This window comes from Oryzias latipes, chromosome 17 (assembly GCF_002234675.1).
Source record: "Oryzias latipes chromosome 17, ASM223467v1".
In the NCBI taxonomy this organism is placed as follows: domain Eukaryota; kingdom Metazoa; phylum Chordata; class Actinopteri; order Beloniformes; family Adrianichthyidae; genus Oryzias; species Oryzias latipes.
In genome coordinates, this window is record NC_019875.2 from 9,155,525 (window position 1) to 9,417,086 (window position 261,562).

Here is a 261,562-nt window from a genome sequence, read left to right on the forward strand (position 1 = left end):
CTATTGGTTTACAGTTACAGTGCCATTCATCCATCAACACACACATCCACACACTCATGGCAGCTCTGCTGTTGAACACTGGCACCATCCCATAATACCCAGAAGCCATGTGTGGTTTGGTGTCATTGCCCAAGGACACTTCAACACATCATGGGAAACGAACATGCCTTCTTCTGATCAGAGATCGACCGCTTAACCTTTATGTCAACAGTCAAAGTGGAATGAAAAATATTAAGTACAAACGTATCAGAAAAGTAGCTAATGATAGAATGTCAAGCTAAGACACAACTTCAGGAAAGAAAGTCAGACTTGATGGACGGTGGCCGATGCTGTAGCTCAGAGAACAGAGAGATGAATGAGGAGCCTCAGTCCCAACCAGCCCTACAGGTGGATAATGGCTGTCTGAGGGCAACAAAACGCTTAACCCTGTTCGGGACCGCAAGAAAAAAAAAGTCATACAGCGCTTTGTGAGCGCTTTCTATGGGGATGCTGCAGGCAAAAGGTCATAGTGAACATGCAAGTGAGGCACAGGCATGTTATTTGTGATTTTTATTATTTTAACCCCTGCCCAATTCCTCCACACTGAACAAGGAGCCCGTTAGAGTGTAAAAAGAGTCAGTAAGGAGCCAGTACTCGCACCTTACTAACAGCTGGACGGCGGTGTTAGGGCACCACATGGCAGCATCTCCCGTACATCGTAGTTGTGTGTACCTTGAGGTGCCATTGAAGACGCAGCCCCCTAGACCCTTCACGGACCCAGACAACCCAAAAATCCGCAGCAAACCTGTCGACCCCCCGTAGCGGGACAATAGCCCAAAGGTGGTTTCTTCCTCATGTTCCTCACGTCAGAAGCTTTAATGTAGAAGATCAGAGGACGGTTGAACCTGTGACACAGAGACACATGGATCCCGTCATTTTCATGCCAATGTGAACTGGTCAGAGTAGGAAGGACTGCAGTTAATGCTGTTTTTCTGCTCCAGTAGTCGGCACTCTGTGAATTCTCTGCCGAGGAAGACCATTTCCACAAGCAGGCAGGAGGGAGGAAGAGTTTCTACAAGATTTAATTTGTCTTCCACTTAGAGAACGATTGACTGGTTTGACATCGGCCCCTAAGACCCGACAGTGATTAGGGGCCACTGAAAATTCCCTCAGCTGTGTGTGAAGCCTGAAGTGGATCAAAAACAAAGAGGCAATATTTGTCTGAGCCCACGATCAGCTCCACACAACATCTCTGCAAACCTCACTTGTTTCGTGTCACCAATAGTCAGATATTAGCAGCTGTGGTTAAACAGGTTTTTGCTCAAAATCCAAATTTGAACGGTGTTTGACACATGAATTGACCTTGTTGACAAACTGAAAACAATCTGGACAGCTCCAACCTTTAAATATGAGGACAAGCGTGACGCCATCCACCTTTATATGTTCCTCCCTCGCTGGAGCGCCCAGAAAAGCAGCTTTATGTCTGCAACAAAAGGGAGGACATGTGAGGTGAGCTCGGCTCCTCTGTTATGCACTGGAATTCCAAACTGCATCGCTTTAAAAAGAGTCAGTGGCAGTAATGAGCTGAGGCTGTCAATCAAGCCACCTTACAGGGGTTTCATAAAGAGGAAAACCTGCATCTGTCTGCTCCAGAACTCCTTCTCCTTGACTGGGACAAATAAAAACAAAAACTTTAAATCAAATAAAAATAAAAGTTTTTTTGATCTTTTTATTGGATAAATAAATATAGAATCACAAAAGGCTTCAGTTAAAAAAAAAAAAAAACATGATTAGATGGATGTTTTCTAACAATGCTAAAATAGTTGTTGTTTTAAAGTGACAATAAACATTATAATTTTTGTTTGAATCTTTATTCACTGTAATAAAATGTTTTTGTGATATTTTTGGTTCAGTGTTGCTGTAGTAGAGCAAAAATGACAGTGAAGTCCCAAAAGTGACGCCGTGCAGATAGATAAAAATGACACCAAACAAGACAAAGTAAATAGTTTTGAACACAAAAACTGCCTTGGATCTGCCCTCTGAAGGCTTGAATCCAGTGATGTTGTCATGGTTCTTGTCATGTTCTGCTTTCAGGTTTCGTTTCCACAGCTGAGGGAGGTTCTGCAACAGAGAGGTGAACTGTTTAGACTTTACATGCCTTCGTCCAATAGCAGCTGAGATAGGCTCCAGCAACCTCATGTCCCAAAAGGAATTAAGTGGGTTTAGAAGATGGATGGATTAGTGTCTGGTTTTTGCATGTTTCGTCTCTATCTCTTGTTTATATAAAATTGTATTTATTGAACTTTACATTCAGCCAGACTTCAGCCAGAGTTCAGGGTTAAAATCAGGGTAATTTAAACGTGCCTTCTGGAATACCCCCCCCTGCTGGTCTGTCTTTCCTGACATGACCCTCTGCATTTAACCAGACTTGGGACTGGCACATGAGACCACTGCTGTGACCCCCATGTGGTTGCATTCATGTCTTATTTTATCCCTCTGTCATCTATTATCTTTATAAACCTTCACTAAAGATTTATTTTTTTAATAAGCACCTGGTGAAAACCCACAAATGCTCAGACCAAACATACTCTACAATTTTATTTTTTTATATTTCATCTTATGTATTTCATTTTAGCATCTTATGATGATTTTTTTGAGATTCCCAAATACTGTTTCCTCACAGCAGAGCCAAGCCTTCAGTTTTTTTGGGAGGTTACATTTATTATGTGTGGGGTCATGGGTCGTATGCTTTAACATAGGGCAGTGAGGAAGGGTGAAGGGTGGGTTGGGTTTTTATTATAATACTGTGTGTTACTCATTTTTTTAGTTCTAAATGTTAAAGCGCTTAGAGTTGCACAGTGAATGAGAAGCGTTTTTTTCTTAAAAATATAGTTTGATTATATTTGATGTGGACATGGACAAGCGGTAAAAACGAAAACTTCACTTTTTTTCCTTAGCCCTTGTGCTATGTTAGATGAAGGTGGAAAGACTTCATGAGACCACTAGACCACTAGACCACTGTCTAGGCTAAGGTTAACAGCAGTTTTTAAGCTAAATGTTTTCCCACTATTATACCCCTGGTATTTATTTGAGCCTTAACAAGTATTTTTTTGTTACTAGTTTTACAGTTTACAGTGTCTTTTTTTTTTTTCCTACAATCTAACTCCTGTTATCTACAACCCCCCCCCTGTTTTTTTTTTTGCTGCAGTTTTTTTTTTTGCTGCAGTTTTTAAGCTAATGTTTTTCCGACTAATTTTTTTTTTAACAAACTAACTAACAACTTAAAACTAGGCCTTCCTCCGACGGAAGAAGTTCAAGAACCTTCTAAACTGGCCCGGCTTCTAGGGTTTCTGCAGCTGCTTTTTTGAAGCCGGAAGCAGTGATGTCATTGACCGTGTCACAATCTGAGTCAGTGAAAATCATCACAAATTCCGGCTTCGCCCTCTTTTTGATCAGGTCTTTGTACACAAGCAGGTGCAGCTTTTTAAGAAATTTGACCTGATTCATCTGAACCTTTTCACCCCCTTGAATTCATTCCAAACTCTTTCCACCAGGTTCGTTACATGGAGAAAGAATTTATCCGAATGACTGGCAAAGCCTGACTCTGAGACGACATGTGAGAGCAGCTTTGAAAGTGAGTCTCCCAAAGCTGCTTTCAGAGATTCTTGGAGGTCGTCCAGAACCTCTGCATCCTCAGGTTGGGCCTCTGCATCTTCCAGTTGCTCCTCTTCCATTTCCACTTCCTTCTCAACTTCTTCTGGAGCCTCTGTTATGGTGGGAGGTGTCTTTGCTTTTTTTGGTGCAAACTTTAATACTTTTGGGCAGAAATCTTATATTGGGAATGCAGGATGCTGTGCCCGAACCGTCTGACAGTTCAGATGCATCCTCCGTTTGGATCTCTGCAGGTTATCTCTCTCTGTTTGTCACCTTTCTTTAGCGTTTCAGCACAGACCTTCAGATGTGTCGCACTCATCTTGACCTCTAAATTACCGGATTTGAAGTGTTGAAGGAATGTTTTTGCTCTCTCATCACTTGGTCCCAGAGTCAAAGCTCTGCCTTGAGCCATGGTTGCTATGAGCAATTTCATTTCTTAACTTCTTAATTTCTTCACATTGGTGAAGAGGGACTTCAGCACATTGTTCTCAACATAAAGCTTTGTTCTTATGCTTCTTTCTTTGATGTGCTTCACACAAGCTTGGCGTGCCGCTTCCACTACTTTTACAGATCGCGTCCTCGTTCTACTTGCAGTTGCTTTTACATTTGACGGCGGTATTTTGGACTTTTTCTTTCTTTGCTTCTGGGTCTTGGTCCGCAGCAAAGGACTTTAGTTTATCGGTCAATGCTGTCAGCTGTCTGGTCCACGCCTCCAGTTTTGCAGCAGCAGGTCTTGTATTTGCAGCTCCAAGAAGAGCTGATGCGTCCTCAAGGAGTACTGCTGCGGTTCTCAATTAATTTTGTGTCTCTGCAGCTACAATTTGGACTTTTTTGGTGCTGTTTCTCAGGCTCTGGATGTACACTCTGATGTTGTCCGTGTCGTCTGTAACCTTTGAGACACTAATTTGATACTTTTACTGGTTGCCTTTAGCTGATCTTTTGGGGCCAAATTGAGTTGTGAGTCTGTGGCGCTTGTCTTTTCGTCCCGTGTCCTCAGTCCTTTAAAGCCAGATTTAATTTTTGCAGCACATAATTTTCTAAAAGACTCCAGTTGTCACTTCCTGGTGTATGCAATCATGCATCATACAGTTTTTTAAATAAGGGGTGGAATCGCTGTTTGTTACGGGGTTAAGGTGTTACTCAAGAACAAAACAAAAACGATTTAAATAACAAGTTAATATTAATATCAAAACATAAAAATCATTGCTATCAAAAGAGTAACAAAAAAACTTTAGATTCATGTAAAAATTATTGACTTTTTATAATAAAATTGGTTGGTATTTGAGATGTAAACTTTCATTTAGGTCATGAAGGACATGACAAAATCAATGGTGTATGTTGGAAAACAAACATTATTTCTAATGAAAACACATCATGTCATTATTTTTTTACAGAGGTATTAAAATTTGCATTTCATTGTAAATATTAAGCTGTTTGAATATAAAGCTTGATGGCCAATTATATTAAATACAGCTTGAAGTAAGAGAGGGACACAAATTGTCCCATTTTGGTGAAATGACTCATAAAATGGTTAAAATCCTAATTCTGCAAACACATCTTCCTCACAATTCACAACATTCTGTACGTTTTCTTTCGTACGTCCCACTGCTATTCCCCAGCTTTCCCCCAGTTTGTCATTTATTTCATGTCTATTCTGTATCAATAATTCATTCTGCAGACATTAATATATATGTTGTGTCAGTAGTGATCAATAATTCATTCCTCATTTGGTTTGTTGTAAATGTTTTCTCCAAACCTAAACTTTGGACTTTCTGAAGAAGTGAAAGAGAAACCAGCTGCTAAACGACTGAGATCAGACCTCCTGTTCTGCATGGGAAAGCAGTGTTCCTGCTACATTAGGAATTCAAAATAAAGGATTTAACGGGATGGTGTCACAGAATGAGGCTTTTTTCTTTTTAAAAAAAACTGGAGCTTCTGCTGTGTCTGAGTCGAGGGAATAGAAATTCTCTGTTTTTAAGTGGGGCATTGTTCAGAGGCACTGAACAATGTGTGTGTGTGTGTGTGTGAGGGACGCTGCTTCTTGAAAGCGGGCTGCAGAGCCAAACACCAGAATCACCGCGAGCCCGTCTAACAGCTTGCCCTTCCCCAGAGCCCCGTCTGCCACGTCAGTCCATCATTACCGCAGATGTAATCACAGGCTTTCATCACAGCTTTTATTCTGAAAAACATCATCAGAAAATGACAGATTAGTGGATGATCTGCGTTCTTTTGTTCTTTTCTTTAATCAAAACTCATTCTTTTGCCGCAAAAAGGACAAAACCTAAAAAAAAAGTGTTGGTTTCTTTCAGATCACAAAAGCTCCTGTAAAAGCCATCACTCCATCAGGTCTTTCTATCACTGCTTGTTAATAACCTTATTATAAAAATAAAATGAAAGAAAAGTGGACATTTATTCCTAACAATTTAGTTTATGTTTGTCAACAAAATCCCACGAGTTAACATATTCATGCAGAAGCTAAATACTTTTGTGTTTGTGAACTATTGGTCAGTTAAGAATCTGATGGATTTTCCCAGAATGCTTTAGTTCACTTCATGCACACCTTGTGTTCTCTTGAGCAGATCAAGTTCATCCTTCTCCAACCTCCCTCTTAGGAGATGACAGGAATGTCAATCTACATCTCATAAAGTGACGGCATCCAAATTAAAAACTGTTTGATGACAGAAATACTAAGTGATCTGCTGATCTATGGGCATGCTGCCAGCAACAGGAAACTCTTATGTACCTGTAAGGGTAAGGACGGGTGAAGTAGGTGAGACGCAGGATTTTCCATCTTTTCAACCCTTCCTGAACCCTGCGCTCTGTGCAGGGAGCCAGCTAGTGCTGTTCAAGTAATGAGTGTGCACAACTTACAGATACTTCCCAATACACACAAGATATTACGATTCAATGTCATTATTAGAGCTCGGCTGAAATGTTTTCTTTTATTTCATTTTCCAAGGCTTGTACCAACACAGATTAAAGAGACCAAGAATGTTGATAATCAATTTTTGGAGCCGACATTCATCTTAACTTGTCCTGTCCAACAGCTGAGCAAACAGATAAAAGCCTCTTGTGTTGGACATATATTACTAACAGGGGTTTATGAATATTTTGACACACTAGGTGTATATTTGAATAAACCCCTTTTATAATTTAGGCTATACTTTATTCATATGAATTATACTTGACACAATTTTCTGTTGGACCGGACGGCAAAGAAAAGGAGGGAAGAAGAGAGGGATGTTGAAGAGGGAGAGATAGGCGGATGATTATAGAATGGGGGGGAGGGGTTAAATCCTAAAGCATCATAAAGCAATAAGTTGCTGGATGTTTATAAACTCTACTGTCAGGTTTATATGTACAATAGAACTCAAAGGGGCGGGGCCTGACCACACACACACTCAAATGTTATAAACATACATGTTGGCTTCAATAATGCTCACATACAAGACATGTCAACATGTAAAAAATACAACAAATGTTCGCACACGTATACTTATGCATTCAGACTAACATGTGTGAAACATTTCATTCAGTCACGTAAACTGTGTCAAAGTGAGCAAACACCTGTGCTTGAGTGAATGTTTCTGTCCTTCTGAAATGGATGATGGAATGTAAAAAGAAGGAGGGAGAGTAAACAGCCATCACCACACCAAGACCCCCGCCACAGCAGCAGGACCCCCCCCCCCAACACCTGCACAGTGGCAGATAGAGAAAAACTGCCCAGCGGGTAATCACATCCGCCGCCCAGGACAGGGCCAGTAGGACCACCACAGGGGACCCCAGAGCCAGAGAGCGGGAAAGCAGATAGTGCCTGCTCCAGTCCAACCAGAAGAATAGCCCCCCCCCCCCCCCCCCCCCCCCCCCCCCCCCCCCACACACACACACACACACACACACACACCTGACAAGCCCGGAGGGCCCAACTGCCCAACGGACGGCCCTGCATGCTTTTACTGATTGGTTAGTTTTTAAAGAAAACTAAAGAACTTGCGATAAAGGAAAAGTATCATGAAAAAAATTGGATTAGCAAGAAGACGTTAAGAAGAAGACATCAGAGCAGGAATGGTTATTCTGACAAATACATTGACTGAGTAATACCTGTTTATTTCTCATTGGAAGTCTATAGGATTTTGGCTTCTTGAAGCCAGCAGGTACTTCCAATTTGGAACAGAAAGGGGGAAGGGTCACTCTTTCCAGTTCTCTACAGTGTGTTCCAAATTATTATACAAATTGTATTTAAATGTCAAATTGATAAAAAGATTTATTTTTCCTATTAAACTCATTAATGAGTTTGTGGCTCAGGGCTTTTTTGGATCACTGACATCAATCTCAGACACCTGTGATAATTAGTTTGCCAGATGAGTTCAATTACAGGAAAAACTACCAAAGGATATTCTACATTATTAAGCAGACCAATGCTTTTGAGCAAAATGGGAAAGAAAAATAATCTTTCTGGTGCTGAAAACTGTGAAATACTTAAACTCCTTGGACATGGTATGAAAACCTTGGATATTTCACCAAAACGTAAACATGATCATCGTACTATTAAGAGATTTGTGGCTAATTCATAGCACAAAAAAAGGGGTGTGGGTGGGTGAAGGGGCAGGCTGATGATCAGTCGATCTCTTAGCATTGTGTCCTCTGAGATGACCACATGAGTGTCAAGGGAACTGCAAGACCAATGACTGTAATATATAACTGGACGAATTGCATGTGACGTCTTCCATAGGATATGCCTTGCTTCAGGTTCCAACCAAGTGAAGTCAATTCATTCACCAATTTTTTCGCGATATATGCATTTCCATGCTGGAACCAGGATCCTCAGTAAACCGGGATTAGTTCGTTTACGTGTTACCAACCACTCTCTCCAATCAAGAGTGAGCATGTTAGAAGGCCACACCCCTTCAGCTGAAAGCAGGGCCTGTTGCACAAAAGTAGGATAAGGGATTAAGCCAGGATATCTTAGTGATCCTGGCTCAATTGATCCCCAATCCGGTTGCACTAAAGCTGGTTTGTGATCATTAATTTCAATCATTCTGGATAAATAATGAGTTTTAGATGATGTTGCTATCATTAGATAATTTACAGTTTCCCATAGACTATAAGGCTATATGTAAAATGATAGAATATTAGGGCCACAGAGGGAAAAAAGAGACAAGTCATAATATTGTAACCAGTTGTTTTAAAGGAGGACAGTTGTTAAAATGACAGATGTGGGGCATTTCGTGAAATTGTACCTCAGTATGGTTTCATAAACGAAGACCTGCTGATGTGCCAGAATATGAAGTATCACATTGTCATAACTATCAAAACTGTAAAAAGAATATTTTGCTTTTCTGCAGAAAGAACCAGTCTCATAAATTTATGACTTTATCCTTTTTCCTCAGTGGGGCCCTAGTACTCTGTCATATAAAATAATACACATTCCATTAAAATATGAAAACACAATGTGTAACATTATGTTCCTTTATTGAATAAGGATAAAACAAAGCAGGTAAACTACACTCAAAAAACGTTCACTTTGAATGAACATAAAAAAATGATGGAAATGATTTCCACATGATTAGATAGCGTTACTTGAACAAAAATGAATCATATTGGTCCTACTTAATGTACTTAGGTTCAAACTAATAAATTTAAGTTGATTTAATCTAAATACTGCAGTTGGACCCAACTTTAAATTAATATTGTTGCTCACTCTCAAAAGATAAAAGTTGATCCAACTTAATTGAATCACTCCAATTGGTCACACCTCATTAAATTAAGTTTATTCAACTTAAATTTTGTATGACTACCTAACACAATTTATGTTGATTTTACTTAATTTTTTGCTTTAATTTTATTTATACATCTGACAATGATAAGGGTTTTCCAAAGTTTCAACCAATGGGTCTTTTAATTTTCACATCAAAGACATGAAATGCGCAGTAATGTCCCACATGACAAGACAGGAGTTCAAATAATGCAAATTCTATTTTAAGTTACATGAACAGTTTACCGCACAAAGGGTTTGGTCATCATCCTCTCCCACACTCTAACTCATGGTGCAGAAAAGAAATAAAACATATCAGTTTAAATCACTAGTTAAAACAGAGTAAAACAGCTAGACAATAAAACCCATGGACAAAAACTCACACTTAGACCCCAATCTGCCCAGATAGACAAAGAAAATGGAATCCCACAATTCCTTGCGATTACTAATGTATCCAATTTAACGGTATCATATTGGATCAACATGATTGAAATTAGTAACTTTTAAATGGATTATTTTTATGTACGATCGACATGATTCATTCACGTAAGATTAACAAACAACATTTTCTGGTTGAAATGACAAGTTACATTTTCATAAAATTAATTGGCTGGTAATTTAATTCAAAAAAATCTTGAGTGTGCTTTATCACTGTGGCGGTGTTGCCTTTCTTCTTAATTATATCTTTTACTTCCTCGTATGCCTCCATGAGGATTTGTGCTTCCGACGGGGAAAGGTACGCGGCTCTAGTTGCCATGGTAAATCAGTTTATCTGTGATCTGTGGAGGGGTCTGTTTGAGTGAGCCGTGAGCGCGCACCTATCCAGGATTGGTTACACCTGGCTTGATGAATCCGTGTCTGCTCATCCTGGCTTGGTCTTTGTGCAACCAATTAAGCCTGGACGCATGTTTTGGATTCATTGAGCTCAGCTCAGTCATTTATCCCGGATGTCTTAATTCTACTTTTGTGCAACAGGCCCCAGGCTTGGGAGAAACTGTCAAACGCTTTGAACATTTGACACGACCCCTTCTTTTATTGAGGCGTCTGATTGGTCAGTGTCAAGACAGAACTCAGGGCTGGACTCAGATGCAGAGTTTAAGAGCTTTTAATCTTTGCTGTGGTTGCTATGGCTAAGACAAAGGATACAACCAAACAAACTGGCACAAGACAAAGGGAGACTCAGACTATTTAAGACATGAGGAAGAGAAACAATCAGGGAAGATTAAACAGTCACACCTGTAGGGAACAGACAAGGGCAGGAAGTAAGAAGGCCTGAAACAAGAGGAGAGTTGGTATTTCAAAATAAAACAGGAAGTGCAACATGAGACGACACAGATGACAGACATTGACCAAAAGTGCACAACTCAGGACATAAGACTGACGAGACATGACAGTCAGTTTATAATTTAAATATCTTGTGCATGAAAAATAATTTGGATTAGCAAGAATATATTAAAAAAAATAGTCTAGCAGGAATGGTTATTCTGACAAATGGAACGACTGAGTAACAGCTGTTTATGTATCAAAAGAATTCCATGGGATTTCTATAGGTCCAAGATGTACATTTTTTGTTACTTCTGTTATATAGAAAAGTCCCATAGACTGTGTTTACTTCTCACTGAAATGCGATGATTCAAACATTGAAATATTTGCTTTCACTTTTATTTACTGTACGATGATATTACAATCCATCCCCATTGATCTCAATCTTTGGTTGAATCCTCACTATTTTTCCCAGCAGGAGGCAGGGAGACGACAGCATCACTTTCCTGGTCATGTATTTTCACAGCTGTAATAGTTGCTAAGCAACAGCAGTGGGGTCTCAGACTCTGAAATGTGTGTGTGTGGGAGGAGCTGAGTGGATTTTGATTAAAAGAGAATTCATTTTTTACTCTTTTCTGCTGAAGTCGTCAAAAACACTCCAAGAATGAGTTGGAGGAAATCTCACAGAGCACTTCCTGTCAAGTCAAAGTTTGCCAGAAATTTCTGTCATATTTTTCCTAACAGAAAGCAGAAACATCGACCAGACAAAGAATGGAAGTGGTCTGGTAAAGCTCTGAACTCCCAAATGTCAGACCAGCATAAACAGATTCATGTGAAACCCTTAAAGGGATCCCTTTCTGTTCAATACTTTTATCTGATAGCTTCTTATCATCCGGTGTATCGACGGCGCTCTGAGTGCCGTTGTGTCCCTGACCTGAGAGGATCAATCCAAAGCTAAGTGGGGGTCGTTTCCTGCTGTGAACCCCCACCCCCCACCTCCACCTTGCTAATATTAGACTGCCTGAGCTCCCACTCACTGGAATAGAAGCAGCTTCACAACACAAACAAACATTCTCACAGTTGGCTCCAAACCCCACCGTTAGATTGAACTTCCTTGATTTCTGTGCTGGAGGGGGATGGAGGCGGGTGTGAGTGTGTGTGCATTTACATTACATGTGTGTAGAAACAGGGCTTTATTGTGGCTTTGTCTGAATTTCCTCACTACTCCAGAACCCTAAAAAACTTCTGTATTTTTCCCCCTGATAGGCATACTTAAAAGTCCTAATCTTTTCAAAAAACAACAGACTGCCTTTTGGTCTATGTTCGCCAATCTAATGAGCATAGATGCACACTGGTTTTTTGCAGAGACTTCTGGGAAATATCTAGGGTACTCAATTTTGGAGTTGTAGATTTACATGCATTTTTTTCAAATGAGTAGTCCTTCAAGCGCAATGCATTGTAGTTAATATTGGCCAATCTGGTGAGAATTGATACGCATTATTTTTGGATTTGGACAGCTGACAAAATGGCATACGACCTAAATAGTGTGTGTGTGTGTGTGGGGGGGGTCTTTAGAGACCTCATTTTTTAACCCTTGTGCTATCTTAGATGACCCCAACCTTACATTGACGTGTTCTTCCTACCATGATAAAGGTGGAAAAAGGTGGAGAGATTTCATGTAATCCATGGACACCAGTGAAGATCACAAATCATTGAAGAAAAAAGGTTCAGAGCACTGTCTAGTGGGTCTAGATGACCCAGCTCCAAATGTTAAAGTGCCTAGGATAGCACAAGGGTTACATGGGTCACTGTGATGGTTCCAATTTGTTCTGGACTCAGATTTGACTGACGTTTAAATTAGAAACCTACTGTGTGTTTGTTTTTCACTAAGAGAAATGGAGCTAAACTTCTATGGTGACATCTATGGTATGCTCACTCACAGTTTTGCTGAGAACAATAACGATTGATCAACTTTCACTACTAAAATCAATGTTTAAAGAACACATTTAGTGTTTTCTGTGGTTATCTTTGAGTCAAATGAACATTCATGTGTGAGAAATCTGTGAAGAAATGATAAAAGGGGTCTGAAATTTGTCCCATGTCTGTGTAGAAAACATTCCTGTTCTATGGTCCTAAATTTATTCGTTTTAAAGTGTTTTAAAGGTAAAAGAACCCACACCAGACCAGGAAGTGATGCTTAACGAGCAAAAAGTAATGACTCCTCTTCTTCACTTGGAGCTCATAAATGATGCAGACCTTCATCCCTCACTTCCGATCTTTATTTCATTTCATCACAGCCTGTTTTTTCTTTTGACCTCCCTGACCCATTTGAGCACTTTCAGGTACAGCCTGGGTCCAGCGAGACGTTGGTGACGAGGCTCCAGGGCTTGTTGCCTAGCAACAGGCAGCAAGCCGGCCTATGTGGCAGCAGCGGTTTTATGTAACCGTGGGTTTGATGGCTGAATGTAGGGCGCTCAGTCTCCAGGGGGGGTAGTGTGTGTTTGTGTCAGCGACCCCCCGATACACACACACACCCACACACACACTGTATTCTTGTGTGGAGAGGATGGAGAGAAAACAAAAAAAGACCTCGGCCATTATCATGGCTGAGTTTGACTCAGCGGCTTCTTCATCCTCAATAAAATAGAATGTAGATCCAACACTTCATTGATGTGATGAAGACCTTTGATCTGTGCTGCTTGGGTTTATTTGGACAAACCTTTTCGTTTCACTACACTTTGACACTGAAAAATACAAAATATCTTCACTGTGTTTTAATCTCTAACTAGATAAGTGGGTTTTTATAAGAAGAGGAAAAAGGTCCCCCAAAAGTAAAGACCGTAATCTCATAAATAAGATGAGCGATTAGAAATAGGATGAAACAGCTGGAAGTATTCTGAGCAGCGTCTGCATCTCTGCTGGAATTGTTTATTAGATTTTGTGTGATCAGCTTCCTTCATTTTTACCACATTTGTTCACATGAATTCCTTTCGCATGTTGGTGCTTCTTCTTTTGTCCCCTCCTCTCACAGATGGAAGTCAAACTACTGAGGTCAGTTTAACAGGAAGAGGCGGTTACCATGGTGACAGTGGGTGTTAATAGTACCGAGCAGCTGATGCAGAGAAGCTGCTTTCATCTGAACTCGATGAACTTCCTTTATTTTTCTGTGTTTCTCTGTGAAGTTGATTTGAAGGCAGCTGGGAAATAATAAACAACAAGGATAAAGGATTTATTAATTTACAACACCAAAAAACGTCAAAAGGTTAAGCTAATAAAAAAAATATTATAGAAATGTTGTATTTACAAAATGATAATTATAGAAAAAAACAGCACATGAAACCCATCAATCAATGTTTCTTTGAGGAAGCTCACAATTGGAGGAGGTTTGGTGCAAAATGTTGAAGCGTTGTAAATGTCATGAATCTGTTTCCAGGCTTTTTCCTTCACAGCTCTATTCCGATATAGTATGACAGCCTGTCATATGATTCTAGCCAGGCACAAACTGGAGTTATTACCGGTAGTTTCTCCATCATGATAAATTTTCAAATGGTTGGCACTTCCGTGAATCGAAAGGAACACCCTCCATATGTCACCACCAAAACGGAGTCCCTGATTGGTCAAAGTTGAACTGATTTAACTTTAAACATGCGTACAATGACAGTGCATTATGTACATAGAGCCTGAAAACAGACTTTAAAGCTTGCATAGCAAGGCGTGAACACGAGAGTTTTGAACGCAGGAGGCCAAAACGTGCAAACATGTATGCATACGTTTACATAGACCAGGGGTCGGGAACCTTTTTGGCCGAGAGAGCCATAAACGCCACATATTTTGAAATGTAATTTCCAAAGAGCCATACAATAATGTAGTGTCCCTTTCCCACACTGAGGCACGGAGACTTAACCTCTTTTAAGGTTCTTTATTCTGGTTACTGTAGACCACAACAAACGCCGAACAATTAATTCAGCAACTCCTGAATCTCTCCCGCCGAGACGAGACGAGAGCGCGTCTCCCAACTTTATATTCCCCTGCTCCCGCTGCAGCCCTCCCCTTTCCCTTATACGGCCCATAGCTGAACCCCATTGGTCCAAACTACCTAACAACAGACTGAGCGACAGAACTGAGGGCCAATCAGATCTCTGCTTGATCGATGCGTTCCATGAACTCCAGAACTTTTAACGCGGCCCAACAGCCACCCAGTTAAACTCAGTCCGCGACAATATGTTAAAAACTAAAATACAAGTGAATGAGTGCATTTGATGTAATTTCAACATTTTTAAAGTACAATAAGTCTGTGGATTCTTTTTAATAACATTGTTATGCTGTTTCTAATAAATGATGAGTATTTCTCGTGGTAGTTTTGCTGATTGTCTAGTCTGGTTTACGTAGTGAGTTTCTGCTTCATGCAGGCGTTGAGACTTTAAACGTGATCTTAGGTTGGTATGAATGTTTTGTAGATGTGAGACAGACTGCTCACATGCAGACCTGGAGCCAAACACACACTCACACACTGCAGTGAGTGACAGGCAGTGGGTTTTACCTATTTACAATCCCTGCGCGATTCACCTGCTGCCTGTCCCCACAACACCTCAGCCCCACCCTCTGCTTTTCTCCCTCACACATCCCGTCCCCGCAACTGCGCGCTCTTTCTCAGAGACGGGAGCGCGCAGTTTTAGGCACGGCAATTCACAGGTTTCCAGTTGGTACAAACTCTGTGAATTAATAGACAATTTTAAACTTATACTAGTGCTGGCGCAGATTTGTCTCTCTAAGCACCGCTACTACAGCGCGCTTCTGGCATCGCATCGCGCACGTGAAGGACTGGTCTAATGAAAAAAAAAATTAGAATTAAAGATTTGTCTGCGAGCCACATGTGACCATCAAAAGAGCCATATATGGCTCGCGAGCCATAGGTTCCCGACCCCTGACATAGACTTTTCACTGGAAGTGGTCGCTTGAATGGGCGTTGCAGAGGGCGGCGTAAACCATTGACTGTAAGTGGGAACGTGTGATCTCACCCGCAGAAATTGCCTTACTTCCAGTTTCAGTTAAAATAAGTCAGTGCAGTAGCCATTTTTCCGTGATATGGGGCGTCGCCATGTTGAGCCAGATGAAAGTGATTGGTCCAAGTCGGTCTGAGTCAACGTTTCTGTGCTAAGAACTGTCGCCAAGCAGGAGTAAGCTTGTTTGGAGTCCACAACCCTTCCACTGAAAGCGGGCTCAGGGGAATCAGAAATCGAATATTGAGGTGGGGGCCAGCGGGCACTACATGCTTTGATTAAGGCTTCTGATTGGTCAGTTTATACCTTGAAAAACTTGAACTATAAAAAAAATCCTGAAAGAACCTGTTAAAATAGGTATCAGAGCAAGAAAGGTGAATCTGATCAATAGAATCACTGACTAATAGTTGTTAAAGTATCAGCAGAATACTATGGGATTTTGGCCTCTTGGGGTGAGCAGGTACTTCCTATTTGGACTGCCAGGGGGGAAGGGCCACTCAGTCCAGTTCTCTCATACATTTAATGCCAGACCAGTTAAAGTTGCTTTCAAGGAGGCTTCATTCTGGAAGTCATTTAGCATCCATGGTGATTTTCCACTTTTGGTGTTCTCATGAATGTTTTCTATAAAAACCATGAGGGGGGCGTGGCTTAAGGCAGAGTTTTATTAACAGTGCAGTCCTTGCCTCATTGACGTTCACTTAAACTCTGAGCTGATAATGCGGGCTCAGCTGCCACGCCACAGGCTCTGTGTGTGTCAGTGTGTGTGTGCACGCACGCATGTGTGTGAGATGAGCTGCAGATTTGATCCTGCAGGATTTAAACAGGATTCTTTTCACTTTTCTTCAAACTTTGAAAGTTTGACGATGTCAAAAATGTGCACGTTTTGTAAAATTTTGACAGATGTCTGGCTGCAGCAGCAACTTCAAGCATCTGAAACCAGAACCTTTGTGCATGAAGGTATAAGGTTTCCTTTAGACAGAATTCACTTCAATATTTCACATACATCCATAGGCATCTCACAGGATAAATTTACATTCTGGAATGTTCCTGATAAACATAGAAAGAAGCTTCAAAGTAAAAAAAAAATCAATTTACAGAACAACCAGTGGATGTTTGCATTAAAAATGTTAGCTGGAGGTACAGATTTTACCCCCTGCTGTTTCTAATTAAGCTACTCTTTGACTGCAGCTATGGATTTCACTCGCCGTTGCTGCTCTTTTCTGGTTTTATTTCTAGTGAAATCTTCCTGATGTTTCTTTGTCATCTCCAGAATATACAGCGACAGAAGGAGGAGGCTTTGCTTGCAAACATCCTCGTGTTTTTGCTTCAGTTCCTCCAGCTGGACTGTGGCCTCCGCTCCAGACACAACAAGAGACGGAACCGGAGGAGTCGGAACGCCGCAGGTCGCCTCAGCAGCCCCCCCATCCCCCACATTTACACCCCCACAGCAAAGTGATGAAGGACATAATTTTATCTCTTCTTTTTATGGAACACATCCAAAACCAAATCAGGTTTCCTTTCTGCGCTCCTTCAAAATGCTGTTTAAACTTGTCCTGATGCTGCATTGCATGTGTTGCCATGGTAACACACAACCGTCGTTTTATTGGCTCAGGTCTGCAGAGAATTTAACATCTATTCACACGGGTGCGTCTACAGTTTATTTCATAACGTAAGAAGTGGTTTTAAGGAGCAAACGGTTACCATGGCAACATTGAATAAGGGGGTGAAAAAAAACTCCAAACACTTATATGTTTCTGTCTGTGTGCAGTGAACTAATGTTATATCTGCATTTCCATTTTTGTTTTGAACCATTCAATACATAAAAGCATTGTGTGGAAAGTTAGACCTACCTGTCCTTCAGGTGTGATCAGGTGGGCAAGCAGATGCAGAGCAGATCAACCAGGTGAGAAGGAACAAAAAACGCACAGAGCAGTAGAGAAACCTTTAGAAACTAAGCACAAAATGGAAAGACAATTTAAAAACAAAACACTATAACAAACAATTGCAACAATAATACTGGTTACATCTTTAAATTTAGCTTGAAAAAAATATTTTCTTTACTTTAAAGGCTCGTTTTTTTAAAAACATTTTTATTATTTATCCATTTTAAGTATTTATGTTTTTTTTCATTATCCTTTTGGGGAGATCTTTGTCATTGTATACAACTATTTTTTGTCTGTTTCAAGTCATAATGTATTATTCACCTTTCCTGTGTTTTTATGTGTTTTTTTTTAAAAAACATTTCTGCTTTTAAAGTGTGTTTGTTAGCAACATACACTACAACATACAACATGCACTACTGACTAAATGAACAGCTTTATATACTCACAGGCGTGAATTTTCCAAACTTTTTTAAGAAAACATTTCTTCCAAAGTAACCATTTGTGATTTAAAGCACCATTTCTCGCTTAAATCTTCCGAAATAAAGCCTAATCCTGTAGCGCGAGCTCCACCTAGTGGCCAAACTGAAATGCCCTCCTGGAGAGGCAGAACATGACAATCTGCACATTTTTTTCTGTTTGAGAAATCATGTAACGTTAACAATCTCCTTGGTTTATCATTTCACTAATAAATTTTACAGTATGTGAACTGAATCTGATTAATGTGAAGACCTTCAAAATATATATAGAATTTCAATGGATTTCTACACAAATATTTCTAAGTGTGTAAACCGTGTAAATTCAAATTTGACTCAAATTGAATGGATCAAAGAAATTGTGAATCAAATGGATCCAGGCTCTGGTGAATCAAAGATCATTGGTGACACCCAGCCCTAGAGTACAACCTGGACATGTCACCAGTCTGTTGCCACAAACACAGGTCAGAGCAACTAATGAACCAATGAGGCATGTTTTTGGGCATGCATGGGAAAAACACACACTGCACACAGGAAGAACCAGGCCGGGAATTGAGCAAGGGCCTTCTCGCTGTGAGACGATGGGGCTAACCACTGCCCCACATGGCGGCCCACATTAAGGTTGTAGTTGTTGAAATCTGGAAACACTTTCTTTCCTTCATAGTTTTGACACGTCAGATCTTTAGCGTTTTTTTTATATTATTATTTTGGATCCAAATGTTTGGCTCCTGCAGATTTGTACTTCTACTTCTGGTTATGCTCAATTTCAGTTTCATCATTTCTATGAGCTTCAGCAAACTTTCATTCATAAAGATCAATCACAACAAATCCGAAGACTTTGGTCTCTTTCCCTTTTTTGTTTAGCTAGAAGAAATTCCTCAGCTTTTGTGATTGTTACTCATACTTTATTTTTATTAACCTTTACAGACTATTCTGCACTTTTCCTGTGAATTTGCGACAAGTGGCTTTCATTCATCTTTTATTTTTCTGCATTAACTGTTTTACGTTTCAGCATACAGAACTAGAATATTTGCAGGATTGAAGTCTTTTAAGCATTCTTTAAACATTTACTGCTCCTCCCTGCTCACACTTTCATGATCACAGGTCATTTGTGTCGTTTCCATCCTTTAGTTCTGTAAGAAACTGAATTTTATTTTGAAAAGCAAATCTGGACACCTGTTGGTTTAGTTTTCTGCTCGTCACTGTTTTCCTTCTTGCTCATATTTATTTCTCTTAGATTTGGTTCAGTTCTGTGTTTGGCATGGAGGGTTCCCAACCTCTGACTCTGCAGCTCCTCCATTTATGCTTCTCATGCTTCTCCTGTTAAAGCTGTTGCTTCAACACAATCCAGCATTAAGACTTGGATCTTTGTGCATTTACGCTCACACACATCCACTCTCTGCAGGCTGTGTGTCACCATAGCAACACTTCTCTTCGTATCCCTGCCGTTCTGGTTGCATCTTCCTCCTCTTTCACATCCAACAGAAAATCCATACGAAGTGAAAAACCAGAGGAACAATCAAGTCCCACAGGACTCACAGTGTTGGAGTTTGTCACCATCCACTTCCTGCCAGTCGTCCAATTTGATTTCTTCATCACATATGTCTCTGTTGGGAACGCCCAGCTGATGGAGAGGGAAAGAGACTGCCACAGCAGTGACCACTGAGCTGCTACACTTTTGTGTTGTTTTACCACGAATACGATCAGTTTTTACTAAAGACAAATACAAATATGAAGCTTTTCATGCAGGTTTAGATCAGGATTTTCCAACATAAAATGTTAGTCTGATGAATGAAAGAATCAGAATAGAAGGATTTAAAAAAAAAAAAAACACAGAATGAACATTTGCTTTAAACTGAATTTCGTTTTTGATAAAAATACTTAAAATAAAAAGTAATAGAAGAGCAACAATGCTTTAAAAATGTCTGCAGTGTCAGGAGCATCATCTGTTTGGGTAAGTGAGTGTCTGCTGCCACCAAGTGGAGATTTTGACAAAATACAGGATACTTGAAGTCAATCTGAGAAGGAGCTAAAAACCCAAACTTTTCAAATAAATTCTTCTCTTTGGAATACTTTAGTGTTTTTCTGCCTTTTTCTGCATTAACCTCTAAAATTCTGATTTTGAATCATGTCCCCAAGTCAGTGGTTGATGAAAAAAATGTGATGTGAAACTGACCATTTTTAAAGTAGTTTCTTTTTTATTTTATGTTAAAATTAAAAGGTGTGCCAAATTTGCAAAGTTTAATTTTTTAAACCGTTTTTTTTGTTTCAACAATATTGTTTAGATATATTATATGAATTGAGACCATGTGGTACAAATAATCAAAAGGTTTTAACCCTTGTTCTATCTTAGGCACTTTAACATTGGGAGTTGGGTCATCTAGACCCACTAGACAGTGCTCTGAACCTTTTTTCTACAATTATTTGTGATCTTCACTGGTGTCCAGGGATTACATGAAATCTTTCTACTAGGGCTGGGCGATATTGGATTTTTCATATCACGATATTGTTTTTTTCATATTGTGCGATAACGATATTAAAACGATATCAAATAACTATATTTTTCAAAGTAATCTTTATTGCACACAGTTTTAAAAGACCACAAATAAATTCAAATGTTTGAACTTTCAAGTTTAACAGAAAAATAGACAAAAAATTGACACACAATTATGTCAATATAAAAAAAAGTGCAATAAACTAAAAAAAACTCCCAAGAAACTCCTCAATTTCTTTAAAATGCTCTTCAAGAAATTAAAGAAAGCTTAAAACAAAAATGTTCTTATTTAAATACTTTGTGCAACTTCGAATAGCTTTCAAAGACAAGTCAAAAAAGAACAACAGATCAACTTAAATGGCCTCCTATTCTGTGAGGCAACAAATAGGCACCATGGTCAGTGTGATTTCTGCTAAATGAACAAAAGCCTACAGATTGCGGGCAAGGAAGACAAGTGTATCAACCATTTCAGGTTTTAAAGCTGCCCTTTGACAGGTTACAATATTACCCCCTGTACTAAATACCCTCTCAGATGGGGTGCTGGTCGCAGGGATACACAAATAGCGCTTTGCCAGGCAGCTAATCCTCGGGAAATTTTCTCGTGGATTTTCCACCACTGTAGTGGGTCCATTTCACTGTCTGGATCTGGTGCCAGCAGGTAGTTTTTGAGCTCCTTTTCAACTTTTTCTTTGTCAGTGAGTCCTTCACTGGGGTGCGATTTCTTGAAAAAGCTGCCCAATGATTTTTTTCTGTTTCTTCTGTGTTGGTAGCATTGTTGCAGCTTTTCCCTCTTCTGCTCCTTCCGTTCTGGCTGAAGTAGACAGCTCCTCGTTTTGAGCCATCATTTCAGACACTGCTCTCAGTTTGACAGCATCCACCTTTTCTGCATCAGTGTATTGCAGCTTGAAGCGTGGATCTACCAGGGTTGCGATATCAAGCAGTTCGTTAGTAACCTGGTCATTGTACTTTTCATCAAGGTATGCCATTACTGCCATCTTTATGTCCTTTGTGAGCTGTGTTTCATCATCAGATGGTTTCAGAATCTGTGTTCTGAAAAGATGAAGCATCGGCTTGAGGTATGACACGGTCACATAACAGTCTCCAGAAAGTGAATCTGTGAATTCCATCAGTGGATTCAGGGCCAGATGCAGAGACTCCAACACATCCATGTCTTGCCAGGAGGGAACCAAGTGCCTGGGGCCTCATTTATAAAACTTTGCGTAGGATTTGCGTCAGAAGTGGCGTACGGATGAAACATAGGACGTGCGTACGCACAGAAATATTCGGATTTATAAAACCGTGCGCACGCACATCTTACGCATCTTTCCTTTTATAAATCACAACCAATTCTAAATGCAGCGCAGCTTTTGCGGCTTCATGACACGCCCATAGTTGCCCATAAATAGTCCGTGAAACGCCCACAAATGAATATTCATTGATTGCGAAACCATGGCAAACACAGAGAGGAAATCAAAAAGACGTAACTTCACTCAACGTGAAGTAGAAGTTATAGTTGACGAGGTGGAAAAGAGGAGAAAAGTGTTGTTTGGAGGGCACAGTGTGGGCATTACTAATGCCAAAAAGGCACGTGAGTGGCAAACTGTGGCAGACGCCGTAAATGCTGTAGCCTCACAACCTCGGACCGTGGCCGAAGTAAAAAAGAAATGGTCGGACATCAAAGTCGCGGCAAAAAAGCGTCTGGCGCTGTATCGCCAGAGTGTGTCTGCCACGGGGGGGGGGGGGGGGGGGGGACACCGGAGCTGACCCCTCTTGAGAGACTGGCGGCAATAATTGGGGAATCCCTTTTAAGGGGAGTGGTGACTGAGGCGGAGGGAGACACCGACGCGCCAGATGCACCGGGTGACACACCCCCAAAAGCCCGCAGAGGTCCAAAGGGACGGCTCGAAGAAGTCGGAACCGGCTCATAAGACACTCGTCCTCGTTTGCCAGCAAGTCTTCTTGCTGTCTAAGGATGCGTTCACTCCGAATTCTTTCATTTGCCACATCTTCTAAGAGCGCAAGATCAGCCATTGTGCGTCATTACGCATTGTGATGGGGCATTTTATTTCTTTCCATTTAATTACATCTGACAAGCTACAGATGTCGGTAATAATCCACGTGGAAATGGGAAAATGTTCCGCGCAAATGTAATTTCTTGTTGCTTTCTGAATGGTTGAGACATACGTTGTTTTATCAAAAATAAAACAAACTAAAGGCATATGCATGAATACCATAATTTCATAGCTTATGAAGAAATGTTTTAATATGAAAACAACTTTCCCCAGTGGACAATTAATACGTCCGTCCGTCCGTCTGTCTGATTTGCACGCATCTGGCGGCGCGTGCACACGCAGCGGCTCCTCTCTCCCCTACCTTCAGTGTTTTTTGGCTTTATCTTTTTGGGTTTCAAGGATTTATTGTTTTTAAAAGAATGTATTTTAAGTCGTAAGTCGTTTATTTAGTATTTTATATGCTGCTTGCACTGTGGGGTGGGAGGAAAGCAATTTCATCTGTGCTGTATGTCTTACGGATGCAGCATATTTGACAATAAAGCTGACTTTGACTATATCTGCTCCACCAGACACACACTGACGAGAATATCAGTTTTGTACAGTATTTCGTTCTGTTCGTGTAGGCTGTCAATTGTAAGACTTGCTTTGTGAAGTCTTAATGTTATTTATGAGAGGCAGTATTTTCACTTTCACGTGTTTCTTCCATCTGCCGACGGTGTCGCCATTTCTCATTTCACCCGTTTTTGTGCGTACGCCTGGGTCAGAGCTTGCGTGAAGGACCGCACATTTTCCCATCAAGTTAACTTTTTATAAATCTCAACTGTTGCGTAGAGAGTGGCGCACGCCTTCTTTTGTGCGTATGCAACGTTTATAAATGAGGCCCCTGGTCTTTTTATCTGCACTGAGGACCTGAGTGATGGCTTTATGTTGCTCCAGAATCCTTTCAATCATTTTTTGGCATGAACCCCATCTGGTGGGTGATTCTGTCACCAACTTGTGCTGGGGTAGGTGAAACTCATCTTGAGCAACAGCCATGTCTCTCTTCTTCTTCCAAGAGAAACTGAAGGCAGCCACCACTTTCTTACACACACCCACCGCTCGCTCCACCCGTTAGTCTTTTCCGACACTCTCTGTGGATTAAAGGTAAATAACAGAAGCAAAATTAAACTCAGAATTAAAATTTCTGTAAAGTGATAAATAAAATTCTGTCTTTTTAATCTATGCATTTCATCATTTCTGTAATGAGTTTGATAAATATGTGTATTTTTTTTTTTTTTGCTTTGACTACAATGCTTGAAATAAATCAATAAATCAAATCAAATTCACAGTTCTTAAATCATTCTTATTTAATTTGGCACAAAACCTAATTTCGTGCCAAAAACGTAACACATTTTAAATTTTGCCAATATTTAGATCTTATTTTTTTTATGTTTACTTAAGAGTTGATAATGAGTGATAAGCAACAACATTATCACCAGTTTAATTTTTTCAACTTGTCTTCATTAATTGTTAACCTTTATTTTGCTGAAATGATTTAATTAAGTGTAGGAAAGGGGATGATGTGCTGCATTAAATTTGGATCCTGGTGAAATCCAAGAACATTTATCAACTTGATTTACACCCGAGAATGACTGAATAAATGAGTACCAACACCAACAAAAAAAATGTTTTTGTCATTAGTTTGTAAATGTAGATTTAAACATCACATTATGTAAAGGGGGTTAAAGAAACCCACACAAATAGGATTGGTATTCTGCTCTGCAACTTACCAACTGCTGAGTGAAGACGATGTCCAAAGCATTGCAGCCGGGTCCAGTTGTTGAGTGATGTGGCCTTCACTATATTTGTCCCACTGTCGGTTGTGATGCAGACTTGTTTGTCTTCACTCAGTCCCCAAGATTCAAGTGCGTCTGACAGGCCCAAAGCAATGGCTTCACCCGTGTGGTCCACAGGAAAGTAGGCAGTTTGAAGACATTTGCTCTTCAAATTCCAGTCTTGGTCAATGTAGTGAGCAGTGAGGCTAAGATAAGGTTCCGACGTGCGACTTGACCACAAGTCAGATGTGGTAGCGAAGTATGACACATTTTGGAGCTCCGTCTCGACAATCTCTCAGCACTCAGAATAAAGCTTTGGCAGGGCGGTCTGAGAGAAGTGTTTACGTCCAGGTAGTTCGTAACGAGGGTCAATTACCTTAATTAGCCGCTTGAATCCGTCATTTTCGACTGTGTTTATTGGTAGCATGTCTTTGGCCAGACAGTAGGCTACAGCATTTGTGATGTCGCAATGTCTCTTCGATTTTTTGTCGTATGGCGTTACATTGGAAAATGCCGAATGTAAAGACTGCTGCTGCAGCGCAGGTCTTACCGTTGTTTTTGTAGTCTGACATTGAGCATGCTCGAGGGGGTGGTGCTGCTTTAAGTGAGAAAAAAGGTTGGTGGTATTTCCACATTTATTAGGAACGTATCTTTGGCACAATTTGCAGTAGACGTTACTTTGATCTGTGTACTCCTGAGGGCTTGTAAGGCATCATTAACAAAGTGGTCATTTATACTAGGACTGATACTATGGGAGCTGGTCTCAGAGTATTTTCTCAGAATATCACTAAGTACTGGCTGAACTGTGTGTTTAAACTCAGACACAGAACGGTCAGTTAAGATTCTTCTAAGCTGTTTCTTATTCACTGGGGCAGAAGGATGTTCCAGTGTAAGCTGGAAGGTAATCAGAAAGTGATCAGAAATGATGGGGTTAAGAGGAAGGACACTCAGCTGGCTGATCTCTATCCCATGGGTTAGAACAAGGTCCAGGGTGTGCTTATGACAGTGAGTGGGTTCATTCACACTTTGGGTCAAACCAACATCATCTAATAAAGCTGCAAAAGCCTTTCCTAGGCAGTCACTGGGGTCATCAACATGAATATTAAAATCCCCTAATATTATAATTTGATCAGAATCTAAGACAATAGTCGATAGGAAGTCGGAAAACTCAGTTAAAAATTCTGAATATGGGCCGGGGGGGCGATAAATAATTATGAGTAAAACAGGTTTTCGAGTTTTCCTGTTTGGGTGACTTAAAGACAATATGATGCTTTCAAATGAATTATAAGCATTTTTAACTTTAGGGCTGAGAAGTAAGCTAGACTGTGATATTACTGCCAAACCACCTCCTTTCCCTGAAATCCTGGATTTCTGATAGTTAGCATAAGTGGGGGGGGTTGCTTCATTCAATCTAACATAGTCATCCTGATGGAGCCAAGTTTCTGTTAAGGCTAAAAGACTAAGATTGTTATCAGTAATTAACTCGTTGACTAAGAGGGACTTGGAGGAAATGGATCGAATGTTTAATAAACCGCATTTAATGACATCATAATTCTGCTTGTGAGAACTGCTGTCTGTCACTGTAAGGTTTCTATGACGCGCTCCTTTCATTTGTCTTTCAGCACATAAGCTAAAGCTAGGACCTGCTTGACTTTCCCTGCATGGGTTTTGCACCGGCACTAACCCTAAGGGAGGCTCAGAGGAGCGTTTTACACTGCTGCTCTGCGCCCGGGTCTCGTCTCTGGATTGTCAGGTTAACAGACTAAGGCTAGCAGAAATGTTTCTAGAAAGAAGAGCGGCACCGTCCCGAGTGGGATGGACGCCGTCTCTCCGCATGAGACCGGGCTTCCCCCAAAACGCGCTCCAGTTATCCACGAAACCAACGCCGTTTTCTGGGCACCATCTAGAAAGCCAGCGGTTAAATGATGAAAAGCGGCTGTACATTTCATCATTGACTAAGTTCGGCAGGGGACCAGAGAAAATTACAGTGTCGGACATCGTCTTAGCCAGTTTACACACCGAAGTTACGTTTAACTTAACCACCTCTTACTGTCTCCGTCGGGCATCATTACCGCCTGCGTGAATCACGACTCGACGGAACCTGGACTTACTCTGAGCTAACATCCTAAGGTTCCCCTCGATGTCACCAACTCTGGCCCCCGGATAACACCTGACAGTAGCCGCTGGGAGCTCCACGTTTCTAACTTCAGAAGAGCCTATAACCAGAGTTGAGTGTTCAGCGGGTGTGTCGCTGAGGGGGGAGAACCTATTACTAACGTGGAGTCTCGGGTGCTCTAAGTTTTTGCGTTTAGCACTATGTTTCCTCCCAACCGGTACAAACCCCTGACTGTCTCCCGGCTGTTGGGAGGGCGCTGGGGTGCTAGCTAAGTTAGCCCTGGTAGCGCGGCCCGCGCTACGAGTAACGACCTGGCTAGCCGGCTTAGCTTCCACTGTGCGGAGCCGCGCTTCTAACTGCTCCAGCCTGGCCTCCAAGTCTAACACAAGACTACACTTAACACACCTACCCCTATCTTCACTAAAGGAGGCAGGATCATCAATAAACATATGGCACATGGGGCAGGAGAGAGGAGGAGAGGCGGAAGGAGTGGTGGCCATGCTAGGTTCTAAGCTAAGGCTAGCGGTGTTTAGGTAAAGAGAAGTGGTTTATTTAGCAAAGTGAGAAAAGTGAACAGCAAGCGGTTTAACAGTGGTGAATTCGCTAATGTGAATGTGAATATTAACCCAGATAACCCTTAGAGTAAGCAATAGTAGTAAGGCTAATGCCAAACAAGAGGACAGCAGTCACACAGCTAGCACTGGGAATAGCTCACCCGGAAATGACGTCACAGGAAGTCCACGGGGCCACAGTTAAGTCATGGTAGGAAGAACACGTCAATGTAAGGGGGGGGGGGGGGGGTGTCATAGGATAGCACAAGGGCTAAAGATACAAATATTAAGGTTTTCATGCAGGTTTAGATTAAGAGTTTCCAACATAAAATGTTTGTGTGATGAATGAAAGAATCAGAAGAGATTGGTTTAAAAAATACATAAACACAGACTGAACATTTGCTTTAAATAGAATTTCCTTTCTATAAAAACAACGTAAAATAAAAAGTAATAGAAGAGCAACAATGCTTTAAAAATGTCTGCAATGTCAGGAGCATCATCTGTTTGGGTAAGTGAGTGTCTGCTGCCACCAAGTGGAGATTTTGACAAAATACAGGATACTTGAAGTCAATCTGAGAAGGAGCTAAAAACACAAACTTTTCAAATAAATTCCTCTCTTTGCAATACTTTAGTGTTTTTCTGCCTTTTTCTGCATTAACCTCTAAAATTCTGATTTTGAATCATATCCCCAAGTCAGTGGTTGACAAAACAATGTCATGTGAAACTGACCATTTTTAAAGTAGTTTCTTTTTTTATTATATTTTAACATTAAACAGTGTGCCAAATTTGCAAAGTTAAATTTTTTAAACATATTTTTTTGTTTGAACAATATTGATTACCGGTACATATTTTATATGAACTGAAACCATGTGATACAAATAATTAAACAATTTTTTGGAATGTTCAGAATATTTCCATGAGTTTTTTAAATTAGAGCACTTTGGCCTAGGTCTTTGTCCTGTTTGGGACCCAAGAATTACCCCTTAGTGGTATAAAAGTAAAGGTTGGAAAAAAGTCTGTTATACTTAGAAAACTTCATAAAGCCACCCTTTAAATTGTATTTTATTTCTTTTAATGTGACACAATCTTGCTATTTAAATCAAATTACCCCAAAATAAGGATTTTCAAAGCTAAATTTTAGGTTAGCCAGGGCTGCTCATTCCTGGTCCTTGGGATCCATCACCCTGACTGTTTTCCAGATCTCCAAGCCCTGCTAGCTGTTGATCAGCTCAACCAGACGTCTCCACATTCTGACTGGATGAACACAACCGGTACCAGCTAATCAGCAGAAAGCAATTCAGGGAGAGTTGGAAAACAGGCAGGCTGGTAGATCTCAAGGACCAGGGATAAGCAGCCCAGAGTTAGATTAATACAAGATTAATGAGAATAATTAACTGCAGGTCATGATTAACTAATCACACCCAAAAATGAATCGCATGACAGCACTCATAAATATGTATCTTTGCAGAAACTCCAGGGTTGAAGCCAGCTCAGTTGGATAATGACTGTTAAAGCAGAAGTAGCTTCTGAACATCAGGCACAGTGCTGCAATGTTGTTGTGTACGATGGAGCGGTCCAAACTCAGCATGAACCTCCTTGGGGAAAAGCAAGACTGTCCTAAAGACAGAACAATGGATAAAGTAAGCATGTCACCCATGTACAGTGCACAAAGACAAAACCTTTAGATTTAACACTTGAAACTTTACTTACCACATACAATAACAGTTGGAGTCAACGGCACCTGCTGCAGCTGGACCTCGTCTGCATCTTCTACAAGAACATGGCATCCTCCTCATTAAAGTAGCAGAGCAGAAGAAAGAGCGTCTCTTTAACATCTCATCTCTTCTGAGCAGCCACTCTGCTCTCCTTGCATCATCTGCAGCCTTTTAGTTTGGAAAAACTTCTTGCTTTCATCATTTCTGCAACCAGGGGGGTATTCCAGAAAGCAGGTTATGCTAGCTCCCACGATAAGTTTGAGGCTAAGGAAGTTGATAACCTCAGCTTTCGGTTCCAGAAATGGAGGTATGTTTCAGGGTAGGTCAAGTTACCATGGCAACTCATGCTCTGAACATAACCTGGTCCGGAGCAGGTTTAGTTGAAGCTTAGTTTGTTTACAGAGAGGGGAAGCAGCATGGCGTGTCCATTTGAAGATGATTTAGTGGATGAAAAAGCTCAGATAATACTTTTTCCACCGTGAGAGGGTGATAAGACCACATATGGATGTTGGAAAAAATAAACTTTTTTACTTTGATCTAACTTAATTATTTGCTTCAGTTAAGATAAATCATTTTTTTGTTAGGTCACCTTAAAAATAACACGTAGTTTTCAGACAATTATTTTCCTTTCGTTCAAATTAATTCAATTAAGTAGGTGTAACTTTGGTGCTGCAGTTAGATCGGCACCGCAAGGGATTCTGGGATATTATTCCCTTTGCCTGTCTGGACGGATTTGGGTTTAAGTGTGGGTTTTTTACAAAATGTGTTTAGTTGTATAGCTGTTTTACCGTGTTTCGCCGAGCTATTTTGTCCTACTATGCTTACGTCTCTGCACCATGAGTGAGAGTGAAGGAAAGAATGATGAGTTTATATAGCACCTCTACCACCCAAACCTGTTATGACAGTGATGGAATATTCTGTAATGAATTTTTGCACTCCGTGCATTTTTTTCCGTTTTTTTTAATGTTATAAAAATGAACACATCTGCCGGCTCAAACTTTCCGTTCTTTTTATTGTTATAAAAATGAGCATATCTGCCGGCTCAAACTTAGACATATGAAAGTTCAAGAAATATAAGTAATTAAGATGGAAAAAAGATTAATGGAGTAATGTGACATTTAGTTAGAAAAATACGTAAATTTGAGTTGTATAAACAATTATTGAGTGTGAATTAATGTAACTAAATTATTTAAATTATTTTTCAGCCGTGTTACTTTTTTGATGGACGTATAATCTTTATCCGCCGTCATTAAAATCTCAGACTCCGCCTCACTTCCGTCTCAAGTGTCGCGCTTTCTTTTTTTTTCTCTCCACGCGTTTCCATGGTGACTCCAGAAATCAGCGATCTATTGAGAATGTCTTTATGTACCGTGCGTTAACCCAGGGTTACCAAGTCGAGCGTAATTACGCCAACTCATATCCGGTCTTTTGGAACCGACATACCCAGAGTAAGCAAGTTCAGGCGGATTTCAGCCAGAGTTCAGGCTTAAAGTCGGGCTAGTTTAAACATGCTTCCTGGAATACCCCCCTGAGGGCAAACTATTTCCTTCCTTAGTCTTGGGCCAGGTCTCTTTCCCCTCTCCAAAGACTGCACAAATTTCTCAGAAAACTTACTCCATGGAATTTCAAAGCTGGCCTTCCAGTCAATGTATGTACAGTCCTCGGGTTCTGGAAGATGTGGATGATGAACTTCTCTGTGACTATAACAAAAGTGATGATGATTGTGCTGGTGAGGTCTCAACAGATGACGATGTGCTGTTCTCTGGCGTTTGGTCTGCAACAAAAAACAAACAAACAGTATAAGTGTATTAAGTGTACACTGTACTGTCAGTGTGTTACCCATTCATATTCATATCCACTTCCGAGTTACAAAAACTCATTTGTAATGTTTGAGACTCACATTTCAATTTCCAGAAAGCAAGACGTTTCCGGGCTTGAACGGGTCTCAAAGCTGGCAGCAAGTCGGCCTCTTCTATGAATCGTAGATCCTCATACAACTCCATTTATTCCAATGGACTGCAAGTGTTCTTCCAGGATGTCTTTTGTGGCTCTGGTAGGACCTCCACAATGGCAGTGTGGAGGAACATGGGTTCTGATTCACTCATTTTCACGTGTAGAATTTAGATCACCTTGAATCAGAGAGGGAAAAAAAAACTTGTAGGCACATTTTATACAGCACAAAGTAAAATCTGGAAAGGTTTTTAAGTATGATTTATGATTCACTAAAATTCTCGTACATATCAGTGTTGACATTTGTTGGCTTAGCTACATCTGTGCTCTCTAAACATCTCCACCACTGACAGAGGGCTGAGAACATGTTTTCCGAATATGCATACTTAAATTTTGAGATTATGCTTTCTAGACATATGAGCAGTTATGATGACTTTACTTTAAACACATGTCCATAGCCAGTTTCAAAAGATGACATGCCAGGCCAAACGTCTGCAAGATAATCTTTTAAACAAGACAAAAGGTTTTAACAGCGTAAAATTGCACATTTTGAAGTTTGCAATAAAGGAAATGGTTTGTGGTGTCGTCACACAGTGTGAATGGGATGAACCCTGCAGGCTCATTCTGTAAACTCTGCACTGCAGATAACTCTTCAATGTCTCTATTTTTTTTATTACAAAAAGAACAAGTTAACCTTTGTAAAATGTAATAATTACTTATACAGCCAAAGCCACCGCGAGTAGCCCAGACGTCTGCAGTACTGGCGGAGCTAGCTTAAAACACCTTTAGCATTCAATTGAGTTCAGCGTTGGAGGAAAGAAATCGCAAACTTACCGTGCAAACTTCAAAGATTTTACTTGAATCTTTTCCAGACAAGCAAAAAAATGTTGGAGATTCATCCCACGGATCGTTAAAACACAGAAAAAATACGACAAAAACGCTCGTCAAAAGTCTCTCGTTCTCTGCACTTCTCCCGCTTGCAGATTCCGGCCCGTTGGTGACGTCAACCACAGAGTTTTCCCTCCCACTGTGATCAACCAATCAGAAATCTGTGTCACGTGAGGCTGTGATACAGTTTAAAATTCAAATCGGGTTAGTCCAGGCTTCTGTTTGTTCAATATGATGCAGACTAAAATCAAGAAAAAAGAAAATATTTTCAGCTTGTAAGGCTTCATGAGGGGGGATTTTTGAAGACAAAGATAAAGTAACTCAAACTGAACCCCATAAATCTGTACCACCCTAAAGTTGATTTATTTATTTGATTATTTTTATTTATGTATTTTATTTGTATGTTTCAAATGTAAAATCAATTTTTTGTTCACTTTAAGGTGATCCAAATTTGATCCCAAATGTCCTTTATTTAGTTCAGACATTCATTCATTCATTCATTCATTCATTCATTCATTCATTCATTCATTCATTCATTCATCTTCTTTACCATTTTTCTCTTTCGGGGTCACGGGGTTGCCGGAGCCTATCCCGGCCACTTGGGCGAAGGCAAGGGATGCCCTGGACTGGTCGCCAGTCTGTCACATGGCAGAATATCCTCAATCACACATCCATTCACTCTCACACTCACACCTATGGACAATTTAGAGTTTGTAATGGTGTCATAATGAGACTCATTTTAGGGCTTGTACTATTCTCATTTTCTTTTTGCTGAGACAATAAAAAAAGAGGCTAAAACAAGATCTAAATTATTGAGCAACGAGAGACAGAACCATTTATGTCTTTCACTGAGACGTAACTGAGATAGGGATTTGAAGTAAGGATATCAAATTGAGACATACTTGAGCGCAACATAATATGGCTCATTTTTCTCTTAATTGAGATCTGGAGAAGAGACAGTTGTGAGAGAATTTTGAGATCTCAAACAGTGCTCACTGTGAGACTTATTTCTCAGGAGAAATGTTTGAGAAGAATGAGAAAAGCAGTTTAGTCTCAAACAGTTCTCATTTATGTCTAGGAGACGTAAATGTGACAGAAACGAGATCTCATCTTCAGTTTTGCTTTGCTATGGGGATGGTGACACATTTCTCTTGTGAGCCACAGAGCGTTCAAATTGGACAAATATAGTAATTTTGGTTCATATTGTGACATTTGTCTTGGAAGATATGTTTGCATCTGATCTCAGCGTGACTCACCTTTTGGCGTCTTCCTGCTGCTTCTGCCTGGATCGGGACACTCCCCCACTGAGACCATCTACATGCCTCAACCCGTTTGGATTCTGATTAATCCATTCCAGTGTACACAGCCCAGGGCAATATCTTCATAGCCGGCCGGTGAGTCAGCGTATAAATTCAGCGAGTTAGCTCTAGCGACTCCGCTGGTGCGGCTTCCTTAGCCATCTCTCCGTGGATCCTCTTGGACCTTATGGCTGCTATGCCTCCTATGCTGGGGGTCTGTGGAGAAGTAGTCCAGATGAAGGGGAGTGAGACAGCAGGATATGCTGTCTCATTGCTATGTTAAATCTAAAGGACCCAAAATCATCACAAAATCTATTCCAGATTTTCAGCTAAACTTCAACAGCACAACACACACGTTCTCTGTCACCAGTCATCTGTAACGTTGGGATTCTCTTTGACATCAATCTATCATTTGAAAAAGATGTGAACTAAATAACCTAATCTGCCTGTTACCACAAGAAAAACATTGCCCGCCTCCGCTCATCCCTCTCCTTTATTACCTCCCGGTTAGATTACTGAGACAGCATAATTTATGGCACATCTTTCAAAATTATAAACAAGCTGCAATTCATTCAGAACTCTGCCGCCCTTCTGCTCACACAACCACTCTCGTGAGCACATCACCCCGTCCTCTAGAACCTTCACTGGCTCCCCAATCGCTCAGCACATCAAATTCAAAGTTCTCTTCATCACCTTCAAAGCCCTTCATAACCGGCCCCGCTCTACCTCACCGATCTGCTCCAGCGTCACACTCCACCCTGCTGTCTGCGCGCGTCTGATGCAAACCTTTTGTCCCTCGATCAAGCATCGAACCTGGGGAGACAGAGCCTCCTCTACTGCTGCTCCGACCCCCTGGAACACTATGCCCCATAATCTCAGAGACTACAGTGACCTCCCAATGTGTAAAAAAATCACCCAAAAACTAATCTTTAAAAATATATATATATTTTTTGTGCGCAGCTCTTGTTTTTATTGACTGCTTTTTACTCATATGTTGTAAAGCTCATTTGTGTGCCATTTAAAGTGCTATGCAAATAAAAGGTATTGTTATTAGCATTATTATTATTAATATCATTATTGTTTCATGTGAAAAACTACATTGTGAAATAAAAGAAATTTATATCGTCCAGGTCTAGATCAGAATCAGTTATATCCCAATAAAAGTCTATAGAATTTTGGATTATGGAGCCAGCAGGAATTTCCTGTTTGGAACGCCAGCGGGGAGGAGTCAAGCTGTCCAGGTCTCACTTAGGGGTGTGTATTGGCAAGAGTCTGGCGATACGATACGTATCCCGACATTTTACCAACATATATTTTCTTTCTTTTTCTTTTAAAACATGACTTCGAAAAAAACTGTACGTGAATTTCAATGTCTTCCACTGTAATAAAATGGTCAAATTCAGTTTATTTAATGATCACAATGTTAAGCACTGCAACTGTATCTCATAAATAAGTTGCGTTTACGAAAGCAAATTCATGGTGCTTTTATTTTGGTAAGTTAAAATATAGAAGGGAACAGTCAACATTGTGTAATTTCTACAACATATTTTTCAGTATAAGAAAAAACAAAGAATGAATGTGCCTTAACCAATAAGTTTGTATTGGGGAAATAAAAGGCTGTTTATTTTCAACATTGCTTAATGTAGCTACTCCAGTACTTTTAACAGTTCAGGAGCCTGAATGGTGCTTCAAAAATAAAGGGTGGGGTGGGGGGGGGGGCAATTATTTCCGGAAATAATAAAGTGTAATGATGAGGAAGCATGACAGAACGAAGGCAAGTTGCTGTAACCCTTGTGCTATCTTAGAAGACCCCACCCTTAAATTGATGTGTTCTCCCTACCATGATAAAGGTGGATAAATGGGGTGTGGGGGGGGCTTTTGGCCCTGTCCTGTGGGGGGGCTAATCGGTACGGGACCTTGGAGGTTTGACGGGTCGGTGTCTCCGCTGAGGCAATCAGCAGTCGCCCCGACTGGTTGGCGGGCTCGGTCCCATCCATTCATGACCAGAGCTCTCCCAGGGGCGATGCCTGGGGGCGGGGGCCTGGACTTGCTCCGGGGGGGGGGGGCACTTTCATGCTCCTCTCTGTCTGTGTTGGGTGGGTTGTGTGGGGCCCGGGGTGTCGGCGCCTTGGGGGATGGGACCCCTTGGCTGAGGAGACCGGGGCCCTATGCTGGGGGGGGGGGATGTTTGACCACCAGGGGACAATCTACCAACCCCCTTCCTAACCCCCTTCCTCAAATAATCTCATATTAGGGGGAGGGGGTAGGAGGGTTTAGCCTGCAATGCACCTTTGGGGGAGGAACTACTTGGCAGTGGTCCCCCTCCCATGGTTGCTGTATGCAATGCCCCCCCCCCCTCTCAGTTTTATTTACACCTTAGACATATAGGGCCTTGGTAAGGGGGATGGTGATGGGACATCACTGTGAGTAATCAAGAGATGTCCTCTCAGTGCCCTACCCGCCAATTTTAACTGCACCCTCTTAGTACACACCCTTCACTCCACGCTACATTCCAACATAAACACACACACACCCTTACAAACACATACACACACGCATTTCGCAAGGAAGGTAGGACCTTGGACCATCTGTCCCCTACCCCATCCCTGGTAGGGGTTACTGGGCCCTTGGCAACGGCGGCCGTGTCCCCTGGGTGCTGGTCTCCTGGGCCCAGCAGTCCTCTCTCCACGGAGCGGGTCTCCCTTGGGGGGTCCTGGCTCATACCTAAGGTAAGGGCGGAGGGATGCCCAGAACTCCTGGGTGGTGATGAGGTGCTCGTCTGGGCCTGTGGGCACTCTTCTCGGGTGGGGCCCGGCGTTGGAACCCCTTGGGGTGTGGCGGGGGGGCTGCTCTCCTGGTTGGGCTGGGGCTGCACTCTCTCTCCCCCCATGCCTTCCTGCTCTCTGGCTCTGGGGGCCCTGCGGCGGTCCTGCTGGCCCTGGCCTGGTTGGCGGATGTGATCACCCGCTGGGCGGTTTTTCTCTAACTGCTGCCGTGTGGCGTTGGGGGCTTCTGGCTGCTGCGGCGGGGGTCTTGGTGTGGGGATGGCTGGGCACTCACCCTCCTTCTTTTCACATTCCACTATCCATATTAGAAGAACATAAACACTCACTTGAGCACAGGTGTTAGCTCACCTTGGCACTAATAGTTTGCGTGATTGAATGAAATATTTCACTCTAGTTGGCTTGAATGCACATGTATGCGTGTGTGAAAATATTTATGCTGTGTACATGTGGACATTTTTGCAGCTAACAGGTGTGTTTATAACATTTGAGTGTGTGTGTGGACAGGCACCGGCCCTTCTAGATTTGTATTACATCTGAACCTCACTGTAATGATAAACATCCAGTAGCTTGTTGCTTTATGCTGCTTCATGGTTTACCATCCCCCCTCCTATGATCACCCTCCTATCCCCCCCTCGCTAACATCTCTCTCTCTTCTTCCCTCTTTCCTTTTCCGTCTGATCCAACACAATAAGATTTTCAAATACGATTAAAATGAATAAAGTTTGGCCTTGATTACAAAAGGGGTTTATTCAGACATACCTCTGGTTTTCAGAAGATTCATAACCCCTGTTTTTAAAGTAAAATATGTCCAATGCAAGAGGCCTTCAGGTCTCATCTGTTTGCCCAGCTGTTGGACAGGACAAGTTAAAAAAAAAGGAGTCTGCAACTTTCAACACGAAAGGAGTCGTTCTGTTTTTGTTTTTTCTGATCAAACCCAGTAGGAGCAGCAAAGAAGAAAAACACAACACTGCATTACATTTATGTTAATGTTACATTCATGATTTGTATCCATTATATATAGTTTTTAATGGATTCTCCTACTTACTGCTGCTGTTAAGCTGAATAGAAACAGGACTTCATTGTTTCATTATCCAATAAAAAAAAGATTCTTACAAAATGTAAAATGTTTCAGAAAATAAATAGAATAATTATGCCTTACCAATAAGGTTAAGGCTTAGGGTTAAAGTAGGATTGAGGAAAGTGTTTGTTTTCAACATTGCTAAATGTATCTTCTCCAGAGATTTTAGAATATTCAGGAGCCATAACTGTGCTTGAACAGGTGCTTCAAATATAAAGGGGAGAACAGACAGACTCATTCTGCTTAGAAAGTTCATCATGAAACAAAAGATCAATTCTGAAAAACAGCAACGTGAAATAAAAACAAATCTACTTTGGAAAACATTGATTTGATTTTTGGTTTCAGAGAAAAGCCATAGAACAATATTAATAATCAACATGATTAAAATGCTGCTTTAAAACAACGGACTGGATTTTAAAGCAAAATAAAATATATTAATATAATGGCTAATTTAAAATCTGTGTGCAGTTTTTTCACAATTTCATTTTTTTAAATATATTCTTGAGAGCTTTATTTGTTGATTGTGTGATTGCACGTCATATTTATTTTTAAATTATGAACAATTTGGGGCTTGTTACGCCCCCTTGTGTGTCTAGGGGTGCTAGGGGGGGCATAACATAAAAAAGTAAAGGTTTTGCTACCAAGTTGACTGCAACACAAAACACCAAACGAATGTCTCCATAAAATAACCAAATTTATTTACATATAAACAAACAATCCAACAATAACTAAAAGTGAAGCTAAAAGGCTTCAGGGTGAACCCAGGCCAAAACAACAAACAAAACCCCAACTAACTGAAACATACCTCCCTAACCTAAACAGGAGAAAACATGTACTAAAGAAAATGGCGGTTCACCCCTACAGCTTCACTTAACATAACTATAAACCAAAAGATTAATCAGAGTGGGCACAGACAAAACTACAAAGAACTACAAAGTGCAACACAAACTAAAACAAGTGGAGAAGACATAAACAAAATGGAGAAGAGGGCCAAGCTGCAGTGGAGACTGTTGCAGCAAGGCTCCCTTCCCCCCGACTGGATGTCCAAATGGTGCTTTTAAAGCTGCCTCCACCAGCTTGTCCAAATTGAGGCCACACCTTCATGCACCACACCTGCAAATAATCAGACATACAAACAAAGATCCACAAAACACAGAAGTCCCGCTCTGATAAAGAAATAATACACAAAACACAGAACAAACAGAACAAACCAAAACCAAATACGGCCACAGCCGTAACAGGGCTCCATAGTATGATAGCGTGAAGGAGAGCACTTTAATGTGGCTAAGATAAAACATTTGAAAGTTCAAAGTCATGAAGGAAAACAAGCTGTGATGAAACCTTCACAGCGGAAAGAACTGCAGCTTCTTCAACAGGGACTTTGAAGCAAAATGACCACGAATGATCTGGATCAAGAAACCTTCTGCTGTTCCATCTGTCTGGATCTGCTGAAGGAGAAAACAGTTGATGTCTAATTTTTCTCTTTCTAAAAGGTTTACCAGCCACCGTCTCTAAAGTTCCTCTTTTACTGATCTGCAGCTCCTCCTCTGTCATGATGGGCGTAACCAACAGGAAGAGAAGAAAGAAGCTGATTGGCTGAACTCACTGTGAAAACACCTTATGGGAGGATCAGAGTCATACTGGTTTCTGAGGAAGTGAAACTCTCACAGTCTTTGTGTCTGAGAGGAGAAATGGCGCAGAAAGGAGTTGATCTGGATCAAGAAACCTTCTGCTGTTCCATCTGTCTGGATCTGCTGAAGGATCCGGTGACTATTCCCTGTGGACACAGCTACTGCATGAAGTGTATTCAAGGATTCTGGAATGAAGAGGAGAAAATCCCCAGCTGTCCTCAGTGCAGGAAGACCTTCATACCGAGGCCTGTTCTGGTGAAAAACTTCATGTTTGCTGCTTTAGTCGATCAGCTGAAGAAGACTGGACTCCAAGCTGCTCCTGCTGATCTCTGCTATGCTGGACCTGTAGATGTGGTCTGTGATGTCTGCACTGGAAGAAAACTGAAAGCCATCAAGTCCTGTTTGATCTGTCTGGCCTCTTACTGTGAGAAACACCTTCAGCCTCATTTGGATGCAGCTGCATTCAAGAAACACAAGTTGGTGGAACCCTCCAAGAACCTGCAGGAGAACATCTGCTCCCGTCATGATGAGGTGATGAAGATGTTCTGTCGCACTGATCAGAAATGTATCTGTTATCTCTGCTCTGTGGAAGAACATAGAGGCCACGACACAGTCTCAGCTGCAGCAGAAAGGACTGAGAGGCAGAGAGAGCTGGAGGAGAGTCAACAACAAATCCAGCAGAGAATCCAGGACAGAGAGAAGGAGGTGAAGCTGCTTCAACCGGAGGTGGAGGCCATCAATCACTCTGCTGATCAAACAGTGAAGGACAGTGAGAAGATCTTCACTGAGATGATCCGTCTCATCCAGAAAAGAAGCTGTGATGTGAAGCAGCAGATCAGATCCCAGCAGCAAACTGAAGTGAGTCGAGTCAAAGATCTTCAGGAGGAGCTGGAGCAGGAGATCACTGAGCTGAAGAGGAGAGACGCTGAGCTGAAGCAGCTCTCACTCACAGAGGATCACAGCCAGTTTCTGCTCAACTACCCCTCACTGCCACCACTCAGTGAGTCCACACACTCATCCAACATCAATGTCCGTCCTCTGAGATACTTTGAGGATGTGACAGCAGCTGTGTCAGAGCTCAGAGACAAACTGCAGGACATTCTGAGAGAGGAATGGACAAACATCTCACTGACAGTCACTCATGTGGATGTTTTAGAGCCAGAACCAGAACCAGAACCAAAGAGCAGAGCTGACTTCTTGAAATATTCATGTCAAATCACACTGGATCCAAACACAGCAAACAGAGAACTGTTGCTGTCAGAGGAGAACAGAAAGGTGACAGTGATGGAAAAATCTCAGTCTTATTCTGATCATCCAGACAGATTTACTAAATTTGGGCAGGTTCTGAGTAGAGAGAGTCTGACTGAACGTTGTTACTGGGAGGTGGAGAGGAGAGGAACATATGTTAGTGTAGCAGTCGCATACAAGAACATCAGCAGATCTAGAGATGAAAGTGGATTTGGTTTTAATGACAAATCTTGGTCATTAGATTGTTCTCCAAACAGTTTCTCATTTTACCACAACGGCATAAAATCCTCCATCTCAGCTCCTGCTTCCTCCAGAGTAGGAGTGTACCTGGATCACAGAGCAGGTGTTCTGTCCTTCTACAGCGTCTCTGAAAGCATGACTCTCCTCCACAGAGTCCAGACCACATTCACTCAGACGCTACATGTTGGACTGTGGTTGAGTTATTTTGGAGACACAGCAGAGTTCTTTAAACTTGAATAGTTCCAGAAGTTCCTGAAAAAGTGAAATGTTTGTTTTTAGTGATTTCTCTGCTTTGGATCATTTTGAACTAAACATTTTAACTGTTAATATTCTGTGGAGTAATGTTTGTAGTCAGAAATAAAGAGAGAAATGAAAAATCTCTAGAATGTGGATTTGAGAAATTTTTGAACAAGAATCTCAAACTTTTTGGAGTCAAATCTGTTTTCTTGTTGTTTCTTTGAACTTTGGGATTTGAGTGTTTGAATTCAAATTTCACACAAATGTTTTGTTCCTGTTTTTGTGTTGTTGTCATGTGAACTGAAGGAAGCTGCAACACAAATGGAATCAGTGACGTCACAATCAAAGACTTTCTCTGTTTGTTCTACACAGAAATGACAAGAGAAGAAACTGAAGGAGAAGATTGTGTTTGTAGAAAGAAGAACATTTACAACTTTGTTTTCTTTCTTTTTGCTACATTTGACAACTTTGGATTGAAAATTTGTGTTTTTATTTCTTTGTTTTTTCAGAGAAAAAATGTTTCTGATCATTTGACAATAAAAAACATCCTGATTTTGTCTTCATTCCAGAGTTTGTGTGAAATCTGATGAAGAAAAGTGGGAATAATATGAGGGAAGAACTGAGGCAGTTTTCCTGGAACTCCAGAAAGTACATGTTTAGATCAGAAACATCTCTGTCAGTCAGTCTGTGTCCTTTGGACCTTCTGCAGCAAAACAGCTTCATTCCAGTCAAATGAGAAGTTTTCCTCCAGATTTGATCCAAACATTTTTCTACTTCAATGATTCAAAAGCTGAAAACACCGAAGGTCTGGTTTTGAGGGGAATCAGCTGCTCAGACAGAACACTGAACTGGACTGAAGCTGAAAGACAATCTTTACATTCTGATCATTTTGATAAATATTCATCTCTGTCTCTTGTCTTTTTGCAAATGACATAAATCTCTCAGTTAACCAACAGGAAGAGAAGAAAGAAGCAATAGAGGATACTACCGCCATATATTTTTTTCTTGATAGAAAAATGAGTCTATCAGTATAGACTTTTGTTTTGAAGGTTCGGAAATTAACCCTTTCCCCTTGCCAGATGAAAGCATTTTATTCAGCAAGTGTTAGGAATAATTAGAAACAGAATAGTTAGAAACTCCCTTTTACATTTTATTACACTAACTTTTAATTTTTATTACACTAATGGTTTAAACTTGATTCACTATGTAGCATCATCTGACACTTGAAGCTCCCCGACCTTCGAACATCTAGCCTGCAACAACCTGGGGGTGGATTTTTCACACCACGGTTCATCTGGTTATCTTCTGAAAATGCAAATGCAGGGCTTATATACCAAGCCCATTTTCCTGTTTTCTTTGTTCGGACTTTGATGCAGCAACCCTGTTCATCTGTCTGTAACCCTTCGTGCGGAGTAAATCTCCACTGAAGCTAGGTTTTGTCTCTGAGTCATTATTCATTCATTTCTGTGTGCAAGAAACTGACGGGGTACGAACCTAATCCTTTTATTAATACAGTCCAATCTAGCAGATCTACCAGTTTCTTCACAGCAAGTAAAAGTTAGTGGGTTAGTTATAGAGGTTTTTATGTTCAAAAGATGTTCAAAAAACAAAATTTTATGCCCTGAAATATTATTTTCTATCTTAACCCTTGTGCTATCACTTTAAAGTTGGGAGTTGGGTCATCTAGACCCATTAGACAGTGCTCTGAACCTTTTTTCTTCAATGATTTGTTATCTTCACTGGTGTCCGTGGATTACATAAAATCTTTCCATCTTTATCCACCTTTGTCATGGTAGAGAGAACACGTCAATATAAGGGTGGGTGTCACGGTACCTCCGGCTGCTACCCCTCCCCTCCCTGCTCCTTCATTGGAACCAGCTGACCTTCATCATCTCATCACCTGGCAGACCTTCTTAAGGAGATCCATCCCAGCATACTACGCCAGTCCGTTATACTCACTCCGGTGCTTACGTCTGGCCTCTAGTCAAGTAACCTTGCTCTAGTATTCCAAGCCTTGTACTTACCCTTTGTCTCATGGCTTCAAGTCATCTCCCCACTGGTCACGCTGGTTCCTCGCCTCGTTCCTGTTTCGCCGTCCTCGGCGTCTCCACTCACGCCAAGCTGTTCTCGCTGTCCTCGGCTCCACCTCTTGCTCCAAGCTGTGCTCGCCGTCCTCGGCGGTCCACCTCGTCACAGGCTGTCCACGCCGTCCTCGGCTCCACCTCTAGCTCCAAGCTGTGCTCGCCGTCCTCGGCGCTTCATCTCGTCACAGGCTGTCTACGCCGTCCTCGGCGCTCCACCTCGTCACCGGCTGCTCACACCGTCCTCGGTGCTCACCCTCGCTCCCAACCGTTTCCTGCATCCACGACTTCCACCCCCTCTCTGATTAAACCTCCTGACTATACCTCGTCTCCTGAGTTTCTTCTGGATTCCAGCATCTGGGTCTCCCTAGTAGTCCGATCATGACAGAACGGACTGGCCAATACCCAGACCCAGCTGACCCGGAAGAACCCCGTCTGGCCTTCACCCACCAAGGTATCGCTCTAGGGCGACAAGCTAAATCCTTAAATCAGATGACGGTCGCCCAGCAGGACCTTTCTCGTCGTTTGGACAGTATCGCTCAGACTCTGATGGGGCTAACTACCCAAAAAACCCCGACCGTCACTGCCAGCAACACGGTGGCCGCCACCGCTAGTCCGGTCCCCGCTACGGATAGCAATGCTAACGAAAACATCCGGCTCCTCCCCGAGCCCTTCCTGGGTGACGTAGGAGCTTGCGGGGGTTTCCTCCTTCAATGTCATTTGATTTTTCAACAGGCTCCCCGTCATTACCAGGCAGACCACAGCAAGATCACTCTTATTGTGAACGCTCTTCGAGGCAAGGCGCTTCAATGGGCGCAGGCTTATCTGACTGCTAATTCCATTTATCAAACCTCTTTCGAACGTTTTCTAGGGGAGTTTCGACTGGTTTTCGACCAACCCCGCAAGAAGAAGGAGGCTACCCATCGACTGTTAAACCTAAAACAACGCCACAGATCCGTGAGTGACCATCTGATTGATTTTCGGATTCCAGCGGTCGAGGCGGGCTGGCCGGATGTAGCCCTTAAAGGGGTGTTCTATCAATCCTCAGTGACTCTATCAAGGATCATTTATGCTCTCAGCCAGAAGCTAACTCATTTGAGGAACTCGTGACAGCAGCCTTACGTTCCGACGTTCGCCTACGGGAACGTAAGGCGGAACGCTCCTGCCAAGACAAGAAGACTAATCCTAATTCTCCCTCTTCCTCTCCAGCCGCTAACCTCGTTCATGTCGTCTCCCACGATTCAGTTGGACGCTCTGCAGAGGAGCCCCTGCAGATTGGCCATTCGAAGCTTACCCCTGAGGAGCGGCAGAGGCGAAGAGAGGAGGGGGCCTGTTTTTACTGTGGCCAAGCCGGTCACCTCGTTCATAAGTGTAAGCTTCGTTTAAACCCCCCGTTAGAAGGCAAGCCACGTGCGGGTCAATTTTCTCTCTCCACCGAGAGACCTTTTCTCTATTTACCTGTCAAGTTAAGTTTTTCTTCTAGCATTTTTGAAGGTAAAGCCCTTATTGACTCTTGAATCTCCCCACAGAACTTTTGGATACCCCTGTCAGGGCGGCCGGTTTGGGTGGTCAGGTCCTCACTCACATAACCCACCGTACTAAGGCTGTTCGTTTCATCACGTCTGGTAATCATCACAAACTCATTCAGTTTTACATTACCAAAACCCCCCAGTCTCCCATCATTCTAGGGTTTCCTTGGCTTCGCGCTCACAACCCCCAGTTCGATTGGGTTAATCTCCACGTTACCAACTGGAGCACTACCTGCATGGCTAATTGTCTTCGTTCCGCCATACCCTCGGTTTCTCCTTGTTGTGATCCAGATCCTGAGGAGATCGATCTTTTTAAAGTACCTCCGTACTATCACGATCTTAGGACTGTTTTCAGTAAGACCAGGGCTGGTTCTCTTCCTCCCCACAGGCCGTACGATTGTTCCATCAAACTAGTTAAAGGTGCTACGCTGCCTAAGAGGAGGCTATTTAATTTGTCAGGCCCTGAAAAATTGTCCATGGAGAAATATATCCAGGAAGCCCTCTCGGCTGGTCATATTCGCCCCTCATCTTCTCCGGTCGGTGCCGGGTTCTTCTTCTTCCAGAAGAAGGACAAAACTTTGCGCCCTTGCATCGATTAACGCAACATCAATCAAATTACCGTTAAGAATAAATATTCCCTCGGTCCAGAGGAGCGCTCGTGGATCTCCCGCTCCCTCATTCTGGACCGTGCCCTCATAGACGATTTCTATCGGGCCCACCCAGATCGTCGTCCCGGACCGCCTGGAGGCGGTCGTTGAGGGGGGGGCGGTACTGTCACGGTACCTCCGGCTGCTACCCCTCCCCTCCCTGCTTCTTCATTGGAACCAGCTGACCTTCATCATCTCATCACCTGGCAGACCTTCTTAAGGAGATTCATCCCAGCATACTACGCCAGTCCGTTATACTCACTCCGGTGCTTACGTCTGGCCTCTAGTCAAGTAACCTTGCTCTAGTATTCCAAGCCTTGTACTTACCCTTTGTCTCATGCCTTCAGGTCATCTCCCCACTGGTCACGCTGGTTCCTCGCCTCGTTCCTGTTTCGCCGTCCTCTGCGTCTCCACTCACTTTCCGTCCGGTCCAACACAAAAGATTTTCAAATGTGATTAAAATGAATAAAGTTTGGCCTCGATTACAAAAGGGGTTTATTCAGACATACCTCTGGTTTATCAGAAGATTCATAACCCCTGTTGTTAAAGTAAAATATGTCCAAAACAAGAGGCCTTCAGGTCTCATCTGTTTGCCCAGCTGTTGGACAGGACAAGTTAAAAAAATAAAAATAAAAAATAGACAAAGTGAGTTACTGCCTTGTAATGTGAGACATGGTTAGGTCAGTCCTGTCTTTGATATGGAAATTACAAGTCCCATTGGTTGAAACTTTAGAAAAATGTGTCAATTTAAATTGTATTTAAAAAATTAAGTTAGATCAGCATTTAAAATTGAGTTGGATAGATATAAAAAAAATTACGTTGATTAAACATACTTCAATTACGTGTTACCAATTGAAGTGACTCAATTAAGTTGGATCAACTTTTTTCTATTTAGAGTGTGGGAGCCCTGAAACTGCAACAGTTACACTGGAGGACTGCGCAGACCTGGACATCAAAGACAAAATCCAACTTGTAAGTTTTGTTTTTCCCCCCCCGAAAAATTTGTTCTCAGGTTCTGAAAAGCATCCTATGTTTTGATGTCCACTTTCCCCGCTACACATATTTTTTAAGGTCCTGCACAAAATGTGACATGAAGTTTCTCTTTTATTTAAATCTTAAAGGGGGCACTGTGCTTTCCGATCCTGAAAGAGCAAGTGCAGGAATTGGCCTATGCGTGGGACCTTCCTTCCCTGACCAAGAGCAATCAAAAATGGCTTTTTGAGAAGCTATTGTTCCATGCTATAAGTGAAAATGATTTATGTTGGCAGAATCATTTAGTTTAGTTATCAGGGATGCGTGGCTATAGTGTTTTTGCTTTTCGTTCTAAAATAAACTATTTGACTTTTTACAAACAGTAACAAAGACATGATAGAAAATGTATTACATCCCTCATGAGAACTTGTTTTTTGGCACCATTAGACTCTAGACAAGGGGTCAGCAGCGTTTTTGACATCAACAATTCTAAATTTTCTCCTTAACAATGGTGTCATCACTATATCATCACTGTAATGTGAAATAACCTTTCCAATACATCTGAAATGTTATTGAATTCACTAACAGCAGGTCAAATATCTTTTTTTAAACATATTTTGCCATAAACTCAATTTCCTGGTTTTCAATAGTGGCAAAGTCTATTAGGTTAATGAGTCTGCACAGCACAGAAGATGATTAGCTGATTTAGATAAGTGGGTCTCTTGCACCAGAGCTATATCTGCTATAAGACCAGTCAGGTGATATAACACTTTTAGCTTCTTTTGCCCAGAGCCAAGTCCACGCACATTTCAGCTAACAATGTTAAGACTGTTCATAGCTGCTCCAACCGGGAGAGTGTAAGGCTAAATAATGCGCGTTCCAGTCCGTGTGCGCATGCACGCTGATCGATGAAGGAACGCTGTGCATTTGTGTGCGAGAGCGTTTCCTGGCTGTGTGGGCTGCATGTTGCGTGCGTCCTATGTGAGCTTATGTGAGGTGTTTGCTGGATGTCCGCGAGTGTGTGCAGGATCGCGTCTGCATGCCCGTGTTCGCACTTGTATGCACGTGTGCGCGTCATGATGAAGATCACATGTCAGGATCAACTTGTCACGTAGCAAAAATCCAGTCATGAATATCTGTTTTTTCTGGATCAGCAACAACAATATTAATAAAGAGAGTTTTCTAAAAGCTGACATTCTCCAAGCAGCAGCATCTGTCTTTCATGCAGCATGTTTGCACGAAGTTTTTATATGGGGGGAGGGGGGCAGAAGACATTAAAGGAGGGGAAATGAGGAAAACAGAGTGGAAGATTTTTACAATTGAAAGGATTAAACATACAGATTTCTATCAGTCTATCAGTTTTGTCTTTATTTAAATTAAAAACATTGTATATTATTTTTGCAATGCTTGTACAAAACCTGTATTGATAATTGAAAATTGTTAATGTGTAAAAATTGTAAAAGTCGCCTTAGGCTCTTCTCTTCTTGATTTGCAGCTTCAGTTTCTCCAAGTTTCTTTCAGATCTTCTCTGTCAGGATGGCCGTAACCAGGAAGAGAAGAAAGAAGCTGATTGGAGGTTTAGAGTAAGGCCGGACGATAAAACGATAACGATATTTATCGCCTTAGAACTTTTTCTCAATAGAAAACTGCTTCTATCGCGATAGACTTGTTTTGAAGGGTCGGAAATTAACCCTCGCCACTTGCCAGTTTAGAGCAGTTTATCCTCTTTGGTTAGTAAAAGTTAGTGGGTTAGTTATTGAAGTTTTTCTGTTCCATCAGATTCTGAATTTTTGTGTCCTTTGAATTTCATTCTGATTTTTTGTCCCCTTCCCTCCCTTTCCAGTCTTATTTTTCTTAACCTTTGCATTTTCTTTCTGAATTTTTTTTTAAAGCCTGGTCAAGCGAAGCTTGCCTGCAGCAAATTGCATCCTGGCAAAGAAAATGAAACCGTTAAAAGTGGTCTTTCATATATGGAAGTTTTTCTGTGCCATCAGATTCTGAATTTTTTTAACCCTTGAATTTTCATTCTGAATTTTTTTTACCTTTGAATTTTCATTCTTTTTTTTTTTCTTTTTCTTTGTTTTTTTAACTTGTCCTGTCCAACAGCTGGGCAGACAGATGAGAGCTGAGGGCCTCTTGTGTTGGACATATTTTACTTTAACAAGAGGGGTTATTAATCTTCAGACAAACCAAAGGTATGTCTGAATAAACGCCTTTTGTAATTGAGGCCAAACTTTATTAATTTCAATCATGTTAGAAAATCTTTGTTGTTGGACCGGACGGAAAAGGAAAGAAGGGAAGAAGAGAGAGGGACGTTAGAGAGAGGGGGGGAAGGAGGGTGATAGTAGGAGGGGAAGGGGGATAAGACCATGAAGCAGCATAAAGCAACAAGTTTACTGGTTGTTAATCATTATGGTAAGGTTTAAATGCAGTACAAAAAGGGCGGAGCCTGTCCACACACACACCCAAGTGTCAAACACACCTGCTAGCTGCAAAAATGTCCATCTGTCGACATGTACACAAAACAGATAGTGCTTACACGCATACCTATGCCTTAAAACCAACTAGTGTGAAACATTTCAGTCATTCAGTCACGCAAACCGCCAGTGCAAAGGTGAGCCAACACCCGTGCTCAGGTGAGTGCTCATGTTCTTCTAGAATGGATGGTGGAATGTGTAAAGAAGGAGGGAGAGCGCCCAGCCATCCCCACCCCAAGACCCCCACCGCAGCAGCAGCGGCAGCCGGAATCCCCCCAACGCCACACTGAAACCGGCAGGGAACAACCGCCGCCCGGGCGATCAAGCCCGCCACCCAGGCCAGGGCCAGCAGGACCGCCGCAAGGCCCCCAGAGCCAGAGAGCAGGGGGGGCACGGAGGGAAAGAGAGGGCCGCCCCAGCCCAACCAGGAGAACAGCCCCCCCGCCGCGCCGGGAGAACCCAACGCAGGGCCCCACCGGAGAAGGACGCCCACAGCCCCAGACGAGCACCCCACCACCACCCAGGAGTTCTGGGCATCCCCCCGCCCCAACCCCAGGTACGAGCCAGGACCCCCCAAGGGAGACCCGCTCCGCGCTCCAGGCAGCCATCCGCCCGGCCCACGGTTGGTCCAGGGAGGAGCAAGGCAGGGGCCCGCCGCCCCCGCCCAGGAGGGGGGAACCCCGGGGAAAAAAGAGGGCCCACAAGGGGTGTTGTAAATATGGCCCGACCAGGCTCGGCCACAGTTGGAAATTTGGCGGGGCCCAGCGCTCAGGAGCAAGGACCAGAACCCACCCCCCAGGGACACCAACACCCCTGGCTCAGATGTAATGTGAACCCCCCCACCGCGCGGAGAGAGCACTGCCGGGCCCAGGAAGCCGGCACCCCGGGGACACGGCCCGGGACACGGCCCGGGATGTATATATTGAGGGGGGAGGGGTGTGTGTACTCAGGGGGGGTGCAGTTAAAATTGGCGGGTAGGGCACTAAGGGGACATCTCCTGATTACTCACAGTGATGTCCCCTCACCCTCCCCACCAAGGGGCCGTAAATGTCTAAGGTGCGGTTAAAATTGGCGGGTAGGGTGCTAGGAGGACATCTGCTGCTTGCTGGCAGTGATGTCCAAGCACCCCCCCTACCAAGGGCCCTACATGTCTAAGGTGCAAATAAAACCGAAAGAGGGGGGGCCCACTCCATACGGCAACCATAGGAGGGGGGGCCACTGCCTAGTAAACCCCCCCCCCCAAGGCTCATCGCAGGCTAAGCCCCCCACCCCCTCACCCTATTATGAGGTTATATGAGGAAGGGGGTAAGTTGGGGACAGCTGGTAGACTGTCCCCCGGTGGTCAAACAGCTGTCCCCCCCCCCCCCCCAGCAAGGGGGCCAGGCCCACCCAGCCCAGGGGCACCACCCCCGGAGGCGCCGACACCCCAGGCCCAGCACCACCCACCCCACACAGAGGGAGAGGAGCCAGAAAGCGCCGGCCCCCCCCCGGAGCAAGCCCAGGCCCCCACCCCCAAACGCCGGCCCTAAAAGAGCTCTGGTCAGGCCTCGACGGCACCGAGGCAGCCAACCGGCCGGGGAAACCGCCGATGGCCTCAGCGGAGACCCCGACCCGTCAACCCCCCCTGCTCCGTACCAATAGTGGCCCCCCCCCTCCCCCAGAATGCCCCCCCACAGGACAGGGCCGACAAGACCCCCCACCCCACCCCCCCCAGACCCCGCAGCCAAAGCGGATGACACCCAGAGCGCCCGGGGGCCCCAAGAGGGTTGTCCCGTCCCGCCCCAGAGCCAGGGAAGGGCTGATCCCAGCCCCAGGCGTAGATGGGAAGCCCATCCAGCGCCGCTGCCCCCCCCCCCCCCCGAGCAGCGCCCCCCGCCAACCCCCCCCATATTTAGAATTTTCATTCTAAATATTTTTTAACCCCAACATTTTGATCTCCCAAAAATTCAATGTAAAAAATTTCGACGGGGAAGACGCTGCTTCTTTTGTGCCACTAGCACAACTAGTCGATCGAAGAACACATCGATATCCAGCCAATCAAGTCATGGGAACGACATGACGTCAGCGATCGGTACGTTTTACAGAAGTCCAAAAGATGGCAGCAAACTCGGCAGGCGGTTCATCGGTGAGTCATTAATCATTTATATCTCTCTATTATCGTCTTATTGACGTCGGCTAATAGAGCACAAAAACGTGCATCTTTTGTTGATATTTTATTTTTTCAATTTTTCCCGCCGCGAACTATTTGTCAACTTTCAGCTTCCGGGTTCACCGTTATTCCTTAGACCGGAGCAGAGAAGCGGTTTCCTACTATAGAGCGAGATGATTTTCTAATGTGCTTTTATTTTTGTTGTGATTTATATTGAGTACATGTTCGCTCATAATTTTCTAAGTCCATACATGTGGCCAGTGCTTTATTCTTTGGCGAATTTACCCGGAATAACTTAGGGTTAGGCTAATACATGTCAAAAACCTTTAGCTTCAGATGAACTTACATTCAACGCCGCAATGTGCATCTTGGCTGCATTTTTTCTGGACGTGACTTCTCACTGTCCCAAAGCCGATCGTCTGATTGGAGACACAGTTCTCCTGCGTCCAGCAGCTCACTCATGCAGAGCCGGCGGACAGAGACTGTGGTCAGAAGTCTCCTTTTTGCAACAGTAAAGAAAACTCAGATATGATAACCGGCATTATGTAAATGGAAAAAATAAAAAAAACAATTTATTTTTGTTTTTATTTTAATTTGAAAAACGAATGATGGATGGATTGTTGTTGCTGTAATGCCTTCGGGTGCAGGGCGGGGGCATACCCCAAATCAATAAGTCACTGGCTTCTGTTTCAGTGGTTGCAAGAAGGCAAAATAAAAATTTTCATGTCTATATATTTAGGAGTTATTGACAATAGAAGCTGGAAATCTGCAAATGTCTGTCAGATTTAAAAAGACTCTAATTCTGTCTTTTTTTTTCTTTATCACTCTTCTAGGAACTTCTACAACATATTTTTTAAAGACTTCGCACCCGTTTGGAACATGTTCTTCAGCGCGTACCCCTAGATCTGGACTTCTTAGACTTCATTTGCACTCAAGAACATGTCTTTCTAACATGTCCTTTTAGGTTAGGACGTATTTTTTAATTCCAATTTGACATTTAACCAATATTTTCTAAGCACCAGTACATATTGTATACTTTTTTTAATTCTTTATATTAGGGTAACGTAGACGTTGCACAACTCATGTTTACGGTCCGTGGCACTGGAAGAAGCAGCTTCATTTCTGGAAAAAGTGTTCACAACCAAAGGTTTGTTTGTTTTAAGAACCTGATATGTGAGGTTTTATTTTTTTTGTACAACAAGTAGTAATAGGACAACTGCACTGTCAAAGCATGTGCTACTTTAAGTTGGATTTTAGCACACATTTCATTATAAGAAATATTTATAAATTTAACACAAACCTTGTATGGGTTTAAGGTCTGGAGCTTTCAATGGTCAATTCATATGTAAAAATGATGGCCCGAACCACTTTTTAATTGTTTAGGTCTGTCGTGATTTTGGACTAGCATGTTATGTTTTTGTTCATATAACTTTTCCTGTGATATTATGGATCACATCAGAATCAGAAATACTTTATTGATCCCACACGTGGGAAATTTGTTTTTCACCATAGCAACTGACAGCAGAGGGAGAAAAAAAAGACTTAGAATAATATAAAAAAAGAACAAGAACAAAGAAAATGTAGCATAAATGCAAAAAAGGTAGTATAATTTAAAAAGCTATTTACAGAACAGTGCATGTTTAAGTGTTCATTTAAAACACAATTTTTGCAATTTCCTACAAAAGATTTATAATGGAATACTCCATTTACTGAATCACTGTTTTTGTAATGACCTAGGATTGAGCGGCTCTGGAGAGATCTGTGGGTTGCTGAGACCAGCACTTACTACAATGTTCTCCACCACCTTGAAGAAGAGGGATTCCTCAGCATTGCGAGTGTTCAACACCTCTTCTGCTGCCACTATGTATTTTTACCATGTATACAGGATGACCTGGACACTTTCTGCAGTGGTTGGGATAATCATCCTTTAAGAACAGAAAGTAACATGACTCCTAACCAGCTGTGGGCACTGGGTCATGCACGTCATCCCATTCCTGAACCAGAGAACATGGAGGTATATACAAATATATAGATAACTTTGTGATGTTGGTTTGTTTGCTCTTTACCATTTATTTATTTCTCTGGCTTGCATACCTCAGGGCATGGAGATTCCACATATTGAGTGGGAGGAGAGTGGACTTCCTCATCAGGACCATTCAGACGTCGTTGTACCAAACATCAACTGCCCACCGATAGATGCACAAATGGCAGCTTTAAGAAGTGCAGTTGACCCAAGAGCTGAATCAGACTCCTTTGGCTCTGATGTTTAGCAGCTGTTGAGTTTTGTGAACATTTTTTTCCACAATAAAGGGGGAAAAAAATCTGTTAAGAGGCCAGTGGGATCAGTTTCATCAGTGGTTTATTTGAGAGCAAAATCTCAATGTGTTTTTTTTTTAACAAAAACAGTAAAACACGTGACATTCAAGGCCACAACAAACTTCCTGGTCTAACAAAACCTTTTTTATGAACATAAAACAAACCCAAGAATTCACAGGAGCCCAAATCCTGTATGACAAGTCTGAATACAGGCAAGGAGATCGCATCTGAAAGATCTGTAGTCTCTGTAATGACCTGGAATTTTTAAGGTCTCGTAGCAGGTGGAGGCTGTGGGATAGCTGCTTCTGACGATCTCCACAGACAGGCTCTTCGGTAAAATCTCCCATCCAGTCCAAAATTTGGCTAAATTCATCAATTCACCTGCCATTCCTGTAAGCATTAATGAAGCAAAATCAGATTATGATTCAATTTATTTGTCAAAAATAATTTAACTTTACAATTCTTAAACTGTGTGTCAGTGTAGCTTTAAGGCTAATTTGGAAAAATATGTATTTAACAGATGTAATTACACTTACTGGACTAATAAGAGTAACATAATCATGTTAATGTTTTCATTCATGAATATTAAGGTTTTCTTTCTGGAATTGATATTTTTTTATAAATTCAATTCAATAGCAGCCAAATAAAACTTTTGTACCACTCCCATATATGAAAGAAACTTACCATTTTTAATGAACTCCTGAAGATACCCCTTAATGCGGCTTTTGGTTTCAGCAGACCAATCATCATCTTCATCTTCCTCCTCCTTTGGCCAACTGATGCGTTGAAGAAATATCTGTAATAGGATAAAACACGTTGGAACAATTTTAACTTCCATATATAGTACCCCCCCCCCCATCCGCAGGGGTTAAGGACCAGAGACACCTGTTAATACGCCAAATTTGAGAATGCCAATACCACATTTATTTTGTATAAAGCATGAAAATTCTCAACAAGGTGCATTTTTTAAGAAAATGGTAGAAGTACAAATCCTAACTGAGGTCACTGGCAAATATGTACCTCAGGACAAATGTCGCCTGTTCCTTCACTTGGAAAAATCAAGGCTGCAGTTTCAGGTCGCTTGGTAAGCACTGTCCACACTGGAGTCTCTTTAAGCCCTCCTCTCAGCTGTTTAATTTGCCTTGTGACACGTCCAATGTCCTACAAACAAACAGAAATGTTTAAAAAATGATACACACATTTAAAACCCAGACTTTCTTTCTGTTCTATCAAATGTCAATATGAAATGTGAACAAGTTTTAAAGTAAATACTGCAGCTGATCATCATTTTTATTTACTGACGGTGAAAATATAAGGAAATGGTAGTCGCTATCTGGCTATATACATGGTCTTTCACTTAAGCAGAAAAGCTAACACAAGGCGGGAAACTTAAAAAACATAAACAATTTTTTTGTCATTTATTATTTTAATTTGAAAAACAGATGAGCGGTTCATGTAACATTGCTTTGTTTGTATTTTAAGTTGAAAAACAAATGAACAAGTGATACACGTATTGTTTCTTTTACATACGCATTACCAGAGTTAGCGGTCTGATTCTGTCTGACTCACGACCAGGTGCAGCAGCAGTCACTAAGCGCGGGATTAATAACTGCACAATTCTTTTTCACCGTGATTCGCGGCAGGGAAAATGGCCAGAACACAAATATTGAAAAAATAAAATATCAACAAAAGATGCACGTTTTTGTGCTCTATTAGCCGACGTCAATAAGACGATAATAGAGAGATATAAATGATTAATGACTCACCGATGAACCGCCTGCCGAGTTTGCTGCCATCTTTTGGACTTCTGTAAAACGTACCGATCGCTGACGTCATGTCGTTCCCATGACTTGATTGGCTGGATATCGATGTGTTCTTCGATCGACTAGTTGTGCTAGTGGCACAAAAGAAGCAGCGTCTTCCCCGTCGAAATTTTTTACATTGAATTTTTGGGAGATCAAAATGTTAGGGTTAAAAAATATTTAGAATGAAAATTCAAGGGTTATAAAAATTCAGAATGAAAATTCAAAGGTAAAAAAAATTCAGAATAAAAATTCAAAGGTAAAAAAAATTCAGAATAAAAATTCAAGGGTTAAAAAAATTCAGAATCTGATGGCACAGAAAAACTTCCATATTCATCTGCTGCCAATGTGAGAAAAGTCCAAATGAAGAAGAGCAGATAGTCTACCTGCAGGCAGGGTTGGGTCGTAGGACTGCTCACTTAGATGAAAGCACGACACATGACGAGGTAATAAGATACAAATAGTCATGTTTGAGTGTTTATTTTGAATTTTTATAGTTAAACAGTGAATGTCTATTTGGTAACTCACGGAGACACCTGAGAAACACTAAAGCAAAGTTATTTCAAGTACTGTATATAAAAGCTGTTTTTTATTTTTTTTTCCTTATTTAAGTTAGTAATTGATATAATATTTGTTTACAGCTACATGAAGCCCTCAAGGTTTTGTTTCCAAAGCTGGCAACAGTTACAGGTGGTTTGTTTGGAGTATAAGTCTCAAGGTGGGAAATATTGATTTCCAGTGCCATTTCATCACTGTGCAAATTGACACACCTTAAAAGGTTTTAAAAATATTAGATACATTTGTAATTTTATAGGTATTACATCTTTATTCCTAAAAACAACATAGTTGGGTATCGTTTTTGTCCTTAAGATTGATTTAGGTTAGTTTGTTCTAGATAGCACTCATACTGCAATTAAATTTGCCTTCATTTTTTTCAGTATGTTTAAAATATTAATGTGACTATTCAAGTTTGCAACATAATGTTTCCTTTAATGTTTTATACAGGTGGATGGACGCTGACAATACTGTTGCCGCTACTCACCGGTAACTTTCTCTTTTTCCAGCCACTTCTGCTACGACAGATTTCGGAATTTGAAAACTGAGAATTCACTGTGTCCATCGACTACTTTTGAACGTTTTTTTTCAAACTGCAAGCCTCAATGACAACTTACAACTTCCACTAAGCCAGTGTTCCAGTCGTCATTCCCTGGGCCTTATCCTGTCAGCCCTGCTCATGTGTAAAATTTAAATCTGGTCACTGTCATTTTGGGAGGCCTTACGTAGGAATTCCAACTGCTGAACATTGGTGGGAACAGGGCATTCAAAGGAAGATTTTGAACGGCGTGGGAGCAGTGGATAACGGATGACGAACACAATTTTACTAAGAGTGGAGGCAGTGTCGGGCGAGTTACGCCACAGTTTGTGAATGGATTGTAGATGCTTAGGCTAACGTGTCTGCTTGCACTGCACTGTTCGACGAGCTTTCGCAAAAGGTAGCATCATTCATGAGGAGCTTGACAAAAATTTAGCCCAGTTGTTCATGTCAGATACAGAAGATGAGGACTTTAGGGATTTTTGGATGCTAATTGATTGAATTGATGACTGAATAAATAAAAAAATAAATCACAACCAACTCAGTTTAGCTCTTGCAGCCTTTTTAAAACACACACTAGCATGCATGTTTTACCGGTAGGTTTTAACGTGCCCGCACCTTAAAACCCGTTCCGCCTTTTGTACGTGTTAAATACAGAAAAAGCACCTTTAACTGACACTGCGCCCTATAATCCAGTGCGCCCTGTGGTAACCTTCAAACTACACATCAAAAAGGTTGTTATCTCAATTAAATTCCATTTATCTAATTTTAGACACATAAGAAACAATTTAACTCTGGAAGCTGCTAACCTGTTCTATAATGCAATGATTATTTCACAAATGAGTGACTGTATGACCAGTTGGACATTAGCATGCAGAACCTCTACAAACTATTTAAAAACTTTGGACAGAAAGCGTAAAAGCCACCATCATTGTGAAATTCTTCAGAAACACAATCTACTGAGCTGCGACAATGTGATTCAACATGCAGATTGCATTCTGGTCTATGAAATCCTTCACGGTCTGGCTCCTCCCCCACAACAGGAATTCATCAAAAAAAGACAAAACAGAACCACCAGAGGAAGTTCAAGAGGTGACTGCAGAATTCCTTCTAGAACAGCAGCTTTGGACAGACAGTTTTCTCCTTTTGGGTCTCTCAAACGTGGAACACAATCCCAGAAATCATTCAACACCTCCTACACTTCCATCTTTCTCAAAACAATTAAGATGGCTGCTGGACAACCAAACTTGCACTCACAACTAACGCTAGGAAAAATGCTATAAACCTGTTTCCTAAACAAAAGTCAATTGTGGCCTACATAAAAGGGGAAAAGGAGAGGGAGTACAGGCGGCTGGTGGACGACTTTGTCGTTTGGTGCATAGAGAACCAGCTGCAGCTGAACATCCAGAAGACTAAGGAGATGTTTCTGGATTTCAGGTGAAAAGCCCAAACACCTCAGCCCGTGCACATAGAGGGAAAAAGCGTGGAGATGGTCGAGACCTACAAGTACCTGGGGGTTATGTTGGACCACAAGCTGGACTGGACTACCAACATGGACCAGCTTTACAAGATGAGCCAGCCCAGGCTGAACTTTCTCTGAAAGCTGTACTCATGTGACATCTGTACAAAACTGCTGTACATGTTTTATCAATCAGTGGTGGAGAGTGTTCACCTCTATGCTGCTGCATGTGAAGAAGGACATCTGGTGGCTCAACAAGATGAGTGAGAGGGCGAGGTCTACAGTGGGACTGAAGCTGGCTCTTGTAGAGGAGGTGGTGGAGCAGAAAACTCTGACCAGGTTCAGGGCCATCATGAGGAATCGCTCACATCCCCTACATGACACTGCGCAAAAGCCCCCAGAATCAGGAGATATATTTGTCTGGATATCCTCAGAAATACCCCATATCTGGTGATATCTACGTGGATACTCTCCGGACATGACTGTTTCTAAGTTCATGTCCGGAGCATATCAACTCCGAGTATGGGATACTTTTATTCTGATAGAATCTGGAGATGAGATTCTCTTCAGATATGAGATGCGTCACTAGTGATATCCAAGGTCAGGATATTTCCAGATTCTATCCATGTCAAATCTGTTGATATCTGATGTCCGTATACCACTCATATCTGAAGTTAAGATTTGGAACATATGGCCATCAGGCATATCTGAAGAACCAACACCAGTGATATCTGAGTTCAGGATATTTCCAGATTCTATCCATGTCATATCTGTTGATATCTGATGTTTGTATACTAGTCATATCTGAAGTTAGGATTTGGAACATATGGCCAGCAGGCATATCTGAAGAACAAACACTAGTGATCTAAGTCAGGATACACTGCACAAAAGCCCCCAGAATCAGGAGATATATTTGTCTGGATATCCTCAGAAATACCCCATATCTGGTGATATCTACGTGGATACTCTCCGGACATGACTGTTTCTAAGTTCATGTCCGGAGCATATCAACTCCGAGTATGGGATACTTTTATTCTGATAGAATCTGGAGATGAGATTCTCTCCAGATATGAGATGCGTCACTAGTGATATCCAAGGTCAGGATATTTCCAGATTCTATCCATGTCAAATCTGTTGATATCTGATGTCCGTATATCAGTCATATCTGAAGTTAAGATTTGGAACATATGGCCATCAGGCATATCTGTAGAACAAACACTAGTGATGTAAGTCAGGATATTTCAAGATACCAGTCATCTCAAAAATATATAAGAAATAAAAGGTGACAGAAAACCGGTATTACTCAAAAATATTTTATTACAAAATAAATAAATAAGTCAAAAACCACAGACAAACATGCATCCTTTTTTTCTCTTCTGCCAGATAGCAGCTCTTGACTGGTGGTGGGTTTCTTTCAGTAAAGCCAGCTGAGTGTCTAATGCGTAATTTTGGCTCAATTCCACTCCTCCAGTTTTCATTCCAGGCTTTTTGGCATTTCAGCATCACCCTGGTTAGCCTAGTGGACCGCCACTTTGGCGAGGCTTGATAATAAGATGGTTTGTCATCGTCACTTTCCTCGTCGCTGACATAGTTTGCGTTGGCTCCTTTTATATATGGCAGATCAATTAGAGGAAACAACATACGCACACATACATACACAGTTCAATTGGACCATGCATGACCTGAGTAAATGAAACAAGGTCACAAATAGGACAACTCACCTGATCATGCTGACTGGTCCTCCTTTTGACCCCCTTCTTGCTTCCATCTCCATTCTCTCTCTTTGCACTTGAGACTGTCAATAGCTCGATAACCAGCTCCTAGTCGATGGAAATATGAAATGTACAGGAAATATGAAATGTACAGAAGATGAGCTCAACATATTGCATTGCAACATGTTTCCAAAGTGGAATATTGAAAATGTGCCATGCAGACTGTCACAGTGGCTTATCTTAATTATCCATTGTCAATGCTATATCGTTATTGTAACTTAGTGTTTGGTCTTAAGACATGGAAACACTAAATGAGCTGTCTATCACACTAATACAATTGCAATGTTATTCAAAAAATCTCTGAAAAGAAAGTAACACTGAATACTTGACATTGAGTCTCTCACATTATCTCTAACTTATGGCGAGTTGTGAAACTCCAATTTTATGTTGGTGCTTACTTCTAACTTGGTGGAAACTCCAATTTGGTTCCACATCTTTCACTGCTGCCTTCATCTCCTCATTGTGCGGTGTTCTGAAGCTAAAAAAAAAAGACAGTATTTTATAACTGACTGGAGTTCTTGTCAAGTTTCCTAAAACAGTAGTGAGAAAGAAACATACTTGTCATCTGCCCAGACCTTCCACCGGAGCTGCTCTCTGAGGTTCTTGTGTATGTGATGGACAATAATCTGAAAGAAAGAAGAAGTCTGTTAGGTTACAGTAACATTGCTGTTCTGGCCAATGTTCTAGAATACAGGCACCTGCCCAACACAAAACCCCCCAGCGGCCGAGTGGCAAACTCAAGAACGCATGTAGCTTATAACCCCAAAGGAAGATCCGTCAATGTTTTCCGACCACGGTCAGAAAGAGAAAAGTCGTCGTAGAAAAGGTTCAACAAAGGCTAAACATGAACAACTTTTTTTAAAGTGCTAAAAAAAGTGAACACGTGTTTGTCTGTTTGGCTGCTTTAGTGAATCGTGCTGCTGCTTTTATTTGTCCGTCTTCGTGTTGCGTGACCGGAACACCAACATGTTAACCGTGTCAGCTATCAGTGAGGATCTTAACGGGGTGACGATGTTTCCTGCCGCGCTGAATTCACGCTCCCATTATTTTACCGCGTTAAAGTTGCTGCTCGACGTTTGTCCGTTAGGTGAGGACATGTTTCTGGGTTACTTGAAGTTTTATACAAAAGCGAAGTTTTTCAGCACAAAATATTTTTACAAACTGTAGATACATACGGAAACTTCGAGGGGGGGGGGGGGGGGGGGGGGGGGTCGTATCCTGTGTCCTTGTAGCTTCTTGGTTTTTTCCACGTCGTCCAGCCTCTGTGATTATGTTTCAATCGCTTCAGATGAAGACTCTTTTCCTGAAAAAAGGGAAGGAAGGATGTGGTTTATTTTTGCTATTTAAAATAGCCCCCGGAATTGGTTAATATAACCCCGTAGCCTCCAAGCCCCGAATATAAACATGCCCATAATTTAGATCAAAAGTTTTACCTTAACTTATAGGCTCGGTCGGGTCACTGCCGCCAACTCCCGGATCCTCTGAGGTCTGGTCACTGTGAGGACGCGGTCGGCCTCGCTTACTAGAAGGTGTGCACGTCTTCATCTTTGGGGGGGTATTCCAGAAAGCAGGTTATGCTAGCTCCCACGATAAGTTTGAGGCTAAGGAAGTTGATAACCTCAGTTTTCGGTTCCAGAAATGGAGGTATGTTTCAGGGTAGGTCAAGTTGCCATGGCAACTCATGCTCTGAACCTAACCTGGTCCGGAGCAGGTTTAGTTGAAGCTTAGTTTGTTTACAGAGAGGTGAAGCAGCATGACGTGTCCATTTGAAGATGATTTAGTGGATGAAGAAGCTCAGATAATACTTTTTCCACCATGAGAGGGTAATAAGACCACATATGGATGTTAGAAAGATAAACTTCTTTACTTTGATCTAACTTAATTTTTTGTTTTATAGTTAAGATAAATCATTTTTTTGTTAGGTCACCATAAAAATAACACGTAGTTTTCAGTCAATTATTCCTTTCGTTCAAATTAAGTAAGTGTAACTTTGATGCTGCTGTTAAATCGGCACCGCAAGGGATTCTGGGATATCATTCCCTTTGCCTGTCTGGACGGATTTGGGTGTAGTGTGGTTTTTTTACAAAATGTGTTTAGTTGTATAGCTGTTTTACTGTGTTTCACCGTGTTTTGCCGAGCTATTTTGTCCTACTATGCTTACGTCTCTGCACCATGAGTGAGAGTAAAGGAGAAGATGATGAGTTTATATAGCACCCCTATCACCTACTACATTATGTCAGTGACGGAAAATTCTTTGATGAATTTCAGCCCCTTATGCATTTTCTTCCGTTCTTTTTATTGTTATAAAAATGAGCATATCTGCCGGCTCAAACTTAGACATATGAAAGTTCAAGAAATATAAGTAATTAAGATGGAAAAAAGATTAATGGAGTAATGTGACATTTAGTTAGATAAATACGTAAATTTGAGTTGTATAAACAATTATTGAGTTTGAATAAATTTAACTAAATTATTTAAATTATTTTTCCGCCGTGTTACTTTTTTGATGGACTTATAATCTTTATCCGCCGTCATTAAAATTTCAGACTCCATCTCACTTCCGTCTCAACTGTCGCGTTTTCTTTTTTTTTCACCACGCGTTTCCATGGTGACTCCAGAAATCGGCGATCTATTGAGAATGTCTTTATGTACCGTGCGTTAACCCAGGGTTACCAAGTCGAGCGTAATTACGCCAACTCATATCCGGTCTTTTGGAACCGACATACCCAGAGTAAGCAAGTTCAGGCGGATTTCAGCCAGAGTTCAGGCTCAAAGTCAGGCTAGTTTAAACATGCTTCCTGGAATACCCCCCGGACCTGGGGCCTGTTTCAGAAAGGAGGTTCAACCAACTCTGAGGTTGAACTTGAACTCTGAGTTGGTCAATCGGGAGATTAACAACTCTGAGTTTTCTGTTTCAGAGAAGCTGATCCGAGTTAGGTCAATCAACTCTTAGTGGACTGATTCGGAGGTGAGCGTGCGCACCGCGACTATGAGAAGCCATTATCAATGGAGCGCAGATATCACGAGTCACCATGGCAACCGTGAAAAAAAGAGGTCTGCATATTTTTCGCCAGCTGAACTTGACGTGCTGCTGCAGAGTTACAGTGAATTTGAGCACATATTCCGGAAGAAAAGCAACACCGCTGCATCTGCAAAACAGAGACAGCGTGGGAAAACATAGCTGCTCAAGTTAATGCCTAAGTTTGCATTTAAATCATTGTTATAAAATATTGACTGTAATAACTTTTTAAACAGCGTAAGGACTGAAATAAAAAATGGCTATATTTAGGTGTACTTTTGAAGTGTCATTCCTGGTGTAAACACATGAAATGCTGCATAGTGTACAGAACCAGTCTGGGGGGGGGAAATGCATTTAACGTTGATAATGTTTAGAGGACTTTTTTGTTAACCTTCCCCTCTTGCAAACTTTGGTCAGTTTAATATTAATACATGCAATTGTGTTTTTAAAAGTGAACTTTTGTCTAATGTTGAACCTTTCGCTGCGCGAAGGCTTCTCCTTTCTTTTCTCTCGTCTTTCCGACCGTGGTCAGAAGCGCAGGGGAGATTTCCTTCAGGGCCGAAGGGAATTCTCCTTCGGGGTTCACTTCCCATTGGAAACCCTCAACCTCCAGAGCGGATTAAGAATGACTCCAAAACAGTTATTCTGGGAATGACACCTTCTCTTTATTTAACTAAGTGCTCCGTCCTCCGAACACACAATATATTCCACGCACACACCTCCGCTCCTTGCTCACCCCCCCCCCCCATCTGCACCTGCAATCGCCCCTCCCCTTGTCTCTCGTGGATCGCACCCCGCTCAGCACACACACGCTGCAACACTACCCTTGTATTGATCAAGTGGTATAGGTTTATACTGGATTAACCCTCGTATTATGTTGAAAAAAAACACCTTGGTTATGTTGCGGGTCATTTTGACCCATACTGTGTAAATCCACTCAAAACAATCAAAAAAACAGGTTAAACTGATATCAACTTTATTTTAGAATATTTCAACATTTAGGAAAGAGACAAACAATACTTTTTTTCATTCCAAAACTATATTTAATATTTTTTTCCTTCTTCACAAACACTTTTTTTTTATTTAACTTGTCACATTTTCCAAAAATGTTCAATATTCAGTATCTTCAATGTTCTCCACATGAAGGACAGAATGAAATGTGTGCTTTCTGCAGATGTAATTCTTGCATTTTGCACAAGAGGTACTTGTTTTACTGTCATCTCGGGAGGGACAGACCTGGCATCTTTTTCGTTTCTTTACATCTGTATCCACTGGATCCATTGCAGACTGGTTGGATGGTCTGAACTTGATATTTTTAACGACAGCTGCAGCTGCTGGTGATCGAGCTGGCCTGGCTCGCCTCTGGATCTTGGGAGTGATGAGTGCTTTGCTGAGTTCCTCCAGGAAAAGCTGACGTCGGTACAGTTTGCCGGCGTTCCATTCCTGGTTGATTTCAGACCACAGGACATAGGCATTGTAGGCAGACACGTCCACAATATTGAAGAAAATTGCCATGGGCCAACGAGCAGTCTTGCGCTGGCAGCTGTATGTTGCTGTGACTTTGTCCAGATTGTCAACTCCTCCTTTGGTGGAGTTGTAGTCCAGGATCATTTGTGGTTTCATGTCATCTCTTGTGCTCAGAGATGCATCTGTGTGCATTGTACTCATTACAAGAACATTCTTGTTTCTCTTCGGGCAGTATGAAACAACTGTTGCTTTTTCAGTGAAAGCAAATATTGAGGAATGCATAGGTCTCCCCTGTATGTTGAGAATTTCACTGGGAAGTTCTGGCTTATTTCTTCTGACTGTTCCCAACATAATCAGCTTCCTCTTCTGAAGTTCTTCCCCAAGGCGGTAGGATGTAAAGAAGTTGTCACATGTGATGTTATGACCTTGCAGCCCTTCACTCATTTCAAGCACCACACGCATCCCCTGGTTCTTCTCAGGTGCTCCTCCAGGTAGTTTTCCAGTGTACACTTGCATTTTCCATGCATAGTTAGATTTTGCATCACAGGCTGCCCATATTTTTATGCCATACTTGGCAGGCTTGTTGGGCATGTACTGTTGGAAAGGACAGCGCCCTCTGAATGGAACAAGGCGCTCATCTACAGTAACATGGGGACCAGGATTGTACAACAAAGGTAGAATTTCGACCCATTTATCCCATAAATCTCTGATTGCAGCTAGTTTGTCACTTTCACGTCGACCAACTCTGGTGTCGCGGTTGTCAAATCGGATCACACGAGATATCATGTGAAATGTCTCCAGAGACATTGTTGCTCGAAAGATTGGTCTTCCATTCTCTTCATTCCATACACTTGAAGTTGCTTCTCCCTTTGAGCTGTACACTCCAGCTAATATCAGAATTCCAATATAAGCATTCAAGTCAGTCTGATCCAGTGACTTCCATTTCTCTTGAAATACACGTCTGCCCTCCAAGTTAGTCATGTCCAGTATAATCCTCTCTATTGGTTGGGATATGAAGAGCTGAAATGCTGATTGAATATCATCAACTCGTGTGACAGCAAATCTTGTTGGACCAGGTGTCATTTTGATGATATTGGAAGATGATAGTCTGCCTCGGCTATGGTGTGGTGATGTTGACCATTTTAAATTACCATCTTTAGATGCCCATGTCCCCTCTCTGGATCAGGGTTGCTCCATACCTTGGTTTTCATCTGATGGAGAGACAACGGCAGACTCGTCCTCTGAATCCTCCTCATCGTCGGAAAATTGAAAATCTGGATCATCAATAACATTGTCCTCTGCATCTGAAAGTTCCTCTATCTCGGAAATTTCTTCCTCTGCATCACTATCAAAAAACAGTGATAAAGCTTCTTCAGCTGTAAATCTTCTGGAACTCATTTTTGCTGTGTTTCTCAAAGAGATGACACGAGAACAATGACAAGGACAAGGGAGAGAAAGCTCCTCCCCCCCACACACCTGTGTCTCTGAGTCTGAACGTCTATTCAGAGACAGTCAAAATATAAATAATTTAGCAATCAAAATAAAGAACATCAAAGAGACATGTTTATTTCTGATCTGGACAGCTACTTGCCCACATCAAAGTGTCTGGGTCAAAATGACCCGCAACATCATCTTTGTAAACAAACTGTGCACAGACGTTCCACGACACATCACAGTATCCAGATTTTACACACAAGTTCATGACCCTAGATGAGGAAAAGTCACCAACTTTCATGAAGAAAAAGAAAAGGATAACCACTTCTTTGGTCAAACCAAAAACTGAAATGGGTCAAATTGACCCTTAACATAATATGAGGGTTAAGAAAGTAAGCAGTGCTAGCAAATTGTGTTTCCAAAAAGTAATTGTTACATTAATCTAATTCAATGTCCCTGATTTCATTTTCATGTAGATGCAATCCTGCAGGAATTAAAAGAACATGGCAGCAGCTAAAAATGAAGTATAAAAACATAATTCAATCAGGTCAATTTAAGCATGTCATGGATGTAGGCTTTGTTGACCATATTTGACATATGAAACATCTACATAGCAATACATATCTAATGTTGTTTTCATTGTATATATGTAATTGACTGCAACGAAAAACGGTAACGCTCAAACAAAAACGTATGGGAAAATGACAAAAATCGAGTCTTCTCAAAATCCTCGTACGAGGTAAATATAATTCTCTACGAATTAATGCAGCCTCCTCGTCTATTGGGTCCTCCTAAAAAGGACAAGCCATTCTTGTCACTTGTTTCTGTGTGACTGGAATGTGGGCAATGAAGGTTAAAGCGAAAAAATACCGCTTCGTCTTTAAAAAGGGGAGGGGACCGGCAGAAACCTTGAGTTTAGAGAATAAAACCTGCTCCCGACCAGGTTAGGTTCACAGCGTAAGTAACCATGGACACTGACTCCGAGTATAAGTTACCTCTCTTTCAGAAACGGGTTTGACTTACTCTGCTTTCTCTGGTTTAACAAACCTCCCATTCTGAAACGGAAAACCCAGGGTTTCCCTGATTTCAGGGTTAACGCACTCAGAGTTTACACTTAACCTCCTTTCTGAAACAGGCCCCTGCAGCTCCGTGCTCCATTGTTTTCAAACAGATTGCGTCATGGCGGCGCGGAGCGCTATAACTCGACAGCTGATTGGTCGCGTTGCAGAACGTGACCAATCCAATTTCACTTTACTGGAGCTCGGGTAACACGTCACGGTTGTTTGTTCTCCTCGTGTTATTTTGCGGCTTCGAAGCAGGATCCCCTTGACTAAAGCAGAAGGGATCTCAAGAGTAGTTTATCCTGCCTTATCTTTATTTGTTCCTGATTCACCTTCCAAAGAAATAAATAACCTCTTAGTTAACTTTGCATGGAAAAATAGACGTCACTATCTCCAGAAAGAACAACTTTATGCCCCCTCATGTAAAGGAGGGTTTGAACTCATAAATTTTTCTGATTTGAATTATACATTTAAAATCAACTGGATTAAAAAATGCCTTCAACACTCAAATTCAATTTGGTATTTCATCCCCTTCAATATTTTTAATAAAGTGGCCTTCAATTTCTATTAAAATGTAACTATAATATCAAAAACATTCCCGTCAATCTCTCAAATTTTTATCAGCAGGCTCTTCTTGCTTGGAAGTTATGTTATAATCACAATTTCTCACCACACAAAAGCATAATTTGGAACAATGAAGACATAACAATACAAAATAAATCTTTGTTTAAACAAAACTGGATTGACAAAAAAATAATTTATGTTTCGGATCTTTTTGACGAGAATGGTAGGATTTTGGATTATGGCAGATTTCTAAATAAAATGTGTTTTCCAGTAACCAGCAAAGAATTTAATGGTGTAATGAAAGCTCTCCCCTTAGGATTAATTCAGCTGATGACCTCTCACCTGAAATATCAAGACACCTCTAAAATTGACTCTCCTTTAATGATTAATGGCATTGATATTCTCAATAAAAAATGCGACAATAAATATATTCAGAATACCTTAAGTGAAAAAATAAATATCAAACCAAAAGGAGAAATATTTTGGAACAACCTTTTAAATGATATAAATTGGAAAAAAGCTTGGTTATTGCCAGATACATTTTGTATAAATAACAAAGTTAAAGAAACACACAAAAAAATTCTACATAACATTTACCCCACAAATATGTTTATATCCAAATTCTCAAATATAGAAAATAATTGTAGTTTTTGTATTGATTTCCATGAATCAGTTCTTCATCTTTTCTACTTTTGTAAACTTTCCCTTGAATTTTGGAACCAATTAGAATGCTTTGTAAACAGCAAATTTAACTGTAACATTGCTTTAAATTTGAAACAAATAGTTGCATATTTTAATTCGGATGATAAAAAAGTAGAAAAAAGTATTAATTTGTTACTTCTCCATTCCAAATTTTAAATTCATAAGTGCAGAATAAAAAAAAACATGAAAGAAGTTTCTTTTGAAATCATTCACAAAATTTACCCCACTAATCAATTCATGCTAAGATACATTAAAAAATTGACCCTAACTGTCCCTTTTGCAAAGAACATCCAAAAGCAATTAACCATCTTTTTTGGAATTGTACTGAAACTAGAATTTTTTGGAAGAAGTGTTTACAATTTATCAGAAATCATATTCACCCCAACTTCACTCTGAAATTTGAATATATAATTTTCGGCTTTCATAATAAAAACTTGGACTCAAATAAAAACTAAAAATTAATCTTATTATTATATTTGGCAAATTGTATATCCATAAATGCTAATTTTATTTATCCCCCCCCCTGTGTTAGTCAAACAAATTGAAATGTATCTCAGTAAAATCTCTAAAAGCCTTAAGAAAGCTGTATGTTTGTATGAAAGTTGTGGAAACCTGAATTTTTGTGTGTAAAATGCATGTAATATGTTTGCTCTCCTTGCTGTACTTACATTTTGTACAATAAAGTTAAAAGAAATAAACTGTCTTCACCCACTCCCTGAAAACATTTAAGCATAAACAGAGCAGCAGTTATCATTGATTTCTTACCAAAAACAATCCTAAAGTTTTAAAAAAAGTTTCTTATGTTTTTTTTATTGGTATAATATGAGATAATGTTTTACAAAACATCACAAAAGACTTTCCTGCCACTTGATACATGCTCAGGAAGAAATTGGCTGTTGAAAATGACAAAAATTTGTTGTATGCCCGAAGTGCCACTGTATTTATTACCTTTGATGAAGCAATGAGGATATTACTGTATATCTTAATCAAACTTGGATTGACTTGTCAATACTTTTTACACCTGTTTTTAAACATTTGTGGGAAAATATAAGTGCAGAGCAAACTCAGCTTAACAGATCAGATGCCTAATTCAAATTTATCATAAACAATATATGTCTGGAAAAAATATATGTGCTTTTGAAGTATCTTGTGCACATAAATTGCTAGGCAAGGCACTTATCAAACAAGTGATACATTTAATATCTAGAGACAATACATGTCCTAATGCAGTATCATAAAATACGGTGTAGGTACCATAACCGTTCGGCCTGGAACTTCCGTTCGGGGTCCTTTCGACTGAGTATAACGTCACACTACGGTAACCCCACTTGGACAAACTACGTAGCGTCGACATCTGCTTTGGCTCTACATATTTTCATTTCACGTTCCCTTTTGTAACCTAAAGGGGTTTTCCCTCATAAATTGTGTCTGACAATATTCTTTGTCATTTTTATAAAGACATGCTATCACAATCCGCTCATTACTCCAGTTTAAGTTCAGCCGTGGGTGAAATTTTTGTCAGCATGGCTAAATGTTGCCCTTCCGGGTCCGTTCTGTCAATAATAAAGCAATGGGTGCACGGATTAAAAAAACTACAAGAGAACATGAATTCAATTATAATCCTAACAATAATAAAGGCACGTTTCGAATACAATCTCGCTCTAACTCGCAGCTCTGTTCGTTTACAACAGACGTCATAATATTTTCTTCTATGGTAGTATCCTAAATTGTCCAGACCAATCACTGTCTGACACGTCATCAGACCAACATACAGCCAATCACATAATGTGACGTCAGCACTAGTCGAAGGACCCCGAACGGAAGTTCCAGGCCGAACGGTTATGGTACCTACAGCGGCAATGGTACCTACGGAGGATATGCACCAGAAATGCCTCAACACTTAGATAAGTATACACTACAGATAATACAGGATATTTACCTTCTTCAGTATCTTTACTTCAGATATTTCCAGATTTGACTTCAAGTCATATTCGGAACTTGGATATGACCAAAATAAGACACAACCAGTATCTTCTGCCCGGATACCTTCAGATATGCTGCCTGTCTGGATATGCACCAGAAATGCCTCAAAACTTAGATAAGTATACACTACAGATACTACAGGATATTTACCTTCTTCAGTATCTTTACTCCAGATATTTCCAGATTTGACTTCAGGTCATATTCGGAACTTGGATTTGACCAAAATTAGACACAACCAGTATCTTTTGCCCGGATATCTTCAGATATGCTGCATGTCTGGATATGCATCAGAAATGGTCCAGATTCTTTAGATATTTAAGAAAGTATCCCCAACAGATATGTATGGATTCTGGCTCTTTTCGCGCAGTGTGAGGTCTTCACCAGCAGGGTTACATTCAGCATTTGATTGCTGTCCCAGTGCTGCTCCACAGACAGACTGAAGAAAACGTTTGTTCCTCGTGCCATCAGGCAACACAACTACTACAATTTATTTCACAGCAGTACCTTAATTTAAAAAAAAAAAAAAATCGACAAATCAATAATTAAAGATGGTTAAAGAAGGTGGGAGACATGGAAAACGAGATGAACCTTCATGGAGGCAGGGAGCCGGAGCTTGACTGCAGATGGGTTGATGACAGCCAAAACCTCAAAGGGGCCCAAGTAACGGGCAGACAGCTTCCTCAAAGCAGTATGGAGTGGGATATTTTTGTAAGTAAGCCACACCTTCTGACCAGGGCTATAGCGGGGAGCAGAAGACCTCTGGGCATCAGCCATGCGGCAGCTATGTTCCCGAGCATGCAGGAGTGCCCGATGAGCTAATCTCCACACTCGTCGGCACCTGCGGATGTGCAGCTGGACAGATGGCACAGCAACCTCCTCCTCTTGGGCTGGAAACAGAGGTGGCTGAAACCCCTTAGTGCATTCAAACAGATTCCAAACAGATGACAGACCCGTAACAGAGCTGGTGAGGGAGTTATGGGCATACTCAACCCAGTCCAAGTAATCACTCCAGGAGGAAGGGCTTGCCTCAGCCACACACCGCAGGGCTGTCTCCAGATCCTGGTTGGCGCCTACGGCCTGTCCATTGGTCTGAGGGTGGAAACCTGAGGAGAGACTGACTGTGGTACTGATGGGCCGACAAAAAGCCTTCCAAACTAGGGAGGTGAATGAAGGCCTTTATCTGATACAATGTCAGCAGAAAACCCGTAAAGGTGGAAAATGTGATGGACAAGGAGGTTGGCAGTGTCAGTAGCAGAGGGTAGTTTGAGAAGGGCCACATAATGGACAGCTTTGGAGAAATGATCCACAATGGTGAGTATGGTGGTGTTACCTCGAGAAGAGGGTAAGCCTGACGAAATCCATAGCTATACGAGACCATGGGCGGCCAGGAATGGGTAGAGGATGGAGGAGACCAGCAGGGGGTTGATGTGAGGCCTTATTTCGGGCACATGTTGGGCAGGCAGCAACATACTACCATACGTCCTTCTCCAAGGTTGGCCACCAGAATCTGCGTCTCAGCAGGGAGCTGGTGCGGGCCCCACCAGGATGACAGATACGGCGAGAGAAAAGTCCCCACTGGATGACCTGAGGGCGGACAGAGTCTGGCACAAAAAGGTGATTAGCAAGGCCTATACCTGGATCTGGTTGTTGTTGCTGGGCCTCCAAAACCTTGGTCTCTATCTCCCAAGAGAAAGCAGCAAGAGTGCAGGATGAAGGAAGGTTGGGTTGCGGCAATGTTGGTGTATCTGGAGTAAACTCATGGGACAAGGCGTCAGGTTTCTGTTCCTTGGACCCTGGTCTGTTGGACAAAAGAAAATTAAAAAAAGTGTAAAACAAAGACCAGCGTGCCTGACGGGGGTCGAGTTGTTGAGTGTATCCAATGTTCCAGAGCTAGCTTAACAGCCAATAACTCCTGAGCTCCCCCACGTCATAATTTCTCCCAGCAGGGGCCAGGCGCCGGGAGAAAAACGCACAGGGGGCAATTTTTAAGTGTCAATGGATCGTTGTGACAGAAGGGCTCCTTCCCCAATGTCAGATGCGTCTACCTCCACAATGAATTGCAGCTTTCACAAACAACCGGTTCTCCAATAGTCTCTGTAACACTTGCCGTACGTGTTGGATGTGCTCTGTGACTGATGGGGAGAAGATGAGAATGTCATCTAGATTGACAAACACAAACCATTCAAGAAATCTCTTAAGGCGTCATTAAGAAGTGCTTGGAAGTCCCCAACTTTATTGAAACAAAATGAGCTCGTAAATGCACACCATGCCAGGCTCAGATTATGTTTACCAATCGTTGCTAAATGGTGTAACGCCAAATATATATATATATATATATATATATATATATATATATATATATATATATATATATATATATATATATATATATATATATATATATATATATATATATATATATATATATATATATATATATATATATATATATATATATATATATGTTACGGTGCCTCTGGCAGATTCCTCCCCCTCATCAGCTACACCTGGTACCTCCAGCTGCGCCTCGTCAGCCTCGTCAGCCGGCAGACCCTTGAGGAGACCACGGACCTGTAATCGACGCTAGTTCGTTGTACTCCTACGGGGCATCTCCTGGCCTCCCCTAGATTCTTGTCCATGCCTTTTTGCCCTCGACTAATTACCTTGTCTTTGTGCCACTCCAGGATCTCGCCCTCATGAGATACTCCTCTGGTTGCTGTCCACCTCTCGCTCGTCTCGCTCCATCGCCCCTCTGGCTTTCATCATGGATCATACGGTTGTTGCCGCCAAGACCCTCCAACCCCCACCTCTGGCCTTCACAGAAGAACCTGGGACTCAATATTATTCCTGCAGTCAAATTAAACCTATTTCTACTTACCTCAGTGCCTATCGAGTCTCCTTCCGGGTTCCAGCACTTGGGTCTGCTAAGGCAGTTAATCATGACAATATATATATATATATATATATATATATATATATATATATATATATATATATATATATATATATATATATATAGCTCGGTTGGTAAGGTGCACGGGCAATTAACATCAACCAGTGAGGGTCCTTGGGCAAGACCCTTAACGCTAATGCCTATATATATATATATATATATATATATATATATATATATATATATATATATATATATATATATATATATATATATATATATATATATGTATGTATGTATGTATGTATGTATGTATGTATGTATGTATGTATGTATAACTACTGAAGATGGTAAAATTGATAGATTTCTAATTATATTTCTTCACTTGCTCCAAAAACTGATAGAAACCTAATTTTGTCATATTGTTAACTTTTTATACTTGATCAATTTGTGCTATGAAGATTTTTGAAACAGTGTTATGTCTACTTTACTGATATAGTATTCTTTAAACGTATACATGATTTTTATAATTAACAGATGGCCATTTTACAATTTTTAAAATGGATATTACATTATATTAAATTTATGTTAACATTAAAATTATGATTTCTATCCATTATATGTAGTTTTTAATGGATAAAAAAGGGAAATGTAAAGAGTAAACAGTATTTTTTTCTAACTATAATATTGATTTTTACATTTAACAAAGAATGATGATGTTAATTTCCAACCAATTTCAAACTGTTGTTGCCAAAACATAACATATGTGAATAACCAAGAAAAATTTTGTACTTTGTCTCTTTTATGATTTTTGAGAGTAAAGCCATTAAATGTTTATGAGTTGCAGTAAAGTCTTCTGGGAAACCACCGACTGGAATCTGATCCTGAAATCCCTCCTCCTGATGATAAAACCTTTGAAAGTTCAAAGTCTTGAATGGAAAACAAGCTGTGAGGAAACCTTCACTGCAGAAGTGTGAAGTAAAATTACCATGAATGATCTGGATCAAGAAACCTTCTGCTGTTCCATCTGTCTGGATCTGCTGAAGGATCCGGTGACTATTCCCTGTGGACACAGCTACTGCATGAAGTGTATTCAAGGATTCTGGGATAAAGAGGCGAAAATCCACAGCTGTCCTCAGTGCAGGAAGACCTTCATACCGAGGCCTGTTCTGGTGAAAAGCACCATGTTAGCAGCTTTAGTGGATCAGCTGAAGAAGCCTGGACTCCAAGCTCCTCCTGCTGATCTCTGCTATGCTGGACCTGAAGATGTGGTCTGGGATGTCTGCACTGGAAGAAAACTGAAAGCCATCAAGTCCTGTTTGATCTGTCTGGCCTCTTACTGTGAGAAACACCTTCAGCCTCATTTGGATGCAGCTGCATTCAAGAAACACAAGCTGGTGGAACCCTCCAAGAACCTGCAGGAGAACATCTGCTCCCGTCATGATGAGGTGATGAAGATGTTCTGTCGCACTGATCAGAAATGTTTCTGTTATCTCTGCTCTGTGGAAGAACATAGAGGCCACGACACAGTCTCAGCTGCAGCAGAAAGGACTGAGAGGCAGAGAGAGCTGGAGGAGAGTCAACAACAAATCCAGCAGAGAATCCAGGACAGAGAGAAGGAGGTGAAGCTGCTTCAACAGGAGGTGGAGGCCATCAATCACTCTGCTGATCAAACAGTGAAGGACAGTGAGAAGATCTTCACTGAGATGATCCGTCTCATCCAGAAAAGAAGCTGTGATGTGAAGCAGCAGATCAGATCCCAGCAGCAAACTGAAGTGAGTCGAGTCAAAGATCTTCAGGAGGAGCTGGAGCAGGAGATCACTGAGCTGAAGAGGAGAGACGCTGAGCTGAAGCAGCTCTTACTCACAGAGGATCACAGCCAGTTTCTGCTCAACTACCCCTCACTGCCACCACTCAGTGAGTCCACACACTCATCCAGCATCAATGTCCGTCCTCTGAGATACTTTGAGGATGTGACAGCAGCTGTGTCAGAGCTCAGAGACAAACTGCAGGACATTCTGAGAGAGGAATGGACAAACATCTCACTGACAGTCACTCATGTGGATGTTTTACTGCCAGAACCAGAACCAAAGAGCAGAGCTGACTTCTTGAAATATTCATGTCAAATCACACTGGATCCAAACACAGCAAACAGACGATTGTTAATGTCAGAGGAGAACAGAAAGGTGACATTGATGAAAAAACCTCAGTCTTATTCTGATCATCCAAACAGATTTACTGAGTATTTCCAGGTTCTGAGTAGAGAAAGTCTGACTGGACGTTGTTACTGGGAGGTGGAGTGGAGAGACTATGTTTGTGTAGCAGTCACATACAAGAACATCAGCATGTGTGGAAATGAAAGTGGATTTGGTTTTAATGACAAATCTTGGTCATTAGTTTGTTATCCAAACAGTTTTTCATTTTACCACAACAGAATAAAAACCTCCATCTCAGCTTCTGTTCCCTCCAGAGTAGGAGTGTACCTGGATCACAGAGCAGGTGTTCTGTCCTTCTACAGCATCTCTGAAAGCATGACTCTCCTCCACAGAGTCCAGACCACATTCACTCAGACGCTCCATGCTGGACTGGGGTTGATTGGTCTTTTTGTTGGAGCTACAGCAGAGTTCTGTAAACTCAAATAGTCCCTGAAAGAAGTGAAATGCTTGTTTTTAGTGATTTCTCTTCTTTGGATCATTTTGAAATAAAAGTTTTAACTGTTAATATTCTGTGGAGTAATGTTTGTAGTCAGAAATAAAGAGAGAAATGAAAAATCTCTAGAATGTGGATTTGAGACATTTTTTGTCTATCCATCCATTCATCTTCTTCCACTCATCCAGGACCGGGTCGCAGGGGCAGCGTTCTAAACAAAGATGCCCGGACTTTCCCTCGCCTTAACCACTTCCTCCAGTTCCTATTGAAGGACCCCAAGGCGTTCCTTGATCAGCCGAGAGATGTAATCCCTCCAGCGTGTCCTGGGTCTTCCTCCACCTAGAACTGAGTCTAGAGTCTGTGTTTTCAAACTGTTGTTTTAAAGGAATTAAACTCACTGGTTGAGAGCATTTTTTCCCCTTTGGCGAGGAAAAATTGGTGGGTTGGTCGCCAGGTGGCCAGTAAAGGAGGAAGTAGGTGTAAGGAGGCTGAATTAGGAAATCTCTATAAAATCTGTTCTTGCTTTCTCAGCATGTTTGAATTTGAGTTTACAGTTAGATGATAACAAAGACGTGTTCATACCATTTAAAAATTACTTCGAATAAATTTTATTTTATTAAAAAAAAAAAATCTGGAAAAAGTTCAAAAAGTAAATTAGTGATATAATTTTTGTCTAAACTTATATAATTTGGCCCAAACATTTTTCTTTTTGTCTACCAGCCAACTTGGCCGATGACTCAAAAATTTAATTTTGGCTCATGTGTGGAGGTATTTCAGTCAGGGCTCCAAATTAACACCCACCAAATCCAGTAAAAATTCAATTTGTCCGTTAGTTTTCTAGCCACTTTGACAGGTGAGGCATTGCTCATCATGTGACAGAGGACTCAAACTCACAACCATGACTTCTAAGTGTCCTCCTCCCACCTCTGTACCACAAACATTCATCCCAGAGTTGGTTCAAACATTTAATTCTGACCTTATTGGGCAGATTTAACATACCGGTACTTCAAAGCAGCAGGTGCATTCAGGGGCTGTGTAGAATTTTTGGACTTGTGTGCCTTCACCAGATAACACTTATAATATAGTGGTTAAATGTATACTTTGTACGGTTGTAAGTAATTATATGTTTGCTTTAGCCCGAAATATATGTTTTATTAAAGTGAGCAACACCAAATTTAAAAGCAGGATTCTCCTGAATCAGCAACATTTTTTCAAACAAGAACGCTGAAAATTTTAGGATTCCAGGAGAGTAAGTGCTTATTCAGTGTTTACACATTCTTTTTTAAAGAAAAGTTTTAAAAGAAATTGTTGGGCTAAAGGAATTTGCTACATCAGAATAACAACTTAGGGAAAGAAAGTCAAAAGACAGGCAAGAAAGGCAGCTTTTCATGAGGAGAATGATCAGAGATAATACCCAGCAACTATCTCTCTCCGTTCTGGCGCAATTCTGTCGCCTCCTCTTTTATTAAGTTTCTTGGGTTTCCTTAACTTAAATATACGCTGAGCGCTAAGGAGGGGAAACACAGATAAAACACAGCTGCAGCGCTACCAGAAAACGTTAATCGCAACATGTCCATCTTTTCGCAGTCTGACACAGAGCACCCTTCGATTCCGGTCTTGACACAGATAACACATAGTTCTCATGCTGATGCTGGGAAGACGCTAAGAAAGGTGGGCTCCTCCCAAGAGAGGGCACTGAGTCCATGGCCTTCCAGTTTCATCAATACATTTCTTCAGCCTATTTTTAATTGTGCCATTCATTTTTTGTACCAACCCAGCACTCTGAGGATGGTAGGCACAGTAAGTCTTTAAGTCAATTTGAAACATAGTGTCATGATCAGCTTAGGCAGAGCAGACCCAGACGCTGGAACCCACAAAGAGCACAGGAGAGTAAGATGGAGAATAAGAGGATTTATTGTTCTGTACGAGGACCAGTGGAGGAGTCTTGATGTGATTACCCTGACGGAGTGATGATTCCGGCCAAGTGGTGGGGGCCAATGATGTGGAGTGGATTTGTGGTTTTGGCGTGGAAAGGAAGCGGGGCTTGAGGTAAGTCGACGTGGATTGGAGTTGTGGCGTGGCTTGGAGTACATGCGTGGCTTGGAGTTGTGGTGTGGCTGTAGGTTTTAGAGAACTGATGGTGATCAGGCTGATGGTGATGATCTAGGACCCAGGTAGACATTTTTGTTGTTTTTCTTTCTTTCTTGCTTTCCCTCTCCTAGGAGACATTAACATTAAGTTAAAGAATCTCTGAATACTAACTAGTCTGACAATAAGCCTGTCCAAAGAGGAATGTTTTCAGTCTAACTTTGAATGTAGAAACTGAATCGGCCTCTCTTATATGAGCTGGGAGCTTATTCCATAAAACAGGGGCTTGGTGGCTAAACGCTCTACCTCCAACCGTACTTTTACTAATCTAGGAACCACAAGCAGTCCTGCATTTTGCGAGCGAAGTGTTCTTATTGGATGGTAAGGGACTATGAGGTCCTTAATATAGGGTATAAGGTTAACAGGAGGATCTTGAACTTGATTCTAGAATCAACTGGGAGCCAATGGAGCGACACTAACACAGGAGTGATGTGATCTCTTCTGCTAGTTCCAGCTAACAATCTAGCTGCTGCGTTCTGAACAAGCTGGAGACTTCTTAAAGAACTCTTAGGACACGCTGCTGACAAAGAGTTACAGTAATCCAGCCTCGACGTAACAAATGCATGGATGAGTTTTTCAGCATCACTCTTAGAAAGTATATTTCTGATCTTAGCAATATTCCGCAGGTGAAAAAAGGCAGTTCTACACGCCTGAGATGTGTGAGCCTTAAACGATAAATCCTGGCCAAATAAAACCCCAAGGTTTCTAACTGTGGAATTGGAGGCTATACTTATGCCATCCAGGGAGACTGTCTGAGCAGACAGAGCATCTCTGAGGTTTTTAGGATCTAGTATAATGACCTCAGTTTTTTTCTGGGTTCAAGAGGAGGTAATTAATTGTCATCCAGGTCTTGATGTCACTGATGCAGGCGTTCAGTTTCTCTATATTGTCATTCTGGTCAGGTTTCATGGATAAATACAACTGCGTATCGTCGGCATAACAATGAAAATTAATGCTGTGTTTCCTGATTATGTTTCCTAAGGGTAGCATATAAAGCGTAAACAGGATCGGTCCTAAGACTGAGCCCTGTGGGACTCCATAGTTGACTCGAGTGCACTGAGAAGAATGGCTATTTACATTAACGAACTGATACCTATTGGACAGATAGGATTTAAACCACTGGAGAGCAGATCCTCTGATCCCTATGTCCTGCTCTAGTCTATGGAGTAAAATACTGTGGTCGATAGTGTCAAAGGCTGCACTGAGGTCTAACAGGACCAGAATAGAAAGTAGTCCCTTTTCTGAGGCCAATAACAAGTCATTAAAGACTCTAACTAGTGCAGTTTCCGTACTGTGGTGGGGTCTAAAACCCAGACTGAAAGTCTTCAAAGTGGCTGTTGTCCTGTAGGTGGCAGTAAAGCTGCTTTACTACAACTCTAGGATTTTAGAAATAAAGGGCAGGTTTGATATCGGTCTATAGTTGGCCAAGATGCTAGGATCCAAACTGGGCTTTTTCAGAAGAGGTTTAACAACTGCATATTTAAAAGACTGTGGCACGTAACCCGTTTCCAGAGAAGTATTTATCATCGTTAATATGGAATCATTAATTAAGAGAAAAGTTTCTTTAAAAAGTCTAGTGGGAATTGGGTCTAACAGACAAGTTGAGGATTTGGAGGACGTAATAATTGATGTTATTTCCGCTTGATCCACAGCAGTGAAGCAGTCTAATGTTACAGAGGTTTCTATGGATGCCTCCACTTCTACCGCTTCAGCCTGTTCTGGGCTGATAGTAGGAATAACTTGATTTAACTTATGTCTAATATTTGAGATTTTGCTATAGAAAAATGTAAGAAAATCATCAGAGCTGAGAGAAACAGGAACATGTGTGTCATGAATCTCAGAGAGTGGCGAACCCAGGCGCTGGAACCCAGAAATACAACAGGTAAGTGGTGGGTAAGAAATGATTTATTTCTTTCCAGGAAATTTTGAATTTTGTGGTGGCGGAGGTCTGAACAGGACAGAGGCTTGTGGCGTGGCTGGAGCGTTTGGCTGTGGTGTGGCTGGAGCGCTTGGCTGTGGCGTGGCTGGAGGTGTTCAGCGCGGTCAGCATGAGCCAAGAGATCTTCTAGTTCTCAGAGAGCTTGATGGATGATCCAACTGGCGTCACTCGTGGGATGATTCTCCTGAGGTTGGACAGCAGAATTAATACAAGGCAAAACTTGACTTGATTTAACATGAACATGAACATGAACAAGACTAGACCAGGCATAGTCACCATAAGGGGTAACGAACTGGCGTCGAATGATTGAGTTGAGTCTCCTTAAGAGCAGACGAGGTTAATGAGCTGAGTGACGACAGCTGGTGGAAATCAGGAGCAGAGTGGAGGGGAGCTGGAGGGAGAGGAGTCTGACAGATGCCCCATGCGCAGATGGTCCTGAACCGAGGGTACTGCCAAGTCCAGTTCTTGCGAGGGGAACAGTGGTGGTGGGTACCCGAGGGCGGCCTCAAACGGAGACAGACCTGTAGCAGAAGAGGGATGCGTATTGTGTGCATACTCGACCCACACCAGATACTTGGACCAGTCAGTGGAATTCCTATCTGCCAGGCAACGGAGAGAAGTCTCCAGCTCTTGGTTGACCCGCTTCGCTTGACCATTTGACTGAGGGTGGTATCCAGAGGTGAGGCTGACCCTGGCACCCAAGGCTGAACAGAAGGTCTTCCAGACTTGTGACACAAACTGGGGCCCACGGTCTGATACTGTCAGCTGGGATGCCGTGGTGACGAAAAACATTCTGGACCAGGACATCGGCGGTCTCAGAGGCAGTGGGTAACCGTGGTAGAGGGATGAAATGAACAAACTTGGAGAATCTGTCAATAACGGTGAGTATGACGGAGTTACCCTGGGAGAGAGGCAGACCGGTAACGAAGTCCACAGCAATATGGGACCAAGGGCGGCAGGGAGTTGACAGAGGATGGAGCAGTCCAGAAGGCGGAGAATTTGATGATTTGGAGCGAGCGCAGGTGGGACAGGCGGCTACATACTCCTTGACATCCTTGCCCATGGCCAGCCAGAAGAAGCGCCTGCGGAGAAGACTGAGGGTTCTGGCTATGCCACCGTGACAGGCGATGCGTGAAGCGTGTGCCCAGGTTATGGCTTCAGATCTTAGAGAAAGAGGGACATACAGAGTACCATTGGGAGGATCAGGGTGGTTTGGTTCCTCACCTTGGGCCTGCATCACCTTGGTCTCGATGTCCCAAGTGAGATTACCAATAATGCAGGAGTCCGGGATGATGTTGTTCGAGTTGGTGTCTAGATTGTCAGAAGCGCAGTATTTCCAGGATAGAGCATCAGGTTTGGCGTTGCGACTGCCTGGCCTGTAGGTTATGGAAAAATTGAAGCGGTCGAAGAATAGACACCAGCGTGCTTGGCGTGAGTTGAGCCTTTTTGCGGAACGAAGGTATGCAAGATTTTTGTGGTCTGTCCAGACGATGAAGGGTTGAACTGCTCCCTCCAGCCAGTGACGCCACTCTTCTATAGCCAATTTAATTGCAAGAAGTTCTCGATTCCCCACATCGTAATTCCGCTCGGCAGATGAGTTTTTTTGAAAAGAATGCACAAGGCTTGAGCTTGCCAGACTTCTCTTCTCTTTGAGAGAGAACGGCCCCAACACCAGTGTCGGAAGCATCAACCTCGACCACAAATTGTCTCATAGGATCAGGTTGGATAAGAATGGGAGCTGTCACGAAGAGCCTTTTGAGGGTGTCGAAGGCTTTTTGGGCTGTGGTGTTCCATTGGTAGGACCTAGTGGTGGATGTAAGCTGGGTGAGTGGGGCAGCAATAGCACTATAGTTCCTAATAAAACGACGGTAAAAGTTAGCGAAACCAAGAAACTGTTGCAACTTTTTACGGGAAGTAGGAGGTTCCCACTGGGAGACGGCCTCGATCTTGGCAGGTTCGGGACGTATGCAACCAGCCTCAAAAATATAACAGAGAAAAGGGATAATAAAAGTGTGAAATTGACACTTCTCGGCTTTGACAAACAGCTGATTCTCGGACAAACGTTGAAGCACCTGACGAACCTGATTTTGATGTTGAATGGGGTCTCTGGAATAAATGAGAATATCGTCGAGGTACACAAATACGAAACGGTTGATGAAGTCTCTGAGGACGTCGTTGACCAGACGCTGAAAAACAGCGGGGGCATTAGTAAGACCAAATGGCATGACCAAGTATTCATAGTGACCAAGGGAAGTTTTAAATGCGGTCTTCCATTCATCTCCTTCCTTGACCCGAACAAGATGGTAAGCATTACGTAGGTCAAGTTTGGAGAATATGCGAGCTTCCTGAATGGAGTCAAAAACGGAGGTAATAAGCGGAAGAGTGTATTTGTCTTTAATCGTTATTTGGTTGAGTTCGCGGTAGTCAATACAGGGTCTCAGGGTTTTGTCTCTCTTTTGGACAAAGAAAAAACCGGCGCCAGCCAGAGAAGACGAGGGGCGAATGTGTCCCGAAGAAAGTGCTTCATGGATGTAACTCTCCATAGCTGCTTTCTCGGGACCGGAGAGATTGAATAACCTTCCCTTAGGAAGAGAAGCTCCATCCAATAGGTTGATGGAACAATCATACGGCCTGTGGGGAGGCAGCGAGCTGGCTTTAGATTTACTAAAGACAGAACGTAAATCATGGTAGCATTCAGGCACGTTAGAAAGGTCGATAATTTCAGGAGTGTTGGAGGTGGATATTTTAACGGACGGAACGGCTGACTGTAAACACTTAGCGAGACAAAATTCACTCCAATTAGTGAGGCGATGCCGAACCCAGTCAAACTGCGGGTTGTGGCGCTGTAACCAGGAAAACCCCAACACTATAGGATTCTGCGGAGAGTGGGTGAAAAAAAAAACCGGGTGAATTCTCTGTGATTGCCGGAAGAAATGAGCAGAACAGGTTCAGTACAATGCGTGATAACGGACAGATGTTGACCCCCTAACCCAGCAGCTTTAACAGGGGCTTGGAGTTTTTCGGTGGGTAGAGACAGACGGGAGATGATGCTATGGTCAATGAAGCTCTGTTCGGCTCCAGAGTCGATTAGGGCTTGTAGTTCAATGATTTCGGATGCATGGCAAAGCTTGACAGGAATGAAGAGAAAGTTTTTTGAAGTGGAGTCACCCGCCCGCGGCCTGTCTTCTAGTGGGGAAGTTTTGGAGTTTGGACGTAAATTGCATTGATTTACTAGGTGACCTGGTTCTCCACAATAAAAGCACGCACCTTCAACCCGACGTCTCTGCCGTTCATCCGCAGAGAGTTTGGAGTGCCCAATCTGCATGGGTTCGTCCGGATGACTGTAAGAGAGCTCAGGTGATGAGATAGAATAATGATGCTGTGCCGTACCTTGAGATGTCTTAACTGGGTTTTTGCAAGGCTGAGAAGTCCTTTCCTGTTGTCGCTCCCTAAGACGGGTGTCTGAACGGAGAGCTGCGGTGACGAGCTCCTCAAACGTGCAAGTCTCTGGTTGGGTACATAGGTGGTCCTTAATAGTTTCGCTCAGGGATTGGTAAAATACCCCTCGCAACGCAGGATCCAACCATCCTGCTTCCACTGCTAGGATCCTAAAGTCAATGATATGGTCACTGACAGACCGGTTACGTTGCTTGAGGGCCAAGAGTTTACGAGTGGCTTCCTCCTGTCTCCTCGTCTGATCAAAAACCAGCTGGAATTCATTGATGAAGTGTTCGAAGGTCAGATGGGAAATCGGGTTGACCGCCAAGAACGCCTGGGCCCATTGTAATGCTTTGTTACGGAGAGAGTTGATTATTAGTGTTATCTTGCTATGATCAGAGTGGTAATACCTTGGAGCTTGTTGGAACAGAAGACGGCACTGAAGCAGAAAACCGCCACATGTTTCGATTTCGCCGAAGAACGGCTCTGGTTGTAGACGGAAATTTTCCGGAGTCGAGGCGGAAGCGGATGTGGAGACGTTGCTAGAAGCAGGAAGCGTAGCTGTAGTTACAGGGGTAGCCATTTGCCCTGTAACATCCATTAATGTTTGTGTTAAGCTGTCTAGGTGTTGAAAAAGTTCCTGTTGGACGGACGCTATTTGAGACAGGGCGGCGGCTTGACGACCCAGGGCGATGCCTTGTTGATTTACCGCAAAGCGTAGTCCGTCTGGGTCAGCTGGGTCCGGAGTAGGGCCAGTTCGTTCTGTCATGAATCTCGGAGAGTGGCGAACCCAGGCGCTGGAACCCAGAAATACAACAGGTAAGTGGCGGGTAAGAAATGATTTATTTCTTTCCAGGAAATTTTGAATTTTGTGGTGGCGGAGGTCTGAACAGGACAGAGGCTTGTGGCGTGGCTGGAGCGTTTGGCTGTGGCGTGGCTGGAGCGCTTGGCTGTGGCGTGGCTGGAGCGCTTGGCTGTGGCGTGGCTGGAGGTGTTCAGCGCGGTCAGCATGAGCCAAGAGATCTTCTAGTTCTCAGAGAGCTTGATGGATGATCCAACTGGCGTCACTCGTGGGATGATTCTCCTGAGGTTGGACAGCAGAATTAATACAAGACAAAACTTGACTTGATTTAACATGAACAACTCCTCTGTATACGGCCCCTCTTTGGTGGAACTATGGACGTGGGACATTCCACAAATTCTTAGTGGCCTATAATGATGCTTTTAGGCTTCTGCTACAGGTGCCCAGGTGGTACAGAGCCAGTCAGCTGTTTGTGGACGCTCACATCCCCACCTGTGAAGCTCTACTGCGTAAGCTTACATACAGCCTCATGGAACGCCTGGACAAATCTAAGAACTCAATTATCATGTCTCTGACTGATCCCAAAAGAAGCTCATGCCGCTACACTTCTGCCCTAAGGAAACACTGGATACAGCGATTATACTCTTTTTAAGTTATATCTTTTTACTTTTTATTATAAATACTGTATTTGTATCTTATGTTTTATTTTATTCTCTTTTCTTCCTATGGACCACCTGAGTCTGAAATAAAAGTTTGATAAAAGTTTGATGAACATGAACATAGACCAGACCAGACCAGACCAGACCAGACCAGACCAGACCAGACCAGACCAGACCAGACCAGGCATAGTCACCATAAGGGGTAACGAACTGGCGTCGAATGATTGAGTTGAGTCTCCTTAAGAGCAGAGGAGGTTGATGAGCTGAGTGACGACAGCTGGTGGAAATCAGGAGCAGAGTGAAGGGGAGCTGGAGGGGGAGGAGTCTGACAGATGCCCCATGACAATGTTGTTCTACTGAGCTCCAACTGCGAGTTAATTTAGCAATAGTGCTAAAAAGAAATCTTGGATTATTTTCATTCTCTGATATTAAGGTTGAATAGTACTGGCTTCTAGCTCTACGCAGAGCTTTTTTATAATTTAATAGGCTATGTTTCCAGGTATTCAGAGACTGCTCTGAACCGGAGTGGGGCCATTCTCTTTCCAACTTACAGGTTTCTTGTTTAAGAGAACGTGTTTCAGCGTTAAACCATGGTGCTACTCGGTTTTGTCTAACGAACTTAGGTTTCAGGGGGGCAACAACATCGAGTGTACTCCTGAGGGCTTGTAAGGCATCATTAACAAAGTGGTCATTTATACTAGGACTGACGCTATGGGAGCTGGTCTCAGAGTATTTTCTCAGAATATCACTAAGTACTGGCTGAACTGTGTGTTTAAACTCAGACACGAACGTCAGTTAAGGTTCTTCTAGGCTGTTTCTTATTCACTGGGGCAGAAGGATGTTCCAGTGTAAACTGGAGGGTAATCATAAAGTGATCAGAAATGATGGGGTTAAGAGGAATGACACTCAGCTGGCTGATCTCTATACCATGGGTTAAAACAAGGTCCAGGGTGTGCTTATGATAGTGAGTGGGTTCATTCACACTATGGGTGAAACCAACATCATCTAATAAAGCTGCAAAAGCATTTCCTAGACAGTCACTGGGGTCATCAACATGAATATTAAAATCCCCTATTATTATAGTTTGATCAGGATCTAAGACAATAGTCGATAAGAAGTCGGAAAACTCAGTTTGAAACTCTGAATATGGGCTGGGGGTGGGGGTGGGGTGGGGGGGGGGGGGGGGGGGGGCGATAAATAATTATGAATAAAACAGGTTTGCGAGTTTTCCTGTTTGGGTGATTTATAAACAATATGATGCTTTCAAATAAATTATAAGCATTTTTAACTTTAGGGGTGAAAAGTAAGCTAGACTGTGATATTACTGCCAAACCACCTCCTTTCCCTGAAATTGTGGATTTCTGATAGTTAGCATCAGTGTGTGTGTGTGTGTGCGTGGGGGGGGGGGGTTGCTTCAATCAATCTAACATAAACATCCTGTTGGAGCCAAGTTTCTGTTAAGGGCTAGAAGACTAAGGTTGTTATCAGTGATTAACTCATTGAGTAAGAGGGACTTAGAGGAAATGAATGGATCGAATGTTTAATAAACCACATTTAATGACATCATAATTCTGCTTGTGAGAACTGCTGTCTGTCACTTTAAGGATTTTTATGACGCGCTCCTTTTACTTGTCTTTCAGTACATGAGCTAAAGCTAGGGCCTGCTTGACTTTCCCTGCATGGATTTTGCACCAGCACTAACCCTAAGGGAGGCTCAGAGGAGCATTTTACACTGCTGCTCTGCGCCCGGGTCTCGTCTCTGGATTGTCAGGTTGACAGACTAAGGCTAGCAGAAATGTTTCTAGAAAGAAGAGCGGCACCATCCCAAGTAGGATGGAGGCCGTCTCTCCGCATGAGACCGGGCTTCCCCCAAAACGCGCTCCAACTATCCACAAAACCAACGCCGTTTTCTGGGCAGCGGTTAAATGAAGAAAAGCGGCTGTACATTTCATCACTGACTAAGTTCGGCAGGGGACCAGAGAAAATTACAGTGACAGACATCGTCTTAGCCAGTTTATACACCGAAGCTACATTTAACTTAACCACCTCTGACTGTCTCCGTCGGGCATCATTACCGCCTGCGTGAATCACGACTCGACAGAACCTGGACTTACTCTGAGCTAACATCCTCCCCGCTTGATGAGAGCACTGACATCACAGATGTTGCTCAACTGGCCATATTTGTTCGTGTAGTTGATGAGAGATTGACTGTTACTGAAGAGTTTCTTGAGATGGTGCCTATGATGGACACAACAACAGCCGCAGACATTTTCGGCTCTGTCGCTGCTGCACTGGACAGAGTTGGGGTGGTCCCGTGCTGTCAACCTGGCTACAGAAGGTGCACAATCCATGATCGGAAGGAAAGCAGGTGTCGTGAAAAAGTTCAGAATCAGAATCAGAATCAGACGTGATTCGGACGTGATGCTGTAGTATCGCGAGAGCCGACAGGAGGAGTGTGGTGAGTTTACTTGGCGGCGCGTAAGTTGTGAACAAAAATTTTTGATTTATTTCATTACACCGCCATATTTAAATAATCCAATAAATTAAAAAATAAAAATCTGAAAAAGTTTATCAAGCATTTGTCAGCCTGGACGACCTGGAGGATCTGGAGAATTACATCGACAAGTGTTTCAATACCTGCGTCATGAAGAAATCCAACACCGCCACTCCGTCCACCAAACGAGGCCGCCCCGAAGACTCCCCGGGGGCTGCCTCCTCCCCAGGCAGCAACATGAGTGATATCCTGGATTCAATTGATAAAAAGCTCTCCAGCCTTGATTGCCGTTTAAATCTGCTGGAGATCCTCCATAAGGAATTCCAAGGTCTGCGAGAGTCTCTGGAGTTCAGCCAACAGCAGGTGCAGGAGCTCGCAGTGGAGAACCAGGCCCTCAGAGAGACCGTGAAGACCCTGGGCAACGACACCGCCCGTCTCTCTGAGGAAAACCGATCCATCAAAGAAACCCTCCTGGATCTTCAGGCGAGGAGCATGAGGGACAATCTAGTGTTCGCAGGGATTCCAGAAGAGGCAGGGGAAGACCCAGAGAACATTGTTAAGTCCTTTATAGAGGTCCACCTGAAGCTCCCCAAGGAAGAAGTCCAGAAGATGTCCTTTCACAGGGTTCACCGGCTCGGAGGAAAAAGGCCGGACAATCAGCGTCCCCGTCCTATTGTTGCTAAATTTGAACATTATAAACAAAAGGTGCAGGTAAAAAGCAGAGGGCGAGAGCTGAAAGGCACACATTACAGCGTGAATGATCAGTTTCCAGGCGAGATCCTCCGCCGGCGGAAAATCTTCTTCCCGCTGAGGAGGAAGCACCTGTCTGCTGGAGCCCGTGCGGTGGTTGCCGTTGATAAACTTTTTGTGAACGGCAAGCTGTTCCGGGACCCAGAGGTAACACCCTGGCTGTGCTGAAGGCTTTCAGAGGCGCACTGACATCTGCGCCGCCCAGAAGAAACCAGCAAACTTATTTAATTGAATAGGAAATAATCGGATCATCAATAATCCACACCTCTCAGGAAAACTGTTTTTTCTTTCTCTCACATTCATGTTTCTGTTGTTGTTTCGTTTTTTTGGTTTTTTGTTCTCTTTTCCTCTCTCTTTTCTCTTGTCCCCCCCCCCCCCCCCCTTCCCATTTCCTCATATGTGAATCAGGTAAAGTCAACGCAACCACGGTGAGTATTTATTTATGCACGGAACGGGCGCGCGCGCATACTAGCGCGCATAAGAGCATGCACACGTGATCCCGCACACATGGCCGGCCCTCCCTATACGCGAATTACACAGCCGCGTAGGGCCCCCGTCATCACCAGAGCCCCGAAGTGGCGAAAAAAATGAAATAAAGAAAGACCCAAATCTGGCAACCCATTTGATAGAATTTCCGTACCAACGTGGTCTTTGAGTGTTGTGCAAAAGAAACTTGCCTGCACTTTTGTGATCCCCCCTTTCAACACACCTGAACCAATCTGGCAACCCAAATAAGGGCGTCACGCCCCTCTTAGCAACGATTGGTCAACATCATTCCATCTGAGCCATACACAGTGTGCATTTACGAGTGCATTTTGTTTCAATAAAGTTGGGAAAAAGAAAAAAACGAGCACATTTTATCACACTGATCAGAGAGAACTTCTTACCAAAGAGACTTTATCCATCAATAGGAGCTGAAAAAAGATGAAGAACTTCAACATCAATCATAAGGTAAGTTTGGAGGATGTTGGAGCCGTATTTATGCATTATCCTGCCTTTCGGTGCAGCTGAGCAATTTACGTCAAATACTAATCGATCCGAGGTGAAGATTGCACATAAACAATCCCGTCATTTCCAATGGAAAACTCGAAAATAATTCTGATATCCAAGTTTCCAAGATCATGAGGTCGGCCATGACCTTCCAAAACGGCTAATAGCAGACAAAAGTAATGATTATGGTATGGTGGCTGAAAAATGTTTTAACTCATGTTATAATCGTATTGGTTAATTGTTTTATGTTTAATTGTGTTTATGTCATTAAAAAAACTGCTGTTTATTATAGCAGGTCAGGTAGTCTGACTTACTTTTTCAACATTGAATGTGTCTTAAAATCTTGCATTGGCATGAAATATGGAGAATCAAAACTGCCAAATACAAACAGGAAATAAAGGTTCCCATTTATAAATGATAAACAAAATAAATGTACTAATTTTAAAATCATGAACGTAAAATAATAGATAAAGACGTGTATAAATGCTTATATTTTCATTTATGCTCAAATTAGTTTTCACATTTATTATTTATAAATGGGTACATTAATTTCTTATTTGTATTTTGCAGTTTTGATTCTACATAATGAGGAGGTTTTGCACAGTTCCGTTTCAGCCGACAGTTTCTTCTGCTCTCAAAACGTATTGGAGGAGGTGCAGCATCCACATCCCAAGATGTTCTTGTCATCACTATATGTAATCTCAGGTAATTTTATAGCATGTAAAGTAATAAAAAAAACAGTGTCTGCATAACCCCCTATATTTATAAACAGCAGCTGAAGAGAATGGAGTCCCAAGTTCTTCATAATTAAATTAATAAATATCACCTCATGCAAATAATCAAACAATAAATCTCTCATTAATGTATAAAAAGATCATGAAATTGTGAAAAACCTGCACACAGATTTTAAATGAGCCATTAATAATATTCAGCTATAGATGTTTTATTAGCTTTATCAGTGATTATTCTATAATAATAATTCTTGTTTTTTAGCTGCAGAAGAAACTCCTGTCACCACTTCTACTGTTGAAAGGGAAACATTTGACTGTTTGACTTTTCACTGTTTGCTTTTATTGAAGTTCTGTATCTCATGTTCCAGAGGCTCCAAGAGAGGCGTGTATGGAAGTTGAGCCGACTTGATCCAAAATTCCACCTACCAGTACCTCCAATCCAGTTGGTCCAGCTGAATGACCAACCACACTCTCTGATCCAGAAAGAATGGATTTGGTGCAGAGAGGTCCTTTTCAGACTGAGAAAGAATCTGACTTTCCAAAATCCCCCTCATTGAGCTGTTGTGTTCTTTATGTTGGATTGTTTTATCGTTATTTGATTGTCTGTTAAGTTGCTGTTTTTAAAAGTTGGAGTTTTGTGAATGTCATTTGTTGAGTGCCTAATGTTACATTAAAAAATATATATTTATATATCTATATACATTTGTCATTCTTTGCATTTAAAATTTGTTTGGCACCACTAAATGTGCATCCAACATGCAGGCAATATACTGTATTCAATTCTTCGGCAGCAACAATAATTCACAAATGTATTAATAGAGATATCTCATTTATGTTACAACAACAGTTGTGTTTTTTTGGTGCTGCTGATCAGTTAGAGGGCCCACAAATTAAATTTCGCTTAGGGCCCCCAGAAGACCAGGGCCAGCCCTGCCCGCACACACACGTTGATAAACTGCAAAAACCTTACTTAGGCTCACACAGGACGCACGCAACATGCAGCTCACAGCCAAGAAACGTTCACCCACAACGCACAGCGCTTGTCAGTGTAGCAGGTACGCACAGCGGGCACGCGCACACGGACGGGCACACGCACTATTTAGCCTTGCACTCTCCCGGTTAGAACAGCTATGAACAGTCTTAACATCGTTAGCTGGAATGTGCGTGGACTTGGTTCTGGGCCAAAGAGATTGAAAGTGTAAATCACCTGGATGATCTTAAAGCAGATATAGCTTTACTGCAGGAAACCCATTTATCTTTATCAGCTGGTCATCTCCTGTGCTGTTCCCAGTATCCAGCTATGTATTCTGCCAGTTTCAACTCCAAACAAAGAGGGGTTGCAGTTTTGATTAATAAAAATGTTACATTTACTCATAAGGATACAGTTACTGACCCAGAAGGCAGATTTGTAATCATTAATATATCCATTCAGAACAAGGACTTTTGTATAGCGAGTGTATACGGTCCTAATGTTGACGACTCTTCCTTCTTTCACAGATTCTTCACCTCACTCTCAGCTCACTCTGACTCCACAATCATTATAGGAAGAGACGTCAACCTTGTTTTGGACCCTGAACTTGACAGACTCAGCACAGCAGCAAACCAGCGTACATGGCAGTCTGCAAGTATTCTAAAGCAGTACATGAATGATCTGGGTCTCTGCGACGCTTGGCGCTCATGTCATCCAAGCACTAAGGGGTTCACCTTTTTTTCTCCAGTTCACCATTCACAATCTCGTTTAGATTATTTATTAGTCAGTAACTCCCTTTTGAAAGAAATTAAAAGTTCCAACATTCATCCAATTATTATCAGTGACCATGCACCAGTTTCTGTTACTATTTCAAGGGAAGTACCCAGACCCTCGGGTTCAACCTGGAGGTTTAATACGTCTCTGTTAAAAGACCAGGAATTTATTGAATTCTTTAAAAAAGAGTGGGCAACCTTCTTAGAATTCAACGATACTTCTGAAATATCACCAAGTATTCTTTGGGAAGCAGCAAAAGCAGTCATGAGAGGGAAAATTATCTCTTATTCAACGCATAAAAAACGCAAGGAGAAAGCAGATTTATTAGAATTAGGAAATAAAATAAAAACTCTGGAGACTGCTTATGCTGCTTCTGCACAGGAACACATACTGGGCGACCTGAAAAATTTAAAGCTGCAGTTAAATGACATCATCAATAAACAAACACAATTCCAGATACAAAGGCTTCGACTGGAAAGATATGAAAACTCAAATAAATCTGGCAAATTTCTAGCTAATCAGCTTAAAATTAATAAAGAAAAATCAACAATCACTTCGATTATGGACCAAACAGGGAATGTCACCCATGACCCGGTAAAAATTAATAATGCGTTTAAAGACTTTTATCAAAACTTATACACTCCACAGATCAATCCATCAGAACAAAGCATCAACTCATTTCTCAACAATATAAACCTGCCCAAGTTAAACGAAGATCAAATCACAAATTTAGACTCTCCGCTCTCGTTGTCTGAGCTTCATGAAGCTCTGTTACTTATGCCTAATGGTAAAGCACCAGGGCCTGACGGCTTTCCTGCAGAGTTTTATAAGGAATTCTGGGAACAACTGGCACCAACGTTTTATAAAACGGTAAAATTTATCAATGAAAGCCAATCTCTACCACCTAACATGAACTCTGCCAACATTATCCTTCTTCTAAAACCAAACAAAGACCCCACGAGTCCTTCAAGCTATCGCCCCATTTCTTTAATTAATGCAGATGTAAAAATTATCTGCAAAGCACTAGCACAGAGAATAGAAAAAGTCACTCCTCACATAATTGACTTTGATCAAACTGGATTAATCAAAGGCAGACACTCGGATGACAATGTCCGCAGACTCGTTAACATAATAGACTTTGCCACCATCAAAAACCAGGAAATGACTATACTATCACTGGATGCTGAAAAAGCCTTTGATAGAGTAAATTGGAAGTTCCTCATTGCTGCCCTCCATAAGTTTGGGTTTGGAGAATCATTCATCAATTGGATCAAAATATTATATCACAACCCCAATGCATCAGTTAGAACTAATAAACAGACTTCCAACAGGTTTTTTCTTGGAAGAGGAACTAGACAGGGTTGCCCACTCTCCCCCTCTCTTTTTGCAATATTTATCGAGCCTCTAGCTGCAGCAATAAGACAGAATGAGAGTATTAAAGGAATTAAAACCAAACACAGCCATCATAAAATTAGTCTCTATGCAGATGACATATTACTGTTTTTAAGTAATATACATTCTGTAAATGAAACGGCAACAATCATTAATGAATTTTCTTCTATATCAGACTATTCCATTAATTGGAATAAATCTGTTTTATTACCACTGAACAGTAATGCGGAGCAAGGACTCACAATACCAGTTAAATCAGGCAATATAAAATATCTAGGTATTTATTTTTCCCCCAAAATATCAGAACTGGTGCAGCTAAACTACACCCCATTACTGAAAAACATACAGGACGATCTAACACGCTGGACCAACCTGCCTTTGTCCCTTATGGGCAAGGTAGCCACGGTTAAAATGAAAATCTTACCCAAAGTTAATTATCTCTTCTCAATGATTCCCACACAACCGCCATTAAAATGGTTCAAAACATTAGACTCATCCATATCAAGCTTTCTATGGAACAATAAACTTGGAAGAATTAGTCTAAAAACTTTAAAATCTGCAAAAAGCTGTGGAGGATTAGAATTACCTAACTTCCACAATTACTTTCTTGCAAATAGATTACAATACATCTTAAAACGGTTAAAAAATAATCCAGAAACCAACTCATGGTTAGACTTGGAACAGGCGTTATGTGGAAAGATCAACCTGTCAGATCTTCCATTTATTAGTCAAATAGTTAAAAAACAGGATTGTTTCAAAAGTATTAATATAAATGCCACTTTAACAGCCTGGTGGGAATTTCTCAAAATATCAAAATCATCAATTCAACCGTGCAAAATGACACCCATCTGGAACAACCAAGACATCCTCATAAACAAAAAAATTATCCACTTCCCAGCTTGGCAAGCAGGGGGCATAAAACAACTAGAGCACATAATTATTGATAGAAGATTCATAACTCCCCAGGAACTTCAAGACAAACATGGAATATATAACTTCTTGGAATATCAGCAACTTAAATCAATTATTACTAAAAAGTTTAAATACAGAGACAACGATTTAAAGCTACCAGATGTAGTTACCACTCTGATCAATTTCTCAATGAATAAAACTCTCTCCAAAATATACAAACTTTTATGTAATTTAGATAACAATATTTCACTTCCGACAACAAAATGGGATGCGGATTTGAGCATCAACACAGATGAAAGTTTTTGGTCAGAACTTTGTCTAAACACCTTTAAAATGACAAAAAGTCCAAATCTGCAGCTAATCCATTTCAAAACTCTTCACAGAATTTACTACACTGGACAGAGGATGTTCAAGATGGGTCTCAGTAACTCAGACATTTTTCAGCACTGTGACAGTAATCTACCCGACAATTACATGCATGCACTATGGTTCTGCACGCCTGTCCAGGCTCTCTGGCAGCAGGTATGTGCCGATCTATCAGTCTGGCTTAAGGTTTCAATCACAGCTTCACCGTCACTTTGTGTGCTTGGTGACATGAGTGCCATCGATGTAGAAGGAGGATTAGGCTCTATCATTTTCATAACTCTTTACATTGCTAAAAAAACTATTTTAATAAATTGGAAAAGCAAAAAAAATATAAATATAAGTCAACACAGAAATCTGCTGCTTGATCATATCAGCTTGGAAAAAATGTCAGCCCAAAGTTCAAGTAACTTTGAAAGAATTCGGTCTCTCTGGTCTCCCATAGCTATCTCCGTGACTTAGGGGGTGGGGGGGGCATGGTCGTCGCTGCTCCTTGCCCTTCTGCCGTGGGCCGGGGTGGGGGTCGGGGCCTCCGGTGCCTGGCCGGGGGTGGTGGGGGCTCCGTTGGTCGGGGGGTCGGGTCCGGCGCCTGGGTGGGGCGGCCTGGGGCGCTGCGTGGTCCTCTGGGCTTGGGTGTGGGGGTGCGTGGTGGGGGGGTGGGGTGGTGGTCTGGCTTGGCTTGGGGGGGTGGTCCCTTTGCCTGTGCTGGGGGGGGTTGGCGGGGGGCGCTGCTCCGGGGGGGGCCCAGCGGCGCTGGATGGGCTTCCCGTCTACACCTGGGGCTGGGATCGGCCCTTCCCTGGCTCTGGGGCGGGACGGGACAACCCTCTTGGGGCCCCCGGTCGCTCTGGGTGTCATCCGCTTCGGCTGCGGGGTCTGGGGGTGGGGTGGGGTGGGGGTCTTGTCGGCCCTGTCCTGTGGGGGGGCATTCTGGGGGAGGGGGGGGGGGGGGGCACTATTGGTACGGGGCAGGGGGGGTTGACGGGTCGGGGTCTCCGCTGAGGCCATCGGCGGTTTCCCCGGCCGGTTGGCTGCCTCGGTCCCATCGAGGCCTGACCAGAGCTCTTCTAGGGCCGGCGTTTGGGGGTGGGGGCCTGGGCTTGCTCCGGGGGGGGCCGGCGCTTTCTGGCTCCCCTCTCTCTGTGGGGGTGGTGGTGCTGGGCCTGGGGTTTCTGCGCCTCCGGGGGTGGGGCCCCGGGGCTGGGTGGGCCTGGCCCCTTGCTGGGGGGGGGGCGGGGGACGGCTGTTTGACCACCGGGGGACAGTCTATCATCTGTCCCCAACTTACCCCCTTCTTCATATAACCTCATAATAGGGTGAGGGGGTAGGGGGCTTAGCCTGCGATGAGCCTTGGGGGGGGGGTTTACTAGGCAGTGGCCCCCCTCCTGTGGTTGCCGTATGGAGTGGGCCCCCCCTCTTTCGGTTTTATTTGCACCTTTGACATGTAGGGCCCTTGGTAGGGGGGGTGCTTGGACATCACTGCCAGCAAGCAGCGGATGTCCTCCTAGCACCTTACCCGCCAATTTTAACCGCACCTTAGACATTTAGGGCCCCTTGGTGGGGAGGGTGAGGGGACGTCACTGTGAGTAATCAGGAGATGTCCCCTTAGTGCCCTACCCGCCAATTTTAACCGCACCCCCCTTAGTACACACACCCCTCCCCCCTCAATATATACATCCCAACAAAAACACACACACATGCACACACACACTCTCTCAAACACACATACACGCACACACATTTTGCAAGGAAGGTGAGACCTAGGACCATCTGTCCCCTGCCTCTTCCCTGGTGGGGGGTACGGGCCCCTTTGCAACGGCGGCTGTGTCCCCGGGGTGCCGGCTTCCTGGGCCCGGCGGTACTCTCTCCGCGCGGTGGGGGGGGGTTCACATTACATCTGAGCCGGGGGTGTTCGTGTCCCTGGGGGGTGGGTTTTGGTCCTTGCTCCTGAGTGCTGGGCCCCGCCAAATTTCCAACTGTGGCCGAGCCTGGTCGGGCCATATTTACAACACCCCTTGTGGGCCCTCTTTTTTCCCCGGGGTTCCCCCCTCCTGGGCGGGGGCGACGGGCCCCTGCCTTGCTCCTCCCTGGACCAACCTTGGGCCGGGCGGATGGCTGCCTGGAGTGCGGAGTGGGTCTCCCTTGGGGGGTCCTGGCTCGTACCTGGGGTTGGGGCGGGGGGATGCCCGGAACTCCTGGGTGGTGGTGGGGTGCTCGTCTGGGGCTGTGGGCGTCCTTCTCCGGTGGGGCCCTGCGTTGGGTTCTCCCGGCGCGGCGGGGGGGCTGCTCTCCTGGTTGGGCTGGGGCGGCGCCCTCTTTCCCTGCGTGCCTCCCTGCTCTCTGGCTCTGGGGGCCTTGCGGCGGCCCTGCTGGCCCTGGCCTGGGTGGCGGGCTTGGTCGCCCGGGCGGCGGTTGTTCCCTGCCGGTTCCCGTGTGGCGTTGGGGGGATTCCGGCTGCCGCTGCTGCTGCAGTGGGGGTCTTCGGGTGGGGATGGCTGGGCACTCTCCCTACTTCTTTTCACACTAGTTGGTTTTAAGGCATAAGTATGCGTGTGAACACTATCTGTTTTGTGTACATGTCGACAGGTGGACATTTTTGCAACTAACAGGTGTGTTTATAACATTTGAGTGTGTGTGTGGACAGGCTCCGCCCTTTTTTTTTTTTTTTTTTTTTTTTTTTTTACATTTAAACCTTACCATAATGATTAACAACCAGTAAACTTGTTGCTTTATGCTGCTTCATGGCTTTATCCCCCTTCCCCTCCTATTATCACCCCCTACCCCCCCTCTCTCTAACGTCCCTCTCTCTTTCTCCCCTCTTTCCTTTTCCGTCCGGTCCAACACCAAAGATTTTCAGACATGTTTGAAATTAATAAAGTTTGGCCTCAATTACAAAAGGGGTTTATTCAGACATACCTTTGGTTTGTCTGAAGATTAATAACCCCTCTTGTTAAAGTAAAATATGTCCAACCCAAGAGGCCCTCAGCTCTCATCTGTCTGCCTAGCTGTTGGACAGGACAAGTTTAAAAAAAATAAAAATAAAAAAAAAATAAAGAGCAATTGACTCCCTGATCCACACCACCAGGATCTACAGAACTTCAAAACCATTCAACCATCACTGCTCAGGGGAAAGCTGGAAGGTGCTGGGGTTGACAACCAGCTGACATCGTGGATTGTTGACTACCTCACCAACGGACCACAGTACATGAGGCTCCAGGACTGTGTGTCTGCCCAGGTGGTCTGCAGCACGGGGGCTCCACAAGGGACATTGCTCTCTCCTTTTCTCCTTACCCTCTACACATCAGACTTCTACCATGACTCAAACAGCTGCCATATCCAGAAGTTCTCCAATGACACAGCCATCGTTGGACGCGTGTCAGAGGGAAACGATCTGGAATACAAGAAGGTGATCAAGGACTTTGTGGAGTGGTGTGAACTCAATCACCTTCACATCAATGCCACCAAAACGAAGGAGATGGTGGTCGACTTCTGAAAAAAGGCTTCTCAGTCCCTCAGTGGTCATTCAGCAACTGGACATCGAGAGGGTGGATGTGTACAAGTACCTTGGCATTCACATCAACAATAAACTGGACTGGTCAGATAACACAAAGGTCCTGCACAAGAAGGGCCAGAGTTGCCTCCACCTCCTGAGGAGACTGAGGTCCTTTGGTGTGTGTAGGCTACTACTCAAGACCTTATCTTACTGACATTGGGATGTCATTCGGGCTCGAGAAATGCAGCCAGATGGTGACAAAGAAAGGCAAGGTAGTCCACACAGGAGGGGTCTCACTCCCAGAAGGAACAATACCAGACATTGAGGACAGTTACAAGTACCTTGGAATTCCGCAGGCAAATGGCAACCTGGAGCAGGCAACAAGGAAAGCTGCAACAGCTAAATACCAGTGAGGCAAGTCCTGAGAAGCCAGCTCAATGGCAAAAATAAAACCTGGGCAATAAACAGCTACGCACTGCCAGTTATCAGATAGCCTGCAGGAATAATAAGATGGCCAAAGGAAGAGATACAGACCACGGATGTTAAGACACGAAAGCTCCTCACCATGCATGGAGGGTTCCATCCCAAATCCAGCACCCTGAGACTGTATGCTAGCCGCAAGGAAGGAGGCCGAGGACTAGTGAGCGTAAAAGCCACTATCCAGGATGTAACATCCAAGATGCATGAGTACATCAAGCTCAAGGCCCCAACTGATAGTGTGCTCAGTGAATGTCTCAGGCAACGAAGAGCAGACGATACAGTGCTGGAGTTAATTTTAGTATTGGGTGCAACTTCCGGCTCTCGGAGAAGACGCCACGCAGGCATAGAGCAGCTGCAGTTCTCAACTCTATTTACCGCATAAAAGCGTAAATATTGAGAAAAGCAATTCCTAAACATGCCGAGAAGAAACCCAGTGTCTGAGGAATATGAGGACTTGAGGAAGACACTTGATTTTGTGCTGGAAGAGATCAAAGCTATGAAGATTGTTCACGGACAAATTCTGGATGCTATCGGAGAGGTGAAGCAGGTCCAGGCTCTGCAGGAGCAGTGCTTCAACAGGATGGATATAATCGAGAAACGAATGGATGACCAAGAGCAGATCTCCAGATCTAAGGACGTGATAATCACCGGATTGAAAATCAAACCCCGGTCATACGCGCATGCAGTGACCGCCGGGAACGGTGAGGAATCCGACGAGCAGGAGACGAGCTCTGTGGAAAAACAGGTGGAGGACTTCCTAAAGTCCAATGGAATTTCTCTGGACACCAACAATGTGGAGATCTGCAGACCGCTTCCCAGGAGAAGAGACACCGACAAACCAGCAATCCTCTTAAAGTTTGTCAATCGGAAACACAAAGCAGCTTTATTGAAGCAAGGAAGAAATATGAGGGGAACCAACGTTTTCATGAATGAAAACCTCACGAAAAGGAATGCCGACGTCGCCAGAAGAGCACGTTACTTGAAAAAGCAGGGGAAAATTCAGGGAACCTGGGTAAAAGACTGTAAAATTTATGCCAAACTCTGTGGCTCCCCTGAGCAGGACAAGGTTGTTCTTATCAGGAGCCTGCAAGATTTGGAAAAATATTTACCCACTACAGTCTAAACAAGAGATACGTGAAGATGCTGGTCTTACAAGATGAGGAGACAAACTCTACTATCCATGGCTTCTAAAAATAACAACACTTTTTCTTCAACAGTCACCCGCAACCACAACTCTCAGAGAGATCTGAATGGTGAGCAAACCGACCTTAAAATATTCAGTGATAATGACAACAACCTTCAAGACATCGACCCTGATCAATTCTTTTCCACTGTTAATATGGACTGCAAATATTACAGCATGGAGGACTTTAAAAACTTTGTTAACCCAGAAGAAAAACTGTCAATCATTCACTTTAACAGCAGAAGCATGTATACCAACTTTGAAGACATCAAGGACTATTTACAGAACATCGGGAATTCAGGAGGAGCTGGAGCAGGAGATCACTGAGCTGAAGAGGAGAGACGCTGAGCTGAAATCTCTTGTTGAGCGGCATGCTGCCATCTTTCGTGCTCTGTGTTGTTTTTATCCGGTTGTGCTTCCTGCTTAACGTGGTCATCGGTGACATCACGGCCCTTAGGACCCTGGGACTTACAGTTCTGTATAAGGACACGTTGCTTTTCTTCAAAACCTGGTCCGGTTTCTGTTGTGTGGGCCATCATTCGGTGCTGGCTTTGTTGTGGTGTCTTTGTTTTGTTTCTTTTCTTTTCTGTTGAAGCTGTGTGCATTTAATAGTTTAACTTGCTGTTGGATTGGTCAGTTTATGGACTTGTCTGTTCTGTGAGTAAAAGAAGGAAAAGGAGAAGAAGAGCGTTTCCCTGGCCTTCAGGGAACTGCCATCTGCCCCATTGTGAATGTGTCAGTTTTGTACGTGGCCCTGTCTTCTCAACCTCACTGATGTTTTCTCTTCTCTCTGGTTGATTTAGAGATTTATGGCTGGTTTGTGGGGGGCTTGTGATGGGCTCTTTCTGGGCCCCCATTTTTTTCGGTAAGGTGGTCACTCAAACGTTTTCAGGTTTGTCACAATTGTGTGAGAACTGTCGGCGCCTTGGTTCCTCCATTTTTTTATTTGTATTTTTTTTTGCATCAGCAGCCTTTTCCTCGTGATCCTTCCGGTTTTTTGTTTTGCGCTTGGCTGACTATGCCATCTCTATGATTTGTTTCACCGGACGCTGTGAATCGCTCGGGAGGCTGATGCTGTTGATGCTCTCTCTGTTCTGTCTCTCCATTCCTCCCGGTGGCGTCTTCTGGATTAGGTGGGGTTTGAAGTGTTATGTGTCAGTTTCCTATTTGGGATGGTGACCTTCCTCATCTACGTAATCTCTTTGGACCTTGGTTACCCTTATATTCGCCTGCTCCTCGACGGCCTTTTTAAGGTGCGTCCCTCCAAAAATGACGAAAGGTTACTTCTCTCTTACCATAAGTGTGTGTAAAAAATTTATTTTTGGTGTTAATATTACGGCAGGTCCCATATTAACTGTCGTTTCTTGTTCGAATCTGTGCTCTGATGGTTTCTATGGTGCGATGAATACACAAATAGGACCTTCTCTTTAAACTCACTACTTGATTTCAACTTCTCGGAGTTGTTCTTAATAGCACTTTATCCCCTTTTATCTTAGGCATTCTAAACTGATCAGTTCTAAATTATTTATGTATTCATTCCCAAGACTAATACTGCTTTGTTTTTTATCAATGCATCGCTTCCTGAGCCTGCGACTCATACCCCCTGATCAGCAATACCGTTTCTGGCGGATGATGTAAAACCCTCGACAAAGTCGGCTGGCTCCAAGTTCCACAGTCTCTGCTCGTCCTGCAGCTTCCCTGCAGATCGTTGTCCCTGCACTCCTTAATCTGGAGCCGCAACGACGACTGCACTCCATGTACCTATCTGCACTGAAAGTGAAGGGGTGTTATAGGCCTTATAGGTGTTTGCAAACTATATTGCCAGGTGGAAGCCTTAAAAATTGGGATGTTCTGTGTTACAATATGCAATGTAGCTTGAAATTGGGGGTTACTTAAGCTTGTATCATAGTGTGCCTGATAGCAGCATCGAAACAAAATCATTAAGCTTGTTCATAGTACTCAGATGGAATATTTTTGTTGAAGATTAAAAAGAAAAAGTGGTTTCGCTTTTTCTTTTTAATATTGAGTCAACAAATGCAACTTCATTTTGAAAATGAAAAAGCATTTCTGGTTTTGACTTTTATTTTTTTATGTTTTTTTTTTTTAACTTGTCCTGTCCAACAGCTGGGCAAACAGATGAGAGCTGAAGGCCTTTTGTGTTGGACATATTTTACTTTAACAACAGAGGTTATGAATCTTCCGACAAACCAGAGGTATGTCTGAATAAATCCCTTTTGCAATCGAGGCCCAACTTTATTCATTTTAATCATATTTGATTTTTTTTTTGTGTTGGACCGGATGGAAAAAGAAAGGAGGGAAGAAGAGAGAGGGATATTAGAGAGTGGGGGATAGGAGGGTGATTGGGGGGGAGGGTTTAAAACTATGACCTCTTTACAGTGAGGTTCAGATGTAATACACGTCTATAAGGGCGGGGCCTGTCCACACATACACTCAAATGTTATAAACATACCTGTTGGCTCCCAAAAATATTCCCATGACAAAATGTACACAATACAAATAATGTTCACGCACGCATACTTATGCATTTAAACCAACTAGTGTGAGATATTTAATTCAATCAGGCAAACTATTTGTGAAAAGGTGAGCTAACACCTGTGCTCAAGTGAGTGTTTATGTTCTTCTAAAATGGATGGTGGAATGCAGGAAGAAGGAAGGACAGTGCACAGCCATCCCCACAACAAGACCCCCGCCACAGCAGTAGCGGCAGCCAGAACCCCCCAATACCCGCACGGCAGCAGATAGAGAACAACCACCCCCCAGGCGACCACATTTACTACCCAGGCCAAGGACAGCAGGACCATCACGGGGGACCCCAGAGCCAGAGCAGGGAGGCATGGGGGGATCCCCCAAGGGATACCTGCTCCGCGCTCCTGAAAGCCACCCACCCGGCCCACGGTTGGTCCAAAAAGGAGCAAGGCAGGGGCCAGCCGTCCCCGTCCAGGAGGAGGGCACCCAGGAGAAAAGGGGTCCACAAGAGGGTGTTGTAAACATGGCCCGACCAGGCTCGGCCACAGTTGGAAATTTGGCGAGGCCCAGCGCTTAGGGGCAAGGACCAGAACTCACACCCCAGGGACACGGACACCCCCGGGTCAGGTGTGATGTGATCCCCGGCCCCTGGCCTTGCCAGAAAGCTCAGGGATCCCTCTCCCTGTGTGGAGAGAGGGCCGCCGGGCCCAGGAAACCAGCACCCAGGGGACACTGCCGCTGTTGCCAGGGGTCCAGTTCCCCCTACCAGGGGGTTTGAGGAGTGTGTACTAAGGGAGTGCAGTTAAAATTGCCGGGTAGGGGACTGAGAGGACATCTCCTGATTACTCACAGTGATGTCCCATCACCCTCCCCACCAAGGGGCCCTAAATGTCTAAGGTGCAGTTAAAATTGGCAGGTAGGGGGCTAAGAAGACTTCTGCTGCTTGCTAGCAGTGATGTCCAAGCACCCCCCTACCAAGGGCCCTACATGTCAAAGGTGCCAATAAAACCGAGAGAGGGGGGACCCATTCCATACGGCAACCAAGGGAGGGGGAGAGCTCCTCCCCCCTTATTTTTAAATTTGCTACACAAATGCTTCCATACATTGCAGTCATTAACATTTGGTTTCTTTTTGCGCATAGGTTTGATGTAGTTGTTTTTACAAAGTGAATTATCTTTTATTTGAGGCTTTTAGTCTCTAGCAGCAGGAATGTTTAATATTTTGATGTGGCATTAAAGTTTAACATATTTAATTTGTCACAGTCATTTCATAGTGTGTGTGTGGGTATGTGTGGGGGCATTTTTCCTCCTCATAGTGGGGAACAAGAGAAAATGTTTGAGAACCACTGGTTTAAAGTATGATAGGAAATAAATGTTGAAATCTAAACAACTTGCTGATGATTACACATTTCTTTTCTGAGCCACACCAAAGGATGCGTTCTGGTTTTCTTTATCTCTGACCAAAGCAGAAAAACACAATACTGGTTTATATTTATGTTAATTTTACATTTATGATTTGTATCCATTATGTAGTTTTTGATGGATAAAACAGTAAAATGTAAAGAGAAAACAGCAGTTTTTTCCCAACTATAATATTGATTTTCTACATTTGACAAAGGATGATATGAGTTCCTTTCAAAATAAAACATCATTCAACATATGATCTTCCTGATGCAGCAAATGTTCTCTGATGAAAAATGTCAACAACACAAGTAAAAAATGACATTTTCTATCAGTATAGCTTTATGTTTACTTTGGTGAACCGTCATCCTTTTTCCTTCTTACTGCTGCTGTTAACCTGCATAGAAACAGGACTTTATTGTTTTATGGTCCAATAAAAAATTCTTTGAAGTTTAAACAAATCTAACTTTTTAGCACCTCCTTTCTGAAAACTGATGGATTTTTCTGTCTTTTTGTCTGTTTAGGGGCATAAATATCACTTCATAGACCAGAGTCTTTCTTACATTCATTCTAAAGAACTTAATACTGTTGTTGCTAAAACACAACATTTGTTGATAACCATAAAGAACTTTGTCTCTTTTATGATCTTTGACTGACAGTAAAACCAATAAACGTTTCAAAAATTGCAGTAAAGTCTGCTGTGAAATCACAGACTGTTCTACAATCTGATCCTGAAATCCCTCCTCCTGATGACAAAAAATTTGAAAGTTCAAAGTCTTAAATGGAAAACAAGCTGTGAGGAAACCTTAACTGTAGAAAAAAGTGCAGCTTGTTTTACTAGAACTCTGAAGCAAAATGACCACGAATGATCTGGATCAAGAAACCTTCTGCTGTTCCATCTGTCTGGATCTGCTGAAGAAGTCTTTTGATGTCTCATTTTTCTCTTTCTAAAAGGTTTAACAGCCACCATCTATAAAGTTCTCCTCTTCCTGATCTGCAGCTCCTCCTTTGTCATGATGGGCGTAACCAACAGGAAAAGAAGAAAGAAGCTGATTGGCTGAACTCACAGTAAACCACCTGATTGGATGATCAGAGTCATACTGGTTTCTGAGGAAGTGAAACTCTCACAGTTTTTCTGTCTGAGAGGAGAAATGGCGCAGAAAGGAGTTGATCTGGATCAAGAAACCTTCAGCTGTTCCATCTGTCTGGATCTGCTGAAGGATCCGGTGACTATTCCCTGTGGACACAGTTACTGCATGAAGTGTATTCAAGGATTCTGGGATGAAGAGGAGAAAATCCCCAGCTGTCCTCAGTGCAGGAAGACCTTCATACCGAGGCCTGTTCTGGTGAAAAACACCATGTTAGCAAATATAATAGAAAAGCTGAGGAAGACTGGACTCCAAGCTGTTCCTGCTGATCTCTGCTATGCTGGACCTGAACATGTGGTCTGTGATGTCTGCACTGGAAGAAAACTGAAAGCCATCAAGTCCTGTTTGATCTGTCTGGCCTCTTACTGTGAGAAACACCTTCAGCCTCATTTGGATGCAGCTGCATTCAAGAAACACAAGCTGGTGGAACCCTCCAAGAACCTGCAGGAGAACATCTGCTCCCGTCATGATGAGGTGATGAAGATGTTCTGTCGCACTGATCAGAAGTGTATCTGTTATCTCTGCTCTGTGGATGAACATAGAGGCCACGACACAGTCTCAGCTGCAGCAGAAAGGACTGAGAGGCAGAGAGAGCTGGAGGAGAGTCAACAACAAATCCAGCAGAGAATCCAGGACAGAGAGAAGGAGGTGAAGCTGCTTCAACAGGAGGTGGAGGCCATCAATCACTCTGCTGATCAAACAGTGAAGGACAGTGAGAAGATCTTCACTGAGATGATCCGTCTCATCCAAAAAAGAAGCTGTGATGTGAAGCAGCAGATCAGATCCCAGCAGCAAACTGAAGTGAGTCGAGTCAAAGATCTTCAGGAGGAGCTGGAGCAGGAGATCACTGAGCTGAAGAGGAGAGACGCTGAGCTGAGGCAGTTCTCATTCACAGAGGATCACAGCCAGTTTCTGCTCAACTACCCCTCACTGCCACCACTCAGTGAGTCCACACACTCATCCAACATCAATGTCCGTCCTCTGAGATACTTTGAGGATGTGACAGCAGCTGTGTCAGAGCTCAGAGACAAACTGCAGGACATTCTGAGAGAGGAATGGACAAACATCTCACTGACAGTCACTCATGTGGATGTTTTAGAGCCAGAACCAGAACCAGAACCAAAGAGCAGAGGTGACTTCTTACAATATTCATGTCACATCACACTGGATCCAAACACAGCAAATATGCGACTGTTACTGTCAGAGGAGAACAGAAAGGTGACAGTGATGCAAAAAACTCAGTCTGTTTCTGATCATCCAGACAGATTTACTGATAGATTTCAGGTTCTGAGTAGAGAGAGTCTGACTGGACGTTGTTACTGGGAGGTGGAGTGGAGAGGAAACTTTGTTGATGTAGCAGTCGCATACAAGAACATCAGCAGATCTGGAAATGAAAGTTTATTTGGTTTTAATGATAAATCTTGGTCATTAGTTTGTTCTCCAAACAGTTTCACATTTCACCATAACAGCATAGAAACCTCCATCTCAGCTCCTGTTTCCTCCAGAGTAGGAGTGTACCTGGATCACAGAGCAGGTGTTCTGTCCTTCTACAGCGTCTCTGAAAGCATGACTCTCCTCCACAGAGTCCAGACCACATTCACTCAGACGCTCCATGCTGGACTGAGGTTGTATGGTGATTTTGGAGACACAGCAGAGTTCTGTAAACTCAAATAGTCCCTGAAAGAAGTAAAATGTTTGTTTTTAGTGATTTCTCTGCTTTGGATCATTTTGAACTAAACATTTTAACTGTTAATATTCTGTGGAGTAATGTTTGTAGTCAGAAATAAAGAGAGAAATGAAAAATGTCTAGATTGTGGATTTGAGACATTTTTGAACACGAATCTCAAACTTTTTGGAGTCAAATCTGTTTTCTTGTTGTTTCTTTGAACTTTGGGATTTGACTGTTTGAATTCAAATTTCACACAAATGTTTTGTTCATGTTTTTGTGTTGTTGTCATGTGAACTGAAGGAAGCTGCAACACAAATGGAATCAGTGACGTCACAATCAAAGACTTTCTCTGTTTGTTCTACACAGAAACGACAAGAGAAGAAAATGAAGGAGAAGATTGTGTTTGTAGAAAGAAGAACATTTACAACTTTGTTTTCTTTCTTTTTGCTTCATTTGACAACTTTGGATTGAAAATTTGTGTTTTCATTTCTTTGTTCTTCAGAGAAAATTTGTTTCGGATCATTTGACAATAAAAACATCCTGATTCTTTTGTCTTCATTCCAGAGTTTGTGTGAAATCTGATGAAGAAAAATGGGAATAATATGAGGGAAGAACTGAGGCAGTTTTCCTGGAACTCCAGAAATGACAATTCAATTCAATTCAATTTTATTTGTATAGCCCAGAATCACAACAACAGTCGTCTCGATGGGCTTCAAAGTAAAACATGAACTCAAAAGGATCACGAATACAGAGAGTTCAATAGGAATATAGTAAAATGAACTAACAAACTGACTAAGCTATACTGGCATCCCTGCCCTTAGACCCCCCTTCGCGGTTCATGTTCAAGTTCATGTTTACAGCAGAAACATCTCTGTCAGTCTGTCTGTGTCCTTTGGACTTTCTGCAGTAAAACAGCTTAATTCCAGTCAAATGAGAAGTTTTCCTCAACCTCATAATTTAATACAATATTTTTGTGTAAAAAATATGAGTCGCCTTAAGCGCTTCTCTTCCTGATCTGTAGCTTCAGTTTTTCCATTTTTCCTTCAGATCTGCTCTGTCAGGATGGGCGTGACCAGGAAGAGAAGAAAGAAGCTGATTGGAGGATCAGAGTAGGGCTGGGAGATGAAATAACTATATTTATCATCATATAACTTTTTCCATCCATCCATCCATCCATCCATCCATCCATCCATCCATCCATCCATCTTCCATCGCTCATCAGGGACCAGGTCGCGGTGGCAGCAGTCCAAGTAAAGATGCCCAGACTATTCTCATCTCAACCACTTTCTCCAGCTCCTCTGGGTGGACCCCGAGTCTTTCCCAGGCCAGCCAAGAGAAGTCTCTCCAGCGTGTCCCGGGACTTCTTCCGCCTAGAACTCAATAGATACATGAGTTTACTGTGATAGACTGTTATTTTAAAGCAATTAACACTCACCAGTTGAGAGCATTTTCTCCTCTTTGGCGGGTAAAAGTTAGTGGGTTATTGAAGCTTTGAAGCTCAACCACAGCCGAAGCAGCCCCATATCATAACACTTCCCCCACAGGCTGTAGCGCAGGCCACACTGGTTCATCTTCTCATAAGACTGAAGAGTTTTGCTGAAATACCAAACAAGGACAAAAGAGGCAGCAGGACACGAGGTTTGTATAAAAAATTAGACCCCTTTTTATTGTGTTCTCATATATAAAAGAAATACAAAAAAGAAACAACAAAATATAAATGGGGAAACAAAAAGAGGCATGTCTGACAGTCTGAGGCTGTGAGCGGAGGACAACCAAACTCATCCTCCCAGCATCCACCTCTTCACCCTCCCAAAGCAGAGGTTCACCCCCCCACACACAAACATTCATTAAAAAGCAGAATTGTTCAACTCCCCAGGCTCTTCTTGTTGGTTGAGTTAAACCTCAGTGGGCTTTCAGCTGATAGTGGCTCTAGTGATTTTCATGTTTGTCTGTGAGACATTCATGTTGTCCTGAACCCTCAAAGACACTGGAGGATTCCCCTCTGTCTCCATGGGAACAAAGTTTGTGCACACCAGGTTGGGTCTAGTGGTAAAACTTTGAGAAGCTTTTATTTTGAAGGAAAATGTGTAATTTGTGCTTAAAATCGGCTAACCCTTTTCAAAGAGCACAAACAATAAAATCCTGCAGATGACACAGAGGGGCGGGATCACACTGAGACCTTAGATTTTAACCATGAAACCAACTGTGTTAAAGTTTCTGTTCCAATTGATGTCTTTATATGTATTTTTGCATATTAAATACCTAAAAAAAGAAATACAGACCAATAATGTAGCTCAAAGATACCCATATTATTCTTCAATGATGATTCCACTTAAACCTGAGAAAAAAGTAAACCCAAAATTAAAATGAAAGCTCAGAACACAGCAGGTGAACACGGTGGTGGTAGTTTGATGGTTTGGAAATTGCCAGTTTAATGGAACCATAACGTCTGCTTTTCTTTCTTCTATTTTTAAAGACACTCTGCAGCCAATTCATCAGTTTTAAGTTCAGGAGCACTTGGGTTCTGCTGCAGAACCATAACCCCAAAACACCAGAAGCTCCACCTCTGAATAGAGGTTCTGGAACATTCTGGTCAAAGACTAAACCGGAATCTCATTCAGATTCTGTTTCTGGACTTGAAACAGTCAATAATGTCAGAAAAACCAATAAATGCATCTTTAATTGAAGTGATAGTGGAATAAAATTAACAAGTCTGAGAGTTTAGAGGACTGTAACTACTGTAACCTTTTTACATAGGAGCAGGCAGCTTTGAACACTGTTTTTCTTTAATTAAATGATATTTTCTTCAATATTTTTGAGTGACTCACACTGCAGTATTTTAGTCTGTCTTTAGAACTAGCTGATGCTTTAACATCATAGTGGGACTTAAATTATATTTTTGCATCTTTATTGAGTGTCAAAGTCCTGATTCAGTCCTGAAAAAACAGGTTTTCATTTCCAGACAGACAGTTGTTGAAAATCTTTAGTGTTGTATGTTAATTAGTTTTGTTTTTGTGTGTTATTTATTGTCAATAGTTTCACCAGAAGAAATCTGTTGAATGGAAAGTATTTTGGGAATGATGAATAAAGAAAAAAATCAAAACCTTTTGTCTTCGAAACAATTTATAGACTGAGATATTCTGGAGCTCTAAGTCTTCAAGGATAGATGACATTTGACTGATGGAAACCTTGTCCAGAGTGTTGGTTAGAGCTAAACCTAAAGGAAAAGTTCCTCCTTGATGATTGATTGACGAGAGTCAGATCAGTTCATCAGGTAACTAAAAGGTGGCATGTACATGTAGGATTTTTAATTGTTTTATTTTTTATTTTATTTTTTTTATTTTTTTATTAGTATTATTTTTTTTTTAAATTTATTATTATTATTATTTTTAAATATTTTAATTATTAATTTATTTTTCTTTTAACTAGTTTTATATGTGTATGTAAATACATTTATTTATTCTATTCATTTTTAAGTCGCTCTTACTATTTCATATGCCTATTAAGGTTTATGTAATTATTTGTTTTTTGTCTATGTTTTATATATATTTTAATTTTATTCCTTTTACATTTTATTACACTCCAGTGTTTTCCTCTGAGGGATCCTCCACATCGGTGACTGACCCTTCTCAGTGAGCGGGGTCGCTGCAGTGGGATCTCCTGGGTCTGATTCTTTTGATCGGATCTGGGGGGTTCTGTGGTAGTGTACTCCGTGAACTTGGGTTGGGGGGTTGCTGGTGTGGACATGTCCCCAAACTATCGTTTTCCCACCTCAGGACAAAGCCAGGTCTCTACATTCTATCATTCTATCACTCTTTTATTTATTTATTTATTTATTGATGTGTGTGTGTGTGGGTGTGTGTGTGTGTGTGTGTTTTTGCGGGGGGGGGGGGGGGGGGTTCGCACGGTTTGTCTTGTCATCTTGTTTGTAAATTTTATTGTATTTTACGCACAGCACTTTGAGTGACATCTGTTGTCGAAAAAGTGCTATATAAATAAATAAGGTTGATTTGATTTGATTTGATTTGATGTTCCCTCTGATGTAAGATGATTCTTACTAAACTTCTCAACCTTCTTTTACAAGGATGGTTGTATTAATTATTCCTGACATCTGTGCTGTGGGTGGAGCTTAATAAACGTCATTTTATCATGAGCAGAAATGCACCTAAAGGGGGTGTTCATCTTTAGTTCAAGAACTCATTGATCTTTAGGTGGGACCTCTTTTTATATTTCTTCTCACTAAAAACACACTTCCTTATGTTGCTTTTGATCAACCAAACTTTTTCCAAGTGGCAAAAAGGTTTAGGCTCCAAGACTCCACATGTTTTATGTTTGACCTGGAAAAACGAGGCTAAACCTTCATAAAATGGACCTTTCGATGCATTACAAGGTTTGGTTTCATATTTGCATTGGTCTGAACCACTGTGAGCATCTTCAGCAGCTCCTTTGGACAGCATGTTGCCTTTGTGCTGACAGTGTTCTACTGAATGAACACTCTTTACTCATTCGAAGTTTACCATGTGTAAAAGAAAAGCTTTCTACAGGACAAAAGCACATTGCATTTAGGTTTAACTCAACCAGTAAGCCCACTTCTGCCTGAAAACAGCATTGGATCGAAGCAAAGACCCCCCCTCCTCAGGACAGCTCCGTCTTATCAGTGCTTTCAGTGTGATGGCCCCCTCCCACGTCTGAGCTGCCGGGCGCTAACAACGTCCTCCGGTTGTAGTGGTGGCGGCCCTTCATGATGCCCGAGTTGTTGTTCTCGTTGAGAATCTGCTTCTGCTTCTGCCGGTTGAGTGACTGCACCAGGCCGAGCACCACAGCTGCCAGTGAGTACTGCCCTGTGATTTTGCGTGGCTGCAGGATGAGCGGGTTGGGCTGAACCCGGCCCTGCAGGAAGTGCGTTCGGATTTTGCCCTCCTGTTCGCTGATGCCCTTCACGTAGATCTCGCCGCGGTACTCGAAGGCAAAACCGCGGTCTTTCAGGATCAGGTAGGTGTCCTCGGGCACCTGGATCTTGCCGCTAACGCCCGTGCTGTCCATGCGGCTGGCCAGGTTCACCGTCTTCCCCCAGATGTCGTACTGAGGCTTCTTGGCGCCGATCACACCCGCTACCACGGAACCATGAGCCATTCCTGCCAAACATAATCACATGATTAGCTGTTAAAATTATCCAGAAGATAAGTTAAAGCGGTTTTGGGGCCCAACCACGACATGCAACAACAACCATGGGGCCCAACCCACTGACTCCATCCTAGAGCCTCTTTGACAAGACACAGTTTCTAGAACACTTGTTTTTGGAACTGTAGATTTGGACAGCACTACAAACTGGCGAACACACTATATAGTGCACTGCCGGTTTTCTAGGATCACTGTTGGTTCACCAATACCAATGCTAGCATGCTAGCAGGAACTTATGGTCAGCCAAAAATGGTAATTTTAAAAAAAGTACAACGGTCATAAAAGAAGCAAGCACCAAGTACACTCTGTAAATGTTAGAAAAAGAGAGTTGATTCTAAAACGAAAACAAAATAATTTAAGTTGTAATTTGCAATAAACCAATAACAAGAGAATTACTTTTTTTTTTAGTTCTTTCTACCCGTTTGCTTCTTTCCTCTAAGCTAAACAAATATAATTCCTTCATTCAACATGAAGGAATTATAACTTTCAGTCTAAATTATAATTATAATTAATCAGTAAAGAAAGTGTTAAGACAGGAACCATGAATGGTCCAAAGTTCTTACACCTTTGAGAATGTAAGACCAACTTCAATGAAAACTTCATTAAAAATATTGTTTTGTGGCATTTTTTTTTCATGATGGAAGAAATACATAAAGAAAATTAAGATTAAAACTGTGTTTCTGAGTATATCTTTATTGAAATTGTGGTGAATCAGGGGCAGATGCAAAATATGCCGTTTAAAAAAGTATACAACCTACAATCGCCAAGCAACAACCTCCCTGCTCTGCTCCATTCTGATGCATCCACTTGTAGACAAACAGATCCGTGTACGTCTTTTACGTTTTTCTCACCTAAATTGGCACCTTATATAATTATGATGTTGGAAATAGGGAATTGTCGGCCATCAAATTGGCCCTGGAAGAATGGCGCCATTGGCTGGAGGGTGCTGAACATCTCTTTTTAGTCTGGACTGATCACAAAAATCTAGAATACATCAGTTCAGCTAAAAGACTCAATCCTCGTCAGGCCCGTCGGGCTCTGTTTTTCAGCAGATTTAATTTCACGGTTTCTTTTCGCCCTGGGTTGCGCAACGTCGAGCCTGATGCACTTTCCCGCCTACATACCTCAGAAGAGCCTGGCACCTCCTCAAGTCTTCCTCCCTCCTGTGTACTAGCTAGTCTCTCCTGGAAGATTGAGACTGCCATACAGCATGCTCTGACCACTGATCCAGACCCCGGAAACGGACTTCCAAACCGCCAATATATTCCAGCTTCGGTCCGGTCACAAGTGTTGACCTGGGTCCATGCATCTTAGTTCTCTTGCCATCCAGGTTTTCGTCGGACACTGCTCAAAGTCCTACGTCACTTCTAGTGGCCTTCCATTGTCTCTGACACTAGGTCTTATGTCGCAGCCTGCACAATTCGCGCCACCAGTAAATCAGCCCATCAAGCTCCTGTTGGCCTTCTAAATCCACTGCCAATCCCTTCCAGACCTTGGACTCACATTGCAGTGGATTTTGTGACTGGACTTCCTGCCTTTAAAGGCAACACAGTTATCCTGACCATCGTGGATTGCTTCTCTAAAGCTGCCCACTTTGTGGCTTTGCCCAAGCTGCCCACTGCTACAGAGACTGCCAGAAGCCTCATTGACAATGTATTTCGTCTTCATGGCATTCCCTCAGACATCGTTTCCGACCGTGGTCCCCATTTTGCATCCCAGGTCTGGAAGTCTTTTTACCAGGGGTCGGTTGCTACTGCCAGCTTATCCTCGGGTTTCCACCCTCAGACAAATGGCCAGACCGAACGCACGAATCAAGACTTGGAGTCTGCTCTTTGTTGCGTGTGCTCCCAGAACCCCACCTGGTGGTCTGAACATCTCAGCTGGGTAGAGTACTCGCATAACTCCCTAGTCTCCTTGGCTACTGGAAGGTCTCCCTTTGAAGCCTCTTTGGGTTACCAGCCCCCTCTATTTCCCTCTGAGGAGGCTGATCTAGCCGTTCCCTCTGTGGCAGCCCATATCCACCGCTGTCGCAGGGTCTGGTCTGCGACTAAGCAGTCTCTGCTCCGTGCTTCACAGCGTGCCAAGACTACAGCTGACAGGCGTTGTTCCCCAGCCCCTGCTTACTCTCCAGGACAGAAGGTTTAGCTGTCAACAAAGGACCTTCCTCTCAGCACGGAATCATGTAATTGTCCCCCCGCTACGTAGGCCCATTCATTGTGGACTCTATTATCAATCCTGCCTGTGTGAAACTGCGCCTAACACGCTCGATGAAAGTCCATTCAGTTTTTCATGTCTCCCGCCAGGTGGCGTCCCTTGAGGGGGGAATCCTGTTAGGATCCTGGTCTTCCCCCACACCTACCAGGGAATCCTCATCACACCTGCCACTGATCACCTCATCAGCCTGCAGCCTTATTATGTCTGCGTCTGCTTCATGCGGTATAGTTCAGACCCATGTTACGCTCTATGTCTATGTCTGCCCCTCCAGGAATCAACATCAGCTACACCTCCAGTCCTTTGATCACCGTTTGTCACTCTTCTGGAGTCCAAGCAAGGTTCAATTTCGACATCCTGTCACATCCACAAAACATCCAAGCCTGAAGCCTCCACCCCCACTGGGACTCAATAAATATCACTTATTCAGCCACCTTCTGTTTCTGTCCTGCTTCTGGGTCCAGCCACACTCATCATAACACAATGACGGCCACCTCTACAACACCTGTGCTCACCTCACAAAGGGAAATGTCTTTGCACCCTTTTACATTTTCTGGGATGACCGAAAAGACCTTGGCTAGCTTCTGAAATCGACTAAGGACCACAGGGAAGGGATTCAAGTTCCTTACTCGCACAGGTAATCTACCCTGGTCTACAGTCACTAGAGTCCGTGCAACCTCGATATTGCCGCCTTCGGCGAACGGTACCCACATTGCGCAAACTTTTGGCACTTAGGGCCAAGGCGCTGTCTTTGCCCACAGCATCACTTTGCTGTTTGCCAGTACAGTCACTGTACTGGTCAAGGGCTCCATAGCTGAAACAGCTTGGATACGCTGACAGTCAGCAAAAACATCCTACCATGCCCTCCTAAGGGGCTGGCCTTTTATAAGAGGTGGTCTGTGCTTTTGGAACAGTTCTTCCCAACACTCAGAAATTACATTCATGCCCAAGATGGCCTTCTTCTCACCCAAATAGCCGTCTTCTACCACCACAACCCCACAATTTGGGACTCAAAACCCCCCCACCTGGAAGTCAACTACTATGTAGCCTGTATAAGGGATGCTTAGTTTAAGCCAAGAGAGGACTCCACCCAAATGCTTCTCCTCGAAGAGGTCCTTACACAGACTCTAACTAAAAAGTGCTACTTGCGACCCATTGTCTACCAAACACTTAACTTCTACGTCGTCTATTTTAACCGTGACATATGGGCAGCTCTCTGTAAACCTGGCTGGGGGTGGGGAGCTAGGTGGTTCAGCGCTAAGGGGTCCAGTCACCTGACGCACGGTGGCCGGTGGGACTACAAATCCTGATGGGGGACTCTAGAGCGGCAGCTTCAGCTAAAATGCCCCGCTTCTTTACAAGTAGCACAGATTGATGTTTCCACTCCCCAAACTTGAATTAAGCATTTTCCCCCCTAAACTTTTGCACCCAAGGGGCAACCCATAAAAATGGCATCACTGGTGACTGAGCTACAGGCTGTTTATAGAATCTCTGGGTGTAACTGGCACACTTAACTTTAGGAGGGGTGAAGCCTGTTCACCCCTCTGCGTCTCCAAATGGCAGTGTGAGATCTTCCCGGGGGTATGATGCCTCCCTCCTCCTGCCTGCACCTTGCAGGTTGCGCCCAAGCGTCACGGACCAAGCGCCTCTGGCTCCAACAGCAGGCCAAGCTCAAACGCCACAGACTCCATGTGCTGGCTCCAACAGTCCTCTTGCTGCCCTCGCCGGCCGCACACTGGTGTTCTATAAGAAAACAACAGCCTCCCTACTCTGTGTGTAACCACGGCCTCCCACACAGGTGTCACTCATCCACCATCAGCAAGTTTTGCAAGCAGTCACAAACTACCTGCTGACAATTACACATTTCTTTCATGAGCCACACCAAAAGAGTCAATCTGGTTTGTTTTTCTCTGATCAAACCCAGTAAGAGCAGCACAGAAGAAAAACACAACACTGCTTTATATTACTGTTAATGTTACAATTAGCCATAATATGTAGTTTTTAATGGATAAAACATTGAAAACAGCATTTTCTCTAACTAAAATATTGATATTTTTTACTTTTGTTCATGAGTTCCTTTCAAAATAAAACATTGTTCAACACAAAATCCTCCTGATGTTCTCTGATGAAAAATGTCAACAACACAAGAGAAAATTATATTTTCTATCAGTATAGCTCTATGTTTACTTTGCTGATCCGTCATCACATTTTCATAATTACTGCTGCTGTTAATCTGAATTGAAACAGGTCTTTATTGCTTCATGTTCCAATAATAAACTCTATAAAGTTTAAAGTAATCTAGATTTTTAGCACCTCCTTGCTGAAAACTGATGGGATTTTTCTGTTTAGTAGCATAAACAACACTTCATAGACCAGAGTCTTTCTTAAATTCATTCTAAAGAACTTAATACTGTTGTTGTTAAAACACATTTGTTGATAACCGTGAAGAACTTTGTCTCTTTCATGATCTTTGACTGACAGTAAAACCAATAAATGTTTATGAATATGAATACGCCTACCATTGTAATAAAATGGTAAAATTCATTTTATTTAAAGATCACAACGTAAAGCACTACAACTGACTTGTTGCTATAACACATTTGTTGGTAATCATGAAAAAAGTTGTACTTTGTCTCTTTCATGATCTTTGACTGACAGTAAAACCAATAAATGTTTCTGAGTTGCATTAAAGTCTTCTGGGAAACCAAAAACTGTCCTGGAATCTGATACTGAAATCCCTCCTCCTGATGATAAAACATTTAAAAGTTCAAAGTCATCTGTGAGGAAACCTTCACTGCAGAAAGAACTGCAGCTCCTCCTTTGTCATGATGGGCGTAACCAACAGGAAGAGAAGAAAGAAGCTGATTGGCTGAACTCACAGTGAAAACACCTGATGGGAGGATCAGAGTCAAACTGGTTTCTGAGGAAGTGAAACTCTCACAGTCTTTGTGTCTGAGAGGAGAAATGGCGCAGAAAGGAGTTGATCTGGATCAAGAAACCTTCTGCTGTTCCATCTGTCTGGATCTGCTGAAGGATCCGGTGACTATTCCCTGTGGACACAGCTACTGCATGAAGTGTATTCAAGGATTCTGGGATGCAGAGGAGAAAATTCCCAGCTGTCCTCAGTGCAGGAAGACCTTCATACCGAGACCTGTTCTGGTGAAAAACTTCATGTTTGCTGCTTTAGTGGATCAACTGAAGAAGACTGGACTCCAAGCTGCTCCTGCTGATCTCTGCTATGCTGGACCTGAAGATGTGGTCTGTGATGTCTGCACTGGAAGAAAACGGAAAGCCGTCAAGTCCTGTTTGATCTGTCTGGCCTCTTACTGTGAGAAACACCTTCAGTCTCATTTGGATGCAGCTGCATTCAAGAAACACAAGCTGGTGGAACCCTCCAAGAACCTGCAGGAGAACATCTGCTCCCGTCATGATGAGGTGATGAAGATGTTCTGTCGCACTGATCAGAAGTGTATCTGTTATCTCTGCTCTGTGGATGAACATAGAGGCCACGACACAGTCTCAGCTGCAGCAGAAAGGACTGAGAGGCAGAGAGAGCTGGAGGAGAGTCAACAACAAATCCAGCAGAGAATCCAGGACAGAGAGAAGGAGGTGAAGCTGCTTCAACAGGAGGTGGAGGCCATCAATCACTCTGCTGATCAAACAGTGAAGGACAGTGAGAAGATCTTCACTGAGATGATCCGTCTCATCCAGAAAAGAAGCTGTGATGTGAAGCAGCAGATCAGATCCCAGCAGCAAACTGAAGTGAGTCGAGTCAAAGATCTTCAGGAGGAGCTGGAGCAGGAGATCACTGAGCTGAAGAGGAGAGACGCTGAGCTGAAGCAGCTCTCACTCACAGAGGATCACAATCAGTTTCTGCTCAACTACCCCTCACTGCCACCACTCAGTGAGTCCACACACTCATCCAGCATCAATGTCCGTCCTCTGAGATACTTTGAGGATGTGACAGCAGCTGTGTCAGAGCTCAGAGACAAACTGCAGGACATGAGAGAGGAATGGACAAACATCTCACTGACAGTCACTCATGTGGATGTTTTACTGCCAGAACCAGAACCAAAGAGCAGAGCTGACTTCTTCAAATATTCATGTCAAATCACACTGGATCCAAACACAGCACACAGACAACTGTTACTGTCAGAGGAGAACAGAAAGGTGACAGTGATGAAAAAACCTCAGTCTGATTCTAATCATCCAGACAGATTTACTGATTATCTTCAGGTTCTGAGTAGAGAGAGTCTGACTGGACGTTGTTACTGGGAGGTGGAGTGGAGAGGTTTTTCTGTTCGTGTAGCAGTCGCATACAAGAACATCAGCAGATCTGGAGATGAAAGTGGATTGGGTTTAAATGCCAAATCTTGGTCATTAGTTTGTTTTCCAGATAGTTTCTCATTTCACCACAACAACATAAAAACCTCCATCTCAGCTCCTGTTTCCTCCAGAGTAGGAGTGTACCTGGATCACAGAGCAGGTGTTCTGTCCTTCTACAGCGTCTCTGAAAGCATGACTCTCCTCCACAGAGTCCAGACCACATTCACTCAGACGCTACATGCTGGACTGAGGTGGGATTATGTTGGAGCCACAGCAGAGTTCTGTAAACTCAAATAGTTCCTGAAAGAAGTGAAATGTTTTGTTTTTAGTGATTTCTCTGCTTTGGATCATTTTGAACTGAACGTTTTAACTGTTAATATTCTGTGGAGTAATGTTTGTAGTCAGAAATAAAGAGAGAAATGAAAAATCTCTAGAATGTGGATTTGAGACATTTTTGAACATGAATCTCAAACTTTTTGGAGTAAAATCTTTTTTCTTGTTGTTTCTTTGAACTTTGGGATTTGACTGTTTGAATTCAAATTTCACACAAATGTTTTGTTCATGTTTTTGTGTTGTTGTCATGTGAACTGAAGGAAGCTGCAACACAAATGGAATCAGTGACGTCACAATCAAAGTCTCATTCTAAAGATAACCGTGAAGTCTCTGTCAAGTCTCTGTTTGTTCTACACAGAAACGACAAGAGAAGAAAATGATGGAGAAGATTGTGTTTGTAGAAAGAAGAACATTTACAACTTTGTTTTCTTTCTTTTTGCTTCATTTCAACTTTGGATTGAAAATTTGTGTTTTCATTTCTTTGTTCTTCAGAGAAAAGTTGTTTCTGATCATTTGACAATAAAAACATCCTGATTCTTTTGTCTTCATTCCAGAGTTTATGTGAAATCTGATGAAGAAAAGTGGGAATAATATGAGGGAAGAACTGAGGCAGTTTTCCTGGAACTCCAGAAATGACAGAGTTCATGTTTACAGCAGAAACATCTGTCAGTCTGTCTGTGTTCTTTGGACTTTCTGCAGTAAAACAGCTTCATTCCAGTCAAATGAGAAGTTTTCCTCAACCTCATAATTGAAAACAATATTTTTGTCTGTCAGGATGGGGTTGACATGTAAGAGAAGAAAGAAGCTGATTGGAGGACCAGAGTAGGGCTGGGAGATAAGATAACTATATTTATCATCATATAACTTTTTCCATCCATCCATCCATCCATCCATCCATCCATCCATCCATCCATCCATCCATGCATCTCCCATCGCTCATCAGGGACCAGGTCGCGGTGGCAGCAGTCCAAGACCAGACTATTCTCGCCTCAACCACTTTCTCCAGCTCCTCTGGGGGGACCCCGAGTCTTTCCCAGGCCAGCCAAGAGAAGTCTCTCCAGCGTGTCCCGGGACCTCTTCCGCCTAGAACTCAATAGATACATGAGTTTACTGTGATAGACTGTTATTTTAAAGCAATTAACACTCACCAGTTGAGAGCATTTTCTCCTCTTTGGCGGGTAAAAGTTAGTGGGTTATTGAAGCTTTGAAGCTCAACCACAGCCGAAGCAGCCCCATATCATAACACTTCCCCCACAGGCTGTAGCGCAGGCCACACTGGTTCATCTTCTCATAAGACTGAAGAGTTTTGCTGAAATACCAAACAAGGACAAAAGAGGCAGCAGGACACGAGGTTTGTATAAAAAATTAGACCCCTTTTTATTGTGTTCTCATATATAAAAGAAATACAAAAAAGAAACATCGATACCGGGAGAGTCAGAGTTAGGTGAGGGGAGGATGGGGGGGGGCAACATATAAATGGGGAAACAAAAAGAGGCATGTCTGACAGTCTGAGGCTGTGAGCGGAGGACAACCAAACTCATCCTCCCAGCATCCACCTCTTCACCCTCCCAAAGCAGAGGTTCACCCCCCCACACACAAACATTCATTAAAAAGCAGAATTGTTCAACTCCCCAGGCTCTTCTTGTTGGTTGAGTTAAACCTCAGTGGGCTTTCAGCTGATAGTGGCTCTAGTGATTTTCATGTTTGTCTGTGAGACATTCATGTTGTCCTGAACCCTCAAAGACACTGGAGGATTCCCCTCTGTCTCCATGGGAACAAAGTTTGTGCACACCAGGTTGGGTCTAGTAGTAAAACTTTGAGAAGCTTTTATTTTGAAGGAAAAGACGTAATTTGTGCTTAAAATCTGCTCATTCTTAGGAGTTTGGTAGAAAAACTTTGTTTTTAAAGAGCACGAACAATAAAATCCTGCAGATGACACAGAGGGGCGGGATCACACTGAGACCTTAGATTTTAACCATGAAATCAACTGTGTTAAAGTTTCTGTCCCAATTGATGTCTTTATATGTATTTTTGCATATTAAATATTTAAAAAAAGAAATAAAGACCAATAATGTAGCTCAAAGATACCCAGATTATTCTTCAATGACGATTCCACTTAAACCTGAGAAAAAAGTAAACCCAAAATTAAAATGAAAGATCAGAACACAGCAGGTGAACATGGTGGTGGTAGTTTGATGGTTTGGAAATTGCCAGTTTAATGAAACCACAACGTCGTTTTTTTTTCTTTTATTTTTAAAGACACTCTGCAGCCAATTCATCAGTTTTAAGTTCAGGAGCACTTGGGTTCTGCTGCAGAACCAAAACCCCAAAACACCAGAAGCTCCACCTCTGAATAGAGGTTCTAGAACAATCTAGTCAAAGACTAAACCGGAATCTCATTCAGATTCTGTTTCTGGACTTGAAACAGTCAATAATGTCAGAAAAACCAATAAATGCATCTTTAATTGAAGTGATAGTGGAATAAAATTAACAAGTCTGAGAGTTTAGAGGACTGTAACTACTGTAACCTTTTTACATAGGAGCAGGCAGCTTTGAACACTGTTTTTCTTTAATTAAATGATATTTTCTTCAATATTTTTGAGTGACTCACACTGCAGTATTTTAGTCTGTCTTTAGAACTAGCTGATGCTTTAACATCATAGTGGGACTTAAATTATATTTTTGCATCTTTATTGAGTGTCAAAGTCCTGATTCAGTCCTGAAAAAACAGGTTTTCATTTCCAGACAGACAGTTGTTGAAAATCTTTAGTGTTGTATGTTAACTAGTTTTGTTTTTGTGTGTTATTTATTGTCAATAGTTTCACCAGAAGAAATCTGTTGAATGGAAAGTATTTTGGGAATGATGAATAAAGAAAAAAATCAAAACCTTTTGTCTTCGAAACAATTTATAGACTGAGATATTCTGGAGCTCTAAGTCTTTAAGGATAGATGACATTTGACTGATGGAAACCTTGTCCAGAGTGTTGGTTAGAGCTAAACCTAAAGGAAAAGTTCCTCCTTGATGATTGATTGACAAGAGTCAGATCAGTTCATCAGGTAACCAAAGGGTGGCATGGTACATGTTCCCTCTGATGTAAGATGATTCTTATTAAACTTCTCAACCTTCTTTTACAAGGATCTGTGCTGTGGGTGGAGCTTAATAAACGTCATTTTATCATGAGCAGAAATGCACCTAAAGGGGATGTTCATCTTGAGTTCAAGAACTCATTGATCTTTATGCTCTTCTTTTATTTCTTCTCACTAAAAACGCACTTCCTTATGTTGCTTTTGATCAACCAAACATTTTCCAAGTGGCAAAGAGGTTTAGGCTCCAAGACTCCACAAGCTTTATGTTTGACCCGGAAAAATGAGGCTAAACCTTCATAAAATGGACCTTTCGATGCATTACAAGGTTTGGTTTCATATTTGCATTGGTCTGAACCACTGTGAGCATCTTCAGCAGCTCCTTTGGACAGCATGTTGCCTTTGTGCTGACCGTGTTCTACTGAATGAACACTCTTTACTCATTTGAGGCTTACCATGTGGAAAAGAAAAGCTTTCTACAGGACAAAAGCACATTGCATTTAGGTTTAACTCAACCAGAAAGCCCACTTCTGCCTGAAAACAGCTCTGGATCTAAGCAAAGACCCCCCCTCCTCAGGACAGCTCCGTCTTATCAGTGCTTTCAGTGTGATGGCCCCCTCCCACGTCTGAGCTGCCGGGCGCTAACAACGTCCTCCGGTTGTAGTGGTGGTGGCCCTTCATGATGCCCGAGTTGTTGTTCTCGTTGAGAATCTGCTTCTGCTTCTGCCGGTTGAGTGACTGCACCAGGCCGAGCACCACGGCTGCCAGTGAGTACTGCCCTGTGATTTTGCGTGGCTGCAGGATGAGCGGGTTGGGCTGAACCCGGCCCTGCAGGAAGTGCGTTCGGATTTTGCCCTCCTGTTCGCTGATGCCCTTCACGTAGATCTCGCCGCGGTACTCAAAGGCAAAACCGCGGTCTTTCAGGATCAGGTAGGTGTCCTCGGGCACCTGGATCTTGCCGCTAACGCCCGTGCTGTCCATGCGGCTGGCCAGGTTCACCGTCTTCCCCCAGATGTCGTACTGAGGCTTCTTGGCGCCGATCACACCCGCCACCACGGAACCATGAGCCATTCCTGCCAAACATAATCACATGATTAGCTGTTAAAATTATCCAGAAGATAAGTTAAAGCGGTATTGGGGCCCAACCAAGACATGCAACAACAACCATGGGGCCCAACCAACTGAGTCCATCCTAGAGCCTGTTTGACAAGACACAGTTTCTAGAACACTTGATTTTAGACCTGTACATTCGGACAGCACTACAAACTGGCGAACGCACTATATAGTGCACTGCCGGTTTTCTAGGATCACTGTTGGTTCACTAATACCAATGCTAGCATGCTAGCAGGAACTTATGGTCAGCCAAATATTTTTAGGAAGTCTAACAGTCATAAAAGAAGAAAGCACCAAGTACACTCTGTAACTGTTAGAAAAAGATAATTGATTCTAAAAAGAAAACAAAATAATTTAAGTTGTAATTTGCAATAAACCAATAACAAGATAATTACTTTTTTTTGTTCTTTTTACCTGTTTGCTTCTTTCCTCTAAGCAAAACAAATATAATTCCTACATTCAACATTTCAACTTTCAGTCTAATTTATAATTAATCAATAAAGAAAGTATTAAGACAGGAACCATGAATGGTGCAAAGTTCTTACCGATCCTCAGCTCAAAGTTGTTGAAGGAATGCTTGTTGATCTCCTGGATGCTCTCATTGAGGGCGATGGCGAAGTCCGCCAGCTCGCACAGGTGACCCCATTTATCTTCACACTGCTGAGGAAGTCAGAGGATACTAAAGAGTCAGCAGCAGCTGGAGGACCGCTTACCTGAACCTGCAGCTCTTTCACATCTCAGTGTCACAGTCCACAGTGTTTCTCCACACTAGCACAGATGTTTAAAATCTGTAATGCTTCTCATGCCTGTACTGAGAAAATTTCTGTGGTTTTGAGAAACACCTTTGAGAATGTATGACCAACTCTAATGAAAACTTCAATAAAAAAATAGTTTTTGGTGTTTTTAACTAAATAAAGAAAATTAAGATTAAAACTGTGTTTCCGTGTATTTTTTTATTCAAATTGTGGTGTATCAGGAGCAGGTGCAAAATATGCCGTTTGAAGAATAATACCAACAATCGCCAAGCAACAACCTCCCAGCTCTGCTCCATTCTGATGCATCCACTTGTAGACAAACAGATCTGTGTACGTCCTTTACGATTTCCTCACCTGAATTGGCACCTGACTCCAAACTGTATGGCTGGATAGCTCCGACATTACTCACCATTTTTGTTGCACTGCTAATGTTAAGGCCCGTTCACACCGGGACGAATTTCGCCTGCGATTTTCGCCGACGTTTAACGCCTCGTGACTAATCAAAGGGCACCAATGTGAGTGTGCACACCGATGCGAAAAATCGCCACGCGTCAAAGCGTCACTTTTTAAAAAACGCCTCGGGTTCGTTTTTTTGGTTCGATGCGCCGCGTCGAAAACTATACGACCAATGAGAACAGCGCTTTTGCACACGTGTCTGGAGCTTCTGAAGTTACAGTAAAACACAAATTGGGGGCGCTCAAACATCAAACTGCCTTTCTGAGCACACATACCAGCGAAGAAGATAGACGCCAAGTAGCGTCTACACTGCCACGACGAAATAATGACGGACATTTTAAAATATCCCCGAACCAAGCACCAGTTGGAGCAACTGGTGCTTGAAATATTCATGTTTTCTTTGAATGATTCTGAAAAGCGGGTAAATACTTGCTCTCTTCTTCTGAGTGAAAAGCAACTTTAAGAATCGTAAAGTTGCGCAGCGCCACCTTGTGTACAGGGGTATTTATAGCTCCGACATTACTCACCATTTTTGTTGCACTGCTAATGTTAAGGCCCGTTCACACCGGGACGAATTTCGCCTGCGATTTTCGCCGACGTTTAACGCCTCGTGACTAATCAAAGGGCACCAATGTGAGTGTGCACACCGATGCGAAAAATCGCCACGCGTCAAAGCGTCACTTTTTAAAAAACGCCTCGGGTTCGTTTTTTTGGTTCGATGCGCCGCGTCGAAAACTATACGACCAATGAGAACAGCGCTTTTGCACACGTGTCTGGAGCTTCTGAAGTTACAGTAAAACACAAATTGGGGGCGCTCAAACATCAAACTGCCTTTCTGAGCACACATACCAGCGAAGAAGATAGACGCCAAGTAGCGTCTACACTGCCACGACGAAATAATGACGGACATTTTAAAATATCCCCGAACCAAGCACCAGTTGGAGCAACTGGTGCTTGAAATATTCATGTTTTCTTTGAATGATTCTGAAAAGCGGGTAAATACTTGCTCTCTTCTTCTGAGTGAAAAGCAACTTTAAGAATCGTAAAGTTGCGCAGCGCCACCTTGTGTACAGGGGTATTTCTGTTTTACATTAAGCGCCATCTAATGTCAGGGAATGAAATTGCATGATCACTCGGCTCATCGTCAGCGAAAATTGCCTGGGTGTGAACACAAAAAACGTGGCGAAAAACGCCTGGCGAATAACGCCTGGCGAATATTCGTCCCGGTGTGTACGGGCCTTTAGATTGGGGTTTTGAGGGACTGTAAGCTAGCTGGAGACAGTTTAAAGAAAGGGCTGATGACAAATAGTTAAAAAACAGGATTGTTTCAAAAGTATTAATATAAATGCCACTTTAACAGCCTGGTGGGAATTTCTCAAAATATCAAAATCATCAATTCAACCGTGCAAAATGACACCCATCTGGAACAACCCAGACATCCTCATAAACAAAAAAATTATCCACTTCCCAGCTTGGCAAGCAGGGGGCATAAAACAACTAGAGCACATAATTATTGATAGAAGATTCATAACTCCCCAGGAACTTCAAGACAAACATGGAATATATAACTTCTTGGAATATCAGCAACTTAAATCAATTATTACTAAAAAGTTTAAATACAGAGACAACGATTTAAAGCTACCAGATGTAGTTACCACTCTGATCAATTTCTCAATGAATAAAACTCTCTCCAAAATATACAAACTTTTATGCAATTTAGATAACAATATTTCACTTCCGACAACAAAATGGGATGCGGATTTGGGCATCAGCACAGATGAAAGTTTTTGGTCAGAAGTTTGTCTAAACACCTTTAAAATGACAAAAAGTCCAAATCTGCAGCTAATCCATTTCAAAACTCTTCACAGAATTCACTACACTGGACAGAGGATGTTCAAGATGGGTCTCAGTAACTCAGACATTTGTCAGCACTGTGACAGTAATCTACCCGACAATTACATGCATGCACTATGGTTCTGCACGCCTGTCCAGGCTCTCTGGCGGCAGGTATGTGCCGATCTATCAGTCTGGCTTAAGGTTTCAATCACAGCTTCACCGTCACTTTGTGTGCTTGGTGACATGAGTGCCATCGATGTAGAAGGAGGATTAGGCTCTATCATTTTCATAACTCTTTGCATTGCTAAAAAAACTATTTTAATAAATTGGAAAAGCAAAAAAAATATAAATATAAGTCAACACAGAAATCTGCTGCTTGATCATATCAGCTTGGAAAAAATGTCAGCCCAAAGTTCAAGTAACTTCGAAAGAATTCGGTCTCTCTGGTCTCCCATAGCTAACTCCGTGACTTAGGGGGTGGGGGGGGCCTGGTCGTCGCTGCTCCTTGCCCTTCTGCCGTGGGCTGGGGTGGGGGTCGGGGCCTCCGGTGCCTGGCGGGGGTTGTTGGGGGCTCCGTTGGTCGGGGGATCGGGTCCGGCGCCTGGGTGGGGCGGGCTGGGGCGCTGCGTGGTCCTTTGGGCTTGGGTGTGGGGGTGCGTGGTGGGGGGTGGGGTGGTGGTCTGGCTTGGCTTGGGGGGGTGGTCCCTTTGCCTGTGCTGGGGGGGGTTGGCGGGGGGCGCTGATCGGGGGGGGGGGGGGGGGCCCAGCGGCGCTGGATGGGCTTCCCATCTACGCCTGGGGCTGGGATCGGCCCTTCCCTGGCTCTGGGGCGGGACGGGACAACCCTCTTGGGGCCCCCGGTCGCTCTGGGTGTCCTCCGCTTCGGCTGTGGGGTCTGGGGGGGGGGTGGGGTGGGGGGTCTTGTCGGCCCTGACCTGTGGGGGGGCATTCTGGGGGAGGGGGGGTTCCACTATTGGTACGGGGCAGGGGGGGTTGACGGGTCGGGGTCTCCGCTGAGGCCATCGGCGGTTTCCCCGGCCGGTTGGCTGCCTCGGTCCCGTCGAGGCCTGACCAGAGCTCTTCTAGGGCCGGCGTTTGGGGGTGGGGGCCTGGGCTTGCTCCGGGGGGGGCCGGTGCTTTCTGGCTCCTCTCTCTCTGTGTGGGGGGGTGGTGCTGGGCCTGGGGTGTCGGCGCCTCCGGGGGTGGGGCCCCTGGGCTGGGTGAGCCTGGCCCCCTTGCTGGGGGGGGGGGGCGGGGGACAGCTGTTTGACCACCGGGGGACAGTCTATCAGCTGTCCCCAACTTACCCCCTTCCTCATATAACCTCATAATAGGGTGAGGGGGTGGGGGGCTTAGCCTGCGATGAGCCTTGGGGGGGGGCTTACTAGGCAGTGGCCCCCCTCCTATGGTTGCCGTATGGAGTGGCCCCCCCTCTTTCGGTTTTATTTGCACCTTAGACATGTAGGGCCCTTGGTAGGGGGGGGTGCTTGAACATCACTGCCAGCAAGCAGCGGATGTCCTCCTAGCACCCTACCCGCCAATTTTAACCGCACCTTAGACATTTAGGGCCCCTTGGTGGGGAGGGTGAGGGGACGTCACTGTGAGTAATCAGGAGATGTCCCCTTAGTGCCCTACCCGCCAATTTTAACTGCACCCCCCTTAGTACACACACCCCTCCCCCCTCAATATATACATCCCAACATAAACACACACACAGGCACACACACACCATCTCAAACACACACACACGCGCACACATTTTGCAAGGAAGGTGGGACCTGGGTCCATCTGTCCCCTGCCTCTTCCCTGGTGGGGGGTGCGGGCCCCTTTGCAACGGCGGCCGTGTCCCCGGGGTGCCGGCTTCCTGGGCCCGGCGGTGCTCTCTCCGCGCGGTGGGGGAGTTCACATTACATCTGAGCCGGGGGTGTCTGGTCCCTGGGGGGTGGGTTCTGGTCCTTGCTCCTGAGTGCTGGGCCCCGCCAAATTTCCAACTGTGGCCGAGCCTGGTCGGGCCATATTTATAACACCCCTTGTGGGCCCTCTTTTTTTCCCCGGGGTTCCCCCCTCCTGGGCGGGGGCGGCGGGCCCCCTGCCTCGCTCCTCCCTGGACCAACCGTGGGCCGGGCGGATGGCTGCCTGGAGTGCGGAGCGGGTCTCCCTTGGGGGGTCCTGGCTCGTACCTGGGGTTGGGGCGGGGGGATGCCCGGAACTCCTGGGTGGTGGTGGGGTGCTCGTTTGGGGCTGTGGGCGTCCTTCTCCGGTGGGGCTCTGCGTTGGGTTCTCCCGGCGCGGCGGGGGGGCTGCTCTCCTGGTTGGGCTGGGGCGGCGCTCTCTTTCCCTCCGTGCTTCCCTGGCCTCTGGCTCTGGGGGCCTTGCGGCGGCCCTGCTGGCCCTGGCCTGGGTGGCGGGCTTGGTCGCCCGGGCGGCGGTTGTTCCCTGCCGGTTCCCGTGTGGCGTTGGGGGGATTCCGGCTGCCGCTGCTGCTGCGGTGGGGGTCTTGGGGTGGGGATGGCTGGGCACTCTCCCTCCTTCTTTTCACGTTCCACCATCCATTTTAGAAGAACATAAAACCTCACCTGAGCACTGGTGTTAGCTCACCTTTGCACTAATTGCTTGCATGACTGAATGAAATATTTCACACTAGTTGGTTTTAAGGCATAAGTATGCGTGTGAACACTATCTGTTTTGTGTACATGTCGACAGGTGGACATTTTTGCAGCTAGCAGGTGTGTTTATAACATTTGAGTGTGTGTGTGGACGGGCCCCGCCCTTTTTGTACTGCATTTGAACCTTACCATAATGATTAACAACCAGTAAACTTGTTGCTGTATGCTGCTTCATGGTCTTATCCCCCTTCCCCTCCTATTATCACCCCCTACCCCCCCCTCTCTCTAGCGTCCCTCTCTCTTCTTCCCCTCTTTCCTTTTCCGTCAGGTCCAACACCAAAGATTTTCAGACATGATTGAAATTAATAAAGTTTGGCCTCAATTACAAAAGGGGTTTATTCAGACATACCTTTGGTTTGTCAGAAGATTAATAACCCCTCTTGTTAAAGCAAAATATGTCCAACACAAGAGGCCATCAGCTCTCGTCTGTCTGCCCAGCTGTTGGACAGGACAAGTTAAAAAAAAAAAAAGAAAAAAAAAAAAAAAGAAAGGGCTGATGGGAAATGGACGCTGGCTTACACTGTCGCAACAGCACACTGGCTGTTTACTGACCGCAGCCAAATGCTGCACACACAAGGTGTGCATGTGATTCGTAAGTGTCTGTAGGACACCCGAAGAACGCCAACACAAACTGTTTTCTCATTGTCCAATGTCCTGCAAAGCATGGATTGGAAGAAACGCGCACGTATCACTAGAATGGCAGTAATGAGCCTGTAGTTCGCTTTCTCAGGTTTGGGAGCGATTGAAAAATCTGTACGACACGCCTGTGTTTCATTTACTACCCTTACATGTTAAGTGTTCGCTATGACCTGACTTGTTTACCAAGCGGTCGACCATCCAAGTATTCTGAGTAGGCCACCATGTGCCTCGTACAGGTTTGTCCATTGTTTTGCTGACATTTTTGCCGACAGACAGCCATATCCACCCGTAAGGGAAGTTATGACTAAGGCTTTAAATGCTGAGGTTTTGTAAATTATGTCCATTTTAAGGAGGGATCCCCGTCATTAAATCTGCCCTAGAAATCCTAAACCCTGAAGGTTTAGAAAGAACGTTTGTTTTCTACCTTTATTGTTGTTGACGTCCGCTGTCCTCCTGGTTTCCTTTACTTCCTGGCAGATCCTGGTCATATTTTCTTTTTACGTGCAGAGTTAACTTTCAAACTGTTTTCTTGTTATGTCTGAGCTGCCCTGTGTTTACAGTCACTATATTTCATTTAAAAAGTACATTTTCTTGACGGCTGCCTCTGGTCTCCTCTGCCTTCATTCCCATGGTTGTTGTTGCATGTCTTGGTTGGCTATTAAAGCGACTTTATCTTCTCCTGCTTTGATTTAATTGTGCCTGAATGAACAGTGAAGGCTTTAATATTCAGCTGGCACATCTCAGTGAGCATCCACTGTCAATACTATTTCAGAAAAATGGCTAAAGGAAAACACATTAACTGAACACCGAGCTTAGCTTAACGGAACACAAAATTCATTTCCAAACCCAAACGTTTCAGTTTTTGTTCAGTTTACTGAAGTTCCAGGGCCTCCTTTTTTACTCCACAACCTATCGGTAGATAGTAGAACTTACCTCCAAAACACTCAAGAAGTTAGTGACTCAAGCCCAGATCATTACCCCTCTACCGCCGTACTCATTCTAGTAGTGTATACCACCATTCAATGGTGGTATACACCAACTTAGTCAACACAGACATTGCCTCAGAATGCGCTCACTTCTCTTTTCACATTGCTGACATAAACAAAAAGGATCGAACAGAGAGAGAATGACTTTGACCGTGTGGCTGTCAGCTGTGCTGTAATGACAGCAATATCCAATTATACAGTGTTGAAATTAGGCAACGTTTTTTAATTTTTCCATTGTTGAGAAAAACACAGATCACGGAGTTATCTGCTGTTTGAACCGCTCAGACAGTCGTAATGGAGGCAGAACTGTCGTGGAAGCTGATGTTTTTTTTTAATTAATAAGTCTTACAATCTCGAAGCAATAAACATACAAAATGTACAAATTACAGGAGTAAATCTAATTTAAATGACTTAACTGCTGCAATGTTGGCAACAAGAGGAAGGGACGTAAGATTTGCACCTGCGGGGTACCGATCGGGTAGCATCGGGGTCGTTTCTCTGTACAGGTTTGAAACAGGTTGGAGGCCAAAATTGGAAAATTTTCATACTAACAAATTCAGATTTTCTTTTTTTTGTTTTTATTTGTTTTCGAAGATCCCAAACACAAAGTTAGAACTGAATGAATGAGAGTCGAGATTCCGTATAAATTCACATAAAAACAGTTGCTAATTTGTGTCATTCTTCTTATTTTGTGTTTTCAGCCCAAATAGAGAATCTTTACTGACCTAAATGAGACTGTTCTGGGATGGGTTTGAGACACCAGAGACAAATCTGTGACTGTCTAGAGAAAAATGTGCAGTTTAAAAATGTCAGAAGACATAACCCTAACTCTGCCACTCACTGAATTCTGCAAACGTCCTCGTTTTACAAAACCATGTGCACTGCCCTCACCCTCTGAGTCACTAGAAGCTTCTGCTTTGGTGAGAAACATGAAAGCTGCTGAAGCACTCACCTGTTTGTCAGGTGACAGGCCAGAGACGGCCATGTAGGTGCTGCCAATGGTCTTGATCTTCTCGATGTCCTGAAAACGGTCTTCACCCAGCAACTGGGAAAAAGCACAGCAACAGATGCCTTTAGATGAGTCTGTCTGTAGGATCTGAAACGAAGCCGGGCCTTGATCTGAGTCGTCTGTCTGGAATAAATCGTCTGTTTTGCTTCTTCAAACTTGTGAAACTACGACTGAAGCATGAAGCTCCTGCAGATTCAGTTTTCAAAAACACTATATTTTTTACGTGGTTGGAATATTTCTGGATTCAGGATCTGTAGAGAAGCAAAAAAGTTCTTAATCCTCCTTCTGGAGCCGCCCGGATCCTTCCTCCCAAACACACAGCAGCTGGGAGTCTTCCTCATCTCAGGGAGCTCTCTGTTTGTCTGGAGGTGAAAGCGAGCGCCTCTGCTGCTGCACTGATCAGATAGATCCCTTTGAGTCTGTCAGGCAGAAACTGGCTTCAGCTCAGAGATTGATCAGGACCACACCTTCCTGCAGGATTCCCAGAATCCTCTGGGAACCAGAACGTCAGCAGAGACGAGGAAGCGCTCTGAATCCTTGATTTGATAAGCGCTTTCATCTCCATCTTCCTCGTTTCTGTTTCTCTTTTTGGAAGCGAGATTGTTTCAGGGCTTTTCAGGATACTCAACATTTCCAAACAGCTTGAAAGCATAACTGTATAAAACTATTTCCTGTTTTACTTTGCTGTGGTTTTTATTTTTTATGAATCAATCGTCTGAATTTTAAAGCCATAACCTTTACAGCTCACAAGCAAAGAATCCAATTATTTAACTTAGGATTTGCAACAGTTATTTTTTGTTTTTTTGCTTTAGTAGATATTTTTTTAAGAAAAACAACACATCACCACTCTATATCCACACTTACTATCTGTCAGTTCAGGGCAGCAGGAAAAAGAAATGATCAAGAATTACATGAAATAAAGTTTTTTTTTGTGGGAAACTGAATGTTTTAACCAGGAAATGAATAGTAAAGTGTGTAGATGAAGAAATTGCTTAAAAGAAGCCTGAATTTCCAATTATTTCTGTTCTGTTCCTGCTGCAGTGAAAGCAGTTATCAGAGTCCTGTACTCTAATAAAGTAAAAGCCTCACCTCATCAAAGTCGGCGATGATTTCGTTCAGGAGCCGCAGGCACTCCACCCCCTGGTTGTTCATCTCGGTCTGGGAGTAGAAGTCTGCGAATCCCGGGATGGAGGCGAACATCACGCCCACGGCGTCGTACGACTGGGAGTACAGCTCCTGCGGAGACGGGAATCCACACATGAGCTTCTGCTACAACGGCTCCTCACTGAACGGAACTACTGTCTGTTTACGTTGCTGCTGTGATAAGGTTGTTTTTTCTACCAAATATCCAAAAAACTTGCTACAGATTTTAGCTTTTTTAGTTTAAGATGAAATAACGAGAACATCCATTATTGGATTAGAGTGAAATTTTGCAGCAGAGTACGTTTTTTAGATCTTGTTTAGAATTTTTAACAAATGACTACAATTTTTTCAAAGATCTAATATTGAATGAATATGAAACATAAAGTTTGAATAAATGAGGCAAACAAAAAAATAATTCCCAGTTTAAAGCAGACCAGGAAGTTCAAAAAGTTGCAGTTCTTCCAGAGACCACCAGAGTGAGGTTCCACTCCAAGTGGTATTGTGGTAAAACTCAAATTTTATGCCCAACAATAATCATATGTACAGCTTGGTGTTCAACCCTTTTTGACTGTTATTGCTTTGATTTCCACTCATGACAACAATGGACTGGCCTTTACCAGGCTGAAGTGGGCGTCTGTTTTTTTTTTTTTTTTTGCAGTTTCCTTTCAGTTTATCTTCATTCTCTATAAAAAAAATCTACAGTTGGTTTAAACCTTATTTGTACATTAGATTTAGTGTAAGAACCATTAAAATGGGATGTAGATGATCCCTTAACCTTCAGGGGGCCAAAATCCTAAATAAGCTGAAGGTTGCGGGTCAAACAGGATGTTTTTATTGAAAACACTAAAACTAAATTTTTAAAGTTTTTTTTTTTTTACATACATATGAAAAAAAATACACAGAAAATATTATTCTGGAATAAATAAACTTAAACCTTAAATAATTTACAATATTTTTCTCTCCATAAAACTATATCCTGTTAAAATTATACAAGTTAAAAGAAAAATACATTAACATTTCTTTACTCCTATGTCAAAATTACACAAATTCAAAATAGGAATATGCTGCATAACAAAACAAACAAAAGCTTTAATTAGGAATCCAATTCATGTTTTTCAGCAATAAATTAAATTCTGTTTTTTTGCTCTTGTGTCATTTCATCAGAGCTTGACGCCTCGCATTTTTTGTCAATGTATGGCATGAACGCAGCATAAGACAAGAGGGCACCACCTAGAGGTAAAATATAAAAACACACCAAAGACAAATGATGTAGTTAGTTGTGGAAAACGAAAACGTGGGAGACTTTGACCTTAAAACCTTTTCACAAAGATGATCCTGCAAAAACTAGAAAATAAAGGTATTTCTCACAAAAAAGAACTACACATTCATGGTCCATAGCAGGGGTGCCAGAATCCAGGCCTCAAGGGCCAATGTCCTACATGGTTTTCTACCATCCTGTCATTGAAGCTGTCCAGAATCCCTGTCAGACCCAGACTACATAAATCTGGGTGGTTGCCATGGAATCATCAGGAGGCCACTGCAGCAAACCAAAAATCCTCCCCCTCCACTCTGTGTTAAACAGACACTTATTGAGGCTTTTTCCTTTTTAAGACACCGGTCATCGTGGATTCTTACGACCTGAAAGAAGGTGGAGGAGGTGGGTTCATGTATTAGTTGGATGTGTTTGGGTTTGCTTAAGCCAAAATGAGAAATGGGCAATTAGAATATGATCTAATGCAGCTCTGCATTGTCTGGGTGCACATGGCTCAGGAGAGTCTTTTTGTTGCAGCTTCTGAGGAAAAAAAAACTCCCAAAACTAGATGTCTGTTTTTGCACCCACAGTTTCTTTGACTCAGAGCACTATACATTTTCTCCATTAGGGGGCAGTGTTGATTCAGTGTTGCAGGGCTGCTGACATGAAAAAGCATGCTCCCACAAACCAGCGTGACATACTTTAAGTCATGGTTTCATTAGGAGAATATTGTAATAACAGGCTAAACACACCGACCAGCCACAAATCCACATTTTAAAGTGAATAATTTAGCAGCCGATCGGCTTCTTCACGGTTCCAAAAGCAATTCCACACTTGTGAAAGTAGGACTTTGGTGGGACGTCCCCCCAGATTGTGGAAAAGCCTAATGAGCTCAGTCAAAGCTGCGCACCGAAAGTGGCTTTTAGTGGTAAGCCTTTCATTTCTCCTCAGATGCGTGTCAGTCATTGAGCTTTTCCCGCCAGTTGAAGCGCTTCCATTTTTCATGAGTGCAAACGGGAAACAAATCAAGACGGGATGTGCTTTCCTCGACGCTTTGGCAGCCGCTCCAACACTCAAGATCACAGAAAGGCTAGATGCTGTGAGGCTAGATGTTTGGGAATGACTGGCACCAAACCTGACCGACTCCAACCACGAGACGCGTGAAGCTCCAGCAGCTGCCTCACCTCTGACGGGGGGTCAAGCTATGGAGCCCAGAAGAGGAGGGGAACAGTTCTGCAGATCGCCTCGTCCCCCTTTTTTGTGCTGCAGTCAAGGTGGTTGCCATGGTGACACAGCAAGCCTTGACTCAAGAAAGAAAAACCCAGAGAGAAGCAGCCACCACCCCTGCTGCTGCCCACTGATCTCAGTCAGTTTGGATGAGCGTGTTAGATGAATGCACTGAAAACACTTTTTTCTCTTTGTAACCAAAAATCAAACAAACACAAAACTAAAGAGGTGATTTGTGGATCTAAAATGTTCTTTTGCTGAAGATTTGTACTCAATATGTGAGGACGTGTCTGGTTTGCTGTCATTGTCTCCGTCTACTTTAATTCTTTGACATGTGTTTGGTTTGTTGGCGTCAAGATTCTGTTGTGCTTCTGTTGCACATGTGGTGATCACACCTGCAGTCGGTTCAGACTCATCTCAGCTCTTTCTGAACCGTCCCGCAGTTCACTTTTGAGTCTTCAGTCTCAGACCTTTGGTGCTTTTTCAGTTTCCGTTCGCCTCCTGCTCTCTTCCACACACAATGGACGCAGGTGATCATAGCGGGTCAGAATCGCAGGAAACTATCAGGACTTGGTTGGAGACTTCCTGGAGCTCAGATTTAGAATTTCTTCATGATTTGGACATTGTTCTCTGTATTTTAAATGATTGTTGTTGTTGTTTTGAAGGAGTTGAGTCTTGGCTGCTACTGGTGAGCTCCTGCATGAGGTTTTTTTTTTTGTTTTTTTTTTTGGTTTGCTCCTTTTGCTGTGCTGTGTGTTTTGTGAAAGAGCCCCCTTTCTCACTCTGAGGGTCTCACTCCTTTAATATTTGCTGCTTTCCTTCCTTTTTTTCAACATTTAGTGCTTCACCTGTCATCATCCTCACCTTTCATCACGAGCTGCATACTTATGATAAAAAACATTTGTCCCCTGCCTTCGTCTACATTTGGCCGGGTTAGGCTCAAGCAGTCCCCGAAAGGGACAAAAACAGGCTTCAAAGATGAATGGAATCTAGTCCCTAAAAGCACACATGGTCTAGGTAATATTATTTTGTTGTTTATAGGACTTGAAACATTCAATGGTAATACTTGGACTTGACTTGAGACATGCCTACTTTTGACTTGGGACTTGACTCGGACTTGAGGACAAAGACTTGGTTCTTACTCTGTTATTTGTCAGAAGAACCATTTTTGCTTTGATACCTTTTTCTTAATATCTTAACATCTTGCTAATCCTATTTTTCTTTATTTTATTTTTATTGTAAGTTATTCAAGTTATAAACGGACCAATCAGATACCTCAGTAAAAGCATGTGGTGCCATCTTTTGGTGCCCACGTCAAGTCTTCGATTAACAGATTCTCCTAAACATGCTTTCTATAGAAGGGGTGCGGACTTCCAACAAGCTCAGTCCTGATTGGCTACAGTAGTTGCCCAAGGAACGTGACTCAGACCGACTCGGACCACTCAATGTCTCATAAGTTTACACTTAAGTGGGAGTAACGAGTTTTCCCTTTCTGCATGACTTTTTAAAGTTATAAAACCGATGTTATGTATTTTCTGTGCGCTTGCAGCTTAGCGTTAACATGGATGACCCGCGACTATTGATGACATCATCGAGTGGTAGTATCGTCGGAATTTTGGATTTGGCCTGGCTGTCTGCAGGTGAAAAATGGACAAACCTGTGTGGGGCATTGCAGGCGACCTGCAGGGAAATTTAAGCTCATAGACCACTAGGTGATTTCTTAGGGGGAAAATGTTCATGCACAACGTGTAAGGGTAAGCCTGAAATAGATGAAGCGCAGGTATTTTCAACCCCCCCCATATTTTTGGTACTTCTCAAGGAGCGTGTTAGTTTTGTTCAACTGGCAATTGTGCTCTTCTTGCCTGCAGCTTTGCTTCTAAAAGAATGTGGCACAAGAACAGCATCACACGTACGTTATAAGAGTGAGTAACTTATGTTATCCTTACAAATACTTTTACCACACGCATGACACTCATTTGTTTTCAATGCCATCTGTTGAAAACACCTGCATTCCCCTTAACCCTTGTGCTATCCTATGGGGTCCAGATGACCCGATCCTTACATTGATGTGTTATTCCTACCATGACAAAGGTGGACAAAGGTGGAAAGATTTCATGTAATCCATGGACACCAGTGAAGATCACAAATCATTGGAGAAAAAAGGTTTAGCACACTGTCTAGTGGGTCTAGATGACCCAACTCCCAATGTTAAAGTGCCTAGGATAGCACAAGGGTTACGATGTAGCCTCTCTTCTCTATGAGCCTCCACAGGTCCGGGACCCGTGAACCAGTGCGGATGACTAATGTTTTACCTAAAGCTACCATTAGAGTCCACATTCTGTTTTTATTTATCTCTGTTATGTTTGAGGTGACTCTCCCAATCCTACAAAATATGTAGTGCTCGTCTCATTGATGTAAACAAAACAGCAATTGGAAAAATGGAGCTCATGTCTATCTCTGACAGCTTTTTGACAAATCTCCACCACCCTTCTGTGTTTCTGTACAAAGGGATGAGGGGGAGTTAAAAGAATTTGAAAAATCTGCTAACATGAAATATGACTTTTTTTCTGACATTTTCCGTCTGTTAATGTTTTATTCATTCATTTGGTCTTAATTGTTTTGAGGAAGTTTTTTCTGTGTTGAGCTATAAAATGTTGGAATTATGGGTAATAAGCAAACTTTTAGCTACTTAGTCCACCTAACAAAACTAAACAGGGTTAAGTTTGCTTTAAGATAACTCCAATCAATTGATCCATGTTTTTGAGTTGGTAACATAAAAATATTTTGTGTTTGTCGTCTTTCTGGAGGGCCAAACTGTGACTTCCTGCTGTTTTTCAGAGTAAAAGTCTAGGAATGTAAATAAAAGTGCTATTCCCTTATCCCATATTCTTTTGCAGGGAATGTCAGGCACAGTTGTGGGTATACTGAGCATCGGGGCGTCACATTATTGATCCCAAACCTCGTGATCTCCTCACGAGTCTCTGCTCTGCATCCTCAGGCCCACAACAATAAATAAACAGCCTGATTAAAAATGTAATACGTGATTAGGGCTCAAAGCATCCAAATGGATGCATTTTTAATCATGTTCTTTTAATTAGGAGAAGAACAAGCTCCTCTCCTGACAGTCATGATTCAACAGCTGCTCCACCTTTGTTGGGTGGGGGCAGGCGAGGACAACACAGCGATCTGACTTCATCCTGGGATAACTGTCCTCCCCGCCCAGCAGGACCATCCGTCAGCGGCGAGTCGATGAACCAGAGTAATGCAGTTTGGGAACCTGTGGTTACATTCATGAGGAGCTCCTTTCATTTTCACCTCATGACAACAGCTCCATCCAAACATCCCTTCAGCCTTTATCTTAACGGCTGGCGCTTCATTAAAGAGGAACCCTCATCAATAATGACAAACTCTCATTTTCAACAGTCATTAATCTTTCTCAAAATGCAATTAAAAGCAGCAACATTTGTCTTTTGGTTGCTGTTTCGCATCTGTGTGTGACTTTATCCAACCAGCAGAAGTCAAATGTTATCAGATGTTGTTCCTTTGAACAGAAATTGTGTGATATAATTATTTGAATCTTTTGTAATATAGAATTGGGCTGAACGGTGGTGCAGCGTTCAGGGTGTACTTCGCACTCAACCTACAGTAGTTGGAATTGATTCCAGCAACCTTATGACCCCAAAAGGATTCAGTGGGTTTTGAATTCATCTGACATAAAAACCTGAAGTTTCAGCAAATCCATCAGATTTGTTTATATGTTTTACTTTTATACTCATATTTTTTTTATATTTTATCTAGCTAACATTAGCGGTGCAACAAAAATGGTGAGCAATATTGTAGTTATCCAGTCCTGCAGATTTGATCCAGATTCCAGCTCAGACGAGGAAAACAAAGACGTACACAGATCTGTTTGTCTGCAAGTGGATCCATCAGAATGGAGCGGAGCCGGGCGCTTGTGGCCCACCCAGCATTAAATACATATATCTTTTTCCAAAAGCATTCTGTCTGCTACCGAATTACAACAATTTGAATAAAGAAATATTCAGAAAAAACCTTTTATCTTATTTTCTCTATAAATATCTTCCATCATCGGAAAGAGGCCACAAGAACATGTAAAAAACACACAAAAAAACATTTTCATGAGAGTGGGTCTTCAAAGACAATTGCAATTATTACTGTCATGTATGTACACAAACCTTTGTCTAACACTTGTTCCTATAAATGTTGTTTTTCCTGCTGAATCCTGATTATTCGCTACATTATTCACCTTTTACTATGTAATTTTCAGGATTTTACCTCTGGGTAAAATTGCTGGAAGATCTTGTGTCAAAAGCTGCATGTTTTCTCGTTATTCCCAAATGTTTGTGGATAATTGCTCAGATTTTGGCAACCAGTATGAACAAAGACAGGAAAACTTTTGAACTCTGTGGTTTGTTCAGTAAAAGCTACCATGTTGGATCAGAAGTCAAATGTGACTTTAACTTTAACTCCAATGTTAACAGTCTTTCGGCTGATTTAACACATGAACCATTGACGCACTTAATGTGATTCCAGCGGATTCTGAATAAATCACAGTTTTGCAACACTTTATGTTAGTAATGTGTTGCATTCCGGTGCAAGGCCGATATGAAAAGCCGCTTTCCTGCACATCAGAAACAGCTGATTTGCATTGATGGCGTGAACTGTCGAGGTGTTCCGGTCTGATTTAGGTTTTGCCAGTGACGTCTTTGGTGTTAAAAAGTTCATTTATAAACTTTATAAAAACTCTCCCCACTGCAGCTGTGCTCTATCCCAAAACTGTGGTTACTTGATGAACTGCACCTGGCTCCAGTTACTTTTATTTTTAGAAGTTCTTTTTCGTCATCCTGACAAATTTTAGCTCAAAATGGTGCCCTGCACAAACAAGACATGTTTAAATGATCCTTTTTTTCTTAATGTGAGGAACATTTGAGCAAGCCTTTGAGACTGCATATGAAAGTTTGAGTTTCCTCAGCATAAACCTTCAAATTTGCACTGTTACTATGACAACACTCTACAAAGTGCAGTCATGAGAACAATTGGAACAAACTGTAATCATTTAGGGAAACTTTCACATTAGCAGCTTCAGAATCAAACAAAACATCAGCTTTTTAATGCATGACACTGTGGCAGTGTGAGTTCAACTCCACTTAAAGGTGAAATTCATTTCTTAAATTTCTTCCTATTGCTAATCAGAAAAACGTCTGTCGGCCTAAAACAAGCAGAAAAAGTTCCATGCAGAAAATGGAACATGAAATTGTCAAAGACAAGAACTTCTTGGAGCTTGACTCCTCAAAGCTGAGGTCAGCTGACTCACCGCCGTGACTGAGAGACAGCTGAATGTGTTCTCTGCTGACAAGCCCTTATTAAAATCAAATCAAAGCACGCCGGCAGAAAGCTCAACAAAGATTTCCGGCTGGATGAACCGCCCAGACGATTTTCCCTGCTCTCAGAAAAGCAGCTCCTCTGCCTTTTCTTCTCCCTAAACACCAAAACCCTACAGAAGTTTTGTCTATGTAGCTGCTTCACGAATGCTGGCCAGCTTCTGAATCGGCGTTGGGTTGTGCACCATCCAGTCACAGAAGAGTTTAATAAAAAATGTCATTTTACACACGGATGGTTGACAAAGGAGGGCCTGCGCTTGTTTCAGGGTCCATCCATCATCTTTGCCATTTGCACTCAGAACATCTGACTTAAACTCCAATTTATTAAGAGAACGCTGAAAAGCAGACTAAAGGGACGTTAATATACCAAAGCCCATTAGTGGGAACCATCAGCAGTTTCCAGACGGATGTTCCATAGATGAGAATGTAGATTGCTTGCAGTCAGTTTAGCTTTCAAACTTCTTCACGGCAGAAGACAAAATCGTCACAAAAGAGTATAAGCTTATCGTAACAATCAGAGGGAATTTAGTTTACAGTCATGAATACATTCATAATTCTTGAAAGCTTGTTATACAATGGTTCGGGTAAATACTCGATTCTGATTGGTTAAAAGATGTCCATTAAAAAAATTGATAACATACACCTACAAGAGAAGTGCCGGTAAAATATCCTGAATGTTCTATTTTATCGCAATCACCTAAATGCCAGTTAGTAACCAGAACAGAAACATATGTTTACACAGGTTATTCCAGTATCACAACTGCAAGAGAGCAGAAAATATATCTCCGTCCTAGGAATTTAGGACACTACATGTGGGTTTTGTTTTTTTGAAACAAACTTTTGCTTCATCATCTGGTCATAAAAAAGCGATGAGGTGAAATTTCCCTCTGAAATGATGCTTTGTTCCACTAACCACGACCTTCAGCATACAGACCCCTTTCCTCCGCTATCATCATGACAACCCGTCACACTGCGTATCAAATAGTCAGCTAAAACTGATGTAAATGTAAAAAAAAAACACGATTAAAGTACTATTAACTGATTTAATATTTATTTATATTGTAAGTGTCCATGGTTAAAGCAGGATAGGTGTCTGATGGTTAACGCCTCAGTGTTTTCCATTTTTATCTTATAATGGACATCTTATCGGGCATTATCCCCTACTTATCCAAAAGATTTAGGAAATATCTATAGGAAATATTATGTTTATGGTTTGTTTTGCCTTTTAAGAAAAGCTTTCTTGAAAAAGTTTTTTTTTAATTCAAATAACATAGATGCAAAAACAGACATACAATGGACTGATGATCAGTGAAGAACCTCAACGACTCTTAAAGGGCCTATATCATGGGAGAACCCCAAAGTGAAAGATCATGTGAAATCAACTTTTTGATCTTTTAATTGTATTATAATGTTCATTCCTAACAAAAAGACACCCCAAAGCGGTATTTTGATCTTTTTCATACATCTCAGAGTATTCCTCTAAAAACCTGCGCTCTGAGCACCAGACCCCCCTGATCAACAAAAGCGAGGGGGTTCTCACATTGTGACGTCATAAAGTGAGGAACAGCCCCTTCCAGGAAAGGACTGTGCTGCCAGCTTTGCCCACAGGCTAACATACACACACGCACACTTTCTCCACAAAGCTAGCTGTGATCTGCAAAAACACTTCATTTGCATTAAAAAAATCATACTTTAGTGTTCCAAAGGTAATATATCATCATGGATATAGTTTACTTTGAAAGGCATACAAACAGTATATAGGGCACCTGAATGGTAAAAAATAAAGATGGGGGGTGTTTTTTTCCAGCCTCAACATAATTCTGAAAAAGGACAATAATGTGAAAGGGATTAGTAAAAGTGAGAGTTTTCAAAGAAACACAATCCCAATAGTGCAAAAATATGTGCTGTTTTCAAACCAAAACAGGTGGTTTACAAACACATTGCCATTAATAGAATTGAAGCAATAATATTCAATAAGGATTTTACACTAAGTTGTAATAAACTGCATCTTTGGTTTGGTCTTCGAGTTGGACTTCCTAAGATGACAGTCAACGATAATTAGGTACCCAATGAAACCAACCTCCAGTGGTCACTAGAGGACCAGCATCATTTGATACTCAGGGTTGTTTCCCGTTTGGGAATTGAAGTTAAGAGCTTTTCGTAACAGATTTTTTGGGGGTCGATGTGGGAGTGGGTTTCCTACAGACCTCATTGTCCCGGTCCTTCTCCAGGAAGTGCCGGGCCACGTGGCTGGGTAAGATGTTCCTCAGCATGTTCTCGTTGTGCTCTCGCAGCTCCTTCATCTCGTTGATCTCCTCTTTGGCCTGGACCCGCCACAGGAAGTCCAGCCGTGCTGTGTACTCCAGCTGAGAAAGCAAAAAAAACAAAAGCTCAGAAAAAAAAGTGGCTAATGCAATCTTAACATCATCCGAAAGTTAAGTCAAAAGTGGCAGAATAGTAGAACATACAAGTAAACAGAGTGAAAAAAACAATCTGAAACATAAAGATATAAGTATCATCCAGCAACTGCAGGTTACATTGAAGACATCTGTTCTTGGTTGGTTGAGCATGGGTACCCACCTACCATCCCAACAACATCATCAAGTTTACAGATTACACAACCATTGTGATTGTCAGCACCAACACATGGAGGCAGACTACAGGAAAGAGGTGAACCATCTGGTCCAGGGGTGCAGATTTTGCTAACTGTAAACTGTTTTTTTTTTAGAACAACAGTCCCTGATAGCACTCAGTCTGATAGATGTTTATCATCAATGTTTGATCACACCCCAGGACCCCGAATCAAGCCAAAGCCCTGACCAAGCTACACCCTAGTACCCAGAGCCAACCAGAAGTCCTGGGACCCCGTCCCAAGCCAAACCCCTGACTCAGCTACACCCTATTCAATTCAATTTCAATTCAATTTTATTTGTATAGCCCAAAATCACAACAACAGTCGTCTCGATGGGCTTCGAAGTAAAACATGAAATCAAAAGGATCACGAATACAAAGAGTTCAATAGAAAAATACTAAAATGAACTAACAAACTGACTAAGCTATACTGGCATCCCTGCCCTTAGACCCCCCTTCGCGGTAAGGAAAAACTCCCAAAAAAACCGGATTCCGGAAAAAACGAAGAAACCTCAGGGGTGCCCACATGAAGGAGGGATCCTCCCCCAGGACGGACAGGCGATTTACCAGAAATCTTAGAGAAGAATTAACTTATCTAAATCTACAACTACATATATAAAAGTCCAGCAGACGAGCTTCATCCAGCCGTGGTTATCGGGACAGTCAAAGGCGCGAGTCGAGCCGGAGACAGGAACCACAGCCAGGTGTAGGAGCAGGAGCAGAGACGAGGTACTCGGTCAGGTACAGAGCAGAGACGAGCCAGAGATGAGCCAGAGGCAGGATCCACAGCCAGGTGTAGGAGTAGGAGCAAAGGCGAGGTAAACGGTCAGGAACTGGAGCACGGATGAGCCAACTGGAGTCTGGAAGCACTCCCACTCCCCAGGAGGGGAGAGGAAAAGAGGGACAATACATGAATCGCACTGCACCAAACAGAGGCATGGAGAACTAAATGATAAATTATGATCAAGAATAGAGGAGAGGAAGGGTAGAAGTAAAAAAGGAAAGAGGACAGAACCCCAGTGTACCATAGTTACCCCAGCTTCATCTTCTAGCAGCCTTTTAAAAGAAATAGTTATTATTAAGTTTAATTTAAACAAACTAACATTAAGTTAAATAATCTCTGAATACTAACTAGTCTGACAATAAGCCTGTCCAAAGAGGAATGTTTTCAGTCTAGCTTTGAATGTAGAAACTGAGTCGGCCTCTCTTATATGAGCTGGGAGTTTATTCCATAAGACAGGGGCTTGGTGGCTAAACGCTCTACCTCCAACCGTACTTTTACCAATTCTAGGAACCACAAGCAGTCCTGCATTTTGCAAGCGAAGTGTTCTGATTGGTTGGTAAGGGACTATGAGGTCCTTAATATAGGACGGGGCCATTCCATGTAAGGCCTTATAGGTTAACAGGAGGATCTTGAACTTAATTCTAGAATCAACTGGGAGCCAATGGAGCGAAACTAACACAGGAGTGATGTGATCTCTTCTGCTGGTTCCAGCTAACAATCTAGCAGCTGCGTTCTGAACAAGCTGGAGACTTCTTAAGGAACTCTTAGGACACGCTGCTAACAAAGAGTTACAGTAATCCAGCCTCGACGTAACAAATGCATGGATGAGTTTTTCAGCATCACTCTTAGAAAGTATATTTCTGATCTTAGCAATATTCCGCAGGTGAAAAAAGGCAGTTCTACACGCCTGAGATATATGAGCCTTAAATGATAAATCCTGGTCAAGTAAAACCCCAAGGTTTCTAACTGTGGAATTGGGGGCTATACTTATACCATCCAGGGAGACTATCTGAGCAGACAGAGCATCTCTGAGGTTTTTAGGACCAAGTATAATGACCTCAGTTTTTTCTGGGTTCAAGAGGAGGTAATTAATTGTCATCCAGGTCTTGATGTCACTGATGCAGGCGTTCAGTTTCTCTATCTGGTCATTCTGGTCAGGCTTCATGGATAAATACAACTGCGTATCGTCGGCATAACAATGAAAATTAATGCTGTGTTTCCTGATTATGTTTCCTAGGGGTAACATATAAAGCGTAAACAGGATCGGTCCCAAGACTGAGCCCTGTGGGACTCCATAGTTGACTCGAGTGCACTGAGAGGAATGGCCATTTACATTAACGAACTGATACCTATCAGACAGATAGGATTTAAACCACTGGAGAGCAGATCCTCTGATCCCTATGTCCTGCTCTAATCTATGGAGTAAAATACCGTGGTCGATAGTGTCAAAGGCAGCACTGAGGTCCAACAGGACCAGAATAGAAAGTAGTCCCTTTTCTGAGGCCAATAACAAGTCATTAGAGACTCTAACTAGTGCAGTTTCCGTACTGTGGTGAGGTCTAAACCCCGACTGAAAGTCTTCAAAGTGGCTGTTGTCCTGTAGGTGGCAGTAAAGCTGCTTAACTACAACTCTTTCTAGGATTTTAGAAATAAAGGGCAGGTTTGATATCGGTCTATAGTTGGCCAAGATGCTAGGATCCAAACTGGGCTTTTTCAGAAGAGGTTTAACAACTGCATATTTAAAAGACTGTGGCACGTAACCCGTTTCCAGAGAGGCATTTATCATTGTTAATATGGGATCATTAATTAGGGGAAAAGTTTCTTTAAAAAGTCTAGTGGGAATTGGGTCTAACAGACACGTTGAGGATTTGGAGGACGTAATAATTGATGTTATTTCCGCTTGATCCACAGCAGTGAAGCAGTCTAATGTTACAGAGGTTTCTATGGATGCCTCCATTTCTACCGCTTCAGCCTGTTCTGGGCTGATAGTAGGAATAACTTGATTTAACTTATGTCTAATATTTGAGATTTTACTATCGAAAAATGTAAGAAAATCATCAGAGCTGAGAGAAACAGGAACATCTGGTTCTACTGAGCTCTGACTGCGAGTTAATTTAGCTATAGTGCTAAAAAGAAATCTTGGATTGTTTCCATTCTCTGATATTAAGGTTGAATAGTACTGGCTTCTAGCTCTACGCAGAGCTTTTTTATAATTTAATAGGCTATGTTTCCAGATATCCAGAGACTGCTCTGAACCGGAGCGGCGCCATTCTCTTTCCAACTTACGGGTTTCTCGTTTAAGATTAAAACATATTTTGCAACGTTATATTAGCAGAAAAAGAATATGCCTTGAGTCAAAGGTAGCAGGCGCTTTCACGCGACTCCATATGAGTGCTTTTGTTTTTGCAGGTGTTCTCTAGTACCCAAAGCCAGCCCAAAGTCCTGATTCACCCTTAATACCGTACATTTTTCCGATTTAGTTTCTTTTGGATGGGATTCTAGTAAAGCTTCTAAGATCAAACCATCAAATGTGTCAAGTATAAGTGACAAATTGCAAGCCGTTAAGCAGATATGATGAATGTTAGTGAAGTTCAAGATGTCTCTGGAGTTACAAAGGATCTAGAACAGTTTGGTGTCAGAAAACATATAAATGAAATTGCTCATGCTTTAGCCACATATGCAAATAGACTGGGAAACAATCAGGAGCTGTTATTCTAGATTCTAATCTGTATGATGTTCTTCCACACATCCACACAAAGAACCGAAAATGTTTGCTGTGAGAAAGAACGCCGCAGAGAGAAACAATTAATTTAGACTGGACCCGAAGCTTCAGCCGCAGTCTGTGGTTGGAAGCCAGGGGAGTTTATGCAGCCTGAGTGTAAGACAGAACAGAGGGTCTTTTTACTAGAAGAAAAGACCAAACCCCTCCAAACAAGAACACCTGCAAAAACAAAAGCACTCATATGGAGTCGCGTGAAAGCGCCTGCTACCTTTGACTCAAGGCATATTCTTTTTCTGCTAATATAACGTTGCAAAATATGTTTTAATCAAAGTCAGAAGACTTTTTTATATTTAAATCACAAAAAATTCAACTCTATTATGCAGGAAGTCTACAAACTGTTCCCTTTTCACGTTGGAAATATCTTATTCATATATATAGTTTCTTCTGAAGGGTTACATGCTGGAATTTGGGGTTGATGTTAAAGCATTTTAATAGATTCGTTTAATAGATTTCCTGCTTCAGAGCTGATTTCACTGGGATTTCACTACCTTCCTTCTTTCTAGGCTTTCAACAGTGCTCCAAACGCTTGATTCCTGCAGTCAAAGCAAGCCTGACGAGGGTCTACTCGCATTGATAGAAATCCTGAACTGTGCCTTTGAAACAAGCAGCTAAATCTCCAAATCCATTTAAAAAATGGATCAGTAATGAAACACGAGTGCACAATTCATCTGAAGCTCAGCCAAAAGGTTTTAATGAGCAACACAAACTGCTTTGGTAATTAATAATAATATTAAAATAGTTAAATGAATTCGAACTGTAACCCTTGATGCTTCATTTGTTCTCATCGAAAAAAAGAAATAAACTTTCAGAGCCAGATGTGCCTCAGAGTGTCTCCCTGACAGACTGAGACCGGAACCAGTTAGTCTGTCGTCAGGGAGAGCACCAGCCTGTGAGAGTAATTTTCAGTTTGATAGTAAATAGAAGACCTGCAGGGCTTGGATAATGAGATGGTGGTGAAAGCTTTTTACCAAATCATCAACTGATGTGGTTGCCGCTGTGGACAGAAGCTCTTTTCTGACCCTCAGGGAAACAATAGAATGTTTAGAAGACATAATAAACAATTTATTCATCAATAAAGCTTCCATCATCTCCCATGCCAATTTTGCTGCAGGAAGGATTCGCTATAAGTTAAGTTTCTTGCTCAGGTCTCACAGTCAGAACTCAAGGAAGCAGTCCTTGATTGGTTTATGTTGCCGGTAAGGCCATGTGATTGGCTGTTTACAGAAAGACAACTTTCAGGAGAGTTTTATTTGAAACTATGTATGAAAAAGAAACCATCATATGGACAGAAGCTGGTGGTAATGGACCTACAACCGAGTCAGAGAGCAGTTGTATTGGTTTCATAAAGACAAACTAATCTAACTTTAGTCATGAGTCCGTAAGTCTCCACCCAGGCTGGTTCATAGTCCTTTTGCCAATCTATACATTTGTAACAAGAGGCGGTTGGTCAACCCTTGCTTTTAAAAAGCTTCGTCAATGCCTCCATTATGAAAACAAGACTTCCACTGGTCTGCGTAGTGGTCTCCAACCCTGTTTCTCATGAGCTACCGCCTGCCCTGCTTGTTTTGCAGCTACCCCTGCTTCAGTAATTACTGGTCACCTGGATCAGTCAATCAGAAACTGGGTTCAGCAAATACTGATTAGCAACACGAGTGCCTTGTACAGGTTTGACAATTGTTTGGCCACAGACACTGTATGTACAGTAGCTATAAGGCCAGCTGTGACTAATGCTTACAAACGCCTTGAGTGTGGCGTAAGGGAACCATACAACAGCATCACCCGTATGTAATAGGTGTGTACAACTTACATTAGCCTTACAAATGCTTCGCAACACACTTAACACATATACGACAATGGGACACTCCATTTTCAACAATGAAAAACATCTGCACTTCCCTTAAGATGTGGTCGCTCCTCTCTATGACCCTCCACACACATGACAATAGTGTGTTCCATTTTCAATAAGTCTCACTTTCAAGACATACTTGCGCTCCCCTTAAAATGAATTTTGAACCAGCTGTTCCTCTATGCAACCCAAAAGCACAATCCCAAAAAATACATATAGTTACATATAACCATAGCTTTCATTTCTAGCTATACATGCCTTTCTCGCTGCCAAATACTGCAATTAGATATCCTGGGTGAATCAGAATGTTGAAAGTGTCATTTTAGATGAGGAAATGAGAGGAAAATGATTAAATGAATAATCCAGACAATCAGCAGTGATCAAGGCAGAAAACACACTTTGGGCCAAAACATAATAAGTCAGTCATTTTTGGAACATCTATGCAAACACTGCATTACCAGATAAAGCTCACACACTCGAAAGGTGTTTGTGTGTTACACAAAGCCGTCCTTTATTCGCCGGCACTTCGCTTGTGTTGATTGTTGCTTCGTTTGATTAATTTCCACTCGAAAAGGCGCGATTTCATGGATGGAAAATGGGAGGAAATGGTTTCTTTCATTGTCAGGATATCACACGCTGCTCTCACATCTCACAAGTGCTGAACCAGACGCTGTAATGAAAGGGCTGCGAGAAAGGATGAAGGGGAGAAACCATCCTCTCAATGTCCCTGTTCTAATTGGCTCTTTTCGGCATCACAATCGAATCACTTAGGTGTCCCGTGACAGAAACACTAATGTTTAACATCCTATGTATTCACCCAGTCTCTTGACAATGGGCGGCGGTACGGTGAGTCCTCATCAAAACAGAAGGAAAAGACTCAATTTTCATTTTGACGTCTAAAAAAAGCTTCATTATACCACTGCTTAGAATGACGGTTTATCCTTATGGCTTCACCTAGGCCTATGACAGGTCTGAATTCCAAAATATTCAAGTCTGGGAACCATTAGGCAGAGAGCCATCCATCTTAATCTTGTTTAATGAGTCTTCAACTTATGTATGTTCAGAAAACTACGTCAACCATTTCAGTCTGACTAAGGGCCAATTTGCTCAGCACTGTTGTAAATGATAAATGGTGTATACTTATATCACACTTTTCTGCTTTCCTTAAAGGCCCAAAGTGCTTTCCCGTCACAATCCCATTCACACACTGATGACTGCCGAACACTGGCGCCAACCTATAACTACCAGGAGGAATGTGGGGGTTCGGTGTCTTACCCAAGGACACTTGGACAAATAGGCTGCCAGGAACCGAACTGGCAATCTTCGAATCAGTGGTGAACCACTCTACCTCTGCACCAAGGCCGTTTTGCCTTATAGCAGCTTTATAAACCACCATTCCCCTTGAATACTGGTAAAAGAGTATAGAGAACTCTTTGAAAGGATGTCAAAGCTGTTAATAAACCCTCATGATTTCACTTCTGGAACCAGCTGGAAAGCGTTTACCACTTGGAGCTTCATGGTTGTAAAAATGAAACACATCTACCATTCCAACTAAAGCATTTGTTGTTGGATAAACTAAGTCCATCATGTTTTCTGCCTGCATAATGATGCTCACACTAAAAACACATTTCTGGATCAGCAGTTGATATCTTAAAGACTTTCCATTGCACTGTGCTCTTCAACCATGTGTATTAATTTATAATTGTACTCTTTTAGTTGTAATTTGTGTTTCTGTGACTCTTTGTTTTGTTTTTAGGGCAGTTATTGGGATATTAGCACAATTATGCAATCAAAACAGTCAGACAATGTGCTAGGACTACTCTACCCAGAATGCCTTAAGGGGGTTGCGAAAGGGAATTGGTTAAGAGGAGTTAATGGAAAGAATTCATGCACACCAGATTTCATACTACTGACTGTATATGAGAACTGGACTGAGTGAGTGTGACATCACTCATTGCAAATTGTTTGCAATGAACCTCCACATGCAGTTTTTATGCGATATGGGCCCATGATGGAACCAGACCAAGTCAGTGGGCAGTGATCGGTCATTGTTTCTGTGGCAACCACAATCAGGACTGAGCTTGTTACCATCTGAAAGAATCTGTCAGTTCAACGTTCCAAATACTTTTATGTAGGCATCTGATTGGTCAGTTTATAAATTGAATAACTTTTGCTACAGAAAAAAATATATATTTTTTTAATTAAAAAAATTAGGATTATCAAGTACATGTTAAAAAAACGGCAAGAATTGTTATTCTGACAAATAAAATGACTGAACAACAGCTGTTTATTTTTCTACAGAAGTCTGTGGAATTTTGGCTTCTTGGAGGCAGCAGGTTCTACCTGTTTGGAACATCAGTATTTATAGTAAATTTTTCATCTGTAAAGTGAACTGTCAAGTTTTTTGTAAACAAAATTATTTCAGTCAGACAATTCATGCAGTAAATAAGATTTATTTCCATATTTCTTTTAGTTTGGCATAACCATTCAGATACATAAAACATAGATCTCCATAGAAAACTTTGGGTATTAAACTACCCCTAACGGAGCTCACAGGTGGAAGCTGGAGAGGAGGGTGGGGTGACGAACGCAGAGCCTGAGGAAATGGAAGAGAGGATTGGACCGCACCTGGAACTTAAGTAAGACACTGAACAGGTGAGTTGATTAGACTGAACCGCCAGCAGGGAGGAGGAACCAGGTAAACGCACTGCTGAGCTGCCTGCCTGAAATACTCCCAGGGTCGTTCACTTTAAGTGTGCCTTTTATAACAGATTGTTTTTGTGAAGCACCTTAACTGTTCAGTGTGTGAGATGACTCCCTAAATGATGGATCATGAGCACAGTTTAGTTTTGATGTTTTTGCTGCTAAACTGTAGAGGTTTGAAGGCTGCAGCAGGCAGACTCCCCGCTTTTTCCTCGTTTGTTTTCATGGTTCTGATCCAGAAAACAGGGGTCCTTCCGAACCATGTTCTGCACACACTTTCTCTTTTTGTTTTTGTCTTTACTGAGATCCATCCAGATCCAGTGACTCCCGTGGAGTCGTGAGTGTTTGCAGGCCTCCTGCTGGGAACCCTCATTGTTTCTGTGAGGAACAAGTGGTCAAATTGACCTCATGGAAAATCTTTGCCACTGGAGGACTTCAAATACGGCTGCGTTCTACTTTCATGAGGGTAAAAAGACATTAAATTATGTGCACCCCCCATCTGTGACCGGTACTGAGCTGCTGATGACATGATCAAAGGTTGCCATAGAGAAAGCATGAAAGCAGCAGAGGTAGACCAGCTTCCTACCTCTTGCAGACCCTGTCTGCCCCCCCCTTTCTGAGAGCGGCTCGTCTGATACAGCACAAACGTACAGTTTGTTCCTGTTCAGCCTTAGATTTGCAGCAATAAAACTCAACAGGGGGTGTTATTTTATTTTATTTTTTTCCTTCTGGGTATAAAGAATGTGACCCCCCTGCTGGGCATTAAAAGCTTGGCTCAAAATGACTTAGTGTAATGTGGGGTGTTGGAATCAGGCGCTCAACAACAGAGGTGAATTGAACAGTTTATTGAAAAGAAATGGCAGATCTTAGAGTTGAGCAGGGCCGGATCCGAGAACAGGGACAAAGCTGGTACCAGAGAGCTGGGGCAGAGCTTGGTTTGAGAGTGGGAGCAGAACCGATGCAGAGCTTGGTCTGAGAGCTGGGTCTGGGGGTCTGAGAGCTGATGCAAAGCAATTTTTTTTCTAATGTTTTTTCCCTCTAATTTTTCATCTGTTAGTCAATATTTAAGAGCTCTCCTTCTGTCCTTCTTTTTTTAATAGATGGATGTGCTTGTTTGAGCATTTATGTGAACCTGTGAAACTCAGAGGAAGGAGGAAAAAGTAAGGAAATAAAGAGCGGTTCCCAACCGACCGCAAAGTCCATTCCCACAGTTTTTGTTAATGGTCTGTTCGGTTCATGCGTGATGTAAAAAAAAAAGAATTTCCAGCATCACTTTAAAGAAACAGCATTGAAGGACATTAGAGTATCTAATGAAGAATTTCACTGAAGCAAGAGCGACTGTTAACATTTAGGAGGATTCCAGGCTTCTCACCTCATGTTCAGTGCATCGACAAAAGAAAATGGCATTTTCTTCACAAACAGAAAAATGACTGCATTGGGGTTTTGATTCATCAAAATCTCAAAACTTACGAAATAAGACCATTTAAATAAAAGATTGGTGGCTATAATAAATTTTGCCAAGTGAGATAAATTGGAAATTAAGCTCGGTGGTAGGAGAATGATAAATCTAGCTTGATGATCTTGCTTTCCACCATAAACAAAAACCAATTCATGCTTCAATGCATAAATATTCCGTTTTAATCGAATTTTGCAAAAATCTAATTAAAGTAAAGCAATATTGTGAAGGTGAAGTCCACAAACACCAATTATCATTTACATAAGCTATGATATTTAACTATTTGATTTTCACTATTTCACAAAAACCCAAATGTCTGTTTTTTCCTGATTAAAACCGTTAAAAAAACAGCTTCCTAATGTTTTTCTGTCTCTGACTAAAGTTGAAACATGATTCAATCTGTAATGAGGTCATTTAAAAACTCCTTTACAAACAACTAGTTTGAACTTTTTAATTTAACGCTTGAGTGAATTCTTTAACTCGTGTTATAATTAGGTCATTTAATTCAACAAGGCCCTGGATAAGATGTCTATTAGCGGCTAAAGGTTAAGTCTCACTGTTGAACTGAGAAGAACTCCAAAGTGGAAACCATATATGGTCAATCTTTACTGCATTCTAAAGATGGTGTGGCTCTATAATGTTTCAGCATAGCTCCCGCTCAGAATGCAGGATTACTCTGAACAGGAGGCAGACCTGTACCTTTAAAGACCCAATCTGATGAAAATTGTGTTTTTTGATGTTTTTTACATGTTCTTATGGCATTTTTCTAATAATTAAGATTAGAATTACATTTCAGAGTATTTCTTTACTCAAACCGTGAATCAGGAGCAGATGAAAAATTGCTGTTTGACAGAGACTGTAGTTGTGATTGTTAACAGGATTCAGCGAGAACTGGAGGATAAACCTGCTAAACCCGCAGTGGCAACCGAAAGTTTAATAAAAAACTGTAGATTTGGAGACATCGATGTTGCAATTTTTCTTTAAAAAATAAATAAATCAGAAAACAGTTTAAAAAGTCCAACGCCTAAAGTATTTCTGTGTAAAATAGTGATAGAATTTGGCCGGTAAATTAAAAAAAAAAATCAACCAGCCAATTTGGACAGTAACTCAAAAGTGAAAAGGGGATTTCCTAATGAACTCCTGCTGAAACTCTGTCCTAGAAAACGCCACAGGTTTTTGATTTGGGTTAAAAACGCCATAATAGTGGGAGCACTTTTACAATAGTTTGAAAGATGATTAGAGTGGGACTTTAAGGCCGGGCTCAGAACTTTCACTTTTACTTTTTAAAATGATTTGTCTATGTGCCAAAAACACCTCTGGATGTATGCAGCAAGCGCCCTGCAGTGGCCGGGTCCACATCTGGATTCTGGTAACTTCATTGGAGCCTGGAGTACCCAAAGGGCGGCCGCTTGGTTTGGACAAGTGGGGTACAGTGGTGGCAATTAAATTATTATTTTAAAGGGATTACATCAGGTTTTGACTAAAAAAGACGTTTTTCAAGAAGCGGATAGATCCACATCTGCCATTACATTTTTTTCATGTAAACGAAGAATACTTATTTCTGCACCTTGACACTGAAAAACAATTTAGAATATGTACGCCCTGGACAAGTTGCCAGTCTGTTGCAGCGCCACACAATCACACACATGCACAATTGGGGGCAACTTAGAGATACCGGTGAACCTATGAAGCATGTTTTTGGACTTTGGAAGAAAACTGGAGTTCCCAGAGGAAACCCATGCATGCACAAGGAGAACATGCAAACACCACAAGAAAGAAATCCGCCGGGATTTGAACCAGGGCTAACCACTACCCCACCCGGCACCCGGAGTCATGTCCACAATACAATTTCTTTTACAGCAAACCTTTGCACCAGTCTCAAGGTAAAAGTAAGCATTTTGGGCTCCACCAACACCGACAACAGCGTTGTTGTCGTGGCAACAGCAAAGAGCTTGAGTACATGTTTGTGTGCCAAGTTTTAGACAAAGTTGAGGGAGTCCAATATGCTTCTTCTTCACCTGACTCTTCCTCAGTCTGCACCAGTTCTTCTCTGTTCTAGTTTTTTGATTAATTGTTCCAGTTTAGCTTTTTAGCAGCTGTTAATCAATTTTAAATTTGACTTTCGTCGGGTTCATGTGAGCACTTCACAGCCGTCTGTTTATCCTATTCTGCCATTTTCCCCTTCAGGGCGCCACTTTATGCAAATCAGACCACTGCAGAGCAGCAAGAACAGTGCTGGGTTCTTCAGGTCAGCTGCACCTACCCCTGTCATTGGAGGGGATTCAAGACTCAGACATAGAGTTCCCCTTCAGCACAAGGAAGTTCTTCACCTTTTTGGTATCACAAGGAAATGAGCTAGTGATGTTCTGCAGGACATCATTTGGAAGGGCGTAATGGTAAGTGTTTACCTGCTGGCCGTGATAAAACACGGCGAGGAGGAACATGGCCATCAGAAGCAAGGACGTCTCTTTGGTTCCCAGGAAGTTTCTGTTGAAAAAATAGAGAAAGAAGTTTTTAGATTTTTATGAACTGGTTTGCAGCAAACGTTCCAATAAGAAGAGACCGTGGACGATAGCGATGGAAATTGGTTACGATGACCCTAAAATCGAATGTGAAACTGGACTCTCGATTGGATGTAAAGCTTCTGTGTTTATTTTCAGCCAGCAGGGATTTTAAATCACAAAAATAATCACTGGTTTTCTTTCAGATTGTGTGTTCAGCTGCTGATAGAAACCTCTAGTAAGCTGCTCTCCCTCTGAGGGAAGAATCAAGGCGTCAAATAGATAAGGTGGTCCAGGAAGCAATGAGCTGAAGCTGCCGCCGCCTCAAAGCACACAAGTCCTTTATTCTATTCAAAATGCCCGCTTTCACCCCAGAATCACGCACAAAGCTCCAAACTGCTTAATCTGTACACCAGAAATTAGCTAACAAATGAGAAGAGCACGAAGACGGAAAATGAAAACCAACGAACCATGTCTGGATTTTTTTTTTTCTTTTTTTTCCCCTCTTTTCTTTATTTTGCACATTTCTTTTGCACATCTCTTTACCTGCACTGTTTTGTAAATAGCTCTTTAAATTATACCACATTTTCCTTGTTCTCTTTTTTTATTTTTATTTATATTATTCTTACTCTTTTTTTCCTGTCAGTTGTTATGGTAACGAACAAATTTCCCACGTGTGGGATCAATAAAGTATTTCTGATTCTGATTCTGATGTCTTTAGCTGTTTCCTAGGGGCCCCAGTGTGCTTTTGGGATCATGTGACCTATGATGGTGAAAGAACGCCATGTCGTATGGCCCATATACACTATTCCTATACTATAGAGAGCTTCATATTAACATTCATATGCTGATGGTGGCAGAGCTGCCAAGCAAGGCACTAACCAGACCAGCAGGAGCAAAGTAGGGTCCAGTGTTTCACTTAGGGACACTTTGATTTATGGCCAGGCAAAGTGGGAACCAAACATGCGACCTTACGATCAGAGGACCCTTGCTCTTCCATTGTATAATTTCCAAAGCACAACAATTTCGGAAAAAAAGAGAAGAATGGTCCGTCTGCTAATGTCCACAGAGACACCAGTAGATGTGTTTCCATGACGATGAAATTGGGAAAATTAGATTTATGATAATAAATTCGGAAACAGAATTTAAAAAAAACAACAACAATATCGTAAAACGTTTTTGCGCTTGGAGGAGGTTTTTGAAGGCGTATCGAAATTGATGTATATTTCGCAAAACTGCAATGGAAACCCTTGGTTTTGATTAAATGAGTCAGATAACAACGGCAAAGCACTTCTTGTTATGCAAATGATTGGATCCAATAACCACGGTTTCCCAAAATCACTTTATCCGTACCTGCTCCCACATTAAGACCGGTCTATACTTCAAATCATAAATTCATATCCACAATTGCGTGATCTAGTACATACTAATTTTGCTTGGATTTGTTGGCGACTGTCCACGATAACTGTGATGAACTTCCAAGTGGCGTTTATACTATTCAAGTAACGCAATCTTCTCCAAGATTTATTTATAACGTAAACATATTCCTGCTCTTTCACTTACTGCTGCAAACGCGCTGAGGCAGAGGAGGGTGGTGTGTGCGTTCACTAAGCAAAAAAAAGGCAATACAGAGGCAGGGCAGAAAATATATGAAATATGAAATATACTGTATCTATATGAGATATGAGATCTTATTTTTTATCTTGTCTGCTCTCTGTGTCGGAAGTTTTAAACTCCTTCAGTTAAGTTTTCTTCTTCTTCAGTGTTAAAAAGACATTTTTCTGGACAGAGTTGCTCCGTACACGCGTACTCACTTGACATAAATGTAGGTTTGTTAACGCGACTGCAGTGCGGACGTAAAAATCCAGCGCGGGTGACGTCACCTGTAAATGACACATTCTGCAGCGACTGGGGAGATGATGATGAGCGCCAGTGCTGTGGCAGAAATTTGAATGTATCTGCTGTAAATCTTTGCTCACATCGGTCACCATTTGACGTTTGTGTTTAATCGGATAATTATGACTTATTGGAAACAGTGTAATTGCGAAATTGTGTTTTTGCGCATATGTGTAATGCAAACGCAGCTAGTGAAGACAGCTCTCATGGAAAAACCTCCAAGACGTGACAAGCACTGACGGTGTTGGAGCAGTTTAAAGAACTCTGCTGATCACTTAATGCTCTGGAGCTTAATCCTGCAACGCCATGACCACAGGGGTGTGGGAAAATGTAAATGTAAACCAAACTACAAACTCATTTGTACTCTTTGAGGAAAACTATGAGAGTTAATGCGAAATTAGTTTTTTCCTTTATAAAAATAACAACTATATTCAACTGAAAGGTTGCATCTCGGTGCTGCTGGCACTCAAAGTTCTCCTTTTCATTTACTGGTAGATGGTAACTGGAGGAAAAAATGAGCATATCAAAGTCCAACTCCAACCATATGTTTATCTGTTGTAAAACTGTAACTTGTGCTCTTTTAATTATGATGATGCCATTTTTAGCCAAACTCAAGCAAGAGTTTGTGAAAAAATCGCTTCTGAGTTGTGGCATGGAAGTAAACATACGCTGATATCCCAGCAGTCCTTTGTTTACACTCTCTACCGCTAGCTTACAGGCCCTCACAACCCAAAGCTAACATTAGCACAACCAAAAAAAAAAAATACATAGCAAGGAATATTGGACAGTTTTGAGCCAGAGGTCACCTCAGGCCACCTGAAGACATTAACGGATCTCTTTGTCTGCAAGTGGATGCATCAGAATTGGAGTGGAGCAGGGAGACTTTGGCTCGCCAATGGCAATTGCTGCATCATTTTAAAAAAGTGCGGGTTTTTATCTGCTCCTGATACATCACCATTTGAAAAAAGAAATACTCTGAAACTCAGTTTAAATCTTAAAATCTTTTTGAATGAAAAATTGCCGCATTTTTACTGGAGTGGGTCTTTGAGATTTGTAAAAGAATGGTTTGGGTTCAGGCCTTAATGTTATGGTGTGATGGGGCAGCAGGGCCAACAGTGGAGAGGAGCTGCAAATGAGGCCTAGTGAGGATTGAGGGAGTCCTTTACTGAGGAGCAGACTGTAAATCTTAGTCTGAGTGTAATGTGAACACCACCCATTCTTAACTCTTAAACATCGGAAATGTCGACAGTGAAATCTAAATATATCTAGTTTTACCGATAGAATCGACTTTCATGTTTGAAAGAAATGATTAATTTTGGTCTTTCAGAGAAGAAACAAAACTTAAAAATCCTAGAAAGAAATATTATGACAAAAAATACAGAATTGGGTTGAAATTCAAAAAAAGATTACAATTTTACATAAGAGCAGCATTTTATGTCATAAAAACAAACGTCTTTATTGTTTCAGGTTTTTTTGCTATTTCAGTAACCATTGAGATATCGCCAAAGTAAACCAACATGCAAATTTTGTGCATCTGAAATGCAAAGTTTGAAAACAAGGATTTGCCTTTGGAAACATCACAATCTCCGTTTTTAGAGTTGCTGCTCTGCAGACAGCCTTCACATCCCGACTATATTCAGTGGGTTTGGGGCTTTGAGTGTCATCTTTAAGTAAAATTTAAAAACATGCTCTACGTGGTTGTGCGTTTTTAATTTCATACATTTTAATATGGGGGTTGTGGTATTTAAATTGACCATGGACCACATTCGGTTTCCCAGCCACACTTTGGACATGCCTAATTTAAGTTACGGAGTTTTGCTGCTTGCAGAACCAGTTATGATGAATAAACAGTATATTTAACATCATCTCACCGGTATTATCAACTTGTAGAACTTGAATTACTGCAGTTCAAACATGAGGTGTGCAAAGAATACATGCTTCAGTTGGTCTCTTACTCTGTGTTGTGGTGGACCGTGTCGTAGCGGATGAACAGTGAGGTGTAAAAAGCCTCCGTCAGCAGTGAGTAGATGGCAATCATCAGCAGCAGCACAGCCAGCTTCAGCACAGAGTTCAGGCGCAGGAACACGGCGCATGTGACCATCGCCAGGACTCCTGTAAACACAAAATACTGGAAAAGGCAGAAGGAGACAGTCAACTTCATCAAGAAGGTCAACAGAGCAGGACACTGACATTTGAAACATTTCATTTTTTGACAAATATTTTGTATGACCAACTTTAACCCCGTTAAGCCCACAACATCAGGGAAATTACCAAAAATTATATATTTTTGCAATTAAAAGGTTTTTTTAAACCCTCATTTTATTTTAATGAGATATAAGTAGTATAAATTATGAATTGTAGGGCATTTTGGTAAGTTGTTTGCTCACAATTATGTTAGTTTAAGACGCCAAAACATTGGCATGGGTGTTCAGGGGAAAAAAGACTACCCACTTCTTGTTTTTGAGATTTCATGGAAGAAGCCATTTTAAAAATGAGCAGGAAAAGCCCTTCTACTGCCCCTAGTGGAATGATGAGGAGCTACAGGGCGGAAAATATGGACCAAGTTCTAAACAAAGGGGTTTTAAGGAAAGTATGGATCATGCTAATGAGATATGGGTCTCAGAAATGTGCATCAAATGTGATACAAATGATTATGTAAGGGTAAATGGCCGACGAAGTGTGCATTATCAGGAATTAACACACGGTGTGGAAGCCTGAACTGTCCGACAGGAAGCGGATGCACACTTCGAAGGCCATTAACCCCCCTTCACCATGATCATTTACAAAATAAATAAATATTCAATCAGTTTTTAGTAGTTTATTCTTGTAATTTCTTCGGTTTGGATCACTTTTGTAACTATTTGTTACATAGTGTGGCGCCGTGACAACATGGCTCAGCCAGCACGGATCTCAACTGCAGTGGCAAAGAAAAGCAATATACAATACAAAATAGAAGTTTGGACACACCGTCCCATTCATTTGAATAAGAAGGTGTGTCCAAACTTTTGGTCTGTACTGTATATGCTGATCGTCCCGATGGGTTAAATAAAGCATCAGTTTAGAGAGAAAGTTCACCTCTTACCGCTTGTTTTTGCTGAGATGATGAAGCAAAAGTTTGTTTTAAAGAAGCCATTGCAGTGATATAGAACATTTAAGTTGTGACCGGAACTTCTTTTTAGGTGTGCGTTTTCCCTGTGCATTATCACTTTTTAATGCACACCCAGCAGCCAATCAGAATCGAGTAATTACCTGGACCATGGTATAAATAGGGTTAAATAGCTATTTCCTATTATAAAACATTTTTTAAAATGGTATGTTCTGATATTTTGGTCTCTGTGGTATAGTGGAGTATGAAAATATTGCATAATGTAAATATTGCCATAGATTTAGCTTCCATCACAAGCTTCCCTGGTTTTGTTGCAACTAGAAAGGTCTAAATGTCCCCCGCAGCTCTTATTTGGTGGCAGGAGCTTTTTTAGACCTTAGGAGGATGTTTGTGATGAATAAATGCAACCACACATGGCTCTGAATCAGAGCTATATAAATGGGGTTCCTCCTCTAACTCCATCAATCAGCTGCACATTGTGTGAGCAAAGGAACATAATGGATAAGTCCTGCATGACGTTCTGATGGCTCCATCACTCGCCGTTGCCGCAGGCGGAACCGCCTTCTGGGGGCCGGGCAGTTGCCTGGGATGCTTAATTTATCATTTTTGCCTCCATGCAGAGGAGGAGGAAACACAACAGATGGACTCGACCATGAAAATTCGAAACCTGCTTCAGCCAGTACCTCTGGGTAGAAGCAGATGTCTGGGATGGAGACAGACTCGTTGTACGTCTGGTTTCTGAAGTTGCTGGACTTATCGAAGTCACACCACAGCTGTGGGAAACAAAAGGCTGGTTATCACTTCAGCAACAGCTCTGTCACACATTCTAGTCAACACCATTTTTATCATCTGTTATTTTAGGTAATGTTTTGCTAGAGGTGTCTAAAAACGCACAAGATTTAAGTGAATATTTTTCATTTTGCTGAGAAAAATATGAGAAAAATCATAGTTTCTAATTAAAAATAAAATAAATTAATGAAATCACAATTAGTTAAAGTGAATCTTAACACATGAATTGTAGCACTAATTAATTCAGCCACATAAAACTAAAGCTGTGTGTAATAACAGTGTTTTAACAAACTCATTTGACAGTTTGAAATGTTTCAAACTCCAATGAACAAAGACCAACTTAAATTAAATTAAATTAAATTAAATTAAACTGATATTTCCAGAACCGTTCCTATTTATCAAATCTTCTAAATTGTTTTTGTCTTCGATTGAAAGGGAAAAAAAAACATTCCTGGGAACTTTCTTTCCTGCCCTTTTCATTCTAAGAGAAACCCCGCCCACTCTCTTTTATTCTACAGGGTGGGCGTGGCTTCCCATGAAACTGAGGTTTAGGTCAAAAGTTACAAAATGTACATTTTCCTTCATTTTTTTTGAAAGTTTTAGCACTTTTATAAGTGAGTTTATGATTTTTAGGTTTAGAAATCTTTAAAACAACCAAAAGGCCTGACAAAGTTCTGCTCATAGTAGATCTTGTGAAAAAAAACAACCCAAAAAATATAATTTTGTTGGCTAGCTCAACAACTTTAAAAAAAGAGCTAGTTTATGTTGACATTGATACACAACCTAGACTAACAATAAACGGTTGGTCCTTTGCTGTGTGCAAACTATCAAATATACACATTAAAGCATTAACAATTTTAGAATTTTAATATGTGAGCATATTTTTATGATTTTACCCAGTAAACTCTGTTTTTTGATGTAGTATGACTGCTTAGAGGCGCAATGAGCTTCATCCATTATGCGTCCTTGGACAAGAACCTTTGTGCTACTGCCTCTGCAGCCACAAGGGCCCCCAAGTCTGGGTCCCCCTATGCTGGTTCCAAGCCCGAATAAAATACAGGGTTGTGTCAGGAGGGGCATCCGGCATACAAATCTCAGTGAAAGCTGATTTGCTGTGCCGACTCCTACAGGGATGTGCCAACAGGAGAATGCCCCTCTTTCATGTCTAACCTTGTAAAATCTAATTGCATTACAAACACAGAGCATTCATACTGATTGATTGTTGAGTGAGTGACTCACAATATTGATCATGGCTGCCAGGAAGTTGATGAGAATTGAGACAAAGATGATGACGTTCCGTGCAGCGTAGGTCTCGTTTATCCAGCAGCAGGTTTTTCTTAAGACCAGTGGCAGACACTTGTAGTCCTCTGCCGTTGTAACTAGGATCAAGCAGGAATGGAGGACGATGAGGATGGAAAACTGGATCGCCATGGTAACCTTGCTGCAAAAACAATGACAGGTGTGCAATTCAATTAAAAACTTTAGTTTCCCACAAAGAAACACGACATCCAAGCCAAAGCTATTTAATCATGCAGATCTGTAGCTGTATATTAAACACTTCCTGAGTTACTACAATGCAGACTTTCTATGGAAGCTTTAAAAAGAAGGAACATTTTGGAAATCCATTTTTTTTACATCTAAAACAATGAGGATTTAGTGAAAATAGACAAATGTCTTTTCTCAATTGATTCAAAGAGTAAAACTTGCATTTTTACAAAGAATCATAACACATGGATTGAAATATTAAGCCTTTATTCCTTGTAACTATGATTATTAAGGCTTGGATGTGATGAAAATGTAAAAATTTGTGTCTGGAAATTAGAAGACTGGAAAATTTTAAAGCTGGAAACTGGTGGCATCACGCACTAATCATGTAATTAACCCTTTGGAAGTCTGTTTTTGACTTTACCTCTGTATTTTCAGTTTGACTAGTTTGCTTACCTAGTGTCATTTTAATCTGCACAACCTCATATATTTGCCATTAACTATATTTTGTCATTTCTCCATGTTGTATTAACAAACTAAAGGTAAAACCACGTAAAAACAAAATAATTCCTTAAGGAAAAAAAGACATCATTTTGCTGGCGAAACCCAATCAACAAACAGTTTTTAGAAGATAGAATGAATGTTTTAGGAGTAATTTTTTTTTTTTAATGAAATAAAATTTCACGAATAAAACAAAGAATTCACAGATTTCTTTTTCGCACATAAATAAAGAGTTTCTGTAGAGGCACATAACAGGTTTCACACCTCCATGATGTGACCTTTCTGTTTTCATCCAGGCAGTGACTGTACTTCAGTCTGTCTGGGTGACTGCAGCTTCCAGGCAGCCCAAAAGATTCGATTTTTTCTTCTGGATGATCTGCTGTCCATTTGATTGATTTATTCTGGAATTCTGATTTTTCCCCTCCAGCTTTTCTGTTTTATTTTTTTCATACATTTTCCTTATTATGTCAGTGAAATTTAAAAAAAAAAAAAGTCTTTTGGAGTCGAGTTTGATCCAGCTGGATTTCAGATCTCCTTCTTGGCTGGAATCTGCCCGCAGTTGGAGGTGTATCTACGTCCTCTGCATTTAAACTGCTGGCCTCCTGCTCCTTATTCTCTCTTTCAATAAAGTCACAAAATATTGAAATAAGTAAAAGTTTATCTAAGATGTAGTTTTATCACAGTCATCTCAGTATTGCTCTGTATGATGCCCTAAGGCGTCTATCAGTTCCAAAGGGTTAACTTCAAACATCTGCAAAGGTTTGAAGAGCCTTTAAATGGCCACGGAAAGTGATGTCATCAACAATCTTCAAAAGCTCCTTCAGTGGCAGACTGTTACACCCCCCATGCAGGAAGGAACGGTTCAGGAGGTCATTCATCCCAACAGCTGTGAGACTGTACAATGCCACAGTTTAAAAATGCATGTACAAACCGGTTTTTCATACATCCATAGCTCATCTGTATATTCTGTGTCTTTACTTTATTTATTTAATTTTATTATTAGGCATAACATGTGTTATGTTGTAATAGTGTACATAATTTATTACTTACTTACTTTTTACTTTTTTCTATTTTTGCACATTTTTTGTATTTGAATACTTGCACATTTGGGAACACCCCTCACTTTTGCACATTGCTGTCACTTTTCTTTTCTCTGCTCTTTGGAACTGCTGTGACAATTGAATTTCCCCAATGTGGGATCAATAAAGAATATCTATCTATCTAAGAAAGACAAACTGCAAGAGGTCATTGCTACACAAGCTGGTTGTTTACAGAGTGCTGTATCCAAATATTTTAGAAAATGAAAGAAGAAGTGTGTTGGGAAACGTGCATCAGCAAAAGTCTTAAATGCAGCTTTGAGAGAATGGTGAAACAAAAATCTGTTCTTGAACAGATTCTATTTGAGATTTTAGGGGAGCATCCCGCTTCATATCCCAACAGACTGTATGTACTGTACCCCACAATCCCTCCATAATAACCATATCCACCTTGAAATAACCGTGAACAGGACTTTGCATTGCTGCAGATCAACATCAAGCTGCTATTGTCTAGAACACCTGTGTACACTGAATTTCTTATTTTTGTTTGGTCCTTGCTGTGTTTCTTCTTGTACTGATGTTGCACCTTGGTTATTTATTTAGTGGGTATATATTTGTTAAATTTGAGGGTTTTTTTCAGCTTTGAAATAATTAGGGTGACTGTTGATGCTCCAAACGCAATTTCAGTGTTTTATTGACAATGACAAATAAATGAATGTTAAATCTTGAAATGGGTTAAGTTGCTTCTGCACCAGAGACACCGTTAGAAGTGTCTTTCCTGGGCTAAAAAGAATACAAACCTCACTGTTGGTCAGTGGTCCAAAGTAACGAAACAAGTACATTTTGTATTTTCTTTGAAATTCAAGATCTCAGAGTCCTCTAGACCAGTAGACCTTGAGAAGAATGTCTTAAAGAGAAGGCTTTTCTCTAAGGGAGAGAAGTTTTCTGAAATGCACAGTCAATGTAGCCGTCAACCAGGAGATTCTAGAGCACTTCACCCCACTTTCTCCTGACAGGCTGTATGGATATGGTGATTTTATTTTCCAGCAAGACTTAGAACCTGCAAATACTGTCAAAGGTACCAAAAGCTGGTTCAATTATGATGCAGTACCTGTGCTTGATTGGCCAGCAGGCTCCCCTGACCCTAAACCTGAAAGAAAATCTATGGGCTTTTGTCAAGAGGAAGATGACAGACAAAAGACTCAACAATGGAGATGACCCGAAGGCAGAGCAGAGCAAACTGGGCTTCCAACACACCGAAGAACAAAACAACAGGCTGATAGCTTGGAAAATCACATTTTTTGAGATGTACCTGTGTTATGTTATTACTAGTGCAGACTTTTGTATGGTCTAAAATTTAACCAGCATTTTATTTAATGTTGTTGATAAATCTCAACCGTCGTTCTTTATACATTTTTTATACAAAATATTAGAAACACATGTTTATTTTTGTATTGTACATGCTCAGAAAATGCAGAATTGCTGTTGCTCTTGCAACAACATTTGAAGTGAGCCAAATCTATCCACGGTGATATTTTATGATAATTTTACATCTTGGTCTGTAAAGTCTTCCAGGCATCTTCCCCAACCTGAACATCCAACTCACCACCAGTGATTGGTAGACAGCTCCGCCCCTCTCTTTATCTAAGTTTCCAAAACACGGTGTCAAAGGCCACCTGGAAAGACCACAAAGCTGAACATCGACCTCCTGCCTTCGGTGCACTGATGGACACCCTCAGTGGTGTTTGTTATGGACAAATTAAGAGGCGCAGAAGTCAAACAACAGAACCCAACCATGGTTAAGATCAAACCATTTGAGGTCCCACTGTTGTTATCTAAGGGCGCATTGTTGTCTCCCAAGAGGACACTGGAGTATGCCAATTGGGAGCCGACCAGCATCCATTCCATTCCAGACCACAAGTACTTTGAAGTGCTGTTTGACCCATAGGCCAAAACCACAGACAGAGACTTATCCTGAAGGTGCAGGGATTAAACCCTCTTGCCCATGAACAACGCTTTGTGGCCGAGCTGGGGGCTCATGATAAAGATCACGCAAGCCCACTGCCTTTCATTGTGAGCACCTCAAGAATGAGGGTGAAGGTGACCATAACCATATCCAGCTAATACCTCTCAACCTCAGGCTACCTCCCTCCGAATGTGATAACATCCATATCCTAAAAGTGTAATTCCATGACTAAGAGTTGGGCCGTTGAGCCACATGCCTTTGACCGCAACCCAACCACATTGCACCAGCCCCCCATATGGTCTTCTGATGGAGCTGGACGCACAGAGGTGTGATTCCATGTCATCCCTGTAGGCTGGACCTGACTGGGGGCCCATGGGAACAGCCATTCACTCCATCTTAACTTAGAAAATCTATATAAATGCAAATTAAATATATTCTCTGTTTTTTCAATGTGCAATTGGCATTGTTGGCATTAAAAACTATTTGAGTTTAACACGTTAAAAACGTGATAAAGCTGACATATTACAGTATACTTAAGTAATATTTCCACAGTGTCCTTCCTCTTACCTGGCAGAGGGAAGCAGGCATTGAATGGTTGTGATGTAGATGAGGACAATGAAGGAGCAGACCAGGTTGGACTTGAAAACCTCGTCCCGCATCTGCGAGTACTGCACAGTGAAAGGAGAAAGAGAAAGAAAGAAAGAAAGAAAGAAAGGGGGGCAACGGGAGACAAAGTGAGGGGCAGATGGAAAAACAGGTTTTTCAGACAAACTGAGAAGACTGAGCAAATCGAAATGCACCGAACACGTGGATGCACGGCCACAGAAGCATGCGACAGGTCAAACACAAGCGTTAGAGAGAGACAGGAGCTGGTGGGTTAGCTGTGGCGTCCTGGGGAAGGTGCAAAGCTGACAGACACGATGCTAGCTGTGTGCCTTTAGCTGTTAGCTGACACATAAATAGAGAGCAGTGTGGTTAAAAAACAAAACAAACAAAAAAAACGGCCAACTCTGGAGCTAAACCTGACAGCCTACATGTCTTTGAATAATTTTACAAATCTTTTACAACTGCCTTGATGTGAAAACAATTTGACTTTAACATTTTGTTATTATTTAAATCTTGAATTGAACTTGATCTTGAACTTCATTAGCTTCACCCTTTTAAAAATGTAGCTGGATGTGTCCGAATTCCTTCATTACTCACTACATAGCGCACTATATAGCTCACTATATAGCGCGTTGGCCATTTTGTAGTGCTGTCCGAATCTGCAATTCCAAAATCGAGTGCCCTAGAAATTTCCCAGAAGTCTATGCGAAAAACCAGTATGCTCACTAGATTGGTAAATATAGACCACAATGCATTGCGTTTGAACAGTTTTTGCAAAGAAAATGTATTTAAATGTATGTTTTAAATAAAATTTTAACGTTTTCATCTTCAGAACACAGTGGATTCATAAATGGTCGCCGTGAAACACTCATATCAATTAGATTTTCACTTTGTAATATAGATGATGTCATATTCGCTGTTTAAAAAAAACAAAAAAGTAGTGCTGGTGGTGTCTGAATTGGTACTACTGAGGGCCTGTTCACACCGGGACGAATTTCGCCGGCGATTTTCGCCGACGTTTAACGCCTCGTGACTAAACAAAGGGCACCAACGAGAGTGTGCACACCGACGCGAAAAAACGCCAGGCGTTAAAGCGTCAAAAAAAAACAACGCCTCGGGTTCGTTTTTTTTTTTCGACGCGTCGCGTCGAAATCTACTCGACCAATGAGAATGGCGCTTTTGCTCACGTGTCTGGAGCTTCTGAAGTTACAGTAAAACACAACTTGGGGGCGCTCAAACACAAAACTGCCTTTCTGAGCACACATACCAGCGAAGAAGATAGACGCCAAGTAGCGTCTACACAGCCGCGAAGCAATAATGACGGACATTCTAAAACATCCCCGAACCAAGCACCAGTTGGAGCTACTTGTGCTTGAAATATTCATGCTTTCTTTGTTTGATTCTGACAAGCGCGTAAATACTTGCTCTCTTCTTCTGAGTGAAAAGCGACTTTAAGAAGCGTAAAGTTGCGCAGCGCCACCTTGTGTACAGGAGTATTTCTGTTTTACATTAAGCGCCATGTAATGTCAGGGAATGAAATTGCATGTTCACTCCACTCATCGTCAGCGAAAATCGCCTGGGTGTGAACACAAAAAACGTGGCGAAAAACGCTGGCGAATAACGCCTGGCGAATATTCGTCCCGGTGTGTACGGGCCTTTAGTCCCACACTGTATAGTTCTTTAGTAGTTATGGATTAGTGTTGGAATTTCTTACATAGCCTTTCTTTTAACACTTTCTTTTAACACTTAGGGAAAGAAATGCCATTTAACCATTTATTATGTATGTAAAAGTATTAATAATGCATTTTAACAACAGTATAAATGTTCTTAAAAATAGTCCACTGTTTATTTGTCAAATATTTTCCTAAAATAAAAAAGAAAACCTAGGTCAATTTGAAATGGTAATTTTTCGTCTAAAGTGGAGTATTATTGGTCTATTTAAAAATCTTTCACTGAGAAACATGGTTTGTGTCTCCACTGGGGTTCTAACAGAAAGGGCTGTTGACAAACGTGGGAATTAGCATTTCCTGAAGGGAGTTGTGCCCTAAATGGTGACTGCAGAATGAATCACCTGTCTGGACCTAACTGTGTCACTCATCCCAGTATCAGACTTTCCACCTCAGTAACCACTGCTGCCCCGACCTCACTGTCTCTTTCTAAAAAGGGTGCTGGGAAATTAGCAAGAGGATGTTGCACGATTTGTCACAACTTTGGAAAAAATAAAAATAAAAAAGAAGAAGATAAAACCAAACAAAGAGGATGAGGGAGGCCAACATCATTTCACTGCACATTTACTGAAGAAGTTTAGAGGGAAACCAAATAGGGAGAGAGATATGTAAATAAATGAGAATTCTGGGAAAGTATCTAAAGTGGGGTTGGGATTTAAGGGGGGAACACAAATGCAGGGGACAGAAGGCCAAAAACTAAAAATGGTAAAGGTGAAATTAATTGCAAAACCAACCAAAAGCAACCAAAATGTTCTGATTTGACCAAAAAACTGTCAGGCTCTTGTAACTATCTGTCAAATATGGCAGAATATTTGTTATTTATTGAAGAAATTACAAGTTTTTGAAAAGACTGAACTCTTGTTTTTGAGAAATGAGCCACTAAAGAAGTAGCTTGTCTTAAGATTTATGGTATTTTACAAAATTACATAAAAAAACTGTTAGTACATAGATTTATTTTGTTACAAAAGGTTTTTCTTTAAATTAGATTTTAGTTTAGCACTAATTCCATCAATTGTAAATGTTCTATATTTTGAATTGAACAATTTCCTATAAAGTGACTATGCAAAAAGGGTTTTTCAACAGTCAACACAGTGTGCAACAATAAAACCTAAAGGAAAAATAAACTTAGCAAAAAACTGTAAAGAAATAATTGCTCATGAGCAAACTATAGAAGGTTTGGAAAAATAAGAAATATAATAATCACTATTTTCTTTTCATGAATTAAAACCATCTTAAACATTATTAGAGTTAAAGAGATGATTGCACAACAGTCAGAGACATGGAAGTGCCAACATTTATTTCTTACATTTTAACCCTTTCATGTGGAGAAAGGAACCGACAATAGAAACTAAGTTGATGTTTCTACAGACAAGTCTGTTAGTTATAAAGTTTACCAATGCTTTTGATTACAAACCTCAGTTAATTATAATATAAAATACTAATAGATGATTTTCAATCATTTGTCAATATCACTCCGTTTCTATATTAATACGGTATTTTCATAAGATCTGAATAATTGGGACTTTAAAAAAAAAAGGAATAAAACTATTTGAAGTGGAATAAATTATTTATACCCTAATTTATAGCTAATTTTACAGTGATATGCAAACTATTTTAAAAATTAGCCTTTTGTTTTTTACTTTGACAGGACCAAACTTAATTATCTTTCTATTGTTTCAATGGAATGTAAAATTGGATCTAAATAAAAATAAACAGGGAAAGAGAAAGGAAAAAAATAAACATGTATCTGTCTAAAACCCCAGCTACCTTCTCTTCCAGGCTGGAGTCTTTAAACATCAGTGAGAAAGGCTTGATATGCTCTCTTCTCAACTTATCGCCACTCCGTAAGTCGATGGCGCTCTCTATTCGCTTGTTAATTTCCTCAGGACCAGAGTGGACATGCAAAGCTTGTGCGAGATGGTTTGGAAGCAGATTTATCGAATTTCTCGTTAGGGCAGCCAGAGTCTAGAGGGAAAGCACATGCACATAGAATGAACCTGCTTGTCCCCCTTTTGTTTCATTCAAAATACAACAAAACAAACAAAAACAAACAAAAAAAACGACACACAGTTACAATCAGTTACGTTCATGAAAGAAAAACAAGGGCAGGGAGACAGGGAAGACCAAAATGCAACATCTGCTGCCGTCATGCACATCCCATTCACTCTTGCAGAACATCTGCGTTGCTCTGATGTTAGTGGTGAAAAAGCTGGGAATTATGCACAGTTTTTAACAAAGACAGTCTCATGTGCTCGGCTGGGATCACAGAGGAGGGGCGGGAGGTTAGAAAAGAAAGTCAAACTCATAAAGCGTGAAACGATGGACACAAAAGCACATCTGGGAAAAAAATAAATAAAAGTGCAAATGTTTGTATGCAGCCTCCTCAGTGATGTCAATCCTGCAAGAAAAAAAAATTCTTGTGCAACAAGGGAAAGCTGTTATTCCACCCAAACGCATGTGGAAACCACAAGACAACTCCATTCCACGTTCACCTTGTGGTTTTAGCACTAAGGTGCTTTCATCAGCCACGGTGAGGTGGTTCTGAAGATGTATCTAATCGGAGCAGCAGTGATAATCCTCCCAATGTCAGAGATCTGCTCTGTGAGTGGACTGTTCGGAATGAAAGGCTTTTGCTGAAAACGGTGGAGATGTAGAACAATGAATATGAAACAAACTGAGTGGCCCAAGTGTCAACTCATTAGCCTTTTTAAAAATAGACTCGGGAAGTGCAGTAAAACGGAAATCATATCATAAGAAAAGGGAGCAGCTTTTCTGCCACCAGAACAGTTTGAACTTCTTTAATTGAAATCCTGAAAAGCCAAGTAACGACAAGCGGAGGAGGTCAGCAACCTCAAGTCAGTTCTGTGGAGAAGACCGCTTCAGTATTAAATGCCGCATCATCAAATGTTTCTGCTTTCCAGAATGTTTGTGAGAAAAAAAGCAAACTTAAAGATTCAGGTACAACTCTCAGCATCCACCTGACCTTTAGGCAGACTGTGTTCTACGCTGATAATCCATTGTTACCATGAAGAATATGAGAAACAACAGAAAAGGAAAAATGTAAGCAGACATAAAACAATTACACAAAATGACAACAACCCAAACATGGATAAAGCATGTAAAACATGAAATAATTTGGCATGAAATTAAAAAAAGAAACCATTAGGAAATGGTCATTTCTAAAAAAAAAAAAAGAATTAAACAAAAGATACATGTAAAAATTATTGACAAAAAACAGAATCACGAGACAATTTGGAAAACATAAACACATACAAATTGCATTAAATTTGTGTTTTAAGTAGTAGTCTTTTTTGGCTTTCCCTTTTTTCTCATGTCTTCAGTAATCAGTGCTCAGTTGAAAAAATCATGAATTCTAAAAAAAAAATGGAGATTACCTAAAGACAGGGTTCATACGGTCATGAAGAACCTGGAAAAGTTAGTGAAAAACCGAATATTTGTAAAGTTTTGGAAAAGCTTTTTTTTATGTTTTTATTTGTATAACTTAACATCTAGTGCTTTTCAAGGAGAGGTATCAACTGTGGCGACTGAAAGACCATGAAACGCAAATTGCAGACTTTGCTCCAAGTCCGTCCACACAAGCAGCATGAGAGTTTTGATCATGTGCTCGTCACCATATCACCAATCTATTTTGTTCTTCACACTTTATCCACAAACATTACAGAGCAAACATTGGATGTAGTGCTATTGACCAGCTTGAACTGTTTAGTTATTTCTTTTATTTGTGAGTCAACCCCGACAATAACACCCGGCACAAAGCTGCAAAGTTTGTAGGTAACCTGCTGGACGTTGTGGGTGTGGTCAACTTTGTCGACCTCGCTAAAATCTTTTGATTTTTGCTATAATCTTTTTCAGAATTGGCCTTCATATTTTTTGGACTACAACAGTTGTAGTCCTAAAGCTACTTTATTGACGGTTCCTGTCTGCCTCTGCAGCTTCACCTCAAGGCAAACGCCTTCTGTAACTGGTTTTCTGCATCACCACAGAGAAAAATAACCAGAACTACATCCAATGTGATGTTTGTGGACAAAGTCAGTAGGATGAAAAAGCAGACTGGTGATAATGTGACGAGCACATGAACAACTGTGACACAGACACTTTGTGGCTTTTCCACTTTTAATTGCAGCTCATCTTATGGTTTTCATGAGCAGACGAGCTTAATTAGTTTGTAGTTCTTTGCTATGGTTGTTCACTGATTCTCGAGTCACGACAAAACATGTTTCACATAAAAAAGTATTTTTTGTGGATAAAAGTCATTGATTTAAAATGGATTGACATATGTTAGACCTAACGGAATTGTGAATACTGGTGTTATGTTTTAGAATAAATAAGTACTTTTTTTAAAGATTTATTTTTTGCTCAAATGTATGACTTGATTAGGCGCTCTATGTTATTTTGTTATTATCTTGTCCTCGGCGTTAGGTCATAGTAGTCAACAGCACTGGAAAACATTAGGTCCTTATAATTGTGAAAACAGTTACCGTATATCAAATTAAAGATGAGGGTTAAAAATGTATAAAACAATAAATATCTTGAAAATCAAAACATTTTTTGAACAGATTCAGATTTTGTCCTGACCCTCAAGAATCAGTGAGAAAATCACCCATGTTTTTTTTTCTTTTTTTCTTCTATTGAATGCCGTACGTTTCCATACGTTAATGTAGTTTCCTTCATACCAACAGAAAACGCCCGTTGATGCCGCGGCTGAAATATTAACGGCATGTCTTGGTTTGATTCAGCGGCGCAGACTACAATAATCTGACTGAAATGTGTTTATTTTTAGTTTTGGAAATTCTGTGAAAGGTTATGGAAAAGTTATTGAAAATCACTGCTAAAAGTAAAAAGCGCACGAACCCTGTAATAAAAAAGAAATAAGAAAACAACATTCGGATGCAATCTGCAACTTCACCATTAGATGTCCTAGCAAATCCCACTGATAATGTTTTTTGGGAAAACCAATTACAGATGTTAGATGCAGCTTCAGAAGTGGAAGGAAATATAAAAACGACCGGCTTTGCTACATATTTCCAAACCCTTCAGCGTTTAATCTCACATGCATTATTTAAGGAGCTCCAAATCTCAACGTTGTTAAAAGAGCTTCTTTAAGGTGGAAATCCAGAGACTTGAAGCAGAATTAAAGAAACGCTGCACTTCCTTGAACCAAGTATTGATAATTTATCGTCTTTGGTTTCTTCTCACTGTCATGAAACGGCTTCTGTGTAGGAATGTAATACTTTCATCTGAAAAGGTTTTCAACCCAGTAATGACATGTTTTGTGTGCACTTTCCCTGGAATTCGTTCAGGCGCTCGCTCCCCTTCACTCTGAGAGCAAACTCAGGTATGAAAGTTGAGACACCAATGGAAACTGGTTTCTGTGCAGAGCAAAAGCGCGTAGCACAGACCTTCTAGCCTGGATAAGATGCCCGCCCTTAGCCTTTGACTCACAGCATGAAGACTTGCAGGGAGCAGAGCGATGAGCCTCGCTGTCATGATTGCTTTTGGCGTGCGGATCCCCAGGGACGCGTACAGCCTAAAGGCCACATGCCTCCATCTGGCATTTCCCTTCTTGATTCTGGCTAGTGTGATGCATCCACAAGCAGTTGGTTCGGCTGTGCGTGGGCGTCGAAACGGCGTAACACGAGTTATGAAGAAATATGCAGCATATGATGGGGTTTGTGGGGGTGGAGAGGAGTGCGGCAGGAGGATGCACGAAGCTGAAGCTCAGCGATGAAAGAGGATCTGTGTGACGGATGGATAGATAGCACAGAGCCTGAGAGAGGAGTTCAGAGCGGCGCGCCTGCTTGAGTTACATAAAGCACAAACGCGCCCGAGGACCAACACTGTCGAACGACGTAAAATATGCCAACATTCATTCAAAGGGCCGTCTTAAACCCCAAAATTCTGACGCTTAAAGATTCATCTCCTCTGCAGAGCTGAAGTCAAATCCAAAGAGAAAAATATCCTGTTGCTCAGGACTTTTGATGAAGAAAAACAACCAATTCTGAGGAGGAGCGTGATGGTGCTGTGCATCGTGGGGGTCAGGAAATATGCAGCGAAGCATGAAAGCTGCAGAGGCAGAGCCGTGCAGAGAACCCCCACAGAGCCGGCGGTTCCATCATGCGGGACTGACGGGTTCGGGTTGTGACCAGTGCAGGACAGTAATCACAGTAATGGCCGTCTTGTGTGGGTTCCTCCCAGCAGGAGTGGACGGTGGACGTCTGTGACCCACAGGTTCCTCTGACGAATCAACGTCAAAACGGTTTCCCCATTTAAAAGGCTTCTACAAAAAAGAATACGCTTGTCGTAGCATGCTAACTGTAAAACTACCATGATAGCGTGCTACTTAGCATGTTAGCAGCTTTAGCGACACAGAACAAATATGTACTGGGTTTTTATGCTAAGCGGTAATAATCTCAAGCAGTGCAGAGACAGAGCAACGTAAGTCCAAAAGAGGGATGTATTGTGGGAGATTAAAAGAGAACCATTGCTACCACCTGATATTGTTACACCACTGTTGCTAACTCCTCACTTAGCAAGGTGGCTAAAAAAAAATAAAAAAGTCGCTAAATGACGCCAACGCCTAATTATCTTAATGTTTCTATAGACTTCTTTAGGGAAAAATCATAAGACAAACAATAAAGCAACACAATAAATGTGGTCTTCTTTGCACAGTGATCCAAAAGACACACTTTGGCAGAATCATTTTGGTATTTTGAAGGACAGGACGTGATTTATCTGCACTTTTAAAGTGGCAGGGTGTAGGTCGACCTCTGCTTGACTGCAGCTGCGGAGGAGCCAACTGAAACACTGAAGGTGGAGCCTGCTTTGGGGTGGGCGGAGCCTCATGGCAGCACCCGCTCTTACTCCGAGAGAGCAAAAGTGGCAGAGCAAAACATGCTTTAAAGTTTGTCTCCAAACTCCAAGAATAGTCGCTAGATTTGTCGCTAGTGGCTTTTGTGAACCTGAGTTGCCATCGGGGTTTGAAAAGTCCGTCTATGACTTAACCAGCTAAAAAAAGGAATCACAGTTCTCACTGTTGCCAACTTTCTCGTAATATTTAGTGATTTTCCAATCCCCATGGCGACTTACATTCTGGTTAGCGTCAAATTTAGTGAATTTTCCTGATGTCACTGGAATTTTTTTTTGGCACTCAGACATTCAAACTTGAAAGGACGTTTTGTTCTGCTATTCCTGATTCCATCAAGGAGAAGCAGGTGTTGTTGCGAAGCTCCACCCACCCCCCAGCAGTCTCCAGAGTCAGTGTGTCAGTCAGCTCCTCCTCCAGTTGCAGTAAAACAGAGGGACATTTTTTCGGGGGTAAATGACTCACACATGATGTCACAGTAGATCCCGCCCACTATTCTGGGATTTTTAAATAATTTTTATGTTGTGTTTACATCTTACCTAAATAAATTACACCGCCAAACACGCGAATGGTCAAAACGAAGAGCACATATAAAGTTATCGGCTTTGCTCCAGTACTGCAGCTCACAAAAGTCATGTTCATATCCCTGATGGTCAACAGCAGGTAAGTGTGCACACCTGCCAAACAAAGAGGACAATTGGAGAAAAGCAACGATTGTGGACCAAACAGCTCAGTGTGGCTGTGATGTCTAATTCCCAATTTAGGGTCCATATGCTGCGGTTCTGGTACTGTAACGTTTATGGCCTGCCTTCTTTTTCACAACACTTTTAATTCCCCCGCAGCCCACCCTGATGCTTCACTTATCCCACTTTAATCTTTTCTGACTCTAAAACAATATCTGACCAACAGGCGGGGACGCTGAATTTCATCAGTGAGCCACGACATGAAAGACACTTCAGGACTCCGTCAGTGAAGCCTTTGATATGCAAAGTGGCTCTCTTTTGACTCTGCTGAAAGGCTTTCATTGTGCCAGAGACAAAGAAGTGGCACTTTTCAAAAATAACATTCCTCTGAACCCAAACATACGCTCACATTAAATCCTTTAAGCCCCTCACAGAGCCGCACCGGCTTATGCGTTCGCTCGTCTTCATCACTGTGCGCAGGGAGGAAACGCGGAGTTCACCGTGGAACCAAGTGCATCTGATGTGGGACTGAAACACAGAAAACCACTGATTTTCAACATCAAGCCTTGTCAAGGGATTCACAAAACCTTCAAAAAAAAAAGACTAATTCCATAGACTATTAATTCATACAAACACCGGCCTCTGTGGTCTGCGGGAGGCTGAGCATCCTGGAGCACAAGCAGCAGGCTGCTGACGAGTCATGGACGATGATGGTGAGGGAACACTGAGTCCTGGCCAGGTGGCACGCAGGACGCAACAGCTTTCATAGCAGGCTGGATATGCAAATCCAAGCCGAACAGATGCCCCCCCCCCCCTGCTAACTTTTGGTAGAAACAGCATTTATCTACAGTGTTAACTATGATGTTTAGCCCTCTAACACTGGAGGTTTAGCTGCAGTGTTGACAATTTTTTTACCATGAAAAGCTGTTTTTCTCTGCGTCAGAATGAGTTAAATCACAATGATTGTGGGAACGGCCAATGGTATGCTCCAGTAAGTTCTAGCGTGTTGTTTAGGTGTCACAGGTGACATCTATGGTGTTAAAGGGTTAACACATTGAGTTAGTAATGCCTTTTTTCAGTACTGGAGTGATCTAACTATTTACGTTTTTTGTTTTTACAATGCGGACGAAGATTCTTATTCCTTAAGGTGGCTTTGTTTTTAAGGTTAAGTCATGGCAGTTGGACTTGAAATCTTTTTCCTATAAACATTTCTTATCCAAGTCTGACAGGTGCAGGATTCCGTCCACATTTGTATCCTCCAGGTGAAACACCCTCAATGTTGTTATCAAATGTTATCGGCTGCACTCAGTCATATTCTGATGAAGTTGGAAGTAATACTAACACATTACTTTTTAAAAATCACTGTTCATCCCCAAGAACAGGTTTGTCCTTTTTGTCTAAGTGTTTGGTTTAGACCCAAATCTTACTCTGCAGCTAGAATTGTTGTTTTATGATGACCCTTCATGTGAGAAAATGCTTCAAAACTTACCATATTTCCCAGACTATAAGCTACTACTTCTGTCAGCAACTTTTGACCCTGCAGCTTATTCAATGATGCAGCTAATTGGAGCGCTCCAGCAGCCTCAAAGTGGAGACCGCCTGCATAATTCTATGTCCAGCATTAAGCACAATTGCTTTGACATACTTTCAAGCAGCCAAACAGCATGGACACAGCTTCAGCTCTGAGACACTTCAGTCATGGTGCAATAAAAGAAACACCCATGCTCAGCCGCATCCCACAATCCTTTGGTGCCATTAGACCCAACGTGCACGTGACCGCCACTACAATATGACGCAGCTTTCAAGTTAAAAGCAATCGTTAAAAGTAGTGTGAAAAAATCCACCATCACCAACGGGTTTGGAAAAGCCGGTCTGCTACGTGCCAGAAGTTTCCTTCACTGTTGTGGAAGGAAACTTCTGGCGCACGCACTGCGCAGAGGCGCACGCAGATCGCGTATAGGTGCGTGTCGCGCGCTTATAAGTGACTGCTGCTCTCTTTTACTGGTATGTTTTTTTAACCAGCCCTGTTATTTCCACATTGCTGCCGTGTTACATGTGGAAGGAGGGGAGAGCTGCTCTCGCGTTCCGCTGCAGCTACCCTGCTCCTTCTTAAACATGCACGCGGTTTCAGCACATATACATCCTCAATCTACAACACAGTGTGGCGAACCGGGGGTTAGCCCTGCCTTAAACCCCTAAGACTCATGGGAAGTGGGGAATCTGAGTGTGAATTTCCACACCATAACTGAGGGAGCTGTTTGCTGAAGTGAGTTCCATGCTGTTTGCCAGATGTGGGTGTGTACAAATAAAGAGGTTAAACTACTATTTACCCCTTCCTCTCTGAGCCCAGTGGGGTTTCAGTGACATGTCAATTGGATTGCCACAATATTTGGTTTGCATAGAAGTGCAGCAAGTGTTTGTAAAAGGCAGTTAATTCTCATTAAATCGGGTGTGCTCTATAGCCTGGCAATTATGGAAAATGGAACATCTGTGGGGCATTTGCTGTGACGACCACACTGAAGGATCTGGGGGGTATTCCAGAAAGCAGGTTATGCTAGCTCCCACGGTAAATTTGAGGCTAAGGAAGATGATAACCTCAGCTTTTGGTTCCAGAAATGGAAGTATGTTTCAGGGTATGTCAAGTTGCCATAGCAACTCATGCTCTGATCATAGCCTGGTCTGGAGCAGGTTTAGTTGAAGGTTAGTTTGTTTTCAGAGAAGTGAAGCAGCATGGCATATCCATTTGAAGATGATTTAGTGGATGAAGAAGCTCAGATAATACTTTTTCCACCATGAGAGGGTGATAAGACCACATATGGATGTTGGAAAAATAAACTTTTTTACTTTGATCTAACTTAATTATTTGCTTTAGTTAAGATAAATCAATTCTTTTTAAAGTGAGCTTAAAAATAACACATAGTTATCAGACGGTTATTTTACTTTCATTCAAATTAATTCAATTAAGTAGGTGTAACTTTGGTGCTGCTGTTAGATTAGCACCGCAAGGGATTGTGGGATACCAATCCCTTTGCCTGTCTGGATTTGGGTTTAAGTGTGGGTTTTTGTCCAAATGTGTTTAGCTGTTTTACTGTGTTTTGTCGAGTTATTTGTCCAGTTATGTTTAATTCTTTCAGCACCATGAGTGAGAGGGAGGAAGAGGATGAGGAGGTTATTTAGCAGCCGTACTACTTTGCAATATAGGGTTAAAGTCAGATAAATGGTTAATGAATTCATGATGCAAATCTGTTGTTTCTTTGAATTTATTGTTATAAAAATGAGAATGAGAGTAAAAGAAGTACAACAAAAATTAAGATGGAAAAAAATTGAATTGAATTGGAGTAATATGACATTTAGTTAGACAAATATGTAAATTTGAGTTGTAAAAAATAATTATTGAATTGGATAGACGTAAGAAATTAGGTTAAATAAATATAATTCAATTACTTGTTACCAATTGAATCAATTCATTTAAGTTTTATAAGTTGTGTATATATATATATATATTCATATATATATACACATCACAATCTAATTTGAAATGAGATAGAAACTCCTGCGTTTACTTTGTCCGTTCTTTTTCTACAAGCAGAAACTCTTTCTTTTGCTGATGCAGCCGAATTACTTTTTTGATGGACGTATAATCTTCATACGCCGTCATTTACATCTCAGACTCCGTCTCACTGAAATATAGCGGTCTCTTTTTTTCTCCACTCGTTTCCATGGTGACTCCGGAAATCGGCGATCCATTGAGAATGTCTTTATGTACTTGACATGCACGTGCATTAACCCAGGGTTACCAAGTCGGGCGTAATTACGCTAACTCATATCCGGTGTTTTGGAACCGACATACCCAGAGTAAGCAAGTTCAGGGGGGTATTCCAGGAAGCATGTTTAAACTAGCCTGACTTTAAGCCTGAACTCTGGCTGAAATCCGCCTGAACTCGCTTACTCTGGGTATGTCGGTTCCAAAAGACCGGGTATGAGTTGGCGTAATTGCGCTCGACTTGGTAACCCTGGGTTAATGCTCGTGCACGGAAGGTACATAAAGACATTCTCAATAGATCGCCGATTTCCGGAGTCACCATGGAAACGCGTGGAGAACCAAAGAGAGCGCAATACTTTCGTGAGACGGAGTCTGATATTTTAATGACGGTGTATGAAGATTATACGTCCATCAAAAAAGTAACACAGCTGCATCATCAAAAGAAAGAGTTTCTGCTTGTAGTAGAAGAACAGACAAAGTAAACGCACGAGTTTCTGACCTTATTTCCATTTTCCTTGTGACGCATATATATATAACTTATCCAATTTTGCCACCTTAAATGAAATACTTCTATTGGTAACAAATAATTGAGTTAAATTTAATCAACCTAATTTCTTACGTCTATAAAACTCAATAATTGTTTATACAACTCAAATTTATGTATTTATCCAACTAAATGTCATATTACTCCAATTCAATTAATATTTTTTCCATCTTAATTAATTATATTTCTTGATCTCTCATATGTCTAAGTTTGAGCCGGCAGATATACTCATTTTTAGAACAATAAAAAGGACGGGGAAAAAATTGCACGTTGCACTCAAATTCATTAAAGAATTTTCCGCCTTAATCATTACCTTATAAATCTGAAGGGGTGCTATATAAACTCATTATCCTCTCCTTCACTCTTACTCATGGTGCAGAGACATAAGCACAGTAGGACAAGATAACTCAGCAAAACATGGCAAAACACAGTAAAACAGCTAAACAACTAAAAAAATTTGGTCAAAAAGCCACACTTAAACCAAAATCCCTCCAGACAGGCAAAGGTAATGGTATCCCACAATCCCTTGCGGTGCCGATCTAACAGCAGCACCAAAGTTACACATACTTAATTGAATTAATTTGAATGAAAGTGAAATAACTGTCTGATAAATACGTGTTATTTTTAAACTGACATAACAAACAAATAATTTATCTTAACTGAAGCAAATAACTAAGTTAGATCAAAGTGAAAAAGTTGAATTTTCCAACATCCATATGTGGTCTTATCACCCTCTCATGGTGGAAAAAGTATTATCTGAGCTTCTTCATCCACTAAATCATCTTCAAATGGACACGCCATGCTGCTTCACTTCTCTGTAAACAAACTAACCTTCAACTAAACCTGCTCCCGACCAGGTTATGTTCAGAGCATGAGTTGCTATGGCAACTTGACCTACCCTGAAACATACCTCAATTTCTGGAACCGAAAACTGAGGTTACCAACTTCCTTAGCCTCAAACTTACCGTGGGAGCTAGCATAACCTGCTTCCCGGAATACCCCCCAGGTCGATTTCAGCCAGAGTTCAGGCTTAAAGTCAGGCTAGTTTAAACATGCTTCCTGGAATACCCCCCTGGTCTGGCTTTACTGAACCTGAAGTTTGTTGGTAAACACTAGGGATGGGAATAGAAGCCCCATGAAGCCTCATTGGGGTTCATGTAATTGTGCCGGAAAAATTAACCACCCATTCAGGGCTTCGAAACCACACAGAACAGCGTCATCTGGTGGCGAACTGGATGTATATCGACATATGTTTCAACAAAGATCCTTGCAACACTTCAATTTGGAAATACTGATGAAAAAACATAAAACAGAAAATTTTTGTTAATGATGATAAAAAAACAACACAACATGTGACGCTTTCTGTGAGAAGTGCTTGACACAGCAAAATACATATCACATGAAGGAAAAAATACGCGCAAAAAGAATACTTATAGTGCCAGAACCTCTGGATGTACATGCCATTGACTATTTCACTGAGCTATCTCTAATCACGAGTAAACGGCATGCCATCATAGATTCATTGCAGTGTTTTTTTTTTTTTTATACACAACCTTCATGATGTAGTGTTTTATTAGGAAAAACCGAGCTGAAATGATCCTGAGCCACAGAATGTTTTTAATAGGAGCCATGGTAAAGTGCTATGAACTGACGCAGATTCCAATACAGGGGAAACAATGGAACTGGTCGTGAAACGTTCAGGATTCATTTCGCATTTCTAGAGAATAGCGCGCCCAACTGTTCAAAACACAAGTGACATCTGAAGTGTGGTTCGACCAAACGAAGCATTTGGCGCGTCATACGTCATCCACCACGTGATCTGCGCTAGTTGACACACGCCCCGAAACATTGTGCCGAAACACTCTGTTTCATGAAGGTGAACCGCGCGCCGAAGCGCCGTGTCAAACGGGCCATCCCTAGTAAACACTATTTTTTGGATGTATAACCACAAAACCATGATGTTTTCTTTTGCTGATTGTTTCTACTGCGTACAATCCTGATGTTTTAGCCTAGCTTTAGCTTCAGAAACATTTCTAAGTCTTTGAAACTCAAGAGAACCACAATGAGATCCGATGTTCTTACTTAAAGAACTTTCCCAGGAGTGCTCAACCAAAACAAGCCTTGAAACTCCTCCAAGAGGTCATACAAAAGTAGAAGAAGGAAAAGGACCTGGAAAATTTGAGGTCCTTTTCCTTTTTTTCTCTCAAAACTTTATTCTAAAAATTAAAAACAACTACCAGTTATTTTCTCCAAATCCCATCATCTCCCCAAACACCAGTGAGTCACCCAGGGTCCTCTGGAGGCTGATTTGCTGTCACAGAACAGATGAATGAAAACAAAATGAGGATGTTCAAAAGCGCCACACAATCCAAAAGCTTGTCACCCTCACAATCCGGTAGGCTGGCACACACACTGACGTGTTACCATGGAAACACATCCCCCCAGGCAGAGAGCCACTCATTTGTTCCCCGCAAAATAAAATAAGTAAAACACAGGACAAGACGACAGACAAAATGGGCAAGAACAACTAAGAAGGTCCCATGCACTGCAAAAGAAAAAATAAAAGCAGAAAAAAAGGAAACAACAGCCGTCTTTTCAGGTCCTCTCATCCTGCAGCAAAGTCTGATTTCCCTCTGAGGTGTTTCTGATCTTCTGACAAACAGTGGATATAACCCAAACCTGGAGTATATCTATCAGCCTCAGCTGCAGAACAAGCTGGCTGCAGAGACAGACGGTGGAGGACATGACAGGAACTTGGACCTGCAGACACTTACGTTCTGCTTCCCCACTATGTTGTCAAAGGGGAGCTCGGGACTCCAGGAGGCCTCATTGAAGGTGGCACTGCTGGCCCGCCGGTCGGCCGAGCTCACCGCCTCCTTCATAATGTCCTCCGGCAGTGCCAGCATGCTCTCCTCGGGCTGCTTGATCAGGTAGGTTTCGATGTTGTGGCGGCGGAGGAAGTCGTTGCGGTCCTTCCCGTGACCTTCCTCCACCTCGTAGTCTCCATTCAGGCAGTCCAAGGCTGCTTTGGAGATGTGGATCCTCCTGGAGAAACAACAATGACAACCCTGAAGAAAGGTTACAGCAGTTAACCTTTTCAAGTCCCAGTCCGATAATGTTTTGATCAATTGTCAAAGTGTTCCAAGTGTTTTTTTTTTTACTAGGATTATGTCATTTTTAACTAAAATTTCAATACCTGTGTCGTTTTCTAGGACATTGTTTCTGCAGAGCGGAAGAAGTTCATTAGAAATTCACCTCTGAGTTGTGGGCGGGACTGTTGGTGAAGAGCAACTCCACCCCCTTTCCCTCCCCGTAGCTGAGAGCTCTTTGTTTACACGCTCTCCTTCTAGCATACAATGTTTGGGAAAACAAACGAAAGCTATATCTCTTTTTAGGACTGCAAGCTGCTACAACACATAGGTGTTGATTCTTTACACCTTTACAATGATTTGAGTAAAGAAATAATCATTTTATGCATAATTTTCTTTATATTTGTTCTCCATCATCTAGAAAATCCCACAAGAAGATCTAAAAAAACACCAAAAAAAATCATTTTTTACCGGAGTGGGTCTTTAACACCGGACTGTTAAATAATGTAACATCTAACTCTTTGATCAATTGTGCAACACTTTTTATGCTTGCAAGGTGTTGCATAAAACGGCAGGATCTGGTGGGATAACGGTTATCGTCTAAACAGTTCAAGAGTAATTCAAAGCTAGCTGAATGGTATTTCAAAGAACGTCAAAAGTGGAACTAAGGGTGCATTTAGACTGGAAAAACCGGTTGGTCGGGACAGAGTCCTGAACCTTGTGTGTGGTTTGTAGTCACACTGCCGTCAAGGGGACTTTCCTGGTTAAAGCAAAGCTTGTAAAGAAAAACACATGACTCATTCTTCAGTCACTGGCCAGAAATGACGAGGGCGGGGCTAAGTATCCTGTCCTGCGCTTTGCAATCCTTATCGGGAAAGTTCACTTAATCAAACTCGCTGACCAATTTTAAACGTCTGTGTCAACGTCAGGCTCAACACTTTTTACTCGTTTTTTTGGTCCAATGAAGGCATGCTGCAGGGCGGTTTCTGAGAAGAAGACAGCTAAGAAAGTAAACTGACGTGTTTATGACATCTAGAGTGTCGGGTAAAACAGTGAGAAACAATGTGGATCATGTTAAAAGTTGTTTGAATGAGCCTGTATTCATCCAACAACATTTCAATGAATTGCTCTGTCTCACCGAGAAAGAACTACAAGGCTGCTTTTAGGATGACGTCACAGAAGCACACAGACAGAAAAGCACTTTTTTTCCGGGGGAAGTAAACTCTGGTTCACTTTAAGGGAACCACACATAAATACACTGTAAAGCTGCGTCCTTAAAGGGTTAAGGACGTCTCTTTGGTCTTCTTATGGTCGTGTTTTCTAGGATTCAGAAAGTGAGTCCAAGTGACGTAAAAATAGGAAAGCCTTTTTGCGATAAGTGGTGTTTTTGATGTTGTCATTAAATTTTTTTACTTCATCACTACTTTGCAACGTTCTCATTTGCTGACGTTAATGTTTACACAAATGTAGGTAATTTAACCCAATGCTTTTAGTGATAAAGTTATCAATAGAGCTACATTTTCCTTTAACTTTGAAGGGTTGATTGTTCTTCTGTTGCACATAGGGAGAACTGTAACAAGAACATAGAAAAAACATGTTTACCCAAATTTGTTGTGTTTTTAAGGATAAATTATTCTACACATTAAACCACTGACTATAAACTAATATGTAGGTGGCTTTTTTCATGTCTAAAAAGAGCATTTATTTTTGAAAATATTTCTGTCATTCATAAAGTCAAGCTTATAGAAGACGTCCAAGGAAAAATGATCAGTATCAGAACAATAAAAATGTGTGCTTTTAAAAATCATCATTTGTCTCATCCTGATTCATCTTCAATAATCCTGGCAAGCAGACAGTTTCCCCCAAAGAAAGAAACAAAGAAATGGAGGGGCTCCAGGATCGAACCCTGTGGAAGTCCTGTAGAGCAGCAATGCTTGGAGCTACACCAAAACATAAAAACTGATTACCAAATCTCTTGTCTCTGGCTTTCGAGCTTGGGACATGCGCCAAATAAACCATCCTGGTTCCTTACCCGGGGATGCCGCCGGACTCCAGTTTGTTGGCAATGTCCACATCCCAGGACCAGACGTCAAACTGCCATTTCCTGAGTCCCAAAACACCACACAGCACCGAGCCCGAGTGGATCCCGATGCGCATGTCGATGTCGTGTTTCGTCCGAGATCGAACATATCTGAGGATTAAAAAACAACAACACAGCGAGATTCAGCATGACCCGGCAGACTTTCAAGACGAACAAACAACGGTAAATGAATTGGAAGAATGTGGCGTGGGCTGACTGATCCACCGCTGCAGGATGGGAACCGATGATGAAACTGAGATCTCAAAAGTGTATTTTAGTGAAGTAAACCAACAAACAAGCAAAACAAATGAACACATTTTAAAAGAAATCAGTGCAGGAAAATCCCGCCAGTCTAAGATACGTCACAAGATACTTCTGTGTCATTGTAGGTTCATCAAATGCCAAATAATAAAACAGCTTTTGTTTGATTTGTATGTTAATTCAGGTATTTCCTAAGTGACTGGGATGTCACCCAGAAAATGACTTAGGTTGTGTCCGAATTCCCACCCTGATCCCCGACTACTAAAAAACGAAATAGTGCAGGACTATCTAGTGCCATGGATTTTAAAAGCGATTCAGACGCCATGCTCACTACTTTTCTTTTTTTTAAACAGCCAATATGATATCATTGATTTCAGGAAGTGGAAATCTAATTGATAAGAATGTTTTATGATGACCATTTATCAATCCACCATGTCTTAATGATGAAAACATTAATGATTACTTTCTAAAAATGCAAAGAAATGTTTTTTTTTTTTTTTTTTACATAAAAAATTCTTCAAATGCAATGCATTGTGGTCTATATTCCCCAATGGAGTGAGCATTGATGGACACTGGTTTTTCACAAAGACTCCTGGGAAATTTCTAGAACACTGGATTTTGGAATTGTAGATTCGGAATTAAGGAATTGCCTAAGTTCCAACCAAATGGAGTCAACTCAGTCGCCATCTATTGCGAGACAGACACCACCATGCTGTGGAGCCCAAAATCCTCAGAAAGCAGTGGTTGGTCCGGAATCTGTCAATCAGACGTTTAGCATGTTCAACCTACTACATACTTTTATTGAGGCATCTGATTGGTCGATTTATAGCTTGAATATCTTGCACAACAGAAAAAATAAAATGAATAACAAATTAGCAAGAATATATTTAAAAAAAAGGTTATTTTGACAATGACTGAGTAATATTTTTTGTCTATAGAAGAAAAAAGATATGGAACGCGAGGGGTAGGGGTTAGTCAGTCGAGTTCTGGTCCCCACCCCTTTGACAAGGGATTTAATTTATGATTTTTAATTTAAACATACAAATATTTTAATTTTATTCTCTGAATTCCTCCATATTTGCAAAATTGTCTCCTTTAAAATGAAAATAGTATTTGAAACCATAAAATGTTCCAGCTTGCTCTGAGAGGGTTTGGGTGTCTATATTTCTTTGTGTTCTGTTTGCTTACTATTTCTCACCCTCAGTACTGGGGGCACTGGATGAGAAGAGGTTAAATATGAAAGTTATTATGTAAAAATAATGTATGTTTGGCTGTAAGTTATGCACATTTTCCTGCAGGAGGAACAAGCTGTATCTCCTAGCAGAAAGTCAAATCTTCTTGCCAATAAATTAATTCATTTGTCATGAAATCTTTATAGCGTTTTGGCTTTATTTCTTGAATGCACTTCCACCTTTGGAAACAAACGACTAGATTGGCTTTCAGCACACTTTTGCTTCTCAGATATTCCAGCTGTAACTGCAGGTCAATGCAGTGAGCGGCAGCTCAGCAAATTTGCATGTATGACGATGACCTTTGGCCAAACTGAGTCCAGATAACAAGTTCCTGTCAGCCGCTCTTTTCCAGCATATCTGCAGCTCTTCTATGAACTACATTCAGCTCTCTGCAGACGTTTCCCACCACGTTAATATTACATTTGTGTCTCATTTCATAGCGTTTGGTCTTCATTACAATAAAAGAAGGACTGAAACCGAGGCTGATTAAAGGGCAGACTGGGGCTGTTACGCCCGTTCTTGCCGCCCCAGCTCATTTCACTCTTCGTACCAGCACAAACAGGGAGGTGAAAGGCATCCTGGGAGTTTTTCAAGATGCTTAAAGTCTGTTGAAAGACACCTGGGGTGCTGGAAGATGCTTTTCAGAGGTGGGGAATGCAGTCATTGATGGATGCTTGTTTTATGCAATATCAGATTTTGACTCTAGGTGGTGCTATTAATAAAGGTTAGAACTTGTGTTAGTAATATGCTTTTTAATCTTTTTATTTTTCGCTCAACATAATACGGTGGCCAAGAGACGCAAGACACATTGACATGTAAGATACAGCAACAACAAATCCCAGTAAAAATGAACAAATACTGAAACATGACAACAAATCCCGGAACACAACAGCAAATGACGAAACAGATTAATAGTTCTGAAAACACAAAAGCAAATCTGTGTGCAAATTACCAAATCCAGAAACACAACAATTTATGACTTATTTGATTTGAAAAAAGTGTTTCCATTGCAGTTTTGTGAAATATGTCAGTTTTGATACATCTCAAAAACCATCTCCTCCAAGAGGAAAAACTTTTTTCTGAACGAATCCATTAGAGGGATTTATTTTCGCAAAACCAATTTGCGCAATTTCATAGTCAATGGAAACAAAGCTAATTACACACAAAACTTTGGGTGCCAAAGAGTCTCACATCTGATCTGTGCGTAAAAACAGTTTTGTGTGTGTGTGTCAAGCAGTTGGTGTGTACTTTTTAAAGATTAGTATGCATAGAAAATTGTGAGTTTCTGTAATTTTAAGTTGTGCGTGCATTCATTTTGAATTTTGTGTTTGATATATAATATTCTACATGTGAATACAGAATTGCAAGTGCATACAGTTATGCACACGCTGGCAGACACAAATCCAGAGAATCTATTTTCTCTTCATAGAAACTGCATCTTCAGCAATTCTACTTCAACCCAATGTTGGCGAGCATTTCTAAAGTTCTTGTTGAAAAAATATTAAACATTGAGTAAAATTTGTTGCTCTTTTTAGTGCTGTTGATGTGTTTAAACTTTTAACACCACAGCTATTGATGCCCACTTAACGTAATTCCAGCTCTGGAAGGCCAGCTCTGCAGAACAGGAGCTGCAGTTCAAGCCTGCAGGCTTCTTCAATGACAGATGAATGTGTTCAAACATGCTGCATGAAAGACAGATGCTACTGCTTGGAGAATGTCAGCTTTTAGAAAACTCTCTTCATTGACATTTTTGTAGCTGATCCAGAAAAAAACAGATATTCATGACTGGATTTTTACAACGTGACAAGTTGATCCTGACATGTGACCTTCATCATCCTTTAGAATCTGGATGGACTGAGAGATTTATGTCATTTGTAAAAAGACAAGAGACAGAGATGAATATTTATCCAAATGATCAGAATGTAAAGATTGTCTTTCAGCTTCAGTCCAGTTCAGTGTTTTGTCTGAGCAGCTGATTCCACTGAAAACCAGACCTTTGGTGTTTTCAGCTTTTGAATCATTGAAGTAGAAAAACTTTTGGATCAAATCTTGAGGAAAACTTCTCATTTGACTGGAATGAAACTGTTTTACTGCAGAAAGTCTAGAGGACACAGACTGAGTGACAGAGATGTTTTCTGATCTAAACAAGAACTCTGTCATTTCTGGAGTTCCAGGAAAACTGCCTCAGTTCTTCCCTCATATTATTCCCATTTTTCTTCATCATATTTCACACAAACTCTGGAATGAAGACAAAAGAATCAGGATGTTTTTATTGTTAAATGATCAGAAACAACTTTTCTCTGAAGAACAAAGAAATGAAAACACAAATCTTTAATCCAAAATTGTCAAATGAAGCAAAAAGAAAGAAAACAAAGTTGTAAATGTTCTTCTTTCTACAAACACAATCTTCTCCTTCAGTTTCTTCTCTTGTCATTTCTGTGTAGAACAAACAGAGAAAGTCTTTGATTGTGACGTCACTGATTCCATTTGTGTTTCAGTTTCCTTCAGTTCACATGACAACAACACAAAAACATGAACAAAACATTTTTCTGAAATTTGAATTCAAACAGTCAAATTCCCAAAGTTCAAAGAAACAACAAGAAAACAGATTTTACTCCAAAAAGTTTGAGATTCATGTTCAAAAATGTCTCAAATCCACATTCTAGAGATTTTTCATTTCTCTCTTTATTTCTGACTACAAACATTACTCCACAGAATATTAACAGTTAAAACGTTTAGTTCAAAATGATCCAAAGCAGAGAAATCACTAAAAACAAAAATTTCATTACTTTCAGGAACTATTTGAGTTTACAGAACTCTGCTGTGGCTCCATAACCCAACCACAGTCCAGCATGGAGCGGCTGAGTGAATGTGGTCTGGACTCTGTGGAGGAGAGTCATGCTGTCAGAGACGCTGTAGAAGGACAGAACACCTGCTCTGTGATCCAGGTACACTCCTACTCTGAAGGAAACAGGAGCTGACATAGAATATTTTTTGCTGTTGTGGTTAAAGGAGAAACTGTTTGGAGAACAAAATAATGACCAAGATTTATCATTATAACCAAATCTACTTTCATTTCCAGATCTGCTGATGTTCTTGTATGCGACTGCTAGACTAACAAAGTCTCCTCTGCACTCCACCTCCCAGTAACAACGTCCAGTCAGATTCTCTCTACTCAGAACCTGAAACCAACCAGTAAATCTGTCTGAATGATCAGAATCAGACTGAGGTTGTTCCATCACTGTCCCCTTTCTGTTCTCCTCTGACAGTAACAGTTGGCTGTTTGCTGTGTTTGGATCCAGTGTGATTTGACATGAATATTTGAAGAAGTCAGCTCTGCTCTTTGGTTCTGGTTCTGGTTCTGGCAGTAAAACATCCACATGAGTGACTGTCAGTGAAATGTTTGTCCATTCCTCTCTCAGAATGTCCTGCAGTTTGTCTCTGAGCTCTGACACAGCTGCTGTCACATCCTCAAAGTATCTCAGAGGACGGACATTGATGCTGGATGAGTGTGTGGACTCACTGAGTGGTGGCAGTGAGGGGTAGTTGAGCAGAAACTGGCTGTGATCCTCTGTGAGTGAGAGCTGCTTCAGCTCAGCGTCTCTCCTCTTCAGCTCAGTGATCTCCTGCTCCAGCTCCTCCTGAAGATCTTTGACTCGACTCACTTCAGTTTGCTGCTGGGATCTGATCTGCTGCTTCACATCACAGCTTCTTTTCTGGATGAGACGGATCATCTCAGTGAAGATCTTCTCACTGTCCTTCACTGTTTGATCAGCAGAGTGATTGATGGCCTCCACCTCCTGTTGAAGCAGCTTCACCTCCTTCTCTCTGTCCTGGATTCTCTGCTGGATTTGTTGTTGACTCTCCTCCAGCTCTCTCTGCCTCTCAGTCCTTTCTGCTGCAGCTGAGACTGTGTCGTGGCCTCTATGTTCATCCACAGAGCAGAGATAACAGATACACTTCTGATCAGTGCGACAGAACATCTTCATCACCTCATCATGACGGGAGCAGATGTTCTCCTGCAGGTTCTTGGAGGGTTCCACCAGCTTGTGTTTCTTGAATGCAGCTGCATCCAAATGAGGCTGAAGGTGTTTCTCACAGTAAGAGGCCAGACAGATCAAACAGGACTTGATGGCTTTCAGTTTTCTTCCAGCGCAGACATCACAGACCACATCTTCAGGTCCAGCATAGCAGAGATCAGCAGGAGCAGATTGGAGTCCAGTCTTTTTCAGCTGATCCACTAAAGCTGCTAACATGGTGCTTTTCTCCAGAACAGGCCTCGGTGTGAAGGTCTTCCTGCACTGAGGACAGCTGTGGATTTTCTCCTCTTCATCCCAGAATCCTTGAATACACTTCATGCAGTAGCTGTGTCCACAGGGAATAGTCACCGGATCCTTCAGCAGATCCAGACAGATGGAACAGCTGAAGGTTTCTTGATCCAGATCAACTCCTTTCTGCGCCATTTCTTTTCTCAGACTCAAAAACTGAGAGAGTTTCACTTCCTCATAAACCAGTGTGACTCTGATCCTCCAATCAGGTGTTTTCACTGTGAGTTCAGCCAATCAGCTCTTCTCTTCTTGTTGGTTACGCCCACCATGACAGAGGAGATCTGAGGTAAACATGTGAACAAACCGGAGCTGTGGATCAGATAGAGGAGCACTTAAGGTGACTTTTAATTTTTGTACACAGAAATATTTTTCCAGCGGCAGAGCTACATGGGTACAAGGCTTAACTTCCAAAGCCGCCCGTAGGAAAAGTGCATGTTTGTGCCAAACTCGAGTTTGTATCCTCTAGAAACAATGTTTTTATAGACACAATGAAACATAAACTGTCCTGTGCAAAACAGAAAATGATCCAACAGTTAAAGTAGCTAAGGTCTTGTCAGCGCCCACCATGGCCCCTCACGATGCATAATAAAAAAAATATCTTGGTGTCCTTTTCTTTTTCTCATATGTTACGGCCCCTTTGTGATTTCCCCTATACTGAAACAGGTTTGACTGTCAGGGCCGTAACAATGACCTTGTTGATTTTTACACAGCACAACTTCTATGCAGAGCCAGTGGGAAATCGTTTTCATTCAATATCCAACAACAGTTATTTGAAAATGAGGGTGGCTACAAAATGAGATGATGTAGGAACTTCAAGATCAAATTGATATGAACCGCAAAGAAAGGTTTCCGTGTCTGTGTGTGGCACTAAAGTTTGGAACAGGTTATGTAATGAGCTCAAACAATGTTCAAATATTCAACAAAATGTATAAACAAACTCTGATTTCACGACATGAAAATAAGGGGACTTAAGGATCAACAGGTGACTAATTCCAAATACATGTGTGAACTTGATGATGGTAAAATGATCAAAGCTCTTTTAGTTACAACCAATGTGTAAACATCGTTTAATGTACAATAATTATTACTGAAATGTTTTTATTACAATAAAAATATTAATTTTCTTACTTAATCTGCAATGTTTAGCAATAATTAACTAGTTTAATGTGATAATGTGTTCTAATGATAATCAATGATTATTACATAATGGTTACCGTTACTGTTTACTGAAATCATAAATGAATGTTTTCTAAAGATAATCAATCATTACTAGGCTCTGGATTTTGTTACTTGAAAATAATATATCGGATCAGAACTGGATTAAAAAAACTGTAAAACTATGAAATGAATTAACTCAGTAGGGGTGAGTTTATATAAGTTTGCTACTTCCCACTCGTTTTTAAGCAATAAATCAAGTTCTACTTAATTTTAGTTAATGATCAATATATTTAATCAGGCAAATATGATTTAATTGACTTTTTTGTTTTGTTTTCTTTTCTGTTTTTTTAATCTTTGCATTTCAACATTTCTGTATAAATATGTGTACATTCTTTAGTGTTTTGACTACAATGCTTCGAATAGATAAATTAATCCAATCAATAAAATCAATCAAATCAAATCAAAACACCACCTACTGAGTTATCACGTAGAATGCAAAAAAGGGCAGTTAGACTGTCCAATCAAAGAAATCCAATTCATATCCCCTGAAAGGTTTTGACGAGTCCCAAGGAAACTATCTCAAACTTGCTGCACTCAATGTCAGATCTTCATGCCACAAATCATTTTTAATCAATAATCTTATCTCTTCTTTTAATCTTGATTTTATGTTTTTAACTGAAACATGGCTTGACAAAAACCCAGGAAACATAGTTCTAGTCGAATCAACTCCCCCCAACTACAAACATGAATCGGAAATACGAGAAAATAAAAAGGGTGGAGGCGTTTCTGCACTGTTTAGAGATAATATTGCAACCCGCAGACTATCATTTGGTGTGTTTTCATCATTTGAGTGTGTGTTCCTAAGATTGAATTAAAACAAACTCCTCCCTTACTCTGCATAGTTATGTGCAAACCTTCTCAGCACAGCCAAAGTTTCATTGATTATTTCACTGAAATGCTCTCAGTTGTGTGCACAGACTTTGATGGTCTAGACATTACAGGTGATTTTAATGTTCATGTTGATAATGTCAATGACAGAAATGCAAAAGAGCTCAATGCTGTCTTTGAAACCTTTGATTTAATTCAGCATGTGAGTTGCCCCACCCACAGCAGAGGGCACACTCTGGACCTGCTCATCACAAAGGGGGTTAATATTTACAATGTCAGTGTGGGTGATGTCGCCCTCTCTGATCATTTCTGTGTATTCTTTGACCTGCTCCCAAACCACCGCCTGGCCCTGCAGTTGTCCAAAGGAGACAAATAAATGAGAGCACTAGGGCACAGTTTGTAGAAATGATTAACCCTGAAAACGCCTCTGGTGCCAATGTTGATGAAATGCTGAATTCTGTTACTTCCAGCATCTTCAATGTTCTGGATGCCATTGCCCCTATGAAAGTTAAATTGAGAAAACATAGACAGAAAGCTCCCTGGAGGAACGATGATCTAGTCAGGGCACAGAAACAACAGTGCCGCAGAGCTGAGCGAAAGTGGCGCAAGTCAAAACTCCAGGTTCATTATGGAATGTATAAGGGGGAGTTGTACGCTTACAACCAGATCTTATGCAGAACAAGGGAAAGGTACTTCTCTGAAATCATTGGAAGTTGCAGCAGCAACTCTCGTGTCCTGTTCAGAACAGTAAACAGATTAACTAACCCTCCAACCCAGCTACCAATAGAACTGGTTTGCACACCTAAATGTAATGAGTTTGCTGTATTTTTTAATGACAAGGTTCAGGGCATTAAAAAAGCCATCAACTCCACAACACATATAACTATCCAACGGCCACCTACTCACTCTAAGCTGACTCACTTTGTACCTGTCACTGACCAAACTGTCCAAGAGACCATCACCCGTCTGAGCTCGTCTACATGCTGCCTTGATGTGTTACCCACTAGATTTCTAAAGTCTGTCCTGAACAGTGTGTTGCCATCAATTACTCAAATAGTTAACATGTCTCTTCAATCTGGAATATTTCCCGAGGCCTTAAAAACTGTAGTCATTAAACCTCTCCTGAAGAAAAGTGGTCTTGATCCCACTGTACTGAATAATTACAGACCTATCTCTAATCTGCCATTTTTAGGAAAAGTCCTTGAAAAAGTTGTCTACCAACAGCTCACTGACTTTCTCTTATTAAACAATTCATTTGATGTTTTCCAGTCAGGTCTTAGAACCCATCATAGCACAGAAACTGCACTTATTAAGGTAACCAACGACATCCGCCTGAACGCTGATGATGTCAAAGTCACTGACTTAATCCTGCTAGACCTGAGTGCTGCCTTTGATACTGTTGATCATGGGATCCTTTTGCACAGACTCCAAGACTGGGTTGGCATTTCTGGATCTGCTCTAAATTGGCTCAAGTCTTATCTAGAAGACAGGAAATATTTTGGTGAAATTGGGAGTTGTGTCTCAGACTGCATGGCCTTGACTTGTGGTGTGCCCCAGGGATCGATCCTGGGACCCCTTCTGTTCAACCTCTACATGCTGCCACTAGGGCAGTTAATACGCAGTAATAACATATCTTATCACAACTATGCAGATGATACTCAGATCTATGTGTCACTGACAACAGGTGAATATGGGCCGGTGGATTCACTCAGCCACTGCCTCCAACAGATCTGTGCGTGGATGCAGAACAACTTTCTCCAGCTAAACTCAAACAAGACCGAAGTTATTATTTTTGGCCCACAGAAACAAAGAGAAAGTGTCAGCAGCTACCTTCATTCTCTGTCTCTTAAACCCTCAAATCAAGTCAGAAATCTAGGGGTAATCATGGACTCTGACCTGAACTTTAACAGCCATATCAAGTCAGTAACATCAGCGGCATTTTACCATCTGAAAAACATTGCCAAAATCAAAAACATAGTGTCAAAGCCAGACCTGGAGATACTTATTCATCCATTTGTCTCCAGTAGGTTAGACCAGTGTTTTTCAACCTCTTTTGAGGCCACGGCACACTTTAACCTTGACAAAAATCCCGCGGCACACCAGCATCCCCAAAAAAAGCAGCAATTCATGGTCTGTAATGATCGACAGCAATGATCGCGTCTCTGAGCTTCATTGTGACTCTGTGGAAAGCTACACCGCTAAAGACGAGCTTTAGCTGGTATTTTTGTTAGAACTGAGCGACTTTATCTGCAGAATTAAGAACAAGGAAGTGAAGACTTTAAGCACTTCTGATTGGTCAGACTGATGACATGTGATTAAACCTTCAAGAATGATTGGCGGAGACAGTTGAAGGGGCGAGACTTTTCCGCAAATTGTTATAGCTGCAGGTAAATCCCGGTTATGTCATTCTTATCAAAATGTTTTTAATAGAATTAAATAAACACAAAGAAAATGTAATTTTAAGATCTTTTATATTCCTAACTACTCAGTGTTTTATCAGCGCCTGTTTGGATGAACAAAGAGCTGATATCCTGGAGATGGAACATTTTTTTAGATCAGTTAATGAGGGCAATTTCCCACGGCACACTTGACCATCTCCCACGGCACACTAGTGTGCCGCGGCACACTGGTTGAAAAACACTGGGTTAGACTACTGTAACGGCCTGCTCACTGGCCTCTCCAAACGAGCTGTAAAACAGCTTCAGTACATCCAGAATGCTGCTGCTCGAGTCCTGACCAAAACCAGGAAGTATGATCACATTAGTCCTGTGCTCAGGTCTCTGCACTGGCTCCCTGTACCTCAAAGAATAGACTTCAAAGCAGCTCTGCCTGTGTATAAGTCTCTCCATGGCCGCGCACCAAAGTACATCTCTGACATGTTAGTGCCATATGAACCATCTCGTACTCTGAGGACCTCAGGGGCCGGCCTCCTGTTGATTCCCAGAGTCAGAACTAAACAAGGGGAATCAGCGTTTCAATATTCTGCAGCTAAAATCTGGAACAGCCTCCCTGAAGGCGTAAGACAGGCTTCTTCTGTGTTCATGTTCAAATCTAGACTTGAAACATTTCTGTTTAGCCGTGTATATGACTGAAAGGTCTTATCTGCACTTTTCTTTCCTTTCCTTCCTTTATTTTTAAATCAATTTTCAAATTTTTTCTTTTCTTTTAAAGTAAATTTTACGTTGATTATTTCTATGATGTACTGTGCTTTAATGCATTTTTCTGTTTTGTGAAGCACCTTGAATTACTTTGTGTACAAATTGTGCTATACAAATAAACTTGGCTTGCCTTGCCTAAACAATGTTTTTTTTAATCGCCTGTAAAGCTTAATTTCCAGAGCCGCCTGTGGGAAAAGTGCACGTTTGGGCCAATTTAGATTTTTGACCTTCTATAAACAATATTTGTTTAAACACAATGAAGTAAAAACTGTCCTGTGCTAAACAGGAAATGATCCAACAGCTGAAGTAACTAACTTCTCCACCTCTACACACTGCCACAAGGTCAGTTAATGCGTAGTAATAAAATATCTTGTCCCAACTATGCAGACGATACTCAAATATATGTGTCACTGGCAGCAGGTGAATATGGGCCTGTGGATTTACTCAGTTGTTGCATCCAACAGATCAGTGCTTGGATGCAAAACAACTTTCTCCAGCTATACTCAGACAAGACTGAAGTCAGTCAAGAGAAAGTTTCAGCAGTTACCTTCACTTCCTGTCTCTAAAACCTTCAAGTCAAGTCAAAAACCTAAGGGTAATCATGAACTCTGACCTGAACTTTAACAGCCATATCAAGCCAATTTCTAGTGTTAAATATTTGTGTGCACAGATTTCTGCCATGGGTCTCGGCTGATGCAATTTCACGTGATTTCAGAATTTTTGGTTGGTTGAGACTTATGCAGTTCATGCTCAGTTTACATAGTTCACACACAATTATTACGGACATCATTATTACCAATTTACCCCCTTCCTCATATAATCTCATATTAGGGTGAGAGGGTGGGGGGTTTGGCCTGCGATGCACCTTGGGGGGGGCTACTTGGCAGTGGTCCCCCTCCCATGGTTGCCGTATGGAATGGGCCCCCCCTCTCTCAGTTTTATTTACACCTTAGACATGTAGGGCCCTTGGTAGGGGGGGTGCTTGGACATCACTGCCAGCAAGCAGCGGATGTCCTCCTAGCACCCTACCTGCCAATTTTAACCACACCTTAGACATTTAGGGCCCCTTGGGGTCTCGACATGCTCCGTAACAGTTTCACCATCAACAACACAAGCTGCTTAGGGAACATCCAATTTCCACTGCTTTGACATTTCGCACAAAGCCTCTTCTTACTGTAGGAGGCGGTCATGACACAAATTCGAGCCTTCCTGTGGCTACATTGTTAGGCAGCGTTGTAGACGATGAGCAGAAATCCAAAAAGTCTTTCTTTGGACAGTCCTCTCATTGCACTTGAGTTAACTACGGAGTCCAACAAGGCTCAGTTTTAGGAACCCTCCTGTTTATGCTTTATATGCTACCCCTAGAAAACATAACCTGGAAACACAGCATTAATTTTCATTGTTATCCTGACGATACGCAGTTGTATTTATCCATGAAACCTGACCAGAATGACAATATAGAGAAACTGAATGCCTGCATCAGAGACATCAAGAATTGGATGACAATTAATTACTTCCTCCTGAACCCAGATAAAAACTGAGGTCATTATACTAGGTCCTAAAAACCTCAGAGATGCTCTGTTTGATCAGATAGTCTTACTGGATGGCATAAGTATAGCCCCCAATTCCACAGTTAGAAACCTTGGGGTTTTATTTGACCAGGATTTATCATTCAAGGCTCACACATCTCAGGCATGTAGAACTGCCTTTTTTTCACCTGCGGAATATTGCTAAGATCAGAAATATACTTTCTAAGAGTGATGCTGAAAAACTCATCCATGCATTTGTTACGTCGAGGCTGGATTACTGTAACTCCTTGTTAGCAGCGTGTCCTAAGAGTTCCTTAAGATGTCTCCAGCTTGTTCAGAACACAGCAGCTAGATTGTTAGCAGGAACTAGCAGAAGAGATCACATCACTCCTGTGTTAGTTTGGCTCCATTGGCTCCCAGTTGATTCTAGAATTAAGTTCAAGTTCCTCCTGTTAACCTATGAGGCCTTACATGGAATGGCCCCGTCCTATATTAAGGACCTCATAGTCCCTTACCATCCAATCTGAACACTTCGCTCGCAAAATGCAGGACTGCTTGTGGTTCCTAGAATTAGTAAAAGTACGGTTGGAGGTAGAGCGTTTGGCTGTGGACCCTGCCTCTGGCTCGTCTCTGCTCTGTACCTGGCCGTGGACCTCGTCTCTGCTCCTGCTACTACACCTGGCTGTGGATCCTGTCTACGGCTCGACTCTGCGCCCCGGCCGTCCCCCCAACTTCGGCTGGATGAAGCTCGTCTGCTGGACTTTAAATGTGTAGTTGTTTTGTTAGATAAGTTAATTCCAAGAGTTATGGTAAATCGCCTGTCCGTCCTGGGGGAGGATCCCTCCTTCATGTGGGCCCCCCTGAGGTTTCTTCCTTTTTTTCCGGAGTTTTTTTTAGGAGTTTTTACTTACCGCGAAGGGGGGTCTAAGGGCAAGGATGTCTAGTTTGGCTTAGTCAGTTTGTTTGTTCAATTTAGTATTTTCCTATTGAATTCTATGTATTCATGATCCTTTTGATTTTATGTTTAACTTTTTCAATTACCTATACGAAAGCCCATTGAGACGACTGTTGTTGTGAATTTGGGCTATACAAATAAAAATTGAATTGAATTGAAATGCAAACACGAAAGATTTAAAACTATAAGAATGCTGGTTTGTGTTATTTTAGCAGGACTGTTTTCGGTTCGGCATATTTTTCTGTGACCATGTCTCTAGGTTAGGTAAACCAATGAAAACATATATATATCCTTTAGAATGACAGCACAAACTTTCAGGAACAACATTCATACAATGCAAGAATACCGCCGCCAGTGGTCATTTGAGAAACTGCAATATTTGGTGGGTCAAGGTTTGCTTGACGGTAGAGATGGTGGTACCTGATGGTTTTGATCATGCTGAGGCCCATCTCCACGCAGCAGTGGGCGTGGTCTGGTCTGGGCTCCGGCAGACCCGATACGCAGTAGTAACAGTCTCCCAGGATCTTTATTCTCAGACAGTGATGCTCCTGAAAAAGATGAGAGCAAAAGTTAGAAACAAACATCCAGAAAACACAAAAGAGTCTTTTAAAATTTCAGATTCTCCCAAGCCCCCTTTCAAGTGGTAGGTGTGGCCTTCCAACACTCCTCCTGATTGGTTAGAGTGGTTGCTTTAGAAATGTCGACTCAGCATGACTTGGGCCAATCACTGCTTACTGACAATTTCTGGTCCCAACATGGCGTTTAACATGACGCCATTAAATGGTAACTAAATTGACTTTCATTGGAGCAAGACATACCACAGGGCAAACCAGAGAACCAGAAGGCACATCATCAATGAATAGTCTATTTTTGTACTTTTTTCATATATAAGACGCATTAAGCCAAACTAGTCTCTGACTCTTGTCAGATTCAGACTGGGAATATCCTTTCTTCGGGATTGGGTCCCGACCCTTGTGTTTGGATTTAGACTGGAATCAAACAGACCATTCTGTGAAATACCAAAGCTTCTAAACAAAACCAGGTGACTAAAGATCTTGTCACTCATTGGGCAGGAACAATGAGGTTGTGTCAAAAAACAAGAGAAAGTAGAGATGCTGTGCTTTACAATTCTTGTCGGAACAGTAAACTCCTTAAAACTATATGTTTCGATTACCAGTTTTTAGTTACTTTGGTATGGCAGAGGCACGCTGCAAGGTGGTTACTAGCAAGGAGATGTGCCGTGTGAGCTTTAACTCTAAGGATGCTAGCAACTGCAGTAATGATGAGACGTCGGGTATGAAGGTATGCTGATAAGCGTTAATGTCATTTAGAATGTCATGAAAACTGTAAGAAGCAGTGTGGATCACCTTAAAAGTTGTTTTGATGAGACTGTATTCATCTGACCACATTTCAATGAGTTTCTGTGTCTCATCGTTGTGGTGTTATGCCGTTATTTTAAGAGAATTCTGTTAAGAAAACTGCAAGGTAGCTTTTAGGGTGACGGCGGGAGCGGCTGTGTCACTTGCTGGTAATGAGACACAGAAAAGCATTTAAGAAGCATTTTCAGTGGTGTTAAATGTTCTAACAAGTAAACAGTTGGACTCTTTTTTTCTGTTTGATAACACGACTATTGTTGCTTTACATTTGTCCACGGCTCATCTGTTGCTTCATTCCTACTCTTTTTATATCAGCTGGTGGCCGTATTGGTTGAGTTGTTCTGCTCTGAGAACAAATTGTTTTCAGTCTGAGGAATCCCGGAGCAAACCGAAGCTCAGTCTGATTAGAAACAAACCAACACTACCATAAAAGTTGAGTCAGAGAGCGGTTCCTGGTCCAGGATCAGGGTCAGCTTGGACGTATTCAGACTGAAAATTTGCTCCGGATTAGCACGGGAGACGAACTCTGGTTCACTTGAAAGGGACCTAATGTGTTCAGTCTGATGTTCAGCAGCTGAGCAAACAGATAAGAGCAGAATGCCTCTTGTGTTGGACATATTTTACTGTAACAACAGGGGGTTATAAATCTTCTGACACACAAGGTGTGTATTTGTATAAACCCTTCTTGTATTTGTTGATTAACTTTATTTATATTGATCATGTTTGTATACTTTTCTTGTTGTTGAAAAGAGAAAAGAGAAGCTGGAACTAACTCCTAATGTTGATAGTAGTATGTACAAAAAAAAGTTTTGACATTGCTACACGTTAGCCGTGTTAGTGTATTTACACTCAAACTCACTTGTTCAGAACTCATAAAAAATAACAATACAGACTGAAACTTTGAGCACTGCGTATGTCTCAAAATTGCTTTGGCATTGGTAAACACAACATGAATTAATCCACATATAAAACAATCAGGACTTTAAGGAACACTGTCGTTTAACCCTTGTGCTATCCTAGGCACTTTAACGTTGGGAGTTGGGTCATCTAGACCAGTGTTTTTCAACCAGTGTGCCGTGGCACACTAGTGTGCCGTGAGAGATGGTCAAGTGTGCCTTGGGAAATTGCCCTCATTAACTGATCTAAAAGCAATTACCATCTCCATGATTTCAGCTCTCTGTTCATCCAAACTGGCCCTGATAAAACACTGAGTAGTTAGGAATATAAAAGATCATAAAATACTTTTTCTTTGCGTTTATTTTATTTTATTAAAGACATTTTGATAAGGTACCGCGATTCAGCTGCACCTTCGGCTGTATTTTGGAAACGTCCCGTCCCTTTAACTGTCTCCACCAATCATTCTTGAAGGCGTAATCACATGTCATCAGTCTGACCAATCAGAAGTGGTTAAAGTCTTCACTTCCTTGTCCCGATTTAGTTCGTAAAGTCGCTCAGTTCTAAAAAAAATAGCAGCTAAAGCTCGTCTTTAGCGGTGTAGCTCCCCACAGAATCCGGTATCAGACCGTGGAACAAGTGAACAAAACAATGAAGCTCCGAAAACCGATCTCCGGCCGTTTTATGCACTACATCTCCCATGATGCATTGGGTTGTGAGAGTGACAGCGCATACGGAGATCTGTTGTTAAACGTCTTGAAACCAACGAACACACATCAAACTGTTTTTAAATCTTCTAACTTATCTTTTATTGCATCTTTTAGAAAAAAAACAGCTGCAGTTTCCAGCTTTTTCTGCAACAATTATCTCAAAAATGCACGTGAGATTGTGGAGGGGCTGTAGATCAATACAGACTATGAGTTTCTCCTTTTTTTTTAAATTTTTGGATGCTGGTGTGCCGCGGGATTTTTTTTAAGCTTAAAGTGTGCCGTGGCTCAGAAAAGGTTGAAAAACACTGATCTAGACCCACTAGACAGTGCTCTGAACCTTTTCTCTTCAATGTTTTGTGATCTTCACTGGTGTCCATGGATTACATGAAATCTTTCCACTTTTATCCACCTTTGTCATGGTAGGAAGAACACGTCAATGTAAGGGTGGGGTCATCTAAGATAGCACAAGGGCTAAGGCTTTAAATTAAGCCTTTAAATTAAGGCTTCTCTTCCATTTTTTATGGGTCACAGTCTGTCCAGTTCTCATGTGCAGTCAATGTGTATAACAACATTCCCCTCTGTTTTTTTCATGCTCAGGATCTTGTTTTGGTCCAATAAGAATTTAATGCTGCTTTTCTACCGAACTCTATCTCCGTGCAGAACCTCTGACTGTTTTCTGTCATGACTAAATCTATAATTAACCCCAACCTCACATTGATTATTGGTTAATTGGATCATTTGAACAAATCTGTCTTTGCTGAAATGCGCCTAATAATCTGTTTTCACTTCTGACTCAGCAGAAAAATTCTAAATGAGAAAAACATTTAAAAAAAAAGATTTAATAACAGAAAATCTGTGAAGGAGAAACAGCCTTCATTCATTTTTCCCCTGCACGAAGAATGAATGATGTTTGGATGGATGCTCGCCGTTTTATTAGAGTTCGGGCAGAAGCTTCACTCACGTGTGCGAGGCGGTCGAAGCGTGCAAAGAGCTCATTCAGCATTCGCACCAGCTCCTGTGCCGACAGCGTCGTGGACAAGTTGGTGAAGCCTTTGACATCTGCGAAAAGAATGCTGAATAAAATACGGAAATGTCACTGTCACAGCCATGTCAGTCAGCACTTCAAATGTTTGTCAAACTTTTCTTTTCTTTGAGGAGGCGTGGTCCCGGCGCCTCACCTGACATTCTCGTAGCGGTGGATGTAGATTCTGTGGAACTGATGCTGGAGGTGTTCGTCCTCTACATTTGTCATGTCGTTGATCATTTCCAAAACTACAAAACGTGGTAGCACCGACAGCACCAGCCGCTCCTGCAAGAGACGCAGTGCAGGTGAGCAAATGACTGATCACTCAGGCTTAGAGACCCACTGCATGAAAATGATGTTTTGAACATGTTCTTGTGGCATTTTTCTGATGTTGGTGGACATATTATATTGTAATATAAGAAAATTAAGAATAAAAATGCATTTCTTTCTTTTTTTTAAAATTGCACTTCTGAGTATAACTGAGATAAATCCGAAGCAGATAAAAAATGCGGGTTGAAAAACAGTTTATTAGTGATTCCGAATATACAGTGGGCGGGGCCTAAACCGCCCTTCTCCCCTCCATTCTGATGTATCCACTTGGAGACAAAGAGATCCATGCACTCTAAAGAACCAAAAATGCAGTTTAGCCACTTTTCTTTTGGTTAAAAAATAATATAAAATAAAATATAAAAAACTTTTTTAGCAGATCTGAGATATTCTACTAAGTTTACTAAAAAAGATATGTTATTTTTTAGTTCATTCTGGCGCTGGCCACACATCACAGATCCAAAAAACAAGTCAAAATGGAGGAAGTTGACCACAAACGGCAGAAGTTCTGCATCAGGTATTTCAGATGGGTTTCTGTGAACTGTCCTGTGATCACAGTAAACTCCTATTAAGATCACAGAAATGTTTTCGCCTTTAATGCCCATGCCATAAAGCACTCCTGCCTGACTGGAGGAACAGGTTGGCTGCAGTTTCGGTGATGGTGAGCATTGACTGAGACAGACTCATCGACGGAACACTTTCAGACATTTTTGTTGCTAAATCCAAAAGCATTAGACCATTTAAAGACCAGCTACGATAATCTTCTGATCTATTTTCAGGGCGTTCCCGGTGGTCTTTTAATTATGTTGAAGCCATTTTTGAGGCAAAATCAAAAAACCTGTGTCATTTTCTAGGACAACATTTTTGCAAAGCGGCAGGAGTTAGAAATTAGAATTCATATCAGACCTCTCATTAACCTCTGAGATGTGGGGGGGACTGTTGCCGTGGATCAAGACCGCCCCACCTTGCTGAGAGCTCTCTGTTAACACTCTCTCCTGCTAGTTTACAGCCCCACACAATCCCAAACTAACATTACCAGTGCAACAAAATGGTGAGCAATGTTGGAGCTATCCAGCGGTCACTTTTGTCTTTCGCTAAACAGTCAGAAGATGCTGCAAATATTCAGAAAAACCCACTGCAGTGACGTTGATGGTTCTTCTCCAACCCAAATGTGCAGTTTTGACAGCAGGAAAACCAAAAGGTTTGGTTCCATCTGCCCTTTAATTTGCAGTATCCTTTACCTTTGCAGCCCCTCAGCCATCTGCTGAAGCATTGCTTTGGAAAGACTTCAACTTACTTCACTTTACTCCGAACCCTGCAGGTGAGATAGTTCTGACCTCCTTTAGGATGATTTAAAGGAGATCACATTTAACGTCCTTTAAAGCAGATGGTAGCCTGCTTCTTCTTCTGTAAATGGTTGTATTTTTTGTGCTTTTTCCTTCTAGTTTGTTTTTGCTGTTTATTTCTTACTTTCTTAACTCTGTTTGTTTCTTTCAGTCTTTTCAAAGATGACGCTGCGCCTCCTGGCAAAAGCAGGACCAGCTTTGGAGTGGGAGCCATGGAGCATCCTCCAGAGCTGTTTGGCTGTGGAAAACTGCAGCAAAGCCAAGAAAAACGCCTCTCCTAAAAGGAAAACAGAGACCCATGCGGCGCTCATTTCTATTCAGTCATTAGCAGTTGATTTCTTGATCCATTAGCTGCAGTGATCTGAGAATCTTATGAAGATTTAGGCTAATTTTAGTTTTTTAGTGAAATACATGCGGGCAATCCAGCAATGTTCCATCTTCTATTCTCCTGCACCTGGACTGATGTGCACGCTGCACGGGGCAGATCAGGGAGCTTGTGCAATGCACTCTTGGGTTATTGTGACAACTCATTAATTCAAACCAAGCATCTTTACGACAGTTTGATTGACAGTGATTTCAAAGGAGAAATACTCAGAAATGCCAACATGAAATGATTTAAGACTAAAACTGCATTTCTTTTTTCAGTTGCACTTCTGAGTATAATTGAGATAGATCTGAAGCAGATGAAAAACTGCGGTTTGAAAAACAGTTGATTAGTGATATAGAAAATACAGTGGGCGGGGCCTAAACCCCCCTTCTCCACTCCATTCTGGTGCATCCACTTGGAGACAAAAAGATCAATGCTACTCCGAAGAACCAAAATGCAGTTTAGCAACTTATTTTTCTTATGTTTTGGTAAAAAATAAATAAAAAATAAGCAGATCTGAGATCATTCTACTAAGTTTACTAAAAAAAAACACCTTTTTTTTTTTTTTTTCTGGGGCTGGCCACACATCACAGATCCCAAAAAAATAGTGAAACCTGAGGAAGTTGACCCCAAATGGCAGAAGTTCTGCATCAGGAAACACATTTTTATTTTTATCTTTTAGAGAAGTTTCTGTGAACTGTGATTACAGTAAACTCCTATCAAGATCACAGAAATGCTTTCGCTTTTAATGCCAATGCCATAAAGCAATCCTGATTGGAGGAACAGGTTTGCTGAAAAGTGGGGTCTTCTGAAGAAAACTTTTTTGTTGCATTGGTGCTGCTGCATTATTGCTGCATTATTGCTGTGTTTTTGTTGCATTGCCGCCACATACTGTAGGTGTTGTATTGTTGATGCTGCATAAAGAATGGTGAGCCAGTATTTGAGGAGCTCCTTCCTTTACTCCCCATTGGTTTTAATCCCGATCTGGCCCACAGGACAGTCCTTTTGCATGCCAGAGTCCACTTGGTTTTCAGGGGGAGCTGAGTTGGAGTGTTTGGCCCCAACCAGAGTCCAGATGAAGTTGGGCCCAAACAAAGAAACTCTGGCCTGCACCAAACATACCACATCTGAACCAACACAGGAGAGTTGGGTTCAAACAACCATGACGCTGTTTGAACTTCATCTGAAACCTCACATGCACAGCTGTGTTTTTAGATTTCACCAAGGCTGAAATGGGCAGGCATGGTCAAATCGGACTCCAGTAACCCTTGTGCTGTCCTAGGCACCTTAACATTGGGAGTTGGGTCATCCAGACCCACTAGACAGTGCTCTGAACCTTTTTTCTTCAATGATTTATGAACCTCACTGGTGTCCATGGATTACATGAAATCTTTCCACCTTTATCCACCTTTGTCATGGTAGGAAGAACACGTCAATGTAAGGGTGGGGTCATCTAAGATAGCACAAGGGTTAAACCGTCCCAAAGCTCATCTGGGCGGAGCTTTCCAGGAAAGCCAGCGCCCTAAAAGCCTCATCTGCCTTCTTGGAGCCACGGTGTAAACAATTCCCGGGGAAGAGTGTGTGCTGGGAGCTGCTTTATTAGCTGTGTGTGTTCGTCAGTCAGGTAGCACGCTCTTCCACAGCGACAGTGACAGAGTCAGATCGATGCAGTGTCCATGTGTCTGTGCTCCCCGAGGACTCTTTAGCCGCGCGGCGAGCATGAAGTCCTGTTAACTAAAATCCATCAATTCCTTCTTAGAGTCACTTTTCTGTTTGCTGTGATTCTATCCTGACCAGACGCCAGCAGACAGAGACGCGGTTGGAAGGTCGGCAGACGACCTGCAGACAGACAGAGACCTCTGCACAGGTTTGAGATCTCGCTTCAAAGTGCAGAAACTCATGCAAACACGCTCAGTGCTGTTTATTTAAGGGCAGTTCCACAAGCTTTGAAAATCCAAGAATTTTTACAAAAAAAAGGCCAACTTTTCAAAGCTGAAGCTGTTTTTGTTTTTAGATGCATTTGGTCAATACTGATCATTTCTGTTGATTTAAAGTGAAAATCTCATTGTTGTTACACACCTTGGTGTGTGAAATTCATGGGGGAACAGTGAGCTGCAAACACAGCTGTGCTCAGAAACCATTGGGTGGTTTGAACCCCAACAATTTAACACCTTTATGCTGCAGGTCAAGCAGGGAGGCTTTAAGTCTCATTTGAACTCATAACCTTCCAGTCTCAGGGCAGACACTCCACCACAAGGCCACTGAGTTAGTATTTTAGGGAGATTCTTCATTTCTATTTGGATTTCAGATATAAAACAGTCTTACAACCTTACAGAAATATTCAATACATTTATTTTGGATCAAGGGTAAAGTATGTTTGAATTAGAAAACCTAAAAACAGAAGAAAAAAACTCACAGTTTAGTGACAGATTTCACCTGGAATTACATTTATTTGGTGTGGCTCAAATATATCAGTGACTCAGGTTCTGGTCTCATCTCCAGTCAGTCCCATTTTTGTTTTCTTAAAACACCCCAGTTGGGTTATAACTTATTTGCAAATCCAGACTCTTCCAGATTATCTAGGGACTGTCTTAAAGTTCCCCTCCGATCGCCTGTTGATCTACTTTCAAATTGTTCCCAGTATTTTTTTTATCATTATAACTATGCTTCAGCCACCCACAACCCCGGTGTAAAAAGAAAAAGGCAAGCATGTTTTCATCTGCTCCTGATTCACAGCGATTTGAAAAAATAGAAAAACTCAGAAGTGCAGTTTGAAAGTTATTTCACTAAAAAAATGCTACAAGAACATGCTAAAAACACCTAAACATGATGTTCATAGATCTGTCACAGTCCAGCTAGAAAGGTAGCGTCATGTCAGGACTCTTATTTAACTCCTTACAAGTCAAATAAAAAAGTTTGAAAAATTAAGTTTACCACTATTTAAGAACCCCAATTATTGGTCAAATTTCCACTTATGACATTTTTGTACTTCAATAAAAACATTCCAAGTGGTGTTTTATTTATGATTAGGAAGTTTCTAACCAAAATCCCACAACCTAAATGTCTTAAAAAACTATAATTCATGTTTAACTTAAGCCTCTGTTTCCAAAATCTCCTCTATGTGGGCGTGGCAATTGGTGCTGATCTGAATAGCTCCGCCCTCAATCCCCCCTTTCTGCAAACTGGGGGAGGGGGGGCAAAAAAGACACACAAAATTGTGTGGCCAGTGCTGATCTTTTTCTTTGGATTAGATTTATTTGCGCTTCAAAGTGCTTACAGCGTCTCCATTATTCATTCACTCCTTATTCATACTGATGGTAAATACTGATGTAGCCACAGCTGCCGTTGGGCAGATTGACAGAGGCATGGCTGCCAGTTCACGCCTACGGCTCCTCTGACCACCACCGGAACATTCATACGCATTCAAGCATCAGTGGAGCCACACTGGAGGCAGAAACTTCAAGTTTCATTTTAAATACATGGGGCCAACAACATAATCCAGCCTTGGACGCACTTAAAATACATGCGGTTGTGGGTACCATAACCGTTTGGCCTACAACTACCGTTCAGGGTCCTTCGACTAGTGCTGACGTCACATTATGTGATTTGCTGTCCATTGATCCAATGACTTGTCAGATAGTGATTGGTCTGGACAAATTACTATACTACCATAGAAGAAGATATTAAGCGGTCCGTTGTAAACAAACAGAGCTCCGACACAGAGTGAGATTATCTTCTAAACGTGCCTTTATTATTGTTATGATTATTATTAAGTGCATTTGCAGCCAAACAGACACCGTTCCAAACCCTTCTCTGGACCGCACACTATAACAAAGCACCTTCCCTGCCTGCAAACGCGAAGCTACGAGACTCCAGCTGCTCAGCTCAGAGACACGGTTCACTCATGTGGAGCAGTTCATTCTAACAACCACAGACCTTTTTACAAAGTGGATTGTGGCAAAATCTCTCAGAACACTAAGAATAATGTTACACACAATTTACAAGGGAAAATAACTTTATGTAACAAAAGGAAACGTAAAATGAAAATATGTAGAGCCCGAACAGTTCTCCACACTACGTAGTTTGTCCAAGTGGGGCTACCGTAGTGTGACGTTATCCTCAGTCGAAAGGACCTCGACCGGTTATTGCAGGCCGAATGGTTACGGTACCTTCATGGGCAATCCAGCAATGTGCAATCTGCTCTTCTACTGCACCTGAGCGGATGTGCACGCTGGACGGGGCAGATCAGGGAGCCTGTGCAATGCACTATTGGGTCGTGACATCACAACAAGTCACGAATTCAAACCGAGCATCTTTGCGACAGTTTGATTGACAGCGATTTAAAGGAGAAATACTCAGCAATGCAAAAAAATCTAGTGATTTTTTATTTGAAAAATGCCACAAGAACATGTCCAAAATTAACCCAAAAATGATTTTAAAATGTCTTATTTGTTTCGAAAATTCAAGCCATCTGACGGACAGCCAATAATAGAGAGAAAGTAGAGTGTTTCCTTTTCTTTTTTTTTGGGTGGGGGGTGTCATGCATGATTTGACAGTTTTTTGTGGATCAACAAATCTTCCGTGTTGCTGCTTCAACTAAAGCCTAATCAAACTTTTCTGCCCGTATCAAACTTCTGAAAACAAACATTCAGGCTTTTTCTGAGCACCTGTTAGGAGGAAACGCCCTTTGCTGCCCCCTAGTGCCAGGTGGGTTACTGCACTGTCAGGCAAAGCTTCCTGCCAGTTTATTTCTTTTTAGAAAAGAAACAAATGAATTTTAATAATTACAACATAGTTTAACAATTTATAGAGTTTTATACCATTTTAGGACAAAAATCCCACAAAAGTATAAATTGAGGTGAGAGAAAGAAAATATGAGGAAAACTGTGAAACAAAATCAAGCTATATAAACTAAATGAATGAAATTAACTGTAATTTTTATTCAGCTAACATTTTTAACATGCCCACCCCATAGATATAAAAAAACCTTACAGATTATGCGGTTCAGTTTTTTTTTAATTTTCTTTTTTCTAATGGAAAAAACACAAAAGAAAAAAATGTTAAAGTTATCGAAAAGTTTAAAAAAATATTTATGTTAAGGTGGAATAAGCAGTGTAATAGGTCTGTTTATGTATCCAACAGGAGAAGTGATCAAAGGTTCCATGAAACAAAACGGGGATCTTTCCCTTTGGTCTTCATGAAGATTCTTTAGGTCTCGATAAGTCAAACGGAAATGGTTGTTGGCAAAAGTTTAATTTGGTCTGTTGCTAGGTTTGATGTTAAGGCAGTTGCCTTGGCAGCAATGAGCAGGAGTGACAGATTTAGTGTTGGTAAGTGAAGAAAACTGAATTGGAGCTCATCGTTTGCTGTTTGCGCTCACCTGCCGCTGGTTCTCCGTCTCCAGCCGCAGACGAGCTTCGATGCAGCGGCGCGTCTCCAGGAAGGCCTGCCGCTGAGCTCGGTCAGACAGGTAACTGATGAATATTCCAGCAGTGTTCATGCACAGGAACAGGACCGCCTGAGCCGCTACCTGAAACACAAACACGGCATAGGCTCATGAATGGATGACTAAAAAAAAAAGGAGAAAAAACTTGACCTTGCAGTTCAATGCTAGACCATTTGGTATCGCTAACTGAGCAGCTGTGTAAGCTGTGACAGCGTGAGCTTGAACGCCAACAACGTTCTTCAAACTACTGAGAAAAGCACCTCTGCGCATCTTTCTGCGTCAGAATTAGCTGGTTTACGTTAAATTGTTGCATGTCAGCACAAAGCTGCTGAATAACTCTAAAGCTCCATGAAGTACCAGAAATCTTCGACTGTTTTACACGATCAACGTAAATCTGACGCGGGGAAAAAAGCCTTTTTTCATACCGGCTTTACTTTGGAGGCTGCAAATAATCAATGAAGAGGAACTTAAGTGGTTCTTTTTCGTTTACATGTGATCTGATTGTTTTTGGACTTATGTCTGAGCGAGTCTCCCACTAACAGTCACTTCATGTTTTTGTTCTCCCATCTTCTCCTTCAGCTCCAGTTTTCAGAAAGCCGATTCATCTTTTACTGTTTCTTTTTGAGGCGTTTAAACTTAAACCGGCTGACCAAATGAAAGCAGTGTGTTTTTTTTTCCATGTGTCAGAAGAAGCATTAGGAGGGGGTTGAGCTCAGAATCGATAATGGTCAGTTCACGGTCGGTGAAAAACAAACCCAGCAGCCGTGTTCTTCCAATACATTTCTAGAAGTACTGTAATTAGGCGTTTGGATCATCACTAGAGAAAAAAAAAAAAAAAAAAACCTCAACCAAGACAAACAAACTCTTTCCAGTTTTTGCTCGAGGTCCTGGCTGGGATTGAAGAAGTGAAGACTGAGCGTGCACCGATACCGAGGAGCTTTGAGCCAAGACCAGAACATCTGACACCAGATCAGGCGCGAGGAATAACCAGGTCACTGATTCCACTGAATGAGTGAGCACAGCACATTACACCACCCACGGACCCGCCCGAGGGGAGCGGACACCGAGTCCTGGAACATCCTCGACAGACTGCAGGTCTTTCGCAAGTCGGTTCAAGTCCCTGCGGCGTGTTTCCTCTGTTTTTTTTATGAAGACTGGTGCCCGCTTCGTCTGCTGACACAAAAAATCCCCCAAATCGGCCACAATTTGATGGTTTTGTAGATAAGATATGGAGAAAAAAAAACGAGTTGACCCTCTGAAATGTTCGTGTTTGCACGCGCTCAGAAGAAGTGAAGGTTTCTGTTTCCTTGTGAGGTGATATAAGCTGAAAGCTTTCATCAGGGCTGACAGTGCTCAGTCAAAGAGCCCGGCTGATGCAACTCCCTGCAACATGGGGGATTTCAACCGACGCCTGCAGCTCTGCATGCCTTCAACCGCCCTGCTCCTCCCAGAGTGAAAACTGTCACTGCGCCACCACCTAACTTGTCGGTCCAACACTAAACGAGCCCAAAACACCAGTCACTGAGGTATGTTTAAAGCCTTAGACACCTTTACGGGTGGATACAGGCTTCTGCAAGTGAAAAATAGGCATGCAGATGCCCCCCAGGAAATGTCAAAGCCGCTTGGTGAGACTGTAGAGCAAATGTTTGAATGCACATTTTTAGTGAACACTTAAATAACACGGAAGGGTGTTATTTAAGTGAGTTCAGCTCGCTGTCTTGTGGGTTGCAGATGACCCCACTCCCAACGTTCAGGTGCCTTGGGTAGCACAGAGCCTTGGGTAGGGTAAGGGCACCATACGACAGATGTCGTGAGTGCGTACCACTTCAGTTAGCCTGTAAATACTTCACGATATACTTACAACACGGACTACAATGGTATATTCCATTTTCATGACAACCCTAAAGGTGGTCATACCCCATACCTCCGTCCGTGGTGCGTCTCCGTTTTATTGCGTGGGGACTTCGTCTCTCGATCGTCAGTGGATATACATTGACTCTATTGTGTCTCCGGTACACCCCCCCCCCCCCCCGATCCTGGAAGTGGGGTTTGTCCTGTAACCCCGTGCATCTAATAAATCTAGTAATGCATTTGACTAATGTTTGAGACAGAGGGCTATTTCATGGGCACTAAGTGGTATGAAGGGCGCCACTAAAAACCTCCTAGTCCCCCCCCCCCAAAAAAAAAAAAACACAATTTGAGGACGTCCTTTTGTGTGCCCTATTTTTATTTACTAATTTTACACACAAAAACATGGATGAATTTTCTAGACTCGTATTACAGGGGGGTCAAACTCAGTTGGCACCATGGCCTCTTCTTCATCACTGGGTTCTTGTAAAATGCATGTTTTTGTGTCATGTTTTCTTTTAATCCCCCACAATTGAACTTCTTTCCTGCGTAAAGGATTGTCAGAAGGCCTGAGGGCCTTGAGAAAAGGCTTGCTGGGAAACGTCTTGGGGGAAGGCTTTGCTCTTGGAGGGTTTTTTTGTTTTCTGGCAAAATGGTAAATGGCGTAAATGATTCAAACCCCTCTTTCATGTAACACAATTAAATTCTGTTTGTTTATTTAAATATATTTATTTTAAAATTATGCATCTATATTTAATTGACCTAACAAAAAATGTATTAATAGTTTCACCTATAAACTCCAGTAATCCAAAATAAATTAGTTCAAGTAAGGGGCATGCTGTGTGCTTGTTGAATGCTGTTTTCCTGTTTCTCTTTATCTATTCTTTTTATAATATCTTCTGCTGTTTTTATGCGACAATTTTTAACCTATTTTACCTATTCAACTATTAAAATGTTCAAGTTACCCTATAGGTTTTAGCTCAGCAGATTAGTCATTGGGGTTTGCATGCAGAGGTTGTAGGTTCAAACCTAGCTAAACACTGGTTTCAGATGACATTTTGTGCCTTACCTTTCTTGATAAAAGTGAGTTTGACTAACTCATTTATATTTCGTTACATGGAAGAGTTTTCTTTGAGGTGGGACTACTCATATTTATTGGATGGAAATCCTGCCCACAATTAAATTGACTTCATCCAATGAGTTATTTTTTTGAGTGTACTCATTTAGCATTTTTCTACCTTTCTTGAAGGCCCAAAGCGCTTTACAGTCACAGACCCATTCACCTGTTCACACATTCACACTGATGGCGGCTCTGCTGCCAAACACTGGCGCCAACCTTCCACCAGAGGCAAGATGGGGTTCAGTGTCTTGCCAAAGGACACTTTGACACATTGGCAGACAGGGTGGGAATCAAACCTGCAATCTTCTGATCAGAGGTCAACCTCCCTTCCACTGCACCACCACCGCCCCATTTTACTGGGATCAGCAAGAAATATTAGTAGTAGAGCACAGAGAGATAGAACTCGGAGATAAGGTCAACATTTGAGACGTCCTCCACGCTGCGAGAAGAATACCACGGGAACTTTATTTTATTTTTTGTTTATTTATTTTTTTTACTTGTCCTGTCCAACAGCTCGGCAGACAGATGAGAGCTGACGGCCTCTTGTGTTGGACATATTTTACTTTAACAAGAGGGGTTATTAATCTTCAGACAAACCAAAGGTATGTCTGAATAAACCCCTTTTGTAATTGAGGCCAAACTTTATTGATTTCAACCATGTTTGAAAATCTTGGGTGTTGGACCGGACGGAAAAGGAAAGAGGGGAAGAAAAGGGAGGGATGTTAGAGAGAGGGGGGGTAGGAGGGTGATAATAGGAGGGTAGGGGGGATAAGACCATGAAGCGGCATACAGCAACAAGTTTACTGGTTGTTTATAGTTACGGTAAGGTTCAAATGTAGTACAAAAAGGGCGGGGCCTGTCCACACACACACTCAAATGTTATCAACACACCTGCTAGCTGCAAAAATGTATGTGTATACAAAACAGATAGTGTTCACACGCATACTTATGCCTTAAAACCAACTAGTGTGAAATATTTCAGTCATTAAACCATGCAAACTGTTAGTGCAAAAGTGAGCTAACACCTGTGCTCAGGTGAGTGTTTATGTTCTTCTAAAATGGATGGTGGAACGTGAAAAGAAGGAGGGAGAGTGCCCAGCCATCCCCACCCCAAGACCCCCGCCGCAGCAGCAGCCGGAATCCCCCCAACGCCAAACGGGAAAAGGCAGGGAACAACCGCACCCCGGGCGACCAAGACCGCCACCCAGGCCAGGGCCAGCAGGGCCACGGAACTTGCCCATTACCACGGGAACTTTAAAAGGCAACATGTCGTATACTACAGTAAAAAGAAGAAAAATATCTTTTTGGGGAGGCAAGACACGCCTCCCCTTAAGAGGCAGCCACTCTTCTCTACAACCCTTCACGGGTCCAGACAAGCTATAAACCTGCATCTTCGGTACGGGTTCATGTGACTGAGGCTCAAGGCCTGAGGCGCACTCAGCCTCACCTGCACCACTGTATATCTAACAGACTCTTCAATATGACCCGCGCTTGCCCCTGACGACCCTCTTCCTCATTTTTAGAGGGCGGAGAAAGACCCAGTTCGCTCAGACTGGAGGCAGAGTCGCGTCAGAGCAGATAAAAACCTCAGGCAGACAGCTCAGGTCCTTTACTGCTGCCAGAGAGTCACTCAAGTGCTCCACCACTGCTGTTTTTTTTTTTCACCGCAGTAAAAATCGCTGTGCTAGGAGCACAGCGAGAGGGAAAAAATAGAGCATGAAGAGGGATTTTCTGATTTGTTGTGCTCTCGACAAGCTGCATGCTTGTCGAGCTGACATTTCATGGAGGGGGGCTCTTCCCACTCGCCGTGTTTCTCTCCACCCAAGTAGGTCAGTGTTGGTGTTTACATACAGACAAACGGAAGTACTGCTGCATAATGTTTTGGTCAAAAAAAAAAAAAACATGTTCAAGGAATGTGGAGCAGCTGCAGTTGTATGGTTGGCATAAACTTGTTTCAGGTTTTTTTCCGCTTTGACCCTAAAGATGTGATTTTGGTGACATTTTGGTCAAACCTTATTCACAGACGCTTCAAAATAATCCCACAGAAAGTCTGGTTTGTAATCTGTGAGCCACGTCTTCACTGCCATGACACTATCTGATCTTATACTACGCCCACTTCAACCCCCATGTTTCCAGTCATCTCCATCCCTCTCTCAGCCCCCATCCAGCCTCCATCCTGGTCCAGAGCCTCACCACCACCACCAGTTTTTCAAAGCATGGAAGAACCGACGGTTGTAAAAATGATCACGACGGACAAATTAAAAGTAATACGACGCAAAGACGTATATTTATAGAGCTGAGAAAACACCTGAAGCAAGATTTGCACCCCTTTGACTTTTCACATAAGTGCAAATGAAGTGTAGACAAAGAAGATCCCCACCTGCAGAATGCGTGTTCATGAACGCAGCACAAGCAGCCGCTATTAATGCAGCATCACATATTAATAGTAAATCTGCATAAAACTTTGTAAAAAGGGATAAAAATAGCAAGTGAAAGAGTCCATCCACACTGACGATGCAAGAAAAAATAGGAAGAAAACGTTTGTCATTTTTAAAGAGACGTCACAGATACACAACTTAACTTCCTTAACTGTAAATAAAAACACACACATGAGCTGGTAAAATGTCCATTTCAGCTGGGGAGGCAAAAAATGATCAAAAATATATTCTTAGACACATTTTTGTATGATTATTTTAAAAAAGTCATAAAAGCATAATTGAAAAATGTTGCAATTCGATTTAAAAAATAGTATTATGAAGTAAACTGTCAAAGTCAAACTATTTCTCAAGAGTGTCTTATTCTGCACATAAGAGAAGAAGCTTTTTCTGAGGGTATCCTTGGAATTTCACAAATAAACTGTTTTGGGTTTTTTTGGGTGGGAAAGTGTCTTCCTTTGCTAAAATGTTAAGTTTGAGGGAATTTGAGAGCAGAGTAAAAGCACTGGAGGACTTTTTCTCAAAGCCAGACACTCACTCGCACACACAAAGCCATCTTCCTGAGCGCTTCGTCCCTCGAGGCTCCTCCCTGCTGCTCGGAGAGCCTCTCGGAGCATCACGGTGTGTTATTGTGGATCCCTCCCAGGACGCCATCAGCACTGATTCAATCTTGTAGATGCCCCCCTTCGGGCCTCTGCCCCTCCCACTGAGACAAAATTTAAAAGCCCATAAGCTGCAGCAGCTGTGGTTACATTTTGTTTTGTTTTTTTCTGCAAAGAGCAGCACCGGTCTGCCATAAAGGGCATCAGCACAGCGACCGTAGGTGCACTCATTAAAGGAAAATGCCAGAATGTTTTTAACAAGCCGTCGTCGGGAGCCCTCTGGGCCAGGAAGCGGCCCGGCTTGTCAACAGCTGCTTGGAAAACAATCAGGACGGATTTATAATAGTAACAATTATCACGATGCTTTTAATTGGAGCCTGAGCACCGTGACATGGAAAATAAACTGGGCCTCAGTCGGTTCAGAATGACTGCAGCATTTTTCCTATGTTTCCGTGTTTTTTATTTTTTTATTTCTGAAATAATAATCAGTTTTAAGCCAGCGCTACGCTAATGTCTCAAACCCCGCAGACATCTTCCCTTCTGCTTTAATGAGGCCGGGTTGTGAGATTCCTGCCCGAAAATGACACATTTCTAACGAATATGTCTCAGGATCTGCAGGCTGTGTTTGAGCAAAACGGAAATAAAACCAGAGTCGCTTGTGAATCGCAGGTTTATTATTGTCATCCTTCCAAAGAAAAAGCCAAGCTGAGGCCGCATCCTTCCTAATGTGACACCTTCTGTTGGATTTGTGACAATGGAATAATGTCAGGAATCCATCTTTCACAGGTGTTTGATTGTCAGCGCTCCACAAAAACCCCAGCAGCATCTTCTGTGCCTACTTATAAGATGGACACCATGCCATGGGCAGGTTTATGTGCCATTGGTTGATTAGCTCCAAATCGTCCTCATGGATTTCTTTTTAAACCTTTAATGACACTCAAGATCACCTTACAGGATGGTACAAATAAATAAATGCATACAAAAAGGATGTCAATTAAAGGTAATACAGCATGTTTTCATTATTGCTGTTAAATCCAATCTAAAAAGGTGAATTCTAAGGCCCTGATTTAAAAACTGATGGTGTCTGTGACGGTTAAGGCGGGGAGAAAGTTCCAGAGGCAAAAAGCAGATCTGCTAACCCTCACATGCCTTAAGTTGTGTTCACACCATACGAAATTTGCGTCTGCTGCAGAGTTTACTGCTCCACACCTGCCCTAAAATGTCCACCAACCGCCAATGTTCTTCTTGACTTCATTCATTGTCACATCATGGAAAGCATGGATGATGTTGAGCGAGTAGCTTGGGTTTAACAGCACCAGAACCTTCAGAGACCCTCGCAGTTTGGTAATTCTTATCATTTACTGCAACGTTAACGTTACTTTGGTCTGTCTGTGGCCCTGTTTGAGGAATTTCTGTCCCACATTAATAGGGGAAAATAAAACTAAAACTGGAGGCTCGTTTTATTATTGCTTTGATAAATATAAGAAAAACATCATGAGCCTGTGGAGCTGGAATGATCGTGCCCGCTACTATGGCACCCACAGCTACTCTCCGTCTGCCAGGCAGCCAAATGCCCGTGGACCAGCATAGCCTTCGAGCTTCAGCTCGCTAATTTGTCCACCGGGCGACGGGCTAGTGTAGCTGGCTGGATTGCTCCTGCTTCGTGGGTTCTATGACAGACTGACAGTACCCGGGACAGTCTCCAGCAACTCCGGTTAAGCCGGTTAAGGAGTTTATGATGAAAATCATCGCATTGAGCAGCCATATTGGATTTGTTTTTCTACCCCCTGATCAAGTCACTGAAAACGTCACGTGCCCAAAGCTGAATCCCTGGTTGGTTGACGCGCCTCATCTGCAACACAAATCACGCTGCTGTCAGAGTGACATGCAGCGCCCGACACCCAAATGGTGCAGCAGGACCTCAAATCCCATCTGTACGTTGACTCAGCATTGAAACTTGACGCCCCTGAAGCGCAAAAATCATGCCGGACGGAAAACGTTTTTTAGATTTTTTAACGAAACCCAAACCCTAAGAATGATTATTCTGACCAATAGAATGACTGAGTAACAGCTTTTTATTTCTCAATTGAAGTCTGTGGGATTTTGGCTTCTTGGAACCAGCAGGTACTTCCTGTTTGGAACGCCAGGGGGGAAGGGTCACTCAGTCAAGTTCTCATATATGGTCAATGGTACCATCCATGGGTCAACTCACATGACAATTGATGCAAAACAGCTGATTTAGAAAAACATGTCAACCTGTCTCACCTGGATAAAAACCACAACAGGTGCGAAAACAGAGGGTGGGCAAATAGTTACCAAAAGAAATCAACTTGATGCAAAAACACTTCCTGGTTGGTAGAAACTTCTTTGGAAGTGATGTCATGACAGTTTTTCAACGAGGCCACAGCCGTAGCTGTTATGGGCCTAAAGGAGTGTGGCCATGCTGCACAGATAATTTACTATGCTAACAGCTTTAATTGTTTCTCCAAATACTCAGCTGGAGGTTCTTAGAAAACATCCCGACACATGGAGCTCGCTGACAGAAAAAAGTCAAACAGTAGCCCTTCTGTGAAATCCAGCACTGTTGGGTGCTAAGGTTGCTGCAGGAGGACAATGAGGTGAAAATAGGTTTTAGGGATGGTGTTCAACACCTACGGCGTGTGATCGGATCTATGAACCCGACCAAAGACCAGCAGGCAGGCGGCCAGATGTGCTATGAAGCAAAACGCAGGTGTCAAAGTCCTGAATGATTTACAGCTATCCGTTCCACTTCATGCAGAGACAGAGAACTGCTTGTGTTTCATTCATGATCGGGACCCACAGTCAAACCCCAGAGGCAGGGATGGGAGACGCACTTCCTCCTGTCACCACAGTTTGATATTTTAATGCTAAAAAAACAACAATTTTCTTTTAAACTTTTAATGAAAACTAAAGGAAAAAAATCCTGATGGGTGAACAGAGTGAGGATCATTCACACAAAGGGGTTAGAGGCGAACAAAAGCTGAGGCTTCAACCAGCTTTAAACAGCATTAGGTTTCACTAATTAGCCACATAAAAACACAATGCTCCCGCCTTTGATCTGAACCGACCGGCGACAGGCGGCAACAGGAACCCAGGAGTTTATGCACGGATGGAAGAAAAAAAAAGGAGAACCAACACGATGATGGCTTCATGCTACAACTGCTGCTGACTCCCATCACCTTTTGATTAAATATAAAAATGCACTTTTAGTTGTAATGATGTCGTTTTTAGCCAAAATAATAATAATAATAAAAAAAAAACTGTGCCATAGTTTCTGCAAAGTAGCAGAAGTTCATCAGAAATTCACTTCTAAGTTGTGGGCAGGAATGTTGGCCCTGTTGCTGGGAACTCTGAGTAAAGCTCCTGCCTGCAATCTCCGGGTGAACGGTGGCACAGCAATTAGCGCTCTGGCCTCACAGCAAGAAGGCCCCCAGTTCAAGTCTCGGCTGGGGGACCTGAAAAAAAAAACACCAATGGAAGACCTTTCTGTGAGGTATTGCACGTTCCGGCTTCCTCCCACCATCCAAAAACATGCTTCGTCGTCCCTAGGTGTGAGTGTGGATGGGTGTGTGATTTGTGGCCCTGTGACAGACTGGTGACCTGTTTAGGATGTCCCCTGCCTTTGCCCACAAGTGCCCAGGATAGTAAACCAATGTTATGTTTAATTTTCTTAATAAATGCCCCTCATCATCTGAAAAAAATTCCCCAAGAACATGTTAAACACACAATTTTCATCAGTGGGTCCTTAACAAATGGCTGAAGGAAAGCGTTTAGGGTTAAAAATGCAAACACTCTACAAAAAGAAACGTCATAATCCTGCTTGAGAAGTTGCGGGCTTTCAGGGAAAAAAGGTTGCTGTTAATTTAAGGTTTTATGTTAAAAGGTAGAAAATAAGAGAAAATAAATATTTGAATGGACAAAGACTAGTGTACAAAGAAAAGTCATTTGCAGATCATTTATAGAGGATAACACTTCAATAAAATAAATCTACTAATTCATTAAAGTTGTTTCAGATTTGGGAAAGCTTGAGAAAATCTTTAAGAATTTGTCTACTCCAAAGCTAAATGAGACAGGCCTCTGCTAAGAAACATCAACACGGAATGTAGGGATAGTGCACTCTAGTTTGGAATTTAAATCATCCTTCTTTGGCTTTTGTCATGATCTGTTTCAGGCTTTCCAAGTCATTTACACTAGGTTTAGGTTGTCAATCATCCACAGCTTGTATTCATTTGTGTTAATTGTCCTCAGTGTATTTAAGTATCTGGTTTTTAGTTCTTGATTGTCAGATCATCTCTTTGATCACCATTTTTGTTTATCCTGAGGTTAAAACTGGTCATACAGGTGCAAAAAGTGAGAAAAGTTGTTGGTCTTTACGTGAAATTTTGGCACATGTATCATTAATGAACCAAATTGAAACCACAGGAGAAGTATGAATAAACAACGTAAAAAACACGTAAACCCGCGCTTCATTGAATTTTTCCCCGCTGACATCCAGGGCACTGGACAGAAATCACATCATGTCAGCACCATGGACAGCGCCTGCAGCGGGACCTCATGATGCTGTTTAATTCCCCCAGTACGCACCAGTTCTAAGTCAGCTGCTTGGCGCTTTCCAAGGCAACTGGAACCACAACTGGGGAGATCCGTGACAAGGGCCCGCCGCGTGTCTAGTATCACAAAAGACCGAAATGCCATAGGTGAAAAATGTGCAGACTGTACGTAGAGGCATGTGACACGGCTTACAGCTGCTGACACACCGGGCATGTGACGCATGTTCAAGAATGCCCTTAACACACATATAGTCCATGGTGTTTACACTGGACGAGCAGGGAGGGTTTTTTTTTCTTTTTTTTTTCTTTTACTGTTTCCTAGTGCATGTCCTAGCACACCTACAGTTGGAGGAGGCTTGATGTGATATGTCAAAGAAGTTTTAACTCTGGTCAATCTTTTTCCAGTCTTTCACAGCTCTATCCTGATATTTGAAGGACTTGATTTCATAGAATTCCGTCTAGGAACAAACCACAGTTATTAATTTCTCCTTCATGATCAATTTTTAAATGGTTGGTTTGTCCCAATTAAAAGGGACGTCAGCCATACGTCACAATATTAAACCATAAAAAATAAAATTCTAACCTTTCCATCAAAGGTTACAGGAATGAAGAAAAAACGCCAACTTCAGTCCTGTACTGTCTGACATTAAAGGGCCTTTTAACTGTATTATAATGTTCCTTCCTCACAAAGAAACAACACTAAACGGTATTTTGATCCGTATATGGATTTCTGAGAATTCCTCTAAAAACCTGCTCTCTGGCCCTCCCAATACACGAAAACAACATTGCGACGTGTGAGGAACCGCCCCTTCCAAGAAGAATCTGAGCTGCCAGCACCGCCCCCAGGCTAACATACATAGCCACTTCTTTGTGACTAAGGCTAAGTGCTTTCATTGCGCAATATGCACATCCATCTTTGCAAAAGTTTGGATGTTTTTGTTTCTGTGTGAGAGACGCAGACACCCTGCAGAGGTCGGCTCTAGAAAGACGTCATGAAATGAGCGGCACCAAAACCGTAGCGAAAGGCGGTGCCTCAGACACCAAGTCATTTTACTTCCTGGTAGGATAAGAGCACACGAAATTAACTCATATTTCATTAAACAATCATTCTTTAGTGTGTCAAAGGTAATATATTATCATATATGGATATAGTTTACTATAAAAGACTTAAGAAAGCATGATATAAGCCTTTTGAGGACAGTTTGTACCCGGAAAAGGTTGGAGACCTCTGCAGTAGGGGGTGGCTTTAGCTCAGGGAGTTGAACCACCACCTGTTGGGTTGGGATTTAATTATCAGGCTTTGACAGTAATTGTACCCTTGTGCAAGATGCCAAAGCCAACATTTCTCCAAACTCCTTAACATTTCTGACAACAGACTTGCTGGAGTCCAACCGACCAGGGTAGTTATTTTACCAGAAATGCTGTTGGACGCACGTGGGATTCTGCTGTAGGAAGCTTTGGGAGGCGAAACCTCCTCCAGTTCTACCTTCCAGAATCACAGGCTGGCTGTGAAGTGCATGTGTAAATTGGACTCACAACACACGTGTGAGTGACAAAGAGTGTGCTGCTGCAACTCAAAGGTGAGATCTTCACAAATATTTTCTGAAAGTAACTTCAGAAGCTTAGCAGGTCAGAGAGCATGCTAACCTACGGCTGAGGCTGCATTCACACCAGGCATGTGCTGCGTGTTCTAGAACGCGCTACACACAGTTCAGAGAACACACATTCAGCCCGTGGTGTTCCCACTAGAATAGCATACAGTGGCAGGGAGATTCTTCTTCTTTTTCTACTGTTTAGTAGCTCATGTCCACCACCTACAGTTGAATGAGGTTTGATGCAAAATGTCCAAGTGGTTCAGATCTGGTGAATCTTGTTCCAGGCTTTTTCCTTTACTGATCAATTCTGATACATGCAAGACTTGTCATAGAATAGAAACCGCAATTATTCATGTTACGCCCCCTTCTGTGTCTAGGGGTGACTGGTGGCATAACATAAAAAAGTAACGTTTTGACTAATAATTTAACTGTAACAAAAACACCAAACGAATGTCTCCATAAAATAACCAAATTTATTTACATATAAACAAACAATCCAACAATAACTAAAAGTGAAGCTAAAAGGCTTCAGGGTGAACCCAGGCCAAAACAACAAACAAAACCCCAACTAACTGCAACATGTAATCTTACCTGCAAAGAAAGAAAAGGGAAATCAAAGACAGAACGCTAACCTCCCTAACCTAACAAAACCAGGAGAAAACATGTACTAAACAAAATGGCGGTTCACCCCTACAGCTTCACTTAAACAAAATCATAAACCAAAGGACTAAACCGAGTGGGCACAGACAAAACTACAAACTACAAAGAACTACAAAGTGCAACACAAACTAAAACAAGTGGAGAAGACATAAACAAAATGGAGAACAAAACAAAATGGAGAAGAGGGCCAAGCAGCAGTGGAGGCTTTTGCTGCAAGGCACCCTTCTCCCCGGCTGGAGGTCCAAGTGGTGGCTTTTAAAGGCTGCCTCCACCAGCTTGTCCAAATGGAGGCCACACCCTTGCCAGCACACCTGAAAATAATCACAGACATACAAACAAAGATCCACAAAAAACACAAGTCCCACACTGATAAAGAAATAATACACAAAACACAGAACAAACAGAACAAACCAAAACCAAATACGGCCACAGCCATAACAATTCATTTCTCCTCCTTGATCAGGTTTACAACGGTTGGCACTTCCGTGTTTCAGGAAGGACGCTACCCACACAAGGTCAGAGTCCACGATTGGTCAAAGTTCAACTGATAGAGGTTGAAGCAGTGGAAAGTTCAGACGGTTCAACTTTCAGCGTCCGTTCAGTGAATACCCGAATCATTCGTAGAGCCAGAGAATGGACCACGCGTGGATGCGAAACCTTTGAATGTGGAAGCCCAAAATGCAGGTTCACAGGCGTTGACATTTCCAACTGATCTGATTCAGAGACAAGCAGCTTACGTTGGTTAAGTGTTGCATATTGTTACGACCCTTGTCGTATTCGTGTATGTTTTTTTTTATTTGTTTCTTATATATTGAGTTTTTGTGTATGGAGTGATCTCCCTGGAGACCAACAACAACAACGTGGCCATCCCGCTCACCGGCGTCAAGGAGGCCTCCGCGCTGGACTTTGACGTCACCGACAACCGGATCTACTGGACCGACATCACTCTGAAGGTGAACGTCTGAGCGGGCCGCCTGGTCTGTCCAGGGAGCCCAGTTCTGACCAGAGTCTCTGTGGTTCTGCAGACCATCAGCCGGGCCTTCATGAACGGCAGCGCTCTGGAGCACGTGGTCGAGTTTGGCCTGGACTATCCTGAGGGCATGGCGGTGGACTGGCTCGGGAAGAACCTTTATTGGGCTGACACCGGCACCAACCGCATAGAGGTGGCCAAACTGGACGGGCAGCACCGGCAGGTCCTGGTCTGGAAGGACCTGGACAGCCCGCGAGCTCTGGCTCTGGATCCAGCTGAGGGGTGAGCGCTGCAACCGTCTATGACGGGTCCGCGGTACTGTAGGTTCTGTTCTGACCCGGCTCTCTGCAGGTACATGTACTGGACCGAATGGGGCGGGAAACCGAAGATTGACAGAGCTGCAATGGACGGAACCGGCCGCATTACTCTGGTGGGAAACGTGGGCCGGGCCAACGGGCTCACCATTGATTATGCGGAGCGGCGGCTGTACTGGACCGACCTGGACACCACGCTCATCGAGTCCTCCAACATGATGGGTAAGCCGCTTTCTCGACCAGAACCGCTGCTCTGCTGTAGTGAAGAGGGTTGATGAACGGATCTGGGCCACACGGTCCAGCTGACATGAACCGGGTCAGAGCTTACTCCTTCAGACCCGGACACATTTTAAATTCCGTTTTACAAGTTTGATCCAAATTTGAACTGGACTTATGGGACCGAACTCGGACTAGTTCTAGAGTCTGGACCAGGTTTAGTCTAATCTACTAAATCTACTCAATCGGATCCAGACTTGTTTCTTTTAGTATGTGTGTAGGTTCTTTGTTTTGTTTCAGGTGATCTGGGGGGTATTCCAGGAAGCATGTTTAAACTAGCCTGACTTTAAGCCTGAACTCTGGCTGAAATCCGCCTGAACTTGCTTACTCTGGGTATGTCGGTTCCAAAAGACCGGATATGAGTTGGCGTAATTACGCTCGACTTGGTAACCCTGGGTTAACGCACGGTACATAAAGACATTCTCAATAGATCGCTGATTTCTGGAGTCACCATGGAAACGCGTGGAGAAAAAAAAAAAGAAAAGCGCGACACTTGAGACGGAAGTGAGACGGAGTCCGAGATTTTAATGACGGCGGATAGAAATTATAAGTCCATCAAAAAAGTAACACGGCTGAAAGATAATTTAGTTAAATTTATTCAAACTCAAAAATTGTTTATACAACTCAAATTTACGTATTTATCTAACTAAATGTCACATTACTTCATTAATCTTTTTTCCATCTTAATTACTTATATTTCTTGAACTTTCATATGTCTAAGTTTGAGCCGGCAGATATGCTCATTTTTATAACAATAAAAAGAACGGAAAGTTTGAGCCGGCAGATATGCTCATTTTTATAACAATAAAAAGAACGGAAAGTTTGAGCCGGCAGATGTGCTCATTTTTATAACAATAAAAAGAACGGAAAAAAATGCACGGAGTGCAAAAATTCATTAAAGAATTGTCTGTCACTGTCTTAACATATATAGGCGGTAGGGGTGCTATATAAACTCATCATCCTCTACTTTACTCTCACTCATGGTGCAGAGACGTAAGCATAGTAGGACAAAATAGCTCGGCAAAACACGGTGAAACACGGTGAAACACGGTAAAACAGCTATACAACTAAACACATTTTGTAAAAAACCCACACTTAAACCCAAATCCGTCCAGACAGGCAAAGGGAATGATATCCCAGAATCCCTTGCGGTGCCGATCTAACGGCAGCATCAAAGTTACACCTACTTAATTGAATTAATTTGAACGAAAGGAAAATAATTGTCTGAAAACTACGTGTTATTTTTAAGGTGACCTAACAAAAAATGATTTATCTTAACTGAAGCAAATAATTAAGTTAGATCAAAGTAAAAAAATGTATCTATACAACATCCATACGTGGTCTCATCACCCTCTCATGGTGGAAAAAGTATTATCTGAGCTTTTTCATCCACTAAATCATCTTCAAATGGACACGCCATGCTGCTTCACCTCTCTGAAAACAAACTAATCTTCAACTAAACCTGCTCCAGACCAGGTTATGTTCAGAGCATGAGTTGCCATGGCAACTTGACATACCCTGAAACATACCTACATTTCTGGAACCGAAAGCTGAGGTTATCAACTTCCTTAGCCTCAAACTTATCGTGGGAGCTAGCATAACCTGCTTTCTGGAATACCCCCCTGGTTTGCTGCACTAAAAACTTGTGGCTGCACTGGATTGGAGGATGAGAGACTGCTGTCGGCTCGGGATTGGAAGGAGGAAAGGATTGGTGGCTGCGCATGATTGGAGGATCCATCCCAGCCGCCCCATGGGGGGAGTTTTGGGCTGTAGCTTCTGTGCCCCCCCCCCCAGACAATACATAAGTGTTTTTATGAGTTCTTTGGCTGTTTAAGCTTTTCGGAGACTTTGAAACTTGGATGTTTGATTGGAGGTCAGAGAGTATTTGACATTTGAGTTAATTTTGTTTTAGTTATTATTTTGGCCTTGGTTCACCCTGGTGATAGATGCTTCATTTTTCTTTTGTTCTATTTACATTTGGGACAGTAAACTCTTCTATTATTTATATAATAATTTGTCTGGCAGCTTTATTAAGTACTTTGGTGGTTTGGGGGCTTACCTTTTGGCATTATGGTTAATTTCTTTCTTATTTAAGTGATGCCCCGCACCCCAGACATAAGGTGCATAACAATATCAATTTAAAGCTGCTTTTCTAGGCTTTAGATCCTCTGGAATTAATTGCATATATAGTTGAAGAGTTACTGTAGTCGAAAGAATGTCAACACTGGAGCTAAAGTTCCAGACATGTTTAAACTGTCTGTTTTAAATGGATTGGGTTGAGCTAGCAGCGCTAAAAACTTTAGGAGTCCACATTATTTTTTAAATTGTGCACTTTTCTACATTTTTAAGGTACAACAACAAAGTACCTTATTTTACTAAATGTGTGTGACTCTACTACTGACTGTATAAGAGAACTGGACTAAGCGAGTTACACATCACCCATAGAAAATGACTTACCTCCAGTTCCAACCAAATAAGGTCAATTCAGTCGCTATTTTTACACGATATGTTCATCGCCATGTTGGAACCAGACATCCCCAGTAACCGTATCAGTCTTAGTCTACATTCCTTTGGCAACCACTCTCTCCAATCAGGAGAGAGCATGTTAAAAGGTCACACCCCTTCCACTGAAAGTGGATTCAGGAAAATCTGTCAATCAAACGCTTCAAACGTTCAACACGAGGCCCCCTTCTTTTATTGAGGCATCTGATTGGTCAGTTTATAACTTGAATAACTTGCGCTACGGCAAGAATATAATAAAAAATTGGATTAGCAAGAATGTGTTAAAAAAACAGGACTGGCTTTTCTGATAAACATAATGACTGAAGTCAATGTCAACCGCTTTTCTTCAAGTCTACAGAAGTCAATGGGATTTTGGCCTTTTGGAGCCAGCGGATGCTTCCTGTTTGGAACGCAAAGGGGGGAGGGGTCACTTAGTCTGGTTCTCCTGTACATTCAATGTCCTCTACAGGGAATATTGTAAAATATGAACCTTCTTTTTGGTTTGTGGCAGCGTAACACTGATGGCCATTTTCGATAGCTATCTGGAATCTCCTGCTTTGTATAAAATGACTTTAAAGTTGAGCTTTTTTCTTATTATTTGTAATGTGCTGCACGTTTTTCTTTCAGCTAAAATAAAATGTTTGATTGTTTTGTCCCCCACTTGTGGGGGAGCAAGGTGAAAACTCATTTTGGGAGATATTTTAGCGGCTAACCCAGAAATCTGACTGAAAATGCATAAAATAGTGATAGTACAGTACTAGTAAGGCTGCATAGTGTCGCATATTGTAGCTTTGAAAATTGAGAAAAAGTAAAAGTAAATCCGTATTTTTTGTGAAAAAAATCTGATTTTGCAAATATTAGATCAAAAATGGGTGTCCCTAAAATTATAATTTAAATAAATTGGTCCTTTAATGTGAAGCTAAATTTAAACCATGTTTTTTGTTATTCTTAGGGCTGTGCGGATAACAAATCCCAAAAGACCACAGGAGCACGACAGCCGAAGGGAGAGAAGCAAGAATCTGTAATACTGTAGCCACTGAAGACCAGCCGGAAGCGCCCCTGGGAGCGCCCCTGGGAGCGCCCCTGGGAGCGCCCCTGGGAGCGCCCCTGGGAGCGCCCCTGGGAGCGCGCCTGGGAGCGCCCCTGGGAGCGCGCCTGGGAGCGCCCCACGGGAGCGCCTCCTGTGAGGCGCTCAGACACCGGAGGACAAGCCGCCTCTGGCCCAGAGAACACATGCTGCTTTAGGCTTTCTTTGTGTTTTTGCTACAAGTCTTAATCAACAGGTAATATTATCCACAAGTCAACAAAAAAACAAGGCTATTATGAGAAATACAGGACTTGCAATAGAAGGATCTAAATTTAAAGGCAGCTATGATGTTGATAAGTAGAGCTAAAGCTATTGCAATAAAACTAAATTACACAAGAAAATATGCAAAATCAGGTAAAATCCAATGTCCAATCTAGTAATAAGAGAAAAAAAGGAGCTTTCATTACTTTTTCTCTTCCACGATGATCTTCAATAGTTCTTATTGGGAAGCACAGACTCTAAAAGTCAATAATGTTCCTTTTAAATATGAATCCAAACACAAAATGATTAAAAGTCTGAACAGCTGCAGAGGCCAGCCAGCAACAAGGCCAGGCTTTCTCCTGACTCAGACATTTTCCAACAGCTAATAGTTTTCCCAGTGCCGGTGCCTAATCGGACATGACAGATCGTCGTTGTTGTGTAAAACTGGGGTGTCAACCTGCACACAGCCCTGAGGCCAGTCTGCAATGAGCATGTCCGCTTCATTGGCAGGAGCCAGACTGCAGGGTCTCACCTTATCTGGGTTCTCCAAACAACAACGTTCAATTCAGATCATCACAAAGTCCAATGAAACCTTTGCACAAGTATACTTGACACCTTTGATATTTATGTCCAACTGCATCTTTATTGTGTTTACATGTATTTATACCATGATCGGTGTGAATACTCTACTCTTATTGGCTGTAGCTTGACAATTAAAAAGTGACCTGAAAAAAAAGTTTCAGTTAAATAGCTTGAATATTATTCTGCTGCCCTAAACACCTTAAATGGACAGTAAAAGCTGTTCAACACAAGAGGCCTTCAGCTCTGATCTGTTTACTCAGCTGTTGGACAGGACAAGTTAAAAAGGAAAGTTCAGAGAAAACTGAGGAGAATAAAATCTGTAGGGTTTTAACACTTTCTGTATGCTTGTTTTAGAAGATTTCAAGTCTAAATCCCACTATTTAGTTGTAGTTTCTGTTGGATGCTCTTTAAGCTTTTACTAAGTCTGGGTCTGTCCCGTTTGGTGACCAATAGTTAGATTTCTTCCTCCACAATAATTTGTTGCCATCACAGAAAAATAAAACCACTTGCAGCAGTAATCTTCCCCACTGTATTAAATACAGACAACCATCTTTTATACTACCTGATGTTTTTTTTTGTTCTTGTTGTTATTATGTTTTTCATATTTTCTAACCAAAAAAAATGATAATCCGGCAGTAATCTTGTTAAATGCTGACCCCAGATGAGAGTTGGGAGCGCTGCTGGCTGACACCCTCCACTATAGATAGATTACAGCTGGGAGGTAATCCCGCCTGAAATCATCCTCTCTGTGAAGAATAAGCTGAAAAGTCACTCTCACTCTGAGCTTAAAAGCTCCCTCAATATGGTCTCAGGCTCATCAGACCCACTTCTGGAGTAAGAGGTAAATACACAGGAAACAAACGCTGATGCCGTGGATCGCTCTCATCCTGGAAGCTGTTAGGTCTAGGACTACAATTCTGTGGTCTGCATTATAAGAACTTGGGTTATAATATTACTTTGAGGGTTTATGTAATTTTTTATAACAGCTTCTCTATGTGTGTGTGTGTGTGTATGTTTTCTTTGTGTTTTGTGTTAGTTTTACTTCATTTCAACAGCTTTGAGTGTAAAATCACCACAGCTTTTGTTTTTGTTATCCTTGTAACCCTCTAAAATACAGAACGAAAAGCCAGAAATGTAGCCGAAAACGTTAGCCAACAGGCTAATTAACCAAAAATAGTTTGAACAAGTTTAATGCAGTTTAACTATAAAACTAATTTATATTGTAACAGATATGTATACTGACAAATACAAACATAACCACAACTAATACCAAAAATGTTACTTTTTAAAATATTCTAATTATAAAACTATCTTTCTGGTGCAGTTCAACAAGTAGCCACTAGGTGCAATATTACACAAGAAAGTTGGTGTCTTTTTACTTTAATAATGTAATGTGACCCGTTTTTCATTTTTAACTGATATTAAACCAAATAAAGAAATTCTATTCATTGAAACATTCAGGAATCGGGGTTTCCCCCCCCTAACCTGTTCTAAACCCATAAAGAGAGACACAAAGACCTTTTTTACCATGAAGTCAAGCATCGTTTGATTGACTTTGCTGTTTAGGGTCAACGTGTCAAACCACCAATGGAACCCTCAGTGTCACGGGGTTGCATAGAAACAGCATTGCATCTCATAACTCTATAAGGACAGATGTGTCTGCGCATTGACATGCGATGCTGAACATACGTCCCTGAAGTCATCATTTTTTTACGTCTGTCATCTGCAGTCAGCTTTTCATTTGTCTTGGATTGTAACACACTTGCTGCACGATTGATCCTCCAAGGACCACAGAGGAGGGTCTCAAGGTCCAGCGGGGTCTATTAGGAAAGAGGTGATGAGGGCAAGATAATCAATGCGGCTTGTCCTTCAACCTCAGCCCACAGGCATGCAGCCACTACATCGCTCTCATCGCGTGACTGAAGCCAATCGTTGTTGACATTGAGGATGCAAAGCAATCATAGGACTCAAGTGGAGACACACACAACCTTTCACGCTCTCCTTACCTCTGAGGATTATCATGGTGTCATGGCTCCACGCATGTCTTTGACATGACTTTGCCCAACACAGTCATAAGAACCTCATACTTTGCAGATATGAGATCGTTTTGTGAGATTTGGATGTTAAGGCCTATTTCTGCTTTCACAGACTCCCCTAGATTCTTCAAATCTGCCTCCATTGGGTTTAGAAGTACATCTTTTGTGCTAAATAGGTGCGTACACAAAGCCCCTCAGACGAGGAAAAAAACTCAATAAGTTTACACAATTTCTGTCCAACAGCCGGGGCTGGAGAATGTGTCTTGTATTTACCAGCAGGGATGCAATAATTAGGTTCTGTCAGCAGTTCAGCGCAGGGCACAAAGACAGGCTTTTATTGAGATAAATATCTGGCTGCTGGGCTCATAAAAGAAGAGGAGGGGTGAGTGTTGAGTCAGGAAGAAGGAATGACTTACAGGTAACTTTGGAGGTCGGCCAGACTTGCTGAACGCAGCCGACTCATTCACACATTTGCAATTTAACGGAGTGAAATCACGAACCAAAGCTTTCGATAGAAAAGAAAATTGACAATGTCTTCCTTTTTACCTCCGGTTTCAAGAGCGAGAAAGCTGCAGAAAGATAGGATTCATCTGGTCTGAGCACGTCAATTGAAGAAGAAAGTCTACACAAAGGTTTGGGAGTAAAGAAAGGAAAAGAACAAGCAATGAGCCTTCACCAGGGGTCTTTTTTATCATTTTTATAGCTCATACTCCGAGGCTGTAACTCAGTCAGGCCATTTCATTTGAGCTCAGGGAGGACAAGGCCAAAGGAGTCAACGAGGTGATGAACGGCGCCCGAGGCCAACAAACCTGCCAGTGAAATTAGAGAGAGGAAATGAGACGCATCCTGCAGCAAAAAAACAATATTTTGACACACAAACCACTAGTTGCTGCTTCCATCACTGCAACACGTCCATACCAACAGGTTGTTTCCTCAATGATTGTATGTAAAATATGTGTTTAATTTTCTCTTAGCTAAGCTTTAGTCAGAACTGCCCTTACGGCTCCAAATGGGATGTAAAATGGGTAAATCTGCACGGGACACACAGGTGGCTTTCACAAATTGTCAAGGTCATAGACTGCTTGGTTAGTTCATAGAGCCAAAAGGTTTGTGAACGATTTCTTCTACGGCTCTACTGCGGACGGCAGGTAGCGGCAAACACTTAAGGGTAAAATAGACTTTTACGCTGCAATCACACTGCCCTCGGCAACGCGCATTCAAGCGGTCGCTTCCAATTAAAATTCTATGTTAATGTATATAAATACAAATTTTGGGCTTCCAAATTCAAATCATGTTCACAGATGATTTGAAGACCGTTTTTGGTTGGGCTCTACGTACAAAGCATGCTGCTACTGAACGTCCGTTTCAAATTAAACCAGCCTGAACTTTGACCAATCAGGGACTCTGATTTTGTAGTGAAGAAAGGATGACGCCACTTTTAATTCAAGGTAATGCAAACCGTTTGAATTATGATCATGGAGGAGAACTTAATAACTGTGGCTTTTCCCCAGCCGGAATTCTATGACACCAATTCTTTCGTATATTGGAATAGAGCTAGGAAAGAAGAAGTCTGGAGCAAGACTCATGAGATTTGAACCGCTTCGACATTTTGCACCGAACCTCTTCCAACTATACAAACAGTAGAAAAAGGTAAAGAAGAAGCCCCTCCCTGCTTGTCCAGTGTGAACACCGTGGGCTAGCTCTTTTTTTGAACGCGTCACATGCCGGATGTGTCCGTAGCTTTAGAAATGAGGAAACTAGACAATCACAGTACTGTGTGTCTGTATCCTACGGCCATCCTATGGGCACTTACGTATCACTCCGGCGCATCGGCGCCATTTACGCACGGTCATTAATGGGCCAGCACTTCAACGTTGTGAAAAACGTGTGCTGTTTTCAACGTAAACATGACGACAGCATCTGAACCCTGCTTTCTCAGGGAACATACAGTGGCATTAAAAGTATATCAACTACAAAGGTTGACATCGTACAAACGGTTGGAGGGTAAATGCACTGTAAGTCTAACAGAAGGAAACTGAAAACAACGTATCAACACAAATATAATGCACTTGATCAACTGGTGGCGTATTTGAGCTTCTGTTCTCGATCTGCCAACCGCAGACACCGCTTCAGCTGTATGCAGCTGGGCGGGGTTGTGATGGCGCCATCCACACCACAGCACATCCCCGCTGGTTCATAACAACTGTGAGACGGTTGCAGGAAAGTGAGAATAGTGAAAAAAACTGTTTTTTTCTGGATTTGCGAGCAGGAAAAATAGTATGCCTTCAAACCTACTTTTATTTAAAAATATTGGATGTTTGTCTCCTGCATTGTGAGCCGTTATGTGCAGTGTCTAAAGGCAAAACAGTCACTGTGTTGAAGAATTCGAGTTCTGTTCAGTTAAAAAGTAACAAAACTAACTAGTTCCACAGTCAAACAATAGAAAAAGAAATGATGATTATGAGTGAGAATCTCCTCTTTTAGTGAATCCAGCTGTTAAAAATCCCCTCATTGCCGGCTGAACTCTTTCTAAATAATGTGGAAAAGCTTGTTGAGCGAGTCGCTTGTATCTGATGCAGCTCTTCATTTAAAAAAAGCGTTGATTAAACCTCCCAGGTCTTCTGTATTTGCTCCAGAAGAAGGCCTGAGTCTCTGCAGTAATGTCGGGAAATGCCTGGCAGGTCACTGCACAGAAATGTCACTGGAAAACTCTGGTATTAAAAGCTCAAAAAGCTACGGCTGACGGCCCTGAGCCCTTCATTAAATATTAAGAGCGGCTGAGTGCAGTGTCTGGTAACGGCAAAGATTGTCTGAGATCAACCGCTTGAAACCGGCAAGACTGAGGAGTCAGAGGGTGAGACAGAGGTGAGGAGGGAGAGGAGATGAAGGGTTCCTCCCTCTGAGCCTCTGCGCCTGATGTCCAAATCCTGATTTCTCATGGAGGTGAGTCAGACTGCTCAGCCTCGCTTAGAAGAAGCATGTGCACGGAGAATATGAAGAGGAGAGCTGCAGAGATGCAGCCAAGCGTGACTGAACGAAAACCACATCTGAAAGGTCACAAGTGCTTAAGCTAGAAGAAACCATCTGGGGGTAAACATGGCTGCTTATCACATTTGCAATATTAATAGTTAAAGAAGCAGAAAATCTGCCCAGCAACAAGTGACTTCAAGCTGAGGGAGATGGTTCAGCCGTCAGTAGGAGTGTCGTGGTGCGGGTTTGTTTAACATTTGACTAACATGTATGTCGGAGTGAACTGTCGCTTCAATCACACTCATCGGTGCAGACATCAGAAAGGGAAGAAGATGCTAAAAAATATTCACATTTAAGTGAAGTTTTTTGTTGTTGTTGTTTAACTGTTCCTTTTCTATAATAAATTAAATATTTGCCATGATTTCTTTTTTGTAGACCTACTTTAACCTCTGTCCTCCTCGTTTTACCTGCTGTTTCAATTTTAAACATTACAGCTGCTCCTGCTTTTCATTTCTCCTACATGGAACTTGTTTGCATTTTCTTGTCCTTTTTTGGGGCCAAGCGTCATGTTAAATTTAGAATCAATGAAGGATTATTGCTAGCTTTCGCTAACACGGAGAAAACCAGTGTACAGAAAGAAAACTGATGAGACGAGGAGCTTTACTCCAACATGCAGAAAAACACAGTTACATGAACCACTGCATGGTCAACCCCAGACAAACACAACTAACAACAGGTACTGAGAGCCTGGAACAAAAAACATCCCAGTGGAGACAACTGATGGCTAAACACTTGTGGCAGCTTATTACCGTGGTTGTTGTTGTTTTTTAATATTCATAATAATGCTAGCAATAATCTAAGGTATAGGTAGCAATAGTTATTTGGATGAATATGAAGTTTGCTTTTTTATTTGAAGCAGCATGTCTTTTTATTTGCAGTATTACTTTTTTTGCTGTGATGGCAGATGTCGGCCACTGCACCAACGTGGGACAGACTGTGACAACAATTTGGAAATATCCCCATGAAAGCAGCACAAAGAAGAGTCGACGGTTGACAAGAACTTTTATGAGTGTAGATACGACTGAGAGACATGTACAAAGTCTACAGACATGTACATTTACAAACAGTAAATGGGGTTGTATAAAATTGCGTGTCAATAAAAAAACGAATTCTTTTCAAATTTGGCCGTACTCTTACGGCCTTCTGTTGAAAACTATTCTTTATATCATTGTAAAATATTGCAACTGCTGCAATTTGATGTGTTTTGTACTGCAAGACTCACAAAAAAATGCCTGCAAGACTCTGGAAAGACTGACTTACAGAGCAGGTGTCAAAACCTGATGTGATCCCAGACAAGTAACACAAAGGTATTTATTTTGAACACATGGAGGAGCCTCATAGAGGGTGTAGACACAATTCATCCAATTTAAAGAAGCAGGAAACAAAGCAGACATCTTTAAAGGCACATCAGCTCCATGCGGATTTGCTTGTGAATGGCTGGGAGGCAGCAAAGCCTTCTGAATCCTAAAAAACGAACAGCACATTCTTCTCCTCGGGAGTCGCTCACGGCACAAGATCGAAAATACATACATGTGGTCTTTGCATGAAACCCACACTTGGCTTTTTCATTTTCTTGCTCTATCTCTTCGATGCAGCAGGCGCTCCGGTAAGCTAAGCCTGACCTTGAAAGAGGAAGCTGCAGCGAGCTTGAAGAGCAGCTAATCGCCACGTATGAAGCTCTGCCTGTGTGTGTCTGTGTGTGCAGGAAGAGCACACACCGCTATTACCAGGTCTGTAATGCTGTTAGCTTCATGAGAACACTCCCTCCACAACACCACATGTTATCACTGACAAGCACACGCTCCTCTTCACTGACCAGAACAACCCAATCTGTTACTTACCGACACCTCTGTTCATTTAACAGCAAGTAAAGAGGCTAAATGGCTCAGGCACACAGACAGGCATCGATAGAAGAACACAATCTGCTTGGAGTCTTTTCAGGAGGAAAACAAGCAAATAGAAAGTCTGTGATTACACAGCGCTGAAGGCAAATGCACCGCTCAATACGGCTGCCTCGGGGGGGCTGAATACAAAGGATGTGTGGTCAACAGGGACCCTGAGAGGCTGCAAGAAGATGAAGGCAGATCGATGGCTCCTCTGACAGGATGACAGCACGCATCAGCCTGATGAGTTAGGAGAAATACATGAAATCTAGGATTCAGACATGAGTTTCAAAATAAAGCGTCACATCTGTAGATTCAATCGATATTCATACTTATTCCTTTTTCTACTTGTGTGTATTCTTCCCATGACTGATTTGGGTTTTTACATTGGATGTCCTTTCTGATTTTTCTCAGTCACATGTGGAACCGGGACATAAAAGCACTGGATTGTGCCCCCTGGTGGCTGCATTCTTTGAGTTTTTTGTGGGTAATAACAGTAAATGAAGGAATATGCTTCATGGTGTTTAAGAAAGAAAATTCATTTCCACACAACTGAATGGAGGAGCAATAGATGCTAACGTTAGCTGTTCTGTGCACGATTAGCATAATCGTGACAAACAAAATCACCTACGCTTGAAAAGAAACATGATTGCTGGCTATGCGGACAAGATTGTCAACAATTTGGACATACTGAAACTAGCCATGCACTCTGTTTTTTTTTATTTAGCTAAATTGCTAGCCTTTATTCCAGGCAGCAGTGGATGCAGTTTATTTTTCATCGACAGCTAGATAATTTAGTTGTTGATGTTACTTTTGAGAATAGAACTTAAACTGCTTAGCAAAAGGCTGCTTTCAAAATCAGAAGGCCAGGAGTCTGCTGAAAAAACACACGTGTTTGATTTTGTTTACAGGATACCGACAACATTGGTTGGAATGCTAGCGCTATAAAAGCAAGAAAAAAACGTTATATTGTGAAAAGTCTGTAGCATTTTATGGCAGTTTCAAACTATTAATGGAGATGATTTGTTATATTTAGCCACTTTCTTGACTCCTTCAGCAACTACTTTAAAGAAAACAGAGCATCAACATATAAGTCTCAGTTTTCTATCAGTGTTGGGAGCTTTTTACGGTAAAAGTAAAAGCAACTTTAGCACCAGCTGCTTCTCACTGAGCAGCAGAGGGCGGCAGACACATGCTGCTGCTGTTGATCCCCCCACTTCTCAAAGTCATTTAGCCTTCAGGGAGTTTTGCTGGTCCCAAGCCCGGATGAAACCGGAGGGTTGGATTTTGCAATGTGTTGTAAAACCGGACAACAGAACAACATCAATCCCCTCCATCCGCCATAAGGAAACTCAATTCCCTCCCTGTCCTACCCCCTCTGCCCCCTCCACTCCCTGCCACAAACTCACATTGAAAAACTTTCAGTCCTGCATCAGAACATCATCTTCACCAAAGACTGCCATGACTGACTCATCTACTTACTGTTCTTAGCACTGTTGTCACTTTAAACTGCTACTTTAACCATCTCATTGCTCTTATTGCTGTTATTCTTCTTATTATTACTGTTATTTATCTATTTTGTTTTAATTTATTTTATTATTTTATAAGCTGATTACGCTGTGGGGTGAGAGGAAAGTAATTTCATCTGTGCAGTATGTCATGTGCATGCAGCACATTTAACAATAAAGCTGACTTTAACTTTGACTTTAACCTGCTGTATCCCCTTTGGGGGTCACAGGGGTGCCACGGCCTAACCTGGCCACAGTTGTGTGAAGGCGGGGTACACCCTGGACAGGTCGCCAGCCTGTCACGGGGCACATCCCCAATTTGTTGTTTCAAAACGTACAAGAGTTCTTTACTGGCCCTTTTTCTCCGCACAACATAAGTTTCTCCCCCTTGATTGTTCTTCACAATCAAGACAACCCCCCAGCTTTGCAAATTGTGTGGAAAGATTGTCCATCAACTTACTGCGACTTTTAGCAGAGACACTTTTCACACTCTTTTAGAATTTTCCTGTGTAGGTGTAGTAAAATGCAAGTGATGGTTTTAAATTAAAAGTTCAAATCAAGCTATGCAAATGTTAAATTTATTTTACTGTTTAGCAGTTTATTTATTTTGTTGTTTTACTTTGATTTCAGGCAACTTTTTCCAAAAATGATCACATTTTTCAGTCATTGAAAAGGTATTTTTAAGCCTCATTGCAAAACATGAAGATTGATTATTGTTTTCCCACCTAAGCTTATTTTTCTCCCAGCTCAAACAGCTGACTGCAGAACAGCATGACCCAAGTTCAGGAGGTGTCAGCAGGAGTTCAGCGGGAGCCGTCCTGAGCCCTCCCTGCCCGTCCAGCCCCACGCCTCCCGCTGGAGAAGGAGCGTGGCGGGAGGAGGGGCAGATCTGGGAGCGATTTCATCAGACGATAAACTAATCCCTCCCGCCCACAGATTTTCCTCTGAGCTAATACTTACAGTAATGACACAGCAAAGACTTATCTCAGCACGAGGGGAAGTTAATTAATACACTCCTCTCCGAGCACTGCTTCAGATCAACGACTTATGCAAAATGTGACTTTAATTATCATATCGTGCAGAGGGGATCGGCATCAACAAACAGCATCCTGTAAACAAAAACGTCCTGTTCCCCGCAGAAAGATGACAACCAAGTGACCCTGCACTAAAGTAACTTTACATATAGATGTGTTTTTTAAAGTGTTGTAGTAACGCACCGGATTTTGAAAAAGATCCTTTGTAAAACTGTCAGACGGTGCATTTTTAAAGTGAATAATGACTCTTTTAAAGTTTTGGTCATTCTGGAATGTGAGTGACTCATCCCGACTCATGTTTGCGTCCAAAAAATGCTGGTGATGTCTTTGTGACAAACAAGAAACTCCGAAAATTCACATGTTTGCATCAACATGGAAACTTCTGTGAGGCCATCAAACTATATTTTTCATGTACTATGAACCACATATGCTAAATTTAAAAAAAGTGAGTCTCTACTGACACTTGCATGGCTAAAAACAAAGTTGAAGAGCGACAAAGTGAGGGTTAAAGGAGGTCTACCGTTTTTCCGCACAATAAAGTGTACTTTAAAGAACAAATTTTTTCATAAAAATATTCCAGAGCATTTTATATATGGATTCATTCTGGTTGTGTTTACTGATAATGAAGCAACTTTGAGAGGAACATGGAACTGAGTCAAAATGTTAGTCTGTTATTTTTTGTCTGAGTTCCAAACCAGGTTGGGTTTTATTGTGAAAATGCTAATGCATCAAAGTTTGCCAAATGACCATTTATTGATAACATACCTTATAATCCACAGCAGAACATACCGTATTTACATGTTCAGTTCTTTACTCACTACTGGGAATATAAATGAACTGCAGCTGGCAAATAAAATGGTGGATGACAAAAAATATGATGTATTTTAATAACTAAGAATTAAAAAGACAATTAGACATGTAAGAAAGCTAAGAGTAAATATTATGGTGCTAAACAATACAAAACAATGACTAAACAAGTGATCAAAAAGTCTGATTACATGCAGACTTATGGGTTAAATTAGGTAAAAGAAGTGCTGCTAACAAAAGGCAAAAAGACTGAGTAAAGTGGAAAATATTAAACCAAATGTACATGACACAAAATTAACTGGTGAACCTTAAATACATGAACAGGAAAAAGATGAAACTCCAAAAGCCCACTGAGACGACTGTTGTTGTGAATTTGGGCTATATAGATAAAATTGAATTGAATTAAGAGCTGAGTAAAACTAAACATGTTAGACATGTAAGAGAGGACAGAGGAGTAACTGAACATGTTTGCACAACAAAATTTGCAAAAGTTCAGACTAATTTGATCTGTTTTTATGGAAAAAGCAGATTCTTGTCTTTCTAAAGGAAAAAATGTTACAAAACAAAAGGAGACTTCTGAGCAATGTAAACATGTTTGGTTTTTTACATTTCTTACATTAAAAAAAACATACAGGATGACAACATGGTGATACGTAAAACAGTGTGTGAGTCTGTGAAGTGGGGTATAAAGTAATAGTAGTAAGTCACTAGTATTATTTGCTAATAACAAAAGTAACAAAAACACATTATCAGAAATTGTGATGTTAATACTTAGAAATACGTTTTTCACAGGAAAGTCCAACAGAAAAGTGACAAAAAAAAGACAAAAAATAGAAAAAATTAAATGAAATGATATTTTGTAGTGGTTTCAGTGCACAAAACCTGTGCAAGAATGAACAGCATATATTTATCTTTGGAAATAGAGGATAATACAGAAAATCCAATTTTATTGTGATTTTTTTAATGCCAAACTTGATTACACTATTAATAATAACTTGGGGAAATAGTTATACAGAGTGAGTCAGTGAAATGGTGAGTGGGAGGGGCTGAAACGTTTCTTTTTTTAAAAGGGATTCTTCCTGTTGACGTGTTTTGTTTGGTCGGTTTGTCTGTGCAATTCTAAGTAAGAAATGTCTCAGAGGACACTAAATGTGCACAAGAAGTCAAACAAGAACTGAATTAAGATTCTTTAACAGTTCAGGTCCTGCTGTGAGAACGAAACAAAGCTGGTCTGGATCCTAGATCCACGCGGTGAGCTGATGGAGCTGTCAGGCTCCAAAAGGAACCAAGTCAAATCTTTCCTGTTTTGCATCATAGTTCCATCAAGCTGAGAGAAGCAGCCGAACCAGACGAGGGAAAGCTGGACCCCCCCCTGAGCTGCAGCTGCATTACATCTACAAAGAGGCGGTCTGCAGGTTCCACAGCTCCTTCATAGTGAAGCATGATGGGATAGGGGGTGACAGCAGCAGTGTGGGGGGGGGCTTCGCTCTTCCGGGCCTCAGATGGAGCCGTACTGAGCGTGGTGTTCCCGCAGGCGGGGGGGCTTCCTGCGCGGATCACTAAAGAGCTGGAACCACGGTGGCTCTGTGGTGAAGTCCCTCTACAGAAACCCCTTCAGACGTCAGGAGCTGTCATCCCAAACACAAAGAGAACCCCAAAACAGCCTCATTTTCACCGTCTATCAGAGAAAACATGACAATATGCGCCTCCTAAGCCTGGTGACAACAGTAAATGTGCAGCCTCATCATCAAAACCAAATGGATCTCGGCCATTATTTTGCTGGCTGCCACCAGGAAACATCATTCCAGGAAAGATGGAAAAAAATCAAACATCTGTACTGGTACTAGGGCTGTAACGATTCATTTTAGCAACAATTCCACTGAATTCAATATTTGCTGTTGCTGATTCAATTTACTTTAAATTTTGGTTCATTTTAAATGATTCACTGACCTAAAATCAAGGACAGTTTTAGCCAAAACTTTCAGCAGTGTTACTCAGAGATAAACACCTGGTACTGAACAGTACAGGTGACGTTTTCCAGATTCCTTTGTATTTCTTGAAAGAAAATCAACTGTAAATTAAATATCTGTAGCAACAAACAAGTAAACAAGAATGAATGTCAAATCCATTCACATTTTAGTTTCCTAAAGTTCAGCCCACTGTTGTTTTTTCACACCTGATAGCTTGATCATTTCATGCTGTCATCACGTGTGTTGTCCGCTGTGATGCATTTGGTCGTTTTTACGATAAACCTACAATTTCTCAATCCATTTGGTATTTTCCGATTTTGATTTGATAATCCATTGATCTCATTTTGAAATGAATTTTTAATGGCATAGGATCGATGTGATTCTGCCTCAGACAGATCAATCGGATTGGATCGTAGGAATGGAAATTGATTTATCGATTCATTAACTGTTAAACTGCTAATCTGTACACAATCAATACAACCCTTCTCCTCGTTAAAGTGACCTTTGTCTGTGACCTTGGCAGTAAGGCTGCCCTCAAGATAACTGTTCCAGAGATATCCCAGACATTCCATTCAAGGCATGAAACAGCTTAATGCTTCAAAACGATTCAAAACATTCCAGAACACTTCAAATTTTTTTTAATTGATTCAAAACAATTCAAAGTACTTCACGACCGTCTGAAAATGTCACAAGAACAGAGAACGTCTTTTGTGAACGTTGGAAGATTGAGATCTCTGTTAATTTAAAAAATACAACATGAAATATGATGTTTCATTTTTGATATTTGCCCCCTTGTGCTTTTAGCATAAAGAATTCTGACATCCTGTTGCTGTTTCCCTCATTCAGAATGTACAGACGTTTCTTTGAGAATGAACACACAGTTTACCGTACTATTTTTGTTTTTGTTTTTCTCACATTATTGTTTCAGAACAGTGGGCTTCTTTTATTTTGAAATTTTGCATGTGGAAGTAACTTAATTTCTGTAAACTCAGATTTTATTTTGGGCTATGTTACATTCACAGCAGCAGTCGGATGAAATCTGGGTAGATTTTGACTCCATCGTCAAATCTTTGGTTTATTAAACTCTGTTCTGTTTGGACTTTTGAGCCAACAGCTGATGAAGAGACGAGACGCACTATGATCATGTGACAATTCAGCGGAAAACGCCGTTGAGTCTGGGAAATGTTTTCATCCAGAACCACATGGATCTACACCACCATGAAGAATCTGTCTTCAGGTTGGAGTTTGAGAAGCTCGTTCACACAGCAAAGCTTCAAGTGGCGCCACAGAGAAACACACTTCCTGCTGCCAAACACGGACCCCAAGTCACACATGACGACACAACCAGCTGCAGGTTCTGTTCAAACGACTGGAGCAAAGAAAGTTCAGCGCAAACGGGATCTTCACACTTTCAGAGGAGCCAATGTAGTCCCAGACGCGCGCACACACACACACACACACAAATACAAATTTGGACACATACACTCATATAGAAAAAATACACATACATACACGCAAACACAAATAGACATGCAAAAGATACTCATGCACAAGCAAAAACACACAAATTGATATTTACTTAATCAACTGCACACAGATCCACATACACTCACACCGAAAGAAATACAAGTGCACACACACGCGGACACACAAACAGATACTTAAACAAATGCACGCACAAATGCATACTCACACAAACACGGACACACACAGGTAAAAAAAAACATGCAAACAAACACACACACACACACGCAGACACAATGAATACACACAACACTCACCCTTCCTCACATGTGCGTACAAACACACACTAGTATTTAGAGAGACTAAAAGATTAAAGAAAGATTGAAGAACAGAAATCCAAAAAAGGAAAGAAATGGAAATATTTCTAGATGGAAAAAAGGAAAAAGGCTATAAAAGTGAATCAATGGATGAAGGACGAGTTAAAGACTGAGGTTAAAAAAAATGAAAGAAGAGTAAAGAAAGAATAAAATAAAGTAAATGTGAACTATGGAAGATTTGGAAAAACAACAGGGGGAACATTCAAAAATTAAAAAAGGGGATGAATGAAAACTAAAATGAAGGTAATTTAGGAAAAAAAAAAGTTAGAAAACACTGAAAGAAAAAAGGAAAGAAAGAGTAGATGAAAAAAAATGAATAAAATTCAGAAAAGGTACAGAAGTAAAATAAAAAGCCTTCAGAGGATCAAAAGAAAACGAAAAAATGACATTGACCGGTAGGTGGAGCTCCACATGTTCAGAGCTGCAGCGCTTCGCCGCGCGCGCGCGTGGGCGGTGGACAGCTCCCGGTGCTGAAGGCTGTGCAAACAAACTGCGGCGTGTCTGAACCCGCAGAACTAAAGCGCAAAGGCAAAGTCTGCGCTGTTTTCTGCAACATTTTGCTGCCATAAAAAGTTTCTGCGGCTGAAAACAACACATGTGGATGACGGGGTGGCGGGGTAAAAGATGCGTTGGTGCAAGGGGAGCTGAAGATGAGGAGAAGATGGAGCTCACCTGGTTGGTGGAGAGCTGCGCGCTCTCGGAGATGAGCAGCTGCACCAGGACGTGGAGCCCCGAGGTCAGGAGGCCAGCCAGGATGGCCCAGGTGAGCGGCAGCGGCAGCATGTTGTAAGTGGCGAACAGGGTAAAGAGCACGTACCCCACCCCGTCCCCCAGCAGCCCGTAGCCCAGCCCGGCCGCCAAGATCTGCGTGGCCATGGCCACCCAGGTCACCACGCCGCTGTACTGCAGGTAGCTGTGCGACGTGGTGTCCTTCCGCACCACCACTAAGGCACAAATGACGACCTCGATGCCCGTGAAGAAGCCCAGCAGCGTCCCCTTGATGGGGTCCATGGGGGAGGAGGCCAGCGTGAGGTGGAGCACCAGCAGGGTGAGCTTGGTCACCACGTCCAGGATGTTCATCACCACCACGGATTTGCGCCTCTGGCCCAGGAAGTAGCGCTGGTACAGCTGCTCCAAGTCGCGCGACTTGAAGGAGTTGCGCAGGGTGGGGAAGATGACCCCCCGATAGGTGTAGCCCCAGTTCAGGAAGAAGTCCGAGTTGCTCGGCGCGCAGTCGAGCTGAAGGAAGCCCAGGTCGCTGCTGGCGCGCTCCGGGAACACTTTGGTCCCACCGTTGTTGTGCCGGTCCCCGACCGACGTCCGCCCCGCGGACTGCTTCCGTGCGCCCGAACCGGGCTCGTACTGCTGGTCCGAGCCGCTGCTCCGAGCCGCCCCGCCTCCCCCGCCCTGCTCGTGGATGAAGCGCTGCTCGGTGATGTGGCGCACGGCGGTCTGCCACAGCAGGCGCTTGGGTCGCGCGCTGCCGTTGCCGCCGTTGCCGCTGTTGATGGTGTACAGCTCCTCGCTGGCGCTCGAACAGCGGACCTCGGACAGCTCCATCCCGCCGCGCGCTGCTCTGACGCCTGTCGTGGGCTTTTACCTCTGTGTGTCGGCTCCTCTCCTCCCTCAGCGCTGTTGGGGAGACGACATCCTCTCGTGTGCATCGAACCGGGGGCGCGTGCTTTTCTCACGGCGTGCGGCGAGAACGGCACGTGGGGAATTGTGGCTGGAGGTCATCTTCAAGAAGCGGGTCCAGTGAAGAAGAAGCGGTGCGTGGATCCTGCACGAGAGGAACTCCCAGATCAGCGCCGCCGCGCGCCGCGCTGAAGGCACCATGGGGGGAGAGAGGAGGAGGAGAAGGAGGAGTGGGGGGGTCACGGGTAGCCCAAATCCACGAAGGGGTGGGGAGGTGGGGGTGCAAGCGGCGGCAGATTTCTTTGAACCTTAACGACGGCTGGTTCGTGCGTCGGTGGCACAGCTGGATCCGCTTAAAGACCCATTATTTCCTGTTTGCGCGTGCGGCTGCACAGAACACCAGCAAAATCCCGCGTCTTTTTTAGCAGCATTCAAAAAGAAAAACCCAAGAAAATCCAGGAAAAGAGAGCAAAAAGAAGAAAAGTGTAAAATCCCAGAAAAAATAATAATCACAAATTGCAACTTGGTAGGCGCGTGAGGGTTTTCACGCGGGAACAGCGAGCAGGAGGATCAGCCGTCCTTCTCCATGGACTCGGCTTGTCGCGCGAGGCGAAGGCGCGCGTCTCCATCCAGAAAAATGCCGCGTGAGGTTAAGAGAGTGGAGCTTTCTTCCTCCTCCTCCTCCAGGTCCACCTGCTCCGGTTAGCCGTCTCTCCGCGCGCTTCTCCTGGCTGCTCGCGCGCTCCTCGGTGTTTGAAACGCAGCAGCCGCCGCGTGGAGGAGATCTGAAGAGGCGCGCGGCGGGGCCAGCGAGTCTGCTGCGCTCCGCTTTGACGTCATTGCGGCGCGTGTGCGCGTGTCTTCCCTTTTTCTCGTCCCACACTTTTCTTCTTCTCTCTTCCGCATCTCTTTCTGCTTTCCTTCTCAGTCTTCCACGTTTCCTTCCCTTCATCTTGAATCAGGAACGTTTTTTTTTCTTCTATGTTTTTCTTCTTCTTTTTTTTTCTAAACATTTGATGTAGCTTCATAAGTAAAAATCATGTTTACTGCAGAGACCTAAATGCTGAGTCAAGATCAAACTGGATATTTTACATGTTTTGTTTTTATCATTCATGTCATCTAAATAAAAAAAAAGCAAAACATAAAAATAAAATCCTCAGAAAAATGAATCCTCAGTAGAAACTGGCTGCCTCTGCCAGGTCAAAGGTCCATTGCAACCATAGAGTTTTTTGTTTATCTGGACCACACGAGGATGTGGATTAACTTTTGTGCCTCCACCTTAAAGTGAATTTCTAAAGTTCGCCGAGCAACCAAAGCGCAAACTTGCCGCCGCAATGTTGTTGCCATGGTAACAATGGGCTTTTACCATGTTGTTTGATGTGATTTGGGAAGTTCCTTTAAGTCAATTAGGTGTCCGTTTCAAGACCACTATATTATCGAACCATTCAGTTTATATTTTTGTACAACTTTATTGTCTAAAATGAAATAAACCAAAAGACACAACTTTAAATTATATCTATATACAATTACAAGACTGAATTCATGGCAAGAAAAAAAATAATATTTATTAAGATTTCACACTTTTAGTCAAAATTTCTTCTGCCAAGCTTTTATTTTGAAAAAATTTACTGTAATAATTGTCTTAATTTCTGGAAATACAAGACATCAAGACTGTGTCTGAATTCCCTCAATAATGCCTAACCGCTGAAAGACTTTTTATTGGCCTGGATTTAAATGTTACTCGGTCACATCGTCACAACGTTTATCTGAAATGTCAAATATGATGTCACCCATTTTCAAAGTAAAAACCTAATAAAAAAGAATATTTTTATAAAAACTAGTTATGAATCAACTGTTTTCTGATAATGAAAACTTGATGATTCATGCAAAATACTTCAAAATTTTTTCAAATGACAAATTATTCAAACGCAATGCACTGTGGTCTATATTGGCCAGTCGGGTTAGCATCATCTGCACACTAGTTTTTAGCACACTTCTGGGGAATTTCTATGGCACTGGATTTGGGACCTTATATATAGTAGACTATGTAAGGAGGGAATTCAAGCATAACCCTGAAAGTGTTCTTTTTTTGTCTGAACCTCAATTTTTAGCTGCTTCATTGATGTCAACAGCGCTTGTCAACTCCAACATGTTGTAAAAAGTTTTATTTTTCATTTGAATCCATTTTTTCCAGACCTGTCCAACTGTAACGGGGACAGGCCCCATCAACCCCGTGGCCCCAAAGGGGAGACAATCGAATAGATTACATTTTTTTCCAGTCCAAAAATGTTCGCTAACAGGAAATAAAATCTTTTTACTCTTCACTTTAGAGATTTCCTCCTTTTATGTTGAGGCACAATATTTCCTGCACCATAAGGCGCATTTTAAGGTCCTAATTTAAAAAATAAACACAGTGCGCCTAACAATATACCTGATATGAATTAATACTGGCTGTGTTTACTGACATCAAAGCAATTTATAGAGAAACATGATCCTGTCAAAATGTCAGTATGTGTTTTTTTTTTACAAGCTGCAAACAAGGTTGGTTATTTTGTAAATTGGTAGCGTGGTAACGTAATGTTACCAAGGTTGGGAGTTGGCACCTTTACAGTAACGATAGTTTTAGTGATATCAGTCAATTTTTTTTACGTGTTGCAAACAAGATTGGGAGAAACAGCTATTGTAAATTCAATTCAATTCAATTCAATTTTATTTGTATAGCCCAAAATCAAAACAACAGTCGTCTCGATGGGCTTCGAAGTAAAACATGAAATCAAAAGGATCACGAATACAAAGAGTTCAATAGAAAAATACTAAAATGAACTAACAAACTGACTAAGCTATACTGGCATCCCTGCCCTTAGACCCCCCTTCGCGGTAAGGAAAAACTCCCAAAAAAAACGGATTCCAGAAAAAACGAAGAAACCTCAGGGGTGCCCACATGAAGGAGGGATCCTAAATGTGCTAATGTGTCTAATGCTTCTAACATGGCTATTCTGTAGCGTGTTACAAACAAGTTTTAGACTTACTGTGAACGCAGTTAATAAAGTCTGACTGACTGACAGACTTATATCTGACTCGCTTAATGCGCCTCATATTTCGGTGCACCTCATCTATGACATTAGTTAAAAAATATACCATTTATTGAGGGAGCGGTGGGTCTTTCAATCCAGTGCCCACTATAGTGCTGTAAATACGACAGTTGGTTGGATGGACTACAAACTGCAACACAATGTGTCAAATCTTTAGGAAGTCTATGAAACAGGTACAAATACTGTATAAGATGATTTGCAAATTTTTGGAGAGTGTTTGAGCACCCAAAGTTAGCATTCCTGCTAAGGAATTGTGCTTCTTGGATGCCTCCCTAGGGAGCCATTCCAGCCATGTCCCACCAGGAGGAGGCCTTGGGGAAGACCCAGGCTGTGCTGGAGGGACTGTGAAGCTCTGCTGGCCTGGGGGTCTGCTTTGAGGTACTCCTGGCAGAACTGGAAATGCAGAGGAGGAGGGGGGGTTCTGGAAATTTCTGCTTAGCCTGCTGACCCCGTGCCCTGGATCTGGATGAGTGGAAGAGGACAGATGGATGGGCTGAAGCAGAAATGTTGCTTTAAAGCATTGTGATGCAGTTACTGTGATGCAAGTGTCTCCTGTAAGCTCCAGTCTACCGTTTGTTCTGCTGCTGCGTCTGTAAATAACCCTAAAGCTAAATAAATAAAATCTCATATTCAGACGAAAAAAGCTCCCGAATGACGCATGTTACTCACAAGCAGAGAAGCTGGAATTGGTCCCGACAGAGAATCTCAGTGATGTTTTACACTCATCCATGCAGACCGAGACAGTCGCCGTCTCGCCACAAGGAGGCCGATTAAAGCCAGATTAAATCCGATTTAACAGAGTGTCATCAAGATGCCCAAAAAACCGGAGACAGAGGTTCCTTCATCCCCTGCTGTGTGCATGAGTGTCTTGCCCCACTTTTCCACTGTGGCGGGAAGGAAAGCAGCACCAGGGCCTGTCAGAGCTCTCTGGACTTGGATTAGATCGGGAAGAATGATTTCTTCTCAAACCTCAAAGATTAGCAAAGGGGTTCTCTTTGCAAGAGAAGAGAACCCACACATGGCTTCAGGCAAAGGGGAACTTGCCTCATTGCTATTCAGTCTATTTTTACTCTTCTCTTCTCTGCTTCTGTCTCCAGAAGCTCCTTTTTGCTGATTCCCAGGAAAGGAGAATTACTGAAATCCCCCACCCAAGACTAAGCCCAGCGAGTGCCATCAAGGGCCCATAAAAGCTGCCTATTATTTAACATGCCCTTTACTTGTCCCCGTAAGTGGGGCATTATAACCAATGGGGGGGGGATGGCTGAGAATTTGAAGCCGTGCATCTTCACCAAGATAAAGTGCCGTGTGCAAATAGGGCTGCTGCCAAAGACAATAATGTAATGAACACTTCCTACTTTCTGGTTGACATTTCCAATAAATGTCTTTTATCAAAATTTCAAAACAATATAACAGAATAATGCATTCGTCATCATGTCCTTACCACTCAGCAGAGTGACATTAAAGAAGAATAATTTTGTCTATTCCCACATATTGTTATTACCAATGGAGCCCTGGACATCACATAAAAACAAAAGATTCAGCACAAAATAATATTTTATGTGCACAGTTTTATGTGCACAAATTAGTATCTTGTCTGCACCAATTTCTGCGCACAAAATGCTAATTTGCAAACTTTTTTTAAAGTCATGTTCAATACTTCGTAATTATCAGCGCAAAGAGTTTTTTGACGTTTTTTATTTACTGTGTGATGTCTATGAAGACTCTCATTCATCCAGGTTGGTTCCATTGTAGTAGGTTTAGGGGATGTCATCTGGACTTGGTTTTAAAGTTAGAAGACATTTCACCTCTTATCCAATATGCTTTGTCAACCTGTGTGATGTCAACCTTTACTGTGTGATGGAAAAAGTCAAATTATTTTGGTTTTTAAATCATAAATATATTTCTTATAAATTTCACACATGTTTGAAAAAATATAGAGCAAGCATAATAGGTTGACTTCAGTTTTATTTTTAATGCTGCACTGGCTAGTTATCATATGAGATGCCTTTTAAAAAAAAAACAATTTTTAGTAATGAAACTGTACGGGTCTGAGTGTCTAACCAATTTTGCTTTAAATATTACATATTAGTTTGTCATTAAAAGTTTAAGTAGTTTTTCAAACAGTTGCTCACCTTTTGGCACATCCCTTCTGAGGGTCTCCACAAAAAATCAGCTTTCACTCTTTTGCACCTGTGGTGAAACAGAGATTTCTACACCTGATTCTCTTCCTGTCGCAACCCTGTATTTTATCCAAGCTGGGGACCGCCACAAAGGGATTAAGACTTGGGCCCCTTTGTGGCTAAATAGTTAGGCTGTAGCGTGAAGGGTCTTGCCCAAGGACCCACACTGGATAAAGCTCATTGTGCCCCCTGGGAAGTGAACCCTGGTTTCCTAACAGCCTGGTTTCCTCCAGGCGCTCATATATAGCAAGAGGTACATATTTGTATCACACAACACACACAACAAGGAGGGCAGTCAGCAGTTATTTTCTGTACGCAGCCCAAACTCTTGTGGGAGGGGCCAGTGGCTGGTGTGGGGGCAGTGGTTGTGTATTGGCTAGTCGGGCCTGGTGGTCCTCTTGACAGTGGGAGGATTCTTGTGATTCCTAAATTGGGGATCATGTTCCATCCAAGCCGGGAAGTGAAAGTTCATGGTGACATGCTTGTGCACTTTGGAGACTGGAGTCTAACCGATATTTTATCCTTGAAGGTGTGGAGGGGGGTCAGCCCTTGCCTTTGCCCTTTTTGCAGGGCAGCCTGGGGGTCTGTTCTGGTGCCGTCAGGGTCCTCCTCTTTGTTTGATGGGGGTTGTTCAGGATCCTTGGGCAGTGGTGAACTCATCACCACAGGTTCTAAACAATGGATCCTGGGCTCCGCCCTTTGGGACCTTTGGGAAGGACCCCAGGAGTTCAGGGGCCTGGTTTCTACCTCGGCTGGAGCTTCTCTTTTCAGTGTGCCCATGAACTCTTGCTTTTAAATAGAAAGGGTTCCTCTGGGGTCTCTCCAATCGTGTCTGGATGTCTCCCTTTCCATGGGGGGTGGGGGTCCTTGCCTTCCCTGTCTCCTTCTTCCACCAACAACAACGGTGCACAATCCGGCCTTTTATTTGCCTGTCCCAAGTCTGGGTAAATGTTGAAGGCTGTTTTAGAAAGGGCATCCAGTGTGAAACCAAAGACTGGAAAAAAACCACTTTGTAATCCTATTAAATATATGTTTGATGTTTGTTTAATTAATATGCTGTTCACCTTGAACTAATGTTATGAGTCTAACATGGGCGAGTGATAAAGTTAAAGGCTTCATGCTAATGTGCTGTCTCCATATAGACAACATACTGTAGCTGCTGGTTCAAATTTATTTTGACTTCTTACAGTGGAATCTTTCTCTAACAGCACTATCACGGCAAAATGAAGCGCATCGGTCTGAGGGCCCCTCAGCCGCCAAAATTCCTCACCCCTTCAGAAATGAAGCAGTTTGGCCCAGACCTACTCATTTCAGGGTGTCAGGCTTATGAAAGCGCCACAGGGCCACACGACAGCTCATCAATTCCAGAGGGCCATAATTTCAGGTTTCAGTGACAAGATGACAGCAAAAGCTCACCCTGCACTGGCATGCATACAGCTTAATGATGAAGGACAAATTTCTTCTTTTCCCAAAGCTTTGCCTTACGCTGTGTCAGAACTGAAGCCTCATCACTACAAGCCCTCCAGCTCCTTCCACAGTTAAAATGGATACTACCTTGAATAATAAATTGGACATGGGACAGATTTCAGCACTTTAGTAGCTTTTATTCTAAACATTTATTCTTTCTAGAGCTCAAAGGCTGCCACTAAACAAAGAATCCACAAGTACACTTTTGCTTAGCATCGCTGTGGCACGATGTATGGGCTATTTTTTTTCAGTTTAAAGGAAAGCCTTGATTACAAAAGGGGTTTATACCTCTGGTTTGTCAGAACATTCATTACCCCTGTTGTTAAACTAAAATATGTCCAACACAAGAGGACTTTAGCTCTCAACTGTTTGCCCAGCTGTTGGACAGGACAAGTTAAAAAATAAAATTAAATAAAAATAAAAGGTGTATGTTATTTAAGTGCGACAAAGCACAAAGATTGATGGAAATTCATTTTGGCCAAACATAATCCGTGCGGCCAAGGAAATTACATGCGAATAGTCACTTTCTTAAATCAATTGAGACAAAGAAGTTGCAATACAATTATAATTACAAGTATATAATTGTTGTTTACATACTTTTATAGCATACTAAAAGTTGTAAACTTGGACATTAAAACTTAAGATGAGATGTAAACTAAGATATAAACTTAGAGGTGAGCTTGAATGTAAACTAAGGTGTAACCTGAGGCGTAAACTTCAACGTAAACTTGCAAATATTCTAAGATGTATACACATGTTTAAATAGGATTAAATCTTAAACATGAACACAACATTAGACATAAACAAAAATGCAAAACAAGGCACAAATTTCAGCATAAACTAAGAAATGAGCTTGGAGGTAAGCTTAGGCAGAAACTTTGACACAAACAACAGTGAATACTTAGACTAAAGCTCGGAAGTAAACTAAGATGTAAACTTTAACGTAGATGTAAATTTATACATAAACCTGGAAATATACCAAGATGTGTACAAAGAGAAAAACAAAACAATAAAAAAATCAACTAAAACTAAAATACAACTTAAACATAAACTTGGACATATACAAAATGATAAACCCTAAATGCAGACTTAGGCATAAACTTTGACATAAACAAAGTTGTAAAGTAAGACAAATACTTGAACATAGACAAAGTTACAAACCTAATTCTAAACTTTTACAAAAAGCTTTGAAAAAGACAAAGTTGTAAAGTAAAAAGAGAAAGTTAAACATAAACTTCGACACAGACAAAGTTGTGAATTTAAACATAACCTTAGACGTAGACTTTGACATAAACAAAGTTTATAAAAATAATGTAAACTTAGACGTAGCCTTTAACATAGATTCAATTGTTTATATCTAAGTTGTAAACTTAGATATAAACTTTAAACTTAAACTTTCATGTGAAATAATTTGCAAACTTAACAGAGTCTCACTTTGACAGGTATTGACTTTTTAAACAATTGAAAACATGCCTGATTTAATATGCAAAACAATTGATTCTTCCTTTTTTGTCATAATAGACTGACAGTAAAGTTGTACCTTAAATTCTAAAACTAAACATGTCGCCGCTCTTTACTTTCAAGATTGCAGCACTAATCCATTCAGATGAAAAATGTAAAAAAACATATTTTTGTTCGTTTTCTTTTTCCAGTGCTATACATGAGGATCTTTTCAGCGGCTTTAATGTAAATGTTACCAAAGACCAGCTCTGGACCAGAGTTATACAGGTCACCCATCTCTGTAGTCAGAAGTACCCAGAATTCTTGGTCTCTCCATGTTTGCATTTTTAAATATTTATGGAAGTAATCAAAATACTTGTAAACCAAACCTGTCAGAAGACTGACTGGCTTTTGGACCTCTGTGGCCGACAGTTTGGTGTAAGCTGTTATCTTGGCCACTGTGTGACCCTCCAGGTCAGGAGTCTCATCAAATGACAGAAAGCTAGTAGCTGTGCCTGCTGCTGCTGCTGCTGCTGCTGCTGCTGCTGCTGTTGATGATGATGATGATGATGATGATGATGATGATGATGATGACTCAGACTCAGACTCCTTCTTAGTGCAGATGAGAACCATTCTCCATGTGACAAAGATTTAATCAAAGGTTTGTGACTCATAACCTGCTCACATCCTCCAGGTTTCACTTCTGTGATTCAGCAGAAGTTTAACCCCCGACCTGCTGGCTGTAGCATCAAAGAGCTCCTCCCAGACAGACAGTTGGGTTAATGTTCTACTAAGTATGTTTTTCAGCAAAGACAAAGGCAGAAATCTGTGTTTTGTTTTATTTTTTCTTCCTTGATACTTGATCTTTTCCGACATGATATGGAAAGGAGGCTGTGGAAAAAGATATTGGACAGATTTTTCTTCATTTTGCAAAGAAAAAAAGACGAGATGAAAGAATTAATGGGGAAGCAATCAGTTTGTTTTCGATGTTGAAGATACAAGAACTGTTGTTTTTATTGACCCACAGCTGTCACTGACTGCAAGGACCAGATTGTTTCCACGCAATTTGCAAACACCTAGTCACTGGTGAAAATGAATTTTGGGCACAGGAAATGACCCCCTCTCCCTGCCAAATGATGACATCACAGCGTAGAACCGTCAAAAACATGAATGGGGTCACAATTTCTTAGTGGGCTCAAAAAACATTAAAAAAACACTAATGAAGACACACTTGTCAGGATTTCCAAAAGAAGGTTTTAAATTATTATGGGATGACAACAGGACTTGGTGACCATGTTGTGTCAAAGTGTGAAAATTGACAACTTTCACATTTTTTCATAATATGAAGAAAGTAAACTTGTTTGAGCAATCTTCACAAAATATCACACACATGCCACCAGGGTAAGTCTACAACCACAACCAAAGTTTTGTTGACCTTTGACCTTGGCAAGAGGCCGCCCACTTGAGTTTTTCAAAATATTCACCAGCTACAAAATCAAACTCCTCTTAGAGATTTCCTCTTAGAGATGTCTCCTCTTAACTCCATGAGCATCATTGTGAAGGAAAAACGTTGGTTTTACAGTTTGTAGATTTCTAACAGCGTTAGCGTGGTTAGTTTGCAAAAGCGCCGTTTCCCTATTTCCCCACTTTCTTTTCCTGAAAATTGTGAAAAATGGCATAGGAACATATTCTTGAAAAAACTGTAGGTGCTCAACTCCGTGCTCATCTTTCTGGCAACAATCTATATGAACAGCTCCAGTCTGGTTTCCGTCCACTTCACAGCACAGAAACAGCCTCCTCAAGATCACTAACGACCTCCTCCTTGCAGCAGATGGTGATTCCTTTTCCATCCTCCTCCTGCTAGATCTAATTGCGGCGTTTGACACCATCTCCCACCCCATTATTCTGGACAGACTTTCCAGTATTGGCATTATTAACCCACCCCTGAGCTGGTTCCATTCCTACCTCTCAGGTCACACCCAGTTCATCCAGTTAAAATCTTTCACCTCTCCCGTGACTCCAATCACCACAGGTGTGCCCCAGGGCTCTGTCCTATTCTCTGGCCCCTTCTCTTCATCATCTGCTTCCTCCCCCTCGGTCACATTTTTCGGAAACACAACATCCATTTTCACTGCTATGCAGACGACACTCGGCTCTACATCTCCTCCAAACCTGGCTCCACTATTTCACCTTCTTCCTTCTCCAATTGTCTTCTTGAAGTCAAATCCTGGTACTCCACAAATTTCCTTAAATTAAAGTGCAATAAGACTGAACTTCTCATTGTTGGCACTAAAGCAAACCCAGTAATTTCTCTCTCCTTTAAATATTCCTCAATATTTCCCTCCCCTCAGGTTAAGAGTCTGGGTGTCATCCTTGACAGCACTCTCTCATTCACTGCCCACACATAACATCACCCGCTCCGCTTACTTTTATCTTCGTATCATTCGTCATCTCTGTCCCTCTCTTACTCCTCACTCCACTCCTCTGTACCTGTCTGAAGTTCTCCTGGATGTGGGAGTTAAAGACTTCCCTGACGGAGGGCTCTGCCAGACATTCCCAGCAGACCCTCACAGTGCATTTAGGTCTCCCAGGTCTTTCCGGCCTCCTTCCCCGCCAGCGAATCTAACTCACCACCAGGTAGTGATCGATGGACTGCTCTGCCCCTGTCTTTACCCGAGTGTCCAACACACTCCGACACAAGGCTGAAAGTCGCCTGAAACAATTACAAAGTCAATCATTGATCTCCTGCCCAGGGTGTCCTGATGCCATGTGTATTGACGGACACCCTTGTGCTCGAACATGGTGTTTGTTATGGACAAACTATGATGAACACAGAGGTCCAATAACAAAACACCACTCGGGTTCAGATCAGAGGGGGGACTCCTACCAATCACCCCCCTCCAGGTGCCACTGTCATTGCCCACATGGGCATTGAAGTCTCCCAGGATGACAATGGAGTCCCCCGCTGGGGCACTTTCCAGTACCCCTTCGTGAGACACCAAGAAGGCTGCGTACTCCAAATTGCTGTTCGGCCCGCAAGCCGAAACCACAGTTAGAGACCTGTCCCCCACCCGAATGCGGTGGGATATGACCCTCTCGTCCACCGGGGTGAACTCCAACACTTGGCGGCTGAGATGGGGCTCACGAATGAGCCCACACCAGCCCGCCGCCTCTCACCAGGAGCGAATACAGAGTGGTAGAGATTCCAACCCCTCTCTAAGGACTGAGTTTCAGAGCCCAGGTTATGTGTGGAGGCGAGCCCGACCATATCGAGACAGTATCTCTCAACCTCTGGCGCAAGCTCAAGCTACTTCCCTCCCATGACGTTCCATGTCCCGTAAGCCAAGTTCCTTGACCGGGGTTTGGGCCACCGAGGCACCCGCCTTTGACTGCCACCCAAACCACATTGCAACAGCCCGTTTTAAGGTCTCCAACAGGTGGTGAGCCCATGGGAGAGTGGTCCCACATCGCTCTTTCGGGCTGAGCCCGACCGGGGTCCGTGGGAAGAGCCCCGGTCACCAGGCACTCGTCTGCCAGCCCCAAATCCAGGCCTGGCTGGTGACGCCAATCCGGGCGACATAATTGGGTCCTGGGTTTTATTCTTCATCAGAGGCTTCTGATAATGTATTATTGTTATTATTATTATTATTATTATCATCATTACTTGTATATTCAAAATATGGGGTGGTTAATAAAAAAAACCTCTGTTGCCAAGGAAATCCAACAGTTTACTTTCTACGATTCTTCTAAAATTGCAGAGATCTGTTCGTCACCCCGAGGAGACCAAAAAATAAAATGGATGCTATAAAGCCAACTAACGTTTGAAAGAAAGTTGTTTTTTATGACTTTGTCACGAAAACTCTGACCAGTGTGACAGACGGGGAGTGAAGGGCCTAAAATCAGCCCGTGAGAGTGGGTTAAGAGAGGGTAATGGGGGGCTGGTCAGGGCAAGAGCACGGAGCGCCTGCGGACCATACATTTTTTTTTTGCTTGTGGAAACTAAAGCAGAAGCTATTTTTAGTGCATCTGAAATTTTTTCAGCCTTTTCTTCGCCTTCTTTCTGGTTCTGCAATGAACCTGTGCTTGTTTGTCAACTCATGTCAGTCACTTTCCTAACTCCTTCTTCAGGTCTCAGCCACCTGCTGGGAAGGTCGTTTCCCAGCTCATTTGTGAAACGCACGCAGCTACCTGCTTTTCACACCTCAGGTCTTACAATTTCCCCCACAAAATGATTTCCTCCACATTATTTGTTTCTACACACTGCTCCGTTGTCTGAGCATTATGGGTAATAACCTTGTTACTGCAGGTTTCTGCTCCACAAGGCCTCGGAGGACTTCTGCAAAACTTTCCAGACTGTTCAAAGGTATAATCATTCTATTTTCTTACTTTGACATCCTTTAACTCCCTTTTTTTAAAAATTCCCCTAATTTTATATTTCAAATCTAACAAACAGAAAAATAGAGGTAATGACTGCTGTCCAGTTCTAACGCATCGATGTGTTCTGACTGGTATAAAGTGTGAGCAGTGAACAAAAGGCTGAAAAGGTTTTGTTGGTAAAATGATCCAAACACTGAGAATGACAACTTGTTTTGAGGATTGTATGTTATCAACAGTAGATAGGTCAATAAAAGGCAAAGAGCAAAGACTTGTGGTTTGTAGCTGCCTTTTTCAGACTGTTGGCTTGTTATCTTCTGGTGTTTAAGCAGCAGAGACGAGGAAGACACAAAGACTGTTGGACTTTTTCATGGAGGGCCATTTGCTCAAACACCTTTTTGTGGGAGAGATTCACTTAGATGACAAGAAAATGTGGCTTCATCTATGGATCAACACCAGCAGGACAGACATCCCCACCGCAGCTCATTGTAGGTGAGTATGTAGAGAACAGTGTTCCCTCATTTGTCACCGAGATACAAAAATAACCCACAATAGATGAAATCCAAAAATAAGGAATATGGATGTTTACTATATGACGAAGACAGTAAAATCAGGATGTTTTTATTGTTAAATTATCAGAAACAACTTTTCTCTGAAGAACAAAGAAATAAAAACACTTCAGTCCAAAGTTTTCAAATGAAGCAAAAAGAAAAGTTGTAAATGTTCTTCTTTCTACAAACACAATCTTCTCCTTCAGTTTCTTCTCTTGTCGTTTCTGTGTAGAACAAACGCAGAGAAAGTCTTTGATTGTGACATCACTGATTCCATTTGTGTTGCAGCCTCCTTCAGTTCACATGACAACACAAAAACATGAACAAAACATTTGTGTGAAATTTGAATTCAAACAGTCAAATCCCAAAGTTAAAAAACCCCCAAGAAAACAGATTTTACTCCAAAAAGTTTGAGATTCATGTTCAAAAATGTCTGAAATCCACATTCTAGAGATTTTTCATTTCTCTCTTTATTTCTGACTACAAACATTACTCCACAGAATATTAACAGTTAAAATATTTAGTTCAAAACAATCCAAAGCAGAGAAATCATTAAAAACAAACATTTCACTTCTTTCAGGAACTATTTGGGTTTACAGAACTCTTTTTACTTTTTATTATTTTCTGTTTTTCTTGGGGGGGGGGGGGGGGGGGGGGGGGGGGGTTGTTGTTCTAGTCCCTCAGGAATCTCAGGGGTATAGTTGGTGGTACTGGACCCCACGAGTGCAGCACTTGGCCTCCGTCTGTGGCTGGTCGGCCGCCTCCTGCCTGTGCGCCCTGGGATGTGAGGCGCCTCCTGCGGCTGGCTGGAGGGTCAGGGTAGACCTCTTCCCCGGTCCCATCCACCCGTTCCTTCCCGTTCCCACCCCAACAAATCTTTTTTAATTGTAGTAATTGTAATTTCCATTTTACACACCACACACTGCATGTTGGCACCACACACACTACACCTACACACTACATACAGAGGGACCCTGGGATGGGGGGCAGTAGAGCCAATCACCTCACTGGAGACCCCCCATTTCACCTGCAGAACACTGCACACCCACACCACAAGAGATTGGTGGGATCGGGGAGGGGCGGCCAGTCGTCAACCGCCTGGGTCCTCTCAGGGCGGCCTGGCGTGTGGGGATCCTGTTGGCCGGGCCAGTGGCCGGGGGTGCAGTGCTGGGGGGTCGGCTTGCAGGTGGGGTTACTGTGTGGTGACAAGGGGCGGGGGCAGCCAGAAGAATGTGTGTGTGTGTGAGTCTGTGCGTGGGTAGAGACAGGCCTGGGGGCTACCTCGCCAGGACCCGCTGGGGCTCACCCTCCCTTTTGCAGAGTGGGGAGGGCATCGGGGGCGGATACGGGAGGAGGGGTTGAGGAAGGTGTTGTGTCAGGAGGTGGTAGAGGATAGTGTTGTGTATGGGGGTAAGGGTAGAGCTGCGGTTCCGTCGTGATCTTTGTGCTGCTTAGGTCGGACGCCGGGGCTGGTCTGCCCACCACCCAGCTGGAGCTCTGTCACCGCCGGTCATCTGGGTGGTGGGCGGATCCTGGGTCCTCTGGGTCCTGGCTCCATTCTTGGCCCGCATTTCGGTGTCGGCCGCCAGATGGCCCCAATGGTTCCCATCTGGCACGGAGGAGCGCGCCTGTCCTGTGGCCCTGGGGCCCTGACGCTGAGGTCACCCATGCTCCCCGGAGCTGGAGGGGCCCCCCTAGGGAGGCATCCTCTTTACCTGGCTGGGTGGGTGGGCATGTGCACACTATCACACTGCTTCCACTCTGCTTTATCCCTCCTCCTGACCCACAGTGTATTGATGGACAGACATCTTCCGCTTGTCTTGTGCCAGATTTTCACTCCTTGATGTAATATTTGTCTTTCCAGCAGATCTAGCAATAATGCTATGAAGCTTAAAATCATTACTCACTCAAATTAGCAACTTGGCAGTTGTAGCCTGGTGGCTAAAGGCTCCACCTCTAACTGTACTTTTAGAAATTCTGGGAACCAAAAGCAGTCCTGCATTTTTTGAGCAAAGTGTTCTGTTTGGGGGTTAAGATGGGGCCATACCATGCAAGGCTTTACAGGCTAGCAGGTAGACTCTGAACTTAATTCTAAATTCAACTGGAAGCCAGTGAAGTGAAGCTAACACAAAAGTGATGTGTTCTATTCTGCTTGTTCCTGCTAACAATCTAGCTGCTGCATTTTGTAAAAGTTGAAGACTTGTTACATACACAAATAATCCTCTCCACTCCACCTCCCAGTAACAATGAAATGTGTTATGGTTGCCTGGTAACCATAAAATAGTTGAACGTGACTCTCCGCCGCTGTTTGATCTGTGAAAAATACAAAATTGTCTGGGTTAGTATGAATTAATCTCGAGGCATGGCAGTAATTTAATTCAATTCATTTTTATTTATATATCCAAATGTTACAACAATAGTCGTCTCAATGGGCTTCATATCGGTAATTTTATAACAAACACAAAACAAAAACTGATTCTGGAAAAAAAGAAGAAACCTCTGGAGTGCCCACATGAAGGAGGGATCGTCCCACAGGATGAACAGGCGATGTACTGTACAAGAAACTCTTAGAGAAGAATTAGCTTATCTAACACTACGACTACATGTTTAAATAGTCCAGCAGATGGGCTTCATCTAGATGAAGTTGGGGGACGGCTGGGGGCGTGAGACAAGCCAGAGGCAGGATACACAGCTAAGTGCAGGTGCACCGACAAGCCAACTGGAATTTGGAATCACTGCTGCTCCCCCGGAGGGGAATGGGAAAGAAGTACAATGCATGAATCGGACTACACCAACCAGAGGCATGGAGAACTGTTTAGTTCAAAATGATCCAAAGCAGAGAAATAAAAAAAGAAAATAGAAAAAAATCACTTCTTTCAAGAATTATTTGAGTTTACAGAACTCGCCTGTGACTCCGTAACCCAACCCCAGTCCAGCGTAGAGCGGCTGAGTGAATGTGGTCTGGACTCTGTGGAGGAGAGTCATGCTTTCAGAGACGCTGTAGAAGGACAGAACACCTGCTCTGTGATCCAGGTACACTCCTACTCTGGAGGGAACAGGAGCTGAGATGGAATATTTTATGTTGTTGTGGTGAAATGAGAAACTATCTGGAAAACAAACTAAAGACCAAGATTTGTCATTTAAACCAAATCCACTTTCATCTCCAGATCTGCTGATGTTCTTGTTTGCGACTGCTACACACACACCTGTTCCTCTCCTCTCCACCTCCCAGTAACAACGTCCAGTCAGACTCTCTCTACTCAGAACCTGGAACCAATCAGTAAATCTGTCTGGATGATCAGATTCAGACTGAGGTTTTTCCATCACTGTCACCTTTCTGTTCTCCTCTGACAGTAACAGTTGTCTGTTCCCTGTGTTTGGATCCAGTGTGATTTGACATGAATATTTGAAGAAGTCAGCTCTGCTCTTTGGTTCTGGTTCTGGCAGTAAAACATCCACATGAGTGACTGTCAGTGAGATGTTTGTCCATTCCTCTCTCAGAATGTCCTGCAGTTTGTCTCTGAGCTCTGACACAGCTGCTGTCACATCCTCAAAGTATCTCAGAGGACGGACATTGATGCTGGATGAGTGTGTGGACTCACTGAGTGGTGGCAGTGAGGGGTAGTTGAGCAGAAACTGGCTGTGATCCTCTGTGAATGAGAGCTGCTTCAGCTCAGCGTCTCTCCTCTTCAGCTCAGTGATCTCCTGCTCCAGCTCCTCCTGAAGATCTTTGACTCGACTCACTTCAGTTTGCTGCTGGGATCTGATCTGCTGCTTCACATCACTGCTTCTTTTCTGGATGAGACGGATCATCTCAGTGAAGATCTTCTCACTGTCCTTCACTGTTTGATCAGCAGAGTGATTGATGGCCTCCACCTCCTGTTGAAGCAGCTTCACCTCCTTCTCTCTGTCCTGGATTCTCTGCTGGATTTGTTGTTGACTCTCCTCCAGCTCTCTCTGCCTCTCAGTCCTTTCTGCTGCAGCTGAGACTGTGTCGTGGCCTCTATGTTCATCCACAGAGCAGAGATAACAGATACACTTCTTATCAGTGCGACAGAACATCTTCATCACCTCATCATGACGGGAGCAGATGTTCTCCTGCAGGTTCTTGGAGGGTTCCACCAGCTTGTGTTTCTTGAATGCAGCTGCATCCAAATGAGACTGAAGGTGTTTCTCACAGTAAGAGGCCAGACAGATCAAACAGGACTTGATGGCTTTCAGTTTTCTTCCAGTGCAGACATCACAGACCACATCTTCAGGTCCAGCATAGCAGAGATCAGCAGGAGCAGCTTGGAGTCCAGTCTTCTTCAGCTGATCCACTAAATCTGCTAACATGGTGTTTTTCACCAGAACAGGCCTCGGTATGAAGGTCTTTCTGCACTGAGGACAGCTGTGGATTTTCTCCTCTGCATCCCAGAATCCTTGAATACACTTCATGCAGTAGCTGTGTCCACAGGGAATAGTCACCGGATCCTTCAGCAGATCCAGACAGATGGAACAGGAGAAGGTTTCTTGATCCAGATCAACTCCTTTCTGCGCCATTTCTCAACTCAGACACAAAGACTGTGAGAGTTTCACTTCCTTATAAACCAGTTTATCTCTTTTCCTTGAGGTGGTTTCACAGTGAGTTCAGCCTATCAGCTTCTTTCTTCTCTTCCAGTAGGCTACGCCCATCATGACAAGGCAGATCTAAAGGAAAAATGTGAACAAACCGGAGCTGCAGATCCAGAAGAGGACAACTTCAGAGAAGTTGGCTGTTAAACTTTAATAGACACCACACACACAACACATTCACACTAAACACAGAAGGACCCCTGGGTGGGGGGCTCCTCTGTTCAGCAGCAGTGGGGCCCCACTAGAGACCCCCCATTTTACCTGCAGTGCACACACTGCACACCCACACCGCAATTCAACCGCCTGGTCCTCTCAGCGCAGCCTGGCCCCCAGATGGCCCCAATGGTTCCCACCTGGTACGGCAGAGTGCCTGTCCTGTGGCCTTTGGGCCCTGATGCAGGGGTCGCAAGTGCTCCCCGATGCTGGAGGGGCCCTTGTAGGGGGGCTTCCTCTGCACCTGGCTGGGCGGGTGGGCACGTGCACACTGTTACACTGTTCCCTGTCTGCTTCATCCCTCACTCCTGACCCACATTGTATCAATGGACAAATATCTTCCGCTTGTCTTAGTGTCAGATTTCAGTCTCGGATGTAATTTTTGCCTTTCCATCAAATCTAGCCTAAATGCTATGAAACTTAACATCCTAACTCACATAAATCATTAACTTGGTACTTCTATTCCCCTTACTTTGTCCCTCTCTCTATTTGTCCTTATACTGCCCTCCCCTTTCACATTTTCCCCTCTCTCTTCCCTCAGTCCAAAAAAAGAGACAGAGAAATTATATATCTAAAACATGAAATGTGATCAAATAAAAACAAAAAGGTTTATAAAAATATAAATTCTGTCTTTCTAAAAATACATAAGCTTTTATTTTATTAGTAAAATCTGTCCAACACAAAAGGTCTACAACTGTCATTTGTTTGCTCAGTTGTTGGACAGAACAAATTGGAAACATAAAATAAAAAGGAAGAGCATTCAACATAAAATCTTTACCAAACCAAATATTCAGATCAGACAATTAGTCGACCTTGGTCCCACATTGCCCTGGACCTCGTCACTGGTCTGCCACCATCTAATGGCAATGCGTTCGTACCATCATTGATCGTTTCTCCAAGGCGGCTCACTTTATACCTCTGCCTCAGCTCCCATCTGCCATGGACACTGCCAATGTTCTAGTTAACCAAGTCTTCTGTTATCACGGGATACCTGCTGATATTGTGTCAGACAGATGACCGCAATTCATCCTTCTGTTCTACCCTGGGAGCCACAGTCAGCCTGCCATCTAGATATCATCCCCGATCCAAATGTCAAGCTGTAAAGGGAATCAGGATTTGGAGGCGGCTCTTCGTTGTCTGGCTGCACAAAACGCCTCTGACTGGTCAACTTATCTGGTTTGTATTGGATATTCACACAATTCCCATCCTTCCACTGCCACTGGTGTTTCTCCTTTCGAGGCCTCCCTCGGGTACTTGCTACCTCTGTCACAGGAAGTTGATTTGGCGGTGCC

At 42.2% G+C, this 261,562-nt stretch overlaps 7 protein-coding genes and 3 long non-coding RNA genes across 12 annotated transcripts; 5 read left to right on the forward strand and 5 right to left on the reverse strand.

Moving 5' to 3' along the window:
* Positions 1-28,169: 28,169 nt before the first annotated feature.
* On the reverse strand, positions 28,170-31,786 carry LOC105356129. The gene is made up of 5 exons (XR_910372.3): positions 31,494-31,786; positions 30,610-30,838; positions 30,324-30,483; positions 28,705-28,785; positions 28,170-28,611 (listed from the first exon to the last, which is right to left on the reverse strand). It is a non-coding gene; the product is annotated as an uncharacterized LOC105356129 (long non-coding RNA).
* Positions 31,787-38,336: 6,550 nt separating this feature from the next.
* LOC101157395 (tripartite motif-containing protein 16-like) lies at positions 38,337-40,628 on the forward strand. The gene has a single exon (XM_023965410.1). It carries the CDS (start codon positions 38,401-38,403, stop codon positions 40,066-40,068), a length of 1,668 nt encoding a protein of 555 aa, XP_023821178.1. The 5' UTR covers positions 38,337-38,400; the 3' UTR covers positions 40,069-40,628.
* Positions 40,629-50,981: 10,353 nt separating this feature from the next.
* On the forward strand, positions 50,982-52,662 carry LOC110016943. The gene is made up of 3 exons (XR_002292262.2): positions 50,982-51,067; positions 51,658-51,934; positions 52,020-52,662. It is a non-coding gene; the product is annotated as an uncharacterized LOC110016943 (long non-coding RNA).
* A 5,227-nt stretch (positions 52,663-57,889) lies between these two features.
* Positions 57,890-58,957, reverse strand: LOC105356128. Its single transcript, XR_910371.2, has 3 exons — positions 58,921-58,957; positions 58,761-58,840; positions 57,890-58,410 (listed from the first exon to the last, which is right to left on the reverse strand). It is a non-coding gene; the product is annotated as an uncharacterized LOC105356128 (long non-coding RNA).
* Positions 58,958-72,433: 13,476 nt separating this feature from the next.
* Positions 72,434-74,262, forward strand: LOC101157156 (tripartite motif-containing protein 16-like). The gene has a single exon (XM_023965470.1). It carries the CDS (start codon positions 72,475-72,477, stop codon positions 74,125-74,127), a length of 1,653 nt encoding a protein of 550 aa, XP_023821238.1. The 5' UTR covers positions 72,434-72,474; the 3' UTR covers positions 74,128-74,262.
* Positions 74,263-102,654: 28,392 nt separating this feature from the next.
* LOC101160588 (tripartite motif-containing protein 16) lies at positions 102,655-104,914 on the forward strand. The gene has a single exon (XM_023965393.1). The coding sequence runs from the start codon at positions 102,691-102,693 to the stop codon at positions 104,359-104,361; it is 1,671 nt and encodes a 556-aa protein (XP_023821161.1). The 5' UTR covers positions 102,655-102,690; the 3' UTR covers positions 104,362-104,914.
* A 3,422-nt stretch (positions 104,915-108,336) lies between these two features.
* adcy8 (adenylate cyclase 8) lies at positions 108,337-243,208 on the reverse strand. 3 transcript variants are annotated; one of them, XR_002875123.1, is made up of 19 exons: positions 241,377-242,264; positions 207,767-207,916; positions 200,501-200,631; positions 200,284-200,395; positions 196,763-196,890; positions 182,786-182,944; positions 180,439-180,709; positions 167,559-167,756; positions 164,026-164,126; positions 159,709-159,910; positions 158,364-158,453; positions 156,530-156,702; positions 152,586-152,664; positions 140,183-140,341; positions 130,041-130,187; positions 128,895-128,987; positions 121,150-121,264; positions 119,601-120,564; positions 108,337-108,521 (listed from the first exon to the last, which is right to left on the reverse strand). XR_002875123.1 is itself a non-coding variant. In XM_023965391.1 (18 exons), exons 1-18 carry the CDS (start codon positions 242,262-242,264, stop codon positions 120,065-120,067), a joined length of 3,696 nt encoding a protein of 1,231 aa, XP_023821159.1. In that variant the 5' UTR covers positions 242,265-243,208; the 3' UTR covers positions 117,760-120,064. The 3 variants fall into 3 exon arrangements, 2 of the variants coding, with proteins under 2 accessions (XP_023821159.1, XP_023821160.1); XM_023965391.1 differs by lacking the exon at positions 108,337-108,521 and having other exon boundaries at positions 117,760-120,564; positions 241,377-243,208; XM_023965392.1 differs by lacking the exons at positions 108,337-108,521; positions 167,559-167,756 and having other exon boundaries at positions 117,760-120,564; positions 241,377-243,186.
* Positions 114,651-116,955, forward strand: LOC111949088 (tripartite motif-containing protein 16-like). Its single transcript, XM_023965395.1, has one exon. It carries the CDS (start codon positions 114,713-114,715, stop codon positions 116,369-116,371), a length of 1,659 nt encoding a protein of 552 aa, XP_023821163.1. The 5' UTR covers positions 114,651-114,712; the 3' UTR covers positions 116,372-116,955.
* LOC111949087 (tripartite motif-containing protein 16-like) lies at positions 186,936-188,809 on the reverse strand. The gene has a single exon (XM_023965394.1). It carries the CDS (start codon positions 188,787-188,789, stop codon positions 187,125-187,127), a length of 1,665 nt encoding a protein of 554 aa, XP_023821162.1. The 5' UTR covers positions 188,790-188,809; the 3' UTR covers positions 186,936-187,124.
* A 14,695-nt stretch (positions 243,209-257,903) lies between the features above and the next one.
* On the reverse strand, positions 257,904-260,015 carry LOC111949089 (tripartite motif-containing protein 16-like). The gene has a single exon (XM_023965396.1). It carries the CDS (start codon positions 259,983-259,985, stop codon positions 258,327-258,329), a length of 1,659 nt encoding a protein of 552 aa, XP_023821164.1. The 5' UTR covers positions 259,986-260,015; the 3' UTR covers positions 257,904-258,326.
* Positions 260,016-261,562: the final 1,547 nt, after the last annotated feature.

What these genes read in the sequence shown, in the direction of transcription:
- LOC101157395 (XM_023965410.1), top strand. Translation starts at nt 38,401, where the DNA reads ATGGCGCAGAAAGGAGTTGATCTGGATCAAGAAACCTTCTGCTGTTCC.
- LOC101160588 (XM_023965393.1), top strand. Translation starts at nt 102,691, where the DNA reads ATGGCGCAGAAAGGAGTTGATCTGGATCAAGAAACCTTCAGCTGTTCC.
- LOC111949087 (XM_023965394.1), bottom strand. Translation starts at nt 188,789, where the DNA reads ATGGCGCAGAAAGGAGTTGATCTGGATCAAGAAACCTTCAGCTGTTCC.
- LOC101157156 (XM_023965470.1), top strand. Translation starts at nt 72,475, where the DNA reads ATGAATGATCTGGATCAAGAAACCTTCTGCTGTTCCATCTGTCTGGAT.
- LOC111949088 (XM_023965395.1), top strand. Translation starts at nt 114,713, where the DNA reads ATGGCGCAGAAAGGAGTTGATCTGGATCAAGAAACCTTCTGCTGTTCC.
- adcy8 (XM_023965391.1), bottom strand. Translation starts at nt 242,264, where the DNA reads ATGGAGCTGTCCGAGGTCCGCTGTTCGAGCGCCAGCGAGGAGCTGTAC. An exon ending in CGCAGCTCTCCACCAACCAG is followed by an intron (nt 207,917 to 241,376) that starts GTGAGCTCCATC and finishes TTTGTGTTTCAG; the next exon opens with GTAGCGGCTCAGGCGGTCCT. An exon ending in CACCGCTACGAGAATGTCAG is followed by an intron (nt 200,396 to 200,500) that starts GTGAGGCGCCGG and finishes TATTTTATTCAG; the next exon opens with CATTCTTTTCGCAGATGTCA.
- LOC111949089 (XM_023965396.1), bottom strand. Translation starts at nt 259,985, where the DNA reads ATGGCGCAGAAAGGAGTTGATCTGGATCAAGAAACCTTCTCCTGTTCC.